Source organism: Pieris napi, chromosome 13 (assembly GCF_905475465.1).
Source record: "Pieris napi chromosome 13, ilPieNapi1.2, whole genome shotgun sequence".
NCBI classification, from domain to species: Eukaryota; Metazoa; Arthropoda; class Insecta; order Lepidoptera; family Pieridae; genus Pieris; species Pieris napi.
This window is the reverse complement of record NC_062246.1, coordinates 8803559-9091916: the sequence shown is the minus strand read 5'-3', so window position 1 is coordinate 9091916 and position 288358 is coordinate 8803559. Positions and strand designations below refer to the sequence as shown.

Genomic DNA, 288358 nt, shown 5'->3' with positions numbered 1-288358 from the left:
CGTAAAGTACAAACTATTTAATATACTAATTAATGTCAATAATCACCCATTCTTCCTAATCTTTTCCTTTTTATACAAAATTATAAACTCGCTTTATTGTGATTTAATCTAAGAGCGATTAAACGCTTCTCGTTTGAAATCGCGATTCGGTGTTTCTCTCACCATACAACGTAGATAAGATACCCCTCTAAAGATAAGATTGCCAGCCATTTTGTTAAAAACATTTGATGCTCAGTCAGATTGGAGTTTTTGTGATGTATTTGTGGATTTAGAGTCAATAAATCGGTAAATATTTACATTTACTTTTTCTTTTGTTAAAACTATAATATTATTTATGTAGTTTTTAAAGTAATACTTATTTTATATAAATAAATATAGAGTTTATTCCAAGCACTGCGTCGAATTATATACATTTTCTTCATCTTTCTTAGTAACCGAACACTATGTAATACTGATGTCCTAAAATTTAAAACGGTCCAATGATTGACTGTAGGCGACCTAATTATACCTTACTGATATGATATGATACACCTAATCTAGTCTTAATCAACGAAAAATAAGCCAAACGTTGATATAATGGCCGAATATTAAAATATCTTATATATTTATTATTATGATTGATATGTTTAAGTTTCATGAATAAATTATATCATACAATTTTACCTTTAAATAATTATCTCTAAATACAATTTATCTATTACAGGTAACCATGAGTGTCCGTGGTATATTTATTGTTGTTATCATTGGTCTTATTGGAGTTTATGGCGATGACACACCAGGTACATAAAACACTATTGTTTTACAATAAGAAATATTTTAATAGCAATGAACGCTTCACATATTGTATATGTTATGATATTTTATTTGTTTTATATTCAGAAAAATCTAATGAAACAATATCAAAGAATCCAGTGTGGAAACAGACGGGAATTTGCAGAAAGTGTATCTGCAAAGATGAAAAGATAAACTGCTTCGATCAAAGTCTCACTACGTTTTTTACTAAAAAGGAGTGGACTGGTAAGTTTAAAAAAAATGACTTAATTTCTTATGGAGGCATTAACAATTTAATTGTTTTTTGCTTTTAGTTTTGACATATAGCAGTTCCGCTTAGCCCTAAGTTTAAGTTTAGGTTCCATTATTTACAAATTTTTAGTCTTTTTTGTAATTTTTCTCTATGTAAAGTTATAGATGATATATATTGTAATATTGTTTGCGCTCGCCGTCCACACCTATTATCGAGGCCACATTCGTTCTAGTTTGTCTAAGTTGCTTTTCTTCTCCCTTCTTATGTGTGGCCTTGTTAGTACGGCTATAAATAATAAACATTTAAATGTGCACTTCAATACTTGTTTTGTTGTCAAACAAAAGACGATAGTTAAGTGTAGTTGCTAAGTGGTTAGTGCATACCCACAGAGTAGAACTTAGAAGCTTAAGCTTCGATTCCATGAGTGGAATTCTTGCATTTTTTATAAAAAATATATAAAAAAGTGAAAGTCTCGCCTTTTTTCTGAAAATCCGTGAAACATTTTGATGTAGAAAATGTTATATAAATAATTAATTTGACTTAATTCAATTTTGACTTAATAGTAAGATACACTTTCTTTCAGATGTTGCAGAATTCAAACCAAAAATAATAGATTTGAGTGACAACTCAATCACAAATGTAACTGCGTTCGCGCAGTTTCCCGTTGAAATTCTCAATTTATCACGGAATAGTATTGAGATTATTGAGAATGCTAGTTTTAAGGATCTTCAGTCTATGAAAGTTCTAGATCTAAGTCATAACAAACTCACGTCGGCGAAACTTAGTCCACATGCTTTTGAGGTAAGATAAAATTGAATGTTATATTGTGAGTTGTAGTGGATTTCGGTAATATAGAACTAATAAGGCACGCCGAGACGTCCTATCGTGCTTAAGCTGTGTAAATTAGGAGATTGTCGGTTTGTCTCCTGTCCTATGCGAAAAATATCACAGCCCGCAGGAATGATTTTAAAGTAACTGAATTTCTCATACGTCTTTTTAAACGTATAAAAATGTAAATCGTTATTTTTTCAACATGTTTAAAGACAATAATGGATTCACATTTCATAATAAAATCAATTGCTTTGCTTCCAGGGCCGCTATTCTCCAGAAGAATACGAGCCTCTTGCATCCATGAGGACTCTGAGCTTGGCATACAATGACCTGCATAGTCTAAACCAGGATCTCTTTGAGCATTTACCGGAGTTAACTGAGTTGGATTTAAGTGGCAATCCCCTGACCACGATTGACCATGTAACTGTAATTGCAATTTCTAGTCTTCCTATGCTGAAGGTATGTTATTCCAGTACTTAATTAACTAAATGTCATGCAGTGTAAATAAATACGATGCTTTTTTTCTAAGATCGCAATTTACATTCACTTTGAAAATAAAGAAGAATGTTCACTAAGATTCCAGTTATTTATAGGTTTATAACAATGAAGTTATCATTTTGTCATTTTATCATTTACAAACAATACGACAAAGTTACATTACTAGCAGAATCTTATCATTTAAATACGACTTATGCTGCCATCTTTTAATCGTATTACGAAATCAATGCATGCCACCTAGTGTCGAATAGCATCATGCCATGAATTGTACCTGCTGAGTTATTTTGTAATAAATATAGATGGCACTTTGCTATGTCCTGGACATGTACACATTAGATAAATCGGATAAATACGTGGTTATAGGTTCTTCGTATGCGGTCCTGCCAATTACCAGACATTCCCGAAAAATTCCTTCATACACCGCGGTACCTGGAACGCCTAGATCTAAGCGACAACAAGCTAACAGCTGTGCCTTTAGAGCTGGAGGAGACGAAGAATTTGATTTATTTGAACTTGAACCAGAATCCTATCACAGAACTGGACGTTAACAGTGAAGATCACCCGTACGTTGATTTGTATTATTTTATTTCGCTTGAAATCGATAGGCTATAAAGATTTATAATGCAATATTGGTTCACGGCTGCAAAATTAGTCTAGTCAAGGGCCTCTAAACAATATTGTTTTTTATTAATTTTAGTCTAGTTTTTACCTGCATCTGACTTCAACATGCAGACTAAAATTGCCAACTGAAAGCCCGAAATTGTATTCCACTTAAAATTGATTTCGATGAAAGTCGACAACCATGAAATTAATACTACAACTCTATCTACTAATAAATCATTGTTTCGAAAACCCGTATAACCTCATGACAGACACAATATGTCTGTGACTACAATATGATGTATCTATCACCTTAACATTGTAAACCAATTATTATGCTTTGTATATTATCTTCTCTTTATCTTTGATTCATTAGTTCTTCTATTTATAAAAGTATTGTAATGAATGTCGACGTTTCGTTGGACGGAGAAATTGTGATCAACGTGTGTTCCACCGTCACATAAATACAGTCAAAACCGTTTACGACGACATCGTTTAGAACAACATACCGCTTATATTGACCAAAATCAAAGGTCTCGGCTGAATTCTATTGTATTAGGTACTTAATAAAAACGTCATCGGCTATTAAGACGATCGTTTTTTACGACCAAATATGCGTAGGCCCTTTGATGTTGTTATAACAGATTTTAAGTGTAGTTGTATTCTAAAAAAATAATACCCAGTCCTTTGTGCCCTACTGAAAGAATTATTGTTTCGCCGGGAATTGAGTCCAAGAAAAATTGTATGAAATTAATAATTTGAGGACAAATGTTTCAGTGGTTTTCCCCGTCTCCGCAAGCTTCAAGAGCTACATATGTGTAACATGCGTAAGCTTCAGCGTATAGGTGCAGGGGCACTCGCAGGCCTAGAGACCATACAGAGATTGCACATGTGTTGTAACCCTCAACTGAGCTACATTGACCCTAAAGCCCTGGCCAGATCGGATGATATTGGAGAAACATATGACTGGCCCCTAATTAAGGAAGTAAGTGAAAACATTCTAATAAATGCTTAATATTTTACTATTGTTGCACAAGAAGATTTTAGAAGCCCAAATTATAAATTTGCGTCAATTTAAATATCAAACTTATTTTGTAGAAACCAACTGTTACTCGTTATTACTTTGGGAAAAGCAATATGGTGGATTTTGCTTTTGATAAACATAATGGACGTATTTTGCGTGACGACAAATTAAACCACGTTGATGGTTTAACATTTAACTTTAAAACCTTTAAAATATATTGTCCACATATCGTGATTATTTACGTTCTCACAGCTATTTTCAAAGAAAAGTTGGAGATAATTGAAGAAAACCTTAATTTTCAGTTGTATCTTCAATCAAACAACCTATCAGAGGTAGACCGTGGTTTTCTCTCCCGTTGGGACCTTTTGGAAAAAGTAGATATTACGAATAACCCTTACCTATGTGACTGCTCCACTCAGTGGATGGTGGATATATTGGTACCTGTCGTGGAAAGGAAGAATACTAATTCCTCTGAAAATATGATGTAAGCATACATAAAATATTGACCTATTATATTTTCATCATTTTTTGTTCTTTCAAAGCAGTTGGCCTTTTAAAAAAAATATTTACGATACACAAATCTGTTATATTTGGTAGTCTCTTATAATATTTTTAAATACATATACATTACAAATAACATCTAATTATTACTTTTTAATACATATTACATATTCTTGAGTTAATTGTTTACAAAGACATGAGCGTCCTGCCCTTTTATTCACAAAAATCTGGTATCATTCACACTACTATTTTCTGATTAATTTATGTTATAATCTATAATTTCAGTTGCCAAGAGCCGATAGAAATGCGAGGTTACACGATGAAGCATCTCCATGATATCCATCGCACTATGCGTTGTGTAGACAAGTATGGGCATCGGCCAGAGAGGGATGGTGCCATGCTTTTGGGGACCCTTATAGGTAAGGCTTACGTACGGCTTACTTATCTTAATGAATCATCGAGAGTCATCAGAGATAGTGTGTAACTATCAAATACATACAATTACAAACTCAAGTTTATAAAATGAAAGCGTCTGTCAGGTTTGAACGAAATTTATAGGAGTTAAAGGGCCGGATTTAGGGGAAGGCTAATAGGGGCTCCTACAATAGAGATTTCGGAAAAAATGTTTTTATTTTATTATACAGGGTGGCCAAAAGTCGTAGATCAAACGCAAATCTAGTGGATATTATGAAAAAGATACAGGAGTTATATTATATTATGTATTATAATTAGATATTATGAAAAAGTAACTTAATTAACAAACAAATATGGTGGCGCGGGGCATATTCCTTTCAACCAATCAGCGCGCGAGGTGCGATCCGTTTCACAATTTGACGGTTTCACTTCGATAGATTACAATCTACCGAATAATAATACGTTAAATTGTAAGCAGTGCGTTGAGGTTCACAATCTTGCGAGATAGATTACAATCTAACAGTGTTTACAATTTTACGGTGACATATATAATATATATGTCGCAGCCAACTAGCTTAATTAGCCGTTCAATTAACAGCCTAGCCTTTTAACTAATCGGCGTCGTTTAACTAACGGCCTGAAAGTCTTTGTATAACAAATAGAATGAATATAAATATTCCTATTAAATATCTTATGTCCTTTTTTCTAGGTGTCTTATTAGCAGTTCCAATTGTCTTCGGACTCATGATGTTGTGGAAACATGGCTACTTCTCAAGGTGTGGTCTTCGAGGGCCCATCGATGTATCCAGGGCGTTCTACAAGCGAGCTCCAGCTGATGACAACTACATATAAGCTATATAATTATAAAATTTAGACTAAAATAAGTTAACAAAAAACAAAACGTCTTATATCGTTGGTTTAAAAAATATTCTAAGATAATAATGCACTATTAAACTTAATGTAAAATTCCTTAAAAAAATACCAACATCCCCACCATATTTTTTTAGTAAAAAGTACTTATTTAAGTTGACATTAGGTCGAGATATATTTTTAATTAAATAAATTAAATACATTTACGATCTTTTTATTTTAAACAAGTTTGAGTTAAAAAAAAATCTCGTCGTTTCTGAAAAAAAAAAAACACATGTGTGTAGGTACACGCGTTAGAAGTTATAAAAAAGATAAAAATATTTTCAAAAAATTAATCCTACGTTTGTGAAAAACAAAAAAACGACACTAACAATAGAAAAAACTAAAATGTTGACTATAGCTAACTTCAGGGTGTCGGTTTTTTGTGACTGTGTGCGCGGGCATCGTGAAAATTTACTCTCATCATTTTTCCATATCGCGCCAAAAGAATTATATATAACTTCAAAAATTACGCAATGTTAGACACCTATGTAATCTGAAATACTGAACTACCAATTACCATAGATATCAGATATTCAGTATTCAGGGTTGAATTATATTCTGCGTAAAACATTTTCATTCTAAATATATGTAATATGTATTCATATGACGACTCATTGGTCTAGTGGTTAGTACCCTTGACTGCGAATCCCGGGTTCGATCCCCGGCTGAGACGAACATCGATGTGATGAGCATTTGGTGTTGTGCTTAGGTCTTGGGTGTTTAAAATATGTATTTATGTGTCTATCTATCTATAATATGTATATCCGTTGCCTAGTACCCATAACACGAGCTTCACTAGCTTAGCATGGGACTAGGTTAATTGGTGTGAATTGTCTTTACAAAAAAAAAGTAGAAAAAGGAGGTTAATACCGTGAAGTATATACTCATAACAAGTTGCATAGTATATAACCTAGATCACCCACGAGTTGCGGCAACCGATAAGCTCTAACAACAAAAAAACATAATATTTCCAAACATATATTTTCCCGTTTTACATTTTTATGGATCTAATTTTTATGTGGATTTAGGTTCCCAGCTTGCATCATCAACATTGTTTCGTAGTGACGATCTGAAATGCCATTTTATTTTATTATAAAGTTTCCTTGAGTCCAGCAATGTTGACCTAGTGGTTTCAACGTGAGATTGTCATCCCTGGGGTGTAGGTTCGATTCCTGTGCACCAATGAAAGTGAGGTAACCGGATTGCCTCGATATGTGTCAAGCTCAGAAGGCTGATCACCTACTTGCCTATTGGAAATAATCATGGCAGATACAGAAATCTGAGGCCCAGACCTAAAAGGTTGTAGCGCCATTATTATATTAAATATTCTTATAAATCAATTTATAACCAAAAGAAAAAAAAATTAAGACTCCAACTAGATAAATTACATATATATAGTTCATGCTCTAACATATGTATCACAGACAAACATATCGTGAAAAAACCATCTAGAACGGGCAACATAGGGCCAATAAATTAATAAATAATCAGCGTTTGACTGTATGAAAACTATGGATAAATAAATAGTACCGATAGAATTAAATAATAGAGATATTTTAAGATAAACATACGTTATCGAGTGGAAACTTTGGGTCCTACCCACAATTTGAGCATTTTTGGGTTAACGTTACATAAAAGTATAAAGTATATGTTAACGTAAAATTGTAAAAACCGTTAGATTGTAATCTATCTCGCGAGATTATAAACTGTCGAAAGATTGTGAACCTCAACGTACTGCTTACAATTTAACGTATAATTATTCGGTAGATTGTACTACACTAACTTAGTTATCATTCAAACTTCTTTGGTCAATTACAGATTAATTTTACTTCCCAACAATTTCATATAACTACCGAATAATAATACGTTAATTTGTAAGCAGTTCGTTGAGGTTCACAATCTTTCGACAGTTTATAATCTCGCGAGATAGATTACAATCTAACGGTTTTTACAATTTTACGGTGACATATATGTCAAACTAATAAGTAGATATATTCACAACATTGTGTGACTAATGAAAAAGTAGTTTACGAACAGAGATTTCTCTTCCCCATGCACCTATATGGATCGGAAACGAGGGCCTGGTAGAAATTACTTACTATAGCTTACCACACGTTTTAACGCATTGTTAGGAAGAACTTTCTTCATCTTCGAGCGGTAAGCCCCCAATCTGAAACCATAAATAGTGTGTAGTGTATGTGCAAACCGGCATGGGTTAAGGCCGATTTACATTATCTTAGTGTTTAGGAGAGTGCTTTAGGATAGTACTTTAGTTGAAACATGTAAACGCTACTTGCTTTAGTAAACGCTACGCTAAAGAACTTGCCTTTCAAGTTGTACTAAAGCACTCTCCTAAACACTAAGATAATGTAAATCGGCCTTTAGACGCGACACTGGACAGACAGAAACAAGACCGAACAGCATACTACATAGAGGGTTACGTACTTTCGTAGGTATATCAAATCAAATTTTTGACATACAATTTTGCTAAGTCCATCTCCTGAATTTTACCACAGCTTCAGGCCTTGCAAGGAAACTAGCAGAAGAAACAGATGTAATCGGAGGTAACGCCCATAGAGAGATTAAATATATTTATTTGCTCAACAGTATTCCTACAGCTACACACTAAACAATATCCAAACAATTAAATTGAACACAAAAGGCAAAAACGGAATACACATTCAAACATAAACAAAGCACAGTTTCACCTATATATACAAAAAATATAACAAAGTATATATATGTATTTATAATAAACTAGCCGTTTCGCGCCCGCTTTGCTGGACGAATTAAAATAAATTTTATGTTTCATTATTTTATTTTTTTTCATATTTTTATTATTCTTCTTTTTAACTTCCCGCTAAGAAAATTGAAATATTTCGAAAATCGAGTTTTTAACAGATGTTGACGTTTAGAGGTTCTAGGAAGCCTCCCCGAATGTTTCCGCGGTGAAGTCCGTATGGATAAATTTTCATAAAAGTAAAACAGCAATAAAAAAATGAAGGAACGTTGGAATTTAATAAATAATAGTATAAATAATAGCCATAAACCATCTAGGAAAAATTTCGCATCGAATGGTGGTAGTTTCATGTCGATACGATCAGTGGTGTAGGCGTGATTGAGCCTCAAACGAAGACCATTTTCATTATATATATATAGATTCTAAATTCTAAGATTCATTGATCACTATAATATATATTTAATATAAAGGAAGAAAACAAAGCCATTATTAATAAAAGATACCAGAGTTTTTTAAATTATTTTTTAAACATAATTTTTAAAAGTTATCATTATAGACAATAATGATTACAGAAAAAGTATTTTAGCTGATGCAAACTTCGGCGTTAGCAGCAGCTATATTTAATCTGAAGAGTCTGTGTCAACTTCTAGTTTATACAAAGTCTATGTAACTTACTCGCTAGCAGTTGGTCCAGCCAAACGCATCGCCTGCGCACGCATACACCGGTAGCTATGAGATTTTTTGTAGTGTTTGCATCTGAATTAAATAAATTTTTTTTGGATCAGGTTTGCAAATGAAACCAGGTTTGTAGTGAGTAATTTTTGTAAAATTGCAAATACAAAGTTAGACAATAGATGGCGTTAATATGGTAACATTTCAATACTCTAATTATAACTGTCATGGCCTAAAAATCTAGATACCAGGCCATAAACTCCAAAAAAAAAGAAATGTCAACTGTCTGTCAGTGACTGACTTTCAGTGATGCATCTCACTGGCCACGATTGCTGAAAAAACACTTGAAACGTCGAATTATATACTGTTATGTGTGTATCCTTTTATATGCGTTAAAGCTGCTCTTCGTAATATCAGAAATGTAAGAAGAGTTCTTAGTATAAATAGATTAAATACTCTACCTATATCTTGGTTTTCGTTGGCAAGCGTTCTTAACAGGTAACCTGTAAAAAATCCAAACGATCACTATACAAACTGTACAAATTTTAAACTTCTCTGATATAAATAGTAAAACGTGTCGATAAACAAAAAAATAATAAACGGATTAAAATTTAAAGGTTCTTGTTAGAATTCTTTTTAAAGTACCTACACAAATGGATATATTATTTTTTCGTGAATAAAAAAAATATATTACTTCATATTTCTGGTATCAAATTGAAAATGTATATTAAAATGTACCTCCTGTGACTTCGTTGTTACATTTCTTACAAAATAAATTAAAATTTAAAAACAAATCTAAAATACATACCATCCTAACTTATACGGAATTTTTTTTCTATTTATCGTCGAAAACAATTTCTTTAAACCGCGCTCTGAAAGAAAGTTTACATATACAGTTTCAGAATGACCATGGAAAAATTAGATAAGTTACGGACTGTTTCAAGCAATACATGAATGGATGAAAACCAAAATGGCGCGTTTCTTTCGTGATTCTACATCTTGAGTCCAAGTCACGCGAAACGTGTCATTCTTTCTTTCATTTTGCAATACACAATTTGGATTTTATATTCACGGGTATAGTATATAAGAAACAACATAGATATTTAAGTATAATTCAGATATACTCACTTTGATGCCTGGTAATTTCTTCATTAAATACTGTTTTGAGTTTGGTAAACAAACGGCTAAAAAGAAAACATAAATTTTAAAAACATTTTTAAATAATTTATTGTATTTAAGTATTTTTAAATGTTTTAAAATTAATAATAGCAAGTGTTAGGGAGCGTTCAAGTTTACGTAACGAATTTTTTTCTTTTTGTAAAACGTTACGATGCGGGGCGGGGATTGAATTACGCGTTATAATATTGCAATTAATTTTTTGTTTTTACCTGGACTTTCTATCGCTGGACATTAGCATGCTCACCAGAGAACTTCGATCCAAGATATTTTTCCTGACTGTCAAAGTAACCCGGTTTTTAATATTAGTCAATCAATAGATACACCTAGGCTTTAGTTTGTTTTTAAATGTACACTGTGACTTTTTAAATACTAAGGTTGAACCCTTAGGGTATTTTTGTGTCAGCAATGCTTTGTTAATTTACAATGTTTAAACAAGAAAAAATAATACTACAGTATGTCTAAAGTACTTACAATAAATATAAGGGATTTTTAAAATGCTCCCAAAACGGCGGTCCAGCCAACGTCTAGAAAAACAATAAAAAATTACGTAAGTTGGAGACTAGTTGTTTTTTTTTGTACTTATTTTTTATTAATAAAAAGACAATCTAACCTAACAGGTAACCCTAAATCAACAATAATGCACAACAAATGAAAAATTACACACGAAACATAAACAAACGAAATTAATTAGAATAAACAAAATTACATAATAAAAAGAAAAACTTTTGTTAGTTCACTCAACGGATGTAATTCGTTAACTATAGTTATACACCGAAACGTATGACGTTATTTTACCGATTCTATAATCTAATATTGATGATTGATGGTCTGGTTTGTTATTAATTTTGGTTCCAATAGGTATCTTAGGTCTTAAAACCTCGTGAAGCTAATGATTTGTATGAGTTGATCTATATATTTATAAAATCTTAGGAAACATACTCACATGTTTTGCAAGTTTTTCGAACTATAATCAGACTCAGTTATTGTGGGATCTATGAAATAAGTAAAGAATTCATTTACTAATATTTTAAATTATAAATGATTTTTATTAATATTTTAGACGTACAACAATAATTTGTATCACGAGAACGAGATATTTATGCATTAAAGAGTATGTTTCAACATTTAGTAAATGGACACGAACCAATTAAAATAAGCAAGTCTACGCCTTCTAAACTTAATGTACCTTTTGTCTGGGATTGAACTCTAGTCGTATAAAATAACATCAGTGAAATACGGAAGCTCAGACAATTGAAATTTTTAGCCAGCACTCTGCAAGTTCCAATAGGTCCCCAAGGTTTTTGTAAGCAATATAGATAGAACAATATCCGTAGTGTGTATATATTGTATTCCGTAGCGCGGATGTCGCTAACTGTATCGTGCTTTATAAAACCCAACATTGTATCGGGAGTTACAGAAAGTCTTTCAATAAAAAACTTGAGGATTCAATTTCGGTACCTGAATCTCGTTCAAGTAAGCATAGACTCTTGGAATCGCTCCTTTTCATGCGGGTCCTAAAACGGAAAAAGGATCATTATTATTATAGAACCATATTATGGAGGAAAGATGGTGTACCTTTCCTGCAACCTAGAGGCAGTATTCTCAAGTCAAGGAACCCCGGGTTCTGGGTACGATAGGTTCTGTCATCATACTGTTTATGGTGTTGCTACAATATTATTCTAGTTTAAAAGTAATGTACTTTTTGACCAATAAAATAAACATATACAGTCAAAACCGTTTACTACGACATCGTTCATATACCGGTTATAATGACCATAATCATAGGTCCCGGCAAAATTCTATTGTATTAGGTTCTTAATAACAACGTCATCGGCTGTTACGACTATCGGTTTTTACGACCAAATATGAGTAGTCCCTTCGATGTCGGTATAACAGATTTTGACTGTATATCAAACATAAATACAAACTAAGACAATATTATTTATATGTCTACGTGAAAGGCGTTTTATATTAAATACTCAAATTAATGTATGGCAAAAACTTCATGAGAACTAAAACATCTATTATATTTCCATTGCGAAACTAACTCTGATTTGATAATTATAGGAACAGCTGATCGTTGTCTCAACGCCATGTGTGCGATTTCCGTAGAGGTTCCAAGTTCTAAGAATAAAATATTTAAAATTTCATCAAATTATACCATCATACCAAGAACAAAAACTGATTTAATCAGTTTTTTTTTGTAAGAGACAAACGGACAGGGGGCTCATCTGATGTTAAGTAATACCGCTGCCCAAGGACACTGACATTGCCAGAAGGCTCGCAAGTGCGTTGCCGGCCTTTTAATAATTAATATGCTCTTTTATTGAAGGACCCTAAGTCGAATTGGTTCGGAAATACTTCAGTGGGCAGCTGGTTCCACATAGTGGAGCGCGTATCAGTAGGTACTATTTATTATGTAGCATTTAAGTTTAAAAAATGTAAACCTCTACTTTTGGGGTCTGTTAACACTACTAATCAAATACTACTGATCACCATTAATACAAAAACTAACATACATAGTATAACCATTTTTTTAAAATAAAATGTCAATATTGTGTAAATATAAATGTTTATACTATAGTGTTTTGTTTAAAATCTTGGTAAATAACCACTATCAACAAATTTATTAAAAAAAAAAAAATTATTACAAGGAATAGAACAAATTATTGACCTGCAATTCGTAGATCGCTGCAAATCCTCTTATTCTAAAAATAATAATTAGTTTAAATGCAAATACAACATATATTAGTATATTAAAGTGTGAAAAACCCATAACAATTAACAGCGCCATTTTAATATAGAATAGAAGCTGTGTATCGATAAATCTCCATGGGCAAGACTCCATTCAAGTGGAAATTCCTTGCCTACATCTGCCAATAGCGATTCAGTGATTACGTAAGTAACTTATAGTAAGTGAAAAAGCTATACCGAAACTGGGTACGAACAATTCATATAGGAGTCATAAAGCGAAAATACTTTTTATTATATATAACAGTTAAGTGATAACACCGCCCATGGACACTCACACTCACATTGCGAGAAGGCTCACAAGAGCGTTGCCGGCCTTTGATACAGTGCAGGGAATTGAACAATCCTATATAACTTGATATTTATGTGAAGATAATGTAATGATAACGTGGGATAATATATTTTATTAGACTCATTAGGACTTACTCGATTTCGTTCTTTATTTTTAGACTTTTTCGGCTTCACGGATGTTGCGGCTTGCTCCCTATAGGACAGGATAAGTGTTATTTGTTTGTTCATAAGGAATACCTGAATGACACTAAAAAACTTACTGTATTTTATAAAAAAAACCGACTACAATCTGCACAAATATCGAAGAGTTAGGCGTAAAAGTTCAAAAGATAAAAGTCAATATATACATATTATTATATAAATGAAAAGAAAATTCTTACTCTTTCTCTAAGGTCGGGTAATGCATTTGTTTTAATAGTTCCTGAGTTACGTCCGTTGTTGTTCCCATTTCTATAAAAATAAATACAATGACTTAATTATAAGATTAACAGATTCCTAATTCTAATACTAAAATAATATATTTTTTAATTAATAGTGTAATTATTTATTACATAATAAAAAACCACTAACAACTGTAATAATAATAACTGTAATAAAATAATAATAAAATCTATATAAAACATATATAAATATATATCTAATTGATTATTTCATTTTTTTAGTACATTCATTTTGTTTCCTTGTGCTACATGTTTAATATTAAACTTCTATTAGATGGTAGAACTGTTTTGGCTTGATAGCTATATTTATTTATTAACACTTCGTTGCATACATAACAGTTATTCATAACAGAAATATAATACAACTAAAATAGTTATATGCAAAGAAGGGTAACTGGCGGCCTTATCGCTTTTCAGCGATATTTTCCAGGCAACCACTGTGAGAAAAAGAATTAAATAAGGTAAGCAAGAAGTACAAAAATAGATAAGACAAAACTAATGGAACAAAACAAAGCTATTAAAACATATGTACACATATATGAAAACGTATGTATATATATATATAGATATATAGGTTACTAAATACTTACCGGCACTGTTCTTTTTCATATTTTTCTGCAATAACATTGAATGGTATTAGAGATGTAAAATGTTTAATAATTTTTTTTTTAATGCACACTTACTTGTTTATTTTGTACATTTTGTTGTGGTATTGTCTTCGTTGACTTGCTAAAAATAAATTAATAAATATCACATAGAAGAATGTACATTAATGGTATAGTATATATATAAATTTACGTTAGAAGAGTAATTATTAATTATTGCAAAATATATCTTAATATATGAATTTTTAAACATATATTTAGCAAACAAGTTTTTTCAGTCATCTTGGGTCCATGACTTTAGTAGGTATTTATTACTTAATAATATAATCATAGCCATAATTATACAGGGCAGTGTTTAGCCTAGTGGCTTCAGTGTAAGTTCGAAACCCGGTTGCAAACCAATGGACTTTTCATTCTATGTACATTGAATACGCGCGCTTGTGGCTAATGAAAACATCGTGAGGAAACCGGCCTTAGATCTAAAAAGTCGACAGTGTGTCAGGCACAGAATGCTGAACACTAGCCTATTAGAAGAAACAAATGATCACGAAACAGATACACTACTACGAGGTCCAGACCTAAGGGCGGTTTCAGACGTATAGGCGTGCCTTTTGGCCCACGCGCAACTCGTACGAGCGTTGACGCGCTTCAAAGCTCGTATTAGCGCGACAACCGTTGATAATGACACGATGCCATGGGTTCGAGCGAACACGCCAAAATATGCTAGATTACGCGCGTCCGGTTTTTTGAAGCGCGTATTATGCTGCGTATATGCTGAAACGAGCGTATAGGTACGCCCAGAAAAATACGCTAGTCTTAAACCGCCCTAAAGCCACTGGTTTTATTGGAAAGTCATCATTGTAAATTGTCTAAAAAACCGTCACCGTAAATAACAGTACCTACATATATCTTTGTTGAACGCACTAATCTGAGGAACTGCTGTTTCTGCTGTTTCTGTTTCAAAAAGAAATCTTTTTGAGTCGTGTAGTAATATTATCCACAGCTATAAAACACGTCGCTACTACCAATAGGAGTGCATTAATGAAAAATGTAGATTAAAACAAAAAGAAACCTATGGGTACAACACTTGATCTTGGCCTCGGATTTGTGTATCTGTTTCGTGATCATTTGTTTTTTTTCTAATAGGAAATAATAATAAAGTTTTATTTGCTTCTTTATATTATTCCATTTTACAGCTTAACATGCTGCAGGTATTCACTACCTTTGTGAGAGGCTGGTGCCTATAATAGGACTACAGAAGACACAGGTGTGTCAACTATGTTAACAGGTCACCAACCTTCGTTTTCTCACATACGATGTCGACTTTTTGGCATTGTTCACGATGCATTCCTTCACCGCGCGAGTATTCAATGTATACATAGATTGAAAAGGCTATTGGTACATAGCCGGTGTAAAATCGCAAGGATACGCCAACGCAAGCTAACAGCCAACACTGCTCTAAAAACAATAATATAGGTCAGTTTAACCTATATTCCTCATAGTCAGAATCGCTTCGACTTTCGTTAATATGTCGTCTGGCAATCTCAATGACGTTTTCGTGTCGTCGAGTTTTGATATGTCTCGATTTTCTTCTAGGTTTGTTCTTAGATTTTCTTGCTGAGTAGCAACCTGAAACATGATTTAGGAATATTCTTAAGTGCGTGTGCGTGTTGTTCCCACGAGAATGTAAGTGCGTGCTCCTATTTCACCCTGCCTACTGCTGATAGAGGACAAATCTTTGATTTCACTACATTTTTTTTACTATTAATTACTTATAATGTCACATGGTTGAAGGTTCCTTACAAACATTGTGTAAAACAAAAAACTTGGCGATGCGATTAAAAAGAGTGGCGGAGAGTTTATTGTCAGTTTTTCTCGTCCGTTCTACGCCCTCCTTTTGAGAACTGGCAGTAAATGTAAAATTAGAAGCATTTAGCATTTAATATGTATTTCTTTATTGACGTTCATAAGTGTACATTGTGTTACCTATTGATGTAATGTTTAAAACTTACATTACAAATTACAATTGTCTCTTGTTGGAAGGCACATAAGGCTGACTTACTTTGAGGGACTAGAGTGTGAATACTTTTTCTTAAAGAGACCTAAGGGGAATTGGGTTCGAATTCCAGTCGGGGGCAGATTATCAATTTTTAATCAATTTTATTTTAATTACCAATTTTTTTCTTTCTTCGAAACAATCTTCGTTAAGGGTAGATACTCTTTTTACCGAAAGGGGGTTATGGGGATTTAACTTAATTTTCTATTTAATATTAAATTCATACAAGTATTTATTACCATATAAGTTACAGAAGAGCTCGGTACCTTGGCACAAGTAATTTGTATTTACTTAATAGGTAACACGTTGTATAGTTCAAATTACTATATGAAAAAAAAAACATTTTTGTAAATTTTGAATCATACTAAATGATGAATACCTTGAAATATCCTCTTTGAGCAGCTAGAGCAAAATATGACACCTCTAAATACCTCAGCACCATGCAGATCGGTTTCACTGCAGACATCTAAATGAAACGGATATGTTAGGCGTATCAAATACTTGAAAAATACCTACACATTGGCACAATGGATTTGTCTATGTCTATTTATAATTTATGAGATCGAACCGGATTTTTATTATAAATTTAACCGTGTTATGTAATACATTATTTAAGATTGACATTCGCACCGAAACGATTGAGTATGAAAATTTAGACTTACAGCATTTCCTGCATTTATCGTGATAACTACAGCCTTGATAGATAGCGGCACGTCCGTTTATAGAAGAGTTGCAATGTTCGCACACCTCGCAACTAAAACAGTTTATTTCTCGATGAAAATTATTCGGGTTGTACAGACCGCTGTTGGCATGATATATCTCGACGATCGTGGTCACGTAATAAAAAGCGATCACTTTGAAAAAGAAAAAACAATAAAACGGAAAATGATAAATAATTAATACTTACGCCATTCTGTTTTTCTTATTTTTACATATTTTTTTTGCTATTTCTAAGTATCAGCTCACATTGTTGCACTTTGAATTTCTTTTAATGCTTATTTGACAGCTGGTGACAAGAGGTATTTTTTTTGTACAAGGGGTTGAAATATAACCAAAGATATCACCATAGAATTGTATCTATATTATTTCTGTCAGTCACAAAATATTATAATAATCTATTAAACTAAAATACAAACTCCATCTTAGTAAAAACTAACCATAGTTTATTTCGTTAGAGTGTTTCTGGTCATTTTTTCGCGTTCCATCCGGCATATTTTGGGGGTTATGCATTTGACCTACAAGGAGATACGTCTTCGACCTTAGGGTGAAATATCACTGAGCATGTGATAGATATGCAGAAGACCCGACCATTCGGTGTTCAGGTGGAAAATCGGATACCAAACATAAACAAGCGTCCAGGTCTAAAACTTCCGCTTAGCGACAAAAGCCTCTTAATAGCATAGCCTGGAAACAAGCTTGAGTAACTCTTTGAATTACTTTACAAACTACTAATGGTAGATATTACAGTAATATAATCAACGTCAGTTAGATTTTGCCTATATATTTCACTTTACTTTTCCGCAAGTAGGATAGTTAGATAGTTTCCGATATGTAGGATTGTAGGGGTATAATAAAACAAAAAACCATTTTAAAATATAATTCGTTTTAATTAAGGCAACAGCACCGTTTACAGCGAGAACATTGAGCATTGTGAAAAACTTAAATGTTAAAGTGTAGACAACTTCACTTACGCTATAGGAGTGACATAAAAAAAAAATCTCACGCAAGAAGCAAAAAATACAAACCCAGACGTTCATAAAACATTCCAATACTTATTTTCAAATAAACGAAAAATATAAATTTTTAAGCAAAAAAAAAAACTATTTCAATTAAGTACTGTAATTTAATTACAATATCGTCTGGGTTGTCACAATTAATTAAAAAAAATAACTCTCCGTTAAGTACATATATTAATGCCTTGCATTTAAAAAATTACACTAGAAAAGGTACAAAAAACTTACAACTTTACTGGCCGGCAAAATGCTCGAAATAACTATTTATACTTAACTTATGAAAAACTATATTTAAACTTATTTATAAGAATTTAAATCACATAGAAATTTAGATAAATTAATACTTTATCTGTCCGAGATCGTTTTAGAGAAGGTATACCGAATTGAGATCAAAAATTAAATCATTTTTGTAAGTATTAGCCAATATATATCAGCTCATGTAGATAATGTCTGTGTAAACATTTTGATAATCACTTTAGGAGGTTTAAAATAACATTTAGGCTCTACTAACTTCTAGCAATGTTTTAAATTTGTATTCTGTCATGAGAATCGCATGTTTTTTTTATGTCTACTAGAGTCTGGCAAATGAAAGAAGATAATTGAATTATTTGAAAAGTTTCATTGAATTTCTTAGGTTATTATGATTTCTATTATATATTTTTTCCGAATAGTCAAAAGGTATAATAGCCTAAACTTTGTTTTATTTAATAGAACATTTCGCTTCTTTCGCAGGATTTGATTATTCGGAATTAAGTTGTGTTTTATAATAAATATAGTTTTAGTTTTCCATGCAATGCTAGTCATTTTAAGTATCAATAGTAAAATACTAAATACGTATGGTATTGAATTTTATAGAAATACAGTTACTATCAATGTAAAAAATCAAGTATCAAGTAAGTTTAATCCACAAAATATAACAAACTTTTAGGGATACCATACTAAAAATATTTGAATTTGCCGCGCTTTTTCGTTATCTTCTTTCATTAGCCAGTGTTCAGAATTTAACAATTACTTGTTTTTGGAAAAAAATTACACTCGCTGTTTTACGTCAAATACTGTGGTCATCTTTAATCTATGAAAGGAGTTACCATTAAATTCTATACATGACTATGAATATATATATGAACTTATTTAAAGTTCTGCATTAATTATACTATATGTGTGAGTTTATTTCCGTAAAAATAGTTATTATAGGCGTTTTTATCTACTAATATATTAACAAAAATACTGGCCCCCACTTTACCCATTACTTATCTATATTAATACTAATGTTCTACTTATTTAAAGTAAATAAAAAAAACATAACTTAGGACTCAGGGTCCTTCAAAAAAACAGTGTTCTTTATAGGCCGCCAAAGCATTCTCGAGCCTTCTGACACTATGAATATCCATGAGTTAAACATAAGTAGGTAATAAGGATACAATTTTACCTACAAAAAACTAAACCTTCTGATGTATACTCTGATTTTTAATTCCGTAGAATTCTGACATTTCATAAGTGATGCTACTAAAAAAGTTCTCCACCGAAAAAGGGACAAATTCGACTTATTTGACGTACGTATTTATTATGTTTTACCTACAAAAAGGTAAATCTAAATATTTACTTACTCAAGTGACCTAATACAAAAATAACAAATATTTCATTATCACGAACAATATATCGAATAAACTTTAATTTATTTATTACTTTATTCTATTTTTTAGCTGGCATCACTGCCTACTAATTCCAGGTTTAGTAAACCTTTTAAAAAGAATAAAATGTTATCTTTATTTGTGCGTTTTTTACTGTTTGTGATGAAATGGAACGTAATTACCACTCGCCGTTAAACCACTTTTAATATGGAGCACCCGCACTTAATAAAATGGATACATTAACTAACAATAAAATGTATGTATAGATGTTCAGACTCGTATTGAAATTGAAAAAATGTGACCGGCCAAAAAGGTTGGCCATCACTGACATGTCAAAAAATGATAGCAGCAATTTTCGTTTCAAGCACAGCTCGCCAAACATCCCAAGCTGTCTAGGCCCAACAAAAGCGGAATTCTCTTACTTAAAAAACTTTAGTATAAGTAAGAATTACGGTAGAAAGAAAACATCAAAATTCAGTGCGTTTTTCTGTCTGGACGAAAAAGTTTAAATTTGTCATTGTCTTGTAATTTGATTATTTTGAGACTTTTAAAGTTGTACGTGAAAAATAAACTAACTTAAACTTAACTTAACTTAAACTAATAAACATTTAAAACTTAACAGGCATACATTTTCTTATTAAATAAGATTTTCTGTGGTCGAAACAATTTTATATGCAACCATTAGTTATATATATGCAACTATATATATTTTGTATACTTATTTATATATTAATAAACTATAACTATTTATTGCCACAAATGCCCTGTTTAGTGGAACATATTTTTGAGCATCATATTCTAGGAATATTTATTCTATATTTATCACACATTTAAATTTACTGGCCCTTAAATGTATATAAGAATGCCCCATAAAGGCTGTTTCGTTTAAGTATATTAATGATAGACCCCCGTGGGTCTTCTATCAATCTGTATTTGATTTTGAATGTTTTGCAAAATATTTTTGTAAAAAGAAACAAAAATGTTAAGATATTTTTAATTAATTTCTGATCAGAAATATAATTGTCATTGATTTTGAATGTGTTTTGCAAAATATTTTTGTAAAAAGTAACCAAAATTATACGATGTTTTAGTGAATTTCTGTTCAGTAATATAATTGTCATTGTATGTACTAGATTTGTTTATGTTCCCCTGTTTCAAAGATTTTGTCCTTACGTATTTTAATTAAAAAAACGAAATTCCTATTCAAAGAACGTTTTTTTTTTGTATTTAGTGCGTTCTATTTTAAAAGTTTTAATATCAAGTTTATAACGAATTATTTTTATTAAATTAGATATTTCTGCGTTTTATTAAAAAAGATATTTCTGCGTTTGTTTCATAGATTTTGCTTTATACCTTTTAAATATCTATCTTTTGTTTGAAAAAGGTCTTGTTATTCGATTTTTACCATGAAAAAGATCTTGTTATTCTATTTTTACCATAAAAAATGTCGGCATACTTTTTTCTATCTTCCCCACACAAAAATTTGCATACTTCCAGCATATGCATCATCAATGCCTCCGCATATGCAATCCAAGATGATCCGAGCGTGCAAAAGCCCGTGTACAAAGAGGGCATCTGAACGGTCTATGGCCGGTATGTTTACGTGTATGTCTGGTGAGTTCGTCTGAACGTGCGAAGCGCCAGCCGCACCCGGCCCACCCACAGCTGTAGGGTTTCTCACCTGGAATGAGAAGTTAATATGAAATGTGTATTAAAAAAAATTAGTTAGAATTGAGTGTCTGTAATAAAATGTGTAACCTAAGCCATAAACAATTGAAAAAAAGGGAAAAACGACAAACAAATCTAATGTCACTAAATTATAATAAAAAAACTATTAAATAAGAAAAAATACTGCGGATCACAATTTGCTAATACTATTAATTGACATTGACAACCAAATTATATAATGACATTACGTCACTGACAATTCCCAAAAAGTCCTTTATATACTCAAGCTCAAACTCAAAATAACTGTATTCATATAGGTAACCAAGTACACTTATGAACGTCAACAGAAAAGATGTTAAATTGATTCTAAATTTACATAGGTAAGACACATAGTTATTTTCGAATTTCTATGTTGTAATATGGATGTGATTTTAAATATTATTATTTTTTCTTATACATTTAAGCATACTACTAACGAGTATTTTATAGAAAACAGGCAATTGGTGTAGTACCATAAAACTCGTATAAATAAAATAATAAATTTATGATTTTTGTATTAAGAAATCATAAATGTCTAATTATACTTTTTTAACAACACTTTTCTCTCCCCTCCACAGACTAGGCACAATTTTACGGAAAGATATAAACGAGGGCTTTAATTAAAATAAATATAAAGTATATTAGCTAATCGCAGTGAAATCCGATAGAATATTTTAACAAACTTACCAGTATGCGTACGTTTATGCGCCTTTAAATGCGAACTCTTTGTATAGACCTTTTGGCAGCCAGCTACATCGCATTTATGCAGTCTGCGCCTGTCTTTGACTTCACTTTGCTCTATTGTTTTTGGGATAGCCTGTAATTGGTTCAACGAATCTGTCAAGGCTGTCTGGAGCGCGGTGTTGAGAAAGTTCTTAAGTTCCATATTTGAAATTGTTTTATCTGTAGGTGGGAATATTGGCGGGAATGTTGACATTGACAGCTCAGGTGGCGTTTGAGTCTGCTCGTTGGGTTTATATCTGAAATAATCAACAAATTATTTAAATGCTTAACGTTATATTTATATACAAAAACATAACATATGGGCGAAGGTATCACTTAACATCAGGTGAGTCTCTTGTCAGTATAACAAATATAGGATAACAGAACTATAAAAAAAATATTAGCAGAAAAGAAATTACCGTTGCGTCGGTGGCTTTAATATCCTCGGTCTTCGATAATTCGGTCCTAATTTATTTCTCAGTACGTCGAAGTCTGACCTGGAAAATAAATATATGAATTGATATTTTTGTTTACATCTCGGCTTATAAATTCGGTAGGTGAAAGTTCGCTTCTTTAAATTAATAAGCCGTAAAATCTTTTTTTATAAATAATAGTCAACACACATAAATAATAGGCTATTTGACAGTATAAAAAAATAAAGTATTTTTGAGAGGAATCCGTATAAAACGCGTCTTTAGATAGCGTTACAGTGAAATAACTCATAATTAATTTATCAACCCCATAATTAAAATATTGATTTTGATACATCAGTCACGTGACACAAAACTGTCACAGATTAGTTGAATTGACGTAGCACGCTTTTAAATTATAATTCGCTTATCTAATACTGTCTTGGAATTTAATTTTTTATCGAAAAAAATTACTCTGGGTTTTTGTGTAATTTAAGAATAAATAATTAACACGTAAAAAAAAAAATATTTATTTTATTTACGTGTTTATAGACATGGTACGTCATATGGTGCGACGCCATTTTTACTAGAGTAGAGATTGGGTGGGTTCTTGAAATGAAATGTTTTGAAATTCATTTGAATTATAACGACAGTATTTAATAAAATAACAATTCGTATAGGTTTTATATTATAGCAAGTAATAAATATTCTGTTCCGGCAACGTACACGCGAGCCCTCTGGCACTTACTGATCATATTTTTTTAATCTTGTCAAATAGCCTATACACAAGTTTTTATTAGTGTCGTCAATATAGAACTCAAATCGGAGACATAAATAATATAGATTTTTGTAATTTCATACACATTATACATATTTTGTCTCCTCTCGCGTCATTAAAATAAATGAGACAAAACATTCAAGTTAAAAGAACCATAAGCCTTTCGGACTTACTCAATAGTTAACTCCGTAGAATGTTCTAGTTTTATGGCTTCTGAAGATGTTGGGTAGTTGCCTGAAATTAAAAAAATATATTTAAAATTAGCACCATAGATCGGTCCGTAGATCGCCTCGTGTGTAGGCAAATCGTACCAATTTTATTATGCTACTGCCGATTCAAATTACTAGCCGATTTCATCCCCACCACCATTGTCCCGATATCGCCACTGATTTTAGGGCCGTATGTACTATAATTTGGTTATAAGTAATATCTGTACTTTAAATACTTCGCTATTAGCTGTCCAGAATTTTGTTATGACGAAAATGACATCAATTTCTAAGATTTTTCTAGAATATTGCATTAGACCGAAACTCCAAATTAAAACGTTTTAAATTTGCTTTTAATTTATCTAGGATTAATTAAATTTATCATGAATCAGGTCGTCTAGTGGTTTCAGCGTGCGGCTCTCTTCACTAAAAGCAACATCGCAATTCATGAATCCATGCAGTTAGCTTTTTAGTTTTTAGATGGTTTTAATGTAACGAAGTGTGAATAAATAAAATAAATAAATGTAACCCTAAAAAATAAAGTAAATTCTTAGTTTGTCAAGGTGAAGAATTAACAAAACTATTTTTTTATGTCGAAATTGATTTAAATTATTTGAAGCTGTGAATTTATTGTGTCAATTCCTATTATTTATTACTGCCAAACGGCTGTGTCATATTAAGTTGGATTGCGGATTAACTGATGGAATTTTATTTGTAATTTTAGTTCAATTCAACAAAATGTACAGTTTTTAAATTTACCATAATATTGGTTTCTTGATTTTTATGAAAATTTCTAATCTGATCTGATTTAATCTATTTGAAGTTATAGATATTTAAAGTTTTATTTGGCAATAATTAAAAAAAAATACTAAAAAAAATCTGCGAAATTAATTTTTTAAAGTGTTTTTCAAAACTCTGCTAGTCCTAGAAGCAGTATTTAAAATATACATAATTTTACTCACACGTGAATAAAATTATGTATTATGTAAGAAATAGCGCGCCTTTTTTATTTTTATATTACTCCGGTTAGTCATTCGCAGACTATAAAACAGTTGGTACAGCCACAGAGTATAGGATGCTTGCACACAGAATAAAGATTGTAAAACACACAATTAATTTGATTTCAAGCAAATTTACTAAAGATATTTGTTCAACTTAAATGAAAAGAAATGTGATTTGAATTATGTAACCTAACATTAGATAAGTTACACATGTATTTTAGTTAATAATTAGAAGCGCAAATCACCTTACTTGAAGCCAAAATGAGCCCTTTAGTTTTTTATACACTCATAGATTGTAACATAACATTCTCGTTTCCGATAATGGTCGACTACATTTATATTCTTTGTAGGTAACAGATGTGTCATCTTACATTTAAGAACCCAAAAAACGCTAGTCAGTTTTTTTGATAATCCAGCGTCGCAACCCCTAATTTTATGTTAGTTATAAGCTCATGTTTTAAACAATTTAAGCCAGTAGACAGTATACACCTAGCTTCAAACAAAGAGTTTTATTTAACATACAAAAGAACATCCCTCCAACAACAGACACCGAACTTAACTCGTGAATCGTGATACAATAAAATAAAGTTAATATTTGTAACAACTATATATATATAGTATAACTGTATAGGTTAACAGTTAACACTTAACAATAAGTTATAATTTATAAGCCATAAGGCCTTTCACTTACTTTGAACTTTCCAAACTTTTTCATTTTCATTGCCGAATTAGATAAATAAGTTAATTAACCTCGAAAGAACAAACGTCCAAGAGGTATTCAAAAATTCGCAAACAAAGTCGCGGGCATAGCTAGTATTATTAGTGAGTTTGTTTGTTTAGGTTCGAAAGCAGGAGGCCTGATATATAGTTTCGATCCGAGTACAACGTTTGCGCGTTTTAAAAGACTTATAACGCCATCTATGGAGAAGACATTATACAATACTTTTATATGGTATTTGTATATTGTTTTCCTACCGTATACGTAGGTACTGCATAAATTATAAAAATGATTATTATTATAAAACATACGTTTAATATTAAGCAGTAATTATGTCAAGGCTTAGTGGCCTAGTGGCTTTAGCGTGCGACTCACAACCCTACGGTCTTAGGTTCGATCCCCGGACTAACTGTATGTGCGCATCTAACACTCTTACGGTGAAGGAAAACATTATAAGGAAACCGGCAAGTCTCGAATCCAAAAATCATAAAAGTTATCAAAAAAATGGATGCAATCTGAGACGAAGACAATTATAAAAATAAAAAAAAATAAAAACTCAGGAATTCAAACGAAAAGCTAGGCTAGTGGTCAGTGGCCGTTTAAGAATTACGTAAGCACTATAGGTTGAGGGGGGGATCTTTGATTTTCTTATTTGGTGATTACTTCAACAGTATTTATTTACTTTTTTACACATATTACCCACACATTGTCTATGCATGAAATATATAAACTAATCTAATTTCTATATCAAAGTAGATGTTCGCAAAATAGAATATATAGAAGCAATAAGGAGAAAGCGCTTTCTAAACAGTATTAAATTTTATATTATCTTAAACAACAAATTGGCTTTACTTTACAGCCTAGATAATAATCTTGATTTTAGACTAGACTACAGTCTAAGCTAAATACCTTTTAACACTATCTAGATATTTTGGTCCAAGTAAAAAGCAGGAAACTACGGTCAACGGTACTATCACCAACTTAAATCTAAAAACTGAGAACACTGAGAGAGACAGCTTCATTAGGACATTTCGTTCAAAACAATATGTTATTTTAACGCAATTACAGTTTTAACATTACTATAAATGTAAATAAAGGCTATTTATTATATAACAACCAGAGGCGCTACAACCTTTTAAGTCGGGACCTCAGATTTACTGTATCTGTTTCGGGATCATTTGTTTCTAATTCGTAAGTGATCAGCCTCACACACGACGCAGACTTTTTAGGTTTAAGGCATGCCGGTTTCCTCACGAAGGTTTCCTTCAACGTACTCTCTCTCTCTCTCTCTCTTTAGCTCATATTTATATATTGCATGCTATTGATTTATTCTTACTTCTAAATGTTCGTCCATTGTAAATAAATCGCTATACTTTGTACCAAACACATTATCAGTAGGCCACAATCAAATTATCTACGAATAGTAGTTGCAATATATTATGTCCGCCGAGAGTTAATGCCTCAAGAGACATGTGACTGTCCGTACGAATTTAAATCTGAGAAACGATTTTTAAAGGAGAAAATTTATTTATGTAATATTTTTTTTTAATTATTTGATTTTATTTTATTTATATCATCGCGCCTTTTTCCCGAAGGGACCACGATGCTTGGGAAGGTCCGGACATGCCTCTCTCGCTTCATCCACTTCCATGACATTTACCATGCATGCTCGTCGGTTATGGGTAGGTACTCATAACTTGTCCCTTCTGTAATCCCTCCTGAATTGGTATCATCATATGTATGTATGACCCGACTACATCATTCACGGTTGCCTTGTATATCCCACTTGTTAACCGTGGAGTAAGAAGTGCGGCCAGGTGGGCAACGGCACCCGTGATTTTTTAAAATCTTTATGTAAATTGCCGCGATGTAGACGATATTTTATTTAAATAACAAGTGAACGAAATGTTTTCCCAAAAATCTATTCAAAATAATTTCATTAAAAATACTAGCGGCCAAATTTTGATAGGCAACTTGGTAGATATACATTCCCCTAATTATAAATATACATAGGTAAATATTTCGTTTTTAGCAAATAACAGAAGAGCGCACTAATCCTACATCCGGATATCGTACTATAAGGCAGTGTTTGCCGCGCACCACCACTACGTGGAACCAGCTGCCCACTGAAGTATTTCCGAACCAATTCGACTTAGGGTCCTTTAAGAAAAGAGCGTACCAATTCTTGGAAGGCCGGCAACGCACTTGCGAGCCTTCTGGCAATCCCACCATTTACCACATATATCCAAAATGTCGGCTTATACTCAGCTTCTAGGGATCCCGGTCCAATTCTTGCGAATTAACAATATTTTGAATGTTGAATTAAAATTATGTTGTGTCAGCCTGGATTGGGTCACATTACATTATCCCAATAAATAAATCAGTGGCGCTACAACCTTTTTAGGTCTGTGATCATTTGTCAATCTAATAGGCAAGTAGACGTAGAGGGTCTAAGGCAAGCCGGTTTCCTTACGATGATTTCCTTCACCGTTCGAGCGAATGTTGCGCACATAGACAGAAAGGCCATTGGTGCACAGCCGGGGCTCGAACCTACGACCTCAGGGATAAGAGTCGCACACTTCTCAGGTTCATTAGTGCAAAGTCTGTTTAAATAGGTGTAAATCTATTGGCTGACCTTAACATTAACTAGATAAGAAATTTCCACCACTAACTTAGTTTATTTTAAGACAAACGCAGCGGGGGACTATTTTCCAAAGCACGGATAGTATATGCAACTATGTATGTAATTCCAATTATAACAGCGATCTGATCTAGATTTCATACAAGCTAACAATATGCTCGGCGAATGCTTGTTGCTGTCACTTGCTGGTTATTTATAACTTAATCCGGCTTTTAAGGAGTAGGATACAGCAGTGGAGAAAGCGAATCAAAAATTTTCAATAATGGCTTTTTTATAGAACGGACAGAAGGCTCACCTGATGTTAAGTGAGTACGTTGCAAGCCTTATAAGAATTGGTACGTTTTTTTCATGAAGGTATGTCGGATTGGTTCCAAAATTCTTCAGTAGACAGCTGGTTCCTCATAGCGGTGGTGCGCGGCAACAATTCCCTTAAAAACGCTTAGTTGTGGAACGACGGACGTCGAGGTGATACGGTTGGAATTTCATATTCTGCCTCGACGTCCGATGATGAAACTAAGCTGGAGCTAATTTCCTAACATAGAAACGATGTAATTATTCATATAAAAACATCGAACAATCAAAAACTCAACATTTACTTACAAAACTATAAATTATTAAAACAATCCAAAATGTAGCAAATTAATGAGATAAATTAGATTTATAGCTGCTATTAAGAATTTATTAAAAAATATCGCGTTTTAGTTAAACATTTGCAATATTACAAGGATTAAACCATCGTTATAAAAATGATATCTAAGCAAATTAAAGCAGAATCGTGCGCGGCACAGGCCAACATTTAATAAGGCAATTTTATATTCTTCGAACGGTCATTGAATATTTATTAAAATTGTTTACTGCCCTGTAATTACACCAAGGTATTGCTTTTACGTAATTTTAAATGCAATAGAGCATTTTATTGATTGTAATACTTTATAAACCTCAGTGGCTTCAAATCGATTAAAGGAAAACATATATAAACAACGCATTTGATAGGTATACTTAAATATTAAACAAAAGGTTAATAATTCCTAAGCTCCAGGAGAACTGTTACCTTGCCTTTCGTCTATAGGGAGCAGTTGGTGCTGGGGTTTTAGTGGATAGGGTTCATGGTACCCCCGTACCGACTCCCACACTCCCCGCGTCACTTAGGAAAATCCCCCACCAAGAGGGTTACAAATGGATTTCTCGACAGTAAAAAATCCTAAGCCCGGACATACGGCCGACAAGGAAGATGCTGAGCTGACCTTTGGTTTTTATTGATTACATTAGGTTTACTTCTTTTTCGTAAAATAAAACGATCTAATTACAAGTAAGAGAAAATACCTGGTTTGTGTCCTCACAAAGCACCAGAAACGGACAACAAATGTTATTATAGTGTGAGCACTCTCACTCTCTTCAGTAAACACACGTTGAAGTAGTAAATTAAATAAAAATTATTTTAACAATTTTAGATATATGTATGTATGTGAGGCTTAATTTTCTCTACATTTATAACAGTGTGTGGATAAGACTTATTTTTAACGTTTAGGTAAAGTTAAAATGTTTGCTTATTTACTCATAATCTAATATATAAAATTCTCGTATCACAATGTACGTTCCCATACTCCTCCGAAACGGCTCGACCGATTCTTATGAAATTTTACATTCATATTCAGTAACTCTGAGCATCGGGTACTATCTATCTTTCAAACCCCTAAATGATAAGGAGTGTCCACACCTATTTTTTTTTAATTCTTCTTTGTTTTTACAAAAATACATAACCCTTAATTTTCGCCCCTCCACGATCAATTTTATTGAACTGAAAAAATGTTTCCTAGAAATAATATACATTTCAAAACAACGTTTGCTGGGTCAGCTAGTATTATATATTATAAACGAATCTCCCTCGCTCCGCTTATGACAATCACATCCTTACAAAACAGTGAAACCGCACGCGCAGCAAATAATTAGCCGTTTGAATTATATAAGCGAATGACACCTATTTCTTAACGAATTTATGTTACTACACAAATATTGCTGAACATCTCATTCCGTAGCCCTAACTAATGAGAATCTGTATCTTCAGCCGTACACAGGGTCGTTCATTAAGTATTAATTTACAAATTATTTAAATCAGTTCAACATAGTGCTTACACAGCCCTCTAATTAGTTACACTTTCAAATAAGTAAACTAATCTGGCAATACAGCTCAGTTTTACCGTTCCTCACTGCAATTCTGATTCAGCCATACAGAGTCGTTCATTAACAGTTAATTAACAATAAAAAAATTGTTTAACATAGTGGCTGCTTACACAGCCCTTAAATTAATCGCTTTTTAAATCATTCGTTAACTAATCTGACATTACACGTAGCGCCGTTCTTAACATTCTCTCTCTCTTAAATCGGTAGCTCCTGTCTAACGGTCTTGGTCAGTAAGGAAACATCTGGAGCATTTCTTATTACAGTGTACAGGTTTTAGGACGATGCATGTTGCAGTTTATCGGTTCATCTGGTTGATGAACGGCCACTTGATCTTTTGCCTTCTGTGTTATTACCAACCACGATCAGTTTCTCCAAGTTCTCAAGTGCGCATTGTATGACCGAAGTATTATATATATTATACTAGTGGACCCCACATACGTTGTCCTGCATGATATTTCAAGCTATTAGGATATTAAAGTATGAAAGTACCGACTGCAGCGCCACCTGCCGGGCTGATTTGTGAATCTAAACCATTCCCAGATCCCCTTGAACACACACAAAAAATTTCATCAAAATCGGTCCAGTCGTTTGAGAGAAGTTCAGTGACATACACATTCACAGAAGAATTATATATATATATAAAGATTATTTGTTGTCGGCGCATGATAGACAGGCAATTCCGTATTCGCCTATATTTGGTGTCTAGATTGATCGATCGATGGTTCTTAATATACAACTATTAATAAACAATCAGACAATTAAACAGATAGATAGCTCTGAGTACTGTTGTAATAAATGCTTCACAGAGTTCCTGTACCATATAATACAAATAAAATCCATTAGCACAGTCGAGATTAGAATGGGCTAACAATTCTTAAAACGTCGACAACGAACTCGCAAGCTCTCTGGCATTGATTGCCCATGGGCAGCGATATCTATTAACATCAGCCCTGCGATTCTGTAACTCACTTTTCGAACTCACAAAGCGCACAAAACACAGCGGTTTTCGCATCGGCGGTCGCTCTGAAATCAGTCGTGAAGCAGTCATATCATGATGTGGCATTCTGAAAAGGTGGGAGCTTGTAGTTTATTGTTTATCATAATGCCAAATCATAAAATGACTGCTTCACGACTGATTTGAGAGCGACCGCCGATGCGAAAACCGCTGTGTGAGTTCGAAAAGTGAGTTACAGAATCGCAGGGCAGGTGCGTTAGCCCTGCTATATTAAAAAATTCAATTACGTGAATATAAATAACTAATATTTAGAATATGGGTTCGAGCATTTAATTATCGTGTTCCCTAATTTGAGGAAATGATTCTCTAATATGTAATTAGCACCGGCGATTTCCACAATAATTTACGTTAAATATAACGTAATGCCGCGCCTCTTCCTCTTCATTAGGTAAACTATTATACTAAGTAGTTCCCTTGATTTTCGTATGCCTTTACACGAAAGGTTTCATTTGTTGTAGCGTTTAGGTTTCAACAACTAATAGAAATTTTCTGAGGCCTTAGGGAATCCATGTCAAAATATAATAAAGTGTACGGGTTTTTGATATTCAGGAGCACTTATAATCTTTTGAATTCAAAAACTAATAGAAATTTGCTAAGGGAATAGTGTAGTCTAGTCAAATGGAGATGAGCAGCGCACGTAGCACATTCAGATTTTTTTTATAGAACGGGGGGCAAACGGGCAGGAGGCTCACCTGATGTTAAGTGATACCGCCGCCCATGGACAGTGGACACTCTCAATGCCGGAGAGGTTTGCGAGTGCGTTGGAGGAGATAAAACATGAGTAACCGAATGGACTGGCCTTAAGGGACAAAGAAACAAGGACAGACCAAAAGTGCGATGGGCCGACGAGATCGAAGGGTAGCTAGGTTAAAATTGGATGCTGACAGCAAACGTTATAATAGTGTGGAAGAAGTATAGACTTAAAATAATAAAATTATATACCATATCTTTTATTTCGTATGAGTTGATATGTTTTCGTACGCCCCTACTGCTATCAAGCGCCTTTTAAAATAGTTATTATAATTGTTTTTTGTGTATGTATAAATTTCTGTTTCCATTTATTTTTATAATACTAATACTTTTATAAAATCAATGAAACAATTTAAGGACACTTCTATATTTGTAATGTGTTTATTTCTTTTTTACATAGCTTGTATTTGTCATGTTTCTTAGTAGATAAATAAATAATAAACTATATTGTCTGTATTAAATGTGGGTAAAGGCATATTATTATTATATAATGTTACTTAAAATCAAGGATTTAACCACAAACGAACATAGTTAAAGCCCCATCCACACGCTTGACAAACAATGGCAAACAGCCAACAGCAAACAGCAAACACGGACGTGTGGATGGGTGTTTGTCGTTGTTTGCCTGTTTGTGTTTGTGTTGGGCAGTGTTCGGCATCGGTGTCGGTTTATCTTGCCAGATCAAAGGATGTTTGGCAAACAGTTTGCTACGTATCCACACGTTTGGCAGCGATCAGTATGCGCGCAAGCTTGCGGGAGGCGGACGTATTTACTTGCTGCACTTTTTCGTTGGCGCGCAAAGCGTAAAAAATGTCTGATTGGAGCACCTACGATTCTGACATTTTTAAGTAACTTTTAAGTAAAATTAAAAAAACACGGCAAATTAAAGCCCAAATAATAGGTCTAAAGCCTTGTACGCTTTCTATGTATTTTAATCATCCACCATCGTCTTTGCTTTCTTCTTTTTTTCCTTTTTTCTTTTTCTTGCTTTAATTTATAATAAAAATATGTCAACCCGAAAGTAATAGCTGCCACAAGCTCGTCGTCCGCCATGTTTGCCGATTCGGAATGTTATGAACGTTCGCCAAGCATGTGGATGGCTGTTTGTGTTGGGTGATTGTGGTTGGTGTTTGGGACTTCGTTTGCTGTTTGCGGTGTTTGTGACAAACAGCCAGCGTGTGGATGCCCCATAAAAAGCAGACAAATGCACCGTGAACTAGGACACCAGTATTCATTATAGCTGACCATCGCATTACCAGTAATTGTATTAACACGAAATTCCAGTTAAATATAACGATCGCTTAACTTAATCGACCTCTTTATCGATTGTGGGTTAAGTGAGAAGCGTGCGCAAAACTTCTTAGTAAACATTTATGCAGAATTTAATTTCTTTAAGCACAAAAGATGGCGTGGCTGCAGTGCAGGCGGAAAATAATACGGTTCAAATATAAGATTCTTTCATCCAACTTTGATTTTGTTCCCTTTGGAATACTCTTGAGCCGTGGGGTTCACGTGCACAAGTGTTACTTAAAGATTTAAGTTGGAGCCTGGTAGACAGTACCCGTGACCTCAAAGCTGGTGCTTTCAACGAATAAGTATCGCAATATAGTGAGGAAATACTGGTAGCATTAAAGGTACAATGCCACATAAACCAAACTTTTTCTATTTATCAATTTATTAATTATTTTTATTACTATTTCTTTAATATATCATATATTATACGAGCCTATTGACAACCTACAACTGAGCTGCTTATTCATACTATGACATCGAATTAACCAGCCAGTTTAGGTTTCAACGACAACAATTCAATTATGAAAATTCGCACCATGACCTCGTGACAGAACCTTACCTTCGTTTGCCCTTTGACAAACCGATATATCGTTAAATGAAATATATGATATTAGTTACCTGGAAGAACTGAGGTCAAAGACTTCTGTATTTTTATTACATCATTCGATTTTAGTAAGGAACTAAGCTGAACTATTATTTGTAGGTAAAAAATTTATTTATTTACATTTCGTTGCAGTAATACAATTAAAATAATCATCGCTTTCGAGCGATTGCTTCCAGGCAACCACTGAGAGAAAGAAATAGATAAGGTATAAAGATAGATAATAGGAGCGCATGAAGTGCAAAACTACAAAACACAAAATTACTTAGACAAAACTAATGGAACAACACAAATCTATTATATGTAAACAGTGAAAGGAACAAAAAAAGGACATATGAAAAAAATGTGAATATATAAGAATCGCTATAAGTTTGTAACGTGCGACCGTTGCCTCAATTCAAAACGGTCGTCTTGACCGTGATCAAGATTCCCTTCTTCACACTTTAAACACTATTAAAAATCATAATCACCCATTAATTTGCAATCAAATTATATTCGTTTGTTTTAAACAATTAATTCGTTTTTTCGATATATTTTATATTTTTATTTAAATGCGTAAAACCTATTAGTATAACACTTTTAAATTTTAATGAGCTTTTAAGGCTGTATCTTAAATAACTATTGGTTTTACACTCACGTATTGTGTTAAACTTTTTTTTAAGACAATGAGGTGTAAAAATTTTTGAAAAAAAATAAAATAAAAATTAATGGCGCTACAACCTTTTAAGGTAACCTCAGATTTCAATATCTGATTCATGATCATTTGTAAATCTAATAGGCAAGTAGGTGATCAGCCTCCTGTGCCTTATACACGCCGTCGACTTTTTGGGTCTAAGACAAGCCTCGCGTTTTTCTTCACCGTTTGAGCGAATGTTAAATGCGCATATAGAAAGAAAGTCCATTGGTGCCAGGGATCGAACCTACCATAGCGATGAGAGTTGCACGCTGAAGCCACTAGGCCAACACCGCTATATATCTTTACGAAAACCCTTTTATGGATGAACACTTTGTTGCAATAAATATTTGGTACATATACATTCAGATAACATAAATTATCGCGGCCTTATCGCAAGCAACCAGGCAACTAGAATAAGGAATTAGAAAACAATAAATACAAGGACAAAGTGCAAGTGCAAAAAAAATATAAAAAAAATGTGCGTGTACATTTTTAGTATACACACGTTAGAAGTGAAACTTCTTTATGACCTTATTTTTCGAAAAATTATCTATATGCAACTAACTTTACAGAAATTGGTTAAATAAAGTTAAATTAGATAAAGTTTAACAAAAGGCTTTTAATATCACAGACTTGAATACAAATAATTCAATTATGTATTTCATTTTACCTTATTACCACTAAGATTATTACAGAATTTCATAAATTGTAATATAATTTTTAGTATCATTGTTATAGTTATTATAAATTTTTGTTATTAATGGTTTAGAATCTCTTCGAATCAACCGTGGTAGGGACGAGAAAAAGACGCGCGTAACGGTCAAATGTGACGCGTAACCGAAACATGTGACGCGTAACCGAAAAATGTTACACTAAATTTTTTTTCCAACCCCGATAAAGTTTCACTTCAAAAATAAAAACTAATATTAAAAGTCATGAATCTAGGTACCTACTAGAATACATATAAATTAATCTCGAATTACAAGAAAAGTCACGATCAAACATATGGAAAGGATATTAAAAGTCTAAGTAGAAGGCTTTTAAAAGGTAGCCAATCATAAGGAATCGGGGACCGTATTCCATAACTTATTGGCGGAGATCCTAAAAGACTTATTCCACACTATCTGAGTTCCAACTCCATTGATGTAGTTATACGGAAGTAGATTCGATTCCCGTCGTGTTAACTAGAGCTTTCTACCGTGTTCACTTAACGAGGTTTAGGCTCTTGCGCAAGAGCATATAAATCAACGATCGGACAGAGTTGGGTACTGTATTCACTGATGCGTAATCTCGTATTGATTAATATATATTTTTATTTATTTATGTATTTAAATATTTAATAAGTTTTATTGTTTTTCCATCTTTGGCTATATCTTTACTATACAGTGTACTTGCTTTTTCTTATATATATGTTAGATGTAGGATTACAAAATAAATAAATAAATTTTGGAAATTAAATTGTGCTCGCTCATAATAGGGTCAAAGAATTTTTGACATCGATTCTGTATTTTTTTGTAAGAATAATAAATAATAGTTTAGTTAAAAAAATCTCTAATAATATTTAATTAGAATTTAATTAGCTCAAGTGCTTAAAATCTCAAAAAACAATTACATATCACTGTATTACATTGTTACCACAAACAACATATAGTACATATTCTTTGTTTAGAGATATAAACCCTTAGGATGCCTTGTTAACAGGCGTACAGTCAAGTGCAACAGTAAATCTTATTTAAGAACAATCTATGTTACTGGAAAAGCGGAAAATCTGTTAAACTATCAACTGGACACCCAATGTAGGCGGATACATGACTTAATTGGCTGAGGACAAATCGAAAGACCTACCATCCGGCCGACTGCTGATTTAGAGACGGCACAGGACAGGGAAAGCCTAACGAGCGAAACACACACAGAAAGCTGTGATTCTAATGGTTCTTAACAGTTAAACGGCAACGTGTCTAGCCATATCGAAAGAAATATTGGCCACTCCAGCCACTTCTGACCTCTTCAGAACTAGCTATTAATTTTTTAAGCACATTTATATTCCGAAACAAACATTGAACTTGAATTACACTTCGATAAGGGAAGCTGAAATAAAACTGGTTGCAGGCAAGGTACGGTCAAGAATGGGGAGAATAAGGGGAGAATGAGGGTAGAATGGAAGGGCCTGAAGAAAGCCTTTGTCGGAATCGATAAACGCACATAAGTTTGTTTTTGTACGTTATTTTGTTTGAACATTGTATAGAAAAAAGAACTTGTCTGAAACAAAAGTAATTTTTATTTTTATACACCCTGAGTGGACAGAACATGGCACTCATATAGATCTCAATTTGTCTGTGAAATCTAGGAACACGTAATATTAAATATTGAACGTAGCTCTCACATTTTTGATATTGATAGGATATTTACTAAAGACTATCATAATTATTAATTATGTATGTAGTAAGATATCATTTAAGATATAATTTATTTATTTAGCCTTACAGTGGTTACCTGAAAGAGATCGCTCGGAAGCGATAAGGCCGCCAATTGCCTCCTTTTTTTAATTATTTGAATTGTACTGTATTTCTTGCATCGAAGTCTAAATACATAAAAAATAAATAGTAAATTCTGTTGGGGCATTCAGAAGATATTGAAAATGAAGGATCATCAATATTCAATCTAGTCAAGGATGTTTACTTTGTTAATATGAGAAGAGAAAGGTATCCTAAAATACCGAGCTAAATCCTTGTAACAACATCGTGAGAATACTCCTATACGCACTATCGCGACATCACAAAGCGAGACAATACAAATTGGGAAACCGGCCATTTCCATAAATGCTCTATCCGTAAATCTATCAGCAGCATGCTTTTTAGGGTTGGCACTTATAGTTTTTCAACATTCGATATTATAATTAAAAATGTTTATTTTATTAAATTTATTTTTCTATCGCAATGCATCAATCAAATATTATTGTGTACGTTAGAGTAGAGTTTATTCATGGATTAATTACTACGTATTTTAGGTAGAGTTTTTTCATGGATTGATTACTAAATATAGTCTTTAAATATCCAATTAAACCAAAAATGGCCTTGTTGTTGACGACAAAGATTTTCTACTGTTGTACATTTTTACTCTAACACACATTTTTAAATGTTAAAATATGTTTGCATGACAACCCTACACGAATAGCCCTTTCACTAGATCCTCTTTGGTTTAATTAAAGCGATAGTTACGCAATGTCGTATCTATTAAATATGTAAATGCCTATAAACGGTTTTGAACTACATTTTGCACGAATAACGGCGAATTCGGACACCTGTATACAATATTATCTATACTCTACATAAAATAGTAATCTGTGCATTAAAAGTAAAAACTATTTTGTAAAAAGTTTTCATTGTTTAGATAAATCTTAATATTTTGAGTACAATTTACTTTTTTTTTGTTATGGAAGCGAATTCGGATATTGTATTATGTATGTCACCGTAAAATTATAAACGCCGTTAGATTGTAATCTATCTCGCGAGATTATAAACTGTCGAAAGATTGTGAACCTCAACGAACTGCTTACATTTTAACGTATTATTATTCGGTAGATTGTACTACACTAACTTAGTTATCATTCAAACTTCTTTGGTCAATTACAGATTAATTTTACTTCCCAACAATGTCATATAACTACCGAATAATAATACGTTAAATTGTAAGCAGTTCGTTGAGGTTCACAATCTTTCGACAGTTTATAATCTCGCGAGATAGATTACAATCTAACGGTGTTTACAATTTTACGTTAACATGTATATCATATATTGGATATTGTATACGGGCAATATTATCTATACTCTTACGATAAAATATTAATCTGTGAAGTATAAGTAAACACTTCAAGTTGTGTTGTTTTCTTTAGGCTTGTAACATCTTAAGTCATCTTAATGATCGTAGGTCCAAAGAAATTTGGATTTCACAATATAACGGATGCAGTAAATCCGGGCTAGCTATAAAATGTCTAGGTCGTTATATTCCGGTATCGTAAGGTCGAGGTTTTTGTTTGCTTTTACATTATTTATTACTAACTAACCCGCCCTGTGATGTATAGGCAAAGAACTTGTTTGCGCGGCATACGGTGATGATTACATTCATTTCAAAAATTATATTATATACATATATTTATTTTATAAAAGTGGATATCAATGAACAATGATGTTACATTAACACCAGAGGCGCTGAACTTTTAGGCCTGGGTCTCAGGTTTCTATTTCTGTTCCGTGATCATTTGTTTTGAAGCTATTGCATAGCTTTTATAGTGGGCTTACAGCGCGGCGACCGAATCAAGAAATTCCGTAACGAAAAAAACCTAACACACGATGACGTAATATAGGTGCGGCCAATACGCGATAGAGCGGGACAGAACGCATACTGTATTCACATCTCTCTGACAAGATCGGTGACGTAGCGTAAGCGCGTCCTATGTGGCAACCTAAAGCTAGAAACAGAGAAGAGTGGAAGCTCTTAGAGTAGGCCTATATCCAAGGACAAACTGTAGGTATAACAGAAATTAACCGGCTTGCCAATTATTAATGTTTATTTTTTTAGTGTTCATTTAATAGTACTTCATATTTTTATGTACTACAGTATAAGTAATTACAGCTATAAAGGCTTTTATTATTATTATTATATATAAAGAATAAAATATAACTTACATGGTCTAGTTCGGCGACGCGGCGTCGTGGCCCGTTTTAGACTGAGATCAACAGGCTCCAGCTGTATGGGTGGAGTACACGCCTGCAACCATAAAAAACAATATTATGAATATCATCCAGCGCACCATGATTTATTTAAGGTAAAGTATTATGTAATGTTAAGAGAGAGTAACAGTTTTTCAGGGCTTGACATCTGAACACTTGAAACCGCGCCTCAACTACGATTATTTATATATAAACAATGATTAACATACAATAATATATAAATATATTCTCCAGAGTTGGACTGCACTGTATTTCGTACCTAATTGTTTAATTTATTATTAAAATGTTTTATTTTTAAAAAATGGGCAAAATTTTTACAATACTTATTTATTTCGTCAATGGTATATTATTGCGATTATATAAATATGTCTGCATTTGATAAATTGATTTCTATAATAATAAAAATAAATCAGTGGCGCTACAACCTCTTTAGGTCTTGGCCTCAGATTTCTGAATCTGTTTCATGATTTAAATCTAATTGGCAAGTAGGTGATCAGCCTCCTGTGCCTGATACACGCCGTCGAATTTTTGGGTCTAAGACATGTCGGTTTCCTCACGATGTTTTCCTTCACCGTTCGAACAAATGTTAAATGCGCATATAGAAAGAAAGTCCATAGGTGCACTATAGTAATTTTAATTCACCCCATGTACCTATATATGTCCCCATAAATGACAAGCAAGCGTTGATGACTATTGTATAATATGTAATCTGTGACAAATAAGAGAAAAAAACCACCCACAACATACACCACGCAATTCAAAGCATTGCCTTTGACCTGAACTAATGTACATAAGAACATCGTCGCAGAATACTAGTATTTAGGCCCAATATAATCTAGAAATAACTGTTAAAATAAAGTGAATCGAACCGACCTAGTACAAGTAAACAAAAACTCGTGAGTGGTTCCACTCCCAGGCATTGAAGATGAGCCTTGCGTAAGTTTCGTGATCACAGACCACGCCTTGTGAACGTAACGAGTATGGCTTCCAGTGGTAGCGATGTTTTAAAATTTATTTATTTATTTACATATGTAACAATAAAAAATACAAAACAGAAGTGAAGCTTATACATATACAATTACTTAGGAACTAATTCTTTAATATTAGTACAAAAGAGATCACAGAAAGCCGTTTCTTGCAAAACCGTATAAATTTTTAAACAAAATTTAACTTGTAAACTAATCTCTTTATAAGTTACTAAATAAATATAAATAAAAAGTGGCGCTACAACCCATTTAGGTCTGAGCTTCAGATTTCTGTATCCGTTTTATGATCATTTGGCAATCTAATAGGCAAGTAGGATCAGCCTCTAGTGCTTGACACACGCCGTCTACTTTTTGGGTCTAAGGCAAGCCGGTTTCCTCACGATGTTTGCCTTCGCTGTACGAGCGAATGTTAAATGCGCACATAGAAAGAAAGTCTATTGGTGCACAGCCGGGGATAGAACTTACGATCTCAGGGATGAGAGTCGCACGATAAAGCAACTAGGTCAACACTGCTCGCTGCTTAATTAGTTATTGTTAAAAAAAGTTAAAATATACTAACGATGGCTAACGTTTTCATATTTGTCTTTAAAAGTGTATGCAGGTAATAACTTCATCATAAGTAACGACGGAACATAAAATGTTCTATACAAATCGAGAAATAATATTTAGTAGCTTTGAGGAGGTGGATAACCATGCTTACTAACTTAGCACAACCGCCTCGCAACATAGATTAATTATTTTGCTATATTCTGTAATATGTTGCTGTTTTGTCAATACTGCAACGTGATAGTGGTATATACTACCTCGTCTTTGCAAATATTGTTTCGTTGCGCAGTTTTTAGATATTTCCTACGAAACGTACGTAAACCTCCACCACGTAAAATACGTGCCTGTCTCACACAATATTTACTTCTAATTAATAAGAGCAGTGATGACCTAGTGGCTTCAGCGTGCGACTCTCATACCTGAGGCCGTAGGTTCGATCCCCGGCTGTGCACCAATGGACTTTCTTTCTATGTGCGCGTTTAACATTTGCTTGAACGGGGAAGGAAAACATCGTGAGGAAAGCGACATGTCTAAGACAGAAAATAAAAGTTGACGGTGTGTGTCAGGCACTGGAGGCTGATCATTTACTTGCCTATTAGATTTAAAAATGATCATGAAACAGATTTAGAAATCTGAGGCCAAGACCTAAAGAGGATGTAGCGCCACTGATTTCGTTTATTTATAAGCTATTCGTAAGTATTACCCGTAAATTTCCCAGCACAACAATTATTGTAGCCAGAGAATCACGCCCTTGACAGTAGTCACACGTAAATTATTTCCTAATTATAACTGGCGTCGTTGTATGTTTTTATATAAAACGGTGTAATAAGACTATCTTGCATTTGTCTAATTATAAATTGTTTACATATAGAATAATACAAGAGAAATTTATGCGTTGGAACATAAATTCGTTAAAATTTTACGGTTCACCGAATACTAACATTACAATAATAAAAATTATTGTAATGTTAGTATTCTCTAACTAACTATAACTATAACTCTTTACAAATTTTTAAGTATACCTCTATACTAAGAGAATTTGATTTTTGAAGTGAAAACTTCTTTAGCGGCGTTGTACACTTTTTTGAAATGGGTAAAAAATGTTAAACTCGCGTCAGGACAAATTCGTAAGACGGATGTTTTTTTTATAGATTATGAACCTTCGTGTTATATAGTTATGGTTTTAATTCATTTGTCTCTTTCCTCGGATACCTTTATGCATGTGGAATTGGACCTTAAGTCAATATCTCTAGGTTTAATTTTGTGAAACGTCTAAAGCTTTATTATTTTAAAATTCGTAAGACAGCTGGCGGGGAGTATTTAAAGTAATATAAATTGTCATGTTTGTGTACGATAAATAAATATTGTTGCGCAATAAATAAATATTGTATTTACCACATAAATTATAGTACTTTTATACTGATTATTAAAACAATTCGTGCAAAATTATTCCCATTCCAAAATATCAAAAATGCACAATGTTAATATTCAAGTTTTCACTTCTACCGGCACTCCCGGAGTGCACTCGTCGTTTTTTATTATAGTAATACTGCATAGGTGGGTCACAGCACCAGCTACATGCTATGTCCGCGATGTTTTGTATGCGTGAAAGAACATATTTTCACACTCCGCCGGTCCTATACACGCTACTTGCGGATAGTCGTGTGCTAAGTCGATAAAAAATTCGAATCATTGAATGACAGTATTAAAGCTATTACAGATTAACTTATTAAAATGGTAAAATAGCCGCTATTGTTTGTATTTCTTTGTCTGTTCTTTAAACTTTCATAATTATTATTTTAAAGCCCGGTATCATCTGATATCTATTAAAAGCGTAATTATTGCTGTACACAAAGACACGAAGGTGAACTGTGATAGCTGAGTAGTGTCATGTAGCTGAATTGTCTATGGTGTAACCCAACGAAACTCTACTATATATTATCCTATTACTATTAAATTCTTAATGTTGAATAAAATTAATACTATCTAGGTTTTATCTTTATTATGTGTTTATAGAACAGGGAGCTAACGGGCAGGAGGCTCACTTGATGTTAAGTGATACCGCGCATGGACAATGCCAGAGGGCTCGCGAGTGCGTTGCCGGCTGTTTTTTTAGAATTGTTACGCTCTTTGCTTAAAGGATCCTAAGTAAAATGAAATTAATATGTACCAGTAAACTAGGGTCAGATTTTTAACTGACCTAGTCGAGCCTATAACCCGCGCAGCCTGCAGCGACGGAAGTTCATTTCCTAAAACCTTCCTCTTTAAAGTACTAGTTATACTATATCAAGATAGTCACAGTATGCTGAATATATAAATAGGTATTTTACAAGATTACTTTATAATATTAATATAGCCTTTATATTCCGAAACTCCGTGATCTGTGATCTTTAATATATTTTCACTACAGTATATCTCGGAGTTCGGTGTGCCTCTTCTTTCCACTGTTCTCTATCCTTTGCAACTCTTTTCCAGTTGTAGCCTACTGTTAATTTGAGTTCGTCCTCCCATCTTTTGCGATGTCGGCCTCTTATTCGATTTCTGTCTCTAGGGTACGATTCCGTCAATATTTTGCTCCATTTTACAATTAACGGGATGTAAAACTAAATGCGAAACGCGCCTTTCTCGTTAGAGTGACCAATCACAGCCCGTCTTTTCACTGAACCAATCACAATCAAACGAAACGTAGGTTATACGACCTCACTCGTTTTTTTTACATACGCCCCAAACCCCAAGGAACAATATCGATATAAAGGGACATGACTAGTAGAGGCGGGTCGCGGGTGCGGCTACTTTCGTAACATCCGATGTTTCCAATTACAAGTAGAAATCGTATATGCTATAATACTTTTATACTCTGTATCTCAGTGGTTATTGCACACTACTTTTGTTCCATTGACAGCGGACTTTGCATGGCATAAAAAACTTTAGGATGTTGGATTAGACATTTAAATAATCTCTATCTCTTCAGATCAGTTTAGTTCAGATTAAAAATAAGAATAATGTAAAATCTATTATATTTGTAAAAATGTGAACATCATGTATCTATATAATAATTGAGGTATCTACTGTATTGTTTTTTTATAACACCATGCGCCTATTTTACTTTAGTATAGTAGTATTTTTGTTCTAGGTACAATGGTCTTGACATATAATTATCAAATCAATGTAAATAAAATATGTGATACTATTTTAAAAGAGTAAGTACGGTGTTTCTTGACCATTCTCCTCCATATGACGACTTTTTTTTCATATTTTTAACTTATAATTTTGACTTTCAAAAGTACCTTTTTAATAGGCCTAATGGAAATAAATTATTTGACTTGACTTGATTTAACCTTCGAGCTCTTCAAAAGCATAACATTGACAGATTCCCTCCGTATACTTATACAATTTATTACCTACTCCATTCATATCCATCATATTTAATAATAAAAAAAGAAGGAAGAATTCACTAGGATTTTTTTACGAAACAAAGTATATTATTAAAACCTAATGATAAATTCAAATTCAAAATAACTTCAATAAATTTTCGAATAGCATTAACAATCAAATTGGCCCCTGTGAGGCGTGGGTAAACACTGGTCTTACGTGTCGGGTAATAGAAGTTACCCGAGTTTCTAACTACCAGTACCAAACACACGATCTCAGGGTTTAGAATCGCACGTCTAACCTCATACCGATACATATGCCAAATGCAAATTGGCTACCAGATAAGTGACAAGCCAATGGTTCATGATTCATATCGAGTCAAATTAGCGAGCGTGTTCGTTAGTGATACACGAATATTATAGTGTTCGAAGTTCGAAGCAATTGCGTCAACTCGGGGTGAAGAAAAAAAAATATAAGAAGTAGATAAATGATATTGTGTATAGATGTCACCGTAAAATTGTAAACACCGTTAGATTGTAATCTATCTCGCGAGATTATAAACTGTCGAAAGATTGTGAACCTCAACGAACTGCTTACAATTTAACGTATTATTATTCGGTAGTTATATGAAATTGTTGGGAAGTAAAATTAATCTGTAATTGACCAAAGAAGTTTGAATGATAACTAAGTTAGTGTAGTACAATCTACCGAATAATAATACGTTAAATTGTAAGCAGTAAGATGAGGTTCACAATCTTTCGACAGTTTATAATCTCGCGAGATAGATTACAATCTAACGGTGTTTACAATTTTACGTTGACATAGATACTGGGTTGGCTATGAGGATAGTGTTGGCTTCAGCGTGCGATTCTCATCCCTGAGATCGTAGCTTCGATCGCCGGCATTTAAATTCGCTAGAGCGGTGAAGGAAAACATCGTGATGAAACCGGTATGCCTTAGACCAGTGTTTCCCAATTTGATTGTGAAGGGGTTTTATTCGAAAATGTATTATAATTATTTATAATAATTAGAATTTAAGTTTTTCATGATATGTTTTACTTATGGTGTATGAAAAAATAAAAATATGATAGGTTTCATTTAAGTTTCTTTTTCTCAAATTTAAACCTTATTCATAAAATAAGTTCCACTGTTTTAACTAAACTTTTGTCTCTTTCTGTCATATTGTATTTACGCTCTGATGAAAAGAGAGATATCAGTACGTTTGTACTTTTATAAATAAAAAGATAGTGTCATTACATATAAATTACATACCTCCATAGTGGGCAGCATGTCGCATTTGAGCCCTGCGCCCTCGAAATCATCCTGCAACAAACATATTATTGTATAATATACATACATAACTGCTACATATGTCTAATTAACCCGTTTAAATCAAAAAGCAATAAGATATCAGTAAAACACTTTCATACATTTCATGTCACTAAATCAAGCCTATTTTAACACACAGGCTTGAGTTACACACATAAATACACATCCACACCCTACATTCTTTGTGTATATACTATTGTTAAGTCTGTTTTGCGCTTTGCACTACTTTCCATACTAACTATTTTGCATCGTATAATATTCAATTAATCATATGTAATCATAAATTTATATATTAAAAAGAACAATAAAAACAATAACTAACCTTAAAATATAATAACTAAAATATAGTCTGTTAATATTCTGTTTTAATTGTCGTTTTGATTTAAAAGTTATTTTTTATTATAGTTAATTAAGCTGAAAGGTTTTTTTCAAATAAATTTAGAGCGATTAAAATATTACGCGATATGAGTATGATATATGACTTAAAGAAAATATTTACATCTTTAGGGCGTAGATACAATTATTCCAGACGTAATACATGCCCGGCAGGTAGAACGGGTATTTTATTTTATTTTTTTCACTCTGTTGTTTACATATTATATAAAATTGCGCGCACATTGCAACACGATGATAAGGTTCAAAATGTACTCTATACGGTTACCATTGCTAATGGCCAGGAAGTTTCAACCTAGCTCGCGGTATTTATTCAAAAGTATTTTATTAAAAATATATAGCAGAGCAGTGTTGGTCTAGTGGTTTCAGCATCCGACTCTCATCCCTGAGGTAATAGGTTCGATCCCCGGCTGTGCACCAATAGACTTCTGTCTATGTGATTTATCTCGCACGTACGATGACGGAAAACATCGTGAGGAACCCGGCATTAGGAGACCCAAAAAGTCGACGTGTGTCAAGCACAGGAGGCTGATCACCTACTTGTCTATTATATTGACAAATGATCATGCTACAGATACAGATCTGAGGCCCAGATCTGAAAAAGTTGTAGCGCCACTGATTTATTTGCAATTAATATGAGAAAGCATCTCTTTTAACATAATCTCCACTAAACCAGTTAAACAATATTTGTTATTGAATATTAATCTAATAAATTTTATATTTAATAATACTGGTAATATTACCACAGAATTATCACGGAATATAGTAAATTGTTTGGCTGTATATTAATTATAATATTTTTTTACTAACATAATTTACACTATATACATTGTATGGGAAGAGAAGAATAGATAAAATAAAGAAAACGGTGGTAGATGTCACAATGAAAATAAATAAACTTAAGTGGAATTGGATCAAGTGGTGCCCATGGTACAATAAACGCAATAGAGGAAGACAATTTAGAAGGTGGATAGATAAAGAAACAGCATGTGGTACATGGCAGACAGAAATGGAGTTTGGTGGAGGCCTTTGCCAAAAAAGAGCACACGATCTACGAATAACTAAGATTATAGAAAAATAAATGTATAAAAATAAGTATTTGAAATAAAATGCTTTATTATTATTATCTACGGCATCTAGCATTAACAAACTTTTTAGATGATACAAATCTTGCTACTATGAAAAATTTAGATACATAAGTTCCTACAATGGTCCACTATGTTTCAGTTTAGCAATATAGATAAGGTATACATTCTTATCTATATTATCCGTGTACATATTCTAGTGCACCATTTAAAGCGTTTATGGTTTATCCCTACGCATTTTCAGTGCGAGAGGTGGTTGCGCAAGCGCAAGGATTGGAAGAGAAAGGCGACAAATGGGAGCACAAATTGGACATCGCTGTCCTTGTCTGTGAGATCGCCGTGGGAACCTAGCATTTTGCTTTCACTACCGAAAATTATTTGGAGACCCTGACAAGGCCAGAAATTGTATATTGTATAACAGTGCTTCCTAATTGGTTTTATATGTAAATTTAGATCTTCCTTTTGTTTTAAATTGTCATTCATAACTGGCATTGAGTGTCCACGGACGGCGGTATCACTTAACATCAGATGAGCGTCATACCCGTTTGCCCCCTGTTCTATAAAAAAGGAAGATATAATTGTAATTAAAATCTAAAAAGTGTCGAAAATTAATCCAAATTAAAAAAAAAAATTTTCGATAATAAAAACAGATGTCATTTTAATTTACAATTCGTCATTTGAGATTTCAATAAATTATTTTGCATAAAAATATAAAATACTAATATTTGATAAATTCTCTTTACGAAATTTAAATTTAAAAAAAAATTCTATAAGGTAACTCCCTCAATCTCCCTTTTCTTCGACAAAAACGCTGCACATCTTCGAGACGTTCCGTTTTACCCTCATGCGCGTAAAGAAGTTTCAGTACAAAAGTTACGTATAAGTTCGATCGCATCATTTAAAAAAACAGAAACAAAACTTTTAAAAAGTCAAAAGTACTACCTATTGAGTTACTATATTTAATTATACAAAATCTGTAATATAATAATCGAAAACACACTATGAAATAAGAAGTCCTACCTACGTAATTATTTAAAACAATTTTTATTTAACACAAATTCATTTTCGATTTTTTAAAATAAATAAATATATGTAAACTGTAATAATGTTACTAGATGAAGGGAGACTGTACGCGTAGGCTGTTAGTTAATTTTAAATTTATTTGTGGGTACTAAATACAAGTCTTTTAGTTGTACTAACTAAAATGGAATGTTATCGAAATAGAATTATTATTTTTTATTTTATGATGGTAAAATCACAGGCGGAAGTAAATATAAAAATGTGCAATAGAAACCGTGTGGAATCAAGCAAGAGGCTATTAGAGTTGAAACGAAGGTCGACAGATGAGCGGGCACACCTAACTGTAAGGTTGCCTTCACATATAAGTTTACAATTAAAGCACATATATTTATAGTACTAACATTTGATGCTATAAAGCCAAGCAATGTTTGCAAATTTTTTTGTTTACTATATTTTTGAGTCACGTGTTATAATAGTTTTTAATGTCGAAAAAAAACGGCAGATACATCGTTACATTTTAATGTCACAATCACACAGTTGAAAGGACTTATAAAACGCCGATTAAAGTTCGTTACCATGGTAACGATTTTACTTCTATATAAAGGTAACAATGGCAACAACTTTTGGATCGAAAAATTGGATATTATTAAAAAAATTGTAAAGATCTTAATCCGATACAATATGTTTCTTATATTGTCATAGTTTAAGGTATATTAATTTTATGAAAATCTATTAAGTTTTAGGCAAGAAAAACTGCGATTTATATATTCTTTTTGATTGTTTAGGTCAGTGTTCCCAACCTTTTATATGTCATGCTCCCCACATACATAATTTTAAATATTAGAAAAATTAAATTTTCACTTAAGAAACTTAAATGATAGGTTTGAGAAAGAAATAACTAGGAAATTCTTAACGAAAGACAAAGTAAATTTTCCAAAACATATAATTATAATTAAAATTCCAAATAATGTTAATATATCTTTTTAATAGACCCTTAACATTCAAATTATCCCCCTGTAGAGCGTGGGCCCCACGTTGGGCAACACTGATTTTGTTCGGTTCCCAGTATGCACGATACCTAAGGTAACGACTAGTTTTTGTCTGTCCGTTCTCACCTCAAAGTCGGTCACGTAATCACTAATCACGATTGTGCCTTTAAAAGGACACGATGCAACTAATTTAAAAGTAGACGATTCCGTAGGTCTTAAATAGATATTAATTCTAGGGTTCGTAAAAATCTCAAAAATGGCGCCAACAATTATGGATTCCCCAAATCATACGTCAGAGTTCGTATTGTTTTAAACTGCAACATAGTAAGATCAAAGAAAAGCTAGTTTTTACAAACGTTTGAGCTAGGGTTATCTTTCTGGAGGACTATTCATTAGGAAAAATCTATAAAATTATTTGGATTATTGGATGTATTCAGACTGTAAACTGAAAATTGTTATCAGAACCTTCTTATAGTCGAGTTTATTTGCGACCGCACTTAAGACGGAGCGACCAATCAGAGCGCGGAAGACTAACGAACAACAGATAAAATCGAATACCTATCGTTGTGACATTCGATTCGGCTGTCTGACAGTACAGAATTTAGTATTGAGTAGTATTGATTGGAAATTTTTTTTATATAAAATAAAAAAAACTACTTGCTACTGGCTGTTATATAGCTTTCCGAATGCTCGCTATAGGAATGACAATGTCAGCCCACAGACTCTTGTCTAAGTAATCTGGGTTCTTAAAGTCAAATTTTCTTCATATTAAGGGTCTGTTTCACAATGTACGGTTAAATTCTACATAAGTTCCAAATTAGCTATTTATTACTTTTTTGAAGGATAAACACTATTGTTGCGTTTCAGGACTGTCAGATAGCGCTATTCGTCACATAAAGTCCTTCATAAGTTATGAGTCCGATGAATGTCAAATAGCACAATTTATCTTCCAAATAATTCATGTGTTGCATAGCTATTTGGTACTTTATCCATACATTGTGAAACAGACCCTTTATAAGTGATATAAAGTAATTGCGTCATAACCGAATTAAATAGTGAATTAAAACAAAAATCAACCTAGATGTTTTATAGATTAACCTGATAGAGCTGGATGCTTTAAGAAGTTGTTTTAAGGGTCCTACTGAAAAGTACAAGAACTTTACGAGACAAAGTTACGCGCCAACATTTGTTACTAAAAATATCATAATATAACGGCGTTTCAAAAACTGCCCTCAATGACCTTACAGTGAGGCCACAGCTCATCTGCAAGATGTTAGCCTCAATTAAATTGCGTAATACCTAATGTAAAAGTTATTAGTACAGTAATATACATATAACTAGACCACAATATAGAAAACTGGTGAGTTATATCACACAAACATGGTTCAAATCCCTGTTTGTTTGATTTTAAAGAATACTTGCCTAGAAGAAATTTGCAATGAACAATAAGTTATTAAAATTGAGGATTTCTTAAGAAAATGAATTACTTATATTTCCGCTGTTATACAAATAATATTTTTATGGGTTTAATATTACAATATAATTGCCTAATTCTGGTTTCTTCACCAAAAATACCACTTAGAGGGTAGACATTTAAAACAAAACATTAGATTTTAATTTACCTTTTACCATATTCTGATAAATCATATAAACAAGAAGGGAAAGGCATATGCTATATTAGAAAGTAAGAAATGTACTTACCATGTAAACCATTAAGTGTTGTTATCAGTTAAGAGATTTGTAACTGCAAAAAAAAATAAAGAATACAATAAATTATAGAGAATAGTGTAGTATGTTTCTGTTACTAATTTAAATATCCAAATAAAGGAATTGTTCTTGGTCCCCTAATTTGTTATCTAAGTTAACATAATAGAGCTAATATATAAGCTAATAATAGAGAAAAGATTTTTGAGTTTATGTATACAAATATATATAATTTATATGTATAAACTTAAAAACTACAGGCCTATTTCTAAAATTATTTTATTCTTCCATCATTAATATACTACATTAGCCCTGACTAACAGGCCTTTTTTATTTCTAAAAATTGGTTTAAAAATACTTACAAAGCAAATTCTCCTTCGTTATCTTCATAATACTATATTGATATATGTACTTAATTCACTAATACTGGCCTTAAAATAGGAATGTTCGTTTAAATTTCACATTTTTATATGTCTTTAAAAAATAATATAAGTTTGTTTTGTCGACTATAATTTCTAATTTCTTGAGAATCTGAAACAAAGATATTATTTACAATGTCAGATATATGTAACAATACATTAACACATACTTTACTTACTACAACTTTCTACATATTATTGTATCAAGTCTATTGTTATTTTGGTTTATTGTTACTTTAAAATCATCAGAGGCCCAGAAAAAATTTCATTAAATATGATTATTATTTGAAATAATTATATAACATAGATTTTTCAAACTTAGGTTTAGGTCACATAAGGGTATTATAATACTCCAACTTAAACAATTAGAAATAGTTTTTTTTACAAATAAGAAATATGATGGATACTTCTTACAACTTACTCTGAATAATATATATATTGATATATATTATTATAAGAACAGACATTAGTAATATTATTTTCTTTTAATTTAAACATCTTACCCATCTAAAATATCCTCAGTTTTCACTTCAAAATTCACAAAATATAGAAATTAATACATACTAACACTTGTTAACGTATAATGATAGATGTAAGTCTAGTTTAAATTATAGTTTTTTGTTATATACATTTTATATACTTTAAAATTTATATAAAATGCATTCTTGTAAGTTAAGTTCAACTTTTCTAAATTAAATAAATAATAATACTGAAACAGTCATAATAAAAATGTCAATTGTCAAAGTCAACAACAAAAAAAACATGTGAAAAGCGCGTTTTATTAATTTCAATCGACTTACTACTATTAACTATGTAACTGAAACTTAATTTAAAGAAACACACAAGTTTTTAAACAATTATAATTAAAATCCAGACAGTTTGAATATAATTTTTACTTTACTTTTTTTTATATTACGTGGCCAAATATTATTAAATATAGCTTACAAAAAGGGAACTATAAAAAGTATATTAAATTAACAATATTATAAAATAAAGTATTTTCTTATATACCGTAATATATTTTATAAACCGGATTTACGCACGGCAAAGACCGTTACGCGCCCGTAGCAGCCTTCTATTACTGCATAACTAATGTTCAGTGCGATAGTAAAATATGACCAGTAGTTAAGCAAGGCTGAATTAACTTTAGTACAACGCTCCGCACATTCACAATGCCAGCAAAGACAATTACAGACAAAACACTCAGAAAGGTCGGTACTTTTTGCTTTATTAAATTATTTCAATTTTAAATTAGGAATCGTGTCGACCGCTCGCCATCAATAATTATTGCTTATAACCAATGAATAATTTATAAAATGACTCGGCCCTCATTGTACACTATAAAATTATAATGGATTAATTAGTATTTTATGGATTTAGTTATTGCTAGGTTTGTTGGTAGCGCCATCTTGTATTGACTAGAGAAATTACTTGCTTTTTCAGAAAACCTTCCTTTTTCGTTTAGACACAGGTACAGTATTTGAACTATGTTTTATCACACAGATGTTATGACAACGTATCCAAGACATTCAAAAATTCTAAAGAAACAACCGCATATTTTATTATAAAAAAATTGTCAACTGTGTAATATTTTAGATGGCGCTGAATGATAAAATGTCTCAACCTGACAGAAACCGTTATCCATACAATCAGCGATGAACGTCTGTGAAGATTTAAATCTGGACACATTAAGCTTACTTGAATTATTTATGAAAAAATAGTATGTGGTATGATGATTAGTTCACCGGCCGAGAGCCGCCGGCGATAAAATATACTTGTTATAATTACTGATTTACTATTTCTTTTGGGTAAATAAAATAATTTAATATTTATATACTTATATTTTGTTACATTATGTTACAATATTATGATCCAATTTTTTTTTCTTCATATAATGCTCTATCCGCTCTTCTAAGCTTGCTAAAATAAAAAAAATGGTATTAATTGGGATGCAAAATTTAGTACAGACCACACATTTGTAGATTTTAACATCTACACTCTAGCGCAATTGACTATAAATACTTAAAAAACACTGAAAAGTGCTTGTTTCAAAATACAAATAAAAGCTATGCTGCAAGATAGTCATGAGAACTTTCCAATTTTAAAAACATACATTTTCTTTATTTGTATTGGTTTATATGTGTTTCCAAATACACAAAGTGACACAATTCTATTCATTCAAGTTGAATTCCAATTAAAAATGACATATATGTAGCAATAGTATATTTAATAGCGATGAGCGAATGTTGCGAACTAACAAATAAAATATTGTATAAAATATTATTCCTACAATTTACGAAGAAAAAATGGGTCTGCATTTGAGGATATTATACAAAATTACCATTGGTGTGGTGCACTAATAACAACTGATTCACACTTTAATCAAATAAATTAAATCAATTAAAAAAATATATACTTACAACAAACTTCCCTTTTTAACAAAGGAACATATATTTTGGGTTTAACACCTTGAGTTAAGCCATCAGAATACACCATAATGCTATCTCTTGCTACAACATTTGATTCACAATTCTCCATCTCTGTCACACTCTTATTTTTATTTATTGTATAATGTACATTTTCTAAATTTTCAATACAGTCCTTTATCATTGTTGCTCTGAAAAAGAGTAAAACATATTATTACTTTTCTTTTTTCTTAATTACCTATAATTGGTGAAAATTTTTTTTGTATGACTAGCTATATGAGTTGCTTATAGTAGCTAGCTATATCCATAGACATCGGTTTCGAGCATCAGAAAATCTTTAATATCTAACTTAAGTACTACTAACTTTACACTTTGCAATGCCCACATCTTTTGTAAATTCTCTATAACACATTTTAATTCATCTGTATAAACCCAATTAGATACTTTTTCCAAATCATATGTACACTCAAATAAATTTAACGGCACATCTATAGCCATGTTGTACTGTGGTTTTCTGAAAAATAAATAGTTTTTATTCGTAAAGTAGTCTGATGATGACAAATTAAAGATACATATTAAGAAATTAATTTCTTTGTTACTAATGGTTTAAAAAAACATTTATGTTTTATACACACGTCGTGACATTCATCATGTAATGTCTTACACAAAAATACAACAAATCTTTGTTAATTCTAAAGTACAAAAAAAACTAAAAAGACTGAATTTACCGATAATATTAATGTAACCAAGTTCTACATATTTACATTAAACATCTTTAAAAAAATCCGTAACTCAATAATTTCAGCATCTATGGTCAGTTGTTATTATATTGCATTACAGAAGATTTATTTTTAAACTTGAAGAATGTACACCATATTGCTTTTAATAATTCTAACCTTTCATTTGTTTCTACATCAAGTAGGTCATTAATAATGCTTGGCTCCTCATTCCCTTCACCTATAAGTAGTAAAACACCCATGATGCATCTTATTTGATGCCATAAGAATGCATTGCCTTCTAGGACTAACACATACATAGAAGTCGCTGAAATGTAAGGTTTTATATATTGTTTAAATTTATACTGTTGTAAAACTTTTGGTAACCATTATAAATGCAAATTATTTAAAAAATAGCAATAAAAGTCACTTACGTTCACCACCTTCATTGATGGCTACTATATCAGCTGTCAAAATTTGCCGCCTAAATTGAGTAACACCATTACCAACGTCCATTTTACAAAGATGGCGGAAATCGTGAGAACCAATCAGGCGAGAGCAAGCATCTCGCATTGCAAGAATATTTAATGAGGATTTTGGGAAATAGTACTTATATTTGCGTTTTTTGCAGTCGAACCTGTGAAAAACGTCCAGTCTTAGAATAAGTCATAAGGCAAAAACAGTAATGGCTATAGCGAAGGGGTAAATGCAAATTTCAAAGAACTTTTATGGATTCATCAGACTTTCTTAAGTTTTCATACTGATTTTTGTATTACCTGGCACTGTAGGTTTCACAATCATCTGGTATTGGCATCCATGTAACAGCTCTTATATCTTTAGGCAGAACTCGATTCAATAACTTACAATACTCTATCTCAGTTGATAATGATTCTGCCAGATTTTGTATATCTGATGGGTGTTTACTCCTTACTGTTATTGATATTACCTGAAAATTATAGAAATAATTGTAAGTTCTTACTGCAGCCTTGTCTTTTTTTGGATATATTTCTAAATTGCATATATAATAGCAATTCCTTATATTTAAGGATAAAGTGAAGTTATACATAGTAACATAATAAATAGCATAACAATATAAACCATTACTACTTCTATACACTCACCTGACCAAAAGCACTAACTCCCTTATCTGTCCGTCCACATCTATGATATTGAGACTTTTCCCTACTCTCTATAAGACAGGTTTTAACTAGAGCTTTGAATAAATGATGTTCTATGGTCTGGGTTGAATCTTCCTGGACTGCTAAGCCATGGTAATCCCATCCAAAGTACAGGATCTTTAGAAGTATTCGGCGATGGTGGCATCTATACAGAATATTCATTGTGTTTGTAGAAAATATTATTTGTAAATAAAGAAAACTTTGCATCATAATTAATATGTTTCTTATATGTCTGCTTAAACTTTTAAAATTGATGTGAATTCAGGTTTCAAAAAAACTAAACCATAACCAGTATATTTTATATTTGTAAGAATTTAAACTTACTTTGAAAAGTCATACTGCCTTTTATTTTTATTACCAGTTTCATCAGTTTCAGACATATTTTTACTAATAATATTCTTTAACTGTGCATTATGAGCTTCCAACTGTATTATTCTATCAACTAATTCCTGAAAGTACAAAATTGAAATCTTACATTTTGTTAAGGTTATGTTATTAACGTTAATATCTTCAACTTTTTTACTTCTTTATCCAATTTTAGAAGTTCATCCTTTGTTGCATTTTTGGCTTTCTTTAGTTTTGGTGGTATTTTGATAGGATAATTATTTTCCATTTTTTTGATAAATTGTGATTAGCTATATATTTTTATATTTATAATTATTCAAGTATCAACATAGTTCAACTACGAAGTACGAAGTAAGAGTATCAACTTTCAACTTTTAACAAAAATAATAGTAAATTTACAATCACTGTTTGTCAAGAATTAACTGACGAGTGACGACTCAGACGTATCACGTAGCGTCGCCGTTAGTTGTCAAAGCATCGTATGTCAAATTGACAGTTGACATACCTATTATCCCTACTATAAAAATAATTTATATGCACAAACCGTGCGGGCCATAAAAAATAATAATAATTTAATAATTCGTTTTATAATTAATCAGTACATTCATACTGTAGTTATAGTTAAATGTACCAAGCAAATCTGCAAGATTATTTTAATTAAGTATTTAATTTATGAAAGTAACATAAATTACCAAAATTTATTATTAAACTTAAATTTTAAAAAATTCTGTACTGGCAGACAGATATATTTTTGCAATCTTTGCTTTAAATCAAAGGTCAATCAATCAGTGCTTTTGGTTGATGGCGAAGCTTCAGATATCTCGTAAATAAATTTAACGGCAACAATTAAGAACTTTTCAACTAGGGACGTCTTTCCGCAACTAAGTAATCATACTCTTCATCATCAGTTCGACTAACACGGTGCACTTGTACCTAAAATGTCGCTTTAATTGTTCCTTCTAATTTAATGAACTAATATTTTAAAGGAACGTAAAAAGTATAATTAATATATCGGAACGCAAGCGTTTCAACGTTTCACAGATATAATATAATATACTTCATATCTAATTTTTGTTTAATAAATGCACCTATAAGAAGCTAGAATGGTGATAAATGATTGAAACAATGTTTAAAAATTTGAGGGCCATTCATCGGTAAGGAAGTCAGGAATTAGCATTAAGTCTCAAATCTGAGTAGTCGTTAGAAACACTTAGCTATTTATATACTTCAGAGCAATTTAATAATTACAAAATTTAAAACACAAGTTCAATTTGCGTGTCTGAAAAATTATTAAATGCGTGCTTAAAAATAATTTCACTTATTTGATAAATTGGGCGCCGCTTGGCTGCGTAAGTAGGTTATGTTGATTTCCTAATTCCTTAATTTACATAATTTGAAATATAACATAAATATTTAAATAAATAGCAACATATTCCACATTTTCTTGGTTATTAAACGTTAAAGGTACCTACTTACTTACCAATGTTGTACGTTGTGTTCAAGTCGCGTGCTATTTTTTTTATCGCGACTTGAACACAACGTACAACATTTATTATATAAAACTATTTAATTATCCCATAAATTGGGGAAAATGTTGGCTTTTGTAAACTTCCTATTTTGTTGAATATAGGATAAGTATTTTGTGGTAGTACTTTATACGTTCAATGCTTATCTTGCTATTACGACACGCCATATAATAAGGTATAGGTACACGTACTATTAGTATTCACTCAAAAAATATCATTTAAATAAAGAACAAGATTTATTGGGAAGATTAATAATTATTATTTCTACATAGATGTTTCTAAGATTAGATAAGAATAAAATTTGAGGCAAAGAACTATACAGGATTGTAGCGCCGAATTATTAATATTAATTTGAGCTGTATTATTATCCTTGCGGCGCGATCGTGTTCAGACTCTGTAAAATGTTAATGTTTGAATGTGTGCAATTAATACATACTCATATGTTTAAGGAAAACGTAAGGAAACTCGTCCCAGACCCAAAAATCGACGGCGTGTGTCATATTGACCATTGTTTAGAAAGAAATATTATCAAGGAGACTTAAAAATTCTGAGGTCAAAAGTAAAGGTCACTTGGATTTTTCATACAATTGTTTGCAATGACAAACCCGGTAAATGTAAAAAATGTCAGCTAAGTAAAAGGTTTATCAAATGATAATATTGGTAATTATAATTTTAAATTTTTTTTCGATGCAATATATGCAGTTAGAAACGCTTTTAAGGGCTTTTTCAGGCATGAAATAATTCATTCTCGTATCGTGACATCAAGTCAAAAAGGCTTTTCCGATATCCATTAATAGTGATGTAACAATGTCGATAAATAAATTTGAACATTTAGACATACAAATATTTTGCTTTTAAAATAAAGTTAAATATTATAATGGTTTCAACATCCATGGTCCTACGATTTTTTTTATAGAACGTTTACCCCTTTAAACGTGCAGGAGGCTCACCTATGATAGCGTCACCCATGGACACTCAATGCTAGAGGGCTCGCGTTGTAAATTGTATTTGTGTGGATTTTTTTGTATAAACAAATTAATATTATAAAAGAATGTTGATGCCAAAGCATCATCACTGGAAGTCGTCACCTAACCGTAAATTGTCATCCATCTAGTATGTTTGCATAGCAAATCTCTTCAACCTTGAATTTAAAATCTATTTTTATAAAAATATCGACATATACGTAAGCAGCACTAGGTCATAAGTGCGGCCATGTTGAATGGTTTATTTGAAAATCGAATTTCATCGGAAGCGCGCGTTACAAAATCGCGCATAATGTTTTCTCTGTCATAGACAACTTGATTTATGAATACATATAAATTTAAAAGCATGTGATTTATAATCTTTATTGTGAAAAAAATTAGTTTTTCTGTGATGACGAAATAAGTTTTGTGTGAGTATTTAGCATTTTTATCATTGTTTTCTCATGCGTGAAATAATAAAGCGCGTTGGTATTGTATCAATGTAATCTAAATAATTAGGAACTGTGCGATTTTATCAAGAGAAGTTGATTTATTTCCAATACATAAATATACAATATTTTTTCTTATTTCTTAAAAACATTCTTAGAAACATTTATAAACAACTTTGATTTTGTTCCCTTTTGAGTAGAGACTCTTGGTCCGTGGAGTTCAAGTGCACAGGCGCTAATTAAAGATTTAAGTTGGCGCCTGGTAGATAGTACCGGTGATGCCATAGCTGGTGCTTTCCTCTTTCAACGAATAAGTATCGCAATACAGCGAGGAACCGCTGCCAGCATTAAAGGTGCACTGCCACAAGGACAAAACTTTTTAAATTTGTTTTAAATTTCTATTCATCAATTTTTAATTATTATTATTACTATTGCGAATTTATTCATAATTTCATTTATGTATGACGTATAACTTTAGTGTCTAATATTAACGAACTTTCGGTGCCTCCTAATCGAGCTATAGGAAGTTTATCTAGCATATTATACGTTTAAGTGTAGTGAATACAATCAATGGAGATTTTCTTCAATATCATGTATATTATATAATACATCAATTTGTTTAATATGAATTGTAATTTAAATGTTAAAAAACGTACTTTAGCATGTAATATATGATCAAGCTTTAGGTTTATTAATTTACTTTATTTTCAAATTATATGCTGCGAGAAACTAACAATCAACTATTTATGTTAAACATCATCATAACTTAAGATGTGTCAAAACTAATCATGTTAAAGCAGGGTGAACCCAAAAAACCGTCAATTGTGTTCATGTCCAAGTATTGATACTAAAAATTTCAGCAATCACAAAGGGATTAAATCTACGATTGAACCATGACATATTTAGTTATAGAACAGGAGGGAAACGGGCAGGAGCTCGCCTGATGTAAAGTGATACCGCCTTTGGACACCCACATTACCAGCCTTGCGATTCTGTAACTCACTTTTCGAATTCACACAGCGGTTTTCGCAAGTCGCGGTTGAAAAGGTGGGAGCTTGTAGTTTATTGTTTATCAGAATGCCAAATCATAAAATGACTGCTTCACGACTGATTTGAGAGCGACCGCCGATGCGAAAACCGCTGTGTGAGTTCGAAAAGTGAGTTACAGGATCGCAGGGCTGAAGTCTCGTTGCCGGCCTTTTAAGAATTTGTACGCTTATCTTGACGGTTTTACTGTTGATGGTTTTTATTTTTGCTTATCTATTTAGATAGTAGGCATAAATTAGTTAAAACATACTTGTTCAGTTGGAAGAACAATGCTTTATGTAAACAATTATTTTTAGAACAACACTAAAACTTGTATTGAATTTAATTGTATCGATTTTACGATTTCTCCGATGTAATCGTAAATACTAAGTTTACTGTTAGACTAGCCTTGCGTCTGATTTTGACGCAATATAAAAACATATTTCGTAAATGTACATTTAAAATGAAACCATTCAATACCAGAGCGGAACACGTTAAACAAAATTTTAATTAATTGATTTTCAATTAAAAAATATAAATTATAAACTGGGTAACTGACTCATTGTTAGAGTTGTAAACTCTTTTGCAAAAAACAGGCACCTAAGAAAACTTACCTTCTAAGGTTGATTTCAGTTAGGTTAGATGAAATTTAATTGACTGAAGTAGTCTGTATTACTTAAGATGTCATGTAGAACATGATGTAATGGTTGCAGCTCCTTACAAACGTTGTGTAAAACAAAAAACTTGGTGATTAAAAAGAGTGGCGGAGAGTTTATTGCCAGTTCTTCTCTTCCGTTCTACGCCCTTGATTTGAGAACTGGGAGTAAATGTAAAATTAGAAGAATTTAATGTATATTCCTTTTTTGACGTTCATAAGTGTACATTGTTACCTATATGCATAAATTATTTTTTACTTTGTCTTTGTATACTTATAATCACGTAAATTAATACGTGTGAAGTAAATTCTGGCAATTTCTGAATAAATTTTTGACGAATTCTTTAAAACCGATGTACACGCCTAAATAATAAGTAGTCGGCAATAAAGGCAAGAAGATTTTTAAATAAAATAAAGTTACAAGTGTTAAAAGTTAAAACCAAACAACGAGTGTGACCTTCTCTTGCCAAATTCACAGCTTGAATCGAATTGTTCTCTCAACTCTCAACTCTCAAGCTGAACCAACACTTCTGCAACTACTCCTTTTGCAAAAGAGTTTATTTAAGAAAAATAATTCACACTTTATATATATTTCAGAAAAATAAATTAAAAGTGTGAATTATAGACATTTCAGAACTCTATATAAAAAACCAGCGGTGCTACTACCTCTTAGTTCTGGACAACAGATTTCTGTATCTGTTACGTGATGATTTGTGTTCTAATAAAAAACACAAATCATGTGGTCAGGGATGACCCATCAGGGGGTCCCTTGCCCCTGAGGCCTGTCTCATGCCGTCGTTATTTTGGGTATGCCGATTAATGAATGTGCGTTTAACATTCATTAATCGGCATACACAAACACACAAAGTCCATTGGTGGTCAGCCAGTATTCGACCAACGACTAGGAATGAGAGCCGCATGCTGAAACTACTCGGAAGGCTAAATTTTATTTTAAATATAAACTTAATTTCATGAAATGGCCACCAATTTAACTATAAATTCTACGATTCCGCCATTAATACCAAATCTAATTCGGACCGTATATATGACCGTGTCATATTCAATTTATTAAAGTTGTAATACATAGGACTTAAATTAATATATGTCAGTCTGAGTGAAGCGAATTTACTTACACTCTAAATTTCAGTGCATATTTGATCTATTTTGAAAAATTAAAAACTGTATAATAGAATTGATTTATCATTTTCATAGACGTGCAGATGGCCCTATACATCTAATACTGAAAGTGCATTAGATTTTCCTCGGAAAAGTGCGTCATTCCACAAATATTCCCGCGGGTTTTATCTAAATCTGGTAAATGGTCACGTCGTTTTAAATTTAACCGACGTTTCGTCGTCGTTTAAAGTCGATACCAACTCCGGGGAAATAAATACAGATAATACAACTTTTTCAAAGGCTGTGATACTCGATAACGTGAAGGTTGTGATTGTCATCACAAATGCTGGCATTACCACTTTAACTTTTTGAATGTGTTACAACGTCTGTTACGTTTTAAGTCTGCGTATTACAGCGTTTTTAACTTTGTCTTTAAGTTTCGAAGAATAGAAGTTCCATAGCCCTTTGGGATACTCCAAATCGTAATAGAGAAACAAAAACATTAAAACAACCTTGTCCAACTTGTCCAACCAAGATATAGATTAAATTGAATGCGGTTCGTAGCAATAACGACTCGTTTTTTTAATATAAAAGGCGGTCTATTTTAATTTGGTGAAACCTTAATAAACTATGGCTTCAATGTTGGCAGGCATGTATTAGTAAACACGCGATGTTATCACTCAACAATGATTATACACATCCAATACTAATTTAACTTTATGCCTAGTTTGTAATAGGTTTCATTAGTGTTCGAACTGAAATATAGGTCGACAGCTCATCAATGATTGATGTCATATATAACCTTTGCAGTGCCGTAAATCCTTTGACATGCACACTGCTTTTTGGTTTTTCCCAGTCAAATTTCAGAAACAGCTTTTGTTTAATGTTTATAATAGATTCCCTTTACGTATACTTATTACATTATACTATATTTAACTTTAATTTATATTTATAAGTTATACATTTTTTTTTGTTGAATCGCTGTCATATGTTTTTTGTACACCACTAATGAAGTAATTAATAATTTAGTCAACATATTTAGTATTTGTGATTACTAAATGTTAATATTAGATTGAAAACTGATCATGAAACAGATTCAGAAATCTGGGGCCCAGACCTAAAGAGGTTGTAGCGCTATAAATTAAATTCTATATACGATATATAGAGGAGGACCGAGACAACCTGAATAGGTAATCATTATCTTATCAGGTAATATACATAGCAATAAACAAGAATTCTAGGTTTCATTAATAAATGATTTATACGAGTATGTAGTATAATAATTAAGAATTACATTTAAATTTATGGGCATGAATGTGTCTAATACTTCAAACAACCTCGGTTACGCTCATCGGGCTTGTGCTATTTTGTTCAAAAACTACCTGAAAACGATATTTTTGAGCTTTATGCTCCAGAAAGTGATAAAAAAGTGCGTGCGTATAAAGTACACATGTCAGAAGTGAAACTTTTTTGTTAAACTAGCTTTCTAAGTCTCGTTCATATTTATGCAAATCTAAAACTTTAGATTTCCAAGACTTAGAGGGAGGGAAAAACTAAGATATGTTAGGAATTTAATGAATTTAATTATCATTAAAATATTAAGTGTCGAAAATTAATACAAATTATAATTTAATCTTTTAAATTTATTTCTTCGATAATAAAAGCAAGTGGCATTTTTATCAGATTTCAATAAATTATTTTGCATAAAATATAAAATACTAATACATATTTCATAAATTCTTTTTAAGAAATTTTAATTTTAAAAATATAATTTCTATAAGGTAATTCGCCCATCTCACTCTCTCTCAATCGGTCAGATTGATTTCTGAATTATTTGAAAATGTAATAGGCGAGTAGGTGATCAGCCTCCTGTGCTTGGCACACGCCGTCGACTTTTTGGGTGTAAGGTAAGCCGGTTTCCTCACGAAGTTTCCTTCACCGTTCGAGCGGATGATAAATGTGCACATAGAAAGAAAGTGCATTAGTGTACAGCCGGGAAGCGAACCTACGACCTCGGGGATAAGAGTCGTACGCTGAAGCCACTAGGCCAGCACTGCTCGTATTATAATCTAATCTTTTCTCAATTGGATGTATGAATCTCTTCCTGTTCCGTGTTGAACGTATAAATTTCCTAAAACCTATTAAAATATCTAGTTGGTAATACTTAAAACAATTCTCTTCAAGTCGTGTGAACCGAACATACGCTGTGAAATGCCACACCGCGCATTAATATTATATTATTTATCGATTTTTCTCGGCTATACCTGTCACAAGAACTATTTTCGAAGGCCAAATATATAAGTAATTGTGTTTTAATAGGTACACTTAGTTTTAGAATGTGAGATATGGGACAATTACTATAGAACAATAGTTCTAGCCTGTTGTGCCCTTGGAACTCGTAAATCTTGTGTACATCTCTCTTTTCCACAAATACTGTTAGCCCTCATTGTGTATGTAGATGAGTCTGATTTCTAGAAATAATTCGAGATTTTTAAGTCGAAGTAAGAAGTAGACATGTGGAGAAATTGGCTGTGCCAAAAATCAATCTGGAACTGTTTAGGAAAAACACCTTTTGTATGGCAATTAAGATTACCATAATACCAAAAGAATTAAAAGATCTTCCGACTAGAGTCTTTAAAAATCGATTTGGTGTATTACTTTTGGTAAAAAAAGGTATTATTCAATAAATGATTATTTGCGTGAGACTCTCTAGTTGATATAAATTTAACAACGTATGATATGACATGTACGAAACAAATAATATAAGAATTGACCAATTCATATGAATAATAATGTAAGGTTCCTAAGACAAATGCGCGCGCCATTGTGTGTGGCAGAATATGCGAACTTATGATTGTACCACCTTACACATTCTTGTACCATATTCTTGCAATAAATCATTAATATTATTAATAATAATAAAAGTTTATAAATTACCACATCCACTATCCTATTAATTATACAAGAGTAAGGACTGTCACCTCAGCATGGCATTGCGGGCCTGCCAAGTCCAGCAATAAAGCGGCAGCGCCGAACCATCCTTTTCTCGAAGCAGTTCAGACATTTTCAGTTACCAAGCAGATATATACAAACACTGTAATTCAATTTGAACCAGTAGTTTGAATTAAGAATTATAACGATTCCAATTTCTTAATTTCATCACTCACTGACTGGCTCATCAAATCTCTAAGGCATTTCTAGCAGAGATAGAAGCTTCAAATTTAGAATACAATATATATATAGTATAAATAAAGGAGAATCATCAAAAAGTATTTATATTTGATGTAAAACATTTTTAATATTAATATGGTTAGCTAATTGCTTAATAACTTCAGACAAGGTGTTTTTCATGGAAATACTTTAACAAAAATTTCACTCTTCAAGATTACGATTGGCTGCTATAACAGTATCGTATGACACGTGCGTAAAAAATACATAAAATATTAGAAGTTTCTAAAAATAGACAATTGTTATAATATTGATTGGCTATTAAGGACTGAATCTAATATGTTCGTGACGTACATATCAGCATTTGGAAAGTATTTCCTTGATTCTAATCAGTACTATTTGTTTTATAAATAGAGAATTTAACTTTTTAACGCTTTGGCGCCAACATAGCTTATAGGATTAGAGATACAGTCTGCTGTAGATATTAGAGGAAAAAAATATTTTAGAAATTGTGCATATTTTTTTAATTATAATTACATAATTAGGTAACCAAAGTATCAAAGGATTCTCATCAGAATCAGTACTTCAGCGTTATTTAAAAACATAAAGGGGTAAACGGACAAAAGGCTCATCTGATGTTTAGTGATACCGCCGCCCATGGACACTCTCATAGCCAGAGGGCTCGCAAGTGCGTTGCCGGCCTTTTAAGAACTGGTACGGTCTTTTCTTGAAGGAACCAAAGTCAAATTGGTTCGGAAATTATTTAGTGGGCAGCTAAATTATTTCCGAACCACATAGAAGTGGTGCGCGGCAAAAAACTGCCTTACGAAACGCTCAGTTGTGGAACGACGGACGTCGAGGTGATACGGATGGTATTTTGTATTCTGCCGTGACGTCATCGTACATTAAACCCTCCACAGGAGGCTGATCACTTGCCTGTTAGACTGACAAATGATCATGAAACGGATTCAGAAATCTAAGGCCTACTGATTTATTTATTTTTATTCATCGTTATTCTACGAAAAATTATAACATTTTTTTGCTATAGCGTCCGGCTCTTGTTCCAGAACAATGGAAGATGATGCAGTTACAGGAAATGCTCTGAACTATCTTAACCATAAAGGATTGAAACATGGAAGAAGTAATAGGCTAGAACCTAATTTGGATAGAATAACCTTTGAGAGTGAAAAGTTTAAAGGGACACAGAGTGAATCCTCGTCTAGAAGAAATAGTGATGATGGCGGAAGAGCGAGACAGGAGGGTTTTAGACAAGGTAATATGTATTGGAATTATGTTTATGTGCTATTACGGAAATCATTGCATTGGATATTAAAATTTAGCTTTCAGCAGCCCTTATTTTCGTAGATCAATGTATGATTAAACGTATATTTAAACTCATAATCGAGGGATAAATGAAGTTATAGTTATATACCTATATATACTATATATGTCTTAGTAATTTATAAACGGTCTTTATTTTTAATCTATCCCAAAATAAGGTGACTTATATGTCAAACCGTCAAGAGTTTTTGATGTCGACTTAACGAAATCTGAATTAATTTCAGATGGAACAAGTTCGGAGCCACCAACCGCTTACATCACGACTCACAACGCGTGGAATGACCTGGGCAGCTCAACGTCCACTACTAGAACTGAACTCAGTTTATCTGATACTGTTGACGAAGAGGTATTTAAACATCAAACCTTACCGAATTTCTTTAAATTTATTACTACATAAAACTAACTTCGCTGGCGTAACAATACAAAGTGCCTCTTGCCTTCCGAGACGAGAGAGAAAGCCATATATATATATACGATGATACTGCTGGCCAATCAGCCACTTGTTGCTTGAGAGAGGAAAAGAGAGAGAGAGGTTGACATGATGAGATTGAGAAGATGGTACCCGAAACCAACATCATAGGTGAACCCCGAACCTATAAATATCTGGGTATACTTACCAATTTTTTAGATGAAGTTTCAGCTGGTGGATCCCTCACTTACCCCTTGGAAGTCTGGATATCCCTATTAATTTCTATTCCTATTTTCTATATGAACGTAGCTGTCATGTTAACTTGTTTATATTTTCAGGTTCATAGACGTCGAAGTCAAGACCTTACACTCCCAGGTACACCACTGCATCCTCGAACCCCGTGGAAGTCAGCTGACAGCTTAGCGCGCGACACAGCTTTTGGAACACTGGCTAATATTATTGAAAGTCCAGCTAATAAGGTAATAGTAGTAGTTATTTTGGATTTTTGGAATAAGTTAAGTCAGGTTGAGAACAGGGTTATAAAGGGGAGGAAAAGGGTTATATGAAAGAGTTGGGGAAATGTTTTAATAGAAGCCTCATTTAGCAATTGATGGGGGCCGCAGCGCGCAAGGAGACAGAGGGATCGACTCGCAGCGCGCAGCAGATGTCTTGTTATTGTGAGGACCGAGGAGCAACGCTCGAATCGGTCCTCATGGGGTGTCCGGAGGTGTCAAATCCGGTGGTGAGGGGCCAAGGAGTTTTCTCAACTTGACCCTGGTGTCGCATTCGTAACTAAGTTAAATTTGGGGTAGTCGGGTAGCGACGCTAACAAAAAACTAATTTGACTTAATATAAATGTAATCGACCTATTGGACATTATCGGAAACAAGAATGTTATATTACAATTAATGAGTGTAAGGGCACATTTATTACTAAACTGACGTTTTAGAATTTATTGGCTACAAGTGTAAGTTAATTGCTAACATTTGATTTGTGCTTCTATTTATTAACTAAAATATATATATATATATATGTAACTTAACTAATGTTAGGTTACATAACTAAGACGAGAACAAATTTTTTAACTTCTTAGTTCTTTAATGTGTCTTCAACCGTTACGTTACAATAATTTTTTTTTAAGATATAAGGGGATTTTTTTTTTTTCAGAGCGTCCCATATATTGAGAGATGCGATAAAAAGGTATATATATAATCAATTTACTGCCGCGACTTTTGTACTCTAGAATAAAACCGCGGTATAAGCAATCTTAAGTAAATGTTATAAGTAGTTTTTTCCAAACAGAAATCTATCTATCTATCTATATCTATATATATATATAAATGAATTACTGTTCGTTAGTCTCGCTAAAACTCGAGAACGGCTGGACCGATCTGGCTAATTATGATCTTAAAATATTTGTGGAATATCAGGGAAGGTTTAAACGATGGGAAACGTAAATAATAATTAAAGAAAAATACTAAAAACGACACTTGAATTTCCCAATACAAACTGTTCTTATGGGAATTGGACGACTTTTTAGAAATTAAAAATTGTCACTTGGTTGTCATTTACATATTTGTAGATTCTTTCAAAAATATGTGTTTCATAGTATTAGTATGTAGTCTACTGTATGAGGGCCGACCTCTTTGGTCTGTTTTAAAAGTTTTGACACAAATATAGGTTGGTGAAACAAAGTTCACGGGGTCATCTAGTATATAATAATACTAGTGGACCCGACAGACGTTGTCCTGCATGATATTTCAAGCGATTAGTAAAGCAAAGTATGAAAGTACCGACTGCAGCGCCATCTGCCGGGCTGATTTGTGAATCTAAACCATTCCCAGATCCCCTTGAACACACACAAAAAAATTCATCAAAATCGGTCCAGTCGTTTGAGAGAAGTTCAGTGACATACACACTCACAGAAGAATTATATATATAAAGATATTACAAACTGTTAGCTATCGGACATATATGAAACATGCACTCTCACTCAACCTGTTCATAAGTTGAATCACATTGCAGATGTTTCTACGAGAATACCTTTCAAGAAACAGTCCAGAAAGGCCAAAACGCGGATGGAAGTTAGTCAGAAACGTGACATCAGCAGCTAGTGCTTTCATACCGAAGTTTAAGGAATCTGCTTTGCCCGGGACACCACTGCCTAACCACCAGGTACTGATTCTGAATCTATTATTAAATCTTTCAGCATCCATTTTTCTATGAAGATTCTTATAATTTATTTTCTCTTAATTTACCAGCCCCAACCAGAGTACAAGAACACAGAGCATGAAAAAAATAACAAGCCATCGTTTGCAAGTTGCCCAAACGAAAAAGAGAATGTCGGCGAGACCAGTCTTGATGTAAGTACGCTTTTTAACCAATTAATAAAATAGGTAGTTCATGTATTTTCCGTTTCATTCGTCTGTTTTTTGAAATAGGTATCATATAGCTGTGAGTAGAGCAGTGTTGGCCTAGGCTTGAGCGTGCGACTCTCATCCCTGAGGTCGTTCCTCAGCTATTCACCAATTTTCTGTCCAACGGTGAAGGAAAACATCGTGAGGAAACCGGCTGGCCTTAGACCCAAAAAGTCGACGGCGTGTGTCAGGTACAGGAGGCTGATCACCTACATGCCTATTAGATTGACAACTGATCATGAAACAGATACAGATATCTGAGGCCCAGGATTTGGAGCTATGTTTTAGCGCCACTGATTTATTTTTTAATATTAAATACATTATACTGTGAACATGGTGTCGGAGACAGCATTCAATAGGAGCAACGTCTTTGTTATCGGGGATCTGTGCAACAGACTGGTTCTGGCCTTTGGTATCGCAAATAACCTTGACCTTCGCTGATATATATAACCCTTAGGTATACAGAAACCCAGTTCTTGATGAACACTTGGGTTGCTCAAATATATATATATACATGGTTTATTGCAGTTTGGTTAAAAACTTATGTATATACAAAATGTTTAATTTTCTAATGTTAAAGATTTTAAATGGGATTTTAGGGACTTGATCCGGATTCGCTGATGTTCAGAGATGGCAGGAGAAGAATAGACATGGTTTTGGCATATGAGGAAGAAGACTACGGCGTGATGACGGAAGCCGAGGCCCGAAAAAGAGAGCACAGGAGGACGTTTCAGGTTTAATCATTATTTTTAGATTTCATTTGATTTTTCTTCCTAATAAGTAATCCCATCAAAAATCATGAATCTTCGTCTTTGTGATCCGACACGCGCTGTACGTATTATATTACCAAATATCTTTAAATAGTCTTATTTATTTATTTTCTATTTTTACAGTAACTAAGACAACAGAAAACTTATTAATATTAAATTAAACTAAAAACATAATATAAAAAAATATAAAACCTAAACCTTTTATAACTAATTATAAATAATGCAATTCTTGTGAATACATATAACCACTGTGCAACTAATTATATCAGTCTCACATGCAATAATATTCAGAGTGCTCAAGACAGGCGTAAATTCTCTGAGTAAATTTGTGCGCGCTTGAGGCACTACACTATAGTATAGAAATTTAAATGCTATAAAGTAGGTACAATTCCATCCTCACAATCTCGACGCCTGGCGTCAACACAGCGCTTTGTAAGGCAGTTAATACCGGGCACTACCTCTTCGTGGAACCAGCTTCCAGTAGAGATATTTCCAAACCGATACGAAGTAAAGAGCGTACCATTCCCTTAAAGGTTGGCAACAGCCGCTAGTCCCCGGCGATGCAGGTGTCCGGCGGCGGCTAGCAGTTTATTCAAAGTACCTAAAATAAATATCGGCCTGCTCGTTTTCCTCCTGTTCCATAAATAAAAAGAAATCACGACTATCTAGCAGGATTAACCTGTAACTTAAGTCATTCCGATTAAAATTTTTGGTATGTTTCGAAATTAAAATATCGTTTGATATTGAAAGAACTAAATCAAAATTAGGTTGCATCGTTATGATGACGATGGCTGAGATGGATGACGTTGTAATTTATAGATAGATATAATGAGGAATAATAAATGTATAGCCAGAATACTAAAAAATATTATTTTAATTTAAGTTTTATTTTATATAGTTGATTTATATTTTATAATTTATTTATTACCTACGTTTAAAACAATGTCTTTTTTTTAATGTGTGTAATATATGTTTTATGTTTTACAGGAAAACCTAATAAAAGAAGGCCTGGAATTGGAACTGGAAAACAAATCCCTGTCCTTCGATGGTAAGACCTGGTTTCTGAAGGTCCACATTCCTTGGAAGACTGAGATGAGGCTGGCTGAAGTTATTGGAATGAAATTACCGACTAAACGGTTCATCACCATTTCTGTTAGAGCTTGGGTAAGTTTACTCAATTTAGTAGCATTCTAAATGAATATCTATTAATTGATACAAAACTTATAAGTTTGAAATATTTAACCACTGATTATTACGTACTCACGTTTAAACATAGTACACTATTGTATACTATGTTTAAATCAACTAATTAATAACAAAACAATTACCTTAAAATATAATAACTTAAATATTTTATGAAAAGGAGTCCCTTCAGGCAAGGTTCCGAAGATACTGGCAGCTTTCCCCCTTTACTTTGAATAGTTAGACTAATTCTTTGTTCGAGGGTGCTGCCAGCTTTTCGGTCTTCTGTGATGTCGGCAGACCTCTACAGACCTCTAAATCCAGCCCTGAAGGCTTTGACCTCTAAACCCACGTTAGTTTAATAATTGACTTAGATATTATTCATAATAATACGAGCCCGAAGATAGCACGCCTAACTTTAGAAAACTCTTAAATCGTGACATCGTCATAATTTTCAAATCTCGTATTTAATTTAATTTAATAATAATATTTGTAATTAAGAATGCAATGTGTTATCAGGGATACATACAGTATAGTCATTATAATTGTTAAAGTGTTTCGGAATTATTAGGATTCTGCAAGAACTCAGTTTATTTTTACCAAACGGCTATTTGAGATGCCGAAAACAAATGTTATTTTGTTATCCCTTAACAAAAGCGTTGCCATACTGTCTCTGAAACCACATTTTCAAATTTTCTCAAAGCGACTTTAAATATACTCTGTTATGATAGGTAAGTTACACAACCATCGCATTGACTGTTATGGTAGTTGTATAATAAACAAATTTCTGTAAAGTAGAATGTGTTAAACCCGAAATAAAAATCATACTAATTTTGATTATTAGAGTGACGATAAACTAGCAGAGAAAGACAAAAAGTTCTATTCAAAATGGCGTCAGAAATGGAAACAGCTATATGAATACGACCATAGTAGAATAGAACCCGAGCCCTCGTTCATCACATCCACGGAACGGCCTGGAGTTAGGAGGGACGAACAGTAAGTCAAATTATCATTTATATATGTAACATATAGCGCACTTATGAAATATGTTTTTGCAGATTCTTAGTTAAAGATAGACACACACAATTCTCACCGGCACAACGGAGCCTGCTTGTTATGCAAATATTACTTCGAGCGCGATATGACAATAATGAAACCAAGGTATTCTATTTATTTAAAGCCGTTCTAGAAAGAAAAAGAAACAGAACGAATATTTTACCTAAAATAATCATAAACGAAAACCAGTCAACTCTCGATAATTTGCTCTCCTACTGCACAGTAATTCCCGAAAGGCATAGTTAGATTACTAAGACTTTCCTGGCGCTGTTTTATTGGTAAAAATTATTCATAGTTTTTCTAAGCTGTTACTACTACTTACATCTTTTTCCTAAGTAATTTAGACGACTATAAGTTTATGTGACGATCAGATTTATAGCATATTTAGGTAAATAGAATATGAATATTTTTGTTAAAATACTCACGGGTTACAGAGTAGTGTTGACCTCAGCGTGCGACTCTCATCCCTGAGGTTGTAGGTTTGATCCCCGGCTGATCACCAATGGACTTTCTTTCTATGTGCGCATTTAACATTCGCTGGAATGGTTAAGGTAAACATCGTGAGGAAACCGGCTTGCCTTAGACCCAAAAAGTCGACGGGGTGTGACAGGCACAGGAGGCTGATCACCCACTAGCCTATAAGATTGACAAATTGTCACAGACCTGAAAATATTGTAGCGCCACTGATTTATTTATTTTTACTCACGGTATACACAGTTCATATTTAGATAAAACTGTGCATGCAACATTACATCGAGTAGGTATGGTCGGTCGGTACGAATTCGGTCGAGCCTGTGCTAAGGCCTGAGAATTTTCTTTATAGCATAGGACGCCCAAAAATGGCAGTCGTCACAGCCTATGGACTTGCATTGGGAGGAGTATGCTCTTTTTTTTAACAGTTGGAGGTATCTCCTAGAGAAAACTCCCACCGGGAGTTGATTCCACAGTTCGCTAGTTCGTAAAAGACAATTTTTTGTCTTGAAGACTTCCAACCTTTCAAATTCTACAAATAAATGTTTTTAAAGATTTGTTTCACTGCACTGATGAATGCGTTTTAGATGGGCATACGACGGCTTTTAAACGATGGGACGTATCTCGCATGTTTCCCTCTACACGAAGGCAGATACAATACGGATAACCCGGATAAAACACAGACAGATAGACGGGTGAGTATATAGTTATATATATAGCAGTACTATAATAAGGATTATTATTATATATTTAACTAGCGGACCCGACAGACGTTGTCCTGCATAATTCACGCGATAAACACAACGTATGAAAGTACTGACTGCAGCGCCATCTGCCGGGCTGCTTTGTGAATCTAAACCATCCAGGGCGCCACCCAAAAATTCATTCAAAACAGTCCAGCCGTTTAAGAGTAGTTCAGTGACATACACGTATAGTAGAATCATATATATAAAGATGTTAATTAGTACACGCACTCCGATGAAGTGATGGTCTCCTTTAAATTCTTCCATTTGTCTCTCATGTTGTCATCTACTTAGGGTGCTTTAAGAAAAGAGCGTATCACTTCTTATAAAGGCCGATTTACATTATCTTAGTGTTTAGGAGAGTGCTTTAGGATAGTACTTTAGTTGAAACATGTAAACGCTACTTGCTTTAGTAAACGCTACGCTAAAGAACGTGCCTTTCAAGTTGTACTAAAGCACTCTCCTAAACACTAAGATAATGTAAATCGGCCCTTAGACTGGCAGCGCACTTGCAAGCCTTCTGGCAATTATAGTGTCCATGGGCGGCAGTATCACTTAATATCAGATGAGCCTCCTGCCCGTTTAAAGATAAAGTTGATAAGTGGCTAATTCTTGTAAAAATATAAGAGAAAAGACCTAAACAAATATTAAATAAAATATAAGAAAATAAATAAATAAAAAATTAAGTTGATCCTTTATATTTTTCAATATTATGCATGATGTATTATTATTTTACGAGTATATACAATTGGAATTTCATAGAAAAAATAATAATTACAGCTCCTTTACTTGGAGTGGGCTCGTCCCGCCAAATGGTATAAAAAGCAGCCATTGTGGTTAGTGAGGAGGTACTTCGGGGAGAAAATAGCGTTATACTTCTCCTGGCTCGGATTTTATACCAAGATGTTATATGCGCCTGCGATTGTTGGGACCCTTTGTTTTCTGTATGGGCTGGCTAGTATTGATTCGGGTGATAACATACCTAGGTAAGTGGTTGCTTATATTACTCCAAAGTAAAACTGCCTTGCGATTCTGTAACTCACTTTTCGAACTCTCACAGCGGTTTTCACAGCGGCGGTCGCGCTCAAATCAGTCGTGAAGCAGTCATTTTACGATTTGGCATTCTTATAAACAATAAACTACAAGCTACCTCCTTATCAGAGAGTTCGAAAAGTGAGTTACAGAATCGCAAGGCTGATCTCTAAGGCTCTTAGAACCAAAGTTTAGTAATCCTGGCAAAATTAGATAGTCCTGGTGGATGGTTCTTGCCCAAAGTTTATTATTATTTGTTCATAATTTCTGAATAAATAAGTATTAATTGATAAACCAGGATATATTTTTGTGTTTTTTTAACTCAAAAAGCAGCCGTTTCTGTTCTTTACTGTTTGTTATTAATATCAGAGAGATATGAGAATGCACAGAGGCTGCACCAGAAACAATGTGTACAAATTTAATAGCTGTTCTAATAGTAATAGTGTCGATAGATTTTTGTATGAAAAACTCAAAAAGGAATATACGTGTATTATATTTAAAAGAAATAAGTATATAATAGTATAAGAAATCAGTCAGAACTGTCAAAAATTTAAACTATTTTCATTTGGGAATAGATCGCTTAAATCGCTTTAGGCCCGTACACTAGTACTTTTTGTTTTTGATTCTTGTAAATTGTTATATGCACTAAGGTGTAAATCACGTATACTTGACATTATCGTCAGTTCAGTTTAGTTATATACAATTTTTCAGTAAAGAAATCTGCGATATGTCTGGCCCTGGTAACATTACACTATGTCCGCTCTGTGACAAAGCGTGTCAGTACCAGAGTTTATCCGACTCCTGTCTCTTCGCTCAACTAAGCTACCTTTTCGACAACCCCGCGACTGTGTTCTTTGCTATATTTATGTCTTTTTGGGGTGAGTAATTTTCTTTCTCTTAATAAAATCCCATTGCTTCAAAACTTACTAGAATACTTGGCAGGGTAGAACACTATCTGCCTATACGGTATTGGTTTGTTTCGCACACATCGTTTCGCAAGCCCCCCTTGACCCTTGGAGGGGATGAGTTTGTTTTAAAAGGGGTCGCAGTCTGTTGAAAAATAATAAATACAAACTGCATAAAGGTACAAAAGATTCGTTAAAAATTGCGCGCTATGTACATATTATTATAATTTTACAGTGACTGTTTTACCGAAGGTCTTGGCTTTTTCGTGGGTTGTGACATAAAAATGGTTGAGAAACTATGCTTTAGTTAATTTTTGGAAATCCACTTTTTAAATAAACATTTCAGCAACAACATTCTTGGAGTTATGGAAAAGGAAACAGTCTGTTCTTCGGTGGGAGTGGGACTTGGGAGGTGTCGATCAAGTAAGGAGTCCATATGTTTTATTTATTCTTTAAATTGGGTATTTATTTATATTTTATACTACCCGGCGAACCGCCTAACAGTTAATGAATGTCGTGTACATGTTAGCAAAATCAATATTAACTTCCCTACTTTATTAAGCAGAATGCACCACAGTAGAAACGAGTTGATTTGTTGTATATTTAAGTGGCTTAATATATTTTCCTGAGTTTTAACAACATACATTTTTGGACGCAGGCATAAATATTTGACAATCAATATATCTGTCAATCCTGTTTCATTACTGAGATGCATATATTTAAATAAATCTAAAATACGCTAATATACGAATATTGTAGATATATGGAAACCTTTATTAAATAAATTTTTTAATTTGAGAGGAGAGTTTACCGGGATGAACATAAATATTTTTTCAGTTACCTAACCCATTAACAAATTGAAATTTTTTTTCGTAAATTTTCCAATGTTTTTAATAGTTATTCTGATTTTAATAATAAATAAATAACAATGAAATTGGACCAGCCGTTCTCAAGTCATAAGTGTTTCTACAAACGCGGCTTTGTTTTAAATATTAAGATATATGAGACACAGAAATGTATTTAAACATCAGTCATCTTTTTAATTATATTTAATAAATTCTTGTTAGGATGAAGACATTCGACCAGAGTTCGAAACCTCGGTAAAAACATTCCGCACAAACCCGGTCACGCGTGAGAAAGAGCCCTTTCTAGCACCCTGGCAAAAGACCATGCGATACGTCGCAACCAGCTCTGCTGTGCTGTTTATGGTGAGATTTTGTGTATATACTCATTAATTTTAAATACATAGCTAATAAGATTTATATATATTTAAAAAACAGAGGCGCTAGAACCTTCTCGGTCAATATATATAGTATATACATATATATCAGAACAGCCTTGCGATTCTGTAACTCACTTTTCGAACTTACACAGCGGTTTTCAAAAAACAATAAACTACAAGCTCCCTTCTTATCAGAATGCCAAATCATAAAATGACTGCTTTACGACTGATTTGAGCGCGACCGCCGCTGCGAAAACCGCTGTGTGAGATCGAAAAGTGAGTTACAGAATCGCAAGGCAGATCTCCGTTAACAAAGACTTTGCGCTTACTGAATGCTGTCTCCGACACTATCGACATCTTTATATATTATGTTCGCACAGTAGCAATATTCTGTATTGGTTCTGTAAGGATATTTTGGTGAATAAATAAATATATTTCGCCCTCGAATATACAAAAACCAATGTAAATTCAATAATATTAATTCGTGGAATTTCGAACTTTGCCTCGACGTACGATGATGAAACTCAGTAGGTACTTATACGTCCTTAGACTACCAAGTTTTCCAGCCGTACTTACATCGTATCTCCTTAGTATACATAACAAAACATAGAGACAAATAGCCAATTTGTTCACAGATAACGGTTGTAATGGGCGCAGTGTTAGGAACAATAATCTACAGGATTTCGATGGTGTCTGTTATCTATGGTGGTAGCGGGTTTTTTCTCAAGAAACACGCGAAAATCTTCACCGCCATGACGGCAGCGTTGATCAACTTGTCAATTATTATGATTTTGACAAGGGTAAGTAAAAATTCGAAACACAAAGCTAATTAAATTTATTCACTATTACTCAAATTGTTTAATAAAAAGTACAGTTTTTATTGAAATGCGTTTATATCGTAAAGGAGAAGACCTTATTAAAATAATCGGCGTAATATTATATTATTTAAAGATAAGACCTAGAAAACTGTATATTATTTAAAAAGGTTTTTTTTTTTAGTTTAATATAAAGATAAATTTTCGAGGAAAGAACTGAGAAGATGTTTTCGAATGTACAGATAGTTTTTATTATTATTATTATTATTATAGCCTCTATTCGGACATGCCAGTATTTTTCTTTATTTTTCGTATATTGTACTTTTCTTCCACTTTTGCTTGTCCGTTTGCCAGATGGCAAAGGCCTCCTCCAACCTTCTCCATTCTGGCCTTTCTATGGCCACTCTACCCCATGTTGTTCCCGCGACTTGTATAATGTCGTCGTCCCACCTTTTTTGTGGTCTACCTCTCTTTCTCTTTCCATCTCTTGGGTACCATTGTGTGATTATTTTACTCCATTTGTCCTTTCCCCTGATCATGTGGCCTGCCCATTTCCACTTTTGTCTTCTTATTTTCAAAGTTATGTCCTGTACCTTAGTCTTTCCTCTGATGTTGCTACTCCTTACTTTGTCTTTTCTTTTGATCCCAGTCATGCTCCTTTCCATGGCATGTTGACATACGGAGAGTTTATTTGTTACGTTTTTTGTTAAAGCCCATGTTTCGCTCCCGTAAGCCAGCACTGGCAGGATGCATGTGTTAAATAATTTGCTTTTCGTTGAATTGTGTAGGGTCTTGTCTTTCATCACTTCTTTTAGGCTCCAATATTTTTTCCAGCTGTTTGCAACTCTTCTTTCGACTTCTTTGTTTCCGTTATCGTCTGGAGACATCAGTTGACCGAGGTATAAATATTCTTCCACGTAGGAGATTTGGTTCTGCTCCACTATTACAGGGTCTTTGTTGCCATTGGTCATGATTTTTGTTTTTTCCGGGTTTAGCTTCAATCCGGCCTTTGCACTTTCCGATGCTAGATCATTTATCATCTTGTTTAGATCAGCTGGTGTTTTTGCAAATAATACGATATCATCAGCGAATCGTAGGTGCGTTAGCGCGCGGCCATTAATAGTTATACCCATGTCCCTCCATTCCAGATTCCTGAAGATCATTTCTATTACGGCCAGAAAGAGTGTTGGTGAAAGGGGGTCACCCTGTCTCACGCCTTTTTGTATTTGAAATTTATTTCCTTCTTTTTCTAGGCGGATACAAGCCGAACTGTGTTTATAAATGTTTTTTATAATTCTTATATATTTATGCTCTATACCCAGTTCCTTTAAGGCTTCCCAGATTTTTGAGTGTATCAAAGAATCGAAAGCCTTACTGTAATCAATAAAAGCTATGTAGTATACAAGCTGGTACTCATTGAATTTTTCTATAATTTGTCTTACAGTGTGGATGTGGTCTAGCACCGAGAAATCTTTACGGAATCCTGCCTGTTCAATGGGTTGTTGCTCATCTAATTTCCTTCCTATTCTTTCCAAAATAATCTTTGCAAAAATCTTGTAAATGTTAGACATTAGACTGATGGGTCTATAGTTTCCAATATCGCAGTGATTCCCTTTCTTGAATATAAGGATTATGATGGATTCAGTCCACTGTTTTGGGATAATTTCTGTGTTTATCACGTAGTTGAAAATTTCTGTAAGTATCGGTGCCACTGCTACCTTCGTTTGCTTTAGTATTTCATTGGTTATGCCATCTGGCCCTGGAGTTTTATAATTTTTCTGTGTGTCAATAGCTTTTTCAGTTTCTTCCTGCATGATGTAAGGTACCGTTTCGTACTCTGGTAAGTCTATTTCTCTTTTATTTGTGTTATTTTTGTATAGTTCGGTGTAGTAGTCAGTAGCGATTTTGAGTATTTCTTGTCTACCAATTTTCTTCGCTCCTCTTCTATCTTCCATCTTAACAATCCATTCTTTCTTGTTAGTTAATTCTTTGTACGCCTTCTTTATTCCTCCTGTCTGTCTAATATGTCTCTCTATTGTTTCCATACGATGTTGTCTCCTGTCTTTCCTAATGTTTTCTTTTATTTCTTTACTAATTCTTGCAATTTCTTTTCTATTTTTACCAGTATTTTTCGCACTTATTAGCGCTGCTCTTTGGTTAAGGAGGTTGACGGTTTTTTCTGTCATCCTGTTGTATAGGTTCTCTTTCCTTTTGCTATGTTCTTTAGTAGTGGTTACAATTTTATTTTCCAACCAATTGTATTTCTCCTGTGTGTCGGCGTCTTTTGTTTCATATTTGTAGTCTTTAAGTTTCGAGTTTAGTGAGTTGGCTATTTCTCCTATCAGATGTTTGTTAATTTTTATATTTTCTCGACTTATTTTTGGTCTGGGGTTCTTGGGTTGGGATGGGTTTAACTCAGCTCTGACCATGCGGTGGTTGGTGTTAAAATTTAGGTTATTGATGACATTTATGCTTGGAAAGAATTTATGTTTGTTGGTCAGTATAAAGTCAATTTGGTTTTTTGATTTTCCATCGGGTGACAACCAGGTCCACATTCTGTTTTTCTTTTTCTTGAAGACGGTGTTTAATATGGTCAAGTTATTTTCCATTGCAAAGTCTATGAGCATTTTTCCATTCCTGCTTCTAGGTTTTGAGCTGTATGTATAGGGCCCTATAATTGCATCCTCGTCCCGTTGGCGTTCGCCAATTTGACCATTGAAGTCACCCATCACGATGATATTTTTGTGGGCATATGTCTGCAAAGCTTTGTTCAAATCTTGGTAAAACTGGCCAATTGTTTCCATATCTGCTTGTTCTGTAGGTGAATAGATCTGGATAATGGTCCATGGGTCCTTGTAATCGGGTAATTTTAAATTCAATAATGCTATGCGCTCTGATACACCATGAAATCCATCTATGTGCTTTGTTAGGTATTTTTTAACTAAAAATCCTACACCATGTTTTCCTGGGGTTTCCCCTATATGATATAGTATAAAGTCTGGGTGTGCGACAATGTTTTCTCCTATTCTTCTCACTTCACTCATGCCGAGGATATCCCAGTTAATGTTTTGTAATGCTATTGACAATTCCGATAAGCTTTCATCTGATCTTAGTGTTAATACGTTTAGGGTAGCAATGTATATTCTTGTGTATCTGGATGTTGGGATCTTCGTGTTGACGTTTTGCTTGGGTAGAGTTTGTGTAATGTTTTCTTTATTATGTTGTTGTTGTTTTTGGTTCAATGTTGGAGGGTTTTGGTCTAATTCCCCACGGGGACCAGCCGGGTTGGGGAGTATTTTCTTAGCGTGGTAATTGTTATTTGTGTATTTTCTTGGTTTTTCGGTATGCTGTGTTTTATTATCGTTTTTAGTTGGTATGTTCTCCAAGTCCTGACGTTGAATTTGCTCTGGAGCGAAATATATTATATGTTTTGTTTACTTTCTTGGGAGCCGTTATGTCATTATTGTGTTCCTGTTTATTTTCAGATGGTGATTTGGATTGTGAGCGTTTCCTTTTAGAATATGTCGATCCTTTCTCCTTTACTATCAGCTTATCATACCTTATAAAGGCGATTTTTCCATTTTTCTCTTCCTGTTCCTTCTTTTGCTTTAGACCCTTTCTTTTTAAGATGACATCTTTAGGATAGTCTTCCGTTGCATATATGTTTGGAGGGAAGTTTTTATTATTTTTTAAGAGTTCGTATTTACGCCATGTTAAAGAAAGAGTAACCAGGATTGGTCTTATTTTGTTTCCAATTTTCTTGCCAAGTCTTCTTAGATTGCTAATCTCCCAATGATTCCACTGGCGCACCCCTTCGCTTCTTCGTGCTGTTTCGTTTAATACATCTATTGCGTTTTTCCAGAGTTCAGCTGCGTTATTTTCCGTTTCTACAATGCCATGTAGTATTACATTGTTCTTCCTTGCTTCTCTTTCCAAGTTTTGCACGCGCGTTTGAAAGATTTTCACTTCTTCTTTTAGTTTCTGGTTCTCGGCTATAAGAGGACTAAGTTTCTCGTCTATAGTGTTTAAAAGGCTTTTCGTGAATTTTTCAGCCAGTTCTTCATTTTGTTCTTTGAAAGATTGTTTCATTTCCTCCATTTTTTCTAAGAGAATTTTTAATTGGGATTCCATTTTGGGTAAGTTTCAAAGTACTTAATTTACTTGGATGCTTAGTTCGATATTTTATATTCCTGGTGAAACTGCCCTCTTGTGACGAGTGGATGTACTAGCCATTAATGTTTACCTTATTTTCTTATGGTACGCTTTCTTCCAATTTAATGTAAAGATTATTGCTTTATATGATTTTATTTAATATAGGAAATATAAAGAATTCCGAAATTGCACAGCAAAAAATGCTCCTTCAATAGTGTGACAGTACAAATGTCACTGCAATTAATGCTCCTTATAGTAATTAGCACGTATTTACCTCGACTTTATGCGATAATTTCTTTAAGCAACTCGGTCGCAGATATACAAAACAACCACGTCGGAAATTTGCCAATCTGAATTCCAAATTCACTATATTTTATTGTTCACATTTTCTAGTCACCAACACACTTTTGAAAAGTAGATTTTTTGTATTTCTTCCGCTATCCACAAAGCAGCTATCTTTTCCAGAGACAGATAGTTCACTAATATTGTTTAATTGTTACTTGTTATGGTATATTTTTGCGATTTACTATTTTAAATTTATTATTTTATGAGGACTCGATGTAAACGTTGCGACTACCCACATATACCCAGATAGTACGATCGCTTAATTAAGCATATTAATATTTTTTTCTAGATTTACGCGAAAATAGCAGTATATTTAACTAATATTGAGAATCCGCGGACACACACGGAGTATGAGGATTCATATACGTTTAAAATCTTCTTTTTTGAATTCATCAATTTTTATTCATCCCTTATATATATCGCATTTTTTAAGGTAAGAAATATTTTTTGTTAGCTATATATTATCAACATTTTCTTTAGGCCCCAGTGTCTTTGAAAAAATGCTAAATAACATTGAAGCTTAAGTTTGTCTGTTTTTTTATGGCAATATTTTTAACTTTATGCCAGTTAGTTTGTCTGTAAAGGAATATGAGGGGTGGTCAATAAATAGTGATAACCCAATACATTCTCTTTGGAAAGGAAAACAAATACTGGCAGGCATTAATAAAAAGCAAATCTCTTCCGTTTTTAAAAATAGAATTCATTTGTTTGCGCAGTCTCGGAACGTGTTTTTAAAAATGGGTAATTTTGGAGTTCTTACGTTAGTTAGAGTTAGTAATAAAATACAATCTGCTTGAAAAATTCATGGTCCATGTAAATCAAGACTTTAGGAACATTGGGGGTTCATGCTCTTTTATATTCTACGTTTGCGCGTTTTGATAACTAATCTATCCTGAAATGCTTTAGGGCCGTTTCTACGACTACCCTGGCGATGATCAAGCCAGAAAATCTGAGTTTTTTAAATTGAAAGGTGACATTTGTGACCCTGCTGGCTGTCTCTCTGAATTATGTATACAATTAGCAATAATCATGATTGGAAAGCAATGTTTTAATAATTTCGTGGAGTTGGGTTATCCGTAAGTATGCTAAGTGTGTTATGTACTACAGTATTTTTTTTTTTTTTTTTATATAACGGGGGGCAAACGGGCAGGAGGCTCACCTGATGTTAAGTGATACCGCCGCCCATGGACACTCTCAATGCCAGAGGGCTCGCGAGTGCGTTGCCGGCCTTTTAAGAATTGGTACGCTCTTTTCTTGAAGGACCCTAAGTCGAATTGGTTCGGAAATACTTCAGTGGGCAGCTGGTTCCACATAGTGGTGGTGCGCGGCAAAAACTGCCTTGAAAAACGCTCAGTTGTGGAACGGCGGACGTCGAGGTGATACGGGTGGAATTTCGTATTCTGTCTCGACGTCCGATGATGAAATTCAGCTGCAGGTATTAATCCGAACAACTCCTCTGAACACTCTCCATGGTAAATGCGATAGAAGATGCATAGTGACCCCACATCTCTACGTAACGCCAAAGGATCAAGCCGCTCGGAGAGGGATTGGTCGTCGACGATTCGAACCGCTCTGCGTTGTATACGGTCAAGTGGAAGGAGCTGGTACTGGGGAGCCCCCGCCCAGAGGTGAGAGCAGTACTCCATGTGGGGCCGAATTTGCGCTTTATATAGTTGCATGCGGTGGCCCGGAGTGAAGTACCGCCTCGCCTTGCTGAGCACACCAAGCTTTTTGGAGGCTAATTTAGCCTTTCCCTCCAAGTGACCGCGAAACTGAACGTCGTTCGATATGTCAACGCCAAGTATTCCAATGCTGGCTGTGGCTTTAAGAAGAGTATAGTACTAAGTGCTTATATTATTCTTTAAGTGCATATATTATGTCCTTTGTATAAATGTTCGTAACTAAATTTTGACTAGCTTGTTAAAATTAAGCAAAACAAAAATTTAACTCCTTTTAATTTCATATCCTTCTCTAGGTTTTTTCCTCTTTCTTGACAAAAAAAATCTGTTAATCTTGAACACCACATCCAAATTAGAAATTACGAGTTGTAATAGCTACTATTCGTAACTCTTTTACACTTATCTGGACTCTATAATAATCTATAATAGAATTATTAAAAGAAGTGTGAGACTATTATTTGTAAATAATTATGGAAAAAAAAATTCTCCATAGCAAACTCCACAACTGGTGGCGGCAGAGGTCTCACAGAGCGGTGACCCGGGACCCCAGTAAGCCCCACATGGCCTGGGAGCAGGACTACCACTTACAGGACCCTGGTAGACTTGCGCTATTTGACGAGTACTTAGAAATGAGTAAGTATTGACGTATTAGACCACAAGCCCATGAACAAAAAATACCTGTGAAATGACCCAACCTGAATTACGCTTAGAAGGCTGTTACTATATATGAAAATAGCTCTGAGCACTATGCCGTCATTTCTGAGCGGTACATGTGAGTACGTGAGTGAATGGACTTTCTCAGGTACAATGGGGGAATTTCGACTAATTATTAATGTACGGCTTTGTTATAAGTGTATAGATGATTAAAAATAAATGTCGAAAAACCTAGTGCCGTACAAAAGTGATGGTGCCGGAAGTCGGTGCAAATTTTTAATTCGACGACAGTTGCAGAAGCAATATAGGTCATTTATTACTGTACGGCATTTGTGTCATTCCTTTTGGACACATATACAGATACTTTACCCGTAAACGCCGTACATATTTCCAGCGGAGCGGTCGAAAGCCAAGGGTCGGAACCCTACCCCTACACCCATATACCCTAAGGTCATTGTAAAATGTACGGCAACATGTTCAAAATATTATTTAACACGGACAATAATGTTTTATAATTATGCCGTCCAAATATTATAGTTAATATTTGTGTAATTAAATATTTATCGAAATTTCAGGATTTACCAAGTTCTTACTGCTGTAAGATCAGAGAATAATGTACGGCAACTTGTTTTTTTACATTATGTTACTAAATGTTATCGTTGTACATTATAGCCGTTCATTATAAATGGTAACAAATAAAAATATTATGATAAAAAATATATGAAATTTCCGAAATTTAGATGACTTTTCAAATGCTCCTAGTGTAATATGGGGAGTAATATTTTCAAAGATTATTGTTATTTTATATGTAACAAATATAAATAAACAAAAAAAACCAGATGCCGTACATTTTACTCCAGATTATTCTTTACAGCTGATAAAAACTTCGACGACGTTTGAGGTGTCCCTTAAGGTCATTAATGTAAAGCATATTTACAGCCTTATCGTACCAGCAGAGAGAGGTAAAGGAAAAATATTTTTAACAAAAATATATATTATAATACAGGGCGTCCCAAAGTTATGAGACATGAAGGGAAAGTACCTTAAATATCGCAGATAGGGTATTTTACTAAAAGAAGACTTTATGTTATTTATAAAAGTTAGTAATTCTGCATTCAAAGATTTTTTAAAAACTACTTGCCTCGTCTGGAAATCGAACCGGCTTAAATTAAAAAAAAAACACCCCTACTTTTATGATGCCAATCGAAAGAATGGCCAAAACCTAATAACTTTTCTAAAGTAACAGACTCGTAGGGGATTTTTTTAGGCCGAATACGATAGATAATGTTTTTAATTTGATTAAAAAGATATATTCACGCTGTTCCTTTCTTTTAAAATACTATGTTACTTAAGAAGAGTTATTATTTTTTGGCCATTCTTTCGATTGGCATCATAAAAGTAGGGGTGTTTTTTTTTTACATTTAAGTCAGTTCGATTCCCAGACGAGGCAAGTAATTTTTAAAAAATCTTTGAATGCAGAATTAATAACTTTTAAAAATAACATAAAGTCTTCTTTTAGTAAAATACCCTATCTACGATATTTAAGGTACTTTCCCTTCATTTCCCATAACTTTGGGACGCCCTGTATCGGTAGGCGGTGGTAGCGGACTATCGAAAGTGTACGGCATTTATCTTTTATTGAAGATTGTCTAAAGTATTAATAACCTGTGTTATTGCCGTACAGATAAAAGTCACCGGAAAATGACTCTTTTCTGAGAAAAGTAATTTACCCCATACACCTATGTGTTCCACAAAAAATGTACGGCATGCTGGAAAATGTTATCTATTTGTGAAGTACTCTCAAGATCATTTAATTTTATGTTGATTCATATCATCATCACCTATATGCTAATCAGACATATGTTGCGACCCTTGGCTTTCGACCGCTCCGCTGGGAATATGTACGGCGTTTACGGGTAAAGTATCTCTATATGTGTCCAAAAGGAATCACACAAATGCCGTACAGTAATAAATGACCTATATTGCTTCTGCAACTGTCGTCGAATTAAAAATTTGCACCGACTTCCGGCACTATCACATTTGTACGGCACTAGGTTTTTCGACATTTATTTTTAATCATCTATACACTTATAACAAAGCCGTACATTAATAATTAGTCGAAATTCCCCCATTGTACCTGAGAAAGTCCATTCACTCACGTACTCACATGTACCGATCAGAAATGACGGCATAGTGCTCAGAGCTATTTTCAGATATAGTAACAGCCTTCTAAGCGTAATTCACGTTGGGTCATTTCACAGGTATTTTTTGTTCATGGGCTTGTGGTCTATATATATGACAAGTTTATTGAATACTAGCTACCCCCGGGAAGTCCGTTACGCCTTGATATGATTTTTTTTACTTAGCGTACTTTAGGAACATTTTGATGTGCTAAGCCATAGAGACTGTTTTTTCCGTAATAAAACATATAATTTATTTTTTTATTTTCTCTTCATAAAAACCTTCCTCAGAGTTCAAGAAATAAATAAAAAAATACTCGAATTGTTTCAGCCGTCTTCGAGTTTTGCGCCATGCAAAATTTTATTATACATATATAAAATTTTGTGCTTCTTTTTATTTATATAGGTTCAAGGAGGTTGACCTAAAAAAGGATCGCTACATAAAAGACTTGATATGAGATGGAGAAAAGTCTCTATTTGGGTTTTTAAAGAACTTAATTGTCTTATTATTCCCCATCATTATGTAAGCTTAGAAAAGTAGATTAGATTCTGTGCGGACAGATACCCGGCGGGGCTATATGCAAACTAATAAAACTCTTATTCCTAACACGTCATTTTTTATAAATAGGCGTCAAACGTTCAGAAGGCTCACCTGATTGTAAGTGATACCTCTGCCCATAGACAATCACATTACCAGAGGGCTCGCGAGTGCGTTGCCGTCCGTCATTTAATTCATTTAAATAAATTATATAGGTCCTTTTTTATATATTAAATTATATACTACAATACTGCAACCTCAAATCCCAAGACGGTTAATAATAATAATAAGTCATTTAATCATTTAGGTACAATTTGTACTCTTATGCATGTCAACTCCCCATCTTACAGCGGCACTAGTGCCCACACATTGTCATCGTCTATAAATTCCCGAACAGTGTAATATCCTCCCTTTGTTAGGATTTTCTTGATGCAAAGCTTAAACTCATGTATCGGAAGTTTGGTTACACGGTCCGGAATCTTGTTAAATATCTGTATACATTTCCCCATAAATGAGTGAGCAGTTTTATGAAGTCTGAAAGCTGGAAAATCAAGTCTATTCCTACTTCTTGTGTTTAAATTGTGACAGTCACTGCGCTTTATAAATTTATTAATGTTTTTATAAACGTACATAATATTTTCATACACATATTGGGAGGCAACTGTTAAAATACCAATCTCTTTAAATAATTCTCTTAGCGAGTCACGCGGTTTTAATTTGTATATAGCGCGTATTGCTCTTTTTTGTAAAACAAAAATATCTTGAATATCGGCCGCTGAGCCCCACAACAATATACCATATGTCATAACACTATGGAAGTAACTGAAGTATACAAGCCTCGCCGTTTCGACATCAGACATCCATCTAATCTTTCTTATCGCAAAAGCAACCGAACTAAGTCTTGCCGATAGATTTGTAATATGGGGCTTCCATTGCAAACGAGAATCTAGAGTGATCCCTAAAAATACAGTTGAATCAACACATTGAATTATTTCCTCATTAATATTAATGTTTGTACTGACCTGTTTTACGTTAGGCAAAGAAAATCTAATACATTTTGTTTTATTAGAATTTAGTAACAAGTTATTATAAGTAAACCAACACATAACTCGGGAAAGGGCATCATTTACCTCGTCAAAATTTATTGCGTTCCTACTGATTTTAAAAAATAAGAGATGTATCATCTGCAAATAATACCGTTTCACATAAGTTATTTATATAAAATGGCAGGTCATTTATGTAGATAAGAAAGAGCAACGGCCCCAATATCGACCCCTGAGGCACACCCATGAGAATAGGAGCTCCTAAAGACTCTGCTTTATTTATAACCACTTTTTGTAATCGGTCACTCAAGTATGAATTTATTATTTTTATTGAGTTTGCTGAGACGCCATAATACTGTAATTTTCCCAATAATGTTTTATGCTCTACACAGTCAAAAGCCTTGGACAGGTCACAGAAGACAGCTAAAGCATCCTGTTTATTTTCCCAGGCATCGAATATTTGCTTCATGAGCTCCACACCCGCATCCGTACTACATCTACCCTTAGTAAAACCGAATTGTCTATCATGAAATAGTTTATTTAATCTAAAATGTGAAAGCAATTGATTATGAATAATTTTTTCAAATATTTTACTTAGAGTTGGTAAAATTGATATAGGGCGGAAATTCGTGGGGTCCGATTTGTCTCCAGTCTTAAATAAAGGAATAATTTTACTATATTTCATGAGATTGGGAAAAACCCCATCATCGATACATCTATTAAAAATAATCGTTAGATAAGGAGAAATATTTCCAATTATTGGTGCTATTACAGCTACTGATATTCCCCATAGATCTTCTGTTTTCTTCTTATTCAACGATCTAAATGCCTTTACAATAGAATCCGTGTTAATTTTATGAAAATCGAATGCACTACTATTTTTATTTGTGCTAGACGTTAAAAGTGAAAGCGCGAATTGCGTAGATGAATTCAGTTTACTAGTGATTCTTGCAGGGATTTCAGAGAAAAAGGACTCCATAGCATTTGCGACCGCTGCATCTTTTTTTATAATTTTGCCATTAATATTAATTTCAAAAGAGCTATCTTTAAATGAAGTTTTACCAGTTTCTTGATTGATAATGTTCCAAGTGGTCTTAATTTTATTGTCCGATTTTTTTATTTTATTACTCAAATAATTTGCCTTTGCTATATTACAAACTTTTTTAAATATTTTTGAATAATTTCTGACATAGTTTATAAGCGACTGCTCAGTAGAAATTGACTTTTCATAATATAGATCATACAATTTTCTTCTACTAACGTAAATACCTGGTGTGGCCCAGTCACAGAATTTCATTTTAGAGTTTAAAGAAACAGTTTTTTGTTTAAATATGCTAGCAAATTCTATGCTTATTTGTTGACATAAATATTCGTATTGCTCATTAGCATCATTTGAATTTTTAAGAAACCTAAGTTTATTCTTAATATTATTTTCAAATAAGGTATATATATTTCAAATAAGGTTCTTTCTCAAAACTGTTCAAAAAACAGACTACGATATCTATGTCTGTTTATAATCTATGCTTTGATTTTTTTCAGTACTTCAATATGGATTCGTAACATTGTTCGTAGCTGCGTTTCCCCTGGCACCTTTATTCGCGTTACTGAATAATATTGCTGAAATTCGGTTGGACGCGTATAAGATGGTCACACAGGCGAGGCGCCCTTTAGCGGAGAGGGTGGAAGATATTGGTGCTTGGTAAATTGGCGTTATTGTTAATTAAAATATTTATTATTATTATTAAAACCAAATTTTTTTAGTAAAAGAAAAAATATAAAAAATCAATAAAAGAAGGCAAGATTAAGAGTTGTAGCGTCACTAGTTTTTTTTATAAATACCATAATTTTTTATTGTAAAACTGGATTTTAAACAAAAAAGTTAGGTCGCTAGTTAAGTTCAGTGGCGGTTGTTCTAAATGAAAACAAATGACTTCAATATCAGTGTAGTCGAACTTTTTGGACATTATCGTTAACATGTATATGTAACTTAACTAATTTTAGTACTAGCTTAGTCCTTTTGTGTAGTTTTAGCAACTATAAGTAAGAAAATAAAACTTAAGCGCTGGTGAACACAATAAACATTACTGCTAGAATTATAAGTTATTTAAAGACCTTTAGTGGACTTTAAATCATTACATTACCATAAATAGGCTTAAAGTAGGAGAATTAAAACAAAACTATTTTTTTCAGGTATGGAATTTTAAAAGGGATTACATACGCAGCAGTAGTTTCTAATGTAAGTTAAAAATAATCACTTTATTACACATATATACTTCTCATATACGTTTTAGTAGCGAGTAACATAGTCTAAAAAAATATTTTCTACCGCAAAATTTTCTTAAAAGCGTAAATTGACGTACACCGAAAAGTAATGAACGAAATCAGAAAGTTACATTAGCAAAATAATCTGATTGATTGCCCGAACCTCCTATCGAAATTTAAGTTCCGTGTAATAATACCCCAGGCATCCCATTATTCCATTTGTCCCTCCTTTCCGTAGAACGCGTTTTGGTCAAAGCTCACCGATGTCCAGATTAAGCAGTCTTATAAACGAGCTAGGTCTGGATATACATAGTTGCTCCACTCACACTATAAAATGGATTTTTGTTTAGTTTTCTGTAATTTGAATTTTTTCTTTGATTAGTGTAATTGTTTGTTTGAGTGATTTTTTTTGTAATGTTTGTTTTGTTCAATAATAAGTTATGATAGTCCGGTCAATTTAGACATCCATGGTTACAAAAATTCCTACTTGGCTGAATATTGGTAGGATTGCTCAATACACTATTATAAAGGAAATGTGAAAAGTCCTCATCGATCCGGCACGTGCAAAAAAATTTACTCGGGGTCAAAGATCACAAAAACGGGTTTTTCGCGATTTTCAGCAAAATGGTAAGTTTTATCATAAAATTAATTTAGACAAAAATTGTAGACCAGATAATTATCACTTATAATACTATTGCCCGATAATTTTGAAGCTCGTGTGGTATTCGGGGGATTATTTTTCCGACCCAAATGTCGGCCAATAGAATTGCACCATGAGACGAAATGTACAGTTAACAAATAAGAATTTCATAATGAATAAAACAACTACTTAATACTTTTCTTGAAGAAACGACCAGAGAAAATTTTCACAAAAAATTATCAGTATAATACCATGTAGGTTGTACCACGTGACGTCGAATGGTGCAATTCTATTGGCCGATATTTGGGTCGGAAAAATAATCTATAAAAAATGTCTAAATACTTTTTTTCCTAAGAGCCACCGTTTTTGAGATATAACGATTCAAAAAGTTGAAAGAGTTGTAATCGTCAAATATGCACACGTTTACACGCCACCTTTGAGGTAGTGTACTTAGCGCGTTTTTTTAAATGTGGTTTCCCCGGTAGGCCTATTCCACTGATCTTTTATGATTCTGTTTAATTTGAAACTATTGAATAACTGTAGATATTGACAAGGGTTGAAAATGATGAAAGGGGTGTAAATTACAAAAAATAAGAAAATTTATCCGTCTGAATCTAAATCATCATTAACTTCTGCTTTCTCTTGTTCTTGTTCTTCTTCTCTTCCTTCTCCTTCTTCTCCTTCTTCTCCTTCTTCTTCTTCTTCTTTATCTTCTTCATTCTGGGTGTTAATAAATTGTCCCAATAATGACACATCGCATGTCTCTTCGTCAACATCAAATGAATCTTCAATTGTTGGCAATTCAACATTGGAGCATGACCGGCCTTGACAGTTTGTACATGCTACAGAACAAAACAGTCCAACTTTTTTGCAACCACATTTAGCACTACATCCCTTTTTTCAGTTGCAAAAAATTGTGTTTAGTAGTTTTTCTGGTGCAGGTGGAAGTAAAGTTTGAACTGGCTCTAATGAATTGTCGACCAACTTCCAACCCCAGTCTTTTGGGTCTAACTGATTACCAAGCCACACTTGAACTTGGTAATATACCCGAAAAAGATGTTGATGAGCAGCCGCTGAGGTTGGAGGAAGACATGCTAACTGCACTTGTTTTTTATTTCGAGTATTTTTAACGAAACATGCATATCTGAATATATCTAAGCACGTATTTTTTTTAGGAGCTCCATACAAAGCGAGAAGAAAGCGAATTCCGTTGGTGATAACTTCTTGTGGAGTTGAATTACTCTTTTTAAAAACTCCAGCACACTGAACTAAATTTTGTTTTTCAATCATTTTAAAAACAGTTGTTTTACTTCTCCTGAAAAATGCAGATGTTGAATCACAACCAGTTATTGCATGTAAAAATAGTGCATGATTTTGACACTTTGCAAAAGACGGATAAATTTTCTTATTTTTTGTAATTTACACCTTTCATCATTTTCAACCCTTGTCAATATCTACAGTTATTCCATAGTTTCATATTAAACTGAATAATAAAAGATCAGTAGAATAGGCCTACCGGGGAAACCACATGAAAAAAAATCGCGCTAAGTACACTACCTCATAGGTGGCGTGGAAACGTGTGCATATTATGACGATTACAACTCTTTCAACTTTTTGAATCGTTATATCTCAAAAACGGTGGCTCTTAGGAAAAAAAGTATTTAGACATTTTTTATAGATAATTATCTGATCTACAATTTTTGTCTCAACTAATTTTATGATAAAACTTACTATTTTGCTGAAAATCGCGAAAAACCCGTTTTTGTGATCTTGGACCCCGAGTAAATTTTTTTGCACGTGCCGGATCGATGAGGACTTTTCACATTTCCTTTATAATAGTGTATTGAACAATCCTACCAATATTCAGCCAAGTGGGAATTTTTGTAACCTTACCCCTATTTTTTAGTCTAATTTGACCGGATTATGATCTCTATATGTATGTCATGTTTGCCTTTAAGTGCTTGTCACATTAAAAATTGTATTTTGTGTTTGTTTTTACGAATGTGTCGGTGTGCCGAGCGTTGGCAAGCTTTTTCTCAAAAAAAAATTAAAAAAAATTAAATTTATCAATAAGCGAATATGAATATTACTTATATATTAATATGAAATATGAATATACTCGCAATATATAAACTCAGAAACCTGGACAGTTATTAAATTATAAATATCAACTAAAACCTTTTTTTACAATCTTTTCAGGCATTTGTAATAGCCTACACAAGTGACTTTATACCTAGGATGGTATATAAGTATGTATACTCGCCAGATAATACCCTGTCTGGCTATATCGACCATTCATTGTCATGTAAGTATTTAAAATATAATAAGTTTCACCAGGGCTCTTACTCTGTAACTTCATAATAATGTGTTTTTGTTCCGTACGATCCTGACATTAGGGGCTCAAGACAAAGTCTTTTTTCAACAGGCGTGACCCACTAACCAAACAAATTTGTATTTAAATGGTCACGTGACCAAGCGTGACTACGAACAGTGGGCTCGGTATCGCTGACGCTATTAAAAGATACAGACTAAGGGTGGAGTTTTAATTAGATATAACACCAATGTCTGAGGTTATTAAAGTACTGAGAACTGTTAACTATCGATATCGTAGGCAATTAAATTTATCATAAACAAATTAGATATAAAATGGATGAAATAAAACTACACACGCTTGCTCTGTTTACTTCTCTCACACATACACAGACATAGACCGAAACATCTATAATTACTACATTACGTTAGGTCGTGCATCGCATTTTCTTTGTAATACTTCTGGTATTTTTCGATTTATAATTCCTATGTAATCAGTTCGCTACCAGCTAAATTATAATAAAATAAATTAATATTAAATAATTTTTCATTAATTAATTAAATGTTAAAACACTTAACTCCTATTCCTTAGGATTGATTTTTAATAAGTAGTGCCTTTCCCATGCTGTGTATATTGCAACTCTCTCTATATTAAACATATGACTTTCCTATACATATAAAGAAAAATATTTGACACAAGTATTTTACGTAAGCAGTTACTTTTTCTAACTTAATCTTGACTACGTATTTGATTAAGTTTGCCTTTTTAACACAATTTTTCAGTATTCAACACATCAGACTATCGTGAAGATTGGGGTGCGGACGAGAATGAAATTGATCCGCCAACGTGTGATATGCCCAATGATATCGGGGATATCGTAACCCCCCCAATCATAAGGACCCATATGGTCTATCCCCCCACTATTGGCATGTTTTCGCCGCTAGACTTGCATTTGTTGTTGTTTTTGAGGTAAGCTATGTAAAATATATTTCAAAAGTCGATTGCTAGTGTTCCAAAGGTAAACATAATTTAATTTTCAGCACGTCGTATTTGGCCTAACAGGTTTGATGCAGCTGTTTATACCAGATATACCCACAGAACTGAAGACGCAGATACAAAGGGAAGCTTTGTTGGCCAAGGAGGCTAAATACGAACACGGGAGACGAAGGCTTAGTACTGAATATCGGCAGCTTATCAATCCGAAAGGAGAAAATTCTGGTAAATTTACGTTTAATAGGTAGAAAGAGAGAGTAGATTCACAGTTTCAACAATAAATAAAGAAACACTCTACACATACCGGCGATAACAATAGTTGTTTCGGATAAATTTGTAGAAGTCGGATTTTAATTTCTAAAACAATCGTCCATGAAGCAGAGATGATATATGCTGTTGTGTAATATTGGCCGCTACTGTACTCAAAAAAACTTTATTTCTTTTAGAACGCCAAGGTCCGTGGATGAGACGCACTTCCCGCGCTTCAGACGGCCTTGACGCGCACGTTGCGGTCGCACAACGCCCATCTTCACCACAGATAACAGACTGATGATGAAATTTGATAGAATGACAGTTGACAACTGATGTTTAATATTAATCAGTATTTTGAGAAAGGTACACCATTGATATACAAAAAACCCAAGATGCACAGTCTCGAATAAAAGTAACGCTCGAAAGTGTCCCGAAACACTATTTCTGTCCCTTTCTATAACAGTATGTTTATAACAGTATATGTTACAAGCATATATTATTGCAAAATCAACCTTACGCGAATTGCTTAAAGTTGTTATTACAACTCAGTGTATACGTACTTAAAGCAATAAAATTTTACGACCGACCGTGGTCGGTAGGACTAGGTATTGAGTGGAGTCGAACATGACTTTTTTATTTACAACTATTTAACATAATTTTAAATTTATCCGATTTTTCGGGTGCTTTACAGCGTGCGTGGTCACGGTGACTTTTTTTTTATAATTCTTAATCCATCTGCAATCAGCCTCTTGGCTTTTATCAGATTTTATGGGAAATGATGGCAATTAGGGAACGCAAATCCAACAATCTTTATTCCCTCCGTAATTTGTTAACTGTCAGACTGCGGCAAGTTTCGCCCTTTTTAGCCGATACACACTGTCCGTCGTTTCCAAGAGGCCCGAAGCTAGGGGATTGACGTGTTGCTGAAGTCTCATTTTGTATCGCACGGTTGATCTTTTAATGTCTTCCTCGACAGTGGCAATTCCCAAATATTTATGGACTTCAGTATTTCGTGTTAACCACAGCGCACCGCTCATATTTCGCAGTGTTTTGTTTTGTAGCCACTGCAGGATTTCGATATTAGAGCGGCTTGCTGACCCCCAGAGCTGTATCCCATAGAACCATATTGGTTTAATTACAGTTTTGTAGATGAGAAGTTTATCGTCCAAACTGAGTGCCGCATTTCTACCTAATAGCCAGTTCATGCTGCGAAGCCTACCAATAGCATGCTCCTTCTTGGCTTTTATATGGTCTTGCCAAGTCAGGCGTTTGTCCAGGTGCATGCCTAAATATTTCGCTGTAGTCCGTTTTGGCAAAACAGCTCCCTCCAGAGTCACCAGGGTCACGGTGACTGAAGACAAAAGGTGTTGGATGTTAAATAGTTGTAAATTTATAATAATACATAACTTTAATCCGGTTAAAAAGTTTTTCTTTAAATTATAAAAAAAAATGTTAAATTGGCTACCTCCTGACCTACACTTTATATAGCGTAAATATATTTTTCAAAAACTACACACAAAACAGTTCAAAAGTACATAAATTTATTTATAAAAAAAAACACAAATAAATAACATCGACTCCACTTATTAGACGCGAGACTATTTGAAATGAGCGCACAATTTAGAATGTTGCGCTCATTTTTTGAGGACGTTTTTTTGACGTTGAGTGTGCATCTTGGGTTTTTTGTATATCAATGAGGTACACACGTAATTTCATAACGTCCTTCAAAACATTTGATATATTTGTAATATATGTTGTCAGTGTATAGTCTTTCGTAAATTACTGTAAGTTAATTTATTAAAATGATCGTGAATATGTAAAGTAAGCATTAAATCGGGTCCAATACGTAATAATTATGTCGCATATTTAGAAAATAATTGTTTTTATTTTTGGGTTATAATGGTTGGACCAGTTCTATGTATATTTACTGTAGGTACAAATATTGTTACTAAAAATATTATGCGATAAAAGATAAGTAATATTAGACTTTGTAAAGCATTAATTTTAGCACAAAAAGAATCTCGATAAACATGTGTTTCAAAAAGAGGACAAGGCCAGAAGAAAAACCATTTCAAACTGTTTTCTGTATATATGTGTCGTAGGCAGTCGTAGATGTTGGACCTAAAACATTACAAAATTGCTAGGCGTCAGCAACGCTTGTCGCGAAGTGTTTTTGGCTAAGAGCGTTTGACAAAATAACTTTACGACAGGCGTGTTTCACTACTACCAAAGGAATTTGTATAAAAAAACATTAGCTCACTCTTTGTCACGTGACCTTTTCCATACAAATTCGTTTGGTGTTAGTTGGTCACACTTGACGCTAAGGGATTTCGTCTCAAGCCCCTGGTCTTTAAAACAATAATATGTAAAACCTTTAGAGTTACACGAACTTTACACATTTAAATATAAACTTTTTTTTACTAATTAGTACATTATTAAAGTGTGTGTAATGTCGAATTGGGGTAACTATGTGGTAAATTCCTGGTGTTTAAGATATTTATTTGAAGAGGTGAACGATGTTTTTAAATTTTGACTATAACCTTGATGTATAAAATTTTTTAGAGCCGATTATTTTTTTTATTATAAATCTCCTTCATAATTATTAATGGACGCTTTTAATAATTCCAAGTGACGTAATTAGAAATCCTTCCAATTATTTTGAGCTGTCAAATGTTCTTGAAGAAGTATTAAAGATAAACCGTCAAAACAATTGCGTCACACATGAAATGTATTACAGCGCCTCTAGTGGTTATTGACAAAACTAAATTTTTATACAAATATTTTAAAGGATGTATTAACAGAATGAAAAACAAATATCATAGTATTTTTAATATAGTGGTTAATAGGTTTTAGATTAAAGAGTGATGTAATATAAGATGTTTGTACTTTGTATTAAATGTATGTGAACGTCCAAATATATGTGATATTAGTTTTACGCACGTGTAATACTCGATGTTAAATAAATTATGATGTTGGTTACTTTTGTTCTTTATTCTCTATACCAAATGTAGAATCGATCTAACGTTTAAGATGTAAAGGCGTACCTGACAAACTTACATATTAATTATATATTATAATGGATAAATAGAATATATATTCTAAAATTAAATATATAATTAAATATACAGAATTCATCATATTCGCAAAAAAATATACGAGTCACTTAAAAGACACACACATTCAAATACATTCCATTTTTTTGATATATTTTTAAATAGTAATGGTTTTGAGACCACAGTTTATAGACCACAAGCCCATGAACAAAAAATACCTGTGAAATGACCCAACCTGAATTACGCTTAGAAGGTTGTTACTATATCTGAAAATAGCTCTGAGCACTATGCCGTCATTTCTGAGCGGTACATGTGAGTACGTGAGTGAATGGACTTTCTCATGTACAATGGGGGAATTTCGACTAATTATTAATGTACGGCTTTGTTATAAGTGTATAGATGATTAAAAATAAATGTCGAAAAACCTAGTGCCGTACAAAAGTGATGGTGCCGGAAGTCGGTGCAAATTTTTAATTCGACGACAGTTGCAGAAGCAATATAGGTCATTTATTACTGTACGGCATTTGTGTGATTCCTTTTGGACACATATACAGATACTTTACCCGTAAACGCCGTACATATTTCCAGCGGAGCGGTCGAAAGCCAAGGGTCGGAACCCTACCCCTACACCCATATACCCTAAGGTCATTGTAAAATGTACGGCAACATGTTCAAAATATTATTTAACACGGACAATAATGTTTTATAATTATGCCGTCCAAATATTATAGTTAATATTTGTGTAATTAAATATTTATCGAAATTTCAGGATTTACCAAGTTCTTACTGCTGTAAGATCATAGAATAATGTACGGCAACTTGTTTTTTTACATAATGTTACTAAATATTACCGTTGTACATTATAGCCGTTCATTATAAATGGTAACAAATAAAAATATTATGATAAAAAATATATGAAATTTCCGAAATTTAGATGACTTTTTAAATGCTCCTAGAGTAATAGGGGGAGTAAGATTTTCAAAGATTATTGTTATTTTATATGTAACAAATATAAATAAACAAAAAAAACCAGATGCCGTACATTTTACTCCAGATTATTCTTTACAGCTGATAAAAACTTCGACGACGTTTGAGGTGTCCCTTAAGGTCATTAATAACTGTACATATCTGAGTATACTACCATAAGGCTGTAAAATATATTTACAGCCTTATCGTAACAGCAGAGAGAGGTAAAGGAAAAATATTTTTAACAAAAATAAAAATATAATACAGGGCGTCTTTTAAGTTTTGAATTAAGAAGAGTTATTAGTTTTTGGCCATTCTTTCGATTGGCATCATAAAAGTAGGGGTGTTTTTTTTACATTTAAGTCGGTTCAATTCCCAGACGAGGCAAGTAATTTTTAAAAAATCTTTGAATGCAGAATTAATAACTTTTAAAAATAACATAAAGTCTTCTTTTAGTAAAATACTCTATCTACGATATTTAAGGTACTTTCCCTTCATTTCCCATAACTACGGGACGCCCTGTATTGGTAGGCGGTGGTAGCGGACTATCGAAAGTGTACGGCATTTATCTTTTATTGAAGATTGTCTAAAGTATTAATAACCTGTGTTATTGCCGTACAGATAAAAGTCACCGGAAAATGACTCTTTTCTGAGGAAAGTAATTTACCCCATACACCTATGTGTTCCACAAAAAATGTACGGCATGTTGGAAAATGTTATCTATTTGTGAAGTACTCTCAAGATCATTTAATTTTATGTTGTTTCATATCATCATCACCTATATTCTAATCAGACATATGTTGCGACCCTTGGCTTTCGACCGCTCCGCTGGGAATATGTACGGCGTTTACGGGTAAAGTATCTGTATATGTGTCCAAAAGGAATCACACAAATGCCGTACAGTAATAAATGACCTATATTGCTTCTGCAACTGTCGTCGAATTAAAAATTTGCACCGACTTCCGGCACCATCACTTTTGTACGGCACTAGGTTTTTCGACATTTATTTTTAATCATCTATACACTTATAACAAAGCCGTACATTAATAATTAGTCGAAATTCCCCCATTGTACCTGAGAAAGTCCATTCACTCACGTACTCACATGTACCGCTTAGAAATGACGGCATAGTGCTCAGAGCTATTTTCAGATATAGTAACAGCCTTCTAAGCGTAATTCAGGTTGGGTCATTTCACAGGTATTTTTTGTTCATGGGCTTGTGGTCTATTACTCTGCAGTTTCCACTAGCCGACAGCGATTCGGATCCAACGGCGGATCCAGGGGGGGGGTCATGGGGGTCATGACCCCCCCCTGAGCAGGACTGAGGTGGACCACTAATTGAACATATGTATATATTTTATATATAAATTTGTCACCATACAGATTATATGTAACTACATACCTTCAATATTTAATTAATTTAATTTAATATAATAACTTTGTATGAGTGCAAACGTTTGGGAACGAACGCATCGAATTTGAATTTTCCGCGCCACACTTGCGCGCGCTTGTCGACTATGAAACGTCTAGCTAGACCTTACCTCAAACTTCAACATATCATAACATAGTCTTATTTTAAATTGTGACATCAATATGTATCCTAATATAGGAAAATTGGATACCCTGTCAGCAAAGCGACAGCAGAAAGGTCTTTCTCTACGTTGCGCAGAATTAAATCGTGGCTAAGATCTTCAATGGTTGAAGATCGCCTAACCGGACTGGCACTTCTCCACGTTCATGAAAACGTATCCGTTGACGTAAATGACGTAATAACGCGTTTCGGGAAAACACGTTACAGAAAAATTTATTTAGTTATTAAAATATATGTATTTTGTCTGTTTCTATTTTCTTTGATGGAATCCTTTGTCGTACCATCTCTTCACTTTTGCGGAGTTTAGCGTAATACCCCTCGACATACCTCTAGCTGCTATGACAAATCATTCACAACGGTTATGTAATATAAATAGGCTGCCTCATTCTGTACGTGATAGTCAGGCCGAGCTAAGCTCGCCAAAACAGCCCGAACTGAGCTGTAAAGGCCCTAAAGGCCAACACCGAGATTCCACTTAAAAAAAAAAATACGTGATAGTGTTTCTCTGGATGTCTTCAAGAGAAGATGGTAATATGTACGTGTATACAGGGTGGTCCAACTAGTGACGTCAATAAATTACATACAGCTACATTTATTTTACGGGAATTAAAATTAATTAAAAAACCACATTATTTAGTTTAATTTACCATAAGAATAATAAAGGTCGAAAAAAAACATTTTTAATGCTTCAATGATTTTTAGCCTATCCACCAAAAAGAAATCCACCGATTACAACAAAAAAAGACCAATTAAGTACCATTTTTCTATGCTTAGAACCCTGTGGAGTTTTTAAACTTAGCCAGAAGCTATGGAAACTTCTATTTGTATTTTTAAATTGAAGTCGAATGTTTGGGCAAATCCAGCTAAAAACTAAACTTCTAACTTTAAAACCTTTTTTGAGTAGCTTTAACAAAATTTTATAAGCTGGGATTTTTTTACTTGAACATCATTTAAGCCTCAAGGCAATCATTTAACAGAAAAATCTGTAAAATTCATATCTTTTTTGTTGTAGGTATAACAAAAAAAGATAGGAATTTTTGAAACCTCGCTGGCAGAAAACATTCAAAAAACACAAAAAAATTATAACTCGAAAACTACAAAAAATCGCGCATACATGGGGTATTTTCGTATGCCTCCAGGTGTGAGGAATCTAAAAAAAAAATATTGACGTCACTAGTTGGAACAACCTGTATGCAATACTTACGTACATTAATAAAATACCTACTTTTTACTTGTATCTATTGTTATCAAAATTAAATTATAAGTTCTTGACTTGACCACGACTATGTGACCCCCTCCTGGCGCCAAAGCTGGATCCGCCCTTGTTCGGATCTCAAAAATGAATTTTTGTAAAGCGCATTGTAAGCAGATATTAAGAGAACTACTTTTATACAAAAACTTCGGGTTAGATATAGTCATTGGAAGATCAGACTGCAGGCACAGTTTTGCCATAAACCCGAGACCTTATGGCATTATGGCCTATATGCAGTGTAACTTATGTATCAGCCCGCTGGCTGGCTTGGCTCCGAGGCGTCGGGGTTTCACAGTAAATTAATTATTGGAAAGCTCGACTGCACTTTTTTTCCATTTTATTGGGCTCCACTCCTTTGTTGCCACTAGCCCTCTAAATATGGCATTGTCTTACTATGACGTAGTAAACAGGAAGGCTGATCACTTTCAGATTTGTGATAAGAAGCGCTGCGCCTTTTAAAGTTCTTATGTCATTTACACAGGTATATATGTTTTGATAAGTATCTGATTGTCCTTATTTTAATGTTTAATGTGTGAGAGCAACTAAATACAGACTGACAAAAAGCATTCCTGGACTTATGATCTTTTTATCAATTAAATAGATTACTTTGTCCCCGTCGTCATATGTCGAAGACAATGGATGTGAAACAATAATGTCAACGGTCATTGACCTAAATGTTAGTAATGTGGTGCGATTGTGTATTTCCTGTCTTCAGACCTGGATTATACTGGATTTTGAATTAACATTTGTGTTACGCTTAAAACGTTATATAGTATTGTAACCTTGTTTTTTTAAATTATTATTAGTAAAGATTAATTTATCTTAAGAATTGTGAAACAAATTACGAAATTAATCGACTGATTATATTTTAATTTATTTTGCTTAATGAAGTACTCTGAGTTACATTATTCGTAATATGGCGCTGTTCGAAATCCATCAGTGCTGTTGTACGTATATTTTAATATTAAATAATTTTCCTATTCTCAGTTCAAGTTACGAATTACTATTATGACGGCGTCACCGGTTTTAGCTCATTTGTCAAGGACATGGAAGAATATGGAAAATATTGACTTTTACACACCTACCTGGAAATCTTTTAATATACTAAAGTCACAGTCAAAGTCAAAGTCACACCTTGGTCTTAAATAATATATTTGTCTAAAAGTTTGTGCTTATATAACAACTAGTAGACTCGGCTAAGCGTTGCTGAGGCTAAGACTTTTGTTATATTACATAGTAGTAAACTATTCAAGAGAAACGGCAGAAGAACACCAATCCACCATGCTTTTTTGGTGGTTATGCCATTAAATTGTAGCTTATGTGAAACGTTGGTAATTATTTTGATAAGGATCAATACCTAGGTACGAATAAAGAGCCTTTTCTAGTGGTGGTATGTAAATAAAAAAAATAATAAAAGGGCGCTTATTGTGACTTAACTATAAAAGATAGAGACATGCTGTCGCGACATTTTTTATAGATAGTGATGTGTCCTGAAAAATTTTAATACATCATTATGTTCTATCATTTCATTATGTTTTATCATTATATTTTCGCAACGCACACGATTGAAGGAAGTTTTTTGTTAATTTTTACACCTTGGGTTAGATTAATCAAGTTTTAGTAAGCATCCCAATTTTTTTTAAAATGCAACATAGCCTATGTCTCTCGGGAATAGTGTAGCTTGCCAACGGTGAAAGAATTTTTGAAATCGGTCCAGTAGTTTCGGAGCCTATTCATTTCAAACAAACAAAAAATCAAACCTTTCCTCTATATAATATGTAGTATAGATTTCGTTGATAGGAACTTTGGTAAAATTTTATTTATTATTTTAATTGTTAAAATTCTTACAAAATATAACTATTGCTAAAACAAAAATTCAAAAAACAACTTAGTTCCGAAAGTTTAAAGGAAATGTATAAATAAACCTTTTTCGTCCTTAAATTTCACATACACCATAATATGGTAGATTCATGATACCAAATTCTTGATATACCTATATCAAGATTATTAGACAGCACAAGAGCATACATTTTTCATACGACTTATTTTTTTAAAAGCGTATAATGTTGCTGCTTTCGTGTAGTTCCGAATACGGTACAGCCTTGCGATTCTGTAACTCACTTTTCGTACTCTCACAGCGGTTTTCGCATCGGCGGTTGCTCTCAAATCAGTCGTGAGGCAGTTATTTTATGATTTGGCATTCTGATAAGGTGGGAGCTTGTAGTTTATTGTTTATCGAAAAGTGAGTTACAGAATCGCAAAGGGCGCTGTAAGTATTCCGTATCATTTATTATTACATTGACTATTCGATTTTAAGTAGTACTCAGTCAATAAAAAGGAATCTACATTTGCAATACTTAAAGAAAAACGACATTTTCCACTTTTAATATATAGCTCAAATTGACTTTATTTTTTTTATGTATGTGGATTTTATGGACATTACGCATACAAATACAGCAGCAACTATTCGCGGTTTTTTTATTTATGCCTTGAACGCTGGGGAAGGATTTAATGGAGAGAAAAATATAAAAATAGTTCTATTTAGTTCTTTATTCCGGAAAAGGGAACAGTCACTATAGGGTCCGTCCGTCGTTACACAACTGAGCGTTTCTTAAGGCAGTTTTTTCCGCCTCTATGTGGAACCAGCTACTCACTGAAGTATTTCCAACCCAATTCGCCATAGAGTCCTTCAAGAAAAGAGCGTACCAATTCTTTAAAGGCCTCCTATTACATAAAAAAAGGGGTAGCATATCAAATTGGTACATATGTTGGTATATCTACTAAAAGTCTAAGTAAACAATCATATTAAGGCGCTAGCTAGAATTATATGCTTTCAAAACCTCTACATAAAACGAACGTCATCTAATACTACAATTAAATAACCAGTCTTTAGCTACATAACATAAAAAAGTTATAAAAACATGTCATTCACAGATAAGAAGTTCATAAGTCACTAGTACGGGAATATTGGAAATCTTTGTATAGCCGTTGTGATCGTTATATAAGAAAAATAGGTTTTAAATTATCTTCTTTTAATAATAATATAATATTGATAGATAGAGGGTTTAACTTAAAACAACTATTGTGTATTATTAACAAAGTTATAATTATATATTGCACACAAAATAAATAAAATATTTAGAGCAATCGTAAATTTTTTGGATTTTAATCATAAACAGTCCATAAAGACCATAAAAAAGGTTAAAGGCTGGTGGACTCAGTTTCCGCAATAATACACTCACTAGGTCCATTGTGGGTAAAGTCCAGGAAAGAGCACAGAAGTCTCCTGGGCTCTTCACAGACTTCACGGAGCGACCTCACTACTCCGAGGATTTCTGTACATTAGCTAGCCACAGCCTCGCATTCCAGGACTACGTGGGTAACTGATTCCCCTGCGCTGAAACAGCCTCTGCACGTGGAGCTGTCTGTCGCACCTATGACAATTAAGGAGACAATGGCCTGTAATTGCCAAGATTATAATAATAATATAGCCTCATTTATTCCTGAAACATTCATCTTTATCGCGACACTTAAAATTTTACACAATTTATTTATCCAAGGACATCTTATATAGGCCTCCTCCATCTCTCTCCATCTTGATTCTCCCAATCTTCTGCAACTTCTTTAAGCTCGTCCACCCACCGTTCAAGTGGGCCGCCAATTTCCACTTAAGTTTTATAATGAAATATAATTTGGCTGAGAGCAGTGTTGGCCTAGTGGCTTTAGCGTGCGACTCTCATCCCTGAGGTCGTAGGTTCGAACCCCGGCTGCGCACCATTATACTTTCTGTATATGTGCGCATTATGCATTCGCTCGAACGGTGAAGGAAAACATTGTGACGAATCTAGCTTGCCTTAGACCCAAAGAGTCGACAGCGTGTTTCAGGCACAGGAGACTGATCACCTACTTGCCTATTAGATTGACTGATTGATTGATTATGAAACAGATACAGAAATCTGAGGCCCAGACCTAAAAAGATTACCGCCACTGGTATTATTATTATTTTATTTTGGCTGATTACAGTTACTAAATACGTAAAACCTTCAAGTAATGTGTGGATGTGAATGAATGGATCGGTTTCGAAACCGATCCATCTTCCTTTGTAGGTAGATGGCCTTAAAAAAGGCCAAAAGAGAAGCATAAGAGTGTCTCGTGATTATGGAACAATATTTTATGGTTTAATTTTGCATCTGATGCCTTAGTTCCATCCATTAATATTTATTGGATGTTATAAATATATTAATCTTCTGTGCGTTTTGATGAAATTTGTGTGTTAAATATACTTATGACGTGTAAAATATGTGTAAACACAGTATTAGTATCATATAAAGAAGAAGAAGAAACTTTATTATACAATATAAATCTTCTGTTTCCTCATAAACGGTTGGACCGCTTTTGATGAAATTTGCCTGTGTTTTTTTAAAACAGCATTTATAATTACAGTTTTGTTTTGTATTAAGACGTGTGTACAGGGCTGTCTAACTGTTAGTCTACTTACAATTCCAATTTGATATAACATATACATAAACCTCCATAGAACCTAATAAAAAAATCGTCTAATTATCTTTAAGCATAACAGTATCATATAAATTTTGACCCTAAACATCTACACCATACTTTGATAACCTCAACGTGCTGATAACACAGATTTTGACCCCAGTCATCGCCCAACCGCCGCCGCGGTTCCACGTCAAAATGGATCACGAAGTATTAGATAAAACAACATCTTCATCATTAATTCTACCAAAAGATGACAATAAAGTGGTGATTATATCTCCTAGTAATGGAAAAATCTTAATTCGTGAGGACACTGTGCTTCAAGGGTGCGTGGGCTGTGGAAGAGCCCAATTTACATGTACGGGTATCAAAAAGCAATGGTCTGTTTTGTGTTGGGGTCAGCAGATGGACAGGAGATATTATTTATGTGAGTAACAAAGGCCGCAATCGGAAAGATATTTAATTTTAACACCGAATTAAGTACCGGTGTCTCCTGAGCTGGTGCTTTCCTCGCTCAACGAATAAGTATCGCGAAGCGAGAAAATGCTGCCAGAAGTAATGGTACACTCCCATAAGGACCACACTTTTTAGATTTATTTTTATTTTTAATTATTTTTATTATTACTATGTAGGTTAAGAAAATTGTAAATAATGTATATTTGATTGTTATGATTACTAATAAATTAATATTACCCCGAATAGTTTAGAATGAAATTTTCGGGCTTTAAAAACGCACACTTTGCGTTCCTATGGCGATAATAGATTTTTTAAGTGTGAAGACGTGTAAATGTGAACCTACGATCTCAGGGATAAGAGTCACACGCTGAAGCCACTGATCCAACACTGCTCATTTTGTTAGTACTGCACAGAAAGATAGATAGAAAGCACAGATTATTTATTAGTGACTATAAAACGTAGATTAATTGACATTTTTAATTATGTCAGCTCAGGCTATAAAAATTCATAAAACAATAATAAATCCACCAAATTTTTACGCAAAATGGCGTCGCACCATATGACGTTCAATGCTTGTAAACACAAATATCCACGTGTTAATTATCATTCTTAAATGACACAAATACACATATTTTTTAATCAACAGTCCCCGACGAAATTGTGCCACGTGACTGATGTGTATAAAGGTTACAGGACTTCATAAATATTAATCAGCTATTGAATTTTCTTTAAAAGTAACTAAAGGTGACATAGCATTATAAATAAACATTTTTGATGTTATACTTCTTTAGGCGCGTTATGAAAAATTGATGAGAGTGAAATTTTACGATGCGCGCGCACCGTGACACAAAATTAACAGAATGAAGTTGCCCACGGAACATGCTACGGCATTGGACATAATTTAAAAACAACATTCGAATAATAATATAATTTATGTTACACTTAATGTAAGAGAATAATAATAAATATTTATTTATTTAATTTTTCAAATGTAAACTGAACTTTATTGACTATAATTACTCCTTTTCCAGTCTTTGATTATTAAATTGTAATTAATTATTTGCATGCAATCAAAAACTATTTTTAATAATGCCAAAGAAGTATAACTTCTTACGCGCGTATATAAGTACACGCACCCTTTTTTTTGTTACAAACAAGTCGAGGCCTCAAACTGGTCAACAAAGGTTTAGGAATTTATTTCCAGAAATAACTAGTATTCAAGCCGGAGAAGCAGGCGGAAAATATAAGAGACTTTTGGTCGTGGGGTTCAAGTGCACAGGTGCTAATAAAAGATTTAAGTTGTCGCCTGGTATATAGTACCGGTGACACCAGAGCTGGTGCTTTCAACGAATAAGTATCGCAATACAGTGAGGAATTGCTGCCATAAAAGGTCCATTACCACAGGAACCAAACTTTTTTTTTTTTAGTTTTCTATTTTTCCATTTTAAACCACGTATTATTTCTATGTGTGTGTTTTAACGTTCATAACGCTTTTCCTATATGAATATTTGTGTGTAAATAAATACATACACTTACATGTCATAGATAAAAGGACTAGACTTAAACAATCGCAAACTTTAGCGGTCTTAAATCCTTAGTAGTATTTATCAAACTTTTATTTATATAATTAAGTACACCACATCATATATATGATACATTTTTTAGTATATCTATATTTTCTAAAATACATGACAATTACGGTGAACAGAAATTATACAAAAAATAGTCAAAATATTACACTTCCAATTTAGGTTTTACTAGTAATTTTTTTAATTTAAAAATATTAAAATGAAAATTGATACTAATTGGCTTAATAAAAAGTACATAATAGGCGCTTAAAAAAGTTGATTTAACTAAATAAATATCGCGAAAAAGTACATAAAATATTGATGTTCTTTTTACTATATTAGAGAAACAGTTTGAGTCGAATTTGTTGTTCTATTTTTAACACAAATTAATAAGTTGTTGACCATATACACAAAACCTTTATAAATATTTTTTTGTCTCAAGAACTATCAATGCCAATGTCATAGTAATTTTATTTCTTTGTAATTGTCGCGTGACTTAAAATAATTAGCTTCAAATGGATACCTTTTCAGACATGTTTAATAGTAGAGTATTACGAGTAGACAAGAGGATTATAAAAAAACAGAACAAAAACTGTTCATAATATACGACCAATCTTTTTTAGCTTTAGAATAGAAACCTTTGCGGAATATTTTTCCAGATCTATTCTATACAAACTAACAAATTTGGTTTAAATTTTCCGCAAATATCCTGTAAATGCTAAAAGACGTTTTCGTTGACACATTGCGTTAGCATTATAAATAAAGATTTTTTGTTAACTGAGCGAAAATTCCAAAGCAGACAAATACGGGGAAATAATTAGTCTAAATGGTTAACTTATGACATAATTCTAATCTATATGTATAAATAAAAATATGTTTATTCCTAATGACTATTCCTTGAACTCTGAGAAAGGATTTTATGCAGAGAAAAATTGGAAATTATAAAATAAATGTTTTATTTAGTACTTAGGTTTTTATTGCGGAAAAGCGAACAGTCTCCATAGAGACAACAATACCCTATTGGGGTGCATAGCAAAATATTCAATATGTTGGTATGTAGCTAAAAATCATGTAAAGGCGAAACGAAGTTTTTATTTTATAATAATAAAACCACGTTACTTAAAATAGTATTTCTAGTTTTTCGATATTAATTAAATTTTGGTTAACAATCAAAATTATTATTACTTTGTTGGCGTTTCCTGCTGTTTTCTGACCTTTGACCTTAGATAGCGATTGCACACGAGTTTGAAAAACCGCTATGTCTGTTATATTGACTAGATACAGTAGGAAATAATACTATGAATCCTGTAAATTGAATATATCTTTTGTCCCCTTATTCTTTTTAACATCGAGTTTTATTCAAATATATATAATACTGTATACTTGATTGATATGATTAATATGTTCATTAATATTATTCTATTGCGACATTAATTTATTTAAAACAAAAATAATTAAAAACCACACACTTTTGTTGTACCTAATGCGATCGTGATCCCGGCCTAACTCTTTACAAACATATAAAGTGATGTAGTTTTTAAAATTTCTTCACCCAAAGATCTGATATTTTTAGATACATTCTCCCTATGAATGTTAAATTTTCATTTATTTATATTCGACTTAGGGTCCTTATAGAAAAAATCGTACCAATTCTTTATAGGCCGGCAAGGCACTTGCGAGCCCTTAATATAAAAAATCGTGTACGTTGTAATTCAGGGATTGTTAAAGCCTTCGTTGTTAAATAATACATGAAAAATCCCACTTTTTAACCGCCTTAAAAAATCCTAAAGGATCTTTTAAACATTACACAAGGGTCATTAGCTTTTTATACATTGAAACTGAGGGTTATCTTTAAACACGTGATTAGGTGACGTCAATTTATAAACACAAATCACTAATTAGTTTTCTTAAAATCGCGATTCTTAAATCAATATTGGCTCTCATACATTTACTTAAACTTCGAACTAATTACGTTTATTATGTCTAAGAGAAAAATTATAATGTAGGACTCTCTTGTAAGGTTGGTAGTGGCTTCAGCATGCGACTGTTATTCCTGAGGTCGTAGGATCTATCCCTGGTAGTGCACCAATGGACTTTGTGTCTATGTGCGTTTAACACTCGCTCGTACGTTGAAGGAAAACACCGTGAAATACCGGCATTCCAAGTGACTCGAGTCAGGCAGAGAAGGCTTACCACCTACCTACTGTTACAAAAAAACAATTGATCACGAAACACACAGAAATCTCTTTTGGGTCTCAGATTTTTGATATTAATAAACAAAACTATGTTTTTTATTATAAAAAGCTAAAGGTTGTAGCGCTTTTTGTATATTATTATCTTTCCCAGTCCCTTAATTTTTTTTTGGCGTCTCGACTAATGACACATTCATTATAATATTTCACACGCGTATTTTATGTGAACATTCAAATTTTAAAACTCTGTGCTCAAAGTGCTACTTATCCTCACTAAAGAAATCGAGATAATCGCCAAAAACCTACCCCGCGAGATTTTATTAAACTTTTATCAAAATAACGGTGTACCCATACGAGTCTCAGCTGGTCTATTATGGGCCTATGAGCGAACTTCACATTACGTCAACACTCGCGATCTTTGCTAGCATTTGGATCGGTCTGGTACGGCTTTATTTGTTGAGTATGTTTGATTACAATAAATTTTAATTCCCTTATTTGTTATATCATTAATACGTGATTTCGATTCTTAAATAAATATTATAAATGTAAGGCAATATAAAGTTATGTTGAAATATACGCACGTGATACTCATAGAGTCATAATATAATATAATCAAACAATGGCTTTAAAAGATCTATACTTTATTTAGACAGATACGTTACTTACAATATTCTTTAATTTATCTCTAATTTATTTCAATATACACAGTAATAATACTCAAAAATTTATAAGTATAAAATTAGAACAAGTTTAAAAAGTTTGGTCCCTGTGGCAGTGTACGTTTAATGGCAGAATTACCTCGCTGTATTGTTATATTTATTCGATTAGCGAGGAAAGCACCAGCTATGGGGGCCTGTACCAGGCGCCAACTTAAATCTTTAATTTAGTTATAAGTAGTAGTAGTAGTAAAATTGATAACGTCACGAATTGCGTCTACTAAGTCTTAGATGTTCTAAGTTATATTAAAAAATAATGATTATAAATTCAACTACTTAAATGTTTCGTCACCTAGTAACCGATATTTCTTATTTTGCTTGTATGTCATCTATCAACGGACCCCATTATTTTAAAGTGGTTCAATCCGTAGCACCGTCTCCATCAGACCAGTGATGCCGACTTGTTTCCAAATTTATTTGTAATTATTTTAAATCAAGTCTAAATAAATGTAACCCCTATACATATATATTTACAGTGATTTATTTAGACTATATGGGGGGAGGGGTATATTTATTTAGAGTGATTTTAGGGGGTACTTTATTCAAGAAATTTATTTACTTTATCTTAAATAAATTGCAAGAATCTATCTATACAATTTATATAAGGCCTCGAACACAACCGGGTTTTAATCGATATTTAGGGGGAACATTTTGTAGAAGTTGGCATCACTGCATCAGACAACTTGTACAAAACAATTAACGAATATTATATAAAAACCAGAAATAAACCGCACATGAACACTATTCAATACAAAATTTATCATGGTCAAATGTATCGTAAAAGCTCATAATGACCAGATAATATTAATTTTTTGTTTATAACTGCTTTGAGATAAGTATTGTATAGTCTAGATAAGACATAGTAGCTTCGATAATAATATCAAAACATTGGTTGGGTCATTCATATTATCGCACAGATATTTTTAGAAAATAATATTTTTAATTGTTTACGGAAAATGCAATTAGAATACGATTGAATATAGGAATATTCGCGTGAAACGGACAAAAAAGAAAATGTTAGTATTCATTTTGTTCAATGGGACCTGAATATATATATACATATTTATTGTTATTTTTACCTACTTCCAAATATATGCGTTTACAACCATTTTTTGGAGGAACATATTTACATAAATTTTAACAAGGTTAGCCAGTTCGATTGAACGTAAACAATGATTATGTGAGCACAATAATTCTTTAAGAATGATGGTAGTTTGAAAGTAAAATTGTTTTACAAAAAACTAAATACGAAGTTTCTGTTGACGGAACGTACATTTTCCTATTCCCGAAGTTCACCATTAGACATTTTGTTTTGTCTTTTTTCATTATGCAATTTCGTCATATTCGAAATAGTTCTTTAGTTTCGGTCCGAAACTTCAGCGTTCGTTTTTCGTAATAGAACTCCTGCCTTGCGATTCTGTAACTCACTTTTCGAACTCGATTTGGCATTCTGATAAGGAAGGACCTTGTAGTTTATTGTTTATCAGAATGACAAATCGTAAAATGACTGCTTTACGACTGATTTGAGCGCGACGGCTGCTGTGAAAACCGCTGTGTGAGTTCGAAAAGTGACTTACAGTATCGCAAAGGCTGATTGTGATGTCTTTGTGGAGCCATCGTACCAACTTGAGGCAAACTGAAACATGACAAGATATATGAATCAAAAATCATTCTTACGTATCCCTAAACCAAAGAAAGCTACTAAACCATATAAAAATTATACTATTTAGCTACGAAGTGCCGGGACCAAGAGTCCTAGTTCTGAGAAGGTACGTATTGATTATAAATTCTGCGCACTGTCTTAAACTCATACCTTGTTGCTGATAAGGCCTTGAAGACGTAAATGTATCGTTACGAGGATTCGATAAATCAGTAAAGGAGAATTCATAATTTGAGAATAATAATACAATGTATGTTATTGCTATTTTAAACATATAAACACGTTTTTGTTGTAATTTTAATACTTCATTAAAGTTTAATAAAAATAGAATGTGTATGCAACATTGATTTAATTTATTAACAACTAACTCTAAAAAGACAAATAGAAATCATTCTACTACTTATAATAGTTTTGAAGGAGATACTATATGTCCAATTGGGGCTACTCTATAAAACTAATACAAATTTCCAGTGCTGGCCCGCCTGAGCTGTCAAGGCTAAAAGCAATATTCCATTCCCAAAAAAGAAGTGCTGGCAGCGCTGGATAGTTGTTAAATTGGCACTGTTTAAAACAATCACGATTCCAAAATATAGTTTGGGAAATTATTGCTATTTTAATTATTGTTTTTTTTTCAGTTTTGACACTTCTTTCGGCAACATTTGCACTTAGCCTTATAGGAGCCATATTCTTCTGTTTTACAAACACAATCAATGATGCTATTTTATCTGTAAGTACTATTTGACAGAGTATAAGCAATGTGGAGTATTTTAAATACCCCAAAACTAAAAATACATACGATTTAGATTAAATCTATCTTTAACGAATTTTATGAAATCAAAAATTAAACCTTTTAATCAAAACGGAAACTCTTATTCTAAGAAAGTCTGCTTACAATAAAACCCTGCAATCTGTATCTTCGTTTTTGATGCAATTTTAATAAAGCACTGCAGTTACAAACCTTGGATATACGTGGTATAAAGCTCCCAAAATAAAATTCGAGAATCGCAATCGGTTTTGGAAGTTACAGAGTGCCGCTGCACTCTTTGTACAACACCAAAATTAATCTAAAACGAATGTAGAGAAATATAGAAATAGAAATAGTCGTTAAGTCCAAATAATTAATATTTCATTAACATTTTTTTTTATTATGTTTGATAAAAGTATGTATGTCTTTTTAATGCCTAATATTGTGTAAAACAGACAAACTAAATTAACCAGATTTTTTGAAAATGAGGAGTATTCACCTAAACATTCTAAATAAAAATAAGTACATTCTTGATGAATAAATGTAAATGAATCATATATCACAGAATATGGCGATCCGAAACAACTCGATCGCATTCTCCATGTGGCGTAGACCGACGGTGCGGCCTATAATGAAAGTACATCTCTTCAATTACACCAACTGGGAGGACGTACGAGATGGTAGAGCTAGTAAACTTAAAATTCAGGATATTGGGCCGTATGTTTACTCGTAAGTAAATACTTTTCTTTTATTACAGTGCATGCTACTAAAGGTGATATCAGACGGTTCATTTTTTGTTCATTTTCACCTTTCATTCGGTACATTTCACTCAAAATGAAATGTCTGAACAAAAAATGAAACACGAGTGCCGAATGAATTCATTAGTGAACCGATCCAACAGTGTTGGATATTGGCATCCGGTATCTTTCATTCCCACTCCGAATGAATTGAAATGAACGGTCTGAACACTGAGAGAACGTTCATTCGGATTCGGCCATTTTGTTTCGAGTCCTGTAGCCGACGGACATCACGTTGTCGACGAAGTTATAACTTTTTTTTAACTTTTCTTCAAATTTACTTTCGTCCATTCGAAGATGATTACAATATGAATCAGGATCTTCAACGGCTAGTTCTCTCAACAATGTATTGGAAGCTCCTAATAAATTTCTTCTTTCAATCCATGGTCGCACCCACCACCGTCGACGTTTTCTTTGTTTCTTTTTTGTCAACTATTTGATTAAATGATCACAAATTAAACTAATTCCAAGACGTACGACTTCATTCGATGACATATTTAAAAGAAAGAACAATGAATGTTCATTTCTGTATCATTTCGTCTAAGCCGTGTGAACATAGAATGAAAAAAAATGAAGCATTCACTCGAGTGAACAATCATTCGAGTGAACCGTCTGATATCACCTTTATTAACCATTTTTCATTTGTAACGATAAAAATAATTCAATAAGAGTTTTCCTTTAGTAAGCAACTGTAGATGGCGCTGAGTGAACGTTACGCGCGCTAACATATCATTTTAAACGGTAATACACTTTTCTTTCTCAAAAATATGTATAATGACTAGGAGTCACGCTCGATAGCGGCATGTGCTTCCGCAAACACATAGCCGCCGTTCGCAATAATGCCTCTACTTACTCCTGCATAAATGAAGTCAGATGTGCCTTAAACACAAGATGACACGGTTCAAGGCCTGTATACGACCATACATGACCTACGCTAGCGTAGTCTTCGTCCTTCATCACTGTGTCCCCTCTCATATTCACCGGCTACAGGCGCTCTAGTCGCGATTCATGAGAGTCGCGACCGACCACGACCTGGAGTTCCCTACCATAGCCCAAAAGAGGAATTTGTTGTCCACACGCCACTTCGACAACGCTAAACAACATCTCAACCAAAAAAAAAGCATAAATTTTTTATTTTGGTGGGCAAAAGCATCAATGATTACCCCTTCCTGACAAAAAAGTCCCGTAGGAGGCCCCGACTCGTTCTGACGGATCTGGATCATCCAATAACGTTAACAACAACCTGGCTAAGCATAGTCAGATAGGTTAAAACCTCCTTCGCCGAGGAAAGCGGGGTCCTTTACTTCGCACTTCGTTCACTCTAGTGGGCTTCCGTCCTGCCCTTCAGGCACTGCACGGGTACTTTAGGACCACCCACCCCAAGGCGGCCCAAGTTGAGGTCCAAATCTCGCAGGAGACGCCATTGCGGTAGTCGCCGTGAAGTCCCCTTAAGTCAGATGGTCAAAAAAGTTATTATAACTATAAATAGTACACCCGAATTATATAGTGACTCTAATATTGATTCAATTGGGCAGTGAATGGTAACAATTCTGATGGGTCAGATCCAAAGAAAAAAACTATTGATATCTCAGTGCAACGAGTGCAGTAACCCATATTGACATTTATCTGTAAGGTGACAATACCAATAAATCGAACAATTGATTCTTTAAGTGCTCCGATTTATTCATGTCAATGTTTTCAATTAGATAAGAATTATTTTTCAGAATGATCAATCAATAAAATATAAATATTTTGATGATTGAAAGGCACTCAATGTTACAAAACTTGGCGGATTTATTTAAATACATGTGTCAACTTTAGACTAATAAGTTTATTTAACATAAGAAAGTGTTCCATAACACTATTTACAGCCTCTGTTAAGGAAGACACTCTGTTCTTGTGTTCTATTTTTTCCCTACCACTGTTTAGCACTTAAGACTACAGTACTAATATGCACTAACACAACTATGTTTTCCTTGATTGTGATTGGTTGGTCAGCTTGATAGAGGCGATACGTTCCTTTTTTACAACCGATCGTTGTTTTATAAACGAAACTCGCGATTTATTCCATCCAAAGTTTGATCACAACATTGAATAGAATGTAACAGGAAACTTTGATGTACAATTTATTTTCTAGAAAATATACGCTTGTATGGATTACTCTAGGTTATAGGTCACCGTGGCGTTAAGATATAGTTATTAGAATTCTCGGAAGGAAATAGTTTATCCATTGACTTTAGAAACTTTATTACACTGGTTGAAGTTATCAACTAAACATTTATTGTCTCTTAGATATATTTATATCTTTAAGGGTCTGTTTCACAATGTACGGATAAGTTCTTCATAAGTTACCAATTAGCTATTTATTACTTATTAGTAGGATAAACACTATTGTTGCGTTTCACGACTGTCAGATAGCGATATTCCTCACATAAAGTCCATCATAAGCTATGAGTCCGATGAGTGTCAAATGGCACAATTTATCTTTACAAATAATTTATGTGTTGCATAGCTATTTGCTACTTTATCCATACATTGTGAAAGAGACCCTTAGTATGTTGAGTTTAGCCACAAGAATATTTATAAACGCAGTTTATGCAATAATAAGTATCTATAAGTAAATATGAGTACCTACAGTCAAACCTGGATAAGCGAGATTTCAAGGGACCACAATCTCATTCTCGCTTAAGGCCGATTTACATTATCTTAGTGTTTAGGAGAGTGCTTTAGTACAACTTGAAAGGCAAGTTCTTTAGCGTAGCGTTTACTAAAGCAAGTAGCGTTTACATGTTTCAACTAAAGTACTATCCTAAAGCACTCTCCTAAACACTAAGATAATGTAAATCGGCCTTTATAGACGTTTCTCACTAACCCGAGTTTCTCGCTAATACAGGTACATGGGTAGCCTTTCTCTCTTATAGAGGTACGCAGCAATAACAAGTCACAGCAAGTACGAATGTAGTAAATATATGTAATATGATAAAATTATGTGCATAATATGCGTAACATATATTATGTACCTACATATATATTTTTAATAGTGTGTATACTTATTTACACTTATAAAATCCGTCAATTTCGTTTGGGTTTCTGTTTTTGTATTTTGAATGTGTTTCTCTAAGTCTAATTTTGTCGAATATTGCTTGATCAACAACCGCCGTGTATTCAAAGTACTGATGGACTGTCTCCAATTGCATTTATAGCTAGCTTCGTTGGAATGATCTTTATTTCTGTTTCCGGAATCTGTGCCTCGTCTTCACTGACATTTCCAGCAATACAGGTGTTCAGACAGTTCTTAACAATATCGTCGTCGGTTTGTTCTCCAGCGGTAGTTACGTCGTCGTCAATTTGAACGAAATCTTCGAAGCTCGGCATTAACATATTGGATTCGTGAGACACAAGCTTAGTCCATTCCTCGTTGCTAGGTCCAACTTCAACATAATTTTCCTCTGGCAGGTCTTGCTCATCTGTACTTTTCCAAAACCCAGCTTTCTTGAAGCAGTTTTTGACAGTAACGTCACTGACTAAGTACCATGCTTTTCTAGCAAATTTCATGAAAAACAGGACGGTACAAAGGCACACGTGTCCATTCGAAAAGAATGCGATAAAATAACAACGTTATTTTGTTCCACGAAAGTTAAGAATGAGTCATAAAATAGCAGATGTTAAATTTGTAATTTGTTCTGTACAATAATATAAATAAATAAAGCTCAACTGTCGCTTATAGAGGTATAGATAAGTAGCAGTCTCACTTTCAGAGGTCTATGAGGGAAAAACGACTCTCTCTTACACAGGTTTCTGTTTCTCGCTAATAGAGGTTTTGGGAGCTTAAAATGACGGGTCCTGGCTATTACACTCACTTATAGAATTTTATCACTTATCCAGTCCTCACTTACCCAGGTTTGACTGTATTTAGTTATTGTGTAAACAAGATTACATTCCAATTAATGAATTTATCAAGAAAGTTATTTGGAGAATATCGAATTCCATAAAATCCCTATTTATTTTATAATGGTCAAAGTCGGGACTTTAAAGAAATATGTTTGCAGCCAGCAGTTGGAGAGGGTGAACATAAAATTCGAGGGAGACAAACTTACATATCAAGAGAGGAACAATTTTCAATATTTGCCAGAAATGAGTGCTGGACCAAATTTCGACCAAGTGTTTGTTCCTAATCTGCCTTTAATCGTAAGTTTTTTTTTTGGGGGGGGGGGCAAAGTTTATTGCCAGTTCTTCTCTTCCGTTCTACGCCCTTGATTTGAGAACTGGCACTAAATGAAAAGTTAGAAGCATTTCAACTACATTTTTTTTTTGACGATCATAAGTGTACAATGTGTTACCTATATGATTAAATGATTTTTGAATTTGAAACGAGCCTGCGGGTCGCACCAAAAAGGCAGTCATCGCAGCCCATGGACATTTTTAGTGGATGCGTTGCCGGCCTTTGAGGGACGAGTACACTCTTACTTTGAATAGTTGGAGCTCGTATCTCTCAACCCCACACCGTGAGTCGATTCCACAGTTCGATAGTTCGCAAAAGAAAACGGACTGTGGTAGACCAAACTAATTTTAATTCTTCTCATGAAAACAATTCAATCTTAAACTTCTTAAAGTGTGTTTTTCTTCACAGGGTGTTATTTCCAAATCGCTGGATCTGCCAAATGTGATAACATTCCCATTACTACACTCATTGCGGTACACGAACCATCATGACGCATTCCTCAAGTTACCGGTTCATAGGTAAGAAAAATAATATTTGCTTGTTGACATCAATTTATTGGATTAAAAGAATACGCCTTAATAAATTGCATAAGGTTATTCCCGCTCTCATTGAAGCCCGGAAGATACCCGCGGAAATCAATTCGCAATTTTTATATTATTTGTAGGTTTACAATTAAAATATATAAAGATACATTTTTTGTGTATAGTGTTTTTGTGTTATATTAGTTTTGACTGTGAAGATAGAATATTTTTTGTGAAAATAAATCAATATAACATATATAGCTTTCTACTTGTCTACACTCATACATTAATTATTTACATAAAATAATATCTTACGTCTACTATGCGAGGAAATTAGACAAACGCGAAATTTATGAAAATTATGGAGAACAACATTAGATATCAATTTGGACGTCTTGTTCTTCGGAATGGAGGGACAGAAAAAACCAGGGGTTCCCTATAAAACATAGTTTTTCTGGTTTAAAAGCCCAAACTAATTTTAGATTAAATTTCAGATTCCTATGGGGCTACGATGATGACATTATAAACACGGCTAAACCGTTTTTGAGTTTAAATGGGAAACTTCGTTTTGACAACTTTGGGCTACTTGTCACGGTAAGTTCTCTAATGCGATAAACAGATTGAAAGATTGATTAGAATTTACCGTAGACGGACTATGGTATAGACCAGGCATCAGCGTACAGCGTGTGAGATAGCGAATGATTGACATATGTCGTATTTACAGTTTTAATTTATTGAAGATTGCTTATTACTGACCAAAATACACATTCGAATGAATAATTCTTGAACAAAGTTACTGAGTCGTGACAAAATAAACTACTTACCGATGAAAGGTTATGTTTGGTTATTTACGTTCACTATAGCTTTTACAGCCAATTATGCAACAATTCACCATGACTGACACTTTAAATACACCTCTTATAAGGATAAAGTCTTAAAATATGGGTTTGACTTGGGTTTCACAGATTTATCAGTAAGCGGTGAAAACTTGTTTACCATCAAGGGCTCGGTGGTAAACAAATAAAACCCGATACGCAAATAGAGACAGAAAAACTGATACTCTGTTTCGCTCGCACTTAAGTATTTCACGTTAATGCCTTCTCTTTTTAGGTATTATTGTTTGTGTAGCTCATCTAATATGAGCTTCTAAAATAACTAACTAAAACTAAACCAAAATAATAGATGAGTCATCTAGTTCTATACTCTATTTACGGAATTGACAATATTCTTAACCTACATATAATAGTAACAAGAGTAACAATAATTAAAACTGTATAAATAAAAAGTGTATGGTCAATGTACCTTAAATGGCAGCATTTCCTCGCTGTATTGCGATATTTATTTGTTAAGCGAGGAAAGCATTTGATTAGAATATTGTTACTCTATAAACAAAGCTAATAGACAATTTTAATTTAATTTCCGACATATGAACACGTTGGGAATTTTCTGTTCTGGGATTCTGGGACACTTCCAGCGTTACTTCAAATTCTATTTATTTACAGAAAAACGGTACCGTTTCCGACAGACTGACGATAAATACTGGTGAAAATGACAAAGACAAAATAAATATTTTGGAAAAATTCAATGGCGATACCAAATTACCATATTGGAGCAGCAGTGAGTGCAACAGGTAAGGTGTATCTAGTGATTTGCTATGATATGATTAAAATCAGATGATAAAGATTTTTGGTTAGAAATAAATGTTACACATAGTTTAACACGTGAAAAAAAACTTGGAATTATATTTACATTAATTTTTACATTGAATTTATCCTTTATCATAGTATAGTTCAAAAGTGTATCTTGTACGGGTGACGTCTAAACACATCATCCAACATTATTATTCTTTATATTGAAATTATTTACTTCCGAGGGTAATTTTAATTATTTAAGTAGGAATAAAGACAAACCAGAATACATAACAGTGTTGGCTTAGTGGCATCAGCGTGCGACTTTCATCCCTGAGGTCGTAGGTTCGACAACCGGCTATGCACCAATGAACTTTATTTCTATGTGCGCATTTAACATTCGCTCGAACGGTGAAGGAAAACATCCTGAGTAATCCGGTATGCCTTAGACCCAAAAAGTCGATGGCGTGTGCCAGGCACAGGAGGCTGATCACCTACTTGCCTATTAGATTGGCAAATGATCATGAAACTGTAGAGGTGTAATTATTGTCTATATAGAAATTTCGCAATTGTATTTGTAATATTGTCCACGTATCATTATTTCGTGTTTACACTTGCACGTGGATCATTCAGTCGCCCTATAATCTCCATGTAAGTCAGAGGACAATAAAGCTAGTGAATTCTATTTCGGTTTTCATTTGGTGTACCTCAAACACTAAACTGGTGACCCCGACGTGATTCAATGTGAACAAAAAGGAAAATCTACATAGGGCGGGGCAAGTCACAAAAATATGTAAAAATATTTCGTGCAAGTGTGCTTCGTGCACTACAGACATCTGAGGCCCCGACCTAAAAAGGTTGAAGCGCCACTGATTTATTTATCAACATATAGCATTAGCTACCTACTAAGCTTTCGTGGTTTAGTGATTAAGACATGCCCTATTAACCGGGGCATTGGGGAAAACAAATTATTTAGAATTCGCTCAAAGGTACACCCAATAATACTTAAATTATTTCTGCTTCTGTTTCATATAATAGAATTTTAAGGTACTGTTTGTGAACCAACGCGAAACAGTTAAAGTATGCCTATTGTTACAGTATTGAAGGCTCTGACGGAACAATATTCCCCCCCGCGATGTTGGATAAGAACAGAACAATCTATATATTTTATGGGAACTTGTGTCGCCGACTGCCTTTTAACTACGTGAAGGATGTCGATGTAAGAATATTGTTTAATTAGAAAGATTAGGTAACAATGATTTTACTTTTAAACCTGCATACTCGACACGTGTTATTCTACAGCTGTTTACACACCGCAGCCGCCAGCCCACCGGCACTATTCCGGCGGCTTTAGAAGTTGCGAGCCTGACAATTTTCCCGGCGGCACGACAGTCGCGACATGCAGTGTTCACAATAATTAGTGATTTCCAAGTGCTTGCTAGTGACTTGTTATTTTTTTTATTTTTCTCTCCACTTCATTAACGGATTCCATAATGTTTAGTCGATAAAAAACACTGACACGTCACTATTTCTTAAAAGCCGGTGGGCAAGTGGCAACCGGTGGTTGAGAGCGGAGAGAGGCGTGCCGCGGGGTAGATCGCGCGGGCGCAAGCCGCCGGCAACATCGTTAAAACCAAGGCCGCGGGCCAAGGCCGGCGGCTTCGGTATGTAGACAGCTTTAAATGTACAATTCCAGATTTTTTCAGCTTGCCATATCATCACCGGTCATGCTGGAAATTTAGGGTAGAGGCCTATGTCCAGCAGTGAACGTCAACAGACTAAAACGACGATATCATCGTGTTACATCAAATATTCAGTTTATTAATGAATGTCATTCACAGTTTGGAATTTACATAATTTATTCAATCACAATCGATATCGATTTTACAGAGGAGCCCTGCTGCTCGAACTGACGGCTGATCACTTACTTGACTATTAAAAACAAATCATGAAACATACAGGAATCTGAGGATACATACCCATTAAGATTGTCAAACCTAAAGTTATATATGTATGTATATATAAGAATAAATTCCATGATAAAAAATTGCAGATTGGCGATGGAATTGAATTACTCCGTTACTCAATGCCTAGAACAGTATTCGATGATCCTGGTCATTATTCACCGAATCAATGTTATTGTAACATTGATACAGCTAGCTGTCCGCCACGAGGAGTCATTGATATTAGCAACTGTACTATGGGTAGGTTTATTATTTGGCATTAGTATAGGTACGCATGCATAATGTCGTTATACTTTGCCAGACAGCAATCTAACCCAAGACTCTAGGGTCAATCCAAACCATACAATGATTTACAGATGCGGTTAAAATAAAATAACATAGTTAATGTGGAACTTTACTGGGGTAGGTTACTGCCCTGTTTATAATTAACATAACTATAACGTTAATTAATATTTTCGAATATTACCCACGCGTCCTAGCAATGAATTACCCGAATATTCAACACAGGACAACAGGATACACAAAAAATTTCATTCTATTTCCAGGTGCTCCATTACTTGCGTCCTTCCCTCACTTCTACCTCGGAGACCCCAAACTGCGTGAGCCGTTTGAAGGACTGGAGCCTAATCCTGAACTCCACGATTCGTACCTTGATATTCACCCAACTCTTGGAATTTCGCTTAGTGGAAAATCGAGGTAGTTAAGTTTTATTAAGAAATTAACATTATACCCAACCATGTCTCCCTACAAAAAGAACGAACTACTTAGTTAATCAAAATTATAATTAGTTCAAAAAAACATAATAAACTTTTATCTATTTTCATCATAACTTAAAACACAATTTGACAAAAAGAGACGAAAAAGTACTTTAGAAGAGCGCTATAACTCTGATTTAGTTTTTAAGAATAATATCAACAACTAAATACATCATAAGTTAAATGAAAACCTTCATATTTACAGTTTACAACTCAACATAATTGTACGAAAATCACAATTTCCCAGTACACTAAACTTTTTGGAGGAAAATATGATTCTGCCAGTTGCATGGATTCAAATGGTAAGATTAAAAGTCAAAGATGATTTGATTATATGTACCTACTTAGAAATTTTGTGTCAGAGAAAATACATAGTAACATTTTACTTCAGTTCAAAAGAATTATAGCAATTCGAAGTCATTATTCGTCATAAAATTAGAAGCTTTAATTTATTTGTCCATATGTAATTTGCAATCGACTTTTTAATTTAGTGAGAAACCTATATTTATGTATTTCTTTTAAGCATTTCTACTTACAGATTTACACAAAAAAAAAAAAATTTAACTCAAGATTTTCCAGAAAGCGGAAGAATGTTCCAATAATAATATTATTCTTAATTTCAGACGGTTGAAGAACTCCCTGATAGCCTCCGAACGCTCGTGTATCACGGTACTTTTTCAACGGCGGCGGCTCAACTCGGATTAACTGTATTTTTCATACTAACGTTGATTATTTCTGGTCTATGCATTCTCATCATGTTGGTAACACGAAGGAAAAAGCCATGCGCAACAGTGAAAATTATACCAAATGAAGAGGTCAAACTTAGCTGATAATGCATTTATTTTGGGCTAGTGCCTTAGATTACATATAAGACAGACAGAATGACATTGTCTGGGAAGTTTACCTTATAATTTAACATAGGTATTGTAATACATTTTAATTCCATGTGCCATTGCAATGTTTAATGTCCTTATTGGGGTAAATCCTCTTTCCTATATACATTTGATTTTTGAATGCACAATTTTTAATAGTATTTGTTGTATGAATTTATATTTTCAAGATACAGTAAACTGGCTGTGCCAGTTTTGCTTACATACATGGCACGATACTACTTAGGATATCATATAAATTTAAGTCCATATTAATAAGACAGACATTCCATAAGTAACTTTGATATTTTCGTAAGATGTTTAGATTTAAAAAAAACTCTATTTGAAGATAAAAATCTGTTTCAATTAAAAACTTGTTATATAATATTATATAGATTTAAAATGAACTGTTATTGTAATATTAACATACTTTTTTATTGTGAATCGTGTGAAATACAACAGAAATCACGTTTGCTGTTTACGAGTTTCGACCAATAACTAAATCTTAACGGAAACTACGTCTAGCAAATATTTATATAAATCAACAGCCTTGTTTATGATTTAAGCTTAATCACAGATTGATTCACGGTAAAATCGTCATGTTGCATTTAATAAAATAAGTTTTTGTTATTCGTATATTTATATATATATAAACATTTATAACATATAATATTGGCATTTTAAAAAGTACATTTGTTTTAATCTGCTATCTGTTCTATCATAAATGTAATTTTTTAATGATAATAAAATTATTTCTTTCATATATAGTTATTGGAATAATCATGTCAATTAACGTTTTTATATGTATTAACGAGAGATTTCGAATATATGAAATAAAACACACAAATCACTTAAAACGTATATTTTTATACACTCTCCTGTACTGGAGGCTCGTATCCCTCAGGACGCTCGCCTGTCTCTCCTACTTCTCCACGCTTGCCGCCGCCACCTAAAACAAAATAAAACATTAACATTGTTCCCTATACAGTATTCATATTAGAATATTAACAATCTAATCAGCAGTAAAATCAAAAGGGAACAAAATTTTTCATCAGTTTTGTTGTCATTGCGAGCTAGGTGGATCATCATTGTAAGTTTTGAAATTGAATATATAATTGAGATAGTAAAAAAAATCTAACCTTCTCCATGCAATTCCATGAGTTTTGCGATTTCGAAGCGCGGCCTCTTCAGTACTTTTACCTGTAAAATAAAGTTTTATATGTTGATTTTAAGACAGATTTACAAATTTCTACAATTGTTATCCTCTGGTATTGAAATATGTATTAAAGCGGGGCTGAAACAATGAGCAATCACTGTTTAAGTACATGACAGTTAAACATTGAAGGTATTCTGAAGTCTGAAAACTGAGATTATATAGTATCATTTAATATTTTTACAATTAGTCACAATTAAATAACCTTACTGTATTTTCCAACTAACAGAAAAATCAAATATACCAATATTTTTATAAATTTTTAAAATTATTGTAATTGCTCGAAGATTGTTATGTAATATTGAATGCCTGCGTTTATAATACTAACCTTCCTTATACAAACATCTCTAAGTGGGTAGATGCTGTGACAGGCCTTTTCAATGTCCTTTGCGATAGAGTCAGGGATCAGTTTGTTGACAACCTCTCTAAGCTCAGAGCTGGCAACATCTCTGGTGATGATTTCACACATCTTCTTTCTGATTGCACGAACCTGTAAATAATGTCTTTTATTAAACATAGCAAACGAATACGCAATTATGCTATAAACATAAAAAACCTAAAAGATATAATACTACAAATTTTACTGATAGAATAATAATGGGAATCAGCAAATTCAAGATTCAGCAACAAGACTGACTGTGACTTATGCGCAGGTCTTCCTCTCGTACGCCAAAACTTATTTTTTTGTAGCTGTGGTCGGACTTAGAGCACTGTCTCTGAATGTCTTAGCCTATGTGCTGGATTTTGTTCATATAAAATTCAGATTGTAGCAACGACATAAAAGACCAAAAATAAGAAATATTTAAGGCACAATATAATGCGGTCGCGTTTATTTCTGCAGTTTGAAACGATATACAGGTGATAGACAACTTGTATATAGCTGGACTGCAGATTTAATATTACATCAAAATTACTCAACTTGTTGAATGTCAATTATTTAAAACATCCATTGCATCAGTCAACCAGTGATGACAGGACTGGCTGGGTCAAAACAAACAGAACTAATACATTAAAATAATAATAAAGTTTAAGCTGACTGAAATGAGATTTATCTTTTTAAACTGAAAAATCAATTATTAAGGAATTTTTAATAGTGCTATGGTTCCTATAATATTGAATATTATCCTGATTATAAACTATATGTGAACCATGATTAATAGTTTTGGAAGTCATAAAGTTCTTACCTGCGTGTGCTGGGCGTAGCAAGTCTTGCGCTGGCTAAGGGAGTCCTTGTTGGTAAAACCAATGCAGAACACTCGCAGAAGGTAGCCATCTGTGGTCTTTACATCAATGTTGGCTTCAATTAAAGTTTGCCATTTCTTTACCATCCATCTGGAATTGCAGGGTTTTTGTTTAGAAGAAAATAAAGAAAAAGGAGTAGAAGATCCTCGTATTGATACTCAATAATTAAAAGCAACAAGAATGTTGCAATAACATGAATTCATCAATAAATAATAATTGATGTGAAATCATATTTTAGCATTAATATTTGCAGTTTGAAACGATATAAAGGTTATGAAAACACCCCCATATAGCTGGACTGCAATCCTATATTATTACACTTATTTTTATAAATTATTATTTATAATTAGAGATACAATTAGTGATGACAATTTACAATCATTTACATGTCTACATTTCTGTACTAATATGTTAACATGTACACTGCTATGTTGAACAATGTTTAAATAAAATTTGCGGACAAATAAACTGAAGATATCTTACCTGAGCTTGTCAGTGGTAAGGTCCATGCCATGGAAGTTACAGAGCACATTACGTCCCTGAACATCCTCAGCAATCAAACGGAATTTGCGGAAGGACCTGAAATAATATACATTACTTTAAGTGGGTTCTTAAATTAAATAAATAAATGTGAGTGTTATAAAAATGTCAGTGGTAAATCAAAAGGGAACAAAGTTCTCATCAAATAGTTTCATTGCGAGCTAGGTGGATCATCATATTATTATTTATAAGAGATCTGATTAAATATAATTGCTTACAGCTGAGATAATTATTATTACATATTGAAAAATAAAAAGCAATTGTTTTTAAACAAAAATGTTAACGGTTAATGTAATTATACCTTTCAGCATCAGTGTCAGCTTGTAAATCTGCAAGTGATACCTCAAATACACGACCTTTTAATCCTTCAGAAGCAATTTTGGTGCCCTGAAATAACAACTTTCTTGAGTAAAACAGGAATTTAAGATTTATAGTAGTAGAATAGATAGAGCATCAATAGATGGTATCAGGAGTAAATCAAAAGGGAACAAAGTTCTCATCAGGTTTGTGTCATTGCGAGCTAGGTGGATCATCATTTACGTCTATGGTTACTTCTGTTAATTACATAAAATATGCATGTAGTCTTACAAAAGAGTTAGTATTTTCATGAATTTTTAAGTATTCTACCAACAGCTATATTGTTGGGAATTTCAATACAAAACCCCAATAGTTTCAACGTGTAATTTACACGTGTCCGAGTTTAAAAAACCTCGAAATCTTAAATAATAGCGCTAGCTGGTTTAGAGACAATGACTTAAGTTAGCCGGAAACAAATAAATAACATGACTGACATACCTGAGTACGGTTAACAAGGGTGGTTCCCACTTGTCTCTTCGTAAACATAGACGGGGCTTTGACATCATACCAGTCTTTACGGGTGAAGGGATCAACGCTGAAAATTTAACCAAATTATTTTATGTAACCTCAAAATACGTACCAAACATTACATGTGCACAAAACAATCACTTTCGTAACAGCAACAAAATCAACTCGTGGTACAACTGCTAATCATTGAAATATATTGTGGAATATATACAACAATTAGTTGTATTACAAGATAGGTACAATAATATGACACGAGATAGTTCTTTCATCCACTTATATTTGAAACATCACTTTCACTAGATATAAAAGAAGAAGTTAACTATATTGAGTAATAGTTAGGTAGCAGATTTTGTAACTTATTTGGGACTTACATCTTCTTCTTAACACCCTTTTTACCGCCCTTCGAGAGGCCTTTATTTTTACCAACCGCCATGTTCAGCCTCAAACTAGTGAAAGAAGGCTAGCATTTGTTTATGGTTCAAATAACTGTCAAAACTAGAATTTTGTTAATGTATATTGTCAAATGTCAAGTTAGACATAAACAAACGTTCTGTTATTTGTATTAGTAAGGTCTATGGAATGATATAAAATTCATTTTTATAAATTTTAAGTATTTGTAGCGAAATCTAAATTTTGAGGCTACAAATCACTACGATTAAATCATACCTTGAAACGCGGTAACAAAGTTATTCCGACTGCTAAGGATAAACAATTTCTCGACCTTAGCCTGGGGCGTTCGTGTCGGCAAGTCAGTGGCAAGACGAAGTTCAAGTTTTTCAGAAAAAGGACGGTAACCTAGGTAACATTGTACCGCGTTACGCGCTTTGGACCCGACTTCCTCCAGCTCTACACGCCACGGTGAATGGACCGCTGTGTACTCACACAGGTCCATTCCACATAAAAACATCCGTCATTGAGGGCCGTGGTTTTATAGCGTGGTGGGATGCGGATATTAACAATTTTTATAGGTTCTATGACTTCCTTTGACTGGACCACGTTAATTTGATGGCTCGTGGTATGGCCAGGAACACTGCCAGGATTGTTTAGGACGGCCACGTTTCAGAGCAGAAGCAGAGTAATGCCTCTTCAATATAATTGCCACATAAACTAAGGCCTCCTTCTTTTGAAAAAATGATTAAAAGACCCTTGTTCCAATGACAAGGAAGATTTTTTGAGTTACAAAGATAGTTGCTTCGGCAGCAGTTTATATGCTAGCTTTGAATAATTTTGCTGTTAATAAATCTATACCTGGTGCTTTGCTACACTTCAAAGATTACATTGAGTCCTATTCCCCCCTCACATGAATGTCTTGAAGTGTCTATGTCCATAAGATATGATGTGGTGGGTTCAGTACTGAACCTGTCCATAGGTCCATCATTAAAGAATTATCTGGAATGGTTTTCAAAATTTATTGAGGGGTCATCCAGAAACTCTTGCGGCTGGATTCTAAGTACCTTCTACCCTTTATTGAATCTATTGTTAACTGACTTCATCACAAAATAAAGCTGCTTAGCATTTTCATACCATGAATAATTCTCGCGTCGAGTCGTCGCAGCTTTGACCACGGCACGCGATGCGGCTTCCACTAGTCTGTCAAGTACCAACGGTAACGTAGTAGAGGAAGTTAATTGAGGATAAAGTGGCGTTAGTTAGCCAATTTAATTTACATCTTACAGATATATTACAGTATGCTACCTACCTACGGTACGCTACTTTGTCGAAAATCTATAAATAAAACTAAAAAAAATATATTTTGATAGAAGAAAATCCTATTTCACAAAACTTCTTTCGTATTACAGCGGATCTGGGGCTTGAGACTAATCACTTTTTCAAAGGCGTGCCCTCTAACGTCACGTGATAAAGTGTGAGCTAATTTCATTCCCATATGAATTCGTTTAGGGCAAGTCAAGAGTGTCGAAAAGTGATTTTATCGCAAGCACCTACACGGAATGTTCCTAAACTTTATAAAAATCACAAGTCTTCATTAACTTTGGGTTGTTGGACTGTTTTGTCTAATGAATCTGCATTTTAGAAAACATAAGATAAATCAATATAATATGGCCCTATGAATTAAATACATCTATAGATTTCCCTCCTCCATAAGTTCTCTTAAATTGTATCCATCTTTTAGCCTGAAAGAGTTATTGTTTTAATTTATAATTAAAATATAAAAAGAAAACATTCAGTGTGATAAATTAATCTTGTACAAAAACAGTAATTAGAGCTCGATTATTTAAATGAATATATTTTTTCTGAATTTTTACTGCAGTGACAAGAAGATTAGGAATTTTTCTTAACCTTCTTCTCACTGCGGTAAACTTTGAATAGAACTATTAATAATTTAGAAAATATTATTAATTTTAATATATTTTTTTTAGACGAATTGATTTGAATATGACACATTTTAAATGTGAGTTAGGTACTGTGTTTATTTTCTTTACAACAGTAACCCAAAATATTTTAAACTTATATTATATATTATTATATTTAATATTATTTTATCTGAAGGCAAGCTGACTCTTTCTAGTCTCTTGCGTTCCTCTAAAATGTTTAGTCTTACACGTCGGAATCTATGGTTTAATTTTTTTATGACATTCCGCAGACGTCAGATTTGTTTGAAGGTGAAATAACATACTATCGTAGTCTGTTCACTGTTGAGTGTTGTTTAATTAATTAAATTGAATAATGACGTTACTCTGAGCGGTCGTGCGACTAATTTATCGCTTCGGATTTCTTTCGTCACAAAATAAAATAAGTGCCGGCCCGAATCGCGAAGTATCAGACATCAGTTACAATCTAGTGTTTCAATGAGACGTTGCTCTTATTCTAGCTCTGCACATTTAAACTTATAATTCTGTGGAAAGTGATATTAAATTATACCTAAAATGGGTGCACACGTTTCGAGAAATGATTTTGAATGGGTCCATACTGAGGAGCCGCACGCCAGTCGACGAAAGATTATTTTGGGTAATAAATTACGTCATTTTTATAAATAATTAAACCATTAATTAGTTATGTTTTCTCAGTTTTAAACTGTAGCTTGTTAGCGTGATATTAAATTGATCACGAGATGTTAAATGATAGGTCATAAGTGCCGTATTACTTCTTGGTACATTCCTCGTAATATGTATGCATACATTATTAATGAACACACAATTTGAAGCGAAATATTGAAGACTGTATATCTTCATTTACCTACTAAACTACTAAAGTCACTAAGACAAGTGATAACTTTATTTAATAAAGAATCAGCCTGTTCCAGTCTTATTATTTGTTAAGAAATTAGTAGTTAAAATATGGTGATGCATCAGTTGTTCATTTCTATGAACGTGAATATATTTATGCAGGACTATCTTTTATTTGTATTCTGTTAAATAGTAACATTCTTGTTACGACACAACTTTACATTTATTTTTCTTTAGATGTTTTACAATCTAAATATATTCCACAGGCAGTTCAATAGTATAAAACCTTCCACTGAATATCTAATTTGTTCATCTAAAAAAGTATATCAAATACTTTATATTTTATTACTAATAAAAACAAATATAATATAATTAACAATTGTCAAATTGTTATATGCCCTATCTCACTCAGGATTTATGGGACTTTCTGCTTTCTTTTCTTTTCTACAAACATTTATAAAATCAAGACATATTTTTGAAGCATTGTTCAAAGTAAAAGAAAATTTGATAATTTAAATGGGAATTGAAATATTAATACCTAAATCTGAATTGGTAGTTACAGCTAAAAATATGTTTAAATATCACATTTTAAGGTCCAATTTAAAATATATATATAATATATATAAAATCACAGTGACTACAGACAATCAAATTATTATTTAGTATGAATTGTGATTTCTAATTCATTGTAATACAACTTCCTAATGCATTAATGTGAATGATTATGTAAAGTTCAAGATAATTAAAGCAATTTTATAGGAAGGAGCTTCTCAATTATAAATATTGCAATAATTAATACCTTTTAAATTTATTTGGTTTTGGGACTATTATTATGAACATGAACGGTTTTGTGTAGATGTATTTGATAACTAATTTATATTATTCTTATTAAGAATTATACATATCTGTATTAATTTTTTAAACGTTATCTTTAATTGCATTCAGTGGTAAAGAAATAACATTTCTTAATTAAAAAATCTGAAGTAATCAATTGGACTTGAAATTTCAAGAATTATATATGTATATATATTTTGTTTTGTTTCTAAAATTGCAAAAAATTCCTTAATAATAAATAAATCGTTTTTATTTGCAAAGAAAGTGGTAGATACTTGACAGCTAATCTACAAAGAATTTTCCAAATACAATGTACAACCTGATAAGGCTGCTAGCTAGTTCATAACAGGTATTTGCTCTTACTTAATTTGTATGAGTAGTAAGATTTGTTTGACCATGATAAATGTTAAAAACTATACTTGTAGTATAAACAATATTAAATTATTATAATATTAAAAGGTCAACTAGAATTGCCGAAAGTTGAGAAAATGTAAGATTACAAGTGACTCAAGTATACTGCACAGCTATATATGGCTTAAAGTGAAAATAAAAATCCAGTGGAGTCCCTTTATGGGTCTTGTTTTTACATGTCTGCTCTTGTATCATATCTCATTTTTAAATGGTGAAGGTGACCAGTGTCCTATGTCTGACACATTTTGTCTTTGTATCTAAAGCTGGCTTCACTAAGTTTTCCTTCACTAGTGTTAGTGTTGATTTTGCTAAAATTTTGAAAATCTGTTGGTGCACAACGGAGGTTCGAACCTACGACTTGATAATCAAACATAAGATTTCAATTTCTTATGCTAGTAAGAATCTTATTTCATTATATATGGAGGTCTGGAAACGAGAAGTGGGACTCCTTTCTCCGCAATTAGACTCGTGGTTGGTCCGTTGTGCGTACTGGAAACGAGAATAAAGCATATGATTTTAAACAATGTAAAGAAAATTAGTTTATTGTTCACTATTCACAATTTATGGCTAATAAGAAGCTGTCTTACTATCATAGTTAAATCCTAAACAAACAGATAAGCGACATTGTTGATTAAGATTTGTGGCTTATCACGTTAATTAGTAGCTCATGACAGTACCTGTGGTTGCTTTGTTTACATTTCACAGGATTTTCCATAAAACAAACAGTTTAATGTGTTATTATATCTATACATTTAGGGTATTACTCTATCTTTGTGTTGTCCCTTAAAGCAATAAATAAGCTCATCTGGCATGTCTATTATTCTTTAGGGCATGTTAAAAACCTAGATCATAAAATATATACCTCATAAATTAAAATTTTATCTATGTATGTCTACTTAAAATACAGTAAAGTTAGATAAGATATTTTTGTATGATAACCTAAGTTGTAAGCCTGACATATTAGCCTGAATTTTGTGCCATAATATCCGTCACTTACTTAAGCCATTCTTTAAAACACTGGTGCAATGCCTCAGTAAGACAAGACACTATTTAACTTGTTAAGGCATGTTTGGTAATACATATTTTATATTCAAAATCAGAAAAACTGGACTCAATCACTGAATGTTACGCTTTCACTTAATTCCATAACGTTATTTAAGGTACTTCGGATATAGTTTTACGTAAGGTTTAGCCATTTCTTACTAGCCTACACTGGGTATTTTTCAGATAATGGATAATTTGTTTTTATAGTTATTATATTATATAGAATTCATTTCTACAAAAAATCATATAAATATTATTATGGTGTTTCCAGCAGCTTATTTCTTTTCCTTCATACGTTTAAAATAGTTCACTATTCCCACATTAACGTCTTGTTGCCGAAGGTAGTGTAATTATTATTAATTAGTCGTTTCGGACTTCAGTACTAATAGTTATTACTTATTAGTGTAGCTATGAGTAAGCGCCAGGCATAACGTAGTTTTAGCCATTTCTTACTAGAACCCAGTAACTGAAATAGGGACTCCGAGGTTTGCGCTACGGATGTGGAATGCTTAATCGAAATTGAGTTTCATTTGTTTGATTTCGTCATACCTAATTATTGGAATCGGCACTTTGTCAGAGAGTGCCAATTATTGTTCGCAGTCTGTATTAGTTTAACACCGTAATACTGAAGGAAACTTTGAAGTAATTTCTGTCTAAATGAATGTACGGAAATTTGAAACCATAAAACAAATGTGTTAGCTGTGGCCGCTGATTACCTGATAAAAACAATGAGTTTGTAATCCGTTTTCACAGCCATAATAAAATTTAGATATATAATTAGTTCAATGTAAGAAATATAACAAAAAAATTGAAGTTTAAATAAAAAAAATGTGCAGAAAAACTATCACTTATACATTATGGGACCGTTTTTATATATTTGATGTTTTTGTACATTATGAGAAATTTTCACTACGTTTAGAGATATCTACTATATATAGACTATAGTCGATGATTTCACTAAGAAAATAGCGTTTCAAAGTGTCATAAACTATAATATTGCAAAATACAGAATGTTCGTATATTATATTATTATATGCCATTTTGTATGATAACAATATCGTATGAATAACTGTGAAGCTATTGTTTGCAGAGACGTCATTGAAGGTCATCTGAATTATGACTAAAGTCCCACAGAAAATTTATGAAAATTTGTATCGTATTGATTCTATGTTGGAATCGTTATGCAATTTTTTTTTAGATAATTCTATCTATTAATTGTTACTTAGTCCGCGTTCAATTGTCGAATATTTTGGAGATTCTCTTCTTAAGTTTAAGATTTAGATTATTAGATATTTCTATGTATTATGCCTAGCAGATAACATGTATGATGTCTCATCCATTCTTTATGTACATTGTTTCCTGAGTGCAAGATTAGATTAGGTATTAGTTCCTAAGCTAAAACAGTTAAGGATGAAAAGGCAAGTTGGTGCATCCCGATGATGATCCTAAGTTGCAGGCGAAAATGGGAAAATACGTTGTTACGTAATGAACAGGTGTAAATTCTGAATTGGGTGGGGTCTGCCTTCCTTGAACTTACAAGGAAAATAATAATAAAAAAAATATCTCACAAAAACTTACATACATAGTGCACAAAATAAAGCAATAGTTATTAATAATAAGGAAATGGTTAACTGTGTGAGACTTATGTCTGTTAAAGGTAAGAGTACCTGTGTTACATGTGTGACAGAACACACTTAGCTATTTTGCATATTTACCTATTTATTAAAGTTCAACACATCATTTATAATACATTATCTACAGTATATGTTACAAGCTATAAAGTCTAAAATACTTGACAATTATGGTTACCAACGCTATAAAATACTAAAATATTACACTTCCAATTTTAGACTTTACTAGTAATTTTTTGCTTAATGCGAATTAGGTACCAGATAGGCGCTTAGCACTGTTTTTTTTTAATTAATCAGCCCACTACCGAACATATGAAGCCCTGTATAAGTAGTGTTTATTCTGTTATATTCGCAAAGAATTAGAATGAGAGGTGCCTGAACACCTAGGTTGGTTTTTGCAGACGGAATTTGGAAAGCTATATATAAACTTGTTATACATTATAAAAGGCTATACTTATATATATATATATATAAATCTGTCGGGCAAATGTTATCGCTGTTGTGTAAATTACTAGTTTATATTTATTAACATTTCCATGTAGATACTATTAGCGTGTTGGAAAAAGGCACGGATAATGTTAAACGTACATTAGAAATTATGTTTTCCTCAATATATTTTTGAGTACCTACTGTTGTTATCGGTAATAAATGTTATCGTTTTTATTCGATACAAAATTGTTATTGTTTGCTCCAGGCGATAAGAAATACGTTAATACAAATCGATCTTAGATATGTATTAAGAATTTTCTATTCCAACTTATTTTATTAAGATCAGCGCCGGTACTCTGTAACTTCAATTTCCGATCCCGATGTTTTTGTTTGCAAGGTCGATGTAGTTCTCTCAATAGCGCTGATGTCACAACCTTGGATCGTTTTTTACAAAAATTCATTATTTAGATTAGGAGCTATATTGGAACTTGCAGAGTAAGGCCCTTTCTCCACTGCTCCGGTCCGGCGTCGGATACCGGAATGAGTCATGAGAAAAATATCGGAAGGCCGGATTGCGCTTCTCCACTATATCCGATCCGACAATAATCGATACTTGTATATTTATCATGCAACACTTATATTAAGTAAAACCCATATACTTTATTTTATTAATAAAACGTTCTAAATTCTGAATATTTTATTGCCGTTGCAAGGTTATTGCTTTTTTTATATTGTCTATCTTAAAATATTATAATCTACTTAATAAATAGTTCACTAATACTATGGTATAAAAATATAAATAAATAGCAACATAATTTGGTTTGGTCCAGGTTATCCAGATTCTTTCAAATTAAAGAAACTATAAATAAACCTGTGAATAATAATTTATAACCTCTTGCATACTTGGACCGATAAAACACTGCGTTCCGATCTAGCAAGTTATCCGATCGTTAAAAACCGGATGCCGGAGTAGTGGAGAAGTACGTAAGTACGTAGTAATGAGTTTCTAAATCGGATCGGTAATTAACGTTTGCCGGACCGGGAGCAGTGGAGAAACGGCCTAAGGGCCCTGATAGTCAAATGAGCCACCGTCTCTCAATTTAGTATATAATTTTCATAGTACCTACCTAAACTTATGTAAAACACCGAATGACTCCCATACATTACTGATTAGTAATTTTTGGTACATATGAATTATAGGTCTATTCCAAATTCTGTAGTATACTTTAGTGTCGTCTGTAGACAACATGCTGTTGCTGTATTCTTTTGGCATGTATTGCGCAATCCCAACTCATTTCTCTATAAAATATTTAATTGCATTTGTTGGAGACAGTAGCCTTGTAATAACAATTATCTAATCATCCAGACATTCGGACTCAATAGCTCTTCACAGTTATACAGACATTGACCACTCAAGATAAGGTTGTCTTTTATATGCGTGACCATCAAACATTTAAAAAAATCAAATTTTTTTAATTATATTTTACGCACATTGATACGAAGCCTGGGTTGTTGCCTGGTGGATTCACTGGAGCACATATAGCTATGTGTTAGACACATACAAGTGTATTAACAAGATATATAAACAAATAAGGCTATTTATAAAATATCAGTCAGTAATAATCCCCTCTATAACACTTACCTTTCCATAATTATTTTACAAACCGCGGGATATTTTCGCGTTTTACTTCATTGTAACTAAGACTGTTTTAGTTTTTTAATGATGTGGGTAATTATTTCTGCTGATACCTGCCCAACTTTTTATTATATTGTTTCATACAATGTCACGTGGAGAAAGGTAATAGTTGCAGCTTAGTAAAATGTAATTGGCGAATAAAAAGGTAGTAACTAGAGAGCTGGCGAGCATTTGAGTATATGATTTTCTCGTATTTCGTATTGATAAAAATTAATGTACGGACCAATACGACAAAATTTTCTTAATGAATTAAGGTTGTACGCTGCTGCGTTTTTAAGCTACAGCAGGGGTTTAAATCTGTAAAAAAATCAATACTAAATCATTTGCTTGTGTCTCTGGGGCTAATTGTCAATACCATTTAGAAAACGAAGAAAATCTATAAGCCAGACATCCAGGTCTCTGCACAGAAGGCAGATATAAAAAAAGCTCTATTAAATCATTTGCTTGTAGCTGTAATTGGGTCCATTCGATTTTTTAGAACCCCCTAAATATACATTGGCAGTCATTTTGGTTATTGACTTTTACCATTACGTTCCTTGAAGTCTGCCAATCTGAGGTAAATATGATATAGCACACTTTTTTTTGTCGATATTTTTAAAGCGCTCTTAATAGAAAACGCAGCGCTACGATTGTGGCACTATTTTGCTGCTGTCATTCGCAGGGTTTTTAAAACTAACTAACTTCAGGTCTGCTAAGCGTGCATTTCATATATATATTTTTTTTTAATTATAAAAAAAACATTCAAATTTCATAACTTGAAAAGTCCTGCCTTTTTCGTTTTGACAAGGTTTCTAAACATCGATATAGTTTATCTGTTTTATTATTATTATTATTTACATTTTTATAGGGGTGTCAATTGATAGTTTATCTGTTTTATTATTATTTTTACATTTTTAGGGGGTTGTTAATTGACAACTCAGCGCTACCATGGAGGCCGACGAGGTCCTTAATATTCCTTATCGTATAATTATGGCTATTAAAAAAGTCTGCCACGTGAGCAAATCATATAAATATTTTGCTCGCCTTATAGGCGTTTCTTGACAGCTCTTCTTCTAGAACAGATTCTACGGCCTTAATTTTAGTACTGGGTGATAAATGTTATATGGATGTATATAGATTTTTTTACGTACACACACTTATACATAAATGTATTTTGACTTTGTGACGCAATTGAATATCATTGATGGCTATCAACCGATATGTTTATCAGATGCCTACGCACGTGTCACTAGATCTTATGTTAAGTCTACTCTATTGTTCGATAAGAGAAACCAAAACGTTTGGATACAAAACCCCATATTGTGTTGCTAAGAATGATGATCTATTTAAAGCGTATTTTCCTGCTTAAGGAAAAGAAAAAGAAAAATTGTATATATGTATCCTTATTTCTGTCACATGGTCAGACTCATAAATAACGATGAAACATTAGACATAAAAAAATCTTTATTTAATATGTTTCAAATGTTATTAATGTTCTTTGGAAATCATGATCGACGCCATATTGATAGTTTGGAAAGTTTCCGCGCTATGTGCAGGCTAGGCAAGTAATGAAATATCATCGATCTAAGTTATTTCATATTTGCCTAGCTATTAGATTTTTTTTGAGCTTTTTTGTAAAGCGACTAGGCTGTTGATTGAACGGCTAAATAAGCTACTTTGCTGTGACATATATATAAGACAAAAAAAACTCCATATTGTTTGTTTCATTTACTGATTTTTAAAACCATAAATACCAATAATACGTTTTAAATGTAATATAATTATATAAGGCCTTCGTGTATAATTAAAAAACCCTTACTTATTACATGGAAACACAAATAAATTAATCTATTGGTCCAAATGTGAGGTGTACTTTAAAATATCAAATGACAAAAAGAAGGTTCTTCGATAGGTTGTTGGTGAAATTTACAATACATTGCTTGTTTATTTGTAAATATAATAAAAATTATAAAGCAATCGATAAAATGTATAACTTAGAATATTAGTTTATCTCTCTATTTTGCATTCGCTAAGAGTAACATACAAATATATTTTTCTGCTTTTAGATTCATTCGTGTTACAATGAACATAAAAAAAATACTATTGGCGTGACGTGTAAAAACTGGGCCTCAGAGTTTTGTATTTACTTCGTGATCATTTGGTTTTCTAATAGCCAAGTAGGTGGTCAGCCTGCTGTGCCTGACACACACGAAGTTTTTGGCTCACGATGTTTTTCTTACTGTAAGGGTGAGATCTATAGTGCGCACTTGGACTTTGCTCAGACTTACCTTACGAAAAACTTTGCTTAGTGTACACTAAGGTTAAACTATGATTTCGTATTTATAGACATTTTAACGGTGAGATTAAGCTAAGCCCAAGCTAAGACAGAAAATGTCAAAATACAAATTGATGTTTCATTTCATGCAATACTTTGTTTATAATCCTTTAAAAAAGTAAACAATAACAAATATTTAAACATCTAAAACGGTACACATATATCTTCAATTTATTGTTATTTATGTATTCATTTATTTTATTATTGCAATAACTAGAAATTTACGAGTAACCTTTAGAAAATGTATTAATTATTTAAAGATGACAATAATTTTATTACGTAGAACGGATCGCAATGTTTTGACAACAGCAACAGAGCACTTGTATCAACTATCAACAATTGAAAATTTTAAACCACTTTTTCTCTTTTCTGTTTCTGTTTGTATGAGCTTATAAGTGTTGTATATGTTCGGAACTAATAAAACCAAAATCCTTCCATCCTGTACGGTGAGAATAAATTCAAAAGAAGGAACCGTATTTTGAAACACACGGTATTAAATGTGATCCTGACGCTGATCATTACAAACTTGCAACCTTATAAAAACAGAGGTTCGCCAAACCTACCGCAATTGCAAATACTTATTGCATTAAGGCATAAAAATGCAACTGGATGTTTTCAGGTAATATTGTGTTCATAAATATGTATGGTTTTTCAATTTGATATATTATACCTCTTCTCAAATGATTTTAAATACATATGTTGAAGACTTTTGTCTTCTGACTTTCATAAACATAACATATATGTGACTAATAATAATTTATTGACATTACAGATGGTGTGTGGTGATCTGAACAGCATAAGCCAATCTACAGTCTGTTTAATTATAAATAAAGTCTCTGCAGAGTTGAGTAAATTACTTCCTAGATTTGTAAATTTTCCAAGAAATATGAACATAGCCAAAACGAAGTTTGAAGAATTAGGAAGATCTAATACTCACCATGGCCTAAACAGTATAATCTGAGCTATTGACTGCACCCATATAAAAATTAATAGACCCAAAGGTATTGCTCACTCTGAAGCATACAGAAATAAAAAAGGGTATTTTTCTGTAAATGTGCAAGCAATAATAGGGTCTGATATGGAAATATTTGCTATAGTGTCTAGGTGGCCTGGCAGTTCACACGACAGCAGGATATTTAGAAAATGCCTGTTTTAGTAGGTGACAGCGGTTATCCAGCACTTAACATCATGTTAACAACACTTTTAAATCCAATGACAAGAGCTGACAATATTTATAATTATTCTCAAATAAGAACTAGGCATATTTTTTAAAGGTTTTTCGGAGTGTGAAAAAGGAAATTTCCATGTTTACAGCTAGGACTACAGTCAAAATTGACAAAATATACTAGTTATATATAATTATAGCTTGTGCTGTATTGCATAATATAGGTATACAGAGAGGGGATGCTTATGATGATGGTGATCTTGCTGACAGCAGAAGTTGAGTAACACAGAAACAATGAAAGATCTCCTACAGGTGGTGGATCTCCGGCAATCTGTGATTGCACAATTTAACTAGGTAATTTGTTTGGTAATAAAGAATATCAAAACAAAACTTGTTTCATTTTAATCATTTATTTTCTGATTCTTTTTTTAAGTGTAATACATATTTCTAATACTAATTTATATTTTTGTTGAAAAAATTCTATTTCTAACAGATTTTTTAATTTCATATGTTCCACTCCTAACTCTAACTCTAATTTTTTAGGGTAGTCAGATAATAAATGGTAGAAGATTCAGGGAAACGAAAATAACAGATGTGAAGCGAGAGACATCGGTTAGGTTATAGTTTGAATTTCGTTGTCACTATAATATGCCAGGGCTGCCAGGTGACATACAAAATCACACCAGTTATTTTTAAGATTTCTCAAAAATGGGGTTTGAACAATTACATAAATAATATAAATAAACAACAATAAATACCATAATAATGTGTAATTATTTCATTTCATGCATTTCATAGGTATTTATCAAGATCATTTATAATTTCTTTGAATTCAAATTCTATTTTTCCCAAAGTCTATGGAACTCCGATACAAAATGGCAACACCGTTCATTAAAAACCGACAAAAATAAAAAGTCCAGTAAAAGATATGATGGTAAAGCAAATTTTAGGCCATTATTTTTGTTAGGCTTATAGTCAAAGTTTTTGGTAAGTCGTCGATTTCGTGGACTTGGGATTAAGCTAAGCCAACACTCGGAGAGATTCGCAGTTTGCTCTATAAATACCGACTGTGTCTTAACTCGATAGTTAAGTCAGAGCAAAGTCTAAGTGCGCACTATAGATCTCACCCTAAGAGCTAGTGTGAAATGCGCACATAGACCGAAAGTCCATTAAAGAAAAGAAAAAAAAGCTGTCTCTTTAATAACACTACAGTAATTTTATTAAGATAGAGTATGGCTTTGTCTATAGACAATTATAGATTTTGTTTAAGTTCATATTTGTATTTCCATACCCGAAGCCGTGCATATAAAGTTTGGTATTGTTCTTTTCAGAAAAGTATCCAGAAATCAAGAAACTCTACGGCTATGACCCGAATTTTAAATGGGTGGTCACCGGGATGGTGTTCGCTCAGTTCGTAATGCTGCCCCTGGTGCCGTATATGAGCTGGCCCATGGTAATTATCGTCGCGTACTGCTTTGGAGGTGTTATTAATCATTCCCTTATGTTGGGTAAGTTCTATTGTCGATTGCCATTCTGAAGGTTTACAGTTTGACAGTGGTACTGACTTAAAATATCTAAGGAGGAGGTTATCAATCTTTTGTTGACCAATAAGACCATAGTAAGGCCTACAACGCACTAGCGGCTGGCCGCGGTGCGATGTGCCGCTGCGGTAGGCCGCACATCGATTATTACATGAAACCGCACGACAACGACGCACTGATTTGCGGACAACCGTCAACCGCTCCGGTTGTTCTGGGGCTGCGACGAGCCGCACCGGTTGAATGATGCGGCGCGCCGCGTCCCCTCCACGCACTCGGCGCGGTTAGCCGCAAATACCGCGTCCTACCCGCCTCAGTCATCGCTTGTTCCTTGCGTTAGACACTACGCAGAGTTTTTTTGACGATGTTTTCTACGATGATATAAATAAATAACTGCCGCAACTTCTTCAACGTCCATCATGTGCAATATTTTAAGAAGCACTGACGAGTGACGATTGCGGCAGACCGCAATAGGGACGGTTAGACGTAATACGGCATGCCGCTACGGCAGACCGTATAGGTATACCGCGGCCTACCGCATCGCGGCCAGCCGCTAGTGCGTTGTAGGCCTAATGGGTTTGTGGAACTCCGGTTCTGCCTATCGGAGAGCTGGTTCGCAATACCTACTAAAAGCACTTAAAGGAAACGAAATACTCTCTATGGGAAACCAGCTCTTTATTATGTAACCTTTGTGCGTCATAATAGCCACAAAGAGAGTGATGACGTGGAATTTATATATTCAAAATTAGACAGTGTAACTTAAGGATGAGAAGAGAATTTTATCAATGGAAAAAAATGTTTTCATTCACTTTACATTATCAATACATTATAGCAATTTGAATCAATACGTGATATGTATCACGCGATAGCTTATCAAACGAACCGATTACTTAAATCGCAGGAAATCCGCGAATTCTCCGAAAACTGGCTCATAACAAAAACGGCTGTATTGATACCAAAAAATTTCCTCAAAAAGATTACACAAAAAGTATTTACCAGAATATTCAGTTCTCATATATTACGTACTCACTGTCGTATTGTCTCGTTTTTGTGTGCATAACGATAATAGTTAGTATACAAGTAATAGTATTAAATATTATATATCTATATAACTATGAATCGTAAAATGTGTTATTCGATTATAATTATTAAAAAAGAGAAATTTTGGAAAATGTCTAAGTAACTTAAAAATCATGGTAAATATGTCTAATACCAGCTCCACCTCAAAATAGCTCCAAATTTTTTTCTATATAGTTTCATCACTCGGCAATTCTGTACCATGCAATAATGTGGCGCATGCTCTTTAGACTTTAACCCCACAGAAATTAATTAAAACATCATGATTTGTGAAATGAATTAAAGATGGTACAAATGTTTGGCTTTAACCTAACATAAGCTGATCACAAACGCCACTTTGAATAAAAAAAAATCTAACCTAACCTAATGTAATTCACTGGGACCCACTGAGACAACTGAGACAATATAACTTACATAATATTATCAGTGTTTTAATTTTGTTTAAGAGGTCCAAAGCCATGCGCCTCAACAGATTCGACAAATTTACCAAAATCATATTAAGGCGAAACGAAGTTCGTGGCGAAATAAATTTCACTGTGTTATTGGTATAGAATATTTTTGAGCTCTAAGCTCCGATTAAATTAAATTCCGGATTTTAATTATTTTTTTTAAGAATTTCCGCTACTTTTAATAAATAATTACTAGACATTTTAATCGATTTTTTAATTAAAAACTAATAATGGGAAATCTTAGTTATGAGTTTATTTTTGAATCACGTATACGGAATGTTTCATAGTCGTGTAAATCTTATCTATATATATAAAAATGAAACCCGTTTTCCGTTGTCACGACATAACATGAAAACGGCTTGACCGATTTGTCTGATTTTTTTATATAATATTCTTTGAAGTACGAGGATGGTTCTTACTGAGAGAAAAATTAAAAAAATTGAGTGAAAATGTCTAAAAACAACACTTTACTATATTTACTTTTTTTCTATATGAACTTTAATACCATATCATAAAGTTCAAGTGTTAGTGGAGGGGTTCCGGGAAGGTAAATTTTTATTTTTTGACATAATGTATTTGTTGTCTTATCAACTTTCTTTTTTTATCTTAGCTAGACCGGTGTCTCGAATAGCAGAATAAGTATTAAAAAAAAAATAAAGAATCGACTGTTAGGCGGTACGATGTTCGCCAGGCCAGCTAGTACGAAATAAAAATGCTTTTTTATCACAATGTCCTTGAAATGACCGGCTTACGTATTTAAAACTGGTCCTACATTAATCTGAATTATTATCTAACACGTGATATTTTATATCTAATCTTGAATTACAAAATTTCTTAGTAGAGAAGTGCTTTTATAATTTAGCGATAAATATCTAAATAATTTACTTTTACAAGACTAATAGAATACCATTAACTGCGTCTCTTAATCTAAAAATGTTAAAGAAACGATGACGCATATTGTTTAATTGTATTGCGTGTCTGTGATTGGACAAAAAATGCTGTTGACCTACCACAACCAAGCGAAGTCGTTTCGTCTTTTGTTTTAAAATATTCTCTAGAGTCCAGTGTTGTAGAAACCAGTGCATCCCAACTTTTTGGTGGCATGCCCCACCTTAGTCTTCCTAAGTTCGTATGCTATACATAATTATTAATATAACATTTTTATTGTTTACTTAATAAATGATAGGTTTTAGGAAAAAATGACTAGGAAATACGTGTTAACGTAACAGTCAGGAAATTTTCAAAAGATAATGAAAAACTGAAATTAAAATTCCAAATTAATCCCTTAATCAAATTGACGCCCTATGGGACGTGGGCCCTACGTCGGGAAACACTGGCTAGACTAATCACACTCTAGTTAATAATAAAAAACGCCCTCCGCTATTTTGTTGTTAATAATTAACTTGTAGACCAAGTTACAAATCAAATACTTTTTACATAAATGTTATATGAAGTGTTCAGTTGAATCCAACAAAGTACTAAACGTGTGTTTAAGCACAATTCATTTCTTTATTACTATTATTTTTCTAATGATTAGATATATCTTAATATATATAAATCTCGTGTCACAATGTTTGTCCTCAATGGACTCCTAAACTACCGAACCGATATCAATCAAATTTGCACACCATGTGCAGTTCGATCCAACTTGAGAGATGGGATAGTTTAAATCTCAAATTAATTATAGTCGCAATTTTAATTTATTGCTAATTATTTGACAGTCACAAATCACAATTTTAACAGATGGCGCCGCGCTGTGTTGAAAGTACCAACGTTTCACATAAGATACTATTTAACATCTGTAACAAAAACCTTAGCCACAGCAACGCTTGGCCGAGTCTACTAGTATATATATAGTTTTTGGAATATTCTGCGTGAAATAAAATGATAATGAGTCATTATATAAAATTTTCTAATTTCAGCAATCCATGAAATTGCACACAGCCTAGCTTTCGGTCACAACAGGCCACTACACAACAAATTGTTTGGCTTCTTCGCGAACCTGCCGATTGGAATACCAATATCTATCAGTTTTAAGAAATATCACTTGGAGCATCATAGGGTAAGTGTAACAATGTATTTTACAACATAACATAATATACGAGGCCATAGAGTGGTGGAGAGTTTATTGCCAGTTCTTCTCTTCCGTTCTACGCCCTTGATTTGAGAACTGGCAGTAAATGTAAAATTAGAAGCATTTCATATGTTTATTTTTTTTGACGTTCATAAGTGTATATTGTGTTATCTATATGAATAAATGATTTTGACTTGACTTTACTATATATGTATATATCTGACACTTAAATTCAAACCTAAGCCGTCTCTTAAACTCAAGGATAGATATATAATATAGCTTGAGAGAAGGTAGGCGCGGTGTTGGTTGGATTTTTATTTATGTAATAGGAGGCAAATGGGCAGGAGGCTCATCTGATGTTGTGTGAAGTGATACCGCCGCCCATGGACACTCAATGCCAGAAGGCTCTGAACGTTACTGGGATGGGGACTTTTTTTTTGGACTTTAGAACTAGTGCTATATTTGTCTCTGTTCTATTCTCAAGGTTAAAGTTTTCTAATATTCAATTTCAGTATCAAGGCGACGAGAAGATCGATGTTGACCTACCGACCTTGGTAGAAGCGAAGTTATTTTGCACTACTGGTGGTAAATTGGTATGGCTCTTCCTGCAACCGTTCTTCTATTCCCTAAGGCCGTTGGTGGTGAGACCCAAACCACCATCGCCAATGGAAGTAATCAACCTGATCTTACAAATCATGTTTGATATGCTCGTGGTGAAGTTTTTCGGTAAGTTTGAAATTTTGGTCACTTTAACTAATAAATGAATTCCTTACTAACTTAACGGTTCGAATGACAGCTATGCTAATGAAAAATGATTGAGAGAGCCGCGGCTATACTCTCGGGTAATGAGAAACCTACCGGTAAACGAGCGAGCTGAAATTTTCCTCGCCTCGTACAGAAATTACTAAAAAAGTTATGAAATGCGTAAGGGTCGGCATAGAGAGACGCTGCTTTTTAACAAAAAGCATTTTTTGAGGTGTGTAACGTGATAGACTGAAAATATTAATATTAATAATTGTTTTTTAGTTTAGTTTTTGTACATGTTAAGTTTTGTTTTGTGTATTTTTGCACTTCTTACCTTATCTAATTTAATAAGACATTTTTTTCACAGTGGTCGCCTGGAAGAGATCGCTCGAAAGCGATAAGGCCGCCAGTTGTCCTCCTTTTCATTTAATTATGTTCAATTTTTATTATGTTCATGCAACGAAGTGTTAATAAATTAATAAATAAAAATGATATTCTGTGCTAGGTTATAAGATTTTAATGAAAGTCTTTGATACCTAGAGCAGTTTATGATGATTGATTATTTCTATGTACGCAATTGACGGTGAAAACACGAGGAAACCTGTATGTCTCAAAGATCCACGTGTCTGAGGCGAAACACCTTATGCCGATGTCCGTTACACCAAAATTAATGAATAATAACTTTTCCAGGAGGCAAAGCGTTGGGATATCTCCTTATTGGATCTCTTCTAGCTATGGGCATACACCCTGTTGCTGGTGAGTTATTTATCTAAGCAAATTTTATAAATTTCAAAACGAAATTGTATTATTTTTCCTTAAATATGTTAAATATAAATATTTTTGTATGGGGAAGCGCTGAGTATTTAGAACCAAACGAAAGCACGATTATAATTCGTGTAAACAATGAAATTGTTTGAAAAATAATTGTGTTCAAGGTGAAGATGACAGTACGAATACTTGATGAAAGTCTCGTAGTTCTTATATATGGAACAGTTTTGTGAATTAAGGTGTACCTCACTGTATATCCGCTAATGCAATACATAACAATTAGAGAGGTTCGCGCGTTCAAAACACTAGCTTTAATATAAGATATTTTTATTTATTTTCTTAAAACCTTTCAGGCCATTTTATATCGGAGCATTATATGTTCAAAAAAGGCTTTGAGACATATTCCTACTATGGTCCACTTAACTGGATCACGTTTAATGTGGGATACCACAATGAGCATCATGATTTCCCAGCGGTACCGGGGAGTAGGCTGCCTGAGGTTAGTTTAAAAAAAATCTATTGTAATATGTTTATTAATAATATAATGAAGTTTTTAATAGTGTGGTGAAAACATAAACTAGACATAGTAGCTTTGTTTCTTTATTGTTGAATGTTATTAACATTTTATATATTTTGTAATTCTATCTCATGTGAATTCTTTTTTGAGATTATAACTTTGCTTAATTGATTTAATCATAACATACATTTTAGTGCTAGTTTTCAACCTAAAAGCAAATTATATTTTTTAATTAAATATGTATATAAAATAAAGCATTCTTTTTAAATCTTTAATAATAATAGAATCACTGTGGTTTAAGCTACACTTATGTGGAGAAACTCAATGTTTGATTTCCGGCTTATTCCGGCATACAATAGTTGAGTAGGCATATAGTTACTTAACAAAATTTCCCCTAAAAGGCGCATGTATCATGCGTCATTTCCTTAGTAAATAGATTAGTGTGCATCAAAAAATCGTGTTATATGAACAAACAAGTGTCAACTGACATCAACAATAAAGTTATGGAGAAAAAAGGGTGCGTGTAGTACTTATGTACGCGCGTCAGAAGTTATACTTCTTTGGCATTATTAAAAATAGTTTTTTGATTGCATGCAAATAATTAATTACAATTAAATAATCAAAGACTGGAAAAGGAGTCATTATAGTCAATAAAGTTCAGTTTACATTTGAAAGATTAAATAAATAATTATTTATTATTATTCTCTTACATTAAGTGTAACATAAATTCTATTATTATTCGAGTGTTGTTTATAAATTATGTCCAATGCCGTAGCATCTTCCGTGGGCAACTTCATTCTGTTAATTTTGTGTCACGATGCGCGCGCATCGTAAAATTTCACTCTCATCAATTTTTCATAACGCGCCTAAAGATGTATAACTTCAAAAATCTTTATATAGAAAGAAATGAGGTATTCTATGGAGCAGAGCCGACGTGGCAGTTATGCGTACTAATATAATTTTGATTTCCAAATAATAATGACGCTTCTCTTTCCGCACTGACTACACAGAAATAAAAATCTATTACAGCATTTATCTTGTAAATTTAAAATAGCTAAATTTGCCTGCTTCAGATCATCGCGCGATTCTGAACAAAAATATATTTTGGTTGAAAGTATTTATAAAAATTTCAGGTGAAACGCATAGCACCAGAGTTTTACGACAATTTACCACATCATGACAGCTGGTCGAGCGTCTTGTGGGACTTCGTGACCGATCCCGATATCGGGCCTTACGCTAGGATCAAACGCAAGAACCAGGGCCTAGACAGTTAGGTTTGAAAAAGATAGTTAAATTGTCGGTTGAAATAGGTCTGATTCAAAGATTTGTTTGTATTTTAAAGGATTTTTTCATGTCACAAAATTTTATATCATCCACGAAGATGATCTTTTATATACCGTTTTAATCAGTGATTTATTTTGAGTACTGTGTAATAATGTTCTTATTTAAGGTGAGAAAATTATGAAATTTTAATAAAAAAATAACGCAAAAAATTATTGGCGTATGTAGCTTTTCCAATACTCAATTTGGATATATGTGTCTCACAACCTTTTTTTGTGTAAGGAAGCATTTAAGTATTACGTAACGAATTTTGGGAGGAGGGGGTCCTTTAATAAAACGTTACGATGCGGGGCGGGGATTGAATTACGCGTTATTGTTAATATTATTTTCTACTAACACCACATAATAGTAACTAAAGAGTCACTTGGTGGTCACGAAACGTTTTACTAGACTTGGGTACTGAAAAACGTTACGGCGAGTTACATGGGGGGGGGGGGGGGTCAAAAATTGCGTTACGTAATACTTGAACGCTCCCTAAAAAAATACAGTCCATAGTTATTTTACAAGAGTGTAGTTAGAAGTTTATCATAAATGTATTTTTTATTAATTTTTTACAAGTATTTTTAATATCATACGGGTATGTTTGTTAAACTCATATTAAATATTTTTAAATGATATTACCGAAGATATTAAAAATAAAAAAAATATTTAAATATAACAATTGTTAACAGTCATTTAAAGGAATTAGTTTGTACAGTTTACGATACTGCATTTATAAAATATGAGCTTAAATGTAATCGAATTTCATATTAAATAATCTTAGAAATAAGTTATATAAAGCTTAGGCAATTCAAAATTTTTAGTAGGTATTAATTGGCATGAAATTCGGTCGATGTTTGAATTGCCTAAGTTTCGTCAATCTTTCCTATGTGTAGTTTTTTACTTTTAATTTTGATCCTATGAAGTGACCTTCTGCATTCTGTATACTATTGTTTATTACACATCCAATGCGATCTTTACTATAATTATGAAGTCGTATCGGATGCTGTGGCGGACTAAGGGCGAGTTTCATATTTAAATCTCTAGTTCCACTCATGTATAGTGGCCCTAATTTGCTTGTCTTGAACAAGTATAGAATAATGTACAAAGATCTATGTTTCATATTGTATATTTCTGTAAGTTGTTGTAATAAAATGTATTAGATATGCTGTGTTTTAATAAACTCCACAAGAAGGCGATCTTGTTTACTTTAATTATAGTTATAGTTCAAAAATATTTCTTCTTGAATGCTATCTTTCTTGTACCACTAATTTTTAGCGATAAGTACAAAACCATCGAATTAATTGATAAGAATTGTGTGCATAACCAAGGTGTCCCAGCAAAAAATATATATTTAGAGTTATGTATAGAATTATTATTAAATGTATGGCTGATGATAACCTATTTGAAAGGAAATCGAAAGATCAGGTTCAGGGATACCAATGAAGGTGACAACAGGCGGTGTATACGTAACTTGTATATATATATCTTGTATATGTATATATATACACAAAAAAGTCGAATAACTTCAGCACTAATAAGGGAGCGTTCAAGTATTACTTAACGAATTTTGGGAGGGGGGTCCTTTTGTAAAACGTTACGATACGGGGCGGGGATTGAATTACGCGTTATTGTAATATATAAATAATAATTTTCGACTTTCCAGTACTTTACACCACATAATGGTAACTTTTAGGTATAAAGAGTCACTAGGTGGTCACGAAATGTTTTACTATACTTGGGTACAGAAAAACGTCACGGCGCGTTACATGCCCCCCCCCCCCCCCACCCCAAATAATCAATAATCTCCAAAAATGCCGTGACGTAATAATTTAACTTTAACTCAGTTCTCAAAGTCTGTCACAAAGAATGCATGTATTTGTAAACATGTCAACTTAAATGGAAACCATATTATAGAATATTGATATCACTGCATATTTATAAAAATGCCATAAACAGCCTAACCTAGTTAAATATAGGTGTCTAGTGTCATTTTATCATGTTACAAACCCTAAGGAAACAACAGTTATAAATTTAACGACTTCTCATAATTTTCTCAATAACGCAATAAATTTGTGTTTAAAACGAAACTGTTATTTTTGACTGGTTTTCTATTTAGAATTTTTCTAAATAAGAGGTGGGTTTTGAAAAATTCTAGCGCCAGCCGCTCTTGAGAAATTTATATGCACTTTAGTTATTGAGAAAGAAAAGAGTGGCGAAGAGTTCATTGCCAGTTCTTCTCTTCCGTTCTACGCCCTTGATTTGAGAACTGGCAGTAAATGTAAAATTAGAATTATTTCATATATATCATCTCTCTTTTTTTTGACGTTCATAAAAGTACAATGTGTTACCAATATGAATAAATGATTAGACTTGACTTTTGACTGCTGTAGAACAGATCAGCTTTGAAAAATTTATAAAATATTATCTTTCTATCATGTATATACTCATAGGTTTTTAAAATAAATATAGCATATATAGTAAAATCGTTTATTAATTTATTGGACGGTTTACATATTTGTATCTTTAAGTCAAATATTTACAGACAAAACATATATGAGATTTTAGTAACGAAGTTGTTAAAATTATTACTTCTCTTATTACCTAAGATTAAGACACTGGTGGGTCATAAGTTATTTATCATATGGCAGTTTTAATACATATGAAAATTGTTATAAGTTTTGTGCCAACATTTATAATCATATTATTATAAATAAGGTGACCAACTATACTCAATTACTGAGTTTTTACTCTTTTTTTGCAAACCGTACTTACTACTTTTTAAATCCTGTACTCTAAAAGTACTCATTTGTATAATTTAGTTTTAATAGAAATTTCGTTATATTGTCCAGGCACTAATGCTGCTGTTATAATGGTATTTGCACTAGGGAATGATTATTGGAGCAGTCAGCAGTGAGAAGTCGCAACTTTCTGTAAAAACATTATCTGCCGTCTTAACAGTCCAATTTAATATGCAAAATGAAAGTTGTTCGGATATGGCTACATTATTAGACGAACATCTTCATTTAGCAAAATCCAAATCCACTCCGAAGAAAAATATGTTTTTAAAAGAAAATAAACTTTTTATTGTTTTTTCTTCTTTTTTTTTCACCTAAGAAATACTTGCAAAGTGTACTCTTTTTGAACAAAAAATAATTGGTCACCTTATTATAAAAATATTGAAAAATTACTTCATGCAAAAATCTATAAAATAAACAGTCTTATTAAAGGAAAGTAGTATTTTTCGTTCTTTTGAATAAGATCAGATGAATAGATCTGTAATCATAACAAAAGTTTAAATGCAAGCATAATGTTTATTTTAAAGTGAGATTCCTGTCTTAAAATATAATACTAAAATAAAGGACGGCGAATCTATACTAAATAAGGGCTTAATGTTAAACTATACTTAGAAATTAAATAATTGACAAATATATTACTATTGTCAATTGCCGGCCACTTGATTTTAAAGTAAATTTTATAAAAATGTATATAAATGTAATTGCTAATGCACATCTTACCTACTCTATTTAAGATTTCTTTTATTTTGTTTTAATGACCCAATTAAGGCACATATTTGCAAAATCTCCTATATTGATAATATTTTTAACTCTTAAGATTCTAAAGGCGGAAACACATTATTAAAACGCCACGCGACGCAACGTGTCGACACCCGATGTCCATCGTGCACATTACCAAGTAAGACAATAATGAAGGTGTATAGTTGTGTGCTAATTGTGCTATGGATTTAATAAATAACGAGTCAGATGAATATTTTGATGAAGATTTGATGCACATTTTGGGTACATATCTGATACTATATATGACTAAAATTATCATAAAATGCTTTCAAACTGTACTTTTCATTTCGCGACCGTTCAGATTCTACTTCTACTTCTGTATTTTATTCTTCTTATGTCATGTGTATGTATGTGACATTCGTGCGAAAAACTCGAACGACTACGAGCGAGGCGTCGGGTCGAGTCGGGTGTCGTGTGCTCGTATAGAGTCGCGTCGGATGTTCAAAGTGTGATTCTAGTCATAGACAATAGTACAGTTTGATTCGACTCAACACGCGTCGCGTTGCTTCGGGTTGCGTGGCGTTTTAATAATGTGTTTCCGCCTTAAACATTGTAAATTAACATGTTATCCAGGTCCATTCAGACTGGAGTTTCAAGACTACTCTCATTTACGTCATTAAGCATTGGTTCCATTTCAAGAGTAGGCTTGGTTTCATATCATATTTGCGAAGCTGGCATGGTAGATACTGTTGAGTGTGGAGTTGTGGGTCTTGAACCAGCTAAAGATGCATTAAGAGATGCCATGGTACCCATCTGAAAAAGTGACATAGTGGTAGGTAATAATAAGATTCAAAATTTCATAATTTCATAGTTAATAGTGTACTTGAATTTAGTGTTTTGAATGTATTTGTTTGAGTGCAGCGTGCGTTAAATTTTTAATGGGCCATTATAAAAGTTTTTAACACACAGAAAGCAGTTTCTGCCAATTATGTTTTAGATCTTGTGTTCCGAAACAATGTCTAAAAAAAAGTGTGTGTGTACAAAGTACACATGTCAGAAGTGAAACTTCTGTGGCAAACTAATCTTTAAGTGTTGTTCATATTTATACAAATCTAAAAATTTAGATTTCCGATACTTAGAGGGACGGAAAAAGGAATATATGTTAGGAATTTAATGTATTTAATTGTCATTAAAATATTAAGTGTCGAATACTAACTAATAAATAATGTGACGGTAAATTTTTTTCCAACGCCGATAAAGATGTTTGACTTCAAAAAGGAACATGGCGCGTAACCGAAAAACGTGACGCGTAACGAAAAAATGTTACACTAAATCTTTTTCCAACCCCGATAAAGAAGTTTCACTTCAATAATAAATGTATGTGTGATGTTACTACTTACTCGTAAATGTGCCAAATCTTCCAACTTTGTCAAGTCAGCTAGTTCCAAATATAAACTGTATACAAGTAACCATCCATAGATGCCGCTGACAGTAAACACAATCCAAAAAAGGCACATTAATATATTGTATGCAAATATCATGTCATTCACTATGGAAGCAAATATAAATGCAACTGCACGAAATAATATAAATACTCCAAAAGCATACAACCAAGGGACAATGCGCTTTTCATGTTCCTAAAAAAAATCTAATATTAATAACTACTACTCTAAAACTGCATTAAAACAATCTATAACAATACACATAGATTATGTTTTTCTTTATAGGTATATCTGTCCTTTTTTTTATTAACATTTGAGAACTTACTTTTCGCAAAGCACTTATAAGCATAATACTAGTGACCAATACTGCAACAGATCCAATCCAGGAAAATAATGAAAACACAATGAGAACATTGCGAACTGAAACAAATTTTAAAAATTTTAAATTATAGGGAATTTTAAATTATATGATAGTATAAAGAATATGACACAAATTAACCCACTTATTCATAAAAACTAAATCTTTCTTACTGCAACATTTAACAGTGTAATTTAACTGATATTTTATTTTAGTTTAAATTTTTTGTAAGCAAAGCTAAAAACTGAAAAGATTTCAACTTAAAAGACAGTGGGAGACAATAATTCATTGAATTCTTTTGTAATGATGTAAGAATAATTATTATTTACACATCAAAATGTTACTTACCAGGTGCACTACCTACATAAACAAATTGATAGCTCATCACATAGTATCCATAATGCACGGAACCAGGTGCTGCCATTCCAAGGCAATACAAGTCAAATATACTCTGGGCAAATGTGAATAAAGCTATAAACTGCAAATAAGATACATGCAAATACTTTTACAGAATTTAAATATTAACATAAGATAAAAGTTTACGCATTATTAACATTTTATCAAAATAGAAAGTAGCTATTGCTACTGAGTACAAGACCAAACTATGGTATGGACTAAGGACTTATTGTTGAGTTTTTTTTCTTTTAAGTTTACTTACCACAGCTAGAGACCCTGTTAGTAATGAACCTCTTTGTAAGTCCAAAACAAAAGCATCATGGAGGATTGGCTTTTGATACCATGGTACTCGCAGAGATTTAACGGATTTTGATGAGCGAAGATTTGTTGATGACCTAATATAATTTTATGTTAAATCAGAATAAAAGTATTTTTTTTATTATGTTCATCTATCTAAGAAAATAATTATATAATAGCAAATATTATACGTGAAAGGCATTAAATCTGCACCAAGTAAATTAATAAGCGTATATACTATGGCTTCTCAAGGGAATAATAAAAGGTTAGGTCTAGTTGGGAGTGTAAGGAATATTTATGATAAATTAACTTACTTTCCTGTATAATGTGAATATACAGAAGGCGTAGATCTATAAGTCGAAGGAGTTTTTTTCCCGTACATTACTATTATACTTCTTTGAAAATTCCTTGGTTAACGCCCTTGTTTTCGCGAAACAACAACAGTCGGCAACTTTAATACACGTAAATTAGTAGCATTTATGCACGCTTAATAATTGGCATAAAACGCAATACAAATTAATATTTAGTTATGATGTTTTAATTTAAAATGAAACAATTTTACTTTATTTAATAAATCCAATCTATGTATAAACTATAAAATGGTTTTATAAAACTTCAAATTCCTTTGGCAGTTGCCCACTCAACTGCGCAGTGCCACAGATAAGCTAAAACATATAAGGAAGAAAACTATATGGCAATTTTTATGATTTAAATATCCTAATACTAAGACGATTTATTATAAGCTTACCCAGTGGCGTAACTATACCATCTGGGGCCCGTGGCAAATTCTTTTGATGGGGCAAAAATCGTCACGTTGTACTGTTTAATTTTAATAAACTTCGGGATTTTCAGCGTACTCAATTACACGTTGCATATGTCCGACTAATGGCTATAGGCCTCCTCTCGTAAGCGAGAGGGAATGGTCTGGGGGTCTAGCCATATTGGTGTCGAAAAGTATTCTACATACACTACCGCTTTTGCGTAATTGTACTGTCGAAAACGCTTCGTTCGTAGCCAAGAGGCATGTCGATACATTACCGCAAAGTCGACAGCGTAGATGCGAGCTGCTGTTCGTAGCACCTTATTCCGTCATATTGTCTCTGGATTAAATGTATTCCTAATGTCACTTTTATAAACAAATAGAAGTTAAAACTTTACAATATTTTTGTAAATTTGCAATTATTGGAAGCTGCAAAAGGGACATTAGAATGTCAGCAAGGTTGGAACAATTTTCGATTTAAGTGGAATTTACGGAAGGTGCAAAGTGAATATATGAATTTTGATTGCATGTTTAAATTAATTATGTTTTGTTTCATGTTTTCTCAGAAATTTAAGGCTACAAATAAATACAATATTTTGAAATTGCATAATCACGATATATAATAATAATTAGTAATACTCATACTTTGATATTTTTAGGATTTAACCTCACAACTAATCTGCAAAATGAAGAAGAAACATATTTTGTTACCGCTTAGAAGAAACAATAGAAATAGTACTGTGACTAGAAGTTGATGAAAGTCCAAGGAATCAAAAAACAATAGAAAAAAAACGTACACTAGTGTGAACACTGAAATTAGAGTTTGATTTAAGCTTTAATTAGGTTTGGTGTTTGTGCTTGAACATTTTTAATGTCAATTTGAAAGCAGATAGCAGAGAATATAAGTGTAGATTTTATTAGTGATTTGCTACTAGTTTTAATTATCTCTGTTTATGTCCATCAAACAATTTCAGTTTAAGTTAGAGTCATAAAGGTTGATTGTTTATATTTATAAAAAAAGAGGGATTAATTAAAATTATAAAATAGAAACTTAGTCTTAAATTATAACCCTTAATCAACCTTTGACTCCATATTGATGCTCCAACATCTTAGATATAAATTTAAGTTTGATGCTTATTTTAAGTTAATATTTATGTCAATTAACTTTTGGTTATATCAGTGATTTGCTACTAGTGAATATGTAAATGCAAAATCTGTTTAAGTAAGAAATGAATAAACATTGTATGTATTTGTCATATGTAATACCACAAGAGCTTCAAAATTATCGGGTATTTCCCGATAGGTTCGTTGTAAACAATTAATATAGTTGTCATGACGACTATATTTGTTTGCAACGAACCTTGAGGGAAATACCAGATAATTTTGAAGCTCGAGTGGTATTCGGGGGATTATTTTTCCGACCCAAATGTCGGCCAATAGAATTGCACCATGAGACGAAATGTACAGTTAACAAATAAGAATTTCATAATGAATAAAACAACTACTTAATACTTTTCTTGAAGCAACGACCAGAGAAAATTTTCAGTATAATACCATGTAGGTTGTACCACGTGACGTCGAATGGTGCAATTCTATTGGCCGATATTTGGGTCGGAAAAATAATCAGTTTTATTTTTGGTAATTTACCTGTCTTCTTTAGTAGGAAAAGCCATTAAAGTGGTTCACAATATTAGTTTATTTTACAAGAATATACAGATAATGCATATATGAATGACCCGTACCTACTAATAGTTAGGAATATTAAACAAATAGGTAGCAAAATAAAAATGTTTCAGTTATGGTTATTTTTTATTAAAATAAGGCACCAAATATCATCCTTAACATAATGCAGTCTACATAGAAAAGTAAGCATATGTAACAACTTATTAAACAATACAGCAGACATTACTACTGAACACACACAGGTGCATCAAATTAAATGCTTTACTAACTAATGTAGATGTATTCATATTTATATATGTAGATAGATAATTAACTAATAAATGTAAGTGTTAGTTTGGAGCAATGTCAATATCTTGTTTGTGTGCTGTTATATACAAAAAATTGTTCAATTCATAAAACCTAACGTTAGATGTTGTGATGATTTCATAAAATTACTATGATACCTACAGTTACTATGAATACATCCTGGGCGATTAAAAAAATAGTGATTGTTTCCTTAACACAACAATTGTAAATAATAATAGTTATTGTAAAGATATAATTCTTCCCAAAATCTACAAATGCAGTTTGTTTATAATAATGTCTCATTAACATTCAAACTGCTTAACTTATTAAGATTAAATGTAGAAGAACATAGTGTCAGTTACTGTTTCCTGTTCTTGAGGTAATGTTACTTAACCAACCATTATTTCATATGGAGTAGCAGTTATGGAGTAGCTTCTCTTTTTCTGAAAAGAAAATATTTTAGTTAGTACTTTGATCAAATAGAAAACTGACAAACTAAACTGTAAGATCGGTCCAAGGTTTGTTCAATAGGTAACTTTAGTAATAAAACTCTTTACTTAATGCTAAACTTAAAAAAAAAATTAATTTGTCACTGCTGCTTATTGTCAATTAAAGTTCTTAATAACCAAACAATGTCAGTAACTCCCAAAGGACTTGAATTCAAACTTCTCATTCATTAACAATATTATAATAACTTCTCTAGTATATTAACTTAGTAAATAATTAAAGAAAATATCTGCTTACCATTCCTTAGTATTGCTCACTAGATTTTATATTTCCAAAGTTCATGAAGTATAAATCCACTTTATTTGATTAATATAATCAATATTATATTATTAGCTTCTATTATAATTACAATAAAATATATTTAGAACTTCTAATTATGTTCATTAGTGACTGCTTTCTCATCTGAAATATACAAATAAAATGTACAATCATTTTTCTTTGTGATTATATAATATATGCAATATTAAATGGTACATATATGTATTTTTCAAATTAAAGAACAATTTCATGAACTTACATGCAATATAAATATCAATAAAAGATATCCAATATACTTAACTAGGATTTACCTCTACTAATTTGCTGATTTTCTTGATATTTTCATATTTATCTGTGTCTATTAAGTTATCCTCGCATTGATTCATTGAAAAACTAAAACTCTAAACACGAGAACGTTAAAAAAAAACAGATAACAAATTAAAACCATTTCGTTAAAACGTCCAAAATAAGACATGTTTTTAAAACGGTAGCGATTAAAGATGGCAATAGTTGTACTGAATTATTGCAAACAGCAGCTTTTGAGATCACGCTAAAACATGGCGGAGAAACGCCGTTTTTTCTACACTGCCGAAACATTAATTGGCCGTTGGCTACCGAATAGCGTAAGCGTTAATGTGTGTCTTTTCGTAGCACTGTCATGGCGTCGCTTATTGTATCCCGACTCACGCCTTTAGGGCCTAGGCTACCGACTGTCGACACGAGCTGTCATTTTCATACAAATTTAGTTTTCGACTTTCTACATACACTACTGTTAAGCCATCTTGGCTAGACCCCCAGTAGTCCCCACGCTAGCCCACTGTGTATTGGTAATTGGAGACTTCACATTCATCCATAGAACATAATATCTCTTGGGCAGGGGCCCTCTTGGGTCGGGGGACCGTGGCATTTTTCCAGCCCTGCCACCCTATTGTTACGCCAAGTTAACGTGTACTTTCTCAAATTAATTTTTATTTTACTAAGACCACACTCAGTAGCTTAAGTAGATAGTAATTGTGAAAGTAAAATAAGATACGTGACATGCTTATGTTCTATCTGCGTATCAATGTGTATTTCATTTGCCATCATTTAGTGATCACTGTTGCAAAAGAAACTCTCTCAGCATTTTTTCAAGAATATTTAAAGATTATAAAAGTAAAAATCCTCATTATCAATATGATAATTCATTAAAGATCAGGGGGTCTAGCCATATTGGTGTCGAAAAGTATTCTACATACACTACCGCTTTTGCGTAATTGTACTGTCGAAAACGCTTCGTTCGTAGCCAAGAGGCATGTCGATACATTACCGCAAAGTCGACAGCGTAGATGCGAGCTGCTGTTCGTAGCACCTTATTCCGTCATATTGTCTCTGGATTAAATGTATTCCTAATGTCACTTTTATAAACAAATAGAAGTTAAAACTTTACAATATTTTTGTAAATTTGCAATTATTGGAAGCTGCAAAAGGGACATTAGAATGTCAGCAAGGTTGGAACAATTTTCGATTTAAGTGGAATTTACGGAAGGTGCAAAGTGAATATATGAATTTTGATTGCATGTTTAAATTAATTATGTTTTGTTTCATGTTTTCTCAGAAATTTAAGGCTACAAATAAATACAATATTTTGAAATTGCATAATCACGATATATAATAATAATTAGTAATACTCATACTTTGATATTTTTAGGATTTAACCTCACAACTAATCTGCAAAATGAAGAAGAAACATATTTTGTTACCGCTTAGAAGAAACAATAGAAATAGTACTGTGACTAGAAGTTGATGAAAGTCCAAGGAATCAAAAAACAATAGAAAAAAAACGTACACTAGTGTGAACACTGAAATTAGAGTTTGATTTAAGCTTTAATTAGGTTTGGTGTTTGTGCTTGAACATTTTTAATGTCAATTTGAAAGCAGATAGCAGAGAATATAAGTGTAGATTTTATTAGTGATTTGCTACTAGTTTTAATTATCTCTGTTTATGTCCATCAAACAATTTCAGTTTAAGTTAGAGTCATAAAGGTTGATTGTTTATATTTATAAAAAAAGAGGGATTAATTAAAATTATAAAATAGAAACTTAGTCTTAAATTATAACCCTTAATCAACCTTTGACTCCATATTGATGCTCCAACATCTTAGATATAAATTTAAGTTTGATGCTTATTTTAAGTTAATATTTATGTCAATTAACTTTTGGTTATATCAGTGATTTGCTACTAGTGAATATGTAAATGCAAAATCTGTTTAAGTAAGAAATGAATAAACATTGTATGTATTTGTCATATGTAATACCACAAGAGCTTCAAAATTATCGGGTATTTCCCGATAGGTTCGTTGTAAACAATTAATATAGTTGTCATGACGACTATATTTGTTTGCAACGAACCTTGAGGGAAATACCAGATAATTTTGAAGCTCGAGTGGTATTCGGGGGATTATTTTTCCGACCCAAATGTCGGCCAATAGAATTGCACCATGAGACGAAATGTACAGTTAACAAATAAGAATTTCATAATGAATAAAACAACTACTTAATACTTTTCTTGAAGCAACGACCAGAGAAAATTTTCAGTATAATACCATGTAGGTTGTACCACGTGACGTCGAATGGTGCAATTCTATTGGCCGATATTTGGGTCGGAAAAATAATCAGTTTTATTTTTGGTAATTTACCTGTCTTCTTTAGTAGGAAAAGCCATTAAAGTGGTTCACAATATTAGTTTATTTTACAAGAATATACAGATAATGCATATATGAATGACCCGTACCTACTAATAGTTAGGAATATTAAACAAATAGGTAGCAAAATAAAAATGTTTCAGTTATGGTTATTTTTTATTAAAATAAGGCACCAAATATCATCCTTAACATAATGCAGTCTACATAGAAAAGTAAGCATATGTAACAACTTATTAAACAATACAGCAGACATTACTACTGAACACACACAGGTGCATCAAATTAAATGCTTTACTAACTAATGTAGATGTATTCATATTTATATATGTAGATAGATAATTAACTAATAAATGTAAGTGTTAGTTTGGAGCAATGTCAATATCTTGTTTGTGTGCTGTTATATACAAAAAATTGTTCAATTCATAAAACCTAACGTTAGATGTTGTGATGATTTCATAAAATTACTATGATACCTACAGTTACTATGAATACATCCTGGGCGATTAAAAAAATAGTGATTGTTTCCTTAACACAACAATTGTAAATAATAATAGTTATTGTAAAGATATAATTCTTCCCAAAATCTACAAATGCAGTTTGTTTATAATAATGTCTCATTAACATTCAAACTGCTTAACTTATTAAGATTAAATGTAGAAGAACATAGTGTCAGTTACTGTTTCCTGTTCTTGAGGTAATGTTACTTAACCAACCATTATTTCATATGGAGTAGCAGTTATGGAGTAGCTTCTCTTTTTCTGAAAAGAAAATATTTTAGTTAGTACTTTGATCAAATAGAAAACTGACAAACTAAACTGTAAGATCGGTCCAAGGTTTGTTCAATAGGTAACTTTAGTAATAAAACTCTTTACTTAATGCTAAACTTAAAAAAAAAATTAATTTGTCACTGCTGCTTATTGTCAATTAAAGTTCTTAATAACCAAACAATGTCAGTAACTCCCAAAGGACTTGAATTCAAACTTCTCATTCATTAACAATATTATAATAACTTCTCTAGTATATTAACTTAGTAAATAATTAAAGAAAATATCTGCTTACCATTCCTTAGTATTGCTCACTAGATTTTATATTTCCAAAGTTCATGAAGTATAAATCCACTTTATTTGATTAATATAATCAATATTATATTATTAGCTTCTATTATAATTACAATAAAATATATTTAGAACTTCTAATTATGTTCATTAGTGACTGCTTTCTCATCTGAAATATACAAATAAAATGTACAATCATTTTTCTTTGTGATTATATAATATATGCAATATTAAATGGTACATATATGTATTTTTCAAATTAAAGAACAATTTCATGAACTTACATGCAATATAAATATCAATAAAAGATATCCAATATACTTAACTAGGATTTACCTCTACTAATTTGCTGATTTTCTTGATATTTTCATATTTATCTGTGTCTATTAAGTTATCCTCGCATTGATTCATTGAAAAACTAAAACTCTAAACACGAGAACGTTAAAAAAAAACAGATAACAAATTAAAACCATTTCGTTAAAACGTCCAAAATAAGACATGTTTTTAAAACGGTAGCGATTAAAGATGGCAATAGTTGTACTGAATTATTGCAAACAGCAGCTTTTGAGATCACGCTAAAACATGGCGGAGAAACGCCGTTTTTTCTACACTGCCGAAACATTAATTGGCCGTTGGCTACCGAATAGCGTAAGCGTTAATGTGTGTCTTTTCGTAGCACTGTCATGGCGTCGCTTATTGTATCCCGACTCACGCCTTTAGGGCCTAGGCTACCGACTGTCGACACGAGCTGTCATTTTCATACAAATTTAGTTTTCGACTTTCTACATACACTACTGTTAAGCCATCTTGGCTAGACCCCCAGGTTGCGAAATATCTCAATCTCAAGCTGTAAACAATAAATATTACTTTACTATAAAATATAATTAATCTGATTCATCATATTTTATTAAATTAGATAAAAAGAACATAACGTGTCACATTTTATTAAAATTTTACTTCACAAACTTTTTTTTAAAAGTTCAGCTCTAACATAAATAGGACCACACTGCCACAAACATTTAGGACACTTTAGTGCATTACGTTTCATTTCAGGCTGTTGTAAATCACACCAATAACTTGTTGAGTCTCTCGAAACCATTGAGACATTGTCAAATTCATAGTTTTTCCATTTTTTCTCGTTTTTGTGGTTATAGTCAAAACGTTCGTGTAGGTATTTTGTTAGCTTTTCGATTTTTTCAGCTGCGGTCAAAGAGTTGCTATCTCGAATCGTTGATTCGTCAGTAGATTCAAGAATATCAGATATTTCCGTGCGATTTTCAAAAGATAAATCACAAATATGACTGTCCTCCGCGATTGATTTGGTCGCTGGTGTCGCAGCTGTGAACATTTTCGTTGAGTCAGCTCTTATGCACCTAGAGAAAAATTTTAGTAAGGTAGTTTGGTAGACCAAGATTGTTGTAATGTCAAAAGTTTAATTAAGTTTAACAAATTTAATTCATTAGTTTCAAAATATATTTAAGAAATAGGTATATATTATTATACTTACATTTTTTTGGTTCATTCGGTTGAAACCATTCCTGAGGTCCAGTGCCACACCTGCAGAAAGGTGGTTGTTGTCCTTGCATCATGAAAATGAATGGGGCTTGATCTTTACTGGTAGTCATGAAATCTCGCATGTTTTCCGCAAATTGTGGATTACTCTGCCATTGCTCAAAGCAGTTTTTGAAGAATTCTGAAGGATTGTCTGCATTTTTATTCAAAACATGGCGATGAAAGCAATCTTCGCAAAATACTTGTCCATAGTAGATCTTCACATTTGACTTAGGAACGTTCTGGCAGAAATCTATAAAGTAAAATTAATTACTATTGTAATTTTATTTATTATATCGTGTCAACGGACACGGTCGGACTCTTGTCATCGCTAGGAAAAAATATAATGGTTGCCATATTAATTGCAAGACGGATTAAAATAATTTAATTGTCTTAAATCCTATTACAAAATATTAAAATTATCTTACAGCATCGAGCACAGTGTGAATGAAAACACTGATCACCAATACATATTTTGTCGTCACCAATTGCTTGCAAACATCTCGCACAAAAACAGCGCTTCTGCATATCTTCTGGTGGATTTTCAAAACACTTGGAACCTGACAGACAAATAAGTTCGGTTAGATTTAAAACAATCTGCTTTACGCTTTTGCAAACCATTCTCATTATTATATGCGTAATTTCGCAATTTATACGAATGCATACAGTAAATAGTAACCGGTAAGTCTCATTTTAACACGTGGCATAATATGACGGATCTTCATTATGCGGACTAAATAATATATTTATAAATAGAGACAGTAAGTTGTATTACGTCCGATACTTGTATCATAAGATCACTTTTTGACAGTAGGCATTAAGAGGCACAATGAGTCCCTAAGTAGGTACCTAAAGTCAAAGATATGTTACCTTGGTTACATTTTTGTGTGCTTTTCTAGACCATTGTTTATTTTTCGATTTAAAACTCGTAAAATAAACATTTTAAAAGAACCTAGAAATCATTAATTATGATTAAAACATGTTGATTTTTTACCAGTAGTTTCCGTATTTCCCTGTGGTTTCGAACCCGGAGCCCACTGCATCCACCAACTATTTGAGTGGATACGGGGGTTCTCTCCTCTAAATCTCGTTAGTACGTGGTTTTTAAAGCATTCGTTACAAAATACATGACCATAAAACATCTTCAGATGCTGAGGCACCATTCTGCATATACCTGATTACCAAACAAATTTTCTGTAGTATCAATTTTTTTCATTAAATAAAACACCTAAATTTAAAACAACTTACAACACATGCTGCATAATCGGTGAAAATTTTGGCCTTCAATGTCAACTTTATCCTCTGCATCAATGGGTAAAAAACAACGCGCACAGAAACATTTCTTGGATCCTTGATTATCCATAATTAATTTCTAATTTAAACCGAATTAAAATTCTTTTCTGACAAATTTTGTAAGCCGACAACACGTTATATGACAATGCTGAATAAGAAAAAGAAGATTAATAGTTTTAAAAATAGAAAGAAAAGCTAAAACAAAAGTAAAAAAAGGGTTTACTTTGGTCAAAGAGTATTTACTTACATAATATGAATTCCAATCTGCTGAAATGAATTTCATCAATCATGGTGGTTTAGGTTTTTTTAGTGAAGCTGCAACTAGTATACTATCAAAATAAGCGTTAAGAAATATTTTAAATGTATTATGATCCATTCCGATTTAGACTATTTCTTGAACCCGCCTTGGCTCCTTTTTTCATAGAGACAGTGATTGCTAGAAAGAATAGACCTGGGGGTCTAGCCATATTGGTGTCGAAAAGTATTCTACATACACTACCGCTTTTGCGTAATTGTACTGTCGAAAACGCTTCGTTCGTAGCCAAGACGCATGTCGATACATTACCGCAAAGTCGACAGCGTAGATGCGAGCTGCTGTTCGTAGCACCTTATTCCGTCATATTGTCTCTGGATTAAATGTATTCCTAATGTCACTTTTATAAACAAATAAAAGTTAAAACTACAATATTATTGTAAATTTGCAATAATTGCAAATTCCAATGATTGGAAGCTGCAAAAGGGACATTAGAATGTCAGCAAGGTCGGAACAATTTTCGATTTAAGTGGAATTTACGGAAGGTGCAAAGTCAATATATGAATTTTAATTGCATGTTTAAATTAATTATGGTTTGTTTCATGTTTTCTCAGAAATTTAAGGCTACAAATAAATACAATATTTTGAAATTGTATAATCGCGATATATAATAAGTAGTAGTACTCATACTTTGATATTTTTAGGATTAGGAACCTCACAACTAATCTGCAAAGTGAAGAAGCAACATATTTTGTTACCGCTTAGAGGAAACAATAGAAATAGTACTGTGGATTGATAAATAAAGAGTGAAAATAAGGTTTACTAGAAGTTGATAAGGAATAGAAGGATAGTCCAAGGAATTAAAAAACAATAGAAAAAAAACGTAGACTAGTGTGAACACTGAAATTAGAGTTTGGTTTAAGCTTTAATTAGGTTTGGTGTTTGTGTTTGAACATTTTTAATGTCAATTTGTAAGCAGATTTATATATAAGTGTAGATTTTATTAGTGATTACTACTAGTTGGAATTATCTCTGTTTATGTCTAACAAACAATTTCAGTTTAAGTTAGAGTCATAAAGGTTGATTGTTTATAATAAATTTATACTTTTAGAAAGTGAGAATTGAAAAGCAGCAAGTACTCAATGAAATGAAAAGAGGGATTAATAAAAATTGTAAAATAGAAACTTAGTCTGGTATGAAATTATAACCCTTACTCAACCTTTGATTCCATATTAATGCTCCAACATCTTAGATATAAATTTAAGTTTGATGCTGATTTTAAGTTAATGTTTATGTCAATAAACTTTTGGTTATATCAGTGATTTGCTACTAGTGAATATGTAAATGCAAAATCTGTTTAAGTAAGAAATGAATAAACATTGTATGTTATGTATTTGTCAGTTTTATTTTTGGTAATTTACCTATGTCTTCTTTAGTAGGAAAAACCAGTGTAAAGTGGTTAACAATATTAATTTACTTTACAAGAATATACAGATAATGCATATATGAATGACCCGTACCTACTAATAGTTAGAAATATTAAACAAATAGGTAGCAAAATAAAAATATTTCAGTTATGGTTATTTTTTATTAAAATAAGGCACCAAATATCTTCCTTAACATAATGCAGTCTACATAGAAAAATAAGCATATGTAACAACTTATTAAACAATACAGACATTACTACTGAACACACACAGGTGCACCAAATTCAATGCATTACTACATAATGTAGATGTATTCAATTATTCATATTTTTATATGTAGATAATTAACTAATAAATGTAAGTGTTAATTTGCAGCAGTCAATAGATATCTTGTTTGTGTGCTGTTATATACAAAAAATTGTTCAATTCATAAAACCTAACGTTAGATGTTGTGATGATTTCATAAAATTACTATGATACCTACAGTTACTATGAATACATCCTGATTGTTTCCTTAACACAACAATTGTAAATAATAATAGTTAGGTATTTTAAAGATATAATTCTTCCCAAAATCTACAAATCCAGTTTGTTTATAATAATATCTCATTGACATTCAAACTGCTGAACTTATTAAGATTAAATGTGGAAGAACATAGTTTCAGTTACTGTTTCCTGTTCATGAGGTCATGTTACTTAACCAACCATTATTTCATACTCCACTTGTCTTATTTTTTACATTATTCATAAAATGCTTCATTCCCCATTTTAAGGTACATAATATACCTAACACTAAAATTAATTAAAAGATAAGACTTTAGTAAAACTTGTCCATTTGTGGTTTTTTTTAATATTTTAAGTTGTCTTATTAGCTTCTCTTTTTCTGAAAAGAAAATATTTTAGTTAGTACTTTGATCAAATAGAAAACTGACAAACTAAACTAAGATCGGTCCAAGGTTTGTTCAATAGGTAACTTTAATATTAAAACTCTTTACTTAATTCTAAACTTAAAAATATACTTAATTTGTCACTTTGCTGCTTATTGTTAATTAAAGTTTTTAATAACCAAACAATGTCAGTAACTCCCAAGGGACTTGAATTCAAACTTCTCATTCATTAACAATATTATAATAGATATCTCTAGTATATTGACTTAGTAAATAATTAAAGAAAATATCTGCTTACCATTACTTAGTATTGCTCACTAGATTTTATATTTCCAAAGTTCATAAAGTATAAATCCACTTTATTTGATTAATTTAAATCAATATTATATCATTATCAGCTTCTATTATAATTACAATAAAATATATTTAGAACTTCTAATTATGTTCATTAGTGACTGCTTTCTCATCTGAAATATACAAATAAAATGTACAATCATTTTTCTTTGTGATTATATAATATATGCAATATTAAATGGTACATATATAGGTATATTTTTCAAATTAAAGAACAATTTCATGAACTTACATGCAATATAAATATCAATAAAAGATATCCAATATAACTAGGATTTACCTCTACTAATTTGCTGATTTTCTTGATATTTTCATATTTATCTGTGTCTATTAAGTTATCCTCGCATTGATTCATTGAAAAACTAAAACTCTAAACACGAGAACGTTAAAAAAAACAGATAACAAATTAAAATCATTTCGTTAAAACGTCCAAAATAAGACATGTTTTTAAAACGGTAGCGATTAAAGATGGCAATAGTTGTACTGAATTATTGCAAACAGCAGCTTTTGAGATCACGCTAAAACATGGCGGAGAAACGCCGTTTTTTCTACACTGCCGAAACATTAATTGGCCGTTGGCTACCGAATAACGTAAGCGTTAATGTGTGTCTTTTCGTAGCACTGTCATGGCGTCGCTTATTGTATCCCGACTCACGCCTTTAGGGCCTAAGCTACCGACTGTCGACACGGGCTGTCATTTTCATACAAATTTAGTTTTCGACTTTCTACATACACTACTGTTAAGCCATCTTGGCTAGACCCCCTGCTCTTGAAATCATTATAACATTTAAGCAACGATTGTCAACACAGTTCATGGACTGATGTCTGAGGTGTGCACGAATGATACTTCTCCAAAAGAGCTTCAATCGCTTGTCATTTGGAACGATGAATTAAATTGACAATCGAAATTGACCCTGTAATCCATCCATATTCCTTTGTCCAAAATGATCAATAAGGATCCTTTAAGAAAGGGATCTTTACGATTATGGATTTCTGACATTCATAAAACCGATAAATCGTAACTAATAACAATACGATACAACACTATGACATAAAACGTTTGGTTTTGACAAGCACGAGATGACATCACTAGTCAGCTATGTACAATTGCGTATGTATGTGTTTTGTTCAACCGTTGTTTGTGTTATCATGTTTTTATCAAATACTTGTGTTTGTGAAGTTATTTTAAACTAAAATTATCTCTTTTTGGTGGTACAGTATATCTTTTATCTTATCTTAATATTTGAATTTGATACAGGAGCTTTAATACGAAAATTTATTAGGTTAGAAAAGAGTTACTTGATTGAGCAATGGAATCATGTTTTCGCGTTTTTATGATAGAAAAATAAACATTTATAACGGTTCGAGGCTGTAGAAAGATAGCCCTAGGGCGTATTTGTCGGACATTGTTTTTTGTATTTCTTTATTATGAACTGTACGGATACTGTTAATAAATGTTATCGTCCTCCATATAACTTTTATTTACCAGCGACCTCGATTTAGCTAATAATTTGGCGCGGATTGCATTGCATTCAAATGCTCAAATTATAAGTTGTGTCGCAATGAATAGCCTTTTGCATCAGTAAAATTTGATAATTATTCATTTAAAGAGTATGGTTTATCAATACCCAGTGCAGAAATTGTTTGTTACTTGTTAAGACTTAATCCATTTCGGCTTCTTGTTTTATTTGTTACATACACAAAAAAGTCAAATGATCTCTGTAGTTTATGAAACTCTTAGGTATTTTCATTTAAAGAGGATGATACTCAATAGTAGCTAGGATACTCAATCTATGAAATTATATAAATGAGTTTCATTAATGTAACTAAATCTTAAGAAGTATTAATTAATAAATGAAAATATTTCAAAAAGAATAAAACTATTGCTTATTTTGGGTAAAATACACTATAACAACAATCTTCATTATTTGATTAAATATATTATACCATTACCATTGTAGTAAAAAATTTTCAAGGGTTTCGATGATAAAGTTAACATAATATGTTAGCTTAGTACGTTTACATGGAACTTCGATAATATAGTATTTTTATGCAGTATAATAGAACTGGATTCTATAAAATACAAAAACATTTACAATAAAAGGGGTCAGCAATATATAACATAAATAAACAAATATTGCTTGGATATGAAATATAAATAATTGCAAGGTAAAATGGTATCAAAATCCTAATGTAGATATTGGATTTATAATACAGTAATAAAAGGTTGATTATTTACATGCTTCTAACTTCAAGAAAACCATGCACAGAAATGTGTTTACCATTTAAAAGCTTTCAAAGACAACATCACTGTTATAAATAATTAGGGATAGCTTAATTTACGTAGATTTATAATTAATTACCTAAGGCATTATTAGTTGGTAAACAATCATTAGAACTATGATTTTGTGGTTGATATGGATCAAGTCAATCAATCAATTGAGGTCAATTGATGAACATGATATGTCTGTATATAGATCCTATGAGTTTCCATACATAGATGGTTTCTTTATTAACATCTAAAAAAATTCTTGCATAATATAAATAATTACTAAAATTTCTTTATATGTGTATCCTCAGTAAATAGTTATAAAAAATTTATTTAGTAGTGACAAAAATTAAAATTAGATTTGGAAAAATATCTGATATTTAATAATGTGTTAAGAATACTACTTCCATATTGTAAAGTAAATTGTTTGATCCATTAGTTTCTCTCCTATAATAATCTAGACACAGATTTAAATTAGTTATGTATAATGTTACGTACTGAGCCTACTACAGTACTGTTGTACATAATATTAAATATTAATATCCTCAATAATTTGTTACAGAATGGTGCATCCGAATGTGAAGGAAGGCAAAATGTCTCGCCATGAGAAAGCAAAAAGTGGCTTTGTGAGTAGATATTTATATAGATAATTGTTACTTTACCATTGTTAAGTATTTAGTGTAACACAAAGCTAAATTAGTGTTTAAGACGACTAAATTTCATGAGTGTTATACTTAATATAGCTACTGGGTATATGTATGATCCTCACATAAAAACAAAACATGATTTGACTTTGGTAAACAAGTGTTATGTTGCACTGACTTCGCGACTCCTGATATTTTTATTGCTATGTATGCAAGAAAGAAAACAAGCTTTAGCGCAAAACCTAAGGCTTGATCAAACACAAGTAATTGTGTTAACAACTTACCTATGTATGTTTACAATCAATATTAGAACCGTGAAGACGACTAGATAACATGTAAGGTGAGCAAATTAGGCATTGTTTCAACACATTCTATAAATAGATAATAAGTAGATTGCTCAATGTTATATAAAATAGATCAACTGTTTAGGTTTGTTGATTGAATTTGGTGGTTGTAGTCTGTTAGAGAAAAATCTAAAAAAATAAGCCAATATAACAAATATAATTATTTTATTTAAAGTCTTTCAAAACCGGATGATTTGCGGCAAAGTATTTCTTTGATTTGGTTTATTATGTAGTAGTGAAATAAAAATACGAGTTAAGCATGACGTACAGAGTACAGACCTGTAACGCAAGTTCGGGTCTGTACTTCGAGAGCAAACAACGTCTAATGTGAGAGAACGTTGAGGTATTTGCTACCGCGGCTAATAAATATACCCGGTCAGTTATTAGATAGCAAAGTAACCTAAAAAACTAGTTTCAAGAACTCAAGAATTATTTTATATGCATTTGTCGCGCTCCTAATAAGACTCTTTATGTTTACACTAATACACACCACAGTGGTTTTCAAATCTATACCATGATTTAAATTGTATTATTCTATAAAAAAAAAATGATGTGAAATAAATCATACTTTAAGGCATGGGTATAGGCAAAACGAGCACTGTTTTACTATATAACAATCTGCATAGTTAAAAGTTACTATTAACGTTTGTCGTATTTTGCTATCGCTACTAATGAAGGTAATTGATTCGTTATCTTTACGAGTTTTCAGTTTTCAGTCGATAATCTTTGAGTGTGCACGATTTGTACAGTGTCGTGGTGTATTTAAATGTGTTAAAGTAAAAATAATATAAGGTTCTAGTTGGTCGAAGGCTGAAAAATTTACCTACGATAAAATTAAACCGCATCTGTTTTCCTGGTTTTCACGTCGGATTTTCCTATGTAGAGATGAAAGAAACGTACAAAAGAATTTTCTCTAGCCGAATTATTAAAAGGGAATTTTTCAATTTTTAATCTCCAGACAAAAATTTCTATGGCAGTGCCAAATCATTTTAAATGTAGATTTATTAGGTGTCGCAAAATAGGCACTATTTTATCGGCTAGAATGTATTTCGCATAAAAACATAGAACTCACATCCTCAGGTAGGCATGTCATCTAAGAACGTAACGAAACGGTCACCTTGACTTGTTAACAATATTATATTGTTTTCCGGATTTTATAGATTTTCACGGTTACGTTGAAGACATAACACGAAACATATTTTTACAGAATTATTTCTTTTCATCAAACATTTAAAAATGTTATGGGGCCGTGCAAGTATTACGTAAGCAGATTTACTGCAATTACCCCCCTTCCTCTATTTATAGCAAAAGTAAGCAAAAGCTCTAAAAAATAATAGTAAGTACATAAACGTATTATTTTTATGTAGGAATCCTCGAAAATGCATTGCGTTTTAAGTATAGACAATGTGTGGGTAATAGTCGTATGTGTAAAAAAGTAAATAATTACTGTTGATGTAATCGCCAAATAAGAAAATCAAACCCTCCCAAGTGCTTACGTAATACCTGAACAGACCCAATGTTAAAAATAAAGTCCTGTTTATAATGATAGAATTAAAAAGAAAGTCTTAAATCGTTTCCACGATAATAATCTGACAAAGTTTAATTAAAAATCATAGTTTAGTTGATTCACAAATGAATCAATGTGTATTCTCATACATAAAGGTGAGACAGTGTATGCAATTTATACTGAAAATATAAAAGTCTTACAATAGATTTTGTAAATGTTTATATATGTTATACTAGCAGTTCCTCGTTTCACCCCCGACAATTCGGCCGTAGCATAATATAACATATATTGTATTCTATCTAGCATAAAAAATACATTCTTTAATACGAAATCGTACTTCCTTAACTTAACCTTTCAATCATTTAATCTTTTCACAAATAATATTAAACAACGATAGCAGTACAAATTACCATCAGGCCATTTTTTGTTTATTGTGTGGTATTTAAGATTTTTCTAGAATTGTGACTGCAATTTCTATGATGCAATGCTGATGTCACTTGTAGTATTATAGTTTGTAAACAGAATCGCCTAATATTTGTAAACTTACGTATTCCTAGTACTAGACCAAATGGTTGTGTATCTGGTATTTACCATTCAAAGTCAAGCATCAATAAGCATCATAGGAATTATCTATAGTGTTTTTACGGCTTTTCGGTTGTTTCAGTTAGATAAAAAATACAGTAAGAATTTTATAAAGGACAAATCTAATACGTTTCGCAATTATTCGTTTTTAAATTTAACGTTTAAAAATCTATCCATAGATATTATGCATATTTATAATAATAATAAATTTATTGCAATAATATGGTACAAAAATGTGTAAGATGGTACAATCGTAAGTTCGCATATTCTGCCACACACAAAGGCGCGCAAATTTTTCTTTAAATTTGGTCAATTCTTATATTATTTGTATCGTACATATCATATCATACTTTATTAAATTTATATCCACTACAGTGTCTCACGCAAATAATCATTTATGGATATACCTATTATTACGTTACGAAATGAGACGGAGGAAATAAAGGGATGTTTAGTACAATAGATATGTATTCTACTTTAAAAAGTGATGATTTGTGAAATAAGATAGTGTTCCAGTTGAACGTGTTATCAAATCTTATCATCACGATTACTTATCAATGAGCACTTAGGTTGGAAATTTCAGTCGTAGATGTTGTGTTGAAAAGTTTAATTTAAATTATTTTGTGAACTAAATGTAAATGAACTTATATAATAATAGTGTTAGAGTGAGGTGGTAGTGTGGTGATAATGGAGGAAAACAAATATAATAGTTTACCACGCCTCAGACGCAAGCACACATGGAGAAGGTCAGGGGTAAGTTGAAAGAGATGTTAGGATAGCTAATCGTAAGACTCAGCCCTGTGCAATCGAGTCAACGATTTTTTTTTGTATGAGCGTTCAATTTTTTTTATGTTTTACGGGCAGGAGGCTCGCAAGTGTGTTGCTGGCCTTTTTAGAATTGGTACACTCTTTTCTTGAAGAACCCTTAGTCGAATTGGTTCGGAAATACTGGGAAGCTGGTTCCACATTCCACATGGTGGTTCGAGGCAAAAACAGCTTTGAGAAACGCTCAGTTGAGGAACGACGGATGTGGTGGTGTTTTGTATTCTGCCTTGACGACCGATAATGAAACTCAGCTGCAGGTATTAGTCCGAACAACTTCTCTGAACACTCTCCATGGTAAATGCGGTAGAAGATGCATAGAGACCCCACATCTCTACGCAACGCCAAGGGATCAAGTCGCACGGGAAGTGACTGGTCGTGAAATTGCACTAGGCGAAAACTGGGAGCAGTTTGTCATTGCTAAATAAAAAAACATAACCTTGTTTATTTAGGTAACCCCGCCCACGTATTATAAAAATAAAATCAAACGTAAATGCTAGATGATATCATCATGATATCATTGAGGATCTTTAATATGAATACTTGCATTTCCAATAGAAACTTGTTGGACTGATATGGTTCAAGTTGTAGTATATTTTGTTTCGTGCTTATAAAAATACTTTTCGTAAGAAATATAATAAAAGAAAGAGAATGTTGCGTCCATATAATAGGTGTTATCATTAATTTAATCCAATATATAAAATTTTCGCGTGTCGCGGAGTTTGTAGTTAAATTCCTTCGAAACGGCTAGACCGATTCTCATGAAATTTTGTGTGCATATTGGGTATATCTGAGAATCGGACAACATCTATTTTTCATCTCCCTAAATGTTAAGGGTAGTCCACCCCTAATTTTTTTTAATTTTAGATAAATTTTTATTTTTTTATGATACAACATTAACATACAACCCCTAATTTTCACCCCTCTACGATCAACCCCTATTTTTTATTATAAATGTTAACATGGCAAAACGACGTTTGCCGGATCAGCTAGTAACAATATAATTTTTTGAAAATGTTTACAGGGAAATTAGAATTCAATCAGATTTCATTGTTATATAACATTTTAATTACAGCGTAAATTCAAAATGACAAAGAGAAATGAACTTTAGAATTTGCGTCAATCTATTAGGAAAAATTTTGTTTCATGCCAGAATCGATCGAATACTGAAGATATAATATAGAAGTATTTGTACAATGATATCACAAGTGACAATATAAATAGTTTAAAGCCTTGACCGCAATCCTTACACATCTAAAGGTTGACCGGTCGCGGAAATAATTTATCTGTACAAAACCATAGCACTCCTGTTTGGTATCAATTCTATACTATGTATGACTGTTACGAGCGATCTGCCTTGCGATTCTGTAACTCACTTTTCGAACTCACACAGTGGTTTTCGCAGCGGCGGTCGCGCTCAAATCAGTCGTGAAGCAGTCATTTTATGATTTGGCATTCTCATAAGGAGGGAGCTTGTAGTTTATTGTTTATCAATGGGAATGACTTTTTAGTTATATATTTTAAAATAAAGTTATCATATTACATTAACTTTATGTGTATTCAGTTGATTAGAGTCGTAACAAACTAGTTTCCAAAAATTGGAACGATATGTTTGTTTGTTTTCCCTTCGTCTTCTATGGGAGATGCGATCTCCAATTGTTTAAAAAAGAGTATACTCCTCCCGCAAAGGCCAGGAACCCACTAAAATGTGTCTATGGGCTTTTTTGACGCCCCGTTGGCTCGTTTGCCCCCCTATAAAAAATTGCGCAGTTCTGTGTTGAGTTGAATGTCTGATTGATAAATAATTGTTATTAATTATATATTATTTTCCTTAAAATAATCCTGTAAAATGTTTCCTTAATTCATTTTGAAGCTTTCTATTGGATCACTATAAATAGCTGAAAAATATATTTCCGAACCAATTCGACTTAGGGCACTTCAAGAACAGATCGTACCAATTCTTAAAAATCCGGCAACGCATTTGTGAGCCTTCTGGCGGTGCCACTTAACATCAGGTTTCAGCTCGTTTGAAACCTGTTCTTAAAAAAAGCTATATCGTGAGTAATCATGTAAGTTTGAGAGATGCGTTTGCGATCCAAGTGTCCTCTGATAATCATCCATTAGGGCTTTTATAGATGGAAGAGTAATATTGTTCTTAGTCGTGTCCCTGAATGTTATTTCTGTGTATTTTTCTTATTGTTTTATTTATATTTTTTCTTAAAAGTCCTTATCTAGAATCTATGCACCTATACTTGATTTTAGAGTTTTCTACTTACGTATATTTTTCATTTTGTCGTATTCATAATAGAAAATAATGATGTGCCTGAAGTAGCAAATAGATAATGGCCTTATTATTCTTATCTTGAAAATACCAAAGACGAGGACTTATGTTTTGTCATATTCTTTTATTGTTTCTAGCGGTTGTATGTATTTAAAATTTCTTTATCTTGGCTTGGGCAATATTTTCTACAATTCTTAGTCAATGCACGAAGGCGCGGGCATCGGCGGGTTTAATAAAGCAAACATCTCTAGGTCACTATCACGCAACCTTGGATATAAGCCTGCGCGTGAGTCGGTCAATGTTGACATAATATTGAATAAACTATGTAAGGATTTATCATTTATCTGACTTAATATACAAATATGTACTTATATAGGGGTTTGAATTATTTTTGCTGCGTTTTTCTTAAAAACATTTAAATATTTTTGTAATTTAGAAAAATCTACTATTGTGTTACAACAAATATTAATAAAACAAACGATTTATTTTACGTTAGTTGTAGAGGGAACGAAACCTCGGGGCAGTTGGAAGAGGAAATCCAATGATTTAGTAATTTTAGTTTATAATTGCAAATTGTGATTCGCGCACTAAATTACAGTTAAGCAATTTTTTGTATTTTATTTAAATTATTAATTAATATAGTTTTTTTTATCTCAATGTCCAATGTTTATGAATTGCTCCAGTAATCTGACAGAATGGTGTCGAGTGTAGAGTAAAACCACATAAAAGATGGGACGACATTTAGAAACATGATGGGAAATAATATAATTTATTTATTACAGAAATACATACAGACTATGCCAATACGATAATGTCGAGAAACATAAAATAAAATATAATAATGTACATATATAGTATTAAACACATAATATACACAATATCGCTACTGTGAATTCACTCTGCGAACATATAAATATGTCGATAGTGTCGGAGACAGCATTCAGTATACAATTAAAGCGAACTGAGAAGTGTGGGGGAGGCTTTTGCCATTTGGCAAGGAGCTTGTTCATATTATACCATTTATTTATTTATAAGTTAACTTTCAGCTACACATATCTCTATTATAAAGGAAAACACTTATACAATATACAAAGCCAACAGATTACATTGATAAACAAAATATATGAAACCCAAAACAGAAAAAAACTTAAATGAAACATTACGACAACTTAAATGTCAGTGTCTTCCCGCCTCTCAAAATATTTCCTCACATCCTCTTTGGTAAAGATGGATAATGTCAACATCTTAATAATTTGTGTTATAGTTTGCTGAAACCCGAAACATTGGCGAAATACGCAGATAATTTGTGTACGTACGAGGCACATGGAACGATTGTGAATAAGGGACAGCCAATATAATAATATTTATCCGCCTATTAAAAATAGCGTCATAAGAACAGGACAATATTGTAATTTTTTTAATTTTTTTTACATTATAAACCGCTGTGGTTTGTAAATACCCGATTATCCGTGTTTTTATTTATTATTTTTAAACAAAATGACAGGATCGCTTATTAGTTTAAAATATGATTATCGGGTGATGTAATCCCACAATCAGTCAGTGTCAGGTCCTTGTGAGAGAATGAGCAAACATACGTCATCATAATGACATAACATAGGAAATTAGCTTTATTTTTAATAATATGTCTCAATTTACCAACGTACGTATAAACTAATGACACTTTTAAAAAGTAATCACTCTCTTTCTGTTAAATTGAGGTTACGCTCTGCTGAAAAGGGACATAGCAGTATGCCTGTCGTATTGTAAAATTGCTCAGAGTACAAACATCTGTGATACATTATTGAAGCTTTTATATTCTAATAAATCATCTGCATATCCTCTGCAGTAAGGCTACATATAGGCCATGACGAAGTTTTCAGTTTAATTTTGTCCCTTTTTCATCATAGTGTTCGTAAAATTTGACAGAAAGAGACGACTGACTTAAAAACATTGTCATTAAAGAAGTTTCCAACTACTCTGCAACTTTTATATAGTTTATTGTAATTGACTTTCAAAATATTGAACATTGATTCTATTTATTTTAATACGAGGGAAGAATATAATGCAAAGATTATGGTAGAAATACAGGAGCCTGAGAAATTCTCGTTGTGGTTCCCCGGTATGATGAAGCTGCGTCACATCCTTGGATGACCCGGAGGTGACTAGTGAGCCACATATAAATGGGAACTCCCTATATACTTATCGAATAAAAATCCTACAAAAAATTACGAAATATTATCATTTAGCTTCGATAACTTGCTTCGAATTTAGTTTTTTGATAAAAAGCAATGGTACAACCTTTGGTCTGGGCCATTTTTCTTTATAAGCAGGCAGGTAGTCTTTTGTTTTTGACACACTTCGTTTATGGTCTTTCCCGTGGGCAGAGTTACTTGCGCAATTACATAGAAAAATTCATTCATGCAGTTTTGAACGCTTGACGAATGAGAATCTCGCCACTAAAATTGCTATTCAGTCTGGAAAATTGTATATTGAATATTATGTCAATGTGTTAATAAATAAAAATATAAGTGTTTGTGGGAATATGAATCAGAAATATAGGAATCATCGCTAATTTTATTTACTCGTAAGATCTTGGCCGAGATCGTAAGAATAAAGCATGTTTTACAGTGCAAGCGTTAAAATTTTGACTCTACTGTCTACTTAAAATTGGTCAAATAGTAGTTATAATATTTTTTTTAAATAACTTCAATCCCGACTTTTTTAGGTAACAATATTGAGTTAATGTAATTAACTTCGATTTCACAATAACCGCTCTCTCAAAAAGAGCACACTCCCTCAAAGGGCGGCAACGCACCCACTAAAATGGGTATCCATGGGCGGCCACGACTGCCGTATCAAGCCGAAACGTTTCGCCGGTAATCGAACCCATTTAGACCCTTAACGAAAGCGGCAGAACATATACTTCTTTTAATTATATGTATATCATAAATTAACTTATGCATTGTTGTTTAACAATAGGGGTCTGTCATTGAATTTTTAGTTAGTGATTTACGATCGGTACATCAGTATGATATAGAGCTTTTATCCCGACAAATGACACTTGATAGTCCTTGGAGGGGGCTGAGAGTAGATTCATACCCTTTCTGTTCTTCAGTCAAATGTATAGGGGACTGAGGTTTTATCTACTGGGTTTTAAGTATTACCATTGCAGAGTTCAAATGAAGTCCACATAGTATGCAAGTATAAATTTAATACCACTTACGTAACCATAATTAAATTTATTGTTTAATAACAATGACTCATATTTTGATAAATATAGTAAAACACATTTTTATTTATTCACAAAAATAAATACCTTTGCTGCTAATCCAATTCGATAATGTCGTAATGTCGCTTAATTACAATAAAAATATCATATGATAGAAAAATTAACTTTGTTCCGTTTAGCAAACATCTTGTCAGTCTGGTTAATTTTTAATAAATACGAAATCAAACTAATTGCACTCTTAACTTTTCCTTAGGTGAAAGAGTCTCTTACTTCTCTCTTTCTACCAAATTCCGTTTATGCTGTGATGAAAAAGGGACAAATGAGTACTTAATTTCTAACGGTGCATTTAGATATATATAATATATATATTAGATATATTGATTGGATTTATGATGCTTTGGTGTGAAAGTGTAGCGCCCTAAGAGAATGGGAATGCGTTATGTAGCTATATTTTAATGTTTAGTATGTCCGATCTTAAAGCTAAAAAGACAATATGCTTGGTGCCAAAATAAAACAGTATACTGCCCTACACCGTCGTGAGAGTACGTACGATTCATACAATGAATCACATTAGCACGGTTTAATACGTCTAAAATCGTAATCAATAAATTATTATATTTACTTAAAACAAGCGTGTATAATTATAAAAATCTTTGCCACCATTAGTAATTAGCTTTATATCGTAAATGACTTACTAATTAGATAGTGTTGACAAAATATCGAATATTTTTGTCAGTTTAACATGAGTGTTTTGGTGTGAGTAAAGGTGAAAAACGTTTCTGTGTATTTAAAATGGATACAATTAAGGTCGTTGGTGATTATGTCAGAGAAAGGTCACCTTTTTCGGTAAGTTTTTGATTGATCTAAGAAGCAAGCAAACAACCTTACTTGACTCGTCACCCTATGTCGTAATGGGCTATTATATATATATATACTATTATATATACTATACAGTACATGTAAAAATTTTGTAACCCGCATAGTATTAAAAAAAATACATTTACACAATGTTTTAATGTGACTTAAAACATTGAAAGATACAAACAAAAGATGAATAATGGCGATAATTATGAAAAAACCTGCGCAGTTTTAAAAGGTGTAAATGTTTTTGGTAACAGGACAAATAAAATAGTATGAAGTTGGATTTATGTGTGTATGTACAAGTGAATGTTAAATCTCGTTATTATTATGTAGTCATTATGACGTCACCAATTGAATTAGTACTAATGGCTGATATTGAAACTCAATGGTTCGTTCGCTCTAAGGACGATTGTTATGCTGATACGTGATTCGTAAATCAAGACATTTCGCAGTCAGATTTGGAACAGGCATTGTTGTATATGATATATGTAGATATACTTTTGGACCTTGATGATGGCTGAGAATATAAAGATAAATGAATTGAACGGAATAAGACGGTTATAATAATAAACACTTTATTTTCATCACAATAACACAAAACAAAATTAAATAAATGATGGCAAAGTATGTCAATAGGCGGTCTTACTGTTAAAAGCAGTTTCTTCCAGGTGATATTATTACCTTGGTGTTACTCGTAAATGTAAACGAAATTTTGCCCTGTTTAAATGTCCCATACAACCGACTATATTGCATATATATAACTTCAATTCAACAAAATATAATATAATTAAATTAAAATAAATTTTTATATACTCTAAGAACAGAAACATCGCCCAAGTTCTTACAGATTCTTTGTCTATTAACGACAAATAAAACTGTTAAATAAATCAATAAATAAATTGTAACTTCAGTAGGTTTATAGAATTAGGTTAATTTGTAGGTTACCCTGTTAACATGTTTTATCACGCGACCTACCTATTATTATTATATTAAAACATTATGCATATTGTGACCCAACTATAACGTGTTTCAGCTGGACACATGGTTCGGAAGGCCGAAGAAAGCTGGCGGGGGCATGGAGCGTGGGTACGATACGGTTCCCCGGGCTGAGTTGCGTGGTGATGAGGAGCCTCCTTTGGAGTATAAGAGCAAGATTGACGCCCTTGATGATGAACAGTTGGAGAGCCGATTTGAGGAGATGCTGGTAAGAGAGATAATTCTATAACTGTTCCGTGGGCTGATTATGTTTAATGGTAACTGCATAACTGGGATAAAGATTTAATTTCATGTCAAAATGCATTGAGAACGTGAGAGTAGAAGAAATAACAAAGTAAAGTTGAACGTATAGATTTTTTAATATTACCCCTATTCCCTATCTTCCGGTCATGGAACCTCATATGTAATAGAAAAATAAGCCTCATTTATTCCTTAAAACATATATCAAATATACACACTCTTAAAATGAATAAATTTTTTTTCAAGGACCTCTTAAAGAGTATAGGCCTTCTCCAATTGGCTCCATCTCTCTCCATCTCTCTGTCTTGAGCATTTCTCCCAATCTTCTCCGCTTCCCACTTCCTTAAGCTCGTCAGCCCAAGAGGGCGGGCTGTCATTCTTTTTCTCTCACCTCTCTTTCTTTTTCCTGGTGGCCCTTTCCACTGTGTTTAGAACACCACATGTAATAGAGTACAATATACTATATATTTTATGTAGTTTGTTGCTTTATTTTCAGACGGATATGAATATAGGTGAGAAGAAGAAGGAGCCGTTAAGAAAATATTCAAGTGACCAGAAGAAAAAAATGTTGGTCGCGTATAAGTTTGTCAATACACAGGTGTGGTATTATTTGTGTTTTTCTTTAATTTTATTTGAATCTTTTTCAAATAAAATATAATATTTAGAATATTTTTTCTTAGACCACTGAGATTTAGAAATTTTAGCAATTCCATATGCAAATGTAAGAATATTATATATATTTCTGAAAGTTCGTGAATTTTGCCCGACTTTAACTGTACAAAGAAACCCATCAGTAATAAAAGTTACACCAATCCTAGGTTAAATGTCATTATGGTAGGGGAGCCCACGATGCTAAATGGGGATTTACTCCAGCGTCGTAGAGACCTATTGGGATGCAAAGCTTAGATAAAAAGAAGAAAAAAATGTTATATGATAAATTCCTTTTCATCGGTGGGGGAAGCGGCTATAGATAGTTAAATATGTAAAAAAAAACTGTTGCATGGACATCCTCGAGCGCGTCAGATATTGATAGCATCTATGCCCTACGTATTTTTAATAATGTACGTATGTTAATCTGATCGTTTGCATGATGCGGGTGGTTGTATTTAAGGGTTGAAAATTAAAAAAAAAAAAAAATTATCGAGCGCGTCAGATTTTCTAAGGGAGTGTTAAGTGAACCAAAAAAAAGCTCTCATTGACTAATCTGACGATTTCGATGGGACGCAAACCCACAGCCATTTTCTTAATTTGCAAAAAAATCGCAATTTTGAAATACTCAAGCGCGTCAGATTAAGATATGTGTGGTTCATCTTTATGTTCTAAACGTACTGTCTCATAATCTGACGATTATCTAGAGGGATTCGCCTGATCTGACAAAAAAAATAATAGAAAAACGGTTCACCTAAAGGGCCATCCCTGCAACTTCCCGCTAATTCCATTCCTGGGCGCTTAAAATTGATATTTTGAGCTCGCTGAGTTCAAAGAAATAACATTTCTATGCATTTGAGCTCTCCCAGCTCGAAAGTCTGATAGAAGTTTCATAGAACACTATTTTTGGATTTTTCAAACCGCAATAACTTTTGAATGGATCAAGCAATTTTCACGCGGTTGGCGGCATTCGACGCAGTTTTATCATCCTCATAAGTAATTTTGCAATTTTAATTGATCGAACCACAAATTTCGGAGTAATCCCGAAAAAACACTTTTTTGGGTTTCTTTCGTGTACGATATCTCTCGAACGAATCAACCGCTTTTGACCAGCTTGGTGGCGATCGACGTGGTTTTTCAAGCTCAAAGGCGGATTAGTTTTTGAAGTTGATCGATAAAGAAACCACTTTAAAAAAAAATATTTCTTATTTTTTTAAGATTTTTCAAAATTTCTCAAAATCTATCGGTCCGAATCGGTTCAAATTCACAGGAAATGTAATTTTGAGGGAAATATTTAAAACGCCGTTTAGTAGATTCCGATCGGTTTAAGGAAATGTAGGCATCACGCAGCTGCACGCATTTAACTTTATCGACGAATTTTTGTTATTTCGGCTTGCGGAAATAGTCAGATTATATATTTTTCATTATTCTTGAATTATTTCCTTCAAAATAAAAAAAAAATTAGCTACGCTCGAGAATGTCGAGATGACGTTTTTTTTTTACAACTTTTTTGCCCTCCCCTTTTTTTCCGTCACTCTCAAATTGTCAGATTAGTGGAATATACACTTTTTAGGATGTAATTAACTCACCCTACCTTAATCTGACGCGCTCGGGAATTTCTGATGGTCAATTTTTTTTTACTAAACTGATCCTGTCTCCTTCACGTGCGGCCTTATATATGGGCCTCATATTTTGTGGAGGTACTTAACCGGGTACAAGGTATCCCCCTATATATTAATCTGCCGCGCTTTAGTAAATCCCGAAATCCCCTCTTGGGCTCCCCTACCATTATAAACATTACGAAATAAATAAATAAATAAAACCTTAAAAAACATCAAAGGACCCACGATCATATTGACTTAAAATTTAAGTTTTAAATGAACGATTTTGATAAAAATAATTAGTCCATCTGATAAAGCTTTTACGTGTACGTAACGTATTTACGAATGCGTACGTATAATTCGTACGTACGTAACTACGTTTAAATTTGTTTGTTTTTCAGTTTATAATTTACATTTAAAATTTTATTCATCCTTTGTGACTTAATAAGCGATTTCTTGCATTTTGAGAAATAAAATGATTTGGGTAATTATTTACAGGAAGGTCGTTCGAAATTTGAAAAGCCATCAGACTACGTGACCTACCTCAATCAGCCAGAGTTATCAGTTGGGAAGTTGCACAGTTGTTTGGAGAATTTACGTATTTCACTAACGAACAACCCGCTGTCTTGGATCGAGGAGTTTGGTACTAAGGGAATTGAGAGTTTGCTGACCACACTCAATGTTTGTTATACTAAGTAAGTTGAACTCAGTAATTAATACATAATACCACTGCTCACATACCTGTGTTATAGTTGGATGTAGGAAATACAATACTATATCTGAAGATCTTTTATATGCGCGGGTATTCCAGTATAGCATCTTGCCTTCATTATTGAGATTTTGTACCAAATTTTGATGTAGTCAATATCCCGTGCATATGACAATATTGAGGTCGGCATCGCATCGCATCGCTATAAACTGAAAGATAATAAAAAAATTGATATGTTGTTTATGTTTCATAAACAATCAAACTATTAATTTATTTTATAAAAATGTTATTAGTTAAGGAATGTTTTGTCTTGTTTATTCATTTGCAAGTGAAAAGGACATTTCATAGCTATGAGGATTATAGCATTTATTATGCGTTGGTTCGTTATCAATTTTTTTTTCTTGTGCAACTATGTAGTGATAGTGTATACTACTATATGCACGTATTTAATAAATTATATTGTTTTTATTGCTGCTAGTGGAAGTGGTTTTTATCGGTAAGATTTTTGTCCTATTATAAATTAAAAGTATTTTTTAATAATTAATATGTATAACAAAAAGTTTTTTTTCGAATGTGTCAATCGCCAGATAAAATGCCTTAATAATTTGAATACTAAAAAATAAATCAGTGGCGCTACAACCACTTTTAGGTCTTGGCCTCAGATTTCTGAATCTGTTTCACGATCATTTGTCAATGTAATAGGCAAGTAGGTGATCAGCCTTCTGTGCCTGACACTGTGTCGACTTTTTGGGTCTAAGGCAAGCCGGTTTCTTCACGATGTTTTCCTTCACCGTTCGAGCAAATGTTAATGCGCACATAGAAATAAAGTCCATTGGTGCACAGCCGGGGTTCAAACCTACGACCTCAGGACCTCAGGCCAATATATTAGAAGTGTTGACCAACCCTGTCATTTTCCCCCTCAAAAACATTTCCTCGCCATCAAAACAGCGGTTGGCAATAAGCTTTACCTGTAAAACGCATTGATCATAATAAAACGTTTTCCAGTGATTCCCGTTACGATCGCGTTCAATACGAGTGTATCCGATGTTTGTCAGCTATTTTAAACAATACGGTCGGTATTCGAGCTGTGTTTGAATGTCGGGAGGCCTTGCCGGTACTGGCTAGAAGTCTGGATGCAAGGAAACCCCATTGTGCCTTGGAAGCTGCTAAGGTAAGTAGAGAATAAAAGAAGATTTACCAACGTTTAATTAGCAAACAGCATACATAAAACTGGTATCATCAACTACTCGAATGCTGCAAATTTAAGGTTCTTCAAGAGCGTACTAATTCCTAAATGGACACGCACTTTTGAGCCCTCTGGCATTGAGTGTCTTAAGATGAGATGAGAAAGAAAATACTTGGCGATTAAAAAGAGTGGCGGAATGTTTCTTGCCAGTTCTTCTTACCCGCTCTACGCCCTTGACTTGCGAACTGGTAGTAAATGTAAATTTACAATTAATTTAACTTCTTTCTGACAATTCGTAAGTGTACTTGTTTACCTACATGAATAAAGATATTTTGAGTTTGAGCCTCCTGCCTGTATATAAAAAAATACCTAAATATCCAGGAGCAGTCAAGCGTTAAAAGCCTACTTCAAACCTATTTATTTTAAAATAAGTTTTGTTTGATGATTTGCTATTTTAAAAAAGTACCGAGAGTTTTTTTACGCCAACTTTTTCTCTCGCCTACACCCTGTTTTCTTTGAGATTTTTTTCGATCAATAAAATGGGATTCATTATTGTAGTGATAGATAACACTTGTTATGTTTGTTGTTTAAAGGGTAACATGACAGTGTCATTTAGTTCCTAGTGGTCTATTCTATCTATCTATCTATCTAGTAGTCTATCGAAATCCTAAATACCTTCCGGTACTAAGTGTCTGAACCATTAAACCACGGATAATGTAATTGAAAATTAAAATGCTTACAATATTATTTTCAGGTCCTAGCTGCAATATGTTTGATACCGAATGGCCACGAAAAAGTCCTAGAAGCGATCACAATGGCCGGCGAGTCGAGTCGAAAACCAAGATTGCTACCCATTGTGGAGGGACTTCATCCCAAAGCGCCTGAGAGTTTAAAGGTAGGCGGTTTAATCATTTAAGTACGTGATAATTCTGGGAAAAAGACACAGCGTCGAGACTTAGTTAAGTGTTACTTCTGTATGTCAAATACATTGCGTTTTTGACATATTGTGGGAGTCGTTGTGTTTCATTGGCCTAGGTTAGGCCTCAAAAAAAAAAAACCATTTTTATGGAGGTTGAAAAATTCCTTCAATATGATTTAATCTTTATGATCGATATTTGTATCTAATGATCGTTATAATGCATAAGCACTAGCAATTTGTTTTTTTAATAAATTTTAATTTTACCGGGATTATATAATAATCGTAAGTTTTTTAGATTGAAAGAAAACATCCAACTTACCAAATTTACTAAAGTTATTATTCTAACTTTCAGAACGGCTGCATGCAACTGATGAATGCAATAATAACTGAGCCAGAGGAATTGGAGTTTCGAATGCATTTGAGAAGCGAATTTATGAGAACTGGACTTTATGATCTGATTGGTAATAATAACAATTTACTTACATCACAATAACACAAAACAAGAGAAAAAACAAACAATTTAAATGGGCTCCCTTACTAATAAAATCAGTCTCTTCAAGAAGGTGCATTTTTGATGGTTTCGTATATACGAAATCGTATCCGAAACTTCTAAGCGGTCCAAACGTTTTAGAAAAAATAAGGAATTTCGGAATGACAATGATGTTTCAAGAACGTATAGATTTTTCAAACAATGCGTATAGTCTCTATTTAGTTCCAAATACGTCCACTAAAAGTGTGGAAAAGATATTTTTGTATCCGTTTCTTTTTTTTTTAATTACGCAGCAAACTGATCTCTGTTAGCAATCCCGTAAACTTTTTTTGCTGAGAATCAAACCACCGAGTTATACGCATCCTTACCATTTTACAACGGAGTTAGTACATAATAAAATCCATCAATAAAACGTTACATTACAGAGGATTTAAGAGCGGGTGCGGAAGATGGCGGTCGTCTGATTCAAATGAACGTCTTTGATACGTATGCTACTGCGGACCAAGAGGAGTTTCTCGCTAAGTTTGATGATGTCAGGTAATTAATTTTACTAGATTCCAATTTTGTTAAATTAAATTAAATTTAAATCTTACAGTAAGATTGTACATTTATGACGTCATTTATTCAACTCGCGAATGTGTAGTTATATATTTTACATATAATGCATAAGAGTAAAGTCTGGTTTTCAAAAAGTATTTTAAAGATTATTATCAATCACAATTAAACGACACTATCTATAAATTCGTTTTAATATTGAAAATGATAGACAAAAACACTAGGCAGGTGTGACATGACCAGTCGAATATGAATATGTATTAACTTGAGTTAATATACTTTATTTATTTGACTAGTATTTCTACAGATAGTTCAAAAATAGCTACATAACGGTAGTAGAACACCAGTCATGGGGAACGCCACGCTTTTTTGGTGGTTATGCCATTAAATTGTAGCTTATGTGAAAAGTTGCTACTTTAAACACAGCGCCATCTGTTAGAATTGTGACTATCAAATAATAACCAAATATTTTGCAATAAAATGATATTTCGGGTATAAATTAAGATGTAAGCTATGCTAAAGCTATTTGAGTTTTGAGTTTGAGTTTATCTTTAGTTAGATCAAACACACGGTGCAAATTTGATTGAAATCGGTTAAGTATTTTAGGAGTGCATAGTGGACAAACAACGTGAAGCGTAATTTATATATATTAAGATAGTGCGTAACGCCAGTTCCAAAATACTTTAGTCTTGGACCCTAGTAATAGTCTTACACTATTGGGAGATCAATAACTTTTTGATTCTATATACAGGTGTGTGTCGGCCTTTAATCATTGAAAAATAAAATATTAAGATGATATTTCTAATATTTCAGAGTTGACTTCCAAGACGTGAACGAGTGCTTCGAGCTGGTGAAGAATCTGGTACTGGAAACTCCAGCAGAACCGTTCTTGCTCTCCATATTACAACACCTGCTATTCATCAGAGATGATGAGCTTATAAGGTTACTAATTACTGTGTTTTAATGCTAATCAAGCCATGAGATAGGATCATGTCGATAGTTGAAATGTAGTCAAGATAATATAATATAGATATGTATGGTTATACCTGCTCACTATTTTTATATTATTTAAAAATGTATAATTCATTGTGTTGAATCAACATTTAAAACATCACAAACTAGATCATAACTGCGTATTTTTAAGCATCATGTTTTTTTAATGAACTGATATTAATAGATATTGATAATACTAATTTTATATAAACCTACCTACAGAATAGTTTACCTACTGAGACTTAATATTTTAAAATTATAAGATTTTTAACTAACTAAATTATAAGTTAACGAGATTATATACAAGATATTAATGCTTTCAGACCTGCGTACTACAAACTAATAGAGGAATGTGTAACTCAAATAGTGTTACACAAAAATGGCTACGACCCCGACTTCAGACTGACACAACGATTCAATATTGATGTACAGCCTTTGATTGACGGACTTATTGGTGAGTGTTAAAAGAAAAGTTTAAGTAATAACTCATAATTGAATATAGTAATAAGCTCAGGGTTATACTCTGATTTTTAATTCCGTAGAATTCTGACAGCTATCATATTTTGACATGTCAGAGATAGCAAACCTTTTTGGCCGGGCACATATTTCAATTTTAAAACGTCTGAACATCTGAGTCTATACATACATTTTATTGTTAGTTAACATATCCATTTTATTTAGTGCGGTGCTCCACATTAAAAATGGTTTTAAGTTTTCAGTAAAAAACGCACAAGTAAAGATAACATTTAAAAGGTTTACTAAACCTGGAATTAGTAGGCAGTTATGCCAGCTAAAGAATAAAATAAAGTAATAAAAGTTAATTCGATATATTGTTCCGTGATATTGAAATATTTGTTATTTTTGTATTAGGTCACTTGAGTAAATAAACATTTAGATTTACCTTTTTGTTGGTAAAACATAAGAATACGTAGCGTTTTATTTTTTATTGCCCTTAAATGGGTCAAAATTGTCCCTTTTTCGGTGGAGAACTTTTTTAGTAGCAGCACTTATGAAATGTCAGAATTCTACATCTATTTTCTAAAGAAAAATCAGAGTTTAGGGTATGGTATAAAACTTACGATTACGAACACCACAGAAAAGTCTAGAGCAGAGGAAGAAAAGAAGCTCGAAGAGTTGAAAAGTAAACTGGAGGTGGCCATCTCGGCCCGACAGGAAGCAGAGGCCAGGGTGACGCATCTAGAAGAGAGGATGAAAAGTATATCTACGCCGAGTGGGCCTGGTGGAGTGTCTCAGGGAAATATCGCTGCTATTGCTAAGGTAAAACAGACTAGTACGTAAATCGCGTCAACAGATGGCGTTAACATCAATCCAGCTTTCTTTTGACCAAAGTCAGCGAAGGGCTTGTCGAATTGTCAATATTCAACGTATTACCGATTGGCTTGATTCTCTCTCTCTCTCTCTACGCAGAGACATTACGTCTCTATGCGTATCCTACATCCTGAAGAGTTTGGGTAGAGTAATTTTTTTTCACAGTGGGGTCCGAAATAAACAAAAAGTTTTGATGTGAAAAAAATGTATATCGTATAACTTAATATTATCTTCAATACACTAAATAAACAACTATAAATATGTAGTATGTCAACCCAAGAACTCATCAGTACCAATCTAGTGGATATTATGAAAAAGATACAGGATGTACATTTTTGCCGCTGATGACCTCATCTATCTTTATTTTTATTTATATATAATCTCTAAATATTTTTTTAGGCAATCGGCAGCCCCGGAGGTCCACCCCCACCGCCGCCGCCGCCTATGCCTGGAGGTTTGTTATTTAAATTGCATGAAAAATTATTGTTTGCACACTTCTATGCTATCTATGTAAAACAAAAGTTTTGTAAATACAAAATAATTAGTATTTTTTTTGTATGAGTTTCAAATGAGTTTTTGTATGTGTTTGAACCAGAGACAAATGAGAACTTTCAATGACAAATGGTCTTGGGATTTTGACAGATGGGGGAGTTCGTGGGTCGGACTTATCACGAACTATGAATTTATTTAAGATATAATTTATCTTAATCTGGCCCAGAAATTAAAGCATTGCTAACAAAGCACTATCTATCTCTTTCGCACATATGCATGTTATTCACCTTTCTCTCTCTGTCTAGGAGGGCCACCGCCACCGCCGCCGCCACCATTCCCCTCAGGTTAGTCATGGGAGATTTATATACAGGATAGACATCTTAATTACGCAAATGTCAAGTTATGAACAGTAACAAAAGAAAAAACTAAAAGTTTTCTTGATTATTTTCATATTAGAAGAACATCTTCTAATTTTTCTTAAAATATTTCTCATATTTTTAAGAAGGTATATTTCATTTTCGATAATAACTATCAAGGATAACTAATATACAGGATTTTATTATTATGACTTTTAAGGATTCATTAAATAACAGCGCATGAAATACAACTATCTCCCTCACTCACACGCATGTGTTGTATCTATCTCTTTCTGGTGTCTGCTTCTAGGTGGTCCCGCGCCACCACCTCCGCCTCCTATGCCTTCAGGTTGGTATTTTGTAAATCATTCTATGAGTAAAATTTTAATAAAAAGTTTATAAACGAAAATATATTGCGTTTTCTGTCATTTATATATTTAGTTAAATAAAGCATAAGTAACGTGTACATAAATTTATGCTTTGTCGCAATATTTTTTATATAATTTTATTTAAGACTATATGAAGCATTTGTAGAAAGTTGAATATAGACTATACTAATAGTGTTAAATAATTATAATATGTGCAGCTTTAAGTATGTTACTGAATGAAGACATTCTAGTATTTATTTTTTATTAATGACATTTTATAGTGTCTAATACCACGAAGTTTGAGGGAATTTTTGTATAAAATGTCAATGTCATTTAGAATTTTCTTAACAATTCAGTGAGTTGACGGGATTGTAGCGTGTTGTACTAACAAACAACGTACTAATGTTAACTAAAGACTAGAGAATACTAACAAGTGTACAAATTTAACTCTGCATTTTAATTTATGTTTTATTAAATTAAGAGATTTACTTTACAGGAGGGTCAGGGCCACCGCCGCCCCCCTTCCCAGGAATGGGGGGTCCACCACCGCCCCCTATGCCAGGAATGGGTCCGCCACCACCTCCTCCTCCTCCAGGGATGGGACCAAGACCACCTCCCCCGCCGGGAGGCTTCATGGCGCCTAGGATGGTAAGTTTGGCGCCTAGTTTTAACACAATAATTATTCAAATATGTGTATAGGGCATAGGGGTTACTTATACTTACCTCACTGTAAGCGCTCTTAAATTAAATGATAAATGCCCCTTTATGTACGTGCCCTTAAACATTAGGGTGCTGTGTAATATTTGACGTAAAGACACTACGCGGTACCAACATTTTAGGTCTGGGCCTCAGATTTCTGTATCTGCTTCATGATCAATAGTCAATCCAATAGGAGATCAGGCATCTGTGCCTGACATACGGCGTCGACTTTTTGGGTCTAAGGCAAGCTGATTGCCTCACGATGTTTTCCTTCATCGTTCGAGTTTTAAATGTGCACATAGAAAAACAGTCCATTGGTGCACTGCCGGGGATTGAACCTACGACCTCAGGGATGAGTCGCACGCTGATGCCACTGGGCCGACACTGCTCATTTAACGTAAAACTCTAAATATAATGTGGTTTTTTTCAATTAGTTTTTCGGACATCTTTAACTGAAAGACAAGAATGTTTAAAAAGTTATTTAAGAGTTGTTTTATTTTAGCCTCAACCAGATATCCTACCTCATGGTTTGAAGCCTAAGAAGAAGTGGGAGGTTGAAGGACCCCTGAAACGTGCCAACTGGAAAACTATTGTGCCACAAAAAATGTCCGAAAAGGCTTTTTGGGTTAAGGTATGTATAGCTTTTGAACTATTTGAATGTGAATTTGGAATGTTTTTACCCACTAAGATACACAAAGATACTAAAGAAAAAAATCTTCATATCTTTTCATAATAACTAATAGTTTTTTTTAGCAGTAGTAGTTTTTTTTTTATAAACACAATTCACACCAATTGACCTAGTCCCATGCTAAGCTGGTGAAGCTTGTGTTATGGGTACTAGGCAACGGATATACATACATATTATAGATAGATAGACATAATAAATAAAATAAAATAAATAAAATAAAAAAATAAAATAAAAAATAAAAAGCCTTTTATTTCTTGCTTTCTATAAGTATTACAATTTCATAACAATGTTTTTTTAGCAAGAACCCTCTCCATGAAAGGTAAAGGCCTCCTCCAGAGAAGACCAGTATTCTCTGTTCTCTGCCGCTCGTAACCAATGAGTGCCTGCCACTTTTGTGATGTCGTCTACCCAGCGTGCATTTGGTCTTCCTCTCTTTCTTTGTCCTAGTGGGCCTGTCCATTGTGTTGTCTCTCTTGTCCATCTATTATCGCTTAGCCTCGCTACGTGACCCGCCCATCGCCATTTGAGCTTTTGTGAGTAATTGAGGGCGTCAATGGCTTGAGTTTTCTGTCTTATATGAGTGTGGCGGATCTTTTGGATTTTCCTTATTTTCAGAATGCTCCTCTCCATACTCCTTTGGCTGGATATAATTTTATTTTTTACTTTTCTAGTAAATTTCCAAGTTTGGCAGGCGTATATTAATGAGGGCAGTAGGCAGGTGTTCATAACTTTCGTTTTCATTCGTATAGTCATTTTACTTTTGAGTATTTCTTTGAAGCTCCAGAACTTTTTCCATGTGATGTTGATTCTTCTCTCTACTTCTTGTTCGTTATTTTTTTGGCTAAATGAAATTTGCTTTCCCAGGTAAATGTAGGCGTTTACATATGTTAGGGGTGAGTTTTCCAGGTATATTGGTCTTTCAGTATGGTTCGTCATGACGTTAGTTTTTGTTAGGTTGATTTCCAAGCCCACTTTACGACTTTCTTCGTGTAGAGCGTTAATCATTCCTTGTAGTTGGTTTGTATTTTCTGAGAGCAGGACTATATCGTCAGCAAATCTTAAATGACTCAAGTAACGTCCTTTTATATTTATGCCAACTTTTTCCCAAACTAGTTTACCAATGATGGCCTGTAGCACCGCTATGAAGATAGTTGGCGAGAGTGGGTCTCCCTGCCGTACACCTCTGCTTATTTGTATGGGTGGTCCTGTAGTCTCTAGCTTGACTCTGCTAGTACTGTTATCATAGATATTTTTTATGACTTTTATGTAGTCTAGTGGTACTTCTTGAGAGAGTAGCGTATCCCAAATTGATGAATGGAACAGAGAGTCAAACGCTTTTTGGTAATCGATAAAGGCAATATAGAGTGGTCTTTTGAACTCTTGGTATTTTTCTATCAACATCTCTAGCGAATGTATGTGATCCACTGTTGAAAAATTTCTTCTAAAGCCGGCCTGTTCTATAGGTTGGTATTTTTCTGTGCTTTCTTTTATCTTTTTCTCGATTATTGAGGAGAACAGTTTATATAGTGAAGGTAGTAGGCTTATCGGTCTGTAGTTATTTATGCTATTAGGGTCTCCTTTTTTATAAAGCAATATAATGTTAGACTCTGACCATTGCCGAGGTGTATTTGAGCTGTTCAGTATCTAGTTAAACAATAGAGTTAGTGGTTTTGCTAGGAACTCGCATCCAGTTGTTATGATTTCGTTGGCGATACCGTCGGGGCCTGGGCTTTTCTCCGTTTTTAGTGTTTTAATCCCTTTAATCACTTCAGAATCTTCTATGCTTGCTCTCGTCTCTCCTCTATTTGTGTCTGGTAATTTATATCCATATTGGCTCGGTGTGCTGTATAGTTTCTTATAGAATGTTGTTGCTATTTTCAGTATATCTGATCTATTTTGGGTATTTTTTGTTTTATCTTTCAACTCTTCAATCCATAGTTTATGTGTTCTCAGTTCTTTGTATGCCTTCTTGACGCTGTTTGAAATATTAAGGTGTTTTTCGAAGGTTCTTGTGCGGTGCGCCTTGTAGTCTAAGTAGATACATTTACTAATGAGTTTGTAGAGTGCTTTTAGTACGTTTTTCATGGCTCTTGATTTTGGTTTTGTCTTTTGTAATTCTTGTCTTCTATAAATTAAGGCCTTTGTGCGTGCTGATAGTATCTGGTTTTTCCCTTGATTTGTATTGGGTGAAACCTCGTAGGCTTTTTTTAGGCTGGTGTCTATTGCGTTTATAATATTATCGTAGTGATTTTGAACGGTGTCCTCGTCTCTCCAGTTCTTAAGTAAGTTTGTTATGCAACTATTCAGCGTTTGTTTGTAGGCTTGTATTTCTTCTTCGTTTTTTAATTTGGATCTGGAGCATTGGCCGAACATACACCGACTTTTTGTTATGGGAAGAATGTTAAGTGTCGCTCTCATAGGTCTGTGATCCGAGGGGTAAGTGATGTTTAAAGACTGTATGTTGGATATGTTTTTGTGTAAAGTTGTCAAGATATAGTCTATTTCGTTTTTTGTTTTGCCATTAGGAGATCTCCAAGTCCATCTTTGTTTACTATTTTTTTTGAAGAAGGTGTTCATGATAGACAGATTATTCTCGTGCGCAAAATCAATGAGTCTATCTCCTCTACAGTTTCTATCTCCGTAGCCGTGGTTGCCAGTAGCGGCTTCATTAGGATTGGTTTGTCCTATTTTGGCGTTAAAATCTCCCATGACTATGATATTGTTATCTGAGAGTTGTATAGCTTTGTCGACAGTACTGTAGAAAAATTCCGACTCCTCGTCGGTCGACGCCTCCGTTGGAGCGTAAACTTGAATGATACTTAATTTTAAGTTATTGATATTCATCCTTAGCAACGCTACTCTTTCTGATAGTCCTGTGAAGCTTATGATGTATCGTTTTAGATGTTTTTTGACAATAAATCCTACTCCATACAATCCTGGCGTTTCTCCAATGTAGTATAAAATAAACTCGTCGTGTTCTTCAATCTTGTTTCCAAGTTTTCTAGTTTCTGATAGACCAATAATATCAAACTTTATATTTTTCAAACACTCTGTTAATTCCAATAATCGTGAGTATGTCGACAAAGTTTTAACATTGTATGTTATTATGTATAGGGTATTATGATGACTGTTTTTTTGTACTGTTTGTTTTTATTTTCTCTGGTGGGTTTTGGTCGTGATCTTCCTCGGTGACCGGCCGGCTTGGAAGATTAGTTGGGGGAGTGAGGTAGTTTTTTATTTTTTTGTTGTTATTGATAATGGTTTCAGTTGTTAGTTTTTTGGTCGTTCTGTATTGGTTTGTACGTTTTCTCTCCTTATAAAGTTGAGTAAATTTTGGTTATTTTTCTTCTTTGCAGTTGGCGCTGGAGATATGCTTAGTTGTTTAGGAGGCGACTCAGAATTATTTCTTTTCCTTTTTCCACCGCCGAAGTCCTTTACTATGAGATTATCTCCCCTAAGAAATGCAATCCTCCCATTCCTTCTTTCTTCTTTTAATTTCGGCAAAAGTTGTTTTCTTTTTTCTAAAGTTTCTTTTGTAAAGTCCTCTTCGATATATATAAAAGGAGGTAGATTTTTCTTATTCTTAATTATCTCATTTCTTTTCCAGCATGTAACAAATGAGACAAGAATAGGCCTGGGTTTATCACGTTGCCGTTGTTCTTTTCCGATTCTAAAAGCGTTGTTAATTTCGTTACTTTCTATTGTAACTATTTTACGTAGGGTGGATACGATGGTTTCTACTGTAGAGTTTTGGGTTTGGTCTTCTTTTAGTCCATATACTATAAGGTTATTCCGTTTTTCGTATTCTTCCAGATGTTTAACTTTGTTTTCTAACTTATCTACTTGAGTTTTCAGCAAACTGTTTTCATCTATCAATATCTGCAATTTTTCTTCTAGCATTTCAGTGATATTTTTGGTTACTGCTATTGTAATGTCTTTGGTTTGTGTTGCCATTTCCTCTTTAATCTTACTCAAAAATTCCTTCATATCAATTTCCATTTTGTTTTGTATTCTTCAGTTCCAATTTTTATTATAATTTTATTTAGGAATATTGTATAAAAACAATGAAATAATAAAAAAAAAAAAAAAAAAATAAAAATTTAGGACTAAGACGGATTGGAACCCCGACTTCGGAGTGCATGTAACCACTACGTGTCTTTCCGAGCCACGCGTCGTTAGAAATATCAATTGAAATTAATGTTCATATGACTTCGTAAGTCGCGCTAAGTTAAAGCTGACTCACAGTTGTTTACTGCGTGCACTTTGTTCACGAATAATAAAATTATTTCATCACATTGATTTTCTACACGTTTCTTGATAGTTCCTTGGTTACACATTCAGCAATCCCAGTACATACACATATATTTCGTTTTAATTCTTAATCTTCTTTGTTGTGTAAAACTTCTTTAAAAGCAACTGACGAAGCGTTGTACATGTGTTAAAATTTCGTGGATTTGTGATATAATTAGTGAGTTAACACTTCCACTGTTTGATTACGCACTTCTGCTTCACTTTTTGTACTTTTAAATGAGATAGGATTGGTATTTATATTTTTTAAAACGCAAACAAACGTGGCACGATATTAGTTCTTTCCGCGCCTACCCGCAACCTTTCACATTCAAAAAAAAATCTTCATATCTTTTCATAATAACTAATAGTTTTTTTTAGCAGTAGTAGTTTTTTTTTTATAAACACAATTCACACCAATTGACCTAGTCCCATGCTAAGCTGGTGAAGCTTGTGTTATGGGTACTAGGCAACGGATATACATACATATTATAGATAGATAGACATATAAATACATATTTAAACACCAAAGACCTAAGCACAGCACCAAATGCTCATCACATCGATGTTCGTCTCAGCCGGGGATCGAACCCGGGACCCATGGATTCGCAGTCAAGGGTACTAACCACTAGACCAATGAGTCGTCAGTTTTTGTAGCATTATATGTTACAAAAACTGACGACTCTGTTTCCTGTAAAAGTTGTAACGCAAGATACATAACGAAATCAAGGAACTTTTAAATACGTACATACGAATGCGGGCCGTTATATTAATTTCGTTTAAAGCATTTTACTATTACGAAGAAACGTTTTACTATACTTGGGTACTGAAAAACGTTACGGCGAGTAACATGGGGGGGGGGGGGGGTAATCTCCAAAAATTGCGTTACGTAATACTTGAACGCTCCCAAAGGCGTGTTGAGATGTAAACAATTGCAATTGTCATTAAGAAGTCCTTGTGATTGTTCTTGACACAATATTGATTACACTACAGTAAGTACATAAATTATTAGGTAACCTGAACCGTAGGGAAAACGCGGGGCATCGGTAAAAAAAATTCTACTACCACATCCAGACGACCCTGCGAGCTTACAATTTATATTAATAAACTAATTACTATTGTAGTGCTGATTAGAAATTACGTACGTTCTTGGCCCAAAAGTACGCGACTTTTAATGCAAAAATTGTATACGTATTAAACAATAATAACCTTTCTCTAGGTACAAGAAGATAAATTGGCGTCACCAGATATCCTAAGTGGTCTGGCATTGAAATTCTCAAGTAAACCAGTTGCTAAGAGAAACGAGGATGCTGTCGATAAGTGAGTTATTTTTGTTCAATTTCTGCTCATCACTCTATATTGAAATTTTATTGAAAGTAGAAATTCAAGTTTTCTATATATATAGCAAAATACTAGTAGACTCGGCCAAGTGTTGCTGTGGCTGAGATTTTTGTTATATTACATAGTAGTAAACTATTCAAGGGAAACGGCTTGCTTGAAATGCTTTTTTGGTGGATATGCCATTAAATTATAGCTTATGTGAAACGTTGGTAATTTCAACACAGCGCCATCTGTTAGAATTGTGACTATCAAATAATAAACAAATATTTTGCAATAAAAATAATATTGCGGGTATAAATTGAGATGTAAGGCATCTTATCTTTTAAGTTTGATCAAACTACACACGGTGTGAAAATTTTAATGATATCGGTTCGGTAGTTTAGGGAGTCCATAGCGGACAAACAACGTGACACGTAATTTATATATATTAAGATATATATATATAGTAAATAGATTGTAAAATATTATTGAATAAGCTACTACTACCCCTACTGGATACTAAATCATAAAATTTGGCTTTTTTTAATTGTCTATAAGCTCTGTTGAGTGGAGAATTACTCAATTTGCTTATAAGACCGCCGTGCAAACCTCAAATCAAATTTTTATCAATATTTTTTAGGGTGCACACACTAAAAAAAGTGAAAGATTTGAAAGTGCTGGATTCAAAGGCTGCTCAAAATCTGTCGATCCTTTTGGGTGGTTCGCTCAAACATATGTCGTACGAACACATACGTACGTGTATCTTAAAGTGCGATACTACAGTGCTCACGGCAAATGTTTTGGATCTCTTGATACAGGTAAATTTATCTCGGAAGAATTTCGAATAATTTTAAACATAAATATTTAGATATGATGTTGCTATGGATTTCATAATCTTAAATAATGAACACGTTGCTGTTTTTTTAAATTATTATATGAAAGTAGCTTGCTGGACCGTTCAAACAAAAATATATTTTTTATTTAACCAACTATAAACTATATAAATATCAACACAAAACTAAAATTTAATTATTTATCTTAGTAACTATATTACCCTTAAGAACCGTTACCATGGTAACAAAAACGTTTATATTTTGTTTAGGGTTTAAAATGATTATAAGAAACATTACCACGAGACATTTGCAAAAAATATAGTTTTATCATATTTTCGTTTTATTAAATACTTGTATTGCTAGCCAGCTATTTTTACTTTTTCTTTTGTATCTTACAGTACTTACCTCCAGCAGACCAGTTAAAGAAACTGGCTGAACTTAAATGTAAGAGTCAAGAACTGACTGAAGCTGAACAGTTTGCGGCGACAGTTGCAGATATTAAACGATTGGTGCCGCGATTAAGGAGTTTAGCCTTTAAAGAACACTATAGGGAGATAATATCAGAAGTTAAGCCGGTAAGAGAGAAAGAGATGGAGTTATTTTTATCACATATGTTATTTTTGTTTCTTTCTATTAATTTATTAAAGTACGCCGCATAATGCGTTTTTTTAAGTTTACGATCTACCTATTCTAAAATAAATGACAAATACGGTGAACATAATTTTTCCAAAAAGCCATAAAAATATTGCACTTAACTTAATACTGCTAACAATTATTAGGTACCAGATAGGCGCTTATCAAATTTTTTTTTAATTGATCAGCCCACTACCGACAACAGCAGCAGTAGTGTTTATTCTGTTATATCAAATGAGAGGTGCCTGAACTCTCCTATTGTTATGAAAATTGACGAACCGATACGGGAACCTGGAATCTAGTTGATAATATAAGTTAACAGAATTTAATTTACAATTTTATAACAGGAAATGTTAATATTTCTAGGATATAGTGTCAGGCACGGCAGCCTGTGAGGAAGTAAAGTCGAGCGGCAAGTTTTCCAAAATCCTTGAACTTCTGCTTCTATTGGGTAACTATATGAACACGGGGTCAAATAACGCTGGCGCTTTCGGATTCGAGATCAGTTTCCTTACCAAGGTATTTAGATTTGTGCTGACGTTACAGAGATAATGTTAAACTTCATAAAGTCAAATGATTATTAAATACAACTTATAATTATTTTTTTGTAATTGTAATTGTTTTTGAGTAATTGTTTTTGAGTAATTGTTTTTGAGTAATTGTTTTTGTTTTCAGTTAACAGCCACAAAAGACTTGGAGAACAAGCAGACATTGTTACACTATTTAGTGGATACGATAGAACAGAAATTCCCCGACGTACTTAATTTTGCGGAGGAGATGCCTCATATTGACAGGTATTCAGGACTTTTGCTTACATATATAGTCTAAAAAAACGGGCATCTAAGGAAATTTACGTTCTCAGGTCGATTTCACTTAATTAAAGGAAATTAAATTGTCTGACCTAGTCTCTTTTCTTATAAGCGTGTAAATTTACGCGTGAATAGAATTATGACAATTTTTTTATGTATTCTTTAAAACCGATGTATGTATGATATGTACTCGTATGATGTACGGCAATGCACCCGCGTACGCGCACCGTTCCATTAAGAGTTTTGAAATTGTGGATGTCTGGGATGTTTTAAAGAAACCACTAAGATCAGTGCAATCTGCGTCATAAAGTAACAAGGAGCTAAAAAGAGTCATTGCTAAAGAGTGGGAACGTATTCCTCAAAACGTTATTAAAAACATCGTGGAAAGCGTACCCAGAAGGATTCAAGCTGTAATTTTGATAAGATTTTCACACTCGATATTAGGATTTCACATAGTTTTAGTTTGTACTTTATTTAATTAAGAAGTAAAAAAATTTCTTGTCATTATTGCCGACCACTTCTTGTTAGTTTGTAATAATGAATTCATCCAAACTTAATAAAAACAATTGCCAGAATTCACTTTACGCGTATTAATTTATTATACGATCGTAAGTATACAGACCATTAAATTTCATTATTTGACTGAAATCGACATTAGAACGTAGTCCTTAAGTGGTCAATTTTTTCCAAAAAGTTTATTATTGACAATATTATTATATTATTATATATGATATATATCAATATAACGTAAATAATTTTTTTTGTAGTATTTATTGACTTTGTTTACTTAAAATTCAGAATAATTTAACGCGCGGTGTGTTTCATCCGAGAATAAAGAAAGCTTAGGAATACGAACGACATATTTGCGAATTTAAATACGTATTTACTTTAAATAACGCTTTTTAGGGCAGCGAGAGTGTCAATGGAGAGTCTACAAAAATCGTTAAAGAAAATGGAAAATGACATTCGCGCTTTGGAGACGGATCTGAACAACGCGCGGGTACAACAGAGCCCTGACGACTTGTTCAACGAGTCTATGAGCGTATCCTTTTCACACAAATTTATTTAAAAACTACTATTCATGACAGAAATTTGGTTATGAAAAAAATTATCTAACACTAGTACAGTCCCTGTTTTGTGGGTAGCTAGATTGCAATTATTCCGGGGTATGTAATTATGTTTAAAGCATAAAAAAACAAACAAAAGTCGTGTAAGACCTTAAGTATGCGTGAATGTGTGAGTTTGTGAATGGGTGTGTGTGTGCGTACTCAAATTCAAATTCAAAAATCATTTATTCACGTAGGTAACACAATGTACACTTGTGATTCGTCATTAAAAAAATAAATATTATTGCTTCTAATTTTACATTTACTGCCAGTTCTCAAATCAAGGGCGTAGAACGGAAGAGAAGAACTGGCAATAAACTCTCCGCCACTCTTTTTAATCGCCATGTTTTTTTTTTTTTTTTTACACAACGTTTGTAAGGAGCTGCAACCATTACACCATGTTCCACATGACATTTTAAGTAATTAATAATAATAGCATAAATAAAAACAAAGACCTTTCCGGTATCAGCAGGAGGCATGGTGAAATAGGAGCACGCACTTACATTCTCGTGGGAACAACACGCACTCTATGAGAATGTGGCTGAGAATAATAAGCGCTGTATCTGTCTAGTTTTTCGAACCTTACAGTCATGCCAAGATACAGTAGTTATTTTTATCTTAAAGGTGTGAATAAGATTTTCTTTGGAGTTTTAACAGAATTGTGTTAACAAAACACTTTAATTCCTGTATTTTGTTAGTTATCTTAATAGTGAAAGGTTTCGTAGCAAAAACCCTTACTGAAAAACAGTTTAACATAGATTAGATAAGAACTTATTTGACGTAGGGTCCTTCAAGAGTCCTTCCAATTATTGTTGTGTTGTACTCACGTAACCTATAGGTGTTGATTGATTGATTTTGTCCTAAAGTGTGGCACAATCGAACAGCAAAAATATCATATGAAACTAGGTTTTCTTAACGTAGTCCCAAAATAGAACATTAGGTACAGAAGTCGAGTTTAAAATATTAATTTCCTTAAATAAAAATCAGAGTTTTGCCGTTGAAGCACGTGAGCAATGCGACCTTCTCCACTCGATGTTTAGGAAAATGGAGACATTGTACAAGGGAATAGCGGAGTACTACGTGTTCGATCCTCAGAAATATACGCTAGAGGAATTCTTCTCGGATATCAAGACGTTCAAGGATTCTTTTGCAGTAAGTTTATTCTTAGTTAGAATTAAAAATATTTACAAAATATAATTTTGATATCACTTGTCCAATATGCCTAATGTATTCTTGTTTCGCGTTATTTTAACTTATAGTTTATTGTCTAACTTCTAATGTGACTTCCAACAAGGTTGCGTTAAACGTTGAACGCAACCAGAGGGGGAATAAAAAGAGACAGAGCGAGAGTGAATGCTTCCTATTTTCATTTGCACATTAAAAGTTTCACTTCTTCCGCGCGAAGGGACTCGACGCACTATTTTTTTTATTTATACTTATAGATGTATATTCACAATATACCATCATAATTATTAACATAAAAGCTCAGGGGAATTACCACAATTGCCAATGCGAAATATTGTACATAAAATATATCTTAACACAACGCAATAAAGTCGTAATTGCATTGACCAGAATTCAAAGTACATACTACAGTAATAGTCGTAAAATCTCCTCCCTAAAAGGCCGACAACGCACAACATCCATGGGCTGCGGTAGCTGCCTTTTATAGCTGTTCCGTTGGCTCGTTTGCCCCTCTATCTTATAAAAAACATAGTACTAGTAGTAATGATCTTTTAAGTTTCGCCATTATCCATATTTGTAATCGTGTCATCGCCATTTTAATATTTTAAACATTTTCTTATCATTTCTTCAGGCGGCATATCAAGACAACGTAGTAATAAGAGAGACGGAAGAGAGAGCTAGAAGAGCAAGAGAAGCTCGTGCTACAGCTGAAAGAGAAAGAAGAGATCGCCAACATCGGTACAAGCAGTTTGTAGACATGGAACATGCACAGGACGGTGTTATGGATAGGTACGTATGGTTTGAAAGAAGTTTCAAGAAGGGAGTAAGAAAGACGTCTTATTCTCTTCTACTATTGTGCACATAACCAACGAGCATGCATGGTGAATGTCATGGAGCGAGAGAGGTGTCAGGACTGTAGGACAAGTGAAGATCCATGCTCTCTGCTTACCACTTCGAGAAAAAGACGTGATGATATAAATAAATATAAAAAATCCTTTAATTAAGGTTAAAATAAACTGCGATAGAAAGAGATTGAGACCAGGAGTAACATTTCTTTTTCGTTTCTTCTCTCATAAGTTGAAGGAAGAAAACACCTGTACCTTATATTCCGAAGTTATGTAAATCTTGAATTTTTCATTTTCAGTTTGATGGAAGCGTTACAGAGTGGTTCAGCGTTCAGCAGAGAACGGCCCAGAAAGAAAGCCAATCCCAGAGTTGCAGGAGGTAATACTTATATTATTTGAAATATGATTTTTATGAGGAAAACAAATGGTCTAAGATCCCGCTATACAACGACCTTCACCGAGATGCTTATTTAATGAAACTTATTTTATATATAATTTAATATGTCAATAAATATAATCCATATGGGTTGCCTAGCAAATTTCAGTCCAGAGTATGTTTAATTAATTTAAAAAAAAAATATTTTTTTAAACATTTCACCGGTATGATTATTAGATAAATTCTATACCAATCGAACGTATGAAGCCCATAGAATATGCAAACGTTAGGTTGTTTTTAATCAATTAATTATTTATGTGTATATTTTTTATGTGACACTAAAGTATATATACATCTTTAGTATAAAAGAAGGTTAAAGTGATACATATATAATACTACCCTGATTAAAAATATTGATTGAAAAAAGTTAAAAAAATTTACTACATGCAAATTATAAAAAAATTTTTTTTTTTTAAATATTAATTAAACATACTCTGGACTTAAATTTGCTAGGCAACCCATATGGATTATATTTATTGACATATTAAATTAAATATAAAATAAGTTTCATTAAATAAGCATCTCGGTGAAGGTCGTTGTATAGCGGGATCTTATACTAAAAACATAGTAAAGAATTTTTGAAACAAATTTTTATCATTTAGAACACCTAAGACCTTTATTCATAGAAAATATTTTAATTGTATGGTTATGGTTGTGGTATAATAAGGTTCATATTTGCACGCACACATTTAGAGGACACAAGCCAGGAGGAGAGTTTAGTGCAAGCGATTTTGCACCGTATTGCAGGTATAGCACATTAGTATGCAGGTTCGATGTTGGACAATAATTTACCTAATTTTACGATCTATTTTCTTTTGAATGATGATAAGTTTGTTTTTTTTCCTTTATCCTCTTCATTCACTTTTTACGTTCACCGTACACCCTTGGAAGTCTAGTTTATTTCATCAATATGTTACGTAGGTTTTGGTGCGATTTAAAACGTGTACCGTTTACTAACCACTTCACAATCTATATTCTGATTGCATCTTTTGTGATAATTACAAATGAATCATAAGTCATTAGGAGGGTATGAAAGCCCGATTCTACATCCACAATTCTAATCTTAACTTCTTAATTTATATTATCTCTTCCCATCCATTTACTCTTTTTCACGTACGTACGTTCTTGTACGTTCAGAAAACGTACACCGACTAATAATTACAATTTCACAATCTGTATTCTAATTTTCTAAATAATGACAAATGAATAATAGTCATGATAGTGGGTATCAAAGTCGGGTTATACATCCACAATCCTAATCGTAACTTCTTTAATTCTTTGGCTTAGGATTGTACCCGACACGAAATATCTAAAAGTTTTTAGCTAGATAAATTTACTTGTACTACCAAAAGTTTGACAAAATATAAACACTAACGAACAAGAAGTCTGTGTCTAATATGTGATATAATATCTATATGTATGTATATATGATATATTTTGTCAAACTCATGATACTGCAACTAGAACTAGTTCCTACATTGACACCTATTCATTTAATATATATTGTATGATCATTTAATTATTAGGCCTTAAAATGCCAACATTGCGTTCATATATCCCTTCTATACTAAATATCTTTTATCTTAATGGGCGTGGTTACATGAATTCCAAAGAAGTACTGTAATGAAACTACTGGTGTATTATAACTATAATTCCTATATAGATGTGTCGATTCGATATGGAGGCAAGCGCGTGCGACGTTCTACTTCACCAAAACTCGAGACTTACAGACAAGTAGTATACTACTAACGCTTTAGATATTGTATCGTGATATAACATTTAAGACACGACATACATGTTTACTTAGTTCTTCTAAATATGTTTGGAACAATATAACATGTCTATGGCATGCGGGTAACTTAGAAGTTATTTTAATATATTAACAATCCTTAAATATTCTTATGACTTTTGATGTTGTATTGTGTAAATGTATGTTAATTAACAGAAGTATAACTTTCTGTCAAATATACAAACCCAGGTATTGATATGATTCGTTAAACTTATTCAATATTGTTTAAACTTGCAAAGTTTAAGACATAACAGCAAGAATCTTTATAGAACTGGCTTCACCTAATACTGTTTTATTGGAATTTTTTCTTTAAATAATTTAAAGCCTCATGTGTCAATTTGTCTCTAAGGCAGTGTCTTCATATATATTTTTAAATTTCAGCTGAGCGAAGAGCGCAGTTGAACCGTTCAAGATCGAGGTCCGGTTTAACCGGACCGCTTACGACTAGAGAATTAACGAAGTAAGTATTAAATTCTACACCCCACATTCTAGTTCGGCACCATATAGGCTTGATAACAGGAGTCTTCTGGCTTAGAACGCACAGTGCGTATAACCCTAAGTACTTTTTACGCACGTGCGCACCTTACCTATAAAGTATTTATTGACAAACATTAGTGTGTATGGGATAAACACATTGAGAAGGTGACTTTACTACATGGAAATCATATTTTGATTTTCGATTCCTTGAACCTTTTTTGAGGTTGGGAGGGAGACCTTATTGGGAGGTTTTTTTCGTAGGAAATTATTTCTGAGATATATAGTTAGTTTTAGTACATATATTATAGTAATTAAAAATATGTTTACAGTGAGTTGCTGAGCAACGCGTGATGTCATCAATCAGTGATATTAGTGTATTATTAACTAGTTGTTAAGTCAATCGAATGTCATGGCCTACTTGTACTTTTTAATCTGTGTACGCGGTTCTATCTGTCGATGTCACATGTCTATTTCAAAAATGTGATATTTTTTTTAATTTTATGGTCTGGTAACAAAATTTAATAAAATGTAGAAGACAAAAATTACAAATAGAGGTTGGAAAAAGTTAGCCAATTGTCAATCATAATACAACTGCTTGATAAAGATATTCAAACAAAAGTTGTTCAAGCTACCTGAAGTATACAAGTACTGCCGTCATGGTTACTTGCCGGAGTAGTTACTTTGAAATTTTCTGTGTTGTAAAATACAAGAATAGAAATACAAACCTTCTCAAAATAGTTCTTATAATATTATAGTGTCAGTGGCGGAACTCTCGGTTTTGAAATCAACGCTGCGTATATATTCGTTAATACTATAGATGTTACAGAGTACCCACGCAGTTTAATATTTTCTATAGCACTGACCAATCAGCAGAATACGAATGAATAGAAATGATGATCCTTAATTCGATTTACGCAATTAATAAATCCAGTTTTTAGAACTTTCGTACAAATATAATGTTTGACACTACTAAAGAAATGGCAATGTCGTATTTTATCATCGTCAATCATCAATCGCGAAGAATCTGAAATCCAAAATTAATTATTAAAATCATAAGTTTTTCGTTTTTCTCACTTTAAAGTGCGATTGGTAATGTCGATAGGTCAAAAAAGAAACATATCAAAGACAAATAGAAGCGCGTACTCACCCGCCAGAGGGCTCTTCCAACAGGTGTATTATATTATTTGTCTCAGACTTGTAAGGCAAAGGAGTATCAGTAAACATTAGATTTTAAATATTACGAAAACGAACAATCATAAAATAATATTAGAAAATTTTTATAGAACAAAATGCTAGTAAAAATAATTACGAGGAAAAATCATAAAACTCAAATTCCACAAAAAAAATCCGGGGCTTATGAAGTTTTTTTAATAAAAATTAGCCTATTTATATTTTTGCCTAATTATTGAAATCTTGTATGGAATATTTGTATACAAAAACAAGGATTTATACATTTGTCTAATGGTTACTGACTCGACTTACTATGAATAGTCTGTATAATTAAGAGTTTTTTTTGTAAATCTCGCAGTAATGTTTAGATGCTTGTATAGGCTGTATTGAAGCTGTCTATAAAATTGGTTAAAATATGTCCTTGTCTAAATAGTTCGTGTCTATTCCGAAAAAATTAGGATCTATTTGCATTGTATATTTTGGATTTTTCGTATGAATCTCATAATTTTTTTTTAAATATTTTATAGACAGCTCATTTATTTCGATGCAATTTAATTTATTACAGTATTTAAACTGTCCAATATGAAATAATAATTTCGTCCAACGTTCAAATGTATCGCACAATAAAGCGAATTATACACTTTATTTATTTTGGTTTAATAACATTTATACAAATAAGTTATAATGTGTATAAACATGAGTTTTAAATAGATTAATAGAACTATGAATTTTAAAGGATTATTATTTGATGTTATGTTTTTAAATGTAGCATTTTAATCGCTCTTTGAGATACACAAACAAATTAGCTGTAAGATTTTTTAAAAATAAAATATGCTTTTTAAATAATAAAAAAAATATTGAATTAATTGTTACATTAGAATTTCTTATTTTAGTTGTGATTTTTTAATGAAGCCATAGTAACACTGGAAACCGGTTTGATGCTGATTAAAATAGGATTAAAAAGAGATACAGTGATTGCATGGTCAATTTTGGTACTTATAATTTACTTTGCAGTTTAGTTATATTTGGACAAAAATCGTAAGCTCTTGATGAGATAAATTATAACTCTTGATCATTAATGTAGCGAAATGTGATTTAATCTGTTAAATTCTAATTATTTTTACACAATACCTTTCCGAACATCGTAACATAGGTTTTTTTATGACTTAATATAAATAGCAGTCGCACAACACGTGTTAACTAACGAATTCTTTAAGATTTCTGGCCTAATTCATAAACGTAATATGAACAGCAATATAGAATTAAAAATTCTTTCAATACCAATTTTTACTAATTTTTAATACTGTTTTATTCTTGCTATGTACTCGTAAATAAAAGATAATTTAGACTTTAGTATAAAACGTGATCTGTACCATGTTTGTTACCATGGTTACCATACTTCTTACATGAACTCTGCAACTGTGGTAACACAAGGTACTATTTTAAGTCCACTTTTTATTATAAGGCGAGGCGGGTAATACGTTTATGAAAAAGCATGAATAACAAGTGTATAGTTCGCTCAAATGTATTTAATATAAATTAATAAAACAATATTTATAATAACTGGATATATACAGCATATTTTAAGGTTCTGTTATTTTGTTTTTACTTAGATTTTCGTGTCTAAATTGAAAATTTTGTCTTATTAAAAATGTATTTGTAATAAAGACTGTTATTCTAACGGCCATATGTCTGCTTTGACTGAAATTCGCGTCCCTAAATATTAAAAAACACCTTGGTCTTATACGCCTAACCAACGAAGACCACATGTTTTTCAAAACTGTTTATGAATTTGGTCATTTTATCGTAATCGCTTTTGTAGATCGTATGTTATATACTAATTATATAATGTAAATATATTTTTGTAAAATGTTACATTTTTTGATTAATTACAATGTTTTTAAAACTATTTGGCTTTTTATTTAAAATATATTATCTATTATTGACCAATAGCGATAGAGATTTCGATCTAAATTTGATTGGGTATCGCATAGTACGCGGTGGCTGTCAGGTTACAGAGTGACCTCGTGCAAGAGACAATGAGTCTAATTTACTGATTTTAAGGTAATAAGATTTCTGTGTCTACCAACCTTAAACAAATTTCGGCGGGGTACGAACCCAAGACTTCTAACAAGTCACATCTGTGTTTACCACTGTTTAGACGTAATATATTTTTCTTAAAAGCATAATGATTGGCATCTTCGCCACCTAATGTAACATTGCCCTAGTCCACCTGAAGACGCAGATATAAACTATTCTATAATTAGGAACGTGTTGAAATTAATAAATCTAATCAAGACAAGCGTGTCTACAGTGAATGATGAACGAATGAAAATACATTGATGACTGACTGATTTGTGTTCCGTGCTATGATTTATTTGTTCTACCTATTTATTTATCAAGGTTCATGAGTTCAAATTCAATTTTTAATTTGTCAAACTAGATATTAAACACGTAAATGACTGAACATATTTGGCATTTTGCTTTCTACATATAAAACCTAGTCAATGCCTGGAATTTTGGATATAGAAACTTTCGCACGACCGACGAATACGAATACTAGTAGCCAATGGAGCAAAATGTTTCTTGAGAGAGTGAGGTTACAAGTGTGTAATATGTGTGTGTATTCTAGAAAAACAGAACATTCTAATAACGTTGGAATTGAAACCTCACCGCTTCACTCACACACTATATGAAACCTCACATACTAATATGTTAGTGCCATTTTATAAATGAGAGACTCACTTCGGGTCTTAAAATACTCGCCGTATTATTTGAAAAACTTTTTAGTTAATGTCTAGTGCTTGTTTTTGAAAAATTAATCGATCCAAAAATACAAATAATTGCAAGAATTAATCAAAGATGTATATTTGCGAGCGCCTCTAGGCGTGGTTTGGCGCGCGCGCAGTCGCCGCCCACAAATACTTCCTACTTTGTACTGTGAAGACATCTGTCATAATTATCGGAACTATTAATAAAAGGGACAGATTTATACAGCGTGTTATCAAAGGAATAAATAACGAAAGCGCTGCGTAGAGTGAGTAAGGAATACGTTTGAAATGTAGCAACTCAAGATAGACTCCTATTAAAACCATAAAACAAACAAGATGTTTTCAATAAGGTTTTCGAGTGAATCAGAGCTTTGTAAGACAGGCCGGGAGATAGTGACACAAATTGTGGGTCATTTGTACCAGTATGGCGGTTCTTCAGGGGTCTTATTACGTACTTTGGTAGGTACGCTCTTTTCTTGAAGGACCCTAAGTCGAATTGGTTCGAAATTACTTCAGTGGGCAGCTGGTTCCACAAAGTGGTAGTGCGCGGCAAAAACTCCTTAAGTAATGTATTGTTCTTGTTCACACAATATTGATTACATTACAGTAGGTACATACAATATAAGTAACCTAACATTGAACCGTAAGGAGGACGCGTGGCATCGCAACCCTTATCTTCACCTAGCTAAGGCTTAACTTAATGACGCGGGGCATCGGTCAAGAACAGCTACTGAAGATCCACGTGCAGACGACGCGGGGGGCTATCGTACTCGCAGACGTTTAGCTAGCGAAATTTAATTCATTTTTATTACTGAAAGTTTTAATATTACTATTTGACTAAGTAGATTACTATATTTATTTAAATAAGTTGTAAATAGTTCGGTCCTAGTGGACTGATAACCTTTCTACTCGTTTAACTGAAATTATCGTGATCGTTTTTTATAAATTTATTTTAATTTCATTCTTTATGACTTAGTAATATTATTTATAGAAGTTTTTCACTTCTTGCGCTCACCTTATTTAATTTTTTCGTTACAGTGGTTGCCTGGAAGAGATCGCTCAAAAGCGACAAGGTCGCTACTTGCCCTCCTTTTTAGTTTATAAATAAATAAAGTAAAATAAAACAAGTATTTTTCGTAAAATAATTTAATGAGCCTATTGAGCCATATTCAAATAACAAATAAAATATTATGTAAGGCACTATACTGAATTCGAATACAGTAAGACTTTATAGTTTATGGTTTGGTTTCTTTTCTTTGGTTTTTCATGCAAGAATAAACTTTGAATACAAATTTGTATGAATTATCATGTGTTTTTTTTGCATAATTTACAATAATAAAACTATATTTAGCACGATTTTTACAATTAAATAAATAATTTACACAACATGTTTATTATAATTTTTGGCTATAATTTGTTATACGCTTATTAATTTGCTAGTAAATAAATAGTCTAACTAAATCACACATTGTCTTTAGCTAATGCCTGTACTATACACCGAAGTCTTGCCAAACTGTTAAGGCCACACGTCGAGTCCCCTGAAACAATAATATAACTTAATAATATGAGTGAAACACTTAGACATGAAATTCTCCAAAATGACAATATAAAGTCCGGAAACGACAGCGCGTGAAGCACACATTTCTACGTTCGATTCATATTCGGTAAAGAGGTATCATTTTTTTTGCGACGACGGTGTTTGGCGTATTCGCTACAATGAAGAACTTTATAACATCCTTTACGACGCCAACATTGTCATATTCATAAAGGCTTAAGTGGCTGGGACATGAGCACAGAATGGTGGACGACATAACCCCAAGGTCCTTACTGAACTCACAACCCGATGCTACGTTGGTGGGATGGAGTTGTCAAGGACCTCGAAACATTAGGGGTCGAAGTTGGACGCGGGAAGCACTGGATTGCAATGGCGAAGTGTACTTGAGGAGGCTAAAGCCAACAAGGGGCTGTAGCTATTGATGAAGATGATGAAAGAGATTTAATTGCCTTTTTTAAACTACTAGAACCACTTTGACTTTTACAAGCATATTCATTTCTTAAATACTATTTATTTGCAGAATTCTTATATATATAGTCCGCGGTTTTATCGATTTTAATAATTTTTAATTTTTTAATTGTTAGGAAATTGTAAACGAAAGAATAAGTAAATTTTAAAAACATAAAGACTAGAATTAAAATTCCAAATAATTGTAATAAAGATTTTTCGATATTAATTTAGTTTCTTTGCGCTTGATGCTTGCTGTACAGAGATTTTATATTGGGTTCCAATTTGGATAGCTTCAGTCTCAAGTCTCCACGTTGTGTTGACTCCAGCTGATTTCGATTGCCCCCTTAACAATCTAATTGCCCCCTGTGGGGCTTGGGCTCCACGTTGGGAATCACTGCAGTCTAAACGAAACATTTTCTTACAACTTAAGTTCAAATGGGCGGTCCAGACTGCTCGCATGAACAATGGCAGATGCACAAACAGGGTAACAAGGTAGAAAGGACCACCAGGGAAAAGAAAGGAGTCTCTCTGTTGTTGGTGGAGAAGATTGGGAGAATGCTCAAGATAGAGAGACATGGAGCCAGTTGGAGGAGACCTATGCTCTATAAGAGATCATTGGAAAAAGAATATTTATGTATAAAATTTTTAGTGTGTGTATCTTGTGTAAAGATGGATGAATGTTTAAGGAGTAAATGAGGCTCAATTAATAATATTAAGATTTGTATGAACTAAATTATTCATTCTTGACGCGTTTCCCGCTAGTGAATACGTTGTCAAAGATAGCTAAAATAATAATATAGTCCGGTCAATCTAGACCAAAAAATGAGAGAGATATCTCAGAAACGGTAGCTCGTAGGAAAAAAGTATTGATACATTTTTATAGATAATTTTATGATCTACAATTTTTGTCTAACGTACTTTTTATGATAAGACTGTTTTACTGAAAATCGCGAAAAACTATTTTTTTGACATTTGAATAATTTTTTTTCCATACACGGGAATGATGGGGAACTTTTAAATATTATTTATAACAATTTTACTGATTGTCAGCTTGTTGGGATTTTATGCACCTTCGAATGTCTAAATTGACCGGACTAATAATAGTACTACTACTACAGTTTACATTTCCAACTTCTTATTTACCATTTAAAAAAGGCTTCTCTCGGTCATTCTTATTGTCTCTGATTTCTGTTCGCGAGTTCGGCGGTTCGACGTATCCTTTGCAGCTCTCCGTCTCCAACTAAAAAAAATATTTTTCCTTTTATAACAAACAGCAAAACTTAATTAATTCTAACACAACAATATTTTATAAGTCGAAAATTTTGTACCCATTAAAGAGTAGGAAATCTTAAAATGTTATCTTTGATATCATTTAGGTCCTGGGTAAATGATATCAAAATGCACCTTTTCTTAACTAATTTTCTAGGAAATGTGTCGGGCATTTATGATTATTAAATATATCTAAAACTGCATTGACGTACGATATGGATAAAGTGTACTAAAATCGAATTATATCCAGTGACGCTACAACCTGTTATATCTCGTGGCTTTTCGCATCTGTTTCTTTTTTCACTTATGTACAGTGCCAGTATGTAGTTTTCTTGGTCATGGATATTAGTATTGCCAGTGAATAATAATTCACCATTATAAGGGGAATAACTTGAAGTCATGCAGGCTAACTTATAACAATTAATTGAAATGTCTTAATAAAACAATTTAATATGTATACTAGTATCTAGAAAATACAGTTCTAGGCTTAAATAAATGTGACACAAACTTAGGAACAACTGGTATGATAGGTTTTGTTACCTACTGTTAATATATAAACAAGTATGGGATCGCCCTGTTGTGCCTGACACCTCTCATTAATTCTAATCTACGCCGCATCACGTGTCTCTATTTAAAAAACAAAGACCTCAGAGTTGTGAATCGCACGCAAACAACACAAATTCTGAATATATTTAACTTTTAAATATCTTGAGCCGTTCTGTCTGGGGATCATATCCTATGGATTACATAAAATATCACCAATTAAATGTAGCGTCTATTTGTGCGCGCGTGCACGTGTAGCTATAAATCGTGTCTGGCGGGAATTAATTGCTGTTTAACATCGCGACATCTTTCCGCGACTTATCGTCCATCAGTTATTTTTGGGGCTCGGATCTTTTTGCTTTGATGATAGTAGGAACAAGAAAATATTAATTTAATATGGAGGATATATTATTATATATAAAAATGATACCAGGGCGCTTTTAAATGAACTTTTTCGTTTGGATTTTTTAAGTGGATTCATTCAGAGTATTTGCAGTTTTTATATTGCAACATGGTTGAAGCCAGTTGTTATTGACATTACTATAATATACATTCATTAAACTGAGAATATTTTAATTATTACTAAAATAAAATAAATAGTATTCACATATTTTATTTTATTGTGAGTGTCCATGGCGGTATCACTTAACATCAGGTGAGCCTCCTGCCCGTTTGTCTCCTATTACATAAAATTTAAAAAAAAAATTTAAGTGGTAAAAGGTTTCAGGGTCCGTTCATTTAATCCTGTTATTCATCCTTTTGTAAACATTTAACAAAAATAGATATAAATACAATTTTAATTATTCTAAGATAGATTCTAGATTCTTCCCCTGTCCGGGGGAAGGCCTCCTCCAATTTTTTGCATTCTAAAAAAAAGTTGGAAGAACGAATAATAGAGATCATGAACTCTGGTTTCCATAGTTTACACGTTGGGTAGATACCGACACGAATTTATCGTAATCCTCTATCAGAAATATTAGATTTTTATATTAATTTTAAGAGTAAATGACGCACGTGATCGATCTAAGGGTAAGATTCAGAACGAGACCGCGAACTGTGACTCAAAATTAAATAGGTTTTGACATTTAGGTAAATGGTAATTTGCGCGTGGAATGAAAAATCTATTGATCCGGGTCAGAAGAACACTAATCAATTACGCTAACACTAAGAAGTGTATCTGTTTATATAAACTTCAAACAAAGCTTATAATTTATGTTTGTAAATCTTTTACTGCTGGGTATTATGACCGACCTAACAAGTTTAGAATGAATTTTATTAACCCATTTGAATGCACAACTTTTGTTATACATGAAACAGTACGGTTAATATCAAAATACCTTATAAATAAGACAAAATAGGTGCAGTGTATTTGTGGAATCGGGAGTATCGGACGAGTCAAGTGAATTAGCGACATCTGTCGAGCGCGTTGTTTTATTTCAATTCTAACTAAATAAAATTATACATTTAGGCGTGTTCTAGATATTTTACTCGCACTTGCATTCATTTCTGATACATAAATCTCTAATTTAGACTAAAAATATTAAGATAAATATATTGTAATTTTATTATTTTCTAGTTTTACTACGTAATGCATATTTCAAAAAACTAATTTACTTAGTGTTCCGTCATTGCCAGGGTGAATGATTGAAGATAATAATTCCTATCCACAATCCTACCCTTATTTTCTTGCGATGCAAGAGTTATCATTAGCAACCGCACCTCCCGTCGTTAAACAGAAAGAAGAAGGTCCTTCAAGCTCTGGCGTTTATAAAATGATTAATAAATATGTTATTTTATTAAAAGACTTATAAGAAAATAAGCGGATTATGTTGAAAATATAAAAATCATACCTCTACAATGACTTTCTTATGAAAAGCGTATTGAATTCCATTGATATATCTATAAATAATCTAAGTGTATGGGGAAACATGATGATTTAAGTTAGAGAGCTTTGGATAGTAATTAATCGGAGGGATCCTTACAACAGCAGCAGCTCGTAGTGCAGCCTGCAGCCTTTCTATATGTTGAATAGCAGCTCGGAGTATCTCCAGCTTTGGAAGCCGACCACTGCCAGCCCTCGCGCGAATTCTTAACTCTTCGAAGGCTGCGTTGACCTGCAGAATATGTATTATTAAAAAGTCATTCACAGGTCGCGAGATTGATAAATAGGGAAGGGAGACATTAGCCGCTGATTTGTATAGGAAATGAAACGGTCAAAGCGGTATAATAGTTTCTAGTACAATATTTGATGAACGTCCCTTTAATATTTAAAGGATTTTTTGGGTCTAAGCCAAGTCGGTTTCCTCACGATGTTTTCCTTCACCGTTTGAGGAAATGTTTAATGCGCACATAGAAAGAAAGTCACAGCACAGTGCACAGACTGGGATCGAACACCTCAGGGATGAGAATACTACGCTATAGACACTAGACCAACACTACTCTAACGCTAAAGAATCTCATACATTTACGAATTTTCATGAGTTTTACATTAGTTGTTTTGGCGTTAAGTACATTCAACAAATCAGTAATTACTGCATAGTCCGAATTGGTACAGGGCTGCGATAATGTTCTATAAAATAAATTCCATAGAAAAAATTTCATAGATATAGTTGTTTGTAGGATTATTTTCGTAAAAATCTCGAGGCATGCGTTCAAGGTATAAATGTAGGCTATTAGTTTCGCGTCATTTACTGAACAAACGATCTGAAAGACGCACATATTTCTAACACTGGCTTCATATTATTTAAAATTATAGATTTTTTAGTTTATTTTAAACGGAATCGAAATATAAATTAAGTATAATTTAAAAAAAAATAAACAGCTCAAATGTAAGAGTCTTTCCTCCAACTTTGATTTTGTTTCCTTCGGAGTAGAGACTCTTGGGCCGTGTTGGTCAAGTGCACAGGCGCTAATTAAAGCTTTAAGCTGGCTCCTGATAGATACTACCGGTGACCCCAGAGCTGATGTTTTCTTCGCTCAACGAATAAGTATCGCAAAACATCGAGGAAATGCTGCCAGCATTACAGATACACTGCCACAGGGTGCAAACTTTTTGAGTTTGTTTTAATTTTCTATTTGTTAATTTTTTGAAGTTATACTTCTTTAGGCGCGTTATGAAAAATTGATGAGAGTGAAATTTTACGATTGCGCGCGCACCGTGACACAAAGTTGTCAGTGTGATTATAGCGTGCGCGAGCGAGATGGGAATAAGACAATCTACAAGTAAAAAGAAATAGAATATGCGTGAAGTTAGCTAAGAATTTTGAATGACTATAATGACATTTACCTTTTAAACAAATAAAGGAGTTTTAATTATTTATGTATGTTTCATAACCTTTTAACTAAGTTAAAAAGTTATGAAACGTACCAAGTTATTAAATTGAATTAATAATATAATAAAATAATAAATGATAATAATTGTTATTAATATTAATTTACTAAATATTAAACATTATTAAATTGTTTACGTTAAATATTAATTATTAATTAATTATATTAAAAAAAAATAAAGAAAGCCAAAGAAGTATAACTTCTTACGCGCGTACATAAGTACACGCACCTTTTTTTTAAATTATTATTATTACTATGTAGATTAAGAATATGGTAGATACTGTTAATATACTGTAGATTCTTGTAATAATATCTATTCATATCTATATATATCTATCTGGTCATACAGTTACTTTCTAAACATTTAAATCGAGTTTACAAGCGACAATCACAAAAGGCTCCTCAACATGAGAAAGTAATGATTACTTTAATTAATATATTTTTTTCTCATATTTTGAACCAAGAATCCACCTATTCATATAACCAATAAAGATGTCTCATTATACAGAAATAGATATACATGTTATTTTCACATAAAAATAAATTTATTAGTTCACTCAAAGAGAATTTTATTTTATGTTCGTGTATCGTTTTGTAAATGTCATTAACCCAGCAATGCCCAGTTTCTTTTTAAATTATTATTTTTGTATTTGATGCAATAACCTCACTTAAAATAACATTAATAAAGAGAAAAACAAGTTGTTTTAAAAAAAAGTTGTTTATTTTGCGGAAAATTAAACGTGTCCATATGGACACGCTAAGCGTTAAGGTGTACAAATTAAATTATATCTTCACTCATTTAAATAACAAATAGAAAAAGAAAAAAACAAGAAAGGACTTAGTTGTTTTTGTGGTAATCCCTAAATTAGTCGACGCAAAGGGAAACAGTACATTTGCAGCAAGCTTTTCGAACTGCAGAAGATTTAGTCTTGCAGTACAGACTCACACATCTCCTCTTTTTTCTGTTTTAGTAACAAAATGTTTCATTTTGTCAAAGCGCGAAGTGTTCGCTATCGCTGAACTAGAAGTACTAGATCTCCCTAGCCCTTTGGGCTTAGAGTTATATTTGCTCTAATAATGTAACACAATCTCCCTTCTGAAATCAAGCTGTGCCACTTTAGCACCTGCTTTCCATTGTAGTTGCCAAGCGTTGTGAATGCAAGTACCCAGCCTCCAGCTGAATAGGGCCCAATACCATTTTTTGCTTCTAATGTGTATTCGATACATATTTATATCCTTGTCAAAACGATCGACGCCTCCCATGAACCGATTATATTTACCAAAAAGATGAGGACGTGGGACCTATACATTCGTTCATCTTTCTGTGAATAACGCTTCACAGTACTTATGGGTACCCCCAGATTACTAGAAGCAATAAACACTATACGCCATCTTCTTTGCTTATCGCTGACTCATAATACTCTCATTTTTCTTTTTTATTTGCTTGTTTGTGGTGAGCTTCGGGCATTTTCTCAAACGATTTTCACGTACGGTACTTGTCGCGCCATAGCCATAGCCTTATCGAAGATAATTGAGCAACTTCAGACTTGTGAAGAGGCATTCAAAATATCACTCAATGTTCTTTGGTTTTTGAATATTCCATAATCCATATACCTGATAACAAGAAAGCGGAAGCAAAGTAATGTCAGCTCATTCAAGTGCTTAGCGTGTCCATATGGACACGCGAACAAATTTGTTCTAAACAATCGATCGAAACAATGTTTTCACTTAGGTTATCATTTCAAACGTCAGATAACACTATTGACCACAATCCTATGCAAAAAGCAGTTAGCGTTTAAAATAATTTATAAGAAAAATTACTTACTTTCCACTGCCATCCATGTTTTTTCCAAAGATCAAAATCAAACTAAAACTAGAACCTTATTTTACACTCAATACTCACTCGCGCTAAAAATAAATGTCATTTGATACTTTGATAGTAGCTACATGGCATTACCAAAATAAGAAAACAGTTAGTCTGACTACAGTCATCGCTTAAATTTTCTACTTACTGCGTGTCCATATGGACACGCTGGGCATTGCTGGGTTAAATATTATGATCGTTTCAAATAAATCTGTCAAATACGATTTAGATATTTTTATTACAGTTATGTGAATGCTTATGAAGTTGTGAAAAGTTGAACTTATACTTGTTTGAATCTATTATTACACTTGATAGGATTTTTGTATGCCTTGAGATTTGTGTACATGATTTTTTGTTGACATATAAACATGATTAATTTCTCTCGACTTTGTAATTGGGTATTTCAATGTTTATATTTCCAAAAACTATGATTTATACCTAATCTGTATTTCGTGTTTAAACTATAGGTAAGTATATGTTATATTTTTAGTTAAAATTATATTGAAATAATTATTTATTCATTTATTGTACTGTCGATTTAAACGACTAAGACTAATGAAATGGTAAAATATTGATTAATAGCGATATTATATGGGTTTAAAATATGTGTAAATTTTAATTGATATGGAAATAATACAATTTTGTGACGTTTTAATAATTCTAAGCATTAAGGACGTTTTGCATGTGCGACAGTTTTTCAGGAGTATTATTGAATTACCATGCACTCAACCAATATATTAAATTAATTGTGATATTATTTGACCTAGGAGTTGGTTATTTATGGTTGTTAATAAATATAAATAAAATTTAACGAAGTTGGATGTTAGATTTCCCTAAGGAGTATCCATTAGTTATTTTGTTAATTTGGCGCGCAATTTGTAGTCTATGGCCGCGCCAGGTTTGGCGCCTGTTTTGCCGCATTTCATTTGTGTTTATAACGTTGTCTAACTTTTATCTTTTGGGTTAATTCCCAATTTATAAATAAATACACCTATTATATAAAAAATACTTTTTCTTTCTAAAGGCAAATGAGAATCAAATTTAAAATTTTCGTGACTTAGCCTCAAAAATACTTACATTAGAAGTACATCAAGACGAGATTAAGACGAAAATAAAAAATGTATTTTTAAGTATTAAAAGCCGACATTAAGGGGAGTTATAAACGAGCATGTCACACGTAATAGCTTTTAAAACGTCCGTCAGAATTCCCTTGAGCATACGTCAACTGTAATTACTGCCGTGTGTTGAGATCTTCAGTTTCGGATTCTTAAGAAAAATATTCCTTTAGGTTTAAGTATAGTTCTTACATAAATACAATTATGTTAAAATTTATATGAAATACTGATTTCTATTCAATTATTAGACAATTTAGGTCATTGTTTTTTGTCGTACAACTAAATAACTTTTCATTGATTCCGTTTGATTTATCGTACGTATGGTAAAGATTTGTTCTTGGCATAAAACCCCATAGGAACATATTTAGGAACTTTTATTAATTGACATAATTGACTTTTAACAATGTTGCGTGTGAGTAAAATTACTTTCAAATAAGAAGAAGTGTTTTCGAACCTATTCGACTTAGGCCTTCAAGAAAAGAGCGTACCGATTCTTAAAAAGTTGGCAACGCACTCGCGAGCCCTCAGACTTACTTAACATCAGATGAGACTCCTGTCCGTTTGCCCTCTATTCAATAAGAAACAATTGGTATTTTAAATTTCACATTTGAAAAAACCTTGCAGGTTAATTTGTCGTGTAAAAGTCCATCCTGAGTATAATGTATTAAACATAGTTTGCGTTAAATATTTCTGTGTGTTCGCATAACATAATAAGAATAATCTAATATAAATAATAATAATCACAAGAGCGCTGTAAGATGTCTGATACTCATTGAAAATACCAGGCCGATTAACACACAAATCTGTGTCGATAAATACATTATTGATATTGTTTTATGTGATATCAAATCTAGTTGCGCTTACTGAATGCTGTCTTCGACACCTTTTTATGTTCGCAGAGTGAGTTCACAGTAGCGATTCTTAAGTATTTAATATAATATATTTTATTAAGTATATTTAATTTTTTTTCGGTATTATGGTACCTACTATAAAGGTAGTGTATGTATTTTGTAAATAAATACTATAGACCTATGCATCGTTCCAGCGCGAAAATTATTACGAAATCTGCTTAATTTTAATATTAAGCTAAGGAAAATAAGATATCAGATCTTAATACCATTTAATCCCGCCCCATGTGACAAGGAAATTCAAAGATTTCCTTGTCTTATTGACAAGGAGTTAATCTGGTCTAAATATGTTTAAATAAATGCTGCTACATCACGTACGTTGGCTTAAACGATCAATCAGTTTAACTTATATTTGTTTGTTGTCAATTTGGTCTATTTATATAAATAAGGGAAATATAAAGAATTTATTATAAAACCTTAGGCTAATTAAAGATTTAAGTCGGCGCCTTGATAGAAAGGGTGACCCCAAAGCTTCTGCTTTCTTCGCTCCACGTATACAGCGATGAAATGCGGCATTATTATTATTATTATTATTACTATTAAGAATATTGTAAATACTGTATATTTGTTGTATTATTATCGTCAAAGTCTTACACATTAATATTTTTTGTTAATTCGCTGTAAAAATTCACCAAAACAATAAATTAACACAATTGTTATGCATAACCCCTTATTCATATTGCTTATTGATTTACCTATTGTTAGTATTGTTTTGAATATAGCCCTGACTTAACTAGTGAAATGTTAAAACATTGAGACCTACTTATTTATATTTGAAACAAAAAAGCCCATTTAAAAAATGAAAATGCTTTATAACAGCCAATTTATAGAGTTATAATACGAAATATAAATACAATTGAATTAATAATCCTTTCTCAAAAGTAGGCTATAATAAATTTTCTATAGAAAGCCAAGCACGCTTTTATTTTGATTGTTTATTGGTTGTGCGTGCTCTAGTTTTAAAGTAGATATGTATAAACCATTATGTATGTAATACCTTACAAAGAGCATTAAAACAGTAACATTTTATATTGTAATAATAAACTTTGATAATGATTCTGCCCTGCCATATTTATTTATTTAAAATTTTCACACACAAACACACATAGACATTGATTTCAGTCATAAATCTAAAGAGTAATGCAAATGATCGCTTCTAAGCGATTTCTTCCAGGAAATGCGTGGTCATATATATAAAAAGTTTAATGGACTTGAGAATATATGCGTGCGTAATTTGTTGTTGAACTCTTGTTGAAATCCTAATAAAAGAAAAAGAGGTATACTTTAATTCATCTTGCACCTGATTATCTTTTAAAAGAAAGAAACTTCCGGAATTACGCCTCCTATACTTACTTTTCTTAACCGCCGCCTTTCCCGCAATGTAGCCGCTTTTCTTCTGTCAACCGCTGCAGTTTTCCTCTTACAGGCCTTGCAGGCCCAGGCCAAACATCGTCTACTTGGCCCCAAAACATGGACTTCTTCCCTCTCTTCAGTCTGTGTTTCACTTTTAACATCACAACAGTTTTTATTCAATTCAAAACCCGCGTATCCATAACTCATGTTTAAAAAATCACATTACACTTGAGGTAGAGATTGAGAGATGTACGCACAATTAAAAAAAAAAACTCAAACTTTTAATGATCTTAAAATATTTTACAATGTAACATGAGGTTTTATATGAAACTTTGTGCAAAAAGGTTTCATACCGTACTCTATGGTAAGAAACTTTGACAGTGACGTTTCGCGCGCATTGCGCGAAGACACGCGTCGGACTGAAGTCGAGGGTTGATTTGGGATTAACAAAATATGTCCTCTAATAATAAACTGTGGCTGTGTGCGTCTAATGTCGTTGAGAGATGCCAATTTATTACTGTTTGGATTAAAATTGATGCTGACAATATTTTTTCTTTCAATTTGTGGAGCTGAAAGCGTGTTTATGCGTTCGTTTTTTGAAACGACGTTTTGATGATCGAGTTGGCGGGAATATCTTTTTTTTTTATACGGGGTATAGACATTCTTTATAACGTACGTTATTCGATTCAAATATATAAAAATAATTTTGCTTCTTCTATATTGAGGAATATATTTTTTAATTTCAACTTTAAAAATCGTCACAAAAAGTATAGATACCTTTTGACTTCCCGGGAATTAAAGGGTGTCAAAAAGTGAGTGCTTTTTACATGTGCCAGCTAATGCTTTGTTTAAAAACATTCCTTAATCTAATAAGACACTTATGTGTGATAGAAATATCCAAGTATTTTCACTACAGATGGAGCAGGCCTAGTGTCTGACAGGACAGCCTTGAAATTGATCTTTACATTTGTTCGTTGGTACCCTACCTCCTCACAAAGGAGGAGACCCTATCTCCTCACAAAGTTTTCTTTGGCAAACACTGAAGAAATCAAAGAACCAGACATAAACAGTCCCTATATGAATCCAAGACCTCTCTGGTATTACTTTTTCTACACCACTGAGTAATAGTGGTATAAGAACTAATAATAGGCGTTAGGCATACTATGTGCATTTAAATGGAAAAACGTTTTTGATGTGTCGATTCTACACGCGCATGCGCTTTGTTCTTGGCGAAAGGGGACAGCGGGATGCTGAGGAACTGCAAATGTATGGAGTCGTGTTTAAACTATTTTTATAAAATCTTAATAAGAAAACTTGTGTGAATAAAGTATATCTTTCATATTCTCACTATAATAAGAAGACAATTTCAAGTGCTTAGTACCTGAATTGTAGCGAATTAAAATTGTGGTAATGTTTTAAAATATACTAGGTATACAGAAATAGAAAAAATTTTGCTTGAGAAATTTAATTTTAAAAAGCAAGTAAATTTATAAAAATATTACTTTTTTGCTTTCGCTAACAAAGTTTCACAAAAGCGAAACATTTCATACAAAATGCAGCGTGAAAGGCATATAATCGGTATGAATTTTTCACAAGCCAATTAAATTAAAAATATAACACTCCATAGATTTCGCTGTTCCTCTGCACAACATCCCTCAGTGCGGGGTGTGCTCCAAGTCAGAACAAGGACTTTACCGTGAAATTACAATAAAATAATCAAAAAACAAATGCATTAATGTATTTAATGTCATTTTGGCTTAGTGCTCGGATTAAGTGAAGTGCAAAAAGCTGTAAGTACTAAAAATAGGCCTATTTAGAAAATAGGTATCTAGATTGAGGTTTTAGGCTCACCTTTTGTGTGATAGGAATACTTCTAGTGTGAAATAAGAGGACTCTTTGAGAGCAGAGAAAATTAAAACATCTTTTTAATATGAATCGTTTTATAACCTCAAACTTTTAGATGATACTTTATAGTTAAAATTGTTTACGTAAATGTCACTACTTAATAAGGTAATAGACAAATATAATGTTCGGAATCAACTCTTTAAAAAAACGGACACGAATGAAATTAAATTAAATTTGTACTTAATCATCGCGTAAATTAATACGCGTGAAGTGAATTTTGGTATTTTTTTAAATTAATTTTTGATAAAAAAAAATTGCAAACAAATAAGAAGTGGTCGGCAATAAAGTCAAGAAGGTTTTTTAATATTTAATTAAATAAAGTACAAATGTACCTTGCCAACATTACAGCTAATAATAGTGAACTAATAGTGAGTTAATGATAGAATCCTTCTGGGCATTATTTCGATACTTTTAATAACGTTTTGAGGAATATATATTTAAAACCTTTTTCGTGCCATAAGTCTTCATCATCATTTATCTCTTACTCTTCGGTCATAATTTTGTACCATTAATTACATAATAGAACAGTTAAGTAATTGGATCTTGCAATAGGATAATTATGGACGATCTAAATGCGAAAACAGGCCAACCTAGGTCAGACGAGATACCTGGATATCCTTGAAGGAGGCCTTCACCTGCAGAAGAGTTCTTCCAAAGCATTTAGGGAATAGATACTTAGTATAGATAAAAATAGTAAAACAGTTGAAAAATTTTTTGCAAGAAATAAAAAGGCTTTTTTATATTATTATCGTGGTTATTTTTTTGTATTTATGATCCTAATTCTATTCTTTGTAGTATAAAAAACGATAATACTTTAAATATAAGGATACAAGTAATATTTAACAAAAGTTCGTGTGATTTTTTTGTTTGAAAAACCAAATTACAAAAATGTTAAACAATTTTCGAACCATTACGACTTAGGGTCCTTCAAGAAAACAGCGTAAAAGGTCTTTAAAGGCCGGCAACTCACTTAAAATCGGGTGAGCCTCTTACCCGTTTACCCCAGTTCTGTAAAAAAAAACAAATGCAATTGATACTAATTTTTCCATATTTAAATAGAACATACAAGTCTTAATTACGTAGGTTTAAAGATTTAAAAAAAAATCTAATTTATTCCGTATAATAAGTAAAATTATATACTTAATTGGATTCATTAATAATAAGTAATTAGTAGATAGTTAATTAATTTTTTAATAATATTAGTTGTAAAAAATTAAGTTAGTTTTTATTAGCGGTCTAGTATTGTATGTATTTTAGGGTAAAACCCTCTTCTATATTTTTCAATCTCTTCCTTTTTTATCCTCCGATTTTCTCAATACATAATTTTAATTATTATGACGTGGATTGCCTTTTTTATTTTTATTATTGTCCTGTCCTTCGTTTGTCATATGTAATGGAGGGTGGTGGTCGCTTTCCCCACGGGGATTGGGGAGAATGGGTCCCGTTAATACAAATACCCAGCTCCTTCGTAACTGTTATGGTAATAAATACATGTATGATTTATAGACTATGTGTGTGTTTGTGTGTGTAGTATAATACATTAACATAATAGATTTCATAGTATAATAATTGTATCGGATTTAATATTTTTCGTATAATCAGAATTGAGATAAATAAAGCTTTGTTCCATAAAGATAAGAGCGTACCAATTCTTAAAACGTCGCATTGTGAGTCGGCGGTGGCATTTAACATTTAGTCTCCTGCCTATTTATTCTATTAAATCATAATTCTATAAACAAATATTTTATATTTTTACCAAATATAAAATCAAACTTTAATTGCTTAAATTAACCAATATTTGCGTTAGGCTCATAATACTAATGATTTTTGTCACTTATATATATAAAAAACATATACATATATGTTTGGTGCCTTTAGGTGGGACGAACAGGTAAAACAGCTTATTAACTATCGCCTTAGGCTAAATTGGCTTCCGTAACCGCTAAAGGCAGTGCCCATGTTTTACTTATAGTCCCGTAATTATGGGTCAGGCGGCCGCGACTTCTACACATCTTTCATATTTGATACGCAAGTATGAGTTAAATTTTGGGACTAATTTCTTTACAGTTTTACAACTTTTTAATTGCACAAATACTAAAATTAAGAGTGGTAACGAGATTAGCACCACTACGTACCAAGCTATAATTGATCAGTTCCAAGCACATTGTTTCTACTCTTTGTATAATCATTATAATAGAAAAAAAAAAACATTTATTCATAGAGGTAGGTATCACATTCTACGATTATGAAAATAATTTTATTTCCTGCCAGTTTTCACATGAATGGCGTATATTTATTTTTATTTATTGATTATCATTAGACATTACATATAAAGACAAGTAACATTATTAGGGATGCAACGGCCTTTTCGCTAACAAGCAATCTCTTAGAGGCAACCATCTTACAGGCAAAAATAGTAAGGAAAATAAAAATACTAAGGGTAAATTACGTAACCAAATGAACAAAAATAAAATTACAAGTAACACTGAAAAACTTAATCTAAAATAAAATATTATGTAAAGTACAAACAAACCACACAGTAAACACTAGAGGTATTATTAAGTAACATAATTAAAAAATATATAATTGAAGCTAGCATTATATATATATATATATATATATATATATAGCATTTTCCTTACATCTGGTATAGTTACGGGGAATACCATTAGGCAAACATCATTAACGTTCGTGCTTTTGCTTTTAGTAGATCCAAATCCACTCACAGAATACTACTCAAGTTATTCATACAAAAATCTCTTATAAATATTGTTTTATATTATTAATTAGATTTTATATCTACGGCTACAAACGGATATCTGCAATATCACTAGTTTCCGAGAGCGTTTTAACGCGATAATACTTCCTAATTCTAAATCAGTTACCATATTATAATACGAGTGTGACCGTTTATATAGAAACGGCATTATATCTGGATCCGTAACCCTTCTAAAAGCGGAGTAACAAAAAATATTTTTGCGCTCGGTCGAAATCTAGTGACCTACTTCAAATACGCAAGGTCCTTGGACAGTAGTATATCGGTTAGGAAAAGGACGTTATTACCTATATCAAGGAATACAGGTTATGTATTCAGGGTGCCGCGCTGACCTGTTTTCAGTGACATTTCGCTGTGACCCAGATCTAGAAGGCTAGGCTAATATGATCTACCAGGACCCACTTGACTTATAGACTTATTATATCTCAACTTGAAACTGCAGTTGGATTTTAATTTCGCCGTTCTCCTTAATTTGAATTGCTTAATGTTGTAAAGAATCCATAGAGGCTAAATTAAAAAAGTCAATGATATATACGTAGATTTGTTAACAACGGGTTGGGTGGTTCAATTGATGTCGTTATTACTTACTACAATGATAATAGAATCATAATATTTTACATTAGAAAACCGCTGTGGTTTGTATAAATGTAACCATAGCAGTCTTGTCTCATAAAAAAAGCTTTTAAGCTTTTAGCTTTTCAAGTTACTTTTTATGTTGGTTAACTAATGTGACTGGTAGTCCATTTATCAGCAAAAACCCAAAACGTTATTTCGCCATAGATGTTGTTTGCTCTCGTTCAGAGCCAAACTTGCGTTACCGCTCAGGTTTGAACGTCATATTTCTTGTTAACTATGATCTCCGTCCTCCATGGCTTGCTAGCTAGTTGGTTGGATAACGGGTAATTGTGTAATAGTATTGAAGTTTTTGCTCATCAATAAATAATAACAATCACCTAGACACAGAAATGTACGCCCCAAGCTTATGTTTACAGGTGTTCCAAGAATCTCCTATGATTATGGTTTATATGAATTGTGTGTTCCTAGGTTATGCGGAACAAAGAGTGTGCAATGCACCCGGGTAACAGGTGACGTTGCCGGCTCCACCCGCGGAATATGTCATGGGACTCGCTCGAGTCACGCGACTTCCTCGGGTAAGTGGTTTTTCATTTATATATGTCGCAGTTAACTAGCTTAATTAGCCGTTCAATTAACAGCCTAGGCGTTTAACTAAATGGCGCCGTTTAACAAGCGGCCTGAAAGATGTTCAGCTAGTTGATCAAACAGCTAGCAAAATGACTTGATTAGATGACTAGCCTGTTGACTGTTAATTATAATTTAATTCCACTTTCTGCTACTCTTGAAACTCGAAACGAAACTCTTCCAACTGTCAATATGGCGTCGGCAAATGAACGGCGGTGTTTTCCTAAGTTTCATGTAAAACAACAAGTACAATGGAAGAGTGTAGTGACAATAATAATTTGAATTTGACTCAAGAAATTTAATTTTAAAAGAAATCTTTTATGTCGTATGTTTCATCTTTTTTATTTCTGCCAAATAATGACTCTATCGTACGAACGGCCTAAGTATTATTAAGTACGCTACGGCTGAATATCTTTCAGGCCGCTAGTTAAACGGCGCCGTTTAGTTAAAAGGCTACGCTGTTAATTGAACGGTAAATTAAGCTAGTAGGCTGCGACATATACATCAAATGAAAAGAGGGAAAGGAAAAACTTTATTATACATAATAAAAAAGGATATTTTGTTAAAAAGAAAGTGCTCTAGCACCCTCACACATTCCCCGTGACGTGGGCAGCTAGTCCCTTTGACATGTTAACAGTCCTCGATGTAATAATTTCTACATAACACTTACATTTTATAATTAAACTATTGTTGCAACTAATTAGTAATCTTATGTTTACTTACCGTTTCCGCATTGGACAGGTTTACGATTGTTAGTGAATGTATAAAGTTTTGATCCTTGGTGAAATGTTTGAGTATAGTTGTCTAACCGTTAAAAGTTTTGTTTCGTTGTACAATTTTGAAGTTGAGGAGGAGGCAATTTGGTATTTTAGTGTGTACTAAGCGGGAATGATACAATAGGCGCTCGTTATAAGCTCGGGTTGTTTCCTAATCTCTACATTTTGTCGTAGACTGCCGTAGAATATTAGATATATTTGGTATTAAGTGTGGTGCCACACTAAGAGCTGGACGTAGTACAAATGTATTGCTTAAATCGAGTATTTTACCTACAATTATGCAGAGAATGAAAAATAAAAATATTAGTTATGATACCCGACAGCGTCTTGCATATTCATTTAATTCGTTAGCTTAATTAATTCGGGAACTTAAACTCTAAACTAGTCTAAACTAACAGTTTTTGTTGCGTACCCTTTTAATAATGATATAGTTAAAAAAATAGCAGAAGCGTGAGCTAGTATTGGGGGAAATAAATGTTTTACTCTGACGCCAGAACTTCGTGCACGCTACTATAAAACAAAGGATACAAATTAAATAACCTTTTATGTATTTCAGCAGGGCGCCTGCGCACCAGCTGTCTGCTTCGCGGTTGATTAGCTCGCCTGACCCATCGCGACACCGTCACGATGAACCACCAGGTCAGCTTCTTATTCTTACTATTTTAGTTATACATATACATTTTGTTTCATTCAGTACTAGTTATGGGTCATAGAGTTGTTTTTAAAGAATTTTAAAATTAATTATATATATGTACTCACTATTTTTACTATCACTGATAAATTCGGGATTAAATTTAGTAGATTATACTTTTTGAATATCATATTGTGTATCCATAAAAAAAATATAATGAAAGAAGCTCAACGAATAAGTATCGCAATATAGCGAGGAAATGGTGCGAGCGTTAAAGGTACACTGCTATAGGGAGCAAACTTTTAATTTTTATTTCTATTTATAATTGATTCATTATTATAATTACTATGTAGGTTAACAATATTATAAATACTGTATATTTGTGTGTTGGAAAATAATTCCTATAAAAAAAAAATATGTTTAATTAAATTGTTTTTGTTTAAAAAATATATGTTTAATTAATTTAATTGTTTGTTTATAAAAAAAATAATTAGAAATAAAATTAATAAGACATGCTAACACGCGGCACTTAAAAAACTTCCAAGATTCACAAAACTTTCAACCCGCAAAAGCTATCGGGTCGTCGCTTGACGCTTTTAAAGTAACAACAAGAAACTTCTCCATCATTGTGATATTGTTGGCCCAAGTGCAAGATGAAAATTTTCGTAAACACAACTATTATTTATACAAAGAATTAGTGGCGCAACATCCTTTTGAGGTCTGGGCCTCAGATTTCTGTATCTGTTTCGTGATAATTTGTCAATCTAATAGGAAAGTAGGTGATCACCCTCCTGTGCCTGACACACGCCGTCGACTTTTAGCGTCTAAGCCAAGCCGGTTTCTTTCACCTTTCGAGCGAATGTTAAAAGCGTACATGGAAAGAAAGTCCATTGGTACAGCCGGGGATCGAACCTACGACCTCAGGGATGAGAGTCGCACGCTGCAACAACACTGCTCTATATTATATAATCCAAACGCGTATTTTCAAAGGAAATAGGTCAATCGAATGGATTTAAGGTTACCTAAAAACGCGCACACACCACAGATAATACAAGCAAATTATTAGCACATTGTATTTGTTAGTACATAATTTTGGTCGTATATATATGTGATCCGATTTGGCTATTTTTTTTTAATATTGTTTCATAAAATTGTAGTGTTAAATAAATCAATATTTTGTATATTGCAACCGGTATCAACACAATGTATGTTTTTTAATACATTTAGCAGAACTGTACTCGTTCTCCGAGGAATTCCCAACAGAGGTGCGCAATGGGCGATGGGGGGCGCGGTTCGGGCCAGCACATCGGCCTTCTATGGGATGGTGTGAATGCTTCCGGATCGTAAGATCTAGAATCGACCAATATCTAGCCAGGCGGAAGGTAAATAGTCCAAATTAAATATATACTTATGCTAGTTATTTAAAGAAATACGATGTAATGGACGGTATAAAAGTGTGAAAAACTAATTTTGAAGGAATTGTTCCGTTCTTCAAACGTAAATATTTATCTTCAAATATATGCCTAATGTTTAAAACGTATGTTGCGTACATTAAAAATGTAATTATAATAATCTAGGTAAGTATATTACAAACGCAAGGACGAAATTAAAAAGCATAAAGTTATTCTATACAAAATGCTAAGTCCGTTATTCCATTAATAATTTTTAGTAAAAAGGTTATGTAGTGCGCCATCTCTTTGGTAATTTTTATCTGTGGCAGCGCAGTGACGTCTGGACTTTGGCGCCAATTTTTGGTTTTCGAAATTTAAATGTATTGTAGGCTAAATTGAATAATTACTTAGAATGAACTGAACTTAAATTATAGTTTTGTTTAAATTATGATTGTTATGTTAATCAACAAATTATATAAAACCAAAAATCTATGTTTTCAGATAGAGCGCGGGGTAAGACTATACGGTCAGAATGAACAACGTCAAGCGGTTAAAATATGGCTGTCTGCGTTACGAGGCGTTAGACATCGGAGCGATAAATTTGCATTGCTCGGACATCTATACCAGGCTTTTATGGACTTTGGAAAGTATAGGTAAGATGTCTTTAAAATAAAACCTGAATTGCAAATATTAATGTGTTTTAATTAAACAACATTTTCACAATATGCATTAATGAAACTTTTCTTGCCTCATTAAAGACTTTTATGGGACTTAGTAATACTAGATAACCATGTTTAATGTTATATTTTTGACGTCTTAATAATACGTTTAATTCAGGCTAAAAATTAACATAAATGTTAGAGTGACAGAGTTATCGGCAATTTTCCTTTTTTTAACTAAACCTATAGCTTCCGCAACGCAGTGTCATGGATGCAGGGCACCCGGCAAAAATCACCTAGTCTCCAATTGTTGCTAATTAAAAGAGGCTGTAGCGTTAATTATATAAACAGCGCTGCCGCGACAAAGCAGTCCAGACAGCATTCTGAAGAAGTTCTTCCAGAACTCGCGTCGAGCGTGTACGAGATCCACAGAATTCTGGCAGAATAAATAATAAAGTTACTGTTATTCTCTCTCTCTTCAGACGGTAGCTCATGTCTGTGCCTCGTAGTCAGCAAGGAAACATCTGCAGCGGTCTATCTGTTTCCACCGGTTTCTGTCCATCGCCTCTCTTATTACAGTGTATAGTTTTGAGGCCGATGAGTCTTGTACTTGATTGGTCCTTCTAATTGGTGAACGGCTACGTTCACATCGCCTCTGCGCATTATATGGCCGAAATATGGTAGACAGTTCGTATGCGGAATTGGGCCAAGATCGATGTATTGGTGTTCTTGGCAGTCCACGATATTCTTAACATTCGCTTCCAGCACCACATCTCAAAGGCATCTATTACTTTAAACTTATTGGCAATAACGATAACTCTACATAAGTAAATCTTTCAGGGAATCTCTGGAGTTTGCAAACCGTCAACTGGGCATATCAGAAGAGCTGGATTCAGCTCCCATGAGGGCTGAAGCTTATCTCAACCTGGCCAGGTCTCAACAGACACTTGGCGGATTAGACAGGCAAGTCTACAATCTTTGTTAAAATGGAATTAGGATGAAAAATTACATACCTATATATTTTTTATTCTTTTGGTATACCTATACATCATTTTCGTACAATTTCAAGATACATGTTTTAAATTGATTTACAAAACAAATTTCTATTTTTAGAGCACTCTCCTACGCTCGTCATGCACTATACAATGACTGTGGGGGAGGCTCGACCGCCGGCTGTGTACATCTCACAGTCGCCAGCGTCAGTTTGGAGCTCGGAGCATTCTCGAAGGCGATGGACAGCTTCCAAAAGGCATTGGCTGTTGCACAAGCACAAAACGATAATACACTTCTACTTCAAGTAAGATTTTTAAGCGATAATTACCGCAAGTTGTATTCAAATATACCAAAATTTCTAGAAGCCTAGTTAGTAGTTCTCTCTATCTGGGTCGGTAACTAATATCTGACTATCGTGGTCAGCTGTAGAGTAAGCTCTATCTATTTATTATTGATTTATGTATCTACTCTTTAACTAAAACACATCCGTCACAATATCTGAAAAAGTTGGAAGAAAATCTATTAAGCGTATATCTGAGTCGAATTATTGCTATCTGACCTTTTCTGGGCGAGGGGGCCGATGGCCGATGGCTGGCCATGCGTCATACCCGTGAACGGGTGCTACTTGTGGTGAATGGTCGTACATGAATTGGTGTATGCGCTGATGTTAGTTATTTCGACTATGTATTTGCGTGCTCCTATTTCCGTTGTGTAAAACATGAAACCTGGCGATTAAAAGAGTGGCGGAGAGTTTATTGCCAGTTCTTCTCTTCCGTTCTACGCCCTTGATTTGAGAAGTATTTAATGTATATTTATTTTTTGACGTTCATAAGTGTACATTGTGTTACCTATATGAATAAATGATTTTTGACTTTTTCTGTAAACAGGTCCCAAACCATGTTTTTTCTACCAATTCCAGGTATATGTAGGTCTCTCAGAACTTTGGCGTCGTCTTCGTGATACAGAAAGAGCTGTTGCTTGTGCGGCGCGCGCATGTGACCTCGGCCGCGGTCCTCGCGCGGCTGATCTCAACACTCGACACCACAGACTTGCGTTATTGCAAATGGCCGCTGCGCTAAGGGCAAGAGGAGAGTTGGGGGACGCGTACGATTATTGTAATGTTAGTTTTATTTTTTTAGACTGAAAATATGATTTTGAAATATTAGTAATTTTTCGTAATAACTTAACTATCTGAGTCTATCTTCTCTTTATTAATACTTTTCAATAATTAACTATATACCTAAGGCATAATATATGTTGGGTATGTCCATGACCACAAAAATAGGACAAACACATGATATAAATTGACATACATACAAAAATATAAAAAGCGGTGCCGTCCCTATAACATGTGGACACGACCAGCGAAATCAAGAAGATACAATAAACAGTGTTAATACAAACGACCATCAAATTAAAAATACAAACTATAAAAAGAATTAAACTATTTGAACCAAGAAAAGAAATTATCGGTACTGTGTCCTAATTCTACTCTTAGCTGAGGCCAGAAAACCATGAAAAATTTCAAAACTCTGTGCAATATCATTATGGTAGCGACATAACCTATTAATTGGAGTGTTTCTGCCAACGTTTGTTCGGCAATGTGGGATGTGAAAACATCTTCGATTGTATAAACGACTGTGAGTTATAGGAGTATTACGTTGTCTTTATTCCTTGTATTTCCTGGAAATCCTGGGAAAGAACAAATAGGAAGAACATTCATTTCCACTATTAAATTTTTGAATCTGCAAGTTCAAATAGTTTTTTATATTCCTTTGTTCGTTGTGTAAGTATTAATGAATAGAAGCAAATTTCTAAACAATTCCAGGAAGCCCTGCGTCTCTCAACCGTGGCAGGCGATCAAGGCAGTTTCGCACGAGCTGTGAGAATAGCGGGGGACGTATACAGACGAAAATGTGACTTTAACAAGGCTTTGAGGTAAGAATTTATATATTTGTGTAAAGTCTTTATCTCAGTCTTTAAACAACGGAAAGTTGCGTACCTGGGCCACGTGTTGCGCCATCACCGCTATCACCTCCTTCAATTAATTATAATGGGTAAACGCCGTATTGGAAGATGGATGAAATAATGGCTTCGCAACGTTAGATTTGAACTTTTCAGACATTACGAAGTAGCAATGGGAGCGGGGCAGTCTTTGGGGGACCGTTTGGCCCAGATGGAGGCAATGGACGGTGCGGCAAGATGTCTTGAGGCGCTTCGGGTCCAAGGACGAATATGCAATTGCCGCCCTCTGGAGTTTAACACGCGGCTGCTGGAGGTTGCTACTTCTGTTGGATCTAAGGTATACTATATATTTCAAATAACAATGCCCACATATAAGCAACTGTCAGCAGATAAGCTGCTCAGTGTACAAGTGTGCAACACTGCGTGCACAAAAGTAACCACAGCATTGCCGGTGGAGACAGAAGCCAAACATGATGTTCTGCTATTGTTTACACAGAATTTTTGTAAACAAATGTGCCGCACGCTATTTTATTGGAATCATAACTTTAAGGTCCCAAAGTCACACGAGGATATTTAAAGAACTAAATTTAAAATACTTATGAAAATGGTATCGCTGTCGAAAATAGAAGTTACAGAACTGATAACCTACAGCACGTGCTGCCTTGCGATTCTGTAACTCACTTTTCGAACTCTCACAGCGGTTTTCGCAGCGGCGGTCGCGCTCAAATCAGTCGTGAAGAAGTCATTTTACAATTTGGCATTCTGATAAACAATAAACTACAAGCTCCCTCCACTTGTCAAGACGTAATATGAAATTGCTTAACAGAATACCATGATATTCCAAAAATGGAAGGGAGCATTATTAGTGCGAGGTGAACTCACGAAGCCTGCTGGTGTAGCCGTGACGGTCAAATCCGGCCATCGACTGTATACAGTTAATCTTTACAATAGGTATAATGTACATGTCTACCAGCCAAATGAAGTAGCCATGTCCAAATAGCCAGGGTGTAAAATATTTAGCTGGAATTTCGCTTCTTTTTACACGCTTTATATTAGCTTCACCTGTATGTATGTATGTATGTAACCGACTCCTTCGGACTCGACTTTGATCCACTTTAAACGGACAGATTTAATTAAAACTTTGTACACTTATAAAGAATCAGCGACAATATAATAATTTCATAGGTTTATCTCGAAAAAACAATGAAATTTTTTTTAAGTCCACAAAGCAGTAGGTATTGCTTGCTAAAAAAAAATTAAATTGAGACAACACGTCTTGCTGCTAGGACTAAAAAGTGAAAAATAATTCCTAATTTAGGCTGAAAAAGCGTGGGGCGCTCTGTGCCATATTTTTCGTCTATCGAGCAACCCACGCTTTTTCACAATAAAACCAGTATTTTTTGTTCATTACCATTTTCAGCCTAAATTAGGAATTATTTTTCACTTTTTAGTTTGATGTGCTTTAAAAGCGTGTTTTATAGTTTTTTTAAACTATATTTATTCCAATAAATGTTCTTATTCCAGATGCTAGTCCGCCGCGTGCGTCTACGTTTAGCTGAGATCTACACAGCGTTGGGAGATAACAACGCAGCCGCAAGACAACGCAAAGCGGCTGGCGCTTGGGCTGCACCTGCTTGTGCTAAATGCCGGGAACCACTCGCTGATAGACCAGAACCGTTGGCTTCTTTACCTTGCGCGCACATCGTTCATCACGCGTGAGTATTTCCAATGGAGATTTCTTTATAGGACAAATGTGTCTACGGGATCCCCAAAAATAGCAGTCATCGCAGACGGCATCATTGTAGTGGCGTTGCCAGGCTTTGAGGAAGGTGTATGATGTTTTTTTACACAATTGGGGGCGTATCTCCAAGGATGACCGGGCGTGGATTCCACAGTTCGCTAGTTCGCAAAAGAAAATTTCTTGTGAAGAGGACCATGAAATACTTCTAGTCGTCAAGGTGATGCCGATGAGATTTTGAGTAAGTACAGCTCGTACGGTGGGGAAATGAGGCAGGAGGGATCAACCAAAATGACTCTTCCAGACACTCGAAAAAAAATTGCCAGGACTTTACAATACTTACTAAATTTGAGTTGCCTACCTATTGAGAAAAAAATTTCTAGATACTGATACAGAAATCTGAGAACAAGGGTTGTCACGCTCCTATTTATATGAATCAATTATATTTTATTTTCATTTTATTCGTGTTTCAGGTGTATGCCGGAGTCGTGGTCCCGCCGCTCAGTCCGCAGTGCGGGTGGGGAATGCGCCGAATGTGCCTCCCCCCGCGCACCACGTGACCCACCCCCTGCACCACCCGCGCCGCGTAACCTACCCGCACAGGTGAGTTAAGCTAAAAAATCTGAGCAAATGATTTACGTCGTGTAGCAAAAAAATTATTTAGAACAAGTAATATTAATTACATATTTTTAATTAACTTAAACAAAGCTTATGAGTTCGACCTGTATGTATTCTTCCAAATAGTGAAATAATCTTTCGTTAGTGTATGTATGTTTGTTCACAAATTTCTCGGTAACTAAACGTATATATAATATCAAGGTGGATACGATTTAACAAGTGGAATTTTTTTTTTCTACACCAGGACTTTCCATTCGGATCTCCTCCACCAATGAGAGAGCCAGACTTAAACTCGGTTCGTTCCGACCAAAGCAGCCAGGAGGAAAGTGTATAATCATCATAACGTTTTACGAAGCCCGGTGAATAAGCTCAAAAATTATTCTAACCTGCCCTGCGATTCTGTAACTCACTTTTCGAAAAGGTGGGAGCTTGTAGTTTATTGTTTATCAGAATGCCAAATCATAAAATGACTGCTTCACGATTGATTTGAGAGCGACCGCCGATGCGAAAACCGCTGTGTGAGTTCGAAAAGTGAGTTACAGAATCGCAGGGCTGTTGGAGACTACTTTATGTGTGTACTTTATTTTTTAAAATTTAATTATCGTAATATATTACGAAACTTATATAATAGCAATAATATTTATTGTGCCAAGCATCGACTTACATTGGTAACACGTCGCTGGAGATGACAACTTGAGCAGAGCTCTGTGGCCGTATTTAATTAACGATGTACGAACACGTATATATATATTTATAGTAGCGGACCCGACAGACATTGTCCTGCATGCTATTAAACAAAATATGAAATGAAAGAAAAATAATATTTTTTTATTTAGTTTGCATAGTTTTTCTATTCCAGCCATTCAGGGCGTCACCCAAACGCATACAAAAAAATTCATTCAAATCGATCCAGCCGTTTAAGAGGAGTTCCGTGACATACACATTATACACGTTGTCCTGCATGATATTTCAAGCTATTAGGATATTAAAGTATGAAAGTACCGACTGCAGCGCCACCTGCCGGGCTGATTTGAACACACACAAAAAATTTCATCAAAATCGGTCCAGTTGTTTGAGAGAAGTTCAGTGAAATACACACTCACAGAAGAATTATATATATGTATAAAGATATAGAGATTATGCGTATAAATATATCTGTTGCAAAGCTCTTTTTTATTTGATTTTTAATGTAGAAATAATATATTTTAAAATTTATCTTCGTTAATTTGATATATATGTATACTCATTCTTGGTATAATACCTACTATACAATATTTAAATATTATTTACCTGTAAATTATAAATTGTATAAAATTTGTTCGAATATTAAGAATATATTTTTATCATTGTGCGCGAGATATAGCAAAATCGATATTATTAAAAAGTTTTATATATTAAATATTGTATATGTGTAATTGGTGTACTAAATTAAGTGGGTTTGTCAAAAATATTAAATTAAAAATGGCTAAGCTGGCTGAGCGTGAAACGCTATCGTTTTCATATCGTTAATATGTCGCTGTCAAAGTATTTTCAACTTATTGATGTCATGTGAATAATTATAATAAATAAATATTTTTTGTTATTACCATATAACAATTAAACAAAATGTATATTTTAAAGGCTTTTCCAGATTGCGCGCAATAATTTTATGTATATAATTTTTTATGTATCTATCTTTTTGAAGTTAATTTGTAAGTTTTAATAACTAAGGGCCACATTTACTGCCAGACACATTTAGTCAAATAGAAGTAAAATGCACTAGTTTGGAAATAGCACTAAAAGACCAACACAATATTAATAATAGGTGCCCTGAACATTTAATGTAAACCAAAAATAATAAGAATTAATGAGATACTCAAAAGATTTTTTTCAGATTAAATAGGATTCATAACTTTTTTTATTTTGTTCGGGGCACTAATAATAACTATTAGCCAAGCAGAGTATATACAATATAGAAAAACTATTTCACGTACGATCAAATTCGCACAGATTAATGCAAAAATACAATTAATGTAAGGGACAGGTATCAAATTACAATTATTCCTTCAAAACCAAATACATACTTGATTAATATAATACTAATATTTTGTTATTTATATATACTATAAACCTATAAAAAATTGTAGCGTAATTATACCTTAATGGCAGCTGTTTTAATATTATAATAAAATAATAATTTTTAAACATTAGATACTTAACATAGACAATCGCAGTAAAATATGCATACCTAGTGAATACACATAGTTCAATTTGGGTTATTTTATAAATAAAGCAGAAATCAGAGAAAAAATATTATATAATAATTATTTGTCATTTATTGTATTTTATGTTACGAAATTAGTATAGCAACTATGTAAATATATTTTCTGTAATAATAATCAGGAAAAAAGTAAATCAAAATATAAATAATATTTAAGGTATAGGTAGAAAATATATAATTTTATTCTTATATAAATATAACTATTGTTGTTGCCAAAAAGATTTATTTAAATTCACTAAAATTCTATTTACACTCAAATCTATCTACTATATAGATGTATCTTTATGTATAATTTATAAATGCTATATTCACAACGAAAAAGAAAACTGTAACCGTTGTTTAGATTCGTAGATTTATTTCGTACTTTTTTTAGATATATATAGTTATTAAGCATAGATATATATAATAGTATGCGGACATACAGAAATTTGTCATATTCTCTATGTATTTGTATGTTTGTATATAATTCACAATGTTACAGCTGGATTACACTTACTTAATGACACATAAACAAACAGATCGTATAGAAATGTTCCTAATATATGCTAAAAGTGAATATAGCATTTTCAATATATTGGTATACCTCTTGCAAGTTCAAATTGTAATCATACATTTCATATTATATTGTATAAACCAAATTTAAGAATTAAGAATTTATACCAAAGCCGCCGTCGTATATTTCAAATTTCTATTAGCTAGAATAATTTGAAGAAAATCCAGTGAATTTAGTTTTAGACTCGCCCTTACGGGTTTAAACTTACGTAAACTTCCTTAGAAACTACTTTAAATCTCGCTAAACGCAAGTTCAACATTTTAAGTTGCATACACATTAACATTCTCTCAAAGTTAACTGTGGTTAGTGAATATAAGAAAAAGTATAAAATATATATCTTTAAGCAGAAACTCGTGCTCACCATACTAAATTACGATAGTTTGATAAGTTTTGGCTCTTACTACATATTTTTTTTAGTAAATTTGTCGAATCACGGCTCTACCTAAAAACAGCTCCAAATTTTTTTCTATCGTTCTTTACGACTTGTATATAATACCTCAAGTAATATTGAGGACGCACATGGCTTTGGACCCTAAAAAATTTTATAAAAAAATACTGATAATATTATGTAAATGATATTGTCTCAGAGTCCCAGTGAATTAGATTAGGTTAGGTTAGATTTTTTTTATTCTAAGTGGCGTTTGTGATCAGGTTAGGTTAGGTTGAATCCAAAAAAATTATCTACTTTAATTCATTTCACAAATAACGATGTTTTAATTAATTTCTATGGGGTTAAAGAGCATGCTCCACATTATTGCATGGTACACCATTGCCGAGTTATGAAAATATGTAGAATAACATTTGGAGCTGTTTTAAGGTAGAGACGTGATTCGACAAATTTACCATTTTTTTGTTCTACTAGTAGAACTAGTAGCTACTGTAAAAAATACAATTAATAGTTAGTGACACCTTAATTGCCTGTGGATATAGTTTATTTATTTGTTCTAATGCACATAACATGTAATTAGCGAAAAGCAATATAATATGGAATTTATGAATATATTCTGTTGTTATAGATTAAGACCTCAAAGGAGCACGCAGTCGTAGTCTGCACAATGTAGATATTTAGTTATGACCTAGGACTAATTGATAAATTGGTGGATTTATAGTAGTTATAAAAATAAAATCATGTATCCTTTAAATAATAATATTTGTCCTTAATCCTTTAAGAAATAAGCGTGAGCTAATTTCATTCTCATACAAATTTGTTTAGCGATAGTGGGTCACGCCTGTCGAAAAGTGATTTTGTCTCAAGCCCCTGTTGATTCATTGAGTATTGTTTCTTCTTCCTTATAATGCCATCTCCTTTTGAAGGTTGGCGATCATCTGAACTTTAATTTTGGATGCATTGTCTAGGATTCTTCAATCAAGACGTGCGTTTGCGGCCAGGTCTACCTGCCACTTTCTTGTGTGATTAGTTGAAGGAGCTTGTATTTTCGTATTTAAAAACTGACATTATCGCTTTGACGTCCGCGAAATTATCGTAAAGTTCGTGCTCTAGTCAAAACTTATATTTTTGACAGTTCGAACACGATTGAGTAACAATTTTAATAATAATTTTTCACCAATTTATCATTAAATTAAAACCAAAAAACACTTCGTCCTTCTCAAAAGCGTTCCTATTGATTTCGGCCGTATCTTTTTAATATCAATCTCAATATATTATTATAATAAATAAATTACATTAATTGTCATAGATTTAAAAAAAAACATTTATTATTAAAAAACGAAGTAATAATGAAACAACCATGCTCATGGTGAACATATAGAACATATATCTCTACTGAGATTTGTTTGGTAACGTAACTGTAATTTATTGAGATTGGTAATATTTGTCTTTTGCTTGTTGGCATAAATAAAGAAAATATTTTTGTCTATCACTTATTTCCCAAAATTAAATTTAATGCACTTTGGGTATATTGTATTATAGTTAAGAGGATTGATTTTTCAATTGTTAATTGAAATTTATAATCTCTTAGTAATATAGACTAAAGTTTGCCTTTAAAACATTTTAATAATACATTATATGATTATTTCAGAAACATACGCCATCTATTAGTGCAATACATAAACTTTACGTTGTTACTTCAACAGTGCAGATGGCGTATAAAACAATTGCACAAATAAAAATAATAAAATAAGTGTGGCACTCGGGGACTGCCGCGGTAAAGCATAGCATTTTTTATAAACTTATGCAATATAATTATTTATTTATTTAATTTATTTAATTCAATCTACCACTCTACTCAGACTAACACGCCTGTCCGATCACGCTAAACCGATGTGAGACGCAGTATGCGTTCTGTCCCGCTCTAACGCGTATTGGCCGCACCTAAATTACGTCTTCGTGTGTTAGGTTTATTTCGTTACGGAATTTCTTGATTCGGTCGCCGCGCTCAAAGCCCTCGATAAAAGCTATGCAATAGCTTAAAATACAATTTTACATTAATATAATATGAAGTACCTATGGCAAATTAAGAAACTGGTCGTTTGGCCAGGTAAACATAATCAATTTTTAATTTTGTATATACTTTGAGAAATAAGTTGAAAAATCATTCCAAAATTGTAAAGAAATGTTATTTGTAAATATCACCAATCCAAATAATATTTTTTGCATATTTTCATAGTTAAATTAAGTTCTGTTTATAAAACTAAACAAAAAAATTTACGCCAATTTTTTAATCGTTGTATTATCATGTTCTTTTTACGTTTATAAATTTTTATTTGTTTCTAAATAGATTTATAAACATTGTTTGTTGTTAACATTTTTAGGTTACAAATATATTGTATGTTAATAAGTAATTAATTTTATAATTAATTATAAAATAAGTAATTTTAACTTAATTTTAATTATTATTGTGAAATTTTATGCGACGATTAAAAAATTTGGCCCAAAAGTAAATTTTACAATTCCTTCACTCGTTATTGTTAATGTGACTGTAGTTGTGAATTCGGCGTTGTGTTTCAGACATTCTAGTATAAGTACCGTTAAATTATTAAAATTTTAATTAAAATATATCGATATGAGAATTATTGATTTTTAATTTTTTCCTAAAAAATAAATAATAGAAAATAAATCTGGAATTTCTTTCTTATTCATGTGTGCAAGGGGTATTAAAGGTTTATTTCACTTGAAATTAAATTTAGGAAAGCTTTATACCAAAATCAAAATAAAACAACAACAAATATTTGTAAAGTACCTCCATTTATTTAAACCTAATATAATTATAAAATCGATCAATATATACTACATATTGACTACATACCTATAATCATATAACATTTTATATAAAAAATAAACTTATTTTATATCTTATACCAATTATATTAGAGAGTCGACCATTTCGGAGTAACTCCAAAATGGTCAAAAGTCTAATTCGAAATAAAAATCGTCAAAAAAATACTTTTTTCTTATAAAAATATCGTGCTTATGTTATTAAAATGGCAGTTTTTACGCGAAGCCGTATAATATATAAGGTATATATGGCCTTTTTTCACCAACAGTGTAAGGCCGTATTAAACAAATTATGCTTTAACGTAAGCTGTAATGGTAACAAATACTTTTCGATAGTTGAGAAAAGTTGAAGGAAAAAGCCCTTAATGTAATATAACCTATGTATTTACATTTTTGTTTACAATAAAAAGGCACGATTCAGTTCGAAATAACAATTCAGTGTAGGTTCATTAGAATGTGCCTGTTAGATCTTTAAGCTTGTTGATTTCGGTAATTAGGAACTGAAGTTAATTGTTCCAATATAACAAATGTATGAACATTATGGCACTATAATAATAGAGGGCGCTGATATAAAATTATTGATACATTTTCAAATATTGATAACTTATTCAGCAATAAGCTGTCGGGAGATTAAATACTGTTAAAATTATTTCTTAGCGCATTTACACTGAGAATCGTGGTTATGTCCAATTAAATCAGAGAAATTAGGGTTAAATGTTACTCCAGGGGCGACATATTGGGGGTTAGTACCACTGCCTGAAGTTTCGTAAGTGATAATTTGTGGTTTGGTTGTGTACGTTATGATTTTTGGTTTCGTTGTATAGGTGATAAATTTGGGTTTGGTGGTGTATGTGACAATTTTGGGTTTGGTTGTGAAAGTGAAAATCTCTGGTTTTGTCGTATAAGTAACGATTTCGGGTTTAGTCGTGTAAGTTATTATTTTAGGTTCGGTTTGGAATACTTTTTTCTCTGAGTAAGACGCGCTGAACGCTTTATTGATTGGGGGATTGATTTGGGTGTTGAAACCAGACTCGAAGTTTTGGGCCCCAAATTTGCCGAATTGGTTGATGGTTGAGAATTGTGCTTGGTTGGCCGCTTGACCGGCTCCTTCGAAACCGTACTGGCCTTTACCGGAAACAGCGAAGCCTTTGACGCCTGAGAATCCAATTCCTGATGAACCTTCACTGGCTCCACCGAACTGGGTTTTTAAACCAGAACCAAATTGGGAACCGAACTGGCTATTGACACCTCCAAACTGGGTCTGTACTCCGCTTTTGAAGCCTGTTATTTTTCCGGTGGTGATGGTGGTGAACTGCGCAAATCGTACGCTCTCAATCAAACCAATGGACCATTCGTACCATTCGAGGTCGAATTTGTAGAATGATGCAATCTGGTTGCCGACTTGACATCCTGCAATATACCAATTAATCTTAAGCAAATATTTTTTTAGTAAATTATATAGGCAAGTAAGTTATACCACACCAGTAGTATTTGTCTATTTCTTATTTATTTGTTTCATTCAGTTTTTAATTAGTTTTGTAAAGTTTTTGTAGAATATTCTACTAAATATTTATAATTTTATTTTATATCAATTTTTCACTTTCAGGAAAAAAATTTATACCATTAATAAATTTAATATAAAGAGTGACATATTACCTGAGTCCCAAGAATACACGCCCTGCATCACGTATCGACCATCACCGCTGGTACACGCCAGGGCACTTCCGATATCCACCTGAAATAATCCCAGCATTAAAACTACAATCGGGCTAACTTAAGATACTTAGAGGTTAATCGAAATTTAATGCAATAATTGAACAATTATGGCAAACACAATACAGACAAAAACGATATAAAATAATATTAATAAAACTTAACTACTTAATCCGGTCAAATTAGACTAAAAAATAGGGGTAAGGTTACATTAATTCGCACTTGGCTGAATATTGGTAGGATTGCTCAATACACTATTATAAAGGAAATGTGAAAAGTCCTCATCGATCCGGCACGTGCAAAAAAATTTACTCCGGGTCTAAGATCACAAAAATAGGTTTTTCGCGATTTTCAGCAAAATGGTAAGTTTTATCATAAAATTAGTTTAGACAAAAATTGTAGATCAGATAATTATCTATAAAAAATGTCTAAATACTTTTTTTCCTAAGAGCCACCGTTTTTGAGATATCACGATTCAAAAAGTTAAAAGAGTTGTAATCGTCATAATATGTATAAGTACACCACGTATATACATCACTGAAGCCGTAATACAAGCAAAAATATCGGTCTATCGGTCAGTGTGACTTACACATATAAAATATGAAAATTTCGGGTAAAAAAAACCCAGTCCTTTATTTTCTACGCCAGTGTAACCTTCAGCAACATCGCTCTGGAGTGAAAACACGTGTTTATTGTAACCTATTTTTTCTAACCTATTTCGTGCTGTTGGAAAAGACTGGGGTTGGAAGTTGGTCGACAATTCATTAGAGCCAGTTCAGACTTTACTTCCACCTGCACCAGAAAAACTACTAAACACCATTTTTTGCAACTGTAAAAAGGGATGTAGTGCTAAATGTGGTTGCAAAAAAAGTTGGACTGTTTTGTTCTGTAGCATGTACTAACTGTCAAGGCCGGTCATGCTCCAATGTTGAATTGCCAACAATTGAAGATTCATTTGATGTTGACGAAGAGACATGCGATGTGTCATTATTGGGATAATTTATTAACACCCAGAATGAAGAAGATAAAGAAGAAGAAGGAGAAGAAGGAGAAGGAAGAGAAGAAGAACAAGAACAAGAGAAAGCAGAAGTTAATGATGATTTAGATTCAGACGGATAAATTTTCTTATTTTTTGTAATTTACACCCCTTTCATCATTTTCAACCCTTGTCAATATCTACAGTTATTCAATAGTTTCAAATTAAACAGAATCATAAAAGATCAGTGGAATAGGCCTACCGGGGAAACCACATTAAAAAAAAAGCGCTAAGTACACTACCTCAAAGGTGGCGTGGAAACGCATATTATGACGATTACAACCCTTTCAACTTTTTGAATCGTTATATCTCAAAAACGGTGGCTCTTAGGAAAAAAGTATTTGCACATATTTTATAGATAGTTATCTGATCTACAGTTTTTGTCGAAACTAATTTTATGATAGAACTTACCATTTTGCTGAAAATCGCGAAAAACCCATTTTTGTGATCTTTGACCCGGAGTAAATTTTTTTGCACGTGCCGGATCGATGAGGACTTTTCACATTTCCTTTATAATAGTGTATTGAGCAATCCTACCAATATTCAGCCAAGTGCGAATTACTGTAACCTTGGATGTCTAAATTGACCGGACTATACTAGCAGGGAATGAAAGTAACAAAGGTATTTTAACATTTTAGGAGATTCTGTCTAACGTGGTGTAACCCGCTACTGAAAATACCAAAATCTACGTGGACGTTGATAGGGTCTCTATATGTAACTAGCTGACCGGGCAAACGTCGTTTTGCCATATCATTTATAATAAAAAAATAGGGGTTAATCGTAGAGGGGTGAAAGTTAGGGGTTGTGTGTATCATAAAAAAATAGAAATTAAAAATTTTGTCTAAAAAATAAAATTTAGGGGTGGACTACCCCTAACATTTAGGGCGATGAAAAATAGATGTTGGCCGATTCTCATAGATACCGGATAAGCACAAAAAATTCATCAAAATCGGTCAAGCCGTTTCGGAGGAGTATGGCAACGAAAACTGTGACACGAGTAGAACAAGTAGTACAATTTAAATAATTAAATAAAATGGCGACCAACTGGCGACCTTATCGTTTCTATCTCGTTTTAATTCAAATCTACATTAGGGGCAACAATAAATGCCAGAGCATACTTTAAAAACAAAAATTCATTAGAAGCCCTGAGTGAGGAAATAAAAATTCAAACTCCTTTGTGTCTTTTATGAGATCGTTAAGCTTTCCTACTCCTTAACTCATAGTAAATACCTTGCAAATGTTGTTCAAGGGGTTAGTAGGCTGTCCACACACGCAGCTATCTTCATTGTATTGCTCCAGGAGATGAGGGTAATCCGAAGATAACTTCGCTTTGCATTCTCCGGGGTTGATGAGCGACACGTTCAGGCTGTGCATTATAGCACCCTCTAAGTGAGCTGAAACGAGATAATGTATAAGATCATTGCTATATATTATGAGGCGATGAGAACTTGGAGAAACTGATCCTGGTTGGTGAAGATGGCAAAAGATCAAGTGGCCGTTCACCAACCAGATCAAATCTTCAAACCTTAATTAAAATGTCTATTGCAATGATAGTTTATTGTGTAGAGAAGTTATTAATTTCGTTTAACAGATCTAATGATATTAGGTCCTTACATATGAAATTGGCGTTTTACGTTTTGGCCACTTTGACCTCAAATATCTCCTCTTTGGTTAAGAATTCCAAATTAAAATTTGTACAGCTATTTAATCATGTATTTATGCTTCGATGACCGTCATTCATTTGTTTTTTTCTTCTGTTTTTTTCTGTTTGCGTCACTCATTTTACAAAATGGAAAACTTAAAGTATCGCATTATTTACGACTACGAGTTCCGCCGTGGCACTAGTGCTGCGAAATGACTCGAAGGCTGAATGATGTGTATGGCGGTCATGTTGCAAAAGAAAACACAGTTCGTTTTTGGTTCCAACGTTTTCGTTCTGGAAATTTCGACCTGCAGAACAAGCCCCGTGGACGGCCTAAGACCCAAGTTGATAATGAAGTATTGAAGGCTATTGTGGAAGCGGATCCATCGTAAACCACGTCCGAGTTAGCTGCAGGCTGCGGTGTTAGTGATAAAACTGTTTTAATTCACTTGAAGCAAATTGGGAAGATCAAAAAGCTTCAAAGATGGGTACCTCACGAATTGACTGAAGCAAACCGGCAAACGCGCGTCGACTGCTGCGTTACATTACTGAACCGGCATAATAATGAAGTTATTTTAAACCGAATCATTACCTGTGATGAAAAATGGATTCTTTACGATAATCGGAAGCGCTCAGCGCAATGGTTGGATCCTGGCCAGCCAGCCAAATCCTGCCCCAAGCGAAAATTAACCCCAAAAAAGTTACTTGTAAGCGTTTGGTGGACTAGTGCCGGTATTGTTCATTGCAGTTTTCTCAAATCTGGCCAGACTATTACGGCTGATATCTTTTGTCAGCAATTGCAAACCATGATGGAAAAGCTAGCGGCTAAACAACCTAGGCTGGTCAATCGCTCCACGCCACTGCTACTTCACGACAACGCTAGACCACACACTGCACAACAGACGGCTACCAAATTAGAAGAGCTTCAATTGGAATGTCTAAGAAATCCTCCGTACTCCCCGGACCTTGCTCCAACAGATTACCATTTTTTTCGAAATTTGGACAACTTCTTGCAAGGGAAAAAATTTAACTCTGATGGGGCAGTCCAAATCGCCTTCACAGATTTTATTGATTTCCGTCCGACTGGTTTTTTAGTAAAGGGATCAATGAACTACATATGAGATGGCAAAAGTGCATAGAAAACAATGGTTCATACTTTGATTAATTAAATATATTATATTTAAAAATATTCGACTTTTTGTTCCTCCCATACAAAACGCCAATTTCATATGTAAGGACCTAATATATAGATGTGACAAATTAAAGACTATTAAATTAACTTTCTATAGCTTATACTGTGAATGCTGAGGCAATCCAACTTATATAAGGAACAATACGCCTAAAGAGAACTAAACCTTCTGAGTAACTAAAACTAGTGTTGTGAATATAAGTGCAAGTGCGGTATCTCGGTCACACGAACATAACAAAACATTATAGAACACTAAGGATCTGTTTCACAATGTATGGATAAAGTACCAAATAGCTATGCAACACATAAATTATTTGGAAGATAAATTGTGCTATTTGACACTTCATCGGACTCATAACTTATGATGGACTTTATGCGACGAATAGCGCTATCTGACAGTCGTGAAACGCAACAATAGTGTTTACCAATAAGTAATAAATAGCCAATTTGGAACTTATGTAGAACTTATCCGTACATTGTGAAACAGACCCTAAGACTGTTAATGAACGTTACCTTAGTTTAAGATATTCACTAGTATTGTAGAAAATTAAGTCAACATAATATTACTTATTAGCCATAATTATTGTATAGGCTAGATTGCAATTCATGTAAAGTCGTTTTGTCAACTTTATTGTAAGAAAAAAAAACAACCTAGTTCTATATCATTAACAGATGAAATTCCAAAGTTTCAGGATATCTCGATAGTTTCATATATTTATGTAGGCTATTCAACCGTTAAAGTTTTAGTTTCTCAGCCATTCCTGGATATATGAGCGCACATAATGGGTAAGAATTCCCGGATATCATGTATTATTTAAAGATGATAGAGTTCTACCAAAAACAAAAATCACGATGTTAGTTAATGTCGATAATCTTAATTGGTTTTTTATATATTCGTAGACGTTGTATGCATTATTATGTACATACATACCAAGGTCGTGTTCACAGACTTTTTGCTTTACATAAAAAAAAAGTTTACCTTATTCGAGTTTACTGAGACAATTAATATTAATTGCAGGAAATAATGTAGACAATGACTATAATAAATACTTTGAAAGGCAAGTTTTATACATTATATTGTTGAATTGTAGAAATGAGTTATTATTGCGGCTTAATTGGACTAAAAATGCAGCTGAATACTTAAACACTGTACGAAATTAAATGCGTTTTAATTATGTATTTATATATTTTCTTTGCACAAAGACATTATTTAATTACGATTACGATTACGAGTTTAAAATTAACCAACAGTCTTTTAAGGAGAAGAAACTCTGACAATAATAAAGCTGATCCGACGTTTATATTATAGACAATTAATTTTCAATATGCTGTATAAATTATAGCAAGATTAATAATTAAATATAACCTTTATTGTTCCTGTTAAATAAATGTTACATTTAGTCCGGCAAATGATCGGCTACTAAATTATGTTTATCATTGTTAAAAGAACTTGCATAGTATTATTATATGGCAGTATTATTAGAGAGCTTATTATTATAGTATTATTATAGAGCTTGAGCTATTATACATCTGGAACTTTGTTAAAAACTTTGTCAAACCTGTCAAATATGACAGAAGTGAATCACTCTTCCTGAATCGGTGATTTTTAGTCTAGAAAATTGTTCATTAAAACGAATGATTTTAAAGTATTTGGTAACAAGTAGTTACTATTTTGTAATAAACACATAAAATTTTAGTACCGACTAGCCAACGACATTTACACTTATTTAATTCTAAGAATCTTCTAAAACTTGAATAAATTATCGGTGTTTTTGATGGCCGCCATCAGGGTTAGCACTTTACAAAAATTAGATTTTTAATAAACGCAATATATTATATATATATAACATGGTTTACATTAACCAAATAATAAGGAACAAGTTCTAGTCGGTCTGTCTAATGGCCGATTTACATTATCTTAGTGTTTAGGAGAGTGCTTTAGGATAGTACTTTAGTTGAAACATGTAAACGCTACTTGCTTTAGTAAACGTAACGCTAAAAAACTTGCCTTTCAAGTTATACTAAAGCACTCTCCTAAACACTAAGATAATGTAAATCGGCCTTAAGTCTGTTTCACATGTACCAGTAGGCTGATTCCGTAAGTTTGATAGTAATACTAATTCGTCTTAATATTAAGTTTATGTACCACATATTTTAGGATTGTAATTTCAGTGGTGTTAAAGAAACTGCATTGAAATAGGGTTGCGTCGTATGATTATTTAATTAACTCTTTCAATTCCAGAAATGATTGATTCATAATCGATGGCAGGGAACTATTGTCTAGAAATACATCTTTGAAGTTATGTAATTGAGATTATATAAGACTTGTATAAAAAACCAAAAACTTCTTTGTACCAACCCTATTCCCCTGATCAGCATTTTGTTGACTCGATTTAACGAGGTTACGCGTTTATTGACTCATCACAAGGTTTGTTTTAGATCTGAAGTGTTAGGTGAAGTAATCCGGCAAAATCTTACAATTTGCGAGTAACTGACGGACACACTAAATAACTAACAGTTTCGCAAAGGTAAATAGCTAGTTGACGCTTTGGTTCCTATAACATTCAACTAAAACTAAACCCATAATGTTTCTTTCCTGATAAATAATTTTTAGTAAAAGTTAAAAAGCTTGATAGAAACAACCTAATCCTAAAAAAATATTAAAATGGGTCGTTCCGTTTCGGAGGACTACGACGTCACCGTATAACATATTTTTAATATCCATTACAAATAAACTTTAGTAATTATAGTTACTTACTGCATACTAAAAACACATTACAAAATTTAAATCTCTATGTACTTTTAATACTGGCTACATACGCTAACTTGGAATTTTGATATAGTTCTTTGGATATATAGCGCTGATCGCATCCTTTGAACACTAAAACTAAACGCCAAAAAAATCTTTTGGGAGTCACCGGTAATACCAGCGTTGTTTTTAAAATAATTGCATTTTGTCTTACACATAAATCTACTACATAACTAAGACGTGGGAGACCCAATGGATTGAATATTGCGAAAATGCGATTTTCCATATAATTCACGTTTAACGATATAATGCCTGTTTTATTGTCTTGTTAAACTTTAGTGTGACACATGAGACCTAAATACCTGCCATTATTACAATGTAAACGTTTAGTTGTATTGATAATACGAGTTATTATTGGACACTTTGTAGAATTTAATAGTCATAGTGAGGTCTGAACATGATTTATATGCCATATTGGCAATTAAAAATAGGTTTTTAAATAAAAAGCAAGAGTTTTCAGCGTAACCATATTCTGCAATGGAATGCCTCTCCTGCTCTCTCTCTCTCAAGGCAAAGTGATAGCTAAAGGAGACGCAATCATTGCCGAAGATTCGGGAATGATTGCGCGGCATCCAATATTAAAGAAGTCATCATGATGGTTGCCAACATTCGATAGGCACTATAAGTAAAATAAAAAGCTTTCCATTTATGTTCTTTCACCTTTTTTCAAATTACATTATCTCGTATTTAAACATTATCGTATTTATAGTTTGCAAGCCTGGCAAATTTCTGATACCACGAGGCAAATATTCGTGCATTTAAAATTGCTGTATTATTACAAAAATATCTGAAATCAGTTCTTTTAATAGCAAAATACGCAATCAATTAATTTCTTTTGAAATATAATTAATTAGAAATAAAATCACGAACCTGACCTTTGGATTTCGTTTATTTGTATTACGAAAGGACCACTTCAAGCAAAGTTACCCTGACTTAATCACGAAACAAGTTTAATAAAATTGGAGAAAGGATGGTTAAAAATACCTTTCTGTAAGACATCTTTGTTTTACCAGAATTCGAATCTACATAAATCATATAATAATCTTCTCATTTCTATATTACAAAGGTTTATTTTGGATATTAGGGAATTAAAAACGGAGAATGATATAAGAAATCGCAAACACAAGATAAGTTAAATCCTAAACGCAATTTACCCCAACCCCAAGTGTCTTAGGGGTGATTGCCTTTTAAGACCAGAGATACTTTTATAGATTATTGCTGAGTGCAATAGCGTCTTTTTTCGTACGTCTTTGACCTAAGAATGGAGTTTTACCGTCCTACCATTTAAAAGTATTGACTATTCTGTCAAAACCAAGCAGAGGAGAAAATATAATATAGAATTATTTCTTATTAGAACCTCATTAGGTCTCCAAATATCAATAGACAATAATTAAAACCAGGTCTGACACTGCTACATTTGTATAAGGCAGACAGGTTGAATTTTAATGACCATTATTAAAAAAGTGTAGGTATCAAATTATAATAAATATTAAATATAACCAAAGTAAAAAGCAGTTTAAGGATAGTAATAAATAAAACGGTTTTTGTAATCTAAAATCCGTCCCATTCTAAGTCAATTTATTTAAATCAGTGTGTGTTTGTATGCAAATTACGTCTATAACTTGAATTTCAACCTTGAGAATACAATATAGACAAAATCGCGTGTTTTACATTTTCCATAATTGATGACATCACTTTTTTGTTTAATTTTATCGTTATAGTCTTGTATCGAGATTATGTGTAAAGTACTGGAAAGTCGAAAATAATATTAAACATAACGCGTAATTCAACGCATCGTAACGTTTTACGAAAGGATATAAATAAATCAACTTATTCTTATGACATTATGTTAATGTTCTTATTCATGAAAATTAATAGACTATTTTTATATGGCTGATTGTGTAGATTTTTTATAATTAATCGATCAAATGTACCACTTTCGTTTCCAAAGAATCGATTTATTTAATACTTTAAACTTGCTATTACGTTATATAGAGTTGTTTCCATATTTTTAAATCCTTAACTCTTGGAATTTTTAAATTAGGATACTTAAAATTCATAGATGAATAACGTGTTTTGTCAAATCTCTATAATTGGCATATCTTTATAGATTTGGTATAATTCATATTTATTCATTTGTCATAAATTACTAGACATCATTAAGGCTTTGACATTAAAATGTTTGGTAAAGTATTTTTAGTTATAAATTTATTACTGCAGCAGCGTGAAGTTTATATTAATTGAATCGGACATTTTAATATTAGGTACTTGTCTTTTTATTTTATAGAACAGGGGGCAAAAGTTAAGCCCATGGACACTCAATGCCAGAGGGCTTGCGAGTGCGTTGCCGGCCTTTTAAGAATTGGTACGCTCTTTTCTTGAAGGACCCTAAGTCAAATTGGTTCAGAAATACTTCAGTTTGTCTATACCAGAGAAATGTTCAGAACTTTAAAACTGTGTATACGTCTGCATTCTTTCGTGTTATAAAAAAGAATCAAAAACTCCGTATTGCATAGACTAAAGCTCGGTTGCAATATCTAAGAATTCGTGGTTGCTACAGCCTTGCGATTCTGAAACTCACATTTCGAACTCACACAGCGGTTTTCATAGCGGCGGTCGCGCTTAAATCAGTCGTAAAGCAGTCATTTTACGATTTGGCATTCTGATAAACAATAAACTACAAGCTCCCTCCTTATCAGCCTCTGCAAAAACCGCTATGAGAGTTCGAAATGTGAGTTACAGAATCGCAAGGCTGATCCTAGATTTTTATCGATACTACTATTTTACAGACAACAAGGTACATTAAAGTTACATGCATTTATTGACGCCACATATCGACAATGACCCAGAAGCCTGCTTTCTTGCACGCGCGTTAATAATGTAAAAACACTATTTTGACACTCAACACTTATGTAAAGATAATCGCTGATTCTCGCACGGATCGTGGTAACTGAATACAATTAAATCGTGTGAGAATCGTATGGTATATTGTACTATTAATTTATTTGTTTTACATACTCACATCAACAGCCTTCCTTTATTTGAATTTCGAGTACATTGCTAAAGCTTTTTATGTAACTGGCTATATTTCGAAACAAAGGAAGATCTCCATTGTCCGCAATTGATAATAGACTAAAAGAAATCAGTGGTGCTACAACCATTTTAGATCTCAGATTTCTTTCTGTTTCATGATCATTTGTCAATCTAATAGGCAAGTAGGTGATCAGCCTCCTGTGCCTGAAACACGCCATCCACTTTTTGGGTCTACGGAAAGCTGATGATTTACTTCACCGTTCGAATATTAAACGCGCACATATACAGTCCATTAGTGCACAGCCGGGCATCAAAACTACGACCTCAGGGATGACAGTCGCACGCTCAAGCCACTAGGCCAAGACTGCTCCTAGTATTACCAGTTTTAATCAAACGCAGATATTCTTGACTTGTCATAATCTCTTATTATGTAAAATATTAAATCAGTAACCTGCGCGCATAGGTCCTTGTCAAATTAGATAATATTCACAATTATATAAATAATCTTTCCGGGGTCAAAGTAACATGTGACGAATGGTTGGAATGCTGTCTCTATTTCGTAACGATCCGTAACTAGTATTGGCTAACAGTGAAGCAAACGTCTTCCTATCTCACGCACAAGATTTATTAATTTCACCAGGTTTTTAGTACCCGCGAAAAAATATTTGTTACGTATATCTATTATAAATTAATAATAAAAAGGGCACAAATATAAAATCACACATGTATGGAGGAGGTATTGTTATGTTATGTCCCGTTTACATCTATATTCTGTTTTATAATAGTATAAAATATTGAGTAGCTATTTACGGCTTATATAGAGACTATTTAGATTTGAATAGAACAAAAAAGCCTTAACCAATAAATTTATCTTTTAGAAATTTAGTTAAAAAGCTTTAATTAGAACATGATAGCCATAAATATCATTGAAATGTAAAAACCTGTAGATATAAAAGAAAGTAATATCTGAGATTGAGCTGTTCCTTGAATTCAACCAAGGTGTTAAAAAGCTTTTGTTTTATAACGGAGACAACGGGCAGGACACTTAATGCCTCGCGAATGCGTTGCCGGCCTTTAAAATGTAACAAATGTAACACGAGATCTTTCGGCCTAGTAGCTTCAACGTGTAACTGTCATCACTGGACTGTCAATCTTTGTGTGCATTTAACACCCACTCGTAAGGTGAAGTGGACAACGTGAGTCGGGCATAAAGGCTGATCACATACCTATTATTTCTATTATAGGACAATAGACGTTGGAGTATTGAAGATTTAAGTAGGAATATTATTATATAAATCATATTTTGATTAGAATTCTTGAACTTTTGACCTTATATTTTGTGACCCTCGTTTGACCATCGAATATTGTCATCAATTATGAAATTACAATCAATAAAAAATCAATTTTATATGTTGTCCTTTATACGGTACTAATTATATGTTAATATTTAATTAATATCTGAGAGCTGCGATTTGAATTAATATTATTTTTAGCGTCATCGTCCAAAATAACTGAGTACATATTATAAAATGTGGGTAATAATTTGTGTCATATTAAAAACATGTTAAGTATAAAACTGGAGGAATTGGCGATAGACGATAAAAAAACACCTCATATAAACACCAACTATGCAAAAAACTCTGTGTTGTATCGAGGAGACACCGGACATACAACGACCACTATTTAAGCTTTGACTTGTTTAAGCTATCACGGAATATGCTTGCATAAGAATGGAGTATTAAGATAGATAATCTAGCGCTAAATAACCTGCATCAAAAGCACACCCCACATATATACCATCACACAACCTGAACCTTTTTGTGTATATTATGTATTCCATCTTTGGCTATATATTTAGTATAATTGTTTTTGTTATATATAATTTATATTAGCTGTAGGATTACGAAATAAATAGAAAATAGCCCACCATAAATAAGATTCTACTAACATTTATAGTTTCCAAAAAATTCGCGCCATTCCTAATAGAAATATTTGAACTACAATCTAAGACATACTTGATTTAGATTAATTAAAATTGCAGACTTTTCAATCAGTAATTCTCAATATCCATTAAAATCTTACCTTGTAACACAATCTTGCCCCATCCAGTAACGATACACTCTCCAACTCCATTATAGAAGGGTGCGACTGACTCCTTTGAACTCGGCAAACAAATTGGGTTGATGTTCTTCGATAGCCTCAGGTTCTCGGTTAATACTAGTACTGCAGAATCATAGAGAAGGCTTCCGGGTTTGTATAGGGGATGACGGAGGATGTGTTTCACTTGCACAATCTGGAATGGTAGTGGTTCGTCGTCGATTCCTAGTTTCCATTCTCCACCCTTGATTAGGACGTTCTTTGCTTGAAGGCTGTAAATAAACATGATGTTTGAGACCCTCTACACAATCAATTGAATAAAGCTGCAGCTTTCTATCTTAAGTTGTATGTTTCGCATTTGTCCCAAAAGAGTCTAATCCGTCTACATCATCAGGTTCTCATCAAAACATGGATTTTTAAATAATTCTGGGTATTGGCTCGTGCGGCATTTATAAATGAATAATTCAGTTTATATATGTTCCTCTTACACCAGCTACGCTTTTACATATAAATTTATGTATAAATTACGCGTCATGTTGTTTGTCCGCTATGGACTCCTAAACTACTGAACCGATTTCAATCAAATTTGCACGTGTGCAGTTTGATCTAACTTAAAAGATAGGATAGCTAACATCTCAATTTATACCCGCAATATTATTTTATTGCAAATATTTGTTTATTATTTGATACAATTCTAACAGATGGCGCTGTGTTGAAAGTACCACTAAATAACTACCAAAAAAGCATGGTGGTCTCCATGACTGGTGTTCTCCTACCGTTTCCCTTAAATAGTTTACAAACATGTAATATAACAAAAACCTTAGCCACAGCAACCCTTGGCCGGTCTGCTAGTAACTTTATATAGGTATTTAAACGGAATGGCGAGAATTTAAGTTCTATGGATAATTTTCCATTCCGTTATTATCCTACAAACATTAAACATAAGAAAAAAATGTACACACCCTTCAACGCAGGCAGCGGACGTGACGACAACGTCAGGTCTTGTGATGACTCCTCCACAAAGGAGACTCCTGTTGGTCTGCAGCAATACCATAGCCTGCCATGGGATCTCCGCGAAGTCTACTTCTAGATCTGCCTTGTTACCGTATGGTCTTTGGGGCTAAAATAAAACAAAGTTTTAAGTACAAATTCATAAACTGATACGGGCTCATCTGGGTGGAATGACGGTGTAACGTTAATTAACTATTTAATCACCTTTCCAGTTATAGATTACTGGCGTATAACTTCCAACGGGAAGAGTATATAGACAATAAGTTTTGACAACAATGATAAATATCTTAACTGTTCTTATTATTATGACATTATGATAATTCATATGACATTTGCATGCCTAATTTTATATGGCAGATTGTGCGGTTTTTTAATTATCAAGTGTGAATGTACCACTTTTTTGCAAATAATCATTTTATTCTCATGGGATTCACATTGTTTTTGTTTCGCCGACATTCTTTTTGACGTGATAACGTCTTTAAAATCGTTTTAGTCGGGTGACATGTTCAGAAACTTGTGTCACACCAAAACCTCACGAGCGCGATCGCAGGTATAACGAGAGAGAGACGGACCGATCTCCCGTCTCATCTCGAGCGCTGCCAGTCATTCCGTGAATGTATGAAGAAAAATGTATATCATAGTCGAATAAGTAAACTTGTCATTTTACACCCGAAATTTATCATCAAAAGTGTGAATAAAACGATAGATGTAATTTAAAATTTGAAAAAATTGTTATCTTCATTAATTCCTTACTTCCCAAAAACTTATATCACCAATAAGACGTTATCACGTAAACATCTCGATCGTAAACCTACTTTACAAACAATCAATATATTTTATCTTCCACAATCAGTTCAACTTATTTACGACGAACTAACCAAGAGACAGTCCAGAAAGGAACACCCTTAAGAATAAATCAAAAAACCAGAAGCACTTGTCATGCCTCGGATTACATTTGTATATTCTAGATTTTCGACCTCAACAAAAGTCACGCGCCTAACTCAATAAACCAATAAAGCGCACTTTGAATTCTCAAATTTATTTGAACTTCTCACACGCAATACCTAACAATTATATTCAAATTCTTAAAATGCTAAGGCTAAATAAACACGGTTCTGTATGACATAACTAACGATAACTATTGTTTTCTATTTGACCATGAAAAACAATTTGCAGAAATGAAATTTAGCATAGTGCCATTGACCTAAAATGTTGCAATTTTACAATATATACTAATACATGCAAATCATATTGAAAATGCATCGCGCCTTTCGAAATAATTTTATGCTAAGATGAACATTTATACCGTCACTGTAGCAATTATGTGTGTTCTTGATCAGTAAGATTTTAAATGGATTCTTGTTGTTCAGTTCATACATTTATAATTTACAAAAAAAAAAACAGTAGCGCTACAACTTTTTTAGGTCTGGACCTCTGATTTCTGTATCTGTTTCATGATCATTTGTCAACTAATAGGCGAGTAGGATTTCGATTCTGCAGACGCCAGATCCATATTAATTTTATTAAAATTAACACAAACAGCGCACGCCTATATCGACTCTTAGCCACACTCTCAAATAGAGAGTATATAATACGCACATACTCATACATTCACGCATACTTAATTTATTACTTTGGTTTAATTCCATGTAACACTAGGACTACTTTTACTTGTTGCTGCATGTTAAAAAAATGCATTACCACCTCGGAATAATTGCAATCTACACACAACACAGGGGCTAAGTGAGGGGAATAGCGTAAGTAGAATTTTGTCACAACCATATTTCTGTCATGAATAAAGTTTTATTATTATTAAGTCAAATTTCTTACTCTCTAGTAAATGCAGAATTAGAGTTGGTTTATATATTAACTAGTATAACCTCCTTACTAATGAACCTTTGAAACAACAGCGAATTTATTACGTTATATTCATAATTCTATGCTAACAGAGTGACTTGCTGACGATAGCTGAATAGTAAGTAGTCAAAACGTCAAGTAATATAAATTCTGTAATAAATACTAATAATATCCGTTAAAGAAGTGTTATTTAAATTGAATTCGATAACATTTACTAAGGAAATATAACACTTATATTAACATTTCATGATAATTTTTGGTTATTACTTTAAAACTTCTATTAGATATATTAATATAAATTGAATATTATCTATATTTAATTACGTCCGACTCTTAGCAAACTTACATTTAATTGGTCTTAATTTTGTAACTGTTTTACGTACGAGTTAGACTTGACATTAATAAATTTTCTAAATATGTTTTGCTTAAAATATTGTGTCACAACTAAGACTGAAATAAATTAAAATATAATTAGTTCAAGGGATTCACATTTGTTTACGATTGTACCGAAAAAAATGTTATGAAATAATTCAACTTACATTTAGAAGTCCGCACTTTCCATCTCCATTGTATCTCTGTAGGAAGACCCTCTGCACTGATTCTCCGTACTCGTTTTCAACTGCAAATCCTTGGCCTTGTCTGATGCCAGACCCAAACCCTTGAGAAATAGTTTGTCCTTGCCCTTGTTCAATATACGCGCCACCTCCTTGGCTCACTATGGTTCCTTGCCCGTTGGTTACATACTGGCCTATTCCTTGTGTGACTTTTTGACCTTGTCCTTGGTTGACCTTTTGGCCTTGTCCTTGGCTGACCTTTTGGCCTTGTCCTTGGGTGACCTTATTTCCTTGGCCTTGGGTAACAAGTTGGCCTGAGGCTTTTGAGAGACCACTGGCTTGGTTAATCACTCCAAAGCCTTGTTGTCCCTGTTGAAATGATTTGATTTGAATAGAATAATCGAAATAGCATTTGAGGACCAAGATACTCGAATCTATATTGATATTTACGATCTTTGCAATGGTAAGATATAAAGAGGTTGACAATTTGTGAGTTTAAGTTAAAAGAAACAAAAAATATTAAACAATTCATTACTATTATTTCGTTAGCTGTTCGTTTACGAGTTGTTATATATTGTATATATCGAGTATACCGTGAAATTATTAATCGTATTCTAATGCTTTTTTAATGTGCAATTATGTTACTAACCTGTCCTTGAGTTTCATATTGTCCAATTCCACCCACTCCAAACTGTCCTTGACCACCGACACCAAATTGACCTTGTCCCTGACTAATAAGTTGCCCTTCACCCTGTGACACTAACTGTCCTTGACCTTGACTAACAACTTCTCCTTGTCCTTGGGAGATTAAAAGGCCTTGACCTTGGCTACCATACTGTCCTTGACCAATAACCCCTTGTGCGCCAATGCCTTGGCTACCAAACTGTCCTTGTCCAGCAATTCCTTGTGCGCCGATTCCTTGAACTGCAAGTTGCCCTTGTCCACCAATTCCTTGTGCACCGATTCCTTGAACTGCAAGTTGTCCTTGACCACCGTTTCCTTGTATGCCAAATCCTTGATTACCTATGGCTCCTTGACTGCTTACTCCTTGGGCACCAATGCCTTGAACACCAATTTGTCCTTGTCCTCTAGAGAAAGCATTGGTCACTTGCGATCCAGCTCCTATTTGACCTATGAGTAAGAAATAAATACTTAAGTCAATAAGTTCAAATAGATTTGACAGAAACAATAATTATAGAAGAGAATTCATTTTCATCATATTAAGGCAAAATACGCTTTTGACAATAGATCAGTGCTGGCTCACTAAACTGTCCTACTTGGTCATTCGATTTTTGTACAATAACATAGTTTACACTTTTTATTAACATAGCAGATGTTTAATTTCATATTGTTTACTAAAACAAACAAAAAATAAAATTTTTTTGGCTGGGAATCGTATCGCTATTAATGAACGAAATAAATGAATGTAACCCGTTTAGAAACACCGTCGTTATGTACGTTCTAAAGAAATATTTAAAAAGTTCTCTTTTGTGATATCTCCGAAGGTTTTTGAGTTACTTTAAATTTCTGCTTATCTGAAGATTACTGGTTTTAAAAGACTTACCAGCATTGCCTACACCAATCTGTCCTCTGCCGACTTGTGAGTATTGTCCCTGTCCACCAACACCAATTTGACCAGTTCCTAGCTGAGTGTATTCACCCTGATCGACTACTCCTATTTGCCCAACTCCTAACTGTGTGCCTTGGCCGACAACGCCAGCTCCGATTACACCTTGACCAACTAGCCCAGATTGTCCTCTTCCTACTTGTGAGTATTGCCCTTGACCAGCTAGTCCTACTTGTCCTACACCAACTTGTCCTTGTTGCCCTACTTGGCTTACGCCAACTTGTCCTTCTCCTAATCCTATAAGGTTAGTTTGGCCTGTGCCGATTTGGCCTCCGCCTACTTGTCCTACACCCAAAGTGCTTTGGCCTTGTCCTAAAACTCCCACTTGTCCTCGTCCAGTTTGAGAGAACTGTCCTAGTCCGGCTACTTGTCCTACGCCTAGTTGCCCTTGTCCCACCCCAACGGCTTGGCCTACTCCGACTTGACCCCTTCCAACTTGAGAGAACTGTCCTACGCCCAATTGGGTATTTACTCCTTGACCGACAATGCCAGTTTGTCCTCGTCCTATTTGTCCATATTGTCCCTGTCCTACTACACCGATTTGTCCACGACCACCTTGACTAAACTGTCCTTGGTTTGCTACACCGATTTGCCCTCTTCCTACTTGACCATACTGTCCCTGTCCGACTACACCGTTCTGTCCTACGCCCAATTGGGTGTTAACTGCTTGACCGGTAACACCAATTTGACCTCTTCCTACTTGACCGTACTGTCCTTGACCGTATTGGCCGACACCTAGTTGAGTGGCATCACCTTGTCCTACTAAAGCTACTTGTCCTCTTCCAAATTGACTTCCAAGACCAACTTGGCTCTTTCCTACTTGAGAAAATTGGCTTTGTCCGACGACTCCAACTTGTCCTCGGCTTCCGAGGCCATACTGACCTTGTCCGCCCTTAGAATATTGGCCTTGGCCGCCCTTGGTGAATTGACCTTGGCCGCCCTTGGTGAATTGACCTTGGCCGCCTTTGGTGAATTGACCAACTCCTGGCGTCGGTTTTGGTATGAATGGAATGGTGGTTGTGGGGAAGCGTGAAACTGGACTAGTTGCGAAGCCTGTTGGTACTGTAGGTTTTGGTGTCGTTCTGTGGGATAAATATTCAGTATTCAATAATTGCGGTTAAGACCCACAACATTAACTACACCTAAAAGAAGTTACGTATTCGTAAATCATATCATCCAACATTACGAATTAAGAAAAAATAATCATCTAAACGTTTCTAGTCAGCCTAGTCTAAGATAGAAACAGTTTGCGACGTTACTGTAACCTTAAACGTACCTGAAGTTTCCAAAGATAACAGATCCAGTGGTAGGTGGGGTGACAGGTCTCACATTGTTGGAACTGCCGCGGCTATCAGGAACGTATTTTCCGTCATTGCCTCCAAAAACTCCGGGAACCCATTTGCCCAATTGGTTGGTGGGCCAGGGGTCAGTGTAGAATGGATCACGACAACATTTTCCTAAACGACCAGTTTCTATATCTCTGCAGTCCTGTGAATTACAGTTTTACTAAATAAAATATATCAAACAAAAACAGTATATTATCAGCCAAGGGAGCGTTCAAGTATTAAGTAAGTATAAGTATAACGTCAAGCAATTTTTGTAGATTATTGACCTCTCCCCCCCCCACCTTCATGTAACGCGCCGCAACGTGTTCTGTACCCAAGTACATACAGTACTAAAAGTTATAACCAAGTATAGTAAAACGTTTCGTGACCACCTAGTGACTCTTTATACCTAAAAGTTACCATTATGTGGTGTAAAGTACTGAAAAGTTGAAAATAATATTAACAATAACGCGTAAATTAATCCCCGCCCCGCATCGTAACGTTTTACAAAAGGACCCCTCCCCGTCCAAAATTCGTAACGTAATACTTGAACGCTTCCCAAGTAGTATAACATAGAAAATTTACTTGAAAACTATTACAACTCTGTTCATAAAACATGGTTTGTAGGTTAGTCAAAGCGAAAATTAAAAAGACCTTAAAGAATCATATTACCTACTTTATAACAAAAATACTAACAGTAAGTGGTACTCTGTATGCGTCCTGGTCTCGTGAGAGGATGACAGATGTGTTCGAAATTACTCCTTCAGCGGTACAGAATTCGATTGGTGTACATTTTAGTGCAGCAGCGCAACCAGCTGGTATATCACCTGTGAGACAAAATATTATTGAATTAAATTTATTTAAATATATTACTTTCATGAACTTGGTAATTAATAGTAAACGCCTTTATTTAATTGTTACAGCGTTCGAAGCCTCGGAGGGTTTAAAGATATTATTAATAAATAATAGTTTAAAAAACTAAAAAAAACACGCTTTTAAAGCACATCAAACTAAAAAGTGAAAAATAATTCCTAATTTAGGCTGAAAATGGTGCCAAACTCTGTGCCAAGAGCGCCCCACGCTTTTTCACAATAATACCAGTATTTTTTGTTCATTACCATTTTCAGCCTAAATTAGGAATTATTTTTCACTTTTTAGTTTGATGTGCTTTAAAAGCGTGTTTTAAACTATTATTTATTTTTTAGTTTATTTTTTTTTATTTTTTTTTCGGATTATTGCATTGTCATCGATCTTTGACAGGTGCGCAAAATTTGAATAAAATCTGTCCGTTTAAAGTGGGTCAAAATCGAGTCCGAAGGAGTCGGTTACATACATAAAGGTGAAGCTAATATAAAGCGTGTAAAAATATACGTTTTGGTTTAGAAAACACGAAGGCCTGTTAAGTCTTACGAAAGTTAAAAATAAAGTAACTATTAAAAGTTCATGCTTATAACTTACTTGGTATCACCGGGACGGGTTGTCGAGTTGGTCCAGGTCTGTTTTGATCGAGAATAAGCGAGCCTTCTATGTAATTGGGATTCGGGGGCACGATTGTCTCTCTGTTGATCGTCTGCTCCCCAATGGGTGGTAAATAACCAGGTGCAGCTGTTGAGGTAATTGGGATAATTGGAGTAATCGGTCTTACGGTAATAGGACGTGGGGGAAGTGGGCGTGGAGTGATGATTGGTGGAGGGAAAGTAGATGGTATGATGTTGCTAGGTTGGTTTGTGTTGTCGATTGGAGGAAGGTAAGGAATACCAGGTTTTAGTCCAACTACACCTGGGCGGTAAATACCATTGTTTTCACTTCCCGCGGAAAATGAGTCGGTTTCGATTATGTTGGGTGTTGGTACAATTGGTACGTTTGTGCCAAGTCCTTTATTTGATTGGAAGAGGTTGGTCTGACCAAAGGTGTTGACGGTAGCGACTTCAAGACGACAGCAGATTTCAGTGCTGATGCTGCAGTACTGCTTCTGTAACAAAACCTTGAAATTTAATAATCTAATAAAATATTTGATGTCTAAATAGCTAACAGCGGTTTAAGGTCGATTAATATGGAGCTTTGAAGTGATGAAATTTAAAAAAAATCTAGAAGTTCAAGAGATCACTTCCTATAAATTTACTTATAATATCAATAAATTTTATAAATAGTTAATATTTAAAAAAATCATTCATTATGAATATCGGTGTCGAAACGTAAAAGCTTAAAAATATGTTGTGATCTTTGTACTATAACATTACGTAACAACATACAAAACACGAATTTGTCACATATCACAATATGTATATCTTACACTTTCGATATTAAGTACGCAATAAGCTAAGGGTCCATGGTTTAACGATTGTGTCAATGAAAAATATACTTTAAGTAACGAAACTAGGCTCTACTTTCAATTGTTATCATGAGAGGTCAGCTGATGGCACACATTTCTTGAACTTGACTAGTACAGTGACGAAGATTGGTGAACTTTGTTAATTAGCAATAGACAACTTAAATAGTTTTGACGCTAAATAAATTGCTACTAAACTAGACAGATTTAAAATTGTATAAGCGTCTATCAAATATTATTTCAAATATCTGAATTTTTAATTTTAGTAGAACAGTTTTGGTTCTTATCATGTATTATATTTTTAAAGGAAGTCGATGTTTGGTTTTGTTTTAGTTTTTATGTAAAAGATTAAAGAGATACAATGTATTGTATGTCTACATTTTTTTTTAAACTCACTCCAAAATGACCAGAAGAGTATTCACACTTCACAGCCGACAGCAAAAACACCTTGACCAACTAGCCTAGTTTATCCCTTTCCTATAATTAATTCTTAATGCCTTCTAAGACTAAACGTTATAAAGACGACTAACGAAATAAAGACATATGCAATATAAAATAAATTGTGTAAGCACATGTGTTCGCGACTGTGCATAAATGGACCGCAGGTTGCCAGTTCGATGTCCATCTGTCAACGTCTTGATAGAAATTTAATCATCTCAAGCGCACATGTCAGTTATGTAATCGACTTGCAAACAAGCTATTTGTATTTTCACCTTTAACTTGATTTATAATTTAAGTAATCTAATATATAAAATTCTCTTGTCGCGGTGTTTGTGGTTAAACTCCTCCGAAACGGCTTGACCGATTCTCATGAAATTTTGTGTGCATATTGGGTATAACTGAGAATCGGAAAACATCCTTTTTTTCATCCCCCTAAATGTTAAGGGTAGTCCACACCTTAATTATTATTTTTTTTAATTATTATATTTTATTAATTATTATTTTTTTATGATACAGCATTAGAAAATACACACAACCCTAATTTTCACCCCTCTACGATCAACCCCTATTATATATTATATACATGGAAAATATAATATATAACTATATATAAATAAACTAAAATACTTTGTAAAATTAAATTCGTTTCGCATAAGACATTGCAACGCCAAATACGATTTCGAAAGGTCGAAAGGCGCAAATTGAAAATCTAAACATCACATACAACTCTCAATCCTATTAAAATTCATATGAAACTGACAATGACAGCTGTCAAACATTTTAAGCAGCCTCTATTATCAATGCCTTTTCAATCGTTTTCAAAGCATGAGAAACCGCCATTTTCGCATCTTGCAACATCAAATGTCAAATAAATCAAGATGGCGTCTTTTCCGATAAGATTTATGTGATAAAATGTACCCAGGACCGTAAATAGTCGATCCAGCCTCTGTATTTGATTTAAGAGATTGTTAAGTAATAAAATTAATTATATGATAATATTGAATAAATATATGTTTTATTGAATAATTGGTTAGATTGAGATATCAATTATTGTTAGTAATAATTAATCGATGGTACGGGGATAAAGCTTAACATAAAATTAATAAATTGCTAAACTTCTCACCCCGTTTGAGGTTAAAAGTTCTTGTTTGTACTATAGTGTTTATGCCACGATATGCCGAAAAATATGAAGGTTGCTCTGCAAGATAGGATTAATTACTTTATAGTGTTTACAGCATTAAAGTTTTAAGATTTATTTAATATTTTTTGTGGCAAGAATTCAGGAAGACTTTTTAGGTATTCTAACGGAGTCAGCGTGTGGTAAGAACGTAACTAGGCATAAACTCACGAATGGATTTGCATAATAAGATAGTGCGAAATCTTTTTGTATACATTAAGCCTAAGTCAATGCAATTTTGAAATTATTTTGCAACGGGAAATTAAAATCGCTGCGTAATAAAGACCGCGTTATTACAAAATCTTGCCAATACATATTCTGATAACGCGCGAATAATTTAGTAATATATTCAAATCTCTAACATTACATTATTTGTTATATTGTATAAATATTTAGGAGAAATAGACAATTTCTAAAATTAAATTTGTAAAACCCGAATTCATCCATAGAATGTTCCATACTCCATTTACCATAATCTATAGTTTCAAAATGACCTTTGACAAGTGTCAAGAGTGTTGCAAGTAGGAAAATTTGAATACGTTGATTGATTATATGTTATCCGATTTAACATAATTTAAATACTTGTTTTATCAGTGATTTATCTACTGAATTAATGTTTATATGAAATACTTGTTAAGATATAATATTAGCTACTTAATGTTGGTATTTTGTAGTGGCGCCTCGTTCCATAGTTTAATTAAAACTAGTTTCGTTATACGTTTTGTAATAATAAAATAAATACTGTACCTAAATTTTTGGAATTTTTCAGAGTTGTTTATGGTCTGTTATGAAAAGAGATAACCAGTATTTGTCCAGATTTTTTACCATTAACTCTATAAAAACGAATTATTTATCGATTAATTTCAGTCAATTTCAATCTAGTTTAAGTCTGGTTAATACAAAAACTCAACACACAGAGTATACCCAATAATAATGCATAGTTATAACTACTATTAAAGTATCTAAAAATCATTAGTTTAGTTTCGTGAAGTTGGTCCTTCACGAAACGGAGGAAATTTACAATTTAAAATTGTTTTTTTTCCAATTATATCGTGGTTTGGCTTCATATTATCTAATAATTTATTTTCAATACACGCCTAAAATGTCTATACCCCTATCGTTGAATACATTGACAAAGTCATGGTATAAGAATAATCTAGATTCTTAAACCTATTATGCACTTAGTGTGATTACGATGCCATTTAAAATACTATTACTAGGAAACAATTGTATCCAATCGTGCGTTTAATTCATGAGAAATTAATACCGATTGTACTCGAATACAATGTAGAGTACGCGTCCACCATTATGTATTGATAATCATTATTACGCCAATACAATATTGAAAAACAAAGAACTTTAATTGAGAAATTCTGTACAGATTCAAAATCTTTTTTTTTAATGCTCTGTCATCTTCTAATTCTGAAGCTATACCACGAATAATACGAAAATTAGAATAGGTAACGCTAAAGCTTATAGTATGGAAATCTTTAGAAACGCTCCGAGATTTGGTTGACGTATATTTGGATTGTCTATACCTACATAATATGATCTGTCAATATTGTAGTAATGTCTCACTGACTATCGTAAAGTTTGTGCTATAGCCTCTGATAAAAACAATTCAAACGAAAAATTAGTTCAGGGAATAGTAAGTTTTCTATTTTATTCCGAAAACATAACCTGTTACATAGTTTTATACATGTCATACATAAAGCGCGTTCTGTTCATGTCATTATCGCAATGACAGAATATGTTACTACTACGGTAAGTCTATGTAAATCCTAAAATCAATATTTCAATGATTTGCTGTCCTTCTTCAGCTCAATATATGTCCATCTTTATAATATGTATTTAAAGCGAACCATGCAGACTGGACGCAATGGCTCAAGAGATTTTGACGAAGACTGGTAAAGGTTCTTCGTTCTTCAGTCATTCTTCAGTTCACGGAAAATATAATACTAAACTGGCATTTTTAGTAAATATATTTATAACAATTGTTTTCAGTATTACGCAAAAGATAAAATGTAGCCGCTTACTTCTACAAAAACAACCAAATGGGATACAATGCTGCAAAAATTTGCCTGTCGTGTACGTGTTTTGTTTTTGCTGACATGGATTTGTTCGCAATTAGACATTTTGATACAATAATTCCAAGGACATGTTATTTAAAAAGTGATTATTTTGTTATATAATTTTTTAACCGTGTGACTTAGCGTTTAGTAATTAACCATTGTTTTTAATAATTATGTTAATGCAATCGTTTGTTTTGATTACATCCTGTTTTATGTAATTAGTTATGTAAGACACGACCGCTTGACCATACTATGATTTTAAAAATTGGTACCTTTAATTTGGCATAGTATTTATTACATTCGTCAGCCTGTTAAATATTTATAATGGATAACCAGCCATATTTTTTTTAAAGTGAAAAGTGTTGGCCTAGTGGCTTCATCGTGCTACTCTCATCCCTGAGGTCGTAGGTTCAACCACCAGCTGTGCACCAACGGACTTTCTTTTCTTTCTATTTACCAGTCGTTCAAACGGTGAAGGAAACCGGCTTGCCTTAGACCCAAAAAGTCGACGGCGTGTGTCAGGTACAGAGGCTGATCACCTACTTGCCTATTATATTTGAAAAATTATCATTAAGCAGATAAAGAAATCTGAGGCCCAGACCTAAAAAGGTGGTAGCGCCGCTGAATTATTTTATTTATGTTTAATATTAAAATATTATATTTTATTTAATTAAAGACTTCAAATATGAACGTTGAACAACTAAAAGTAAAAGAGTGATGCATTATTAAAATTAAACTAAAAATGGTTTATTTAAAATTGCATAATAATTGTACCAGTGAGACGCCGCGTTGGTTTACTAGCTATATAAAGTGACCAAGCCAAACAAGTTTTCTTGTATACAGAAATATTTAGTGAAAAGATAGCGAATCACTAGTGAAGTAATACCTACGTAAATACCAATCTTTTATTATTGTCAATGGACATGACACCTTTGGACAGTCAGCAAAAGTTATCATAAAACCTTTTTTCAAAGGGTATATATAATATTAATTTAATTACATAAGAAACACGTATCCCAGGATGTAGCAAGAATTGTATTTTTTTTAAATAAATTGTCTAAGCACAAATAAGTAATTTAAGTGTAAGTTCTAACGTTATTTACTAAAAAGAATATTTAACGTAAGAAAGTGTCCAATGACACTATTTACAGTCTCTATTAAGGAGAAGACACTATGTTGTTGTGTACTATTTTTTCCCTACCACTGTTTAGCACTAACATGCACTCACTGGGCCCGTGGTGTCCAGAAGTAAGAATAATATAAATAAAAAATGAAGCAAGTTAAATTAATTTATGATTACGTTAATATAAATTTAAAATATACAACTGCTATATGATACAGCTTATGTATAAATGTATGTAAGGTATATACAGGTAATGTATATAAGGTATATAATATATATGTTTATGTATAAATGTATGTAAGTTACATACATTTATACATAAACATTTTACAAAGTCGTAAAATGTTTTTTAAACAAAACATTATTTAACATTTGTACGTGGTACGATTATAATCTGCATTTTTAAATCATTTAAATTTCGCAAACGCAAATTTTAGTATCTTAATGGATCTGCTTTATCTTATTTACAAAAAATATAATTAAATGCATAAAACAATCAAAACCAAAAAGTCCTTGCAATTATTTCATAATTGTGATAAAGATTTTCAACTAGCGAAACATAGATGTCACCAATAAATAATCAAATTTATCAATTCGCTTGTCCTGCCGACGCTACTAGAAATCGCGATGTCCTTATGTTTACATGTATGTTGCAACACGACACACTAAACTGCTGACCCCTTGCCTCTTAACAATATTATTTATATGGAATCCGGTCGGGAATCGAACCTGCTTATCACGTGACCGGTTATTCGTAACTTTTAATCGTACTTGTTTGTTGTATGTGTTTTGGTTTTTATGTTTAGTTACTTTGGTTTAAGCCCTTTTCAGGCCCGGGTGTAACATTATGACACGAAATACTTTAAAGCTACTTTTTCGTTAAGCTTAATGCTTTCCTAACGAAAGCTCTGCGTTTAGGATTACTAGGTAGGTACTCTAGGTAATCCTTGTTCCAATATGGAATATTATGATAATTCCCGATTTCTAATTGATTTTTGGATACATATCATGACTTTGAATGCAATATTTTGAATGCCAACTGTATTATGTTAAAAATAAATAATGAGTCTGTTACTTGTTTATATTATTTATATTTATTCATTGTATAATAAAACCATGCAGTGTATTTAAACAGACAAAATTTTGTTACGCTAACTTGATAATTATAATCAACTAAACTCTATTTCCTCTATGATTTAAACGTTAACCGTCTTTAAGTTCGATTAGTATGAAATTTGATGTTTTTTAGGAAAAAATATCGTTCAAAACGTTCAGCACACTACGGATGTTTGATCTCTTGTGTATGCATAATTGCATAATAAATAAGACGTGATTAAAACGTTAACAGCAAGACAAATAGCAGCGTTAGATTTTTATTTTAATACGTACACCCATCACTATTCTGACCGCTGCGGAAACTGCGTAACTTCATGCAGCAATGGCATTAATGGTCACATAGAACGTATACTATGTAAAAGCATAGCATGCCAAACTTTTGTTATGAAATCTTTGTAACTTTTAAATGTCTTGATCAATAGTCTGTATGCAATGACATAGATAAGATAATATGTTTTCTATAGAAATGATTTATGACAGCGGAGAACCGTATCGTAATCAGGCCGTATCATATAGCTCTATTATTCATTAAACATATGAAAAATATAAAGAAAGTGAACAATGTATGACTGAAACTAACCAAATAAGTGCTCATTGATTCTGATATTTTATTCATATAAAGTCATAATATGCGAAGTAACGTATGCGTATTATAATAATAGAAAAAACACGTATTTTTGCTCAATTCATAACAAAATAAAGCCTAGCCTGAAAATTATTAATGAAACAGGCAGGCATACAGGGTAACACCGAATACTTTCTTCAGATTGTTTTCCCGCCAATCGAACCCACGGTCGTGTATTTACACTTGTATAAAGCGCCTAGAGGACACAAGCGTTGGATAATTATCCTTCAAAGCTTTTGTGTATACATTAAGGAAGGATATAGAAACTCTTATGGAATATGAATATTTTTCACATGCAATCAATATTTATTCTATTTGACCTTTGCTGTGTTATGACACTTGACATTTCTAACAAAAGTCTTATTTTTTGATTACACCATGTCAGAAGGTCAGAGTTAACGAGTGAATAACGAGTAATCGATAGTTAATTAACGATTACGGAAATTTAACAATGGCTTGCATTTATTTATTTTAATTACTAATTCTACTTTAAATACCTCTTAATGCGTAGGTATATACGTACAATATACATGCATCATACTAAACATACACCCTTGTAGTCTGAAAAGATAATATTACTATAATTACTTGCTTTAAAAGCATAGACCACAGACTCTATGGATGACCTAAACCCCTGACTAAAGCTATATTGTTTATATTATTATTATTTATCTATGTAATAGGAGACAAACGGGCATGAGGCTCATCTGATGTTAAGTGATACCGCCCCCCATGGACACTCACATTGTCAGAAGGCAAGTGCGTTGCCGGCCTTTTAAGAATTGGTTCGCTCTTTTCTTGAAGGACGCTAAGACTTTATAACTAACTTTACGTTTTTTTAACTAAGTTTCTATGCCTAGACTATCATTGTTTAGCTTCAATCGCTCAGTATCGCAATATTTCATACATTGAAGTCTGCACAAAGCACTAACAGAGGATTACTCATTAATATAATATTCTATCCTTTGTATTTCTCTGATCTTTTAACATAGGAATGCAATATATCAAAGGTTAGCATCATGCATAATATAAAGCCTTCTGTAAATAAATCACAAAAGCGTCGAATTTAGGCCGATCACGAATAATAATAGGATATGTTTAGCCTTTCGTGAGTGACATTTCAAGATGTTTCATGATCTATGGTGAAAATTAACAGAAAGTCTATAGTGTCATAGTATTTTTATTTTCTTTTGCTACCATGGTATAACATATTCGAAAATGATTTGTTTCAAAACTCTGAATTTTGTTATATTCAATTTTTACTTTAAATTCTTGAATTGTATTTAAAACAAAAGCTAAACTTTGATTATTTAATGATGGATATTAATTATTTTTGTAACTGGAAGAAGTCGTGACTATCAAAAATGAAGTTCAGCGGTATTGGACCCATTTATAATTATGTTTTCCAATGAATGGGACAAACGTCTCTGCGGTCGACTATACGAGAGCTGTTGGAGCCTACTAATACCTATTGAATTAGTGGATGCATTGCCGGCATTTTAGGTACGCTGAAATTGGAGGTCAAGAAATATTAGTTTGTGACTAATCTTACCTTAGTATTCGCCTGAAGAACGTTAGCTCCGTTGCTGTTTACAACTCCATTGTTACACTGAGCCCTGGGTACACATATGTAGCCCTGGCCAGCACAGGTTTGCTGCAAGTCACCACCGGAAGTATCTACGTTGCCACTTCCTTGGAACAGCTCATCAATGTTTTGTTGAGTTTGCTGAGAAAAGTCAAAGTCTGACGCCTTTTGTGCTGTTTGGACTAGGTTTACATTCGATCCACCTGCACCGATCGGTCTTACACCTGCTCCAGCATAGTTTGTTCCAAGACTTGAAGCGCCATAGTTGCCCTGAGCACCGAAACTTGACTGGGCACCAAAGCTGTTAGATCCAGCCGCATAGTTTCCAGCTCCCGCTGCTACGTTTGTTTGGCCTAAGCCAGCTCCAAATCCAGCATTTTGTGCTCCGTATGCTCCAGCATTTTGTGCTCCGAAAGCTCCAGCATTTTGTGCTCCGAATGCTCCAGCATTTTGTGCTCCGAATGCTCCAGCATTTTGCGCTCCGAATGCTCCTGCATTTTGTGCTCCGAATGCTCCAGCATTTTGTGCTCCGAATGCTCCAGCGTTTTGCGCTCCGAATGCTCCAGCCTTAAAGCCGCCGTTCAAGAAGGGGTTCTTGGCTAAATCCAAGTCTCCCTTTGAACTGTATGAGGATTCGAAAGATGATGATGAAGATTGGAAGTTTGGTTTTGTGGCTACGTTCGAAAAGTCTCCGTTCAAGAACGGGTTCGCTGCTAGATTTAGGGCTCCGCTTAAGCCTGAGCTTGAGCCTGAGCTTGAGCTGGTGAAGCTTGATTTGCTGAACTTTTCAAAGTTACCATTTTTAAATGGCCCATCTTGGTTCATCCACCAGAAGGGGTTTGCAGCCAGGGTTCCAGCGGTCAGGAAGTTGAATTCATTGCCTGTGTCTGCTGCTTCTGCAGCTTTAAAGGCGTTGGCGTTTCCATACCTTTGGACGACTTGTCCGTCCTTAACTTTAACACCAGCACAACCTTTTTCGCTGGAGCATCCTTCGAAAGACTGCTGTGTGTGAACTTCAGCACCTGGTAATGCTTGAAGCGACGCTAACACTTCTTTGGGAGACTTAATGTTAAGGGGTCCACATGTACTACATCTTTCTAGTCTCTTCTGTGGTTCTGATTCTTCAGCCTCAACGATTGGTTCTTTGGTTTGTGGGAGTTCCTTAACATCTTCTATGTTCTCAGGGTGTGCTTGTACTGCTAATAGCAGACTTATCGCCACCACTGTTTGAAGTAGTGGCTTCATTTTACCTGAAACAAAAAATAATAATTATGACTCAAATTATACGATCAATGAGCGAAGAAAAGTGTGTATTGTAATTCCTTAATATAAGTATTTTACACTCTATAAAATTTATACCTACATAAAAATTTAATATATTTGAATTTCGTTCTTAAAACAGGTAGGTACTTTAACTAACTTATTAACATCTGGTTAAAAAAACCTCAAAAGTCACAAGACCAATAGTTCAAGGCTAAAGCTTAAACTTAATTTATAATTATAAGCCTTAAGTAAATGAAATAAAGTATATTTTTAATATACCGTAGCGCTGAATTGGACTCAGAAAATAAATACATCCTATTTTGATTCCTAAAAGTATAGCAATAAGAACCATTTTAAAGAGATTTTTTGTTCGTAGCATTGCTAAGTTCAAGTTAAGCTACGCCTACACTATGAGCAATGTTATAATTTTAACGACGTGAAAAATAGCGAAACCTTTAAAAGCGATAATCAAAATTTTGTTCATAACTGTGGATCTGTAACTTTTTTATTTATCTGTGATATGTTTCATATATATAGAATTCGATCAAAATAGTGTTATTTATATTTTATTTCCTCTAAAAAAAATAACATTGTTATAGAAAATACTACATCTTGCGAAACTTGAGACAATGGTAAAAGCACCAAGTCATTGTTTGTTTTGTTTGAAGCGCGGCATCCAAAATTAAAATAGCCATGATGATCGCCAACCTTCGCAAGGATATTGCACTATAAGAAGAAGAAGACATCTTGCGAACGCTTCGAGAAATCATCATATTGCAGGGTAAATACTTATTATAAAAAAACAACTATAATTAAAATTTTATCTCAAGAACGACTATATCAGCAGAATTAAAATACCTAGTTAACGTACATTCATTCTAAATGCCAACTACGCCGAATTAGGAAGCAAATAAAAAATATTATTTATTCTATATAAAAAATATCTCTAGTGTAGACACGCCCAATCTACGAGCTGTATCTCGAATAGGTTATGAGAAGTGACATACAATTACATCATACGTACATAATTAACATTTTTTATGTTTAACTTAGTTAAATAATGGTCAAAACCGGTGATTATATTATATATGAATAATATTTAAGAATTTATTAGGTAAATGATTCGTTATAGGAAATGGCAGCTTTACGAGATAAATTACGCTTATATATGTTATTAGCAGATTAAATATATCTATGTAGACTTTAAGAATATATAATAATTGTTTTATGGTGTATTTATATACACATAATACACCCGCATGATTTGTTTTAGTTGAATTTTTTATTTGAATATTCCTATGGGGTAAAACCTGAAGTTTCGGTCCGGTTATCAGGTATTGACTTTTTTCAAGAGGTTATAGTAAATGTATGGATACTATTTCTCTCTCTCGCACCCTTCGCAGGGTGCCCATGTAATGGGATTTTTAATTAGTTGGTCAGGTAAAGTGTAATGTCTCATTTATGTGGCTGTAGGTACATAAAAGATGGAGCCACCTCCAGGAAAATAAACGTGGGTAGACCACAAAAGCGATAGGCTAACGACATCATTAAGGTTTATGTGGTGATGGATGGAGGAAGCAAAGAACTGATCCAAATATAAAGTTCAGGAGGAGTAATGGAAATAACAATGACTAACGAAGACACGAAGACTTTGATTTATTTATTTTTATAGTATGGAATTAAAGTGGCTTTATTATTATTATACCTGTAGTTGCATGTAAAAAGCTAAAAAATTACCGCATACATGAAATGTGTATAAACATACTGTCATTAGTACATGGGATCCAAACGAAGTTGTGGGCATCATTGCGTAAACCGCCTTGTTATGCTGCGTAAAAAATACACAGAAACAAATATTGCAAATGAACACTTCAATCATTTGATTAATTATGATTGACCTTTGCTATGTAAGAAATATCGTGCTCGACCAAGAATACTATGTTTTTAATAATCTGTGACACACGTTGGGAATTTATTAATTTTGTTTATTCTAACGATTTTGAGGAGAAAAACAAAACAAAAGTTCATTAGAGATTGATGAAGGAATCTGAGGTTTGTAAGCAAAAAAAAATACTACGGGTAAAGTGTAATTTTAATTTCTCTAAACAACTTATAGCTGACTTTCAAATTAATTTAAAGGAAAAAACCCGAGCAATATTCAATGTTTCAGTAAAGACGACCCTATATCTGATATTATTACATTATTTTTAAATTACACAACTGTTACCTACAAAGAATATAAGTGTATTCGATCTATTGGATATTATCGGAAACGAGAATGTAATGTTACAATGAGTGTATAAAAATCAAAGGGCTCATGATGGCTTCAAGTGTAGGAACATTGCGCTGCTAATAATTAACTGAAATATGTAACTTAACTAATGTTACATTACATAAACTCACGTATACCATAGAAAATATTTAAACTTTTTATCTATACTTCGCCGTGAATGTCGTACTAATAGAATTTGAGACAAACTGAAACGTGTAATCCTCTCATCCTAGCAGACCTTATTCAAAGTCATTGAGACCTACGCAAAACTAAATATGGCATGACTAAGGCTGTCTGTTCGTCAATTTGTTTAACACCCACCTCACCCATATAGGGCGGACACACTTCTGTGTCTGGTCCACATTTGGGAGGGTAATAATTAAGTATACTCATATTAAGGTTAAGTAAGTTACACAGCAGCAGCCTACATTTAAAAAAATAATAAACCTCTTTGTTTTTTGAAGTCGTTCAAAAGTATATATAAATGAGATTAGCTACTGTTTTCGTCCGATTTGAAATAGAAAAATGATACAGTATGGCTATGCTATTTCCAAATCCATACTGAAGCGTGAGTCTTTTCACTTTCAATACTACCATTTCCGGCGTAATATTTATATATTTCTTCACACGTACTAAGTGCGTAAGTATGAAATATATTTGTTATCTTTAAGGAATCTTTGTTATTTGACATTTATAGTATATAAGTTATTTCTTTATTACGACAATAGAACCTTCACGTATGTTTGTCTGTCTCATTACACATGACCTCTGCAAGTGTTAAAGTCAAATATCGAATTTTTCATGGATGACTCAGTCGTACCTTGATCGAGCCTTATTGATTTTTTAAATCAAACCAAATATTTAAACGTAACCAATTTGGAATCATCAATAATAAGTAGCCGAAATTTTTCGACATCAACAATAAATCCATACTTATATTATATATAAATATTTGTATATTATATATATTAAGCTGGTAATAATTGGCAGCGCTGTATCGCTTTTGCTTTAAATTAACTTGAAAGCTTTTTTTTTAATTGAAAAATCGGACAGGAGGCTCTCCTGATGTTAAGGGATACCGCCGCCCAAGGACACTCTCAATGCCAGAGGGCTCGCAAGTGCATTGCCGGCCTTTTAAAAATTGGTACTCTCTTTCCTTGAAGGATCTTAAGTCAAATACTGGAAATACTTCCGTGGGTAGCTGGTTCGACATAGTGGTAGTGCACGGCAAAAACTGCCTTAAAAAACGCTCAGTTGTGGAACGACGGACGTCGAGGTGATCCGGGAAAATAGTCGGCTATATGCTTTTAGTATTTTTTCTAGATCGATCCGATTCTCCATAATAATTTTTGTAATGTGATTGTTTAATAATTCAACAAAGTGTTAATAAATAAAGTGTATCATTCTAAGTTGAAACAACTTGTTAAACATGGAAATACGAGCAATATCTTGAGGTCGTTGAAAGTTGTATGACATAATAGTATGGATGTCATCTATGTGGGTGGAACATGAGCATTTGATTGAATCAAGCCGTTGAATCACTTTATCTTCATTATAATAAATTCCATGGTGTAACTTTAAACTATATTGATATAATTCAATCAGATTACTTGTTATATATGCTGAAAGATGAATACTATGAATTAACTAATAATATCAGAGCAGTCGTAGGTTCGATCCCCGGCAGTGCACCAATGGACTCTCTGCCTATGTGCGTATTTAACATTCGCTCTAACGGTGAAGGAAAATATCGTGAGGAAACCAGTTAGCTATAGACCCTAAAAGTCGACGGTGTTACAGGCAACGGAGGTTGATCACCTACTTGCCTATTAGATTGACAAATGATCATGAAAGAAATACAGAAATAATATCACGGTAATATCCCATCATTCAAAGCACAATTTCAAAATTAACCAAATATGAAATATTAATATAAATTCTTTGAAATATAAATAATTAGAGCTTTTATAGTATTTAGCCTATCAAGTTATGTAAGTTTATTTAGTTTATTGTAAATAAGCCCAATTTTATTTCAATAAATTATAAGCTATGTTATAAATTAATATGTATTGTGTGATAGAAACTGCGACCTAAGACCAAAATAGTTTAACAAAAGGCCAACTTGGTATGGGTATGGTCACGTGACCAAACGTGAGCTAATGTCATTCCCATACAATTATTTTACACAAGCTGGTGCCCGCGACTTCGTCTGCGCAGGATTCGTATTTGGAGTAGCTTATATTAAAGAAAGAACAGAAATAATATTTTGACATTAACATTATCGCATAAATATTTTTTTGGTCGCATTTGAAAAATGTAATAGCCTGACAATATTACCTACGTAGGCCTATAGGTAGCTACTGCAGTATGCCTCTATAAAGTATTTTATATTAACATTTTAGTCATACATTACATGTGTAACTCTGGCGGTTTTGGCAGCTCCAGAATAGCTCGCAGATGGTAGATTCTTTTCTACTTACTTAATATTTTGGACAATTCACACTATAGCTTTATAAATTGTAGCCTATGTGTTCTTCTGATGTATAAGCTATATTATTCTAAAGTTTCATTAAAGTCCATTCAGTAGTTTTTACGTAAAAGAGTAACAAACATCCATCCATGTTCACTTTCGCGTTTATAATATTAGTAAGATTACGATGGCAGATCTATCGCAAAGTTTTTGTATAACCCCAAAATTCGTAGTTGAGACTTAGTCTTAAGTTTGATTCCTCAATGACAATGACATACGTGAGTAATACTTCTAGTATCTAATTTCTCATATTTCTTTTTAAATTATCCTACTAAAGTGTATTTTTCTTTGTAATACACAAAAATGGTGAAAACGATATTGCGAATGAAATGTTTATACTTATCTCCTACTTATATTCAAAAAGTAGCTGACCTTTTGCTCCCGAACCAAGCGCTTTAAATTTTTATTCGTTTAATATTATAATTTTTATATTAATGCTTTTGTCTTTTCCAAGGTTTATCTTCTTTGTTTTTGATCTGGTTTTATTTTTCATATTAGTAATTTTTATTCTAATCGTGCAATAATCTACATATAGCCAAAATTGTTACTCGTTCTTGGGGCATATATTTATGCGCCTGCGTCATTTATGCCTTAATATACCATATACCTTCTATCCCTAAACAATTTAGCTGGGACCATGGAAATGCTTTAAGGAAGCCACGATGGATTTCTGTTCGAATTTTTCTACATCTACAAGAGTATCGACTGAGCCGTAGTGAAAAATGGAGAGAAGATACAATATCATTGAGAAACTGGTTTCATACTTGATCGCCTTACGCAAGGCCGTGCAGATGCATCGAATATTATTGAAATTATATAAATGAGTTCTTTTTATAAGAAATTTCACTTTTTACGATAATATTGGTAGTACAATTTTCAGGTATAAACTTGTTTTTGATCGCTCGTGTACAAAAGACAGACTACTCGCGATTCAATTAATGCATTTTTTGAATTCCTTTGTTAGTGACACAAGTACAGTGCGACAATATAAAAGAATCTGATTTTAAAAAGTATAGGCCAACAGGGGCTGATACATAAATTCTTAGTAAATAACGTTAATACTAACTCACTCTGTACAGAGAGATACAGAGAGAGAGAGTACAGGTCAGAGATGTAAGCGTAATTTCATTGGGAACATTTCTTGATTTTATTACGAGACATATGGCAGATGGTCAAAATCGGTAACTGAATGGACTGGCCCAAAAAGACAAAGAAACAAGGGCAGTCCAAAAGACAATGTGCCGATGAGGTTGGAAGAGTAGCTGGCAAAAAAATGTATGAAGACGGGAAAAAATAAAATAGGGTGGAAAAAGTTCGCGGAGGCCGAACAGGAATTCGGGAGAAGTCCTTAGAGTAATAAAATGGTATATATATATATTTTTGTATAATGTATAAATAAGATGTGGATAAATAAAGGCTTTTTATTATATCACGAATTGAATAAAATTAGATCGTTGACAAATAAAATCAACAGTGCAACACCGAATGGAATCCATCGAAAAACAATTTAAAAAGCTACGCAAATAATTTAAATTTATTTTCTGGCGTTTAGCCATGGAATGTGAATACATAATTGAATTTCAATCAATTATACAATAGGTGAGGTTAATGCCTCGAAGGATATTAAAAAATACCAAATATGCAAAGATATTATATTATAAATATTTAATATCGCCAAGTATACAGCCTTAATATATACAGAAATATAGATGTGATATATTTTTTTCGGATTTTAAGGCATGCATCCTCACAGAAAAGCGTAAGAAAGTAGATCTAAGCTTTCAGCTTTAGCTTTAAAAAAGCATGGGCAGTGTTTTGTTGTAAATAGTTATTATTTTAGATAACATTATTATGAATTAACATTAAAATTAGTGGCGTGAATGAAGGAAAAAGATTTGGATATAATATTATGACAAGATTACACAAGTATTGAACTTAAACCAATTAATTTAATAAAATAACGAAAAAGCTCATAAGTTTTATAGAAGTTTAATATGTATAATGTATATGTTCTGGAAACAGAACCGAATAACTTTCTATGTGTGCCTATAATCTACAAAACCACTATTCGTAATATGAAACACAGGTGAAGATTGCGACACGATCACCTTGATATTATTTTTATTAATATTTCTAATAAAATTATGAAACTCAACTCCATATTTGGTCTCATTGTGTTATGTAAAGGACGCATTCCAAACAAAAGATGTCAACTGGTTTCTATAATTCATTAATGCTTGTTTAGGAAATCGGTTCACGGTAGTATTTGTTTATGAAAAGAGATCTGTTGTATATTTTAGTGTTAGATTTTAGTTTTGTTAGATAAACTTATATATTATACTATCAACTTATATATATATAGGTACTATCAATGTCAACGTAAAATTAGAAGCATTTAGCATTTAATGTGTAATAAGTGACGTTGTGTTATCTAAATTTTTAATTTGAATGTAAAAAAGAAGTTTTATTCGTGCAGCAGTTTCGTTAGTTGGGTTGATTTTTTTTCCTATGGTTGTGACATTAGCGGATATTGAGGGTACATACGGGGTTTGGGCGCTGAACAGAGCTTGGGACATATTTCTAATGAATCATGGAGAAAAGGATTTTCAAATGGATATAATATGGATTATACCCACTAAGGATACACCAATTAATATTTGTCTCTGGTTTTTTTAAAGCTATTTTTATATATAAACACATTTATATAGACAGACTTATATAATTGTAAAACTATAGTAATTCAATGTTTATAGAATTGCATATTTTCACATGTTAAACTTTACATAACTACTCTTTGAATAACAATTCTACAAATCATATTGATGTATGCTATAATTATTAACTTTGCATTTATGTATTTGCTACTCGAACACTCTTTTCACTAAAATTTATAATGCTTTATCGCTTCTTTGAAACATAAAACTTGATATGGGGCTGGAAGAATCAGATGATAGACTGACTTCGTAATAAAAAATATTTACTTAATAGCTCCAGGGTCCGCTATCACTATTGAATTACATGCTGCAGTATATAATATACAATAAAAAAATATTTATAATAAACATGTAATTTTCGCCCTAAAGTTTCCCTAAATTTATTTGTAAAATAGTAGACTATTTCGGCCAATACTGGTATTATGTATTCTGTGTAGCCATAAACGAGACAATTCAAATGATAAAACAATCTATGGATTGTCAAAATGTTCTGAATGTCCAAAGAGGTTTTCCCAACAAATCCTCATTTACATAAATCGACATCCGGCACACCGTGACGTCACATATGTCGTAACAACACTTTTATATGAAAACAACTTAAAAGTTTTACTAACAATAAATTTTTACACCTCTGTTATATAAACGCCAGTACATTCGTGAAAATAATAAAAAATATTCAATGTTTCGCATCAATTATTATTGCTTCTTTTATATAAAAAAGCGAGTGATAAAATGTATTTATTATTAAGATTCATACTACTAGAATACTCAAAAGTTATTAAAGGAACTAATTAAATTTTAAATTTGTATGTAATTTACAAAATTAGAGACATTTTGCAGAGTTATGAAAAAAATAAATTCATGGTAGTGTTATCCAAATTTTATATAAGTATTACATATTAATTTTTCCGTTAAAAGTTAGAATTAAATATATAGGAGCTTGTTACGTACTAGTAAAACTCTGTTTGGAGGCTTCATACACAATTACAAATAAATACACTACGAAATTATAGAATAAACAAATTTCAATTGACAATTAAGATTTTTAGAAATCTTTATACAAGTTTTGCGTATTAAACTAACAACTTTAATAGCGAGTAATCTATCTCTAGTAACAGTAATGTTAAAATATGAAATTCCTTTTTTAAGGATGTGATTTATACAATACTAACAGACCGGCCAAGCGTTGCTGTGCTAAGGTTTTTGTTATATTACAAAGTAGCAAACTATTCAAGGGAAACGGTAGGAGAACACCAGTCATGGGGACCACCATGCTTTTTTGGTGGTTATGCCATTAAATTGTAGATTATGTGAAACGTTGGTACTTTCAACACAGCGCCATCTGTTATAATTGTGACTATCAAATAATAAACAAATAGTTTGCAATAAAATATTGTGGGTATAAATTGAGGTGTAAGCTATCCTATCTTTTAAGTTGGATCAAACTACACACGGTGTGCAAATTTGATTGATATCGGTTCGGTAGTTTAGGAGTCCATAGCGGACAAACAACGTGACACGTAATTTATATATATTAAGATTAATCGTGTAAATACAACAACCGCTCCCTCTAGCGGGAACTGAAAACGTATTCACATTAGGAACATTTTTATTTATCCATTGAAGGCCTACAAATATACACGAATAACAATCTTAAATTAATCCAAGTATTAATTTATAAAATGTTTTCAACAAGTAACAATTAATATTGATTTATATTTCTTAATATATGACTGAATGACACCTGGGCGGGACGCTTATTTACGCGTGCACATACAAAAGAGCAAAGCAAATAGTTACGTTAAAACAAAATTATCACTTTTGTAAGTGCTTGTAACGAAAATACCTGTATGTTTGTTAATATTACATAACGTCAGCAACAAAAGGGTCACTATACAGCGTGTTCTGAAATACGTTTCCGTCTGCGGCCTCATTTTAAATATATACAGGAATGTTTTGTTTTGAGAGATATTTGGTCTGTTTTAGTAATAGTAGTTTATCCCTTAAACTACTATTTACCATGACGAAATTTTTCGTGTTATTGCTCTTGTATGTAGCTTGAAAGGGATAAATAATAAAAATATGTATTATAGTAATATGAGCAGTATTGGCCTAGTGGCATCGGCGTGCGACTCTCATCCCTGAGGTCGTAGGTTCGATCCCGGCGGTACACCAATGAACTTTCTTTCTATGTGCGCATTTAACATTCGCTCGAACGGTGAAGGAAAACGTCGTGAGGAAACTTGCATGCCTTAGACCCAAAAATTCGACGGCATTTGTCAGGCACAGGAGGCTGATCACCTACTTGCCTATTAGATTGAAAAATTATCATGAAACAGATACAGAAAGAAAGGTTGTTACACTGATTTTTTTGTTGGTTAATAAGTATGTTGATTGAAAGGAAACCGGACTCTGTACTACTTACAACAAAACCCCATAAGCGACACATCACTAAGCCCAGCTCTTGTATTGGTTTAGAGCCATAAAAAGAATCATATTTGAAGAGAAATTGAATTAAAGACAAGATGTGAAAATTTGCTTAGCATCCAATATTTAAAATGCGTAAAATTTGTTGTGTGGATACGATTAATTACATCCAAATTTAACATCACGAACAAAAGAGTTAAACGCGGCCCGAGGCTATCTAAAATTATGTAAGTTTTCAATTATATAATTCTTACAACTTTTCAATACTATTATAAACTTAAATTAACTAATTTAAACTCAACTTTTTTACAAAGCGATTTCAACTTGTTAATAAATAAATAAAATACCAATAAAAATATAATACGACTATTGTTGAAAGAGATTCCTAAAAAGTATTTTTATTTATTTTGGCACCAACAGGCATTGCAAGAGACGATGGAAAGTGGCCGGATGGGATGTCCTGGTCCCTTGGAAGATGGGACAGGCTTTGGTATGGGATGCTACTTGTGTGGACATGTTTGCCCCGTCTCTCCTCCCTCGGACAAGCATAAAACAAAAAAGCTGGGGAGGCCGAAGAGCAGGCGGAAATAATAAACGACTCTAACATAAGAGTAGTTCCTCCAACTTCGATTTTGTTCCCTTTGGAGTAGAGACTCTTGGGCCATGGGGTTAAAGTGCACAGGCGCTAATTAAAGTTGGGGCCTGGTAGATAGTGACCCCAGAGCTGGTGCTTTCCGCGCTCAACGAATAAGTATCATACAGCGGAACTGATGCCAGCATTAAGGTGCCAGAGGGACCAAACTTTTAAATCTATTTATTAATTTTTATTATTTTTAAGAAATGTAATAATATTATTATAGTTATAATTTACGTTACTCAAATCCAGATATATTTCCGCAATAATTATATGTATTTATTTTTAAGGTAGGTAAAAATATTCGCACGTTGAATTGTTTTACCTACCCTTGAATTGAAACCTTATCTAACCACAGAACATAAATAAAATGTTCTTTGTGATCGTATAATAGTTGAGGTGAATTCGTGGTCACATAGGAATAATATCTTACTATATTGAGTCAAAGTCATATCAGATTAAGCCTACGCTAGGTGATTCAAGTATAATCCAAGGTTTAAAATTATTATAATATTGGTCACATTTCGGTCCTTTAATCGTTTAGGCATCACTTGATTCCTGTGAGAGTCCGATTTTTACGATGTCTTACAACGTACGTAACGTACCGTAACGTACAAGTTATGTTCTATAAAATAACCTGTAAATTTATGTCTTCTATGAGATAGAAACGCGATAATAGGTCCTGTAAAAATCGTCCACAATATAGACACTTTTTGAATTTCTTTGTAAAAAAATTTGAAACATTGCAGCTGAATTGAAGTTGTATTCGTAAGCACAAACCTTAATGTTAAAGCCTTTTCACTCTTCTTTTTTTGAAAACGAAAATGAAAGTTTAAAACACAGGACATGTTCTGTTTATTTTATTTTGTGTAAGTATTCATTATATTTTTTTAAAGACTTAAAATAATATGTTTCAAAATTGCGCTTGTTGATTAAATAAAATAATAATATTATCATCGATTATGAAAGTAAAACTTAAATATTTTTATTTTATATATTATTAATATTATCGAAAAATAGTTTCCTTTCTTCTTCTCTCTAGAAGATAAAATCCCGTTTTCATACCTAGCCTTAAGAAGAAATGCATATTTTATTTAAATGCGTAATAGATTCATCGCTATAACATAAATATTCATGGGAAACAATTTTATTAGTCTAGATAACATGAAAAATATTAATTAAACTTGAAATTATACCGAAATTGTGTTTCTCAAAAATTAAATATAAAATACCCTCTATATTTTTCTTTTAAGCTTGCAATGACAGCCGAAAAATTCTTAAGGATAAAAAAATTACATCTTGAACACATATTGTCGTCAGTTATATTTTTTCTATGTAGGTAAATGTGTTAACCACGAGAAAATCCATTCCTGCTATATCACAATAAAACGAAAATCATTCAATAAAAAAAAAGCTTTGCGAACTTTCTTCACCATAGAACTACCTAAAGCCTTGTTTCATGAAGATGCCGCCCTAGCTTTTAATCACGATAGATAAACTCTTCAAAGCACAAATGAAACCTTATTTCTAAAATGCATAGACAACTTACGTTTACGCACAGGACACTAACTGGTAGTCACAACACACACAACACAACACTGAATAGTTCTGTGCTCCGTCTGAATATTTAATACTTCAATGACGTCAGGAAACCCCCTCAGAACATTATGATATCAACCTCGCGACAGAACACACCTATCTTTTATACGAAACATCGTTTGACCTTTGCAGCGAACGCGGCGCTGACGAGACCAAAAAAATACCCGAACTTTCAGCGTTTAAAAATAGCTTAAAATGGTGCTCATTTGCATAAGCCACTTGGAAGGATACATCGGTGATATTTCTGGATTAAGCGTAATTAATTAACGATTCGCGACTGTACATATATTATGAAGAATCAGATTATGTCGTTTTATTTATTATTGTGAACGTTATGTTAACTAAAATATTGATAACATTACAGGTATTTAATGATGTGTTCCTGCACAACCTTATATCCCATATATAGAAATATACTGTAAACTTTTATTAAAATCAATTGCCGAAATAAATAAAGAAAAAGCAAAAAGAAGGAGACGTGAATGTCATTTTTTTAGGTGATTTTATTTCACACAATTACAAATAAGTTAATAACAAAAGAAGCATCTCAGTTCGGATGAATTGGTTACGTACTTATATGAATATGTAACCTATTTAAATAATAATAAACTTAATCTCTCTTACGTGTTTTAGGTAAGTCATAGCTTACTTACCTAATCACAAGAATTCGTTGGTGAGATTTTAGGTTACGGGGCTACAATCACATGACATAAATTATAAACTTTGCATAATCTATGATTCAACGATAAAATTGGCGCCAATTTATGTCATTAAATTAATAACAATTGTTCGTGTTATTAATTGATGCAAATGTAACAATTGAATGGAAACATTTGTATTTTTTATTCATCAATTACTTTACGGAAATAATATTCTAGACTTATTGTTGTATTATTACTAAAGGGATATAATCAACTTCAGCTCATCGTTATCGCATCTAGCGTAAAACCAGCAGGCGCTGCGTTTATGGCGAAACCTTTATTGTTTTTGGTTGTAAAGCTACCTCGTTACGTATAAAATTTCAAATAACAGACACAGAAATGTGTACCTATCCTCCATTGATACAAGATGTCAAGCGTGGTTAATATAAACGCTCTTGTTTTATTCAAATTGTTTTGTAAATCCTATTTCTCGGTTTAAGGATGTAAGAACCCTTGTTTCCTATAAATGTGTATTTTGAGGCCAGTAAGTCCTAATAAGTAAGTTGGTAAGTCAAGAGTTCTTAGATATAGCAACTATATCTGGGCTGAGTTTAAGTTTCAAATAACGGGAAAAATCTATTTAAAAAAGCTTTTGCGAAGTAATCTTTCAGACAAAGCTGTTATGTCAAAATTCAATGAAGAAAGAGTAGACACCTTATATAATTAAATTAAAA

At 33.0% G+C, this 288358-nt stretch overlaps 14 protein-coding genes and 5 long non-coding RNA genes across 38 annotated transcripts; 8 read left to right on the top strand and 11 right to left on the bottom strand.

Moving 5' to 3' along the window:
- The first annotated feature begins 185 nt into the window (after nt 1-185).
- Nucleotides 186-5968, top strand: LOC125055541 (leucine-rich repeat neuronal protein 3-like). Its single transcript, XM_047658004.1, has 10 exons — nt 186-285; nt 704-779; nt 880-1017; nt 1608-1825; nt 2117-2314; nt 2717-2916; nt 3731-3938; nt 4280-4461; nt 4764-4897; nt 5602-5968. Exons 2-10 carry the CDS (start codon nt 710-712, stop codon nt 5742-5744), a joined length of 1491 nt encoding a protein of 496 aa, XP_047513960.1. The 5' UTR covers nt 186-285; nt 704-709; the 3' UTR covers nt 5745-5968.
- Nucleotides 5969-6769: 801 nt separating this feature from the next.
- LOC125055359 lies at nt 6770-17580 on the bottom strand. Of its 2 annotated transcripts, none has more exons than XM_047657787.1 (20): nt 17446-17580; nt 17201-17292; nt 16918-17004; nt 15970-16111; nt 14561-14606; nt 14468-14492; nt 13818-13887; nt 13573-13630; nt 13070-13103; nt 12444-12519; nt 11854-11909; nt 11339-11387; nt 10867-10919; nt 10605-10671; nt 10345-10400; nt 10025-10088; nt 9678-9719; nt 9220-9300; nt 7904-7974; nt 6770-6873 (listed from the first exon to the last, which is right to left on the bottom strand). In XM_047657787.1, the coding sequence occupies exons 1-20, from the start codon at nt 17448-17450 to the stop codon at nt 6812-6814; spliced, it is 1236 nt and encodes a 411-aa protein (XP_047513743.1). In that variant the 5' UTR covers nt 17451-17580; the 3' UTR covers nt 6770-6811. The 2 variants fall into 2 exon arrangements, with proteins under 2 accessions (XP_047513743.1, XP_047513744.1); XM_047657788.1 differs by having other exon boundaries at nt 7914-7974.
- Nucleotides 17581-21247: 3667 nt separating this feature from the next.
- Nucleotides 21248-52258, bottom strand: LOC125055382 (Krueppel-like factor 3). 2 transcript variants are annotated; one of them, XR_007117874.1, is made up of 11 exons: nt 52187-52258; nt 51679-51884; nt 51119-51287; nt 50754-50796; nt 45509-45559; nt 39288-39369; nt 23694-23754; nt 22752-22829; nt 22297-22589; nt 21339-21583; nt 21248-21307 (listed from the first exon to the last, which is right to left on the bottom strand). XR_007117874.1 is itself a non-coding variant. In XM_047657825.1 (10 exons), exons 4-10 carry the CDS (start codon nt 50763-50765, stop codon nt 21411-21413), a joined length of 750 nt encoding a protein of 249 aa, XP_047513781.1. In that variant the 5' UTR covers nt 50766-50796; nt 51119-51287; nt 51679-51884; nt 52187-52258; the 3' UTR covers nt 21248-21410. The 2 variants fall into 2 exon arrangements, 1 of the variants encoding a protein (XP_047513781.1); XM_047657825.1 differs by having other exon boundaries at nt 21248-21583.
- A 743-nt stretch (nt 52259-53001) lies between these two features.
- On the bottom strand, nt 53002-56227 carry LOC125055381 (tRNA pseudouridine(38/39) synthase). Its single transcript, XM_047657824.1, has 9 exons — nt 56019-56227; nt 55820-55944; nt 55439-55640; nt 55094-55263; nt 54752-54954; nt 54498-54645; nt 53966-54115; nt 53596-53792; nt 53002-53095 (listed from the first exon to the last, which is right to left on the bottom strand). Exons 1-9 carry the CDS (start codon nt 56106-56108, stop codon nt 53028-53030), a joined length of 1353 nt encoding a protein of 450 aa, XP_047513780.1. The 5' UTR covers nt 56109-56227; the 3' UTR covers nt 53002-53027.
- A 2352-nt stretch (nt 56228-58579) lies between these two features.
- On the top strand, nt 58580-96220 carry LOC125055280 (anoctamin-4). Its single transcript, XM_047657670.1, is given in 28 exon segments — nt 58580-58759; nt 65810-66015; nt 66308-66429; nt 66831-66971; nt 67660-67692; nt 68518-68667; nt 68754-68855; nt 69509-69643; nt 70667-70843; nt 71706-71857; nt 71920-72022; nt 72976-73083; nt 73912-74117; nt 74875-75041; nt 75415-75491; nt 76136-76276; nt 76926-77090; nt 81892-82035; nt 82509-82678; nt 83775-83914; nt 89236-89395; nt 89887-89932; nt 92798-92903; nt 93692-93771; nt 93774-93878; nt 93950-94127; nt 94349-94517; nt 95853-96220. Coding segments are annotated over 26 exon segments (3414 nt in total). The 5' UTR covers nt 58580-58759; nt 65810-65813; the 3' UTR covers nt 94453-94517; nt 95853-96220.
- A 9447-nt stretch (nt 96221-105667) lies between these two features.
- LOC125055014 (scavenger receptor class B member 1-like) lies at nt 105668-123934 on the top strand. Its single transcript, XM_047657207.1, has 12 exons — nt 105668-105940; nt 112741-112832; nt 113416-113579; nt 117697-117835; nt 118278-118387; nt 118885-118984; nt 119893-120020; nt 121117-121237; nt 122072-122222; nt 122528-122678; nt 122943-123039; nt 123361-123934. The coding sequence occupies exons 1-12, from the start codon at nt 105712-105714 to the stop codon at nt 123565-123567; spliced, it is 1689 nt and encodes a 562-aa protein (XP_047513163.1). The 5' UTR covers nt 105668-105711; the 3' UTR covers nt 123568-123934.
- A 519-nt stretch (nt 123935-124453) lies between these two features.
- Nucleotides 124454-127951, bottom strand: LOC125055016 (40S ribosomal protein S3a). Its single transcript, XM_047657208.1, has 8 exons — nt 127798-127951; nt 127397-127493; nt 126903-126988; nt 126545-126640; nt 126004-126151; nt 125148-125309; nt 124746-124806; nt 124454-124555 (listed from the first exon to the last, which is right to left on the bottom strand). Exons 1-8 carry the CDS (start codon nt 127857-127859, stop codon nt 124473-124475), a joined length of 795 nt encoding a protein of 264 aa, XP_047513164.1. The 5' UTR covers nt 127860-127951; the 3' UTR covers nt 124454-124472.
- A 2138-nt stretch (nt 127952-130089) lies between these two features.
- Nucleotides 130090-148864, top strand: LOC125055309 (sphingolipid delta(4)-desaturase DES1). Of its 2 annotated transcripts, none has more exons than XM_047657731.1 (7): nt 130090-130393; nt 141467-141643; nt 145122-145261; nt 145786-145999; nt 146708-146773; nt 147139-147284; nt 148436-148864. In XM_047657731.1, the coding sequence occupies exons 1-7, from the start codon at nt 130312-130314 to the stop codon at nt 148574-148576; spliced, it is 966 nt and encodes a 321-aa protein (XP_047513687.1). In that variant the 5' UTR covers nt 130090-130311; the 3' UTR covers nt 148577-148864. The 2 variants fall into 2 exon arrangements, with proteins under 2 accessions (XP_047513687.1, XP_047513688.1); XM_047657732.1 differs by having other exon boundaries at nt 130091-130393; nt 141467-141588.
- Nucleotides 139135-140525, top strand: LOC125055311. The gene is made up of 2 exons (XR_007117845.1): nt 139135-139589; nt 139743-140525. It is a non-coding gene; the product is annotated as an uncharacterized LOC125055311 (long non-coding RNA).
- A 2234-nt stretch (nt 148865-151098) lies between the features above and the next one.
- On the bottom strand, nt 151099-155271 carry LOC125055314. Its single transcript, XM_047657736.1, has 6 exons — nt 154948-155271; nt 154599-154731; nt 154289-154418; nt 153908-154002; nt 153541-153777; nt 151099-152953 (listed from the first exon to the last, which is right to left on the bottom strand). Exons 1-6 carry the CDS (start codon nt 155013-155015, stop codon nt 152858-152860), a joined length of 759 nt encoding a protein of 252 aa, XP_047513692.1. The 5' UTR covers nt 155016-155271; the 3' UTR covers nt 151099-152857.
- Nucleotides 155272-157189: 1918 nt separating this feature from the next.
- Nucleotides 157190-158219, bottom strand: LOC125055480. Its single transcript, XR_007117906.1, has 2 exons — nt 158106-158219; nt 157190-157804 (listed from the first exon to the last, which is right to left on the bottom strand). It is a non-coding gene; the product is annotated as an uncharacterized LOC125055480 (long non-coding RNA).
- A 1096-nt stretch (nt 158220-159315) lies between these two features.
- LOC125055477 lies at nt 159316-165725 on the top strand. The gene is made up of 2 exons (XR_007117904.1): nt 159316-159658; nt 165664-165725. It is a non-coding gene; the product is annotated as an uncharacterized LOC125055477 (long non-coding RNA).
- LOC125055476 lies at nt 160951-161980 on the bottom strand. Its single transcript, XR_007117903.1, has 2 exons — nt 161867-161980; nt 160951-161565 (listed from the first exon to the last, which is right to left on the bottom strand). It is a non-coding gene; the product is annotated as an uncharacterized LOC125055476 (long non-coding RNA).
- On the bottom strand, nt 162791-164854 carry LOC125055475 (cysteine and glycine-rich protein 1-like). 2 transcript variants are annotated; one of them, XM_047657937.1, is made up of 5 exons: nt 164662-164854; nt 164408-164587; nt 163842-163973; nt 163370-163666; nt 162791-163200 (listed from the first exon to the last, which is right to left on the bottom strand). In XM_047657937.1, exons 1-5 carry the CDS (start codon nt 164774-164776, stop codon nt 162821-162823), a joined length of 1104 nt encoding a protein of 367 aa, XP_047513893.1. In that variant the 5' UTR covers nt 164777-164854; the 3' UTR covers nt 162791-162820. The 2 variants fall into 2 exon arrangements, with proteins under 2 accessions (XP_047513893.1, XP_047513894.1); XM_047657938.1 differs by having other exon boundaries at nt 163064-163235.
- Nucleotides 165726-166927: 1202 nt separating the features above from the next.
- LOC125055479 lies at nt 166928-167629 on the bottom strand. The gene is made up of 2 exons (XR_007117905.1): nt 167572-167629; nt 166928-167269 (listed from the first exon to the last, which is right to left on the bottom strand). It is a non-coding gene; the product is annotated as an uncharacterized LOC125055479 (long non-coding RNA).
- A 1099-nt stretch (nt 167630-168728) lies between these two features.
- On the top strand, nt 168729-209234 carry LOC125055079 (protein diaphanous). Of its 11 annotated transcripts, XM_047657292.1 has the most exons (30): nt 168729-168839; nt 170459-170522; nt 181200-181370; nt 181899-182000; nt 184150-184346; nt 184839-184856; nt 185366-185531; nt 186301-186441; nt 186818-186926; nt 187381-187492; nt 188324-188452; nt 188827-188957; nt 189600-189781; nt 190232-190286; nt 190630-190668; nt 190991-191029; nt 191545-191696; nt 192250-192378; nt 197942-198042; nt 198683-198860; nt 199274-199450; nt 199875-200027; nt 200184-200302; nt 201224-201359; nt 202411-202575; nt 203240-203397; nt 203753-203832; nt 204583-204636; nt 206060-206138; nt 206485-209234. In XM_047657292.1, exons 2-30 carry the CDS (start codon nt 170460-170462, stop codon nt 206504-206506), a joined length of 3357 nt encoding a protein of 1118 aa, XP_047513248.1. In that variant the 5' UTR covers nt 168729-168839; nt 170459; the 3' UTR covers nt 206507-209234. The 11 variants fall into 11 exon arrangements, 10 of the variants coding, with proteins under 10 accessions (XP_047513248.1, XP_047513251.1, XP_047513257.1 ...); XM_047657295.1 differs by lacking the exon at nt 184839-184856; XR_007117816.1 differs by lacking the exons at nt 168729-168839; nt 170459-170522; nt 204583-204636 and adding exons at nt 173553-173726; nt 205553-205623.
- A 1992-nt stretch (nt 209235-211226) lies between these two features.
- Nucleotides 211227-222922, bottom strand: LOC125055570 (myogenic factor 6). The gene is made up of 4 exons (XM_047658028.1): nt 222484-222922; nt 215896-216027; nt 213245-213341; nt 211227-211634 (listed from the first exon to the last, which is right to left on the bottom strand). Exons 1-4 carry the CDS (start codon nt 222688-222690, stop codon nt 211558-211560), a joined length of 513 nt encoding a protein of 170 aa, XP_047513984.1. The 5' UTR covers nt 222691-222922; the 3' UTR covers nt 211227-211557.
- Nucleotides 222923-224146: 1224 nt separating this feature from the next.
- LOC125055308 (43 kDa receptor-associated protein of the synapse homolog) lies at nt 224147-237584 on the top strand. Of its 4 annotated transcripts, none has more exons than XM_047657729.1 (13): nt 224147-224273; nt 228209-228315; nt 229700-229779; nt 230999-231153; nt 231664-231815; nt 232662-232784; nt 232935-233118; nt 233734-233934; nt 234643-234752; nt 234936-235116; nt 236304-236494; nt 236991-237120; nt 237380-237584. In XM_047657729.1, exons 2-13 carry the CDS (start codon nt 228278-228280, stop codon nt 237467-237469), a joined length of 1635 nt encoding a protein of 544 aa, XP_047513685.1. In that variant the 5' UTR covers nt 224147-224273; nt 228209-228277; the 3' UTR covers nt 237470-237584. The 4 variants fall into 4 exon arrangements, with proteins under 4 accessions (XP_047513685.1, XP_047513683.1, XP_047513686.1 ...); XM_047657727.1 differs by having other exon boundaries at nt 229697-229779; XM_047657730.1 differs by having other exon boundaries at nt 231002-231153; nt 237380-237583.
- Nucleotides 237585-243134: 5550 nt separating this feature from the next.
- On the bottom strand, nt 243135-287062 carry LOC125055288. Of its 3 annotated transcripts, XM_047657683.1 has the most exons (14): nt 286934-287062; nt 274108-274794; nt 273512-274035; nt 264535-265048; nt 263773-263903; nt 263028-263239; nt 261689-262833; nt 260774-261255; nt 260110-260493; nt 257665-257822; nt 256688-256974; nt 247163-247326; nt 244840-244918; nt 243135-244593 (listed from the first exon to the last, which is right to left on the bottom strand). In XM_047657683.1, the coding sequence occupies exons 2-14, from the start codon at nt 274787-274789 to the stop codon at nt 243830-243832; spliced, it is 5526 nt and encodes a 1841-aa protein (XP_047513639.1). In that variant the 5' UTR covers nt 274790-274794; nt 286934-287062; the 3' UTR covers nt 243135-243829. The 3 variants fall into 3 exon arrangements, with proteins under 3 accessions (XP_047513639.1, XP_047513638.1, XP_047513640.1); XM_047657682.1 differs by having other exon boundaries at nt 273512-274794; XM_047657684.1 differs by having other exon boundaries at nt 262634-262833; nt 273512-274794.
- Between the last annotated feature and the right edge of the window lie 1296 nt (nt 287063-288358).

Excerpts from the sequence above, each read along its gene's own strand:
- LOC125055288 (XM_047657682.1), bottom strand. The coding sequence starts at position 274,789 with ATGAAGCCACTACTTCAAACAGTGGTGGCGATAAGTCTGCTATTAGCA. Across the intron at positions 256,975-257,664 it reads TCCGCTGCCTGCGTTGAAGG|CCTTCAAGCAAAGAACGTCC; the intron begins GTGTGTACATTT and ends GTTTATTTACAG. Across the intron at positions 247,327-256,687 it reads GGGCAAGATTGTGTTACAAG|CTCACTTAGAGGGTGCTATA; the intron begins GTAAGATTTTAA and ends ATCTCGTTTCAG.
- LOC125055308 (XM_047657727.1), top strand. The coding sequence starts at position 228,278 with ATGTCATGGGACTCGCTCGAGTCACGCGACTTCCTCGG. Across the intron at positions 228,316-229,696 it reads GAGTCACGCGACTTCCTCGG|CAGGGCGCCTGCGCACCAGC; the intron begins GTAAGTGGTTTT and ends TATGTATTTCAG. Across the intron at positions 235,117-236,303 it reads CTACTTCTGTTGGATCTAAG|ATGCTAGTCCGCCGCGTGCG; the intron begins GTATACTATATA and ends TTCTTATTCCAG.
- LOC125055314 (XM_047657736.1), bottom strand. The coding sequence starts at position 155,015 with ATGTACGGGAAAAAAACTCCTTCGACTTATAGATCTACGCCTTCTGTA. Across the intron at positions 154,419-154,598 it reads TAACAGGGTCTCTAGCTGTG|TTTATAGCTTTATTCACATT; the intron begins GTAAGTAAACTT and ends TCTTATTTGCAG. Across the intron at positions 152,954-153,540 it reads AAGATTTGGCACATTTACGA|ATGGGTACCATGGCATCTCT; the intron begins GTAAGTAGTAAC and ends TCACTTTTTCAG.
- LOC125055309 (XM_047657731.1), top strand. The coding sequence starts at position 130,312 with ATGGGTGCACACGTTTCGAGAAATGATTTTGAATGGGTCCATACTGAG. Across the intron at positions 146,000-146,707 it reads GCTCGTGGTGAAGTTTTTCG|GAGGCAAAGCGTTGGGATAT; the intron begins GTAAGTTTGAAA and ends TAACTTTTCCAG. Across the intron at positions 146,774-147,138 it reads GGGCATACACCCTGTTGCTG|GCCATTTTATATCGGAGCAT; the intron begins GTGAGTTATTTA and ends AAAACCTTTCAG.
- LOC125055359 (XM_047657787.1), bottom strand. Across the intron at positions 17,005-17,200 it reads CGATAAATGCAGGAAATGCT|ATGTCTGCAGTGAAACCGAT; the intron begins GTAAGTCTAAAT and ends CGTTTCATTTAG. Across the intron at positions 14,493-14,560 it reads AAAATGTACAAAATAAACAA|AAAAATATGAAAAAGAACAG; the intron begins GTAAGTGTGCAT and ends ATGTTATTGCAG.
- LOC125055541 (XM_047658004.1), top strand. The coding sequence starts at position 710 with ATGAGTGTCCGTGGTATATTTATTGTTGTTATCATTGGTCTTATTGGA. Across the intron at positions 1,826-2,116 it reads TTAGTCCACATGCTTTTGAG|GGCCGCTATTCTCCAGAAGA; the intron begins GTAAGATAAAAT and ends CTTTGCTTCCAG. Across the intron at positions 3,939-4,279 it reads ACTGGCCCCTAATTAAGGAA|TTGTATCTTCAATCAAACAA; the intron begins GTAAGTGAAAAC and ends CTTAATTTTCAG.
- LOC125055570 (XM_047658028.1), bottom strand. The coding sequence starts at position 222,690 with ATGAGTTATGGATACGCGGGTTTTGAATTGAATAAAAACTGTTGTGAT. Across the intron at positions 216,028-222,483 it reads AAAGGCGGCGGTTAAGAAAA|GTCAACGCAGCCTTCGAAGA; the intron begins GTAAGTATAGGA and ends CATATTCTGCAG. Across the intron at positions 213,342-215,895 it reads CACTACGAGCTGCTGCTGTT|TTGGAGACGGAGAGCTGCAA; the intron begins GTAAGGATCCCT and ends TATTTTTTTTAG.
- LOC125055014 (XM_047657207.1), top strand. The coding sequence starts at position 105,712 with ATGGATCACGAAGTATTAGATAAAACAACATCTTCATCATTAATTCTA. Across the intron at positions 105,941-112,740 it reads GGACAGGAGATATTATTTAT|TTTTGACACTTCTTTCGGCA; the intron begins GTGAGTAACAAA and ends TTTTTTTTTCAG. Across the intron at positions 123,040-123,360 it reads CAGTTGCATGGATTCAAATG|ACGGTTGAAGAACTCCCTGA; the intron begins GTAAGATTAAAA and ends TCTTAATTTCAG.
- LOC125055016 (XM_047657208.1), bottom strand. The coding sequence starts at position 127,859 with ATGGCGGTTGGTAAAAATAAAGGCCTCTCGAAGGGCGGTAAAAAGGGT. Across the intron at positions 127,494-127,797 it reads AAGGGTGTTAAGAAGAAGAT|CGTTGATCCCTTCACCCGTA; the intron begins GTAAGTCCCAAA and ends TTAAATTTTCAG. Across the intron at positions 126,152-126,544 it reads CTTACCACTGACAAGCTCAG|ATGGATGGTAAAGAAATGGC; the intron begins GTAAGATATCTT and ends CTGCAATTCCAG.
- LOC125055382 (XM_047657825.1), bottom strand. Across the intron at positions 23,755-39,287 it reads GCGTCGCCGAACTAGACCAT|GCAACTACCCAACATCTTCA; the intron begins GTAAGTTATATT and ends TTTTAATTTCAG. Across the intron at positions 21,584-22,296 it reads GCATAAACGTACGCATACTG|GTGAGAAACCCTACAGCTGT; the intron begins GTAAGTTTGTTA and ends TTCTCATTCCAG.
- LOC125055079 (XM_047657291.1), top strand. The coding sequence starts at position 173,661 with ATGGAGGAAAACAAATATAATAGTTTACCACGCCTCAGACGCAAGCAC. Across the intron at positions 191,030-191,544 it reads TCCGCCTCCTATGCCTTCAG|GAGGGTCAGGGCCACCGCCG; the intron begins GTTGGTATTTTG and ends TTTACTTTACAG. Across the intron at positions 199,451-199,874 it reads TAATATCAGAAGTTAAGCCG|GATATAGTGTCAGGCACGGC; the intron begins GTAAGAGAGAAA and ends TAATATTTCTAG.
- LOC125055381 (XM_047657824.1), bottom strand. The coding sequence starts at position 56,108 with ATGGAAAATAATTATCCTATCAAAATACCACCAAAACTAAAGAAAGCC. Across the intron at positions 55,945-56,018 it reads TTCTAAAATTGGATAAAGAA|GAATTAGTTGATAGAATAAT; the intron begins GTAAAAAAGTTG and ends TTGTACTTTCAG. Across the intron at positions 54,646-54,751 it reads CATCAATGAAGGTGGTGAAC|CGACTTCTATGTATGTGTTA; the intron begins GTAAGTGACTTT and ends CTTACATTTCAG.
- LOC125055475 (XM_047657937.1), bottom strand. The coding sequence starts at position 164,776 with ATGGATAATCAAGGATCCAAGAAATGTTTCTGTGCGCGTTGTTTTTTA. Across the intron at positions 163,667-163,841 it reads TTCACACTGTGCTCGATGCT|ATTTCTGCCAGAACGTTCCT; the intron begins GTAAGATAATTT and ends TTTACTTTATAG. Across the intron at positions 163,201-163,369 it reads ACCGAATGAACCAAAAAAAT|CTGCGACACCAGCGACCAAA; the intron begins GTAAGTATAATA and ends AAATGTTCACAG.